Source organism: Crotalus tigris, unplaced genomic scaffold (assembly GCF_016545835.1).
Source record: "Crotalus tigris isolate CLP2741 ecotype Arizona unplaced genomic scaffold, ASM1654583v1 scf7180000019707.1183690, whole genome shotgun sequence".
NCBI classification, from domain to species: Eukaryota; Metazoa; Chordata; class Lepidosauria; order Squamata; family Viperidae; genus Crotalus; species Crotalus tigris.
Window position 1 is genome coordinate 66506 of NW_024097673.1, and position 288358 is coordinate 354863.

The 288358-nt window shown below is 41.3% G+C and overlaps 1 protein-coding gene across 1 annotated transcript; it reads left to right on the forward strand.

The window, feature by feature from the left end:
• Positions 1-24055: 24055 nt before the first annotated feature.
• Positions 24056-215160, forward strand: RAMP3 (receptor activity modifying protein 3). The gene is made up of 5 exons (XM_039364267.1): positions 24056-24758; positions 38873-38984; positions 77890-77919; positions 79693-79822; positions 213185-215160. The coding sequence occupies exons 1-5, from the start codon at positions 24645-24647 to the stop codon at positions 213438-213440; spliced, it is 642 nt and encodes a 213-aa protein (XP_039220201.1). The 5' UTR covers positions 24056-24644; the 3' UTR covers positions 213441-215160.
• The last annotated feature ends 73198 nt before the right edge of the window (positions 215161-288358 follow it).

Here is a 288358-nt window from a genome sequence, read left to right on the forward strand (position 1 = left end):
TTTAAAAAAAATTTATTTTCCATTTATTCAACATATAAAACAAAATTCACTTTACAAAATAACCATGACCATAACCATAGGTGCCACTTGCTCCTTCCCCCCAAGCTTCATCCACCCTCTCTAATACCATCCCTACTTCCCTCCTCTTTCTCTCCTCCCCTCCTACTCTCTTCCCCTCCCCTTCTCCTCTTACCATTCTACTTCCTCCCTTCACCTTCCTCCCCTCTCATTCCTCTCAAATACAGGAATACAGCATAGGGGAAGTGCCCAAGCAGCACCTCTCTTGTAAATTACCATATCTATATTATCCTATTCTACCTATTTACCCACCCACTCACCCACCCACCCACCCTCAACCCCCCCCTCACTTCCCAGAGCAGAGTACAGGGTTATTAATAACAAAATTAACAATATACAATAAAAAAAGAAAAAAAGAAAAAAGAAAAGGAAAGAAAAAAAATCATGCTTAGTCCTTAACTCCCCTTAAATTATATCATCATAAACAAGTCTCTTATACAACATTTACTATAAAATTTACTCATAAAATAAATGAAACTTTGTAGTCCCATACTTCTTCTGAATATAATCTATCCATTTTCTCCATACAATAATATATCTTTCTTGTGTATGATCCTTTAAATAAGCAGAAATTTTTGCCATTTCTGCAAAATTAGAAACTTTAGATATCCATTCTTCTAAAGTAGGCAAAGAATCTTTCTTCCAATATGAACCTACTAGTAACCTTGCTGCAGTTAATAAATTCAACATTAAAATAGTTTCTTTGTCATCTAAATCCACAAAAATACCCAATAGGAATAATTGAGGAGTAAACTTTATCTTCCTTTTAAAAATCTTTTGAATGTTCCACCAAATCATAATCCAAAAAGCCTTTATCTTTTTACAATTCCACCAAACATGAAAATATGTTGCATCCGTATTACCACATTTCCAACATTTGGGTTGTAAATCAGAGTACATACAAGATAATTTTTTAGGATCTAAATGCCACCTATAAAACATTTTATAAAAATTTTCCCTCAAATTTTGAGCTTCCCAGCCCAAATGAATTTATTGATACCCTTCTGCCATTCCTCCAAATTTACATCTTTTTTTTAAAATAGGTATCATCTGAAACAAGAAAAGAAATCTTGGTAGAACATTCATTTTTACAGCTGAAATTCTCCCCAACAATGACAATTGCAACTTTTTCTAGTCATTTAAGTCCTTTTGTACTTTTGCCCATAATAATTCATAATTATTCTTATACAATTTTCCATTTGAAGCCGTTAAATATACTCCCAAATATTTAACCTTTTTCACCATCTGAAAACCTGTAGATTTAACTAAACTTTCCTTATCGTTAACTGACATATTCTTAGATAATATCTTATGTTGGAATATTCATAAATAGGAAGAGTCAAGTGCTCAGTCAGCCAATGTGAAGAAAGTGCTACTGAGTCTGTGCAAAAAGAGTATTGAGTTAGGAGCTGGATTTCCAATCTCAAGGTTTTGTCTCTGGTCTGTCTCTGTAAGAAGACTTCATTGCTGTAAAGAAGAATGGTATTGTAAATATTTTTATATAAATATAAAGTTATTTGAATCAGCTAAATGCAGTGAACTGTGAGAGCTTCTGATTTATTTTTTCACCAATAGAGAAATTTAAAATTCTCTAACATCTTAGTCTTGTGATTATTAACTTTAAACCCAGAAACTTTCCCATACTGTGTTATAAGTTCTAATAGACAATCAACCACTTGAGTCGGTTGTTCCAAAATTAAAACCAAATCATCCGCAAAAGCCCGCAATTTATACTCATTCTTTTTTATCTTTATACCCTTGAGTACCGTTGATTCTCGAATCTGAATCAACAAAATCTCCATTGTTAAAACAAATAACAATGGAGATAATGGACATCCTTGTCTTGTTCCCTTTTCAATATTGAAAGTCTCAGTCAGTCCCCCATTAACAACAATTTGAGCAGATTGTTGCTGATATATAGCTTTAAGTGCATGTAAAAACATATACCCAAAATTCATTTTCTCTACCAATGAGAATAAAAATTGCCAATCTAATTGATCAAAAGCTTTCTCAGCATCCAAAAATATAAAAGCCACAGGAATCTGATTGTTCTTATCCAGATACTCAATTAAATTAATAATTTGTCTTACATTGTATTTCATATATCACCCTGTTATAAATCCTGACTGATCACTGTGGATCAAATCCTTCATAACCTGCATTAGTCTGTTTGCCAAAATTTTACAGAAAATCTTATAATCTACATTTAACAAAGATATTGGCCTGTAATTCTTAGGCTCTGTAAGATCTTGATCCTCCTTCGGGATCAATGTATAAACGCTCTTCTCCAGGAAAGGGGGACTTGTGCTCCCAACAAAATACTATTAAACAGCTCCTTTAATTTCTTCAGATAAGATTTTATAATACATTGACGTCAATCCATCTGTTCCTGGAGACTTTCCCACCTTTAACTGCTTAATGGCTAAACCAATTTCCTCCACAGTAATTAAACAATTCATCCCATTTTGTTGTTCCTCAGAAAGTTTAGGAAAGTGTACTGATTGTAAATATTTATCTATATCCATTCCTTTTATATTATCACTTGAATATAATTTTGTATAGAAATTTAAAAAATTCTTTTTAATCAAATTATGCTGAAAAACATCAGTACCTTTATATTTTACTTTCTCTATAATCCTAGCCTTCTGTTTCTTTCGTAATTGATAAGCCAACCACCTCCCAGGCTTAGTCGCATTACAAAAAGTATCATGTCTCATATAAAGCAGATTGGTAGCCACCTGATCTGCCATCAACATATTAAATTGTTCCCTAAGCATTTTTATAGAAACCTTTAACTTATTATCGGTTGATTAAGAACAAGAGCTTCTTCTTTTAATTTAATCTCTTCTTCTATTTCTCTATGTCTTTGTAACCTTTTATCCCTAAAAACTTTATTTAAATGAATCAAAATTCCCCTCATGTACACCTTACTGGCGTCCCAGACCATGGGCATCGATGTACCCGTACTCATATTTAAAGCAAAAAACTCCTTCAGAAACTCTTTACATTTTGGTACAAACTCTTCCCGAGTAAACAAATTCTCATTCAGTCTCCAGGATCTTCTATTTCCATCTTCCAAATGTAACTCCATCCACACCGGACTATGGTCAGACAAGGTCCTAGGAAAATTTTTTACCTTCTTAACCTTAGAAAGAAAATCATTAGTAATAAAAAAAATCAATCCTTGAAAATGACTGGTGTCTGTCCGAATAAAAAGTAAAATCTCTATCACATGTATTCCTTTCTCACCAAATGTCAATAAGTTCCAACTCTTCTTTCAAATCAAAAAAAGTTTTGGGTAATTTAGTTTGAGTAAAAGTTTTAGAAGAACTCTTTTTATCTATCATTGAATCCAAAACTCCATTCCAGTCTCCCATCAAGATTACAGATTTATAATCCAACTGAGATATCTTCCCATGCAAAAGCTTTTAAAATTGCTTCTGTTGTTGATTAGGGGCATATAGTCCAACAATGAGAACTTTCTTGCCTTGTAATAGTAACTCCACAAAAACATATCTTCCTTCCAAATTAGCCTCTATTAATTTAGCCGATAAGTTTTTCTTCACATAAATTACAACACCCCCTTTTTTCCCTGGAGCTGGAGCCATAAAATGTGATCCCAAACGAAAACTTATCAAATATTTTGAATCCTTTGAAGTTATATGAGTCTCTTGCAAGCATATTAAGTCATTGTTATGTTCTTTCAAATAGTGGAAAACTTTTCTCCATTTCTGTGGTGAGTTTAATCCATTAACATTCCATATCAGGAACTTTGCCATCTCCACCAGCCTGAAGCCTCTGAAGCATGGCCTGAAGATCAATTGTCGAAGATCTTTTAGGTCTTACCCCTCCCACAGGTTCTGTAGTAACCATTCCTTCTACTTTATCACCACTCTTCTGCTGCTGCTCTTTTTCTTTACGTTTGTGGGCAGCTCGTGTCATCCTTTGTTCTTTTATCTCAACATTCTGTGCAGGCAACATCGCTTGTGCCATAACCATCCATGAAGAGGCTCCTGCCATAATAGGCTCTTCAATTTTCCTTGTTTGTGAGGGTGAGGATGGTCCTGCCTTTAAAATAGAGTAATAAAAATCTCTTGCCTTTGAAACTGTAGGTAATCTGTAATGTGTTCCATCATAATTCACTACTATTCCTCTTGGAATCTCCCATCTGAACTGGATTTGGCAACGTTTTAACTCATCAGACAAAAAGGTAAAATCTTTTCTGCCTCTTAGAATTTTGGGAGGTATTTCTTTTAAAATTATCACATCTTGGGCTGCAATTTGAAACCTCTGTTTATAAAAAAACTGTATAATTTCATTGCGAATAGATCTTCTAGAAAAATAGATGACCAATCTCTTGGTAGGTTTCTCTGTCTAGCAACCCATGAGTTGACTCTAAAAAAATTTTCTATCAAGTTCCCAACTTCTTCTGGTCTCCATCCAAGATTTAAGGCAATATCTTTAACAATAAGCATCTTTAAATCTTCCTGTAAGTTTTCTTTCAATCCCCTGATGCGCAATGCAAACTCCATTTCTCTGTATTGTGAGATAGTTTGTTCATCCTGTGTAGATTCTATCTTGTTCTCCACTTCCTCCATTCTAGATTCCAGTCTTGCTGCATTTTCAGTGATCTCTTCCATTTTATCATCAATCCTTTCAATATGCAAAGCAAGACCTTGAAACGCAAATAATATATCCTCTCTATCTTCCTTATTTTTTTCCTCCAATAATTCTTCTGTAATAGCCCTCTCTGTGATTATGATCTTTTACCTCCTTTTTAATATCCAAAGCATTCATTTTTAAAGCTTCTTGTAAGTCTTTAAGAGAAATTGCAGGAGGAGGGGAGGGTGGGGGTGACTTTGGTTTAGACTGAGAAACAGATTGAGTCATTGGGGAGGAGATAGAAGCTTTAGGAACTGAGACCAAGTGTTTTGAAGCCATTCTCTTAAATTCAAAGGAGCAAAATTCTTGCCTCTATAATATCACAGTTCTTTAAATAATAATAATAATAATAATAATAATAATAATAATAATAATAATAATAATAATAAAAGAAAAAAGAAAAAGAGAGAAAAGGAACAAGATTCTTGCCTCTATATTTGAAACCTAAACTGTATCCAACTTTTAACTTTGTTGCAAAATCAAACAAGAAAGACAGTCACCATTTTGCCTTTCACTTTCCCTTTCTTCTTCAAAAGGGAAAGTAAACAATAAAAAGGGAGAAGATACTTGCAAGAGTTAAAGTCACAGTCAATCCTAAATTCACTTTCTCCTGGTCTGCTCCGTCTGCATATAAATACTCACAAAGCCACCGAAAAAAGCAGATGTGGGAGCGGCGTCTTGCTTCGTCCCAGAACTTCGGGACAAAGATGTCCTGGAGCGCGGAGTTAGCTTATGCTCCGAGGGAGCTCTACCCTCCGATCCCCAAAATTATAGGGATCCAGGGGACTTCCGGTGGATCAAGCCGCAACGATGGCGGCTTTCTTAGAAGCCGCCCGTTCCCGGATCGCATAAAAGCCAGAGGGACTTTGACAATCAGCTGTCCCGCGGCTTGAATCTCTTTTCTGGGAGAAAGGGAAGAGAAGAGCCACTCATGTAGAGGATTTCCTCAAAGGATCTTGAAGTGGCAGAAAAGCATGCCCAGTTTTCCTTGATCTCCCTCCTCCAAGCAGAAGCCAGCTCTGTATAAATGCAGAAAGATTGAAGCTAGGAGATTAAGAAGACAAAGAAACCTAAAATCTGCATACCTTACTCAAACTCTAAGTCATTAGCCCCAGCACCAGGGAAACAGAATATGACTTTTGAGTCATAATAGGATTAACCCATCACCCTCAGAATACCAGAAAAGCACACTCAGACTCAGGTCAAAGTTCATGTCACAGGAACAGGAAACAACTCAAAACAAACGGCTCCAGAGGTCCACTCCCTACATGTGCTCAGCCATTTTTTTCTTTTTTCTTCCAGAGCCATCTTTCTGTCTGGCTCTCCTCTTCAATAAACTGCAACCTTTTTTCTAAAGCAGTTGCCATGTTGTTTATCCATGGCTTGGACTGAAACATGATGAAGACTTTTCTTCCAACAATTTGGCACCCCAGAATGGGATTCCAAGCTAATCTCTCCAATGTACTGAGACTGGTAAGCCCCATCTTGCCGGCAGCAGACCCCTTGTGTCTGTGGATGGGTTTTCTAGGCCCTGCCCATGTGGAGCCGAGGTGGCGCAGCAGTTAGAGTGCAGTACTGCAGGCCACTTTAGCTGACTGTGTTCAGCAGGTCAGCGGTTCAAATCTCACCGGCTCAAGGTTGACTCAGCCTTCCATCCGTCCGGGGTAGGTAAACTGAGGACCCAGATTGTTGGGGGCAATGTAAATATATATATACATTGCTTACTGGTGTACACCGCTTAGAGAGTGCTTGCACTTAAAGCGGTATATAAGTCTCATAAATAAATAAATAAATAGTAAAGGGAGTTTTGACTTTGAGCTCAAGGGCTGCTTTGGAAAGAAGGTGAAGGTGAGTACCTCTAAATTTTAACTTTAACATCCAGGAGAACAAAGGAAATGTGTGTATGTCTCTATGTATGAGTGAGAAGATCCTTTTTTCCCAATCACACTTGGATTTTGCTCCCTCTGGCCTTTTCTAACTGCAGAAAGGATCTGTTCAAGTGGCAGACCCTGAAAAGATGGGGGTTTGGCCAGAGCGCAGGACCTTTTGTTAGGGAAAAGGGAGAAGCTGTGTGAAAATGGAATGGAATGAGTGAATGAAAGAATTGGATTTGGGCAACAAGCTGGTAAGGCTCTGTAAGCAAAGACTAATTCAGAAGGTGCCAGTATTCACTGCATAGGGGGCAGAAAAAGAGGGGTCAGTACTCATCGCTTTCCAAAAGGCGCAGGTCCTCCTAGACCCACGAGGGGTCTGAAAACCGTGACAGAAAAGGAGAGGTCAGTACTCATCACTTTCCAAAAGGCACAGGTTCTCCCAGACCCATGAAGGGTCTGAAAACCATGACAGAAAAGGAGGGGTCATCACTTTTCAAAAAGGCACAAGTCATCCCGGACTAACAAGGAGTCTGAAAACCGTGACAAATAGTTCCCAGGGAAGGAGGTAAGGGTACTTCGTCATGGAACCGAAGTCCTCTCCGGATGCTTTTTCATCCGAAAAACCAGTTTTTTTTCTTTTTGTACCTGACTGAGCCAAAGTGAGCCCCACATCTGAGAGGAAACATGGGAAGCGGCAGTTCAAAGGTGACAATTAGGACTCCCCTAGGAGATTTGCTCGAAACAAAGAGCAAGAGAAATATGTAAGAAATGGGCTTTGCTCAGGGTTTTCCTGGGAAACCAATTTGGCTAAATAAAGGTACTTAAAGGGAAAATAAGAAATAGTGATTCTCTCTCTCTCTCTCTCTCTCTCTCTCTCTCTCTCTCTCCAACCACATGATATGTTTAAGATTTGTGCCTTCCCTAATTTGAGTTAACTGAGATTTATCGTGGGAATGACTAGGATATATAAAACTAAGACTTCTGTTTCCTTTTCTGTTCTCTTTTCCTTGTCTTTGTGTATATATGTGTGTCAAAGTCTTTGTGTGTGAGGTAAATGTGACTGTTAACTATCTCAAATCCAAAGAGAAAAGAATTTTAAAATTCTGCTAAAAATTCTGCTTAAAACAAGCCACAAAAAGGAAATATCTCATTCTGTTTGTCTGGCCAACAAACAGAGTGAAGAAAAATGTGCTTGTTTGTTTGTTTTTCCTCTTCCTTTCTCTCTGTGTACTCTTAAGAACAGCCCAAAGTTAGCAGGAGGGAATGTTTTAAGTTCATCTGCTGGAAAAGTTTCACTCTTGTATTTATTGTATGAGTTGTAAATGGGTTCTATCTGTATCCTTTTTCTGAAGCATGAGGTGTGTCTAGCTACAAGCGCCTCCTGAAGCTCAAGTTTGCTTATGTGGGGAATAATCTTCTTAAGTTACTTTTCTTATCCTATCACTAATTGGTGAGACTACTATGAAGCTAATCCTGGAACATATAAGCATTTTTTCAATCTCTAAAATAATGTGATCTATTTTAGAATAAATGTTAAGGGTAGATCCTCCTGCCCCTGGCAAGTTGCACACCTTAAAATGTTAAGCTTTTAAAATTATTTGGAGCTTTCAGCATTCTCAAGCTACCCAGCATTTTTTTCTCAAGTTGCAATTCCTTAAGTCTTTAACATGTTCCAATTGTTCAAGTTCAGAAATGAAACTTTTCATGTATATTCTCTTACCAGAATTCAGCCTTTCTTTTGTCCTCATCTGTGGTTTCCTCATTTTGTCTGCCTCTCTGTTTCTTTAACAACTGCAGTATTAATGCCTTTTCAAACTCTGTTTGCAAGCTACCCCCTCCCAATTCTACTTCTCCTTTTCTTATCCTCTGTTCTCCATGCCTTTGTCTGTCTCTCCTGGGAGAGTCCACCCAGAAAGGGGGGAGGATATCTTGCTCTCATGTCTTTCAGCCCTTCACAAATGACCCCTCCAACCTTTGGAAGCAGAGGTTGCTTCCATCCATTTGAGCTATGGAATTGAGTTTTGAATCCAGCCATCCACTAAAAAGCCACCATGCAACCTGAGTGAAACAGATCTTCCTAAGTCCTACCATTCCCCCAGATCTCTGTGAAAATTGCAGAGGAAGGAAGGGGTCCTGGAGTGATTGGTCCCCATGTGAAGCCTCAGAAGAAAATTAGGAAGATTATGGGGGGAGGGTGGAAACTCATTGTAAGTTTTCTTTCTTGCCCCATTTGTATTGTAACTAGCCAGTTGAATGTATTTATGGAGAGATGGCATTTTGGAATAGTTGGCACAGCATGTACTGAAAACTTTGGACTTCTGTCTGGTGGGAGAGAAAATTTATCCAGAATGTTTGTATTGCCTGTTTGTATTAGTAGCTGCACACACACACACACACACACACACACACACACACACACACACACCATTCATAATCTCTTTCATCTACCTTCAGTGAAGCTCCAGCCTAATTCTTGCCCTGTGTCATTAAAACTTTGTAGGAACAATTTCCTGCAAATTCCAAGGGGGACGGAACCAGGCCCCCTCAGGCAATTTGCAATTCATATGCCCTGACTGAGGAAGTAGCAGAAAGATATCTCCAAACCTAAGCCCTGAATATCTTGCACTGGTGGACTCAGATTGGGAGTCCTAGGGCTCACTGTGTGCAATTTAAGAAAAATTTAATAGCCTGGCTTGCATACTGGCTAACCTCAATTGGACATTACAAACCTGGATGCACTGAACTAAGGCAGGAAACAACCCTTGAAAATGGGCAGCCAATGGTTATGTACTGAGGCAAACCATGGCTGTGAAGAATTTTGAGAGGAATGTGCAAACCTGACTGGAAGCTCAAAGTGACATCCAACATTTGAAAATAATTGGCACAGAATATTGGAAACCATAATTTTTTTTCCATCTAACAAATTTTTTTGCCCTGACTTTTAGAATTTTATGGGTTGGAAGCTCTCCTTTTGGGAGCCACTGTTTAAAAGCTTGTCTACCAAGTACCCCAGATCAGATCAATTTTAATCTTATGCCAGTAAAAGTGTGGCACAAAGGGGGGATTGTGGGAAGTCAGCCCCCCAGAAAAGGAAATATTAAAAGGGCAGGAAAATATATTTCCTCAAAGATCTTGAAGAGGCAGAAAAGCATGCCCAGTTTTCCTTGATATCCCCAGGTCTCTCTCCCCCAAGCAGAAGCCAGCTCTATACAAATGCAGATGTAAACCATCAGGAAGGTTGAAGCTAGGAGATTAAGAAGACAAAGACACCTAAAATCTGCATACCTCACCCAAACTCTAAGAGTCATTAGCCCCAGCACCAGGGAAACAGGATATGACCTTTGGGTCATAATAGGATTAACCCATCACCATCAGAATACCAAAAAAGCACTCAGGTCAAAATTCATGCCACAGGAACAGGAAACAACTCAAAAGAAAAGGCTCCGGAGGGTATAAAAACACACTCCCTACATGTGCTCAGCCCTTTTTTTCTTTTCTCTTTTTTCTGTCCATGATGAAGACTTTTCTTCCAACAGTAACTAGTGTAGTTCTGAGTCCTATTTACAAAGCATAAGACCTTCATTTGAAGAGCTCTTCAATTCAAGTGTAATTTAAAAATAAAGGAATAATTAAAGAAAAGGAGAGCATGGCTATCATTGGTCATCAAAGTTCTGTGGCAGTTAATTGTGCAGAAGTAAAGTACTTGGATTACTAATTTCTGTTCTACTGAGATGTATTCTGTCTTTATATAAATTATAGTGTTTAATTCTAAAATATTATCAACATATTAATATATGTTTATATAATTAGCATATTCAAGTTGAAATGAAATTATATCTGTTTTTTGAGGTGATTTGCAGTGATGCAGTTCTCCTTTTCTCAGAAAAAATAGAATAGAAAAAAGCCACTTTAAGACTTGGCACAATAGAAAAGATATATTAATTTATGAATCCCACAAGGTATCTGTCATAACTTCAGTTCTTTAGGCATTGAATGAGGCAGAGTGTTGAAACAGCAACGTTTATTAACTCAGAACAGAAAGGCTGCTGCACAGCTATTTATACAGTTAGCCTCTAGGTGGCAACCAATAGGTTTAAAGTAACAGTTTCCCGCTCCAAAGCTCATTATCAGCTTGGAAACAGCCAGTCTGGCTTTCAGTAACAGCAACTGTTAAACAATACAGCAATGTAGGTCAGACATTAAGCAAGTGATTTAAAACAGTTATGGCCAATATATTACACCCCTTCCCACTATATGGCTCAAACTCTCAATTTCTGGACATAGTCCTCCAGATATTTAGGCAGCCTTCTTGACTGTTCTTTTTTTAAAAAAATATTTTATTGGTTTTTTAATTTTTAAGAAAAAGTACTCAGGACACACTGTGGTGTTTGGGTAATCAGACATTCAAAAGTAAAAACATAAATGAACAACTCAACTTAATACATTCACTGTCTCCTCTCTATTTCCTCAAATAACATAATACGTCTAAAATATTCCATTTCTAAATTAAGTTTCTATTACTACTAAATCTGTTTTAAAACTTTATCAGTTTACGGAGACTTTCCAACCTTTAACTGCTTAATAGCTAAACCAATTTCCTCCACAGTAATTAAACTATTCATCCCATTTTGTTGTTCCTCTGAAAGTTTAGGAAAATGTACTGATTGTAGATATTTATCTATGTCAAAACCCTTTATGTTATCACTTGAATATAATTTTGTGTAGAAGTCTAAAAAACTCTTTTTAATCAGATCTTGCTGAAAAACCTCAATACCTTTATATTTTATATTTTTCTCCTGGAAGAGATGGACTGACCTCGAGGTATTATAAGATTTTATCTGAAGAAATGATAGGGCCATTAAAGGAACTCTTTAACAGTATTTTGTTGGGTATGCAAGTTCCTCCTTCTTGGAAAAGAGCTTTTATATCTTTGATTCCGAAGGAGGATCAGGATCTTACAGAGGCCAAGAATTATAGGCCAATTTCATTATTAAATGTTGATTATAAGATTTTTGCAAAAATTCTGGCAAATAGATTAATGCAGGTTATGAAAGATTTGATTCATAGTGATCAAGCAGGATTTATAACAGAGAGATACATGAAACATAATGTTAGACAAATTATTAACTTAATTGAGTACTTGGATAAGAACAACCAGATTCCTGTGGCTTTTATCTTTTTCGATGCTGAAAAAGCTTTTGATCAATTAGACTGGCAATTTCTATTTTCATTGGTAGAGAAAATGAATTTTGGGGATAATTTTTTACATGCACTTAAAGCTATATACCAGCAACAATCTGCACAAATTGTCGTAAATGGGGGACTGACTGAGAATTTTAATATTCAAAAAGGGACAAGACAAGGATGTCCATTATCCCCATTATTATTTGTTTTAACGCTGGAAATCTTATTGATTCAGATTCGAGAATCAAAGTTAATCAAGGGTGTTAAGATAAGGAAGAATGAGTATAAATTGCGGGCTTTCGCGGATGATTTGGTTTTAATTTTGGAACAACCGAATCAAGCGATTGACTGTTTATTAGAACTTATAACACAGTATGGGAATGTCTCTGGTTTTAAAGTTAACAATTACAAGACCAAGATATTATCTAAGAATATGTCAGTTAAGGATAGGGAAAGTTTGATTAAAGCCACAGGTTTTCAGATGGTAAAAAAGGTTAAATATTTGGGAGTATATTTAACTGCTTCAAATGGAAAATTGTATAAGAATAATTATGAACCATTATGGGTAAAAGTACAAAAGGACTTAAAAGATTGGAAAAAATTGCAATTGTCATTGTTGGGGAGAATTTCAGCTGTAAAAATGAATGTTCTACCAAAGTTTCTTTTTTTGTTTCAGATGATACCTATTCTAAAAAAAGAGGCAAATTTGGATGAATGGCAAAAGGGTATCAACAATTTTATATGGGCCGGGAAGAAACCAAGGGTTAAGTTTAAGATACTACAGGATGCTCAAGAAAGAGGGGGACTTAAGGCACCTAATTTGAAATTATATTATGATGCAGCCGCCTTAACTTGGTTAAGTGACTGGCTTAATTTAACAAATATGGATATTCTCTTTTTGGAAGGTTGGGATTTAATATATGGTTGGCATGCATACTTAATTTTTAATAAGAAAGTCGATCGGACTTTTAGATCACATATTTTGAGGAATGCCCTACTTCGTGTTTGGAAAAAGTATTATTATAGATTAAATTATAAAATACCTATCTGGGGGATTCCCAGGCATGCAATTGAAGGAACTTCTAAGGGGATAAATTTTGATAAAATTTCGTATAAAGAATTGTTAATCTGGTCTGGTTTGAATTGGCATTTGAAATCCCTAGATGTATTAAGGCAGGAAAATATTCTACAGTCATGGTTTCAATACTTACAAATAGTGGATAGATGGACTGTAGATAAGAAAGAGGGAATAACATTAGAAGATAAACAATTGGTTATTCAGATTAAAAACCAGATTCCGGCTCATATAAAAAGAATTACGATGTGTTATTAGAGTTAGACTCAGAAACAGAACTGGTTAAAGATTGTATGATTAAATGGGCTCAGAATATACAGGAATCGATCTCATTGGACTTAACGGGAGACAATTTGGACTAGAAATGTTAAATTTACACAAGCTCAAAATTTGAGAGAAAATTTTTATAAAATGTTTTATAGATGGCATTTAGATCCTAAAAAATGATCTTGTATATATCCTAATATACAGCCCAAATGTTGGAGATGTGGTAATAATGATGCGACATATTTTCATATTTGGTGGAATTGTAAAAAAGTTAAGGCTTTTTGGATTATGATTTGGTGGAACATTCAAAAGATTTTTAGAAGGAAGATAAAGTTTACTCCTCAACTATTTTTACTGGGTATTTTCGTTGATTTAAATGAAAAAGAAATTATCTTGATGTTGAATTTAGTAACTGCAGCAAGGTTATTAGTAGGTTTATACTGGAAGAAAGATTCTTTGCCTACTTTAGAAGAATGGATATTTAAAGTATCTAGTTTTGCAGAAATGGCAAAAATTTCTGCTTATTTACAGGATCATACACAAGAAAGATATATCATTGTATGGAGAAGATGGATAGATTATATTCAGAAAAAGTATGGAATTAAAAAGTTTCATTTATTTTATGAATGAATATTATAACAAATATTATAGAGAATTGTCTTATAGGTTATGGAGTTAAAGGTTAATTATAATATTTTCTTTTTTATTTTCTTTTTTCTTTTTTTATTATAAATTTTGTTATTATTAACCCTGTATTCTGCTCTGGGAAGTGAAGGGAGGGGGGTTGGGGGTGGGAGGGAGGGCAAGGGGGGGGGGTAAGTGTAGTATAGATAATGGTTGTTTATAGGAGTGCGGCCCGGGCACTCCCCTTATGCTGCGTTCATGGTTTTGATAGGGATGAGAGGAGAGAAGGTGTAAAGAGGAAGTAGGATATTGAGAGGAGAGGGGGAGGGGAAAAGAGTAGGAGGGGACGAGAGAAAGAGGAGGGAAGTAGGGAATGTTTTAAGAAAGGGTGGACGCAGCCTGGGGGGAATGGGCGGGTCACACCAATGGTTATGAATTTATTTTATTTTAAAATTGTATTGTATTTTTTATAATGTTTAAATGGAAAAAATAAAAATTTTTAATACAAGAAAACTTTATCAGTTTACAATTACCAAAATCAAATTTAACTTTAAATCAACAAATTATCAATTCAGGTATCCCTTCCAGATGTATTCTAATTCTTAATTTCTCTCATCCCTCCTTTTATCACTAATCTCATTTATTTCCTTTTCCATTACACGATAGCTATCTTAGTTAAAAAATAATGTTAAACCTTAATTCACTTCAATTCATTACACAGACTTCAAATTTCATCCAATTGATTGTCATACCTTATCACATCTATGTTATTGTACAAAAAATCATCTGTTAAAACACTCCATTAATTATTAAAACCATCCCAATCTAAAAAATGAACATTTTTTCAATTCCAATACATAATTTTTGTCAAAATATAACTATTATTCCAAAAAGTATTCTTAATCTATTTAAAATATCCATTGTAAAAATCACCCTCATGTATATATGTTTATATTTTTTCTTGCTTCTAATTCTAAAATTATAATCCTTAAAACAAACCATAGATCCAACATTGCCTTTTAATCCATTACACAATTTTAAATTTCTCTTTTCAGTCTAATTCTGGCTTTTTTCTTGTGCCAGACAGGTTCCATAGGGACGCTTCCCTTTCAACCAGTGGGTCTATCTTTGTTGCTTGCAGTAGCTTTTGAAATAATAGAAATCCCATCCTCTCCATTAGACATCTATTTCTCTCCTCCTTGAAGCGTTGTTGCTTTGTAGTTTGAAATCTCAGTCTTTGCTTCTTCTGTTCCTCAAAGTTGCAAATGGAAGGTTTGTAAGATAAAATAAGTTCCTCTTTTATCTCAGTTGATTCCTAATATATTTTGACTTATACCATAGTCAGATGTAGCCTGGATATCCATTTGAACATTTGAAGTGAAATTTCTGGGTCTTAGTTCTGTAGTAAACTTTTTCATTGTAGCACATATTTCTGCAGTAGCCTCATAAATCTTTTCCAATATAAGTGTACAGTTTAATTGTGACTGAGGTTTCTCCATTTTGATAGTGATTAAAAAGAGTCTCTCTTTTCTTTTTTGTGGAGGCTATATTTGATATAGTTTAGGCAATATCCATTTCCACAGTTCCCACAGTTACCCAGCTTATCTTTCCTCTTCAAAGTGTTTTGAAGGTCAGCTCTCTTCAAACCAAGTAACCAGAAGCTGCACTATTAAATTTTCACCACTAGATGTCCTCAGTAAGTTAAAAAAGGTCTTTTCCAAACACATTTCCCCTTTTCTATCTTTTAAAGTATAATGTGAAAAAGAAATAGTCTTCCAGCATAGGATGATAGTACAGTTCTTAGGAAAAGAGGAAAGGAAAAGAAAAAAAATGTTGTACCCCCAAAAATATAAAAGTAAATGTAGTCTTTAAAATTTTGTTCTATTTTTATAGAACGCCTTTCTTCCCAAAAAAATGTAGAAGCTGCCTTTTCAAGCCAGGGAAGTAATTCCAACAAGGCTCTTTCAGGTACCAAATACAAAGTAGAATAGAGAGAATAACAAAGAAAGGTCTCACCCGGTTTCACCATGGGGATTCTTACAGCTTAGATGTTCTTTGACTTGCGGTTTGAAGCAGCAGGGTGATCCGCCATTTTACTGGCCGATCTTCTTTTCCGTCGGCCCTCAGAGATAGCTCAGACCGCTAAAGGAGCTGCCACTCCTTATCACCCGAGCAGAGCCTCCTCGACAGAAGTTGCACCCTGCAGGGTGACTTTGGACCTACATAAGGGTCTGCCAGTGGAGGGAAGGCTAGCTGACAAGGAGACTAGTCTCCCCGTGTAACTAGAGATGCCGTGAACCAGAACCGGAAGTCTCTTCTTGACTGTTCTGAATGTCGAGGGGTTGCAGGGGTTTCCCGGTCTGCCCACTTGCCTGCCCAGCTGGGTAGACCAGGACTCTGAGGTCCAGTGAAGTCAAGTTGACTCAGGTCCCTGGCCAGTCCTGGTCAGCCCAAAACAAAGTCCAATCGTGCAGCAAAGTCTGCAGGGCTGTCCCTCAGTGGATACTGTCTGTCTGTCCAGGGGAAGTTCTCCTACAGCCTTTCCCCCATCTCCTTGAGTAAGAGTTCTGTTGGAGCGTGCAAGCTCCTCTGTTGGGCCGCTGTCACATGGCCCTTGCATGCGGCCCTCTTGAGAGGCCTGAGCCAGCAACTGATTTGCCAGCCTCCGACGCAGCTGGTCAATGTGCTGATGAATGACTTGCCCATCTTCCAGGACCACCTCATAAGAGAGTGATCCCGACACCTTAATGACCACGGCTGCCACCAACAAAGCCCCTTGCCTGTAATTCCAGGTCCAAACCTGGTCATCCACTTGCAATTTCTGAGGTGCGTTTGGCTGAGCAGAGTCTGAGGCAACCCTGTCGGGGTGCAGCCTGTCCAGCTTGATTGGCCCCATCTGAGTTCAGCAGGGCTTCTGCCCATGGCAGTACAGGGAATTATGCATTGGTAGAGTAGAAAATCTGCCAGTCTATGGTGCCAATCCCCTGTGACAATCCATTTTAGTGATTCTTGGTTGTACAGACCATGCGTTCCGCTTGGCCATTCGAGGCTGGGTGAAAGGGAGCCGACGTGGTGTGCTGTATTAGATTTGCCCTAAGGAAAGACTGGAATTCAGAAGCAGTAAACTGAGCCCCATTGTCAGAGACTAACATGTCTGGAAGTCCGTGTGTTGCAAAGATTCTGCACAGTTCCTGGATGGTCCTGGCAATAGTCATAGTAGGGACTGGTGCAACCTCTAACCATTTAGAATGGCTATTTACCACTATTAGAAACAGCTGTCCCTGAAAGGGGCTGGCAAAATCGATGTGGATTCTTGACCATGGTGTGTGTGTGTCCTCCCATCAGTGGACAGGGGCTTGCAGCATCTCCAGTCTGGATTGCTGGCACTTGTAGCAACCATGTACTTGGGCCTCGATGGCTTTATCTAGCCCTGGCCACCAAAGGTAGCTCCTCGCAAGTGCCTTCATCCGGACTATTCCCGGATGACCCTCGTGCAGAGGCTCTAGGACCCTGGGCCTTAAATAGCTTGGGACTATGACCCTACTTCCCTAAAGGATGCACCCCTTATGAGCTGAAAGCTCATCTTTTCTCATGAAGAAACTCTGAAATTCTGGCCCTAAACTGTGTACCCAATTTAGCACACGACTCAGCATTTTGTCAGCTGCTGTCTCAGCAGCTATGTCCCCAGCATGAAAGGGAGATTCTGACAAATCCTGGATAGCCAGGATGCATGCAGCTGGAGCTGGATCTGGCTCCACATGTGGCAGGGGCAACCTGCTCAGGCCGTCTGCATGGCCCATTTCCTTGCCCGGTTTGTGAATCATCCTGTAACTGTAGGCTGACAGGAAGATAGATCATCTCAGCATTCAAGGAGACAGAATCTGAGGTGTCTGTTTGTTTGTGGTGAACAACCCTAGGAATGGCTTGTGGTCTGTGAAGACCGTGAACTGGCGGCCATACAAGTAGTCATGGAACTTTTTAAATCTGGCCACAATGGCCAGAGCCTCCTTGTCAATTTGTGCATAGTTGCGCTCTGCAGATGATAGGGTACTGGAGTAATATGCGATGGGCTTCTGCCTCCCGTCAGCCATTAAGTGGCTTAACACAGCCCCAACCCCATATGGGGATGCATCATATGCAATGCAGACAGGCAGCTGCTCATAAAAATGAGTGAGAACTGAGTTTGATGACAGCACTGATTTGACTGCTTGGAAGCTACTCTTGTAGACACTGGTCCATTGCCACTGAGCTTGTCTATCCAAGAGCCAGTGTAATGGCTCTGCCACTGCAACCTTGTTTGGGAGGAAGGCATGGTAAAAATTCCAAAGGCCTAGGAAAGCCTGAAGCTCTCCCTTTGGCTTCAGCCTTGGGGCCTGCTGGATTGCTTTTAATTTGGATCCCACTGGATGAATGCCTTCAGCATCGATGCAGAAACCAAGGAACTCGGTTGACTCTACCCCAATCTTACACTTTTCTTTTTTTAGTTTAAGTCCCGCGTCGCAGAACTACTGAAGGATGGCCTTAAGCCGTTCAGCCACAATCTCAACTAATTCCCCAGCAATGAGGACATCATTGAAGTAAGGGAAAACCCCTGGAATTCCCTTGAGCGTGTGCTCCATCACTCCCTGGAACAGCCCTGGGGCTACACTCACCCTGAACTGTAGGACATTAACCTAAAAGCCCCATGGGTGATAATGGTCTGGGCTACCACTGTGGCCTCCTCCACGGGCTGTTGTTGATAGGCTTGTGTCAAATCTAATTTGGCGAACACGCGACCTCCTTGCAATGACGCCAAAATATGGCTGACAACTGGCACAGGGCATGCATGCTGTTGAAGTGCCCTGTTGACGGTGCATTTATAGTCAGCGCATATTCACACTTCCCCATTGGCCTTAATGGTGTTATTATGGGGGTCTCCCACACCCCACTGTCTATGGGCTGCACTGTCTTTGTTCCACTAGCTTATCCAGCTCTGCATCAATTTTGGATTTTAATGCGAAAGGCACTCTACGAGGCTTGATCTGTATTGGAGTTACCATAGGATCAAGCTTGAGGGCAATCGGAGGACCCTTGTACTCCCCTAGACTAGAACCTAAAACATCCGCGAACCTTGGCAGACTGCAGACAGATCTGCTGCTGTGTTCGGTGAATGCCGGTTACTTGAATGCCCAATGCATCAAACCAATCAAGCCCTATGAGGCTTGTGCATTGGCCTTCTACCACTATGACATCTAGTGGCCCATTGAACCCCTTGAATTCCACCAGAACTGTGGCTTCCCCTTTGACTGCCACTTGGGAGTTTTGGAAGTCTGTGAGTAGTAGATTGGATGGCCGGAGCATGGCCCATCTGTTGCTACGATGGCATAGGTGCCCGAATGTTCCTTGTGAAATGATGGACATGACTGAGCCCGTGTCCAGTTCCATCTTGCATGGAACTCCCTGAAACCTGATCTGTAGTCTAAGCTTCTGCTTTAGGGGGTGATGGGCACCAGTGCAGAATACACTCCTTCGTCTGGAGCAGAACTCTACTTGGTGTTGACCCAGGGTTCTGGTACCTCTCCTGAATGCATCTTCTTTTGGGTGGTCCCTCTGATGACCTCAGCAGACAGCAGCGATGTGGCCACAGGCCCAGCACGTTGCAGTTCGGAATCAACAATTCGCACATTGATGGTGGCCTCCGCAGCCCATGCATCTAAGGAACGGAACTGTCTTTCCAGCTGGCTGCGGTCCCTTCTCCAGGTCCTTTCATAGCTGGTCGACTTCATAGTCTGAGTTGGTGTCTTCCATCCACTCGGTGTTCTCGTGGTGGACGGCTTCGGTGCTTGGCACACTTTTGGAGGGCCGCAGTGCTTTAATGGCCCCTCTGGCAGCTTCATCTGCCATGACCTCCTTCAAGGCCTCTTATAATGAGAGAGTCTCCTTAGCGAACAGTTTTTGTTGGAGCTCTCGATTCCAGAGTCCGCAGACTAAGCAATCTCGTAGTCTCTCCTCCAAATCTGTGAAGTTGCAGAGTCGGGATGCTTGATGAAGAGCAGCAATGAATTCTGTTGCAGACTCGCCGGGTTGTTGCTCCTGCTGCTCAAAAGTGTGCCTCCATGCTATAACAGATAACTTGGGCTCGAAGTGGTCTCGGAGCTTTTTTTTCAAGTCTGCATACATGACCGACTTGAGCGGCACTGGAGTAACCAGGTTCTCTGCATTGTCGAAGATGGCGGGGCCGCACATGCAGAGGAGTATCATGGCCTTCAATCCATCTTTGGCGACCTGGTGGGCACAGAGATAATTTTTGATGCGGGAGATGTAGGACGCCCATCTCTCAAGGTGAGTTATGTCGAATTCTTCAAAATTCCCGACTTTCACCATGGTGGTTTGTTTTTTTATAATAATAACAATAATAATAAAGTTGGAAGGGACCTTGGAGGTCATCTAGTCCTTGTTCAATGCCTTGCGCTGCTGGCTTCTGTGTAGGCCCTAGGACGGAACCTTAAGGCATGCTGGTCTCCAGCGTGGCTTGCTGGCAGACTGAGGGAGGGGGAATGTAGTTCCTATCAGGCTCTGTGCTGACCTCACTCTCTAGTGACTTCAAGCTCTCTAAATGAAACAGCACATCCCACCTCGTCACCACTGTTATAACTTCGGTTCTTTAGGCATTGAATGAGGCAGAGTGTTGAAACAACAACGTTTATTAACTCAAAACAGAAGCAGCCCTAAAGGCTGCGGCACAGCTATTTATACAGTTAGCCTCTAGGTGGCAACCAATAGGTTTAAAGTAACAGTTTTCTGCCCCAAACCTCATTATCAGCTTGGAGACAGCCAGTTTGGCTTTCAATAACAGCAACTGTTAAACAATACAGCAATGTAGGTCAAAATTAAGTAAGTGATTTAAAACAGTTATGGCCAATACATTACAGTATATTACAAGATATTCTTGGGAAAGTGTCTCAAGGGAAGGATTGAAAGAAATAAGAAAATAAAGATGACAAATCAAACAAATATAATATTTATTCCTCAGCCAGCAACAATTGGGCTACTTGAATTTTAGGGCACATGCAGAATTCCTTTTAAAAAAGTCATAAAACAATATGTTATAATTTACATAACATAAAGAAAATACTTCATCTTTTAATGAGATTCTGAAGTCAATAAAATCTTACCTCTTTACACAGATATTTTCACCTGATGATGAGAAAAGCTGATGTAAGTAAGCTATATAGCTAAACCCAAATTATTCAGAGGTTACTTCAATCTCTGTAATGATTCTGAGCTGTTTACAACAAAATGTTCCAACCACAAGGAGTAGAGATATGCTTTGTTTTTTTAAAAAAACTGCCTAAAATGAAGTTCTCCAGAATTTGTGAAAATTCTAATAAGTTACTTATAAACTAAAACAAAAGTTATATAAGCTCTTGTGATAACCAATTCAAGTTACTTAAAAAGCAAGCAAGGTGCAGTGATAAAGATACTGAACTGATACTGACTATGAGAACCATGTTCAGTGAGTCTCAGCTCTGGAGACTCACTGCCAACCCAATTAACAAGCTCATAGCCACTAACTCCAGCACTTCTGCCTTTTTGTTAGCTACCAATCAGCTGATTAGTATGCCAGGTATTTCATTGCAGCCTATTATTTTTAATAATTTTTAGTTTATTATCAGTGTTGCTCTTTTCTCTTTTTCCATACATAATCATTAACTACATAATGTATTTGACTGAGTAGTCTTTTTTCTCTTCTAGCAAATAGCCTACTTCCTCTATTGAAAGCATCCTTTTTGTTGTTAATTGCGACGTCGTGTCCGACCCATCGCCACCCTATGGACAACATTCCTCCAGGTCTTCCTGTCCTCTATTATCTTCTGGAGTCCATATAAGTTCACGCCCACTGCTTCAGTGACTCTATCCAGCCACCTCATTCTCTGTCGTCCCCTTCTTCTATTGCCCTCAATCTTTCCCAGCATTAGGCCCTTCTCCAGTGAGTCCTTCCTTCTCATTAGGTGGCCAAACTACTTGAGTTTCAACTTCAGGATCTGGCCTTCTAAAGAGCAGTCAGGGTTGATTTCTTCTAGGACTGACTGGTTTGAACACCTTGCAGTCCAAGGGATTCACAGGAGTCTTCTCCAGCGTCATAGTTCAAAGGCCTCAATTCTTTTTCGCTCAGCCTTTCTTATGGTCCAACTTTCACAGCCGTACATTGCAACTGGGAAAACCATGGCCTTGACAATACGCACTTTTGTTGGCAGGATGATGTCTCTGCTTTTTAGTATGCTGTCTAGATTTGCCATAGCTTTCCTCCCCAGAAGGAAGCATCTTTTAATTTCTTGACTGTAGTCCCCATCTGAGGTGATCTTGGAGCCCAGGAAAATAAAATCTGTCACTACCTCCATTTCTTCCCCATCTATTTGCCAGGAATTGAGAGGGCCGGATGCCATGATTTTGGTTTTTTTAATGCTGAGTTTCAAACCAACTTTTGCACTCTCCTTCTTCACCCCCATCAAGAAGCTCTTTAGTTCCTCTTCACTTTCTGCTATTAGAGTGGCATCATCTGCATATCTTAAGTTGTTGATATTTCTTCCGGCAATCTTAATTCCAACTTTTGATTCCTCTAGCCCTGCCTTTCTCATGATGTGCTCTTCATATAAGTTAAATAGGCAGGGCAACAGTATACAGCCTTGCCAGACTCCTTTCCCAATTTTGAACCAATCAGTGGTTCCGTGTCCAGTTCTCACTGTTGCTTCTTGACCCACATATAGGTTTCTCAAGAGACAAATAAGATGATCTGGTACTCCCATCTCTTTAAGAACTTGCCACAATTTGTTGTGATCCACACAATCAAAGGCTTTAGCATAGAATGAAGAAGTAGATGTTTTTCTGGAACTCCCTAGCTTTCTCCATGATCCAGCATATGTTGGCAATTTGATCTCTAGTTCCCCTGCCTCTTCGAAATCCTGCCTGTACTTCTGGTAGTTCTCTGTCCATGTATTGCTGGAGTCTAGCTTGTAGGATTTTAAGCATAAGTTTACTAGCATGTGAGATGAGTGCAATGGTGTGATAGTTTGAACTTTCTTTGGCATTGTCTTTCTTTGGAATTGGAATGTAAACTGACCTTTTCCAATCCTGTGGCCACTGTTGAGTTTTCCAAATTTGGTGGCAAATTGAGTGTAGCACTTTTCCTGCATCATCTTTTAAGATTTTGAATAGCTCAGCTGGAATACTGTCACCTCCATTAGCTTCCAAATTAAACTCATCCAGAATAAAGCTTATATCCAACATGCAATACATGATCATGAAAATGGACCATCCTGTTGATAAATGCTTATTTTCAGTGAAGCAGGCTCTGCAGCAATCTTGCCTCATCCCAGGATTCAAAAGAAAGTTCAGATGTAAGCAATCAGCTTAGCCAATCCTTCCTTTTGCATTAAATACAAAAAACAAACCTTCAATTTTATTAGAATTAAATTTCTTAAGATTCATCTTGCTCCATACTTTTCCTTTTCCCTTGGTTTTGAGGTCAATCCTGAGAAGAAACAATAAATACTAGGGACCAGCACAGTAGTGGGGAGGCTTGCCCAGTTCTTAAATGTATTTTAGCAGTGTGAAACTATAAAGTAATATTGATTTGTGTAACTGGCTTTGAAGTATTCTGGGCTGCTCTTACTTACTCTGAGTTACTGCTGGTACAGAATAAAGATATAGTCCTGCAAACATAGTTTAGAATTTTTACTTTATTTCTTGGTTCTTTAATAAATAATTTTTCCTAAGAATCAGAAATCAATATATTATTCCCATTGTGTCTCTTAGAAAAAAAAGTAAAGCTGGAAACCTACTATTGAATATGCTTTCACATGTAAAAAATCAAGATTGATCTGTCTCTGTCTGTCTGTCTGTCTGTCTGTTTCTCTCTCTCTCTCTCTCACACACACACACACACAAGAAACACAAGCAGACACTGAGGTTGAGCCAAGAATAGTTGGGCTTTTATTTTCAAGTCTGATTAGTCATGAAGGAAAATGATGAAAAGTTAACAAGAAGAATAAAATCCCCCTCCTATTTCCTTTTATATGCTGCAGCATTGTTATGATTAATTGGTGCTGTCAACTTGTACTCAGCCAGCTGTTATAAAATTGTCTGTGTGAGTGCTGTGCCAACTCATTTACCCCGTGCATTGAAAGGCACCCATTATGATAAATTGTGATGCTATCAGGAGTGTCTTGGCCACCTGCTTCACCTAAGCCACTTGGCAAAAGTTTATCTTACCTGAGCTCCTCGAATTATCTAAAGTAACGCTAGGTAAGAGGAGATACACAGCAGTTTGTTCAAGATAGATAATGTTAAAGTGAATAAAACAGAGTTCCATTGATCAAAAGGTTTTCTAAGAACATAGAGCAATGAAAGAAGCGAACAGAATGTAAAAAGGAAGAGAAGAGTGGCGGGTTTGGCCAGAGGGTGAGGAAAAGAAAGACAAGAAGAGGACATTCCTCCGGCTGCCCACTTCGAAGGCCCGAGGGCTGGGAGGACACCCTGGCTCCGTCCTAGCAGTGCTTGCCGGTAACATCAGGCTGTACTGTCTTTCCTGGAGCGTCCGGGGATATCTCCTCCGCCTCCGCCCTCCGCCTCCGCCTCCGCCGCCTCGAACCAGGCTGGGGAGGAGGGACACAGAAGCAAGAAAACCAAACGACACTCCGAGCTGAATTGTTGGTGGCTGCTGCTGCTTATATGTCAGCGGAGGAAGGGGGAGGAGCAGAAGCGTTGAATTGTCTGCGAGCGAGATGCTTAGTAGCCTAAGTTCCCGCTCAGGATTTCATACAGTGTAGGGTGAAGATCGTTTCACCACGGGAGGGGGCGCCGAATAAAAGATCTGACCGAGGTTGCTCGTAAAGGGCCTCATGCACGCTGTCTTTGGCTCAGACTGTCGGCTGCGTTGCCTCGTGCTAACGAAAGATTCGGGATGGAGCGTCGTGCCTTGCTGTTGGTCCAACTTTTCCTCTTTGTGCTATGGGGTAAGTACCTAACGCTACGGTTTCTGAGTTATATGTATCACATTGTCAAGGAGACACTTGAAAGGGGCAGTTGGCCACGCTCGTGAATAGCTCAAGGTACGCTTTAACGGCATGGTTTGCTTTGCAGTAAATCCTTTAGAAGGAAAAAAGAAAAACAACCAAGCCGGAGTTTGTTAGATAACTCATTTTCCTTCTCTATAGACTCATTATGTCTGAAATAATAAATCAATAATATAGCTAAAAGTTTTATATTATTCAGGAGCAGAAAAAAAATAGATTGTGAGGGAGAGACAACCACTCTCCTAGCATCTTGCTTGAAGCTCCTATTGGCAGTGTTTATGCAGGGCTACAAGTCCATTTCTCAAAATACTAGATGATTTGTAGGTTGATAAGCTCAGTGTGGTTTTCCTCAGTCTGAGGAGGACCATCTACTTTTTTTATACCTTTCATAACAGATTGATCTTGGCCTCCGGTGAAGAACAATCAGTAAATCTCATGAGTCTTACCAAACCAGAGGTGTGAATTACCTTTGATAAGTAAGGACCCCATTTTAAATTCTTCCAGGACCTGAGAGCTGCAAAATAAATTTTGTCTCATTATACGTGTTTCTTTGCTCAGATTATTTTGGTTTTCTTGGTTCCTTTTAAACATAATTTGTTTATTTTAGGGTCTGCAGTCTTTTGAATATGCCTACTTAAAATGGCACTAAATGCTGTATTCAGTGTTTAACATTTGTGGTTGTAGCTGCTCCAAAGGCTGCAAAAGAGGAATTTGGGCCCATATGCAGCTCTAGGACCACAGATTTCTTATCGTTGCCCAAAGAGATCCAGCAGAATCACTTCAAGTATTGTGGAAAGAAAAGATAAAGTTTGTTTTGCCCCACTGTGTGCACTCCACAGCAATTTTCTTAGCAAATAAGATTTCAATCCACTTCGTCACATGAAGTGATGGTATAAGTAGCATATTATTTTTAAATATAAGTGATTTAAATACATGTTATAGTGAAGCCGTATCTGTTATACATTGTTATATACTGTATTGTTTGGCTCAATGAGATGAGTGTAAATCCAGCTGTTACCTGACCCAGTAGTATATGTGCATTGGAATAGTGTGTGTGTGTGTGTGTGTGTGTGTGTGTGTGTGTGTGTGAGAGAGAGAGAGAGAGAGAGATGATAACATTTCATTTCATAATAACTGATGAAAACTAGTAAAATATTTTGTTCAACAAGAAATATTTTAAGTGTGAAAGAAGGATTTTTAAAAAAACTTCCATTCCCCCTTTTCCTTGTGAGAACAAACATCTGTTGCAAAAGCAACAATAGTTTCCTGGCAAAGGAGACTTTGCTCAGTCCATGTTTTCCCCTCTCCTTATCTTTACCCTTCCCCATTATTAGTTCCAGTGAGAGATCACCTAAAGACTCGGTAATGATGTAACTGTCATGGAATGGGCTTCTTTGCCAAATAGCAGATGTTGAACAAGGCAAGTCTGGAATATAATGAAATGAAAGATGAATTTAAATAAACTTACAGATACTAGAATACATCTATAATAGGTTTTAGTAGGTACTGAAGAACATAATCATCAATTTTCTTTTGAAAAAATATATGTGATATGGAAATGACAGCTAAAATATTTAAAGCCATAGGAAACTGCCTACAATATGGTAATTAAGACAAAAAGGTCACAAAGCAATAGAGTTTGGGTAATTATTGGCTGGAATGTGAGCCATTTGAATGAATGAATGAAATCTTGAGTACACTGGCTGTAAGCATCGTGGTGCTTACAGCCATTGGTATATGGGTTGTTAATCTTTATTTTTAAATTTCATTTTATTTATTTAGAATAGATAGCTTTAGTGGAAATATTCAAAATGAAGAGCTGGCCTTCAGCCACTTGACATCTTTACACTCTAGAAAAATTCTTAGATGATAAAAATAGCAAGTAGGCAAAAGACAATGTTTTGCTCTGAAACACACTCAGCTACCAAAAAAGAAAACCCAAAGAAGGAATAAATGCTGTTGCCAGTCAGTATGACATAGGAGGATTTTCATACAGTAATCAGGCAAGCAAGGAGGATCTTGGATGACACGAAACAGTAAATGTGAGATGGTGCCAAGGAAACAGGAATTTTGATGGGGAAGGCTGGGAGGCGATCTAGGATAAAGGAGGAGGATGCAGGTTTTAGAAGAACAATAAAATAGTTCAGTGGAAGCATTAGAAAACATGGAGAGAGGTAATAGTGCATAAATGAGACAGAGTTTTAAGATTGGTTCCTGAATGTAATGATAGATAAAATGAGCTGACTGAGAGAGACTGAATGTGGGGGGGAGGGGAAAGGGAGCGAAGGTTATAACTATAATTTTAAAGAAATTGTAATGTTCATATACTATCTTTACTATATATTGAGTCATTTTGAGATTAGGTGACATAACAAAGCCAATAAACAAATAGACATGCAGACAACACATGTATACCTGTCTTTTGTGTCCTGATCAGTACATACTTGAGGAACTTATGGAAGCACGACAGAATGGAATTAATATTGTTAATTGGATGAGATCTGTCTTATGCATATTTTAATCTTGTATTTTATATTTTAAATTTTATGTCATATAGCATGCCTTATTTTAATTGTGATTTTTCTGACACAAATAAACAAAATAAAACCTGTGTCAAAAATCACAATTAAAATAAAGCATACTATATGACATTAAATTTAAATTATAAAAGTACAGATGGATTAAATATCATTATGAAAAAAATGAGACTTGACTAAAAAAAAGTTACCTTCTCAGGAAAGTTATTGGCTATGTTGGAATGGGGTTTAAGATATTTAGGCACCGACCATTGGCCGCCCCTTCTTTGCCCCTTGCTACCCACCTCAGCCAATGCATAGCCAGCTTTCCTCCTCTGCTGGACCTCAATGATTCTCAATAGCCAATGACCCCCTAGCCCTCCAACCCCAGCCTTCATCCTGACCCATTCCCCTAGGCACCTTGCCTTTCACTGCATGGGACAAGAAGCTGCCTGTAAGGACCCACCTCAGCTAACCACCCAAGAAAGTAGAACTCTTGAAACAGGCATTGTCTCAAAAGGAACTTTTATTAGGGGTTAGTGACAGTAGGAAAGTCAAGGTAAGATCTGGGGAAAATCCCGCTCAAACAGTATAATTAAACAAGCAATCTTCCTTCTCCTACTAAAGTCATAGTGTCCATTTGAAATCCAGCCAATCCACAGGTGGCACGATGTTTGGGTAACTGGCACAGTTGGCATGCATCTCAAGATCTTCTCAAGTTTCATTTCTCCATAACTGTCTCCCTGATAAGGGAGATATATTCTTTTCTCAAGTAGATAGAGGCGGGAGAGGAAAAGTAGAAAGCAAAAGTTATCCCAAGCGAAAGCAAATCTGCCTCTCCCAGCAGAATGGCAGGTCCCAAACAAGAGCACATATGCAGGGTAAACAATAATGGTTTGGTGATCTGACATAGAAGAATGACTCTCATACACATCATAGGGTAACACAATACCTAGTATCTTGGAAGACTCTTCCTTCAGCCCAGAATGAGTAGGTGTACAAGAAACATGTTAGGCCTCCTAGAAGAATGGGAAATCCACCTAGAAAACAGAAAAGAAAAGGGAAAAAGAAACAATACAGACATACCAATGAGGTTTATCAGGATGCTCAGCATGGAAACATTTCAGAGGTCTAGGGGCCCTAACATGTTTCTTGTACATCCACTCATTCTGGGCTGAAGGGAGATTCTTCCAAGATATTAGGTATTGTGTTACCCTATGATGTGTATGAGAGTCTAAAATGTCTTTAATTTCAAAGTGTTGTTCACCCTCAATCATGATAGGCATGGGCACCTGAGTGCAGGAAGCCTAATATTAGAAGTAGCCTCCAGTTTGAGTAAGCTGCAGTGGAAAACAGGGTGGATTTTCCCCAGGGTTCTTTGGCAGGTCCAATTCAACTGTCACAGGATTGATGATCCATTTGACAGAAAAAAGTCCTACAAATGTAGGTAGGGCCTAATTTCTTAGAAGATTGTAAAGATTGCAAATACTTAATGCAGAAGTATACTTTGTCTCCAACTTTATATGATTTTTGTTCCACCCTCCGTTTTTTGGCTTGAGTCTTATAGACCTCCCTGACTTCCTTCTAGAGCTTTCCTGACTATTGGCCAGGTATTCTGTAACTGTTTAATCCATTCCTGCAAAGAGGGGATTTCACTTTCTTTGGTAGGGAGTTCATACATGGCCATGAATGTTTGACCATTAGCTACTTGAAATGGAGTGAAACCTGTACTGGAGTGTACAGGATTACAGCAAATGGCAAAAAGTCTGACCAATTGTCCTGCTGATAATTAATAAAACATCTCAGGTATTGTTCTAGAACTGAGTCCAGTCTCTGTCCCCCCCCTTCATTTGAGGATGATGGGAAGATGACGATCCTTGGCCGGAACCCATCAAGTCCAGAAAGGCTTTCCAGAACTTAGAGGTGAATAGAACTTCTCTGTCTGAGATTATGTGTTGTGGGGCTCCATGAAATCGATATATGTTTTGCAGAAAGAGTTTAGCTAAAGTCTTTGCAGTTGGTATCTTGGGGCACAGAATGAAATGAACTTGTCTAAAGAACCAACCCATTTCGACCCAAATTACAGTATTTCCAGGACTTTCAGGCAGTTCCACAATAAAATACATAGAGATCTCTCTCCAGGGTGCTGATGGACTTGCTACTGGTTGAAACAGCCCTGGAGATTTCCCTTGTCACCGTTTAGCTGCTGCGCATGTAGGGCAGCTGGCTATGTAGCTTTTTATGTCCTTTTTCAATGCAGGCCACCAAAACTGTCTCTTAATGTAAGGATTTTACAAATCCAAAATGTCCAGCAGTTTTTGAGTCATGCCCTGCTTTCATTCCTTTAAGTCTTAAGGCTTCTGGGACATAATTTTTTTCTTTAATCCAGGCTAAGCCATTTTTTAATTTTTTAATTTTCCTACATTTTTTAATGTAGGAAGCACATCACAATAGTAATGGGGGACTTTAACTACCCTGACATCAACTGGGAGACAAACTCCGCACCAAGTGGAAGATCAAACAGGTTCCTGGCAAACCTAGCAGACAACTTTGTCTCCCAAAAAGTAGAGAATGGAACTAGGGGATTAGCCATTTTGGATCTAATTCTCACTAACAGAGATGAAATGATAGACGGTGTTGGAGCCATAGGAACCCTGGGAGGAAGTGATCATGCAATATTAGAATTCAACATTATAGAAGCACAACCAATAGAACACAGTCAAACTAGAGTCTTGGACTTCAAGAGAGCTAATTTCAATAAACTTAGAGAGGGCTTGGGAAGGATTCCATGGATGAGAATCCTCAAGGGGAAAACAACTCAAGAAGCTTGGGAAATTTTGAAAAATGAGATAATAAAAGCACAGTCTAGCACAATACCAACAAAGAGGAAAAATAACAGCTCTCAAAAGAAACCAGCATGGCTGCATAAAGAACTCTCTGACAAATTGAAAGATAAAAAGGACAAGTATAGAAAGTGGAAAGAGGGGAACATAACTAAGTCAGAATATCAGCAAATAGCCCGAGCCTGCAAAGATGAAGTGAAGAAAGCCAAGGCTCAAAATGAACTAAGGCTTGCGACCAAAGTCAAAAATAACAAAAAAAGCTTCTTTCAACATGTAAAAAACAAGAAAAAAGTGAAGGAAATGATTGGTCCATTAGTGGGTGGAAGTGGCAAGAAGGTGACAAGCAACAGGGAGAAAGCAGAACTATTTAACTCATTTTTTGCATCTGTCTTTACACAAAGGGAAAAAACAGACCAACCTATCAAAAATAGTGCCATAAAAAACAAAACAGAAACACAAGTTAAGATAGGCAAGAAAATCGTTAGTGAGCACCTGTCCAGCCTAGATGAGTTCAAATCGCCAGGACCAGACGGATTACACCCCAGAGTTCTCAAGGAACTGGCAGATGTGATATCGGAGCCACTGAACTATATTTTTCAAAGATCCTGGAACACAGGGGAACTACCAGAGGACTGGAAAAGAGCTGATGTAGTTCCCATCCTCAAAAAAGGAAACCACCACCAGATGGATCCGTAGCTGGCTGACCGGCCGTACTCAGCGAGTGGTCCTCAATGGAACTGCATCTATATGGAGGGAAGTGTGTAGTGGGGTGCCCCAGGGCTCTGTTCTGGGCCCAGTACTCTTCAACATCTTCATCAACGATTTGGATGAAGGGATAGATGGGGAACTCATCAAATTTGCAGATGACACCAAGCTGGCAGGAATAGCCAACACTCCAGAAGACAGGCTTCAGATACAGAAGGATCTGGACAGACTTGAACACTGGGCACTAACTAACAAAATGAAATTCAATGGTGAAAAAAGCAAGGTTCTACATTTAGGCAAGAAAAACCAAATGCACAAGTACAGCATAGGTGGCACCATGCTCAATAGTAGTAACTGTGAGAGGGACCTCGGAGTCCTAGTAGACAATCACTTAAATATGAGCCAGCAGTGTGCGGCAGCTGCCAAAAAGGCCAACACAGTGCTAGGCTGCATTAACAGAGGGATAGAATCAAGATCACGTGAAGTATTAATGCCACTCTTCAATGCCTTGGTAAGGCCACACTTGGAATACTGCATCCAGTTTTGGTCACCACAATGTAAAAAAGATGTTGAGACTCTAGAAATACAGATGATTAGGGGACTGGAGGCTAAAACATATAAGGAACGGTTGCGAGAATTGGGTATGTCTAGTTTAACGAAGAGAAGGACAAGGGGGGACATGATAGCAGTATTCCAATATCTCAGGGGCTGCCATAAAGAAGAGGGAATTAAGCTATTTTCCAAAGCACCTGAAGGCAGGACAAGAAGCAACGGGTGGAAACTAATCAAGGAGAGAAGCAACCTAGAACTAAGGAGAAACTTCCTGACAGTGAGAACAATTAATCAGTGGAACAGCTTGCCTCCAGAAGCAGTAAATGCTCCAACACTGGAAGTTTTTAAGAAGAGACTGGACAGCCATTTGTCCGAAATGGTGTAGGGTTTCCTGCCCGAGCAGGGGGTTGGACTAGATGACCTCCAAGGTCCCTTCCAACTTTACTACTATTACTATTACTATGATTTCAAAACCACTCATTGGTTCCTAATGCAGTTTTAAAATCCTGCAACAAATTTTTTTCCACAGGGCCACAGGTCTCAACTGGGCCCTGGTGGTTAATTGATGATGTAAAAATGGTTTAGTCACTTCTGCTTTCTTGCTGTTATATTGTGGTAGTCTGGACAATGGTCAGTCAAAAAATGCTTTCCCCCAGGGAGGTAATGGATAGTGAAATCAAAACAATGAAAATGTTGGGACCACCTTGCCTGTTTGGGCAAGAGTTTCCTGGAAGTTTTCATCACTTCAAGATTCTTATGATCAGTCCATATTTGAAATGGTATTTTACTCCCTTCCAGGAAATGCCTCCAAGTGAGGAGAGCCCATCGTACAGCGTAGACTCCTTCTCCCAAGCTGCCCACTTACACTAGAGGTGTAAGCACAAGGTTGCAATTGTCCTTTATTTCTCTATAGTAAAACCCCTCCTACAGCCACATTGCTGGCATCAGCCTGGATTATAAATGATTGTTCTGGGTCCAGATGTTTCAAAACCAGCTCCACATAAAAAAGTCTCTTTAGTTTTTTCAAAAGCTGCTTGACACTCTCCTGTCCATTTTAATGGTTGACTGGGCTTATGCCCCCCCTCGGGTTTTTAACAAGATTGTGATTGGGAGGGCAATCTGTGCAAAAGATGGATGAATTGTCTGTAAAAGTTTGCAAATCCTAAGAAACTTTGGAGTCATTTCCAGGTTTTTGGAGGAGTCCAGTCCAAGACTGCTCTCACTTTCTCTGGGTCATGTCTATTCCCTCATTGGATGTACGATAGCCCAAGTAATCAATAGGATCTTTGTGGAATTCACACTTTGACAGTTTGGCATACAGTTTGGCAGAGTGCAGCTTTTTTAGTACTGCTCTGACTAGCTTAATGTGTTCATCTTTGGTTTCAGTGTAAATAAGGATATCATTCAGGTAAACCAAAACCCCTTTATACTGGACTTCATTGTAGAACTTCATTGATCAATTGCATGAATACTGCAGGGGCCCCTTGTAGTTCAAAAGGAAGAACTTTAAATTGGAAGCAAGCCAATGGGCAGTTGAAGGCAGTTTTCCATTCATCTCCTTTCTTTATTTGTATGTAGTAATAAGCTTCTCTTAAGTCTAACTTGGAAAAAAAATTCCTTTAGACAAGTATGCTAATATGTCTTTCATTAAAGGTAGAGGGTACATATTTTTCATGCACACAGCATTCAGACTCCTATAATCTACGCACAGATGAAGAGAACCATTTTTCTTTTTCTGAATAATACAGGGTCTGCTACCCAGAGTCTAGCCGGCTTTATAAAACCCTGCTCTAAATTCTTTTTGATAAACTTTTCTAGTTCATCTAACTCCCTGGGAGTCATAGATACATTTTTGGCTTGGGCAGTTTTGCGCCTGGAATAATTTCAGTAGCACAGTCTGTGGGCTGGTGAGGAGGGGAGTTCATCTGCTCTCTGTTCGCTGAACATCTCAGCCAAATCTCAGTATTCCACTGAGAGGCTTTGCAGGTCTGACTCACAGAGGATGGAGGCAAAATCTCAGTGTAATCCACATTTCCCACTATTTCCTTTAGAGATGGATGGGGCTTTTCCCTGTGGGAATTTCACCTTTGTTCCCTCCAGTTGATCATGGGGTTCCACTTCTTTAGCCAAGCCAGTCCCAAAACTAATAGCCACTCCATTCCTGGTGCCACAATAAACACAAGAGTCTCTGTGAGGTCCCCCAGGTCAGTCTGTAAGGGTCTGGTGGCAAAACTGGCAGGCAACCCCCTGCAATCAAGCTGTCCAATTCGCAAAAGGTTCTTAGCATTCTAAGGGGTATCCCCATTTTTCCCACTAGTTCTGGGCTAATCATGCATCGGGTGCACCCTGAGTCCAGCAAGGCTGCTAGTTTTACTGTCCTCCCACTGCCGGGTATGGAAAGTTCTAGGGGCACTGTTATACTCTAGGGTCAATTGGCCCAGTCATCAATGGGTCATTTTCGTAGTCACTCTCCATCCCTTCTGGGTCATTTTAGTGTAGAGTTGGAGCTCAGTCCTCTCGGTCATGGCCATGGGGGAGCTCTACGACTTCTTCAGACCTCGTCGCAGTCTTCCTGGGGTGCGGTGAGTCTCTTGGAGGTCTTCCAGCCAGTAAACAATCCTCTTTCTTCGCAGGTATCTTGCTGTGGCTCAGTGTTCCTCTTTAGCACATTTGAAGCAGGCACTGGTGCAAGATGAGGCAGGCAATCCTTGTGCAGTCTCCCCTTGCTTCTCTGATTGCGATTTGAAAGTTGGTCTCACTGGGCAATTTCCACTTTCTCATCTAGCAGGCACCAGTCATACAGCCGTCCTGGGGCTCCATAAGCTATGCCTGTATTATACAGCTCTTCGTTGAGTCCGTCCTAGAAAGAGCTTACCAGAATGTCTTCCGGCCAGCAAAGATGGCTGGCCAGTTCTCTGAACTCTTCAGTATACTCAGCAACTGGTCTCCTTTCTTGCTTCACTTTGCTCCCGGGCTTTCTTGTCTGCCAGCTGGTCTTTGAAACGTCTGCGAAGAATGGCCATAAAATGGTTGAAATTCCTCAATTTGGGTATGTTGCAATTGTACAGGGTCATCATTCAGTCAGCTGCTCCACCTTCCAAATCAAGGGTAACTACTCGGACCTTCTCAACATTGGTAGGCAGTGTTCTCCCATATATTTGCATGTAGGTGAACACTTATGCCAGGAAATATCCCAATCGCTTTGGGTGTCCATCGAACTTCATTCCAATTGGAATTGGTTTCACATCAGCTGGTTGAGGTGGTCTGCCTCTGGTTCCTTGAGATGAACAGCTTCACCATGGTACTGCCTCTTGGGCTCCAGCCACTACCATCTCTCAGACCTCCTCTTCCTTTTCCTCCAATTCGCTCTCTCCTTCTTCTTCTGACTCAGGGTGTTCTTTCAGCTGCATCTCAAACTCGTCAAGGGACTTTTTCACGTACTCCATCACTGCTTCCATTGTCCCTGATTTTGATTCTTCCTTCTCTCCTTTATCAGGAGGGGCAAGTTCTAGATCTTTTTCTTTGCCTTTGCCTTTGCCTTCTCTCCACCTTGAGTAAGGGTGACTTTCAGGGCTTTCTCTTCCTATCCTTCCTTTTTCCCAACCCCAAGTGACCATTTGGCTCGATCTTCTTCACCATTGGGTCCAGCCTCTTCCAGGTCCCTGGAGAGGCTTTCATCTGGTCTGAAGCAGAAGAGATCTTTGGCCCATTTCTCTGCCTGGAATTCCTCCATGTGGAATTCAGTTGCAACTCCCCCAGCAGAGCAGCAGCTTCTCTGGGTTGAGTACTATGCAGATCTCGCCTTATGTAAGGACCCACATCAGCTAACCACCCAAGAAAGTAGAACTCTTGAAACAGGCATTATCTCAAAAAGAACTTTTATTAGGGGTTAGTGGCAGTAGGGAAGTCAAGGCGAGATCTGTGGAAAATTCCTTTTAAACGGTATAGGTAAACTAGCAACCTTCCTCCTCCCACCGAAGTCATAGTGTCCCTTTGAAATCCAGCCATTTCACAGGTGGCACAATGTTTGAGTAACTGGCAAAGTTGGTACACATCTCAACGTCTTCTCCACTTTTGTTTCTCTGTAACTGTCTCCCTGATAAGGGAGGCATATTCTTCTCTCAAATGGATAGAGGCGGGAGAGGAAAAGTAGAAAGCAAAAATTATCCCAAGTGAAAGCAAATCCCCCCTCCTCCCAGCAGAATTGCAGGCCCCAAACAAGAGCACATATGCAGGGAAAAACAATAACGGTTTGGACAATCTGACACCGCCAGCCAATCTGTGGGTGGCAGTGAGCGATCAGCGACAGACTATGAGAGCGCAGCACACCATTCTGGAGGGCCGTGGGAAGTGCGCCAAGCAACTGGTGTGGCAATGGCAATGTGCAAGAGTGATCAAGGGCTGTAGGGGGCTGCATTGGGCAACTGGCTGTGGTGGTGGCATGCAGAAGTGATTGTGGGGTCTGTGGGGGATGTAAGGCAGGTGATGGTGGCAGGCATTGCACCACTTTCAATGCTGCTGCTGCTTCCCCAGCCTTTCAGGCAAACACTCTGGGGCTCAGCCAGGGAGGGTCCCTCTATTGCCTTGCATGCTTCTACTTCTTCCTTCTCCTGGCCCATCCTGTCTTGTCTGCGACATGCTGAGACCTGCCACTTCCATACCTGAGCCAGGTGCAGTGGAGGAAGCAGCGCAGGTTGGGCATTTGAGTTCAAACTGGCCCCTGTTGATTGCCACCCATCCTCAAGCGCTCAAAGATGCATCTGCCTGTCCCTCTCAGAACCTTTGCCAAAGTTCTTGCTCATTCACTTGGGCATTCTCCAGCATGATAGATGTAGCATCCACCGATTGGGTAATCAAAGCCCTCCTGCTCAGATTTAGACTAAGACTAAACTTTAGCCACGCCTCCCTTGGGTGCTCCTTTCCCAGTTTTGTCTTAATCTATGCTCAGAGAGGACACAGTTTTGTTAGCTCCTCAGCAATTGTTAGTTTAAATAGTGTAGCATTAGGATTGTTAATATAGCTTCTTGTAGTGTACTCTTTACATAATTTTTGTTTTTTTGGTAAAAGATAGTGAATTAGCAACCTTGAAGATTTGCTTTCCAGAGGGCCTAATTGGCCTCGTGGATCATCGGAGCTTTGCTGCTGGGGCGGCTTTCAGCTCAGAGTATCTGTTCAGCACACCGAGGGAGGCTTCCCTTGTGTCTGATAACAGTTTTTATTGCCAGCATTTCTGGAGAATTCAGCCGCTTACCAGAGCTTCTCTCTTGCCTCGTGGCCACGAGGCTCTATCCAGGATCGCACAGAGACTCCCAGGCTGCAGAATCACAAGTAGTTTGTGGTGCCTTATAGCTGTAAGGGGGGAAGTGTGTGTAAGGTTCCCTCCGTCTTTTTGCCTGCCTGAATGGGGACTTCAAAGACGAGGCCGAGAAGCTGTCTTACAGCTCTGACTAAGAAGAGAGGCCATTGATTGGGCAATATTGGAGAAAAGACTCCTTGCCTACCTTAGAGGAATGGTTTCTTAAAGTTTCTTATTTATCAGAAATGGCAAAAATATTGGCTTATCTGAAAGACCATTCACAAGAGAGATACAACTCTGTATGGAAAAGATGGGTAAATTTTGTTCAGAACAAATATGGGATTAGAAAGTATTAGCTTTTGAATAACTTATTGTATAAAGTTGTTATGTTTAGATTTGTTGATTTTATTGTAATGGAGTTAAAGGGGTTTAAAAACTTTTTAAGATTTATGTACAATTGTTTGATGTTTATTTAATTTTTTATGTTTTTTTTTTAGCTCTGTATTCAGCTCTGGGAAGAGGGGTCAGTGGGAGGGGGGAGGGAGAGAGGTGGGGAGGGATTTTATTGTAAAATGTTTATAAAAATTTCAATAAAAAAAAGAAGAGGCCATTTTTAGGCGCAAAGAAGACTTGTGGCCGCCATTTTGAATTTGGTGCTGGGCGTGGTCGCCATTTTAAGGTTGCTGTTTGCCTCCAATTCAGGCCTAGCATTAGTGACTCACTGCGTTGGGTCCTCTTGGGGGTTTAGCTGTTGTTTTTTCAACGCATTGCTTCTCAGAGATTTATTACAAAAATAAAATAAAATAAATTAAAATAAAATAAAAATAATAATAACAATAATTACACCTGTTATCTTAAATTGTGGGGTTCCTGACCTGTTCTATTTAGCTCCCGGCATTGTGCCGGCAGGGCCCAGCAGACAGTTTTAGACAGCTGTTCTGGCTGTTTGCCATTGTGGTTGTCTTAGGGCGCGGGAAGCTTCCCTCCCGGACAACTTGATCTGCGTAGTTACCCCCACCCCAGGGCTTCTCCTACCTGGAAAGCCTGGGCACAATGGCAGATGGCGAGTCTCCTCAGGCTTTGCAGGGTTCTGATATTCCCCCCATTCAAGCAAAACACAGATCCTCAGATTCAAATATAGGGGAGAAGAAAATAGCTAAAACCAAGCATTTATCAACCAAAGAACCCTCCAAGACTGCTGAGCGAGCGGCCTCGAGGAGACATCAGGCACTAGAGAAAGAGTTCTCCAATGCACAAAGGCTCAGGTCCAGAGAAGCCGAATTGGTTCCCCCTGCTTCTCTGGCCAGCTCACCTTATGAGCCCTCACTGGTGCCATCTTATCAAGCCCCCAGGGCAGGGTCTCCTCAAGGGGGAACTGAACAGGTCAGTCTATCTGCCCCTAGACAACATATCCCTTCATCCCCTCTGCCAGGGCCTTCCATTTCTCCTGCTAACATTAGTACGCATACTCCTGAGACCACCGCTGCTGGTGTGCCTTCAGCTGAGCAATCCTTATGGGCTCAACAGTTTCAGAGCTTTATGTACCAGGCCTTCAATCAATTCATGTCTTCTTCTTTAGCAGCTGGTACCTCACAGGTTTCACCTTCTCCACCTTTGCCCGCAGACCGCACTAGATGTCCCCAGTCAGCGGGTTCAGGTATTTCTGAGACTTCATCTCAGTTTGGGGAGACTGAATCTGTTGACCTGGTGACAACTGAAGGACCTATGTCTGAAGATGAGGAGGTAACTCAGGATCCAACCCCAACATCGGGGCTTTTTGATCCAAACCTATTCAAATCTCTTTTGTTAAAAGCCTGCACAACGGCCAACCTGGTCTCGGAGCAGGAACCCAAGCCATCTACCTCGGCTGCACAAGAGTCAAACCCTTTGTTTGTTAGAAAGTGGTAGAGAAAAAACAAGTTCCTTGTCTAGCTGTTTTCCACGAGACGGTGGAAAAAGAGTGGACCTCACTGGCCACCCTACCAAGAGATTGTATAATGTATCTTCTGCATTCTCTTCCCTTCTAGAGGTTCCCACAGTGGATGCTCCATTAACATTTTTGTTCTCCACATCCACTGTTCCTGGAGACATGGCCGAACATCTCAAGGTGGAAGATAAACGTTTTGAGTTTTCTCTCCACAGGGCTCACCAGGCCTCTGCCTGGGCCATCAAGGTGTCTTCGTCCTCGTCCTTTTTCGCGAGAACTTCTATCATGTGGCTCCGGGAACTACAGGCATTAATTCCTCCAGACCAGGTACGCGCACAACAAACTCTAGGTAAACTAGTAATGGCAGCGGAATACATGTCAGATGCTTCCCTCAACTCCATCAAATTTTCGGCCAGATCTATTGCGGCCACAGTTGCGTCCCGCAGATTCATGTGGCTCAAACAGTGGAGGGCTGACCTAAAGTCAAGATGGCATCTTGCTACAGACACCTACAGTGGCAAGAATTTATTTGGCCAAATCCCAGAGCCGTACCTGGTTGAAGGGAAGGATAAGAGAAAAACCTTAGCTCATCCGTCCAAGAAGACGGATAGGAGACCTCAACAAGAATTTTGCAGGCAGTCCTTCAGGGCCGGAAGTTCTTGGGAATGGAGGCAGCCCTTTCAATCAGGGCAGTCCTGGGATTGGCCCAGAGGTTCCCGATCCTTCTCCCCCAGACAAGATCGCCAACAGGACCGCCAGAATTCAGGAGCCAGGGGTCAGTTCCAGACCAAGTGACCCTTCAGGGGGGTGGGAGGCCGTCCATTCCGAAGGTCTAAGTGACGCCAGATTGGACCCTCCCATAGGCGGACGCTTAACCCTGTTCAGCGACACTTGGGACGTCACCACAAACGATACCTGGGTAAGAGAGACCATAAGATTCGGTCTAGCCCTAGAACTAAAGTCCATACCACCAGACTGTTTCCTTCAGTGCCCCGCCTCAAGACATGCACACAAGGCTGAACTAGTAGACACAGCAATATCACACTTATTAGAAATAAGAGCCATAGAATCAGTTCCTCTGGAACAAAAAGGAAAAGGGTTCTACTCCATTCTCTTCATGGTTCCCAAGGCCTCGGGGGGGGGGGGGGATGGAGAGCGATATTAGATCTAAAGGGACTCAACCGCTTCCTAATCTACAGGAAGTTCAAAATGCAGTCCCTCAAGTCCATTCTAGCCAGTGTCAGGAAGGGAGATTACCTCCATAGACCTGACAGAAGCCTACCTTCATGTTCCTATCAGACCACATCACCGCAGATTCCTCTGCTTCTGCCATGCAAACAGACATTATCAGTACAGGGCACTTCCCTTCGGTCTATCCTCGGCACCACGGGTATTCACAAAGATACTGGCAGTATTAGTGGCACATCTCAGACTAATACCGGTAAGAGTACAATGTTACCTGGACGATATAATCATCCAGTCCAGTTCATTCCGCACTGCTCAACTAGATCTACAGACCACAATAGAGACACTTCAGAGACACGGCTTCTCAGTGAATTTCAAGAAGAGCCACACCACCCCTACCACTGGGATCTTGCATCTAGGGGTGGTGATAGATTCAGACCTATGCAAATTCTACCTCTCCCAGGAACGCAGGGACAATATCAGATCCCTAGTTCGCAGGATCCAGAGAGAGAAGGTAGTTCCCCTTGTCCAGTTGTCACAGCTGTTGGGGAAGATGATTTCTTGCCTAGGAATAGTGCCATGGGCCAGTCTTCATTCCAGACATCTACAATGGTTCCTGCTTCCCTTCCAGAAGTGGAACATGAGTGCCTCCACACGGAAGGTGAGAGTTCCGTACCACACTCTACAGTCACTCAGATGGTGGGGGTCACCAGCCATACACAAGGGGACGTTCTTCAAGGAGCCTCACAGATTTATCCTGACCACGGACACCAGTCTGTTCGGTTGGGGAGCGCACATGCAGACACATATGGCTCAGGGTCAATGGTCCAAGCACGACCTCACGCACAATATAAATTGGCTAGAAGTCAGGGCAATATACCTGGCTCTTTGCCAGTTCTCCAACATAGTGAAGGGGAATCATGTCCTGGTAATGACGGACAATGTCACAGCCAAGGCTCATATCAACAGACAGGGAGGGACCAAATCTTGGTCCCTCATGCAGGAGGCCCTAGCATTGGGTCTGTGGGCAGAATCCCATCTGAAATCCATCAGAGCAGAACACATTTCCAGGGAGGAGAATCGCCAGGCAGATTCTCTAAGCTGGGCGACGATAGACCACTCGGAGTGGCGATTGGAACCGAACCTCTTCAGGGAAATATCAGAGAGGTTCGGGCAGCCTCATGTAGACCTGTTTGCTTCGCCAGCAAATGCTCAGCTTCCCAGATATTTCACGCGGTTTCCGTCACAGGGGGCGGAGGGAATGGACGCGCTACGCAGCAGATGGCCCAAGGGACTTCTGCATGCCTTCCCTCCACTTCCCCTGATTCCAGCTGTCATCAGGAAACTCCTATTAGAGGGGGCAGAATTAATCTTACTGGTCCCACATTGGCCAAGGCGTCCTTGGTTTGCAGATCTCGTGGACCTATCGATCTCCCCACCTTGGAAGATTTCAGCAGATCGCATCTCCCTCAGTCAGGGTCATTTCCAACATTGGGACCTGCAGTGGCTTCAACTAGCCGCTTGGCACTTGAAAGGGAGAGCTTAACTAGACAGTCCTATTCGACTGGAGTGATTGCTATAATTCAAGCCTCCAGACGTCCCTCTACTAACCGGATCTACGATGCCACGTGGAAAAGTTTCTGTGCATGGTGTAACACCAGGAGGGTCAACCCACTGGCTACCACCATTCCGATATTATTGGACTACCTTTTAGACGGACTAAACAGGGGACTGTCTCACAATACCATCCGTAGGCAGATCGCAGCATTATCCACGGTCCTCATTTGCGAGGATCAGGTACAGCTATCTCATCATCCAACTGTTACGGCCTTCCTTAAGGGAGCCGTTAATTCAGGTCCCCCTGTAGTACACAGATATCCCACATGGGACCTGCCAAGGGTTCTGCAGGTTCTTACCGGTTCACCATTTGAACCCATCAGATCTTGTTCACTACACTTCCTTTCATTGAAAGTAGCCTTTTTGATAGCCATCACCTCGGCAAGACGCATCTCGGAACTTGCTGCACTCTCGATCAGGGAGGATCTTTGTGTTTTTCTGGATGACAGAGTGATCCTAAAATTGGACCCTTCTTTCATTCTGAAAGCCAATACTGGCTTCCACAGGTATCAAGATCTGATTCTTCCGGACTTTTGTCCGCAACCTTCTCACCGTCTTGAAATATTGTGGCATACATTAGACGTACACAGGGCTTTGCATCACTATGTGAAGCGAACTGCTGCATTTCGTAGATCGGAGGCCTTGTTTGTGTCTTTCCAACCTTCTTCCATGGGTCTGAAAGTATCATCCTCGACCATTGGTAGATGGATTAGGGCCTGCATCTCTCACGCTTACAGGACTCAGTCTCTTCCTGTTCCTCCTCGCATCACTGCTCATTCTACACATAGCGCTGCTACATCTGCGGCCTGGTCCACTCAGGCCTCGATTGAGGAAATTTGCTGGGCAGCCACCTGGGCTTCCCCCTCTTCATTTATAAGGCATTACAAGCTTGATAAATTCGCTGCCTCAGACGCATCCTTCGGCAGAGCCACAAGCCTAGATTTCCCTCCCGACAGGGACACGGGTGGCTTTGGTTTGTCCCAATCGGTGGATGCTACATCTATCATGCTGGAGAAGAGGCGTTGTCTTACCTGAACACCTTTTCTCAGCATGAAGATGTAGCATCCACACCCACCCTTAACACTTAGTCTAGGCAGATTTTTTTCAGGAGGAGCTACTGTGTCGGACCTAATGAACGCTTTGCCTCGACAAAACTGGGAAAGGAGTGCCCAAGGGAGGCGTGGCTAAAGTTTGGTCTTAGTCTAAATCTGAGCAGGAGGGCTTTGATTACCCAATCGGTAGATGCTACATCTTCATGCTGAGAAAAGGCGTTCAGGTAAGACAACGCCCCTTTTTCCCATTCTAGCATGAAAACTCAAAGCCATACTTTGCACCTGACGGCGACTGTGATACCCTGCTTGCCTTGTTCCATTCCAGGTGGGCTACGATGCCTAGCAATTTTTCAGGGGAACCTAAACTCTCCTGCTTCTGCTTCGCAGCTGGCTGCATCTCTGCCAGAGTTATCAGCCAACCCAGAGGCAGATTTCCCTGGAGGGAAGAGCTTCCCTGAAGTCTTGCCAGATGTCTTGCTGAAGAGAGCAGGTTTAAAAGCAAAACCAAAGTGGCTACCACTGTAGCACTGCTGGCAGGTTCAGAAAATACGTGGGAAAGTCTAGGATAGGTTGAGTTCACAGGCAAAATTGGGAAAAAGGGAGGGCGTGCACAGCAGAATCAGGCAGCAAGGTCACTGCAGTGGGAATGAAGGTCTGGAGCTGAAGTCCGATGACTTAAGAGCACACAGAGGACAGGAGCAAAGAGGTCCCTTACCCCACAGTAGCTCTCTGTTCTGAGATCAACTCCCTGGGTTTATTTCCAGTCAACTCTTCTGCACCCAGGAAAGTTTCTCTGGGATGTTCTTCTAGTCCAGTGGGATAAGTGGCAATGAGCCCCCCCCACCATCCAGATTTTATATTTCTGAGAAAGGACCCATGGCACAGGGTTTTCCACAGGACAGGCTTGCAGCTCCATGCTTCTCTGGAACAGTAAGTACACCCTGCCTCCCCTGAGATGTGCTGGGACATCTTAACTGTTGGAGTATTCATGAGCAGGAAGAGTCATGTGATAACTCAGTCAGCCAATGTGAATGTGTTTGTTTCTGTATCTCTCTGTAAGAAGTCTTCATTTGTGCTATGTTGCTGTAAAGAAGAATGTATAGTATTGTAAATATTTTGGTATAAATATAAAGAAGTTATTTTGAATCAGCTAAATGCAGTCAACTGTGAGAGCTTCTGATTTATTTTTTCACCAGTAGAGAAATTAAAATTCTCTAACATTAACCCTTCGTGGCATGGCTCTTCCTAGAGCCAGATGGGAAGCCTGGCTGCAGATGGGGGGGAGCCCTTTCCTTCTTGCTCCCCCCAAGAGGGAGACTGGACTCTGGGCAAAAAGGAGACCAGGAGGCGAATAGGGACATCGCCAAGGAGATGGAGCCAAGATTGCTCTATCAGATCGCAGCAGATCCTGACTTCAATCTATAGGATGCTTCCATGCTGTCCTTCTCTTGCTTTTGCTTCTATAGCTGTTATAGTCCACTTACAGAGTTGGGCTGGATGCCTTTCACTTAAAGTGTAGTGGTGGGAAATGGCGAGGGAGGGAACTGGTTGTCACCACCACTTTTCAATCCAGGAAGGCCTGGAGGCACATTCCTCTCTAGAGCTGTATGCAACTGGTTAGCCACATTGTTGACTCTCCTCAGCAAGGAGAGGCTCAGAAATGGGGGCAAGTCTGGCATGGAGCTTGAGAAGGGGAAGGGGAGGTCAGGTGCTGCTGGTGCCCCAAGTTGATCACAAAGAAGGATGCTTTGTCAGATGATGGGAAACAGTAGTGAGATGATTTTTAAATCTAAGTGCCTCTTTCTTTTCCTTCTCTATATTGGGTTTATAACTAGATCTTTTCCTCAATGACCTCCAAAGTCTTTCTTGACAATTTGCTTTGGAGAAAAACAAAACAAAACAGGGAGCAATCAGTATTCTGGACGTATCCAGGATTGGAAGGAAGCCTTTCTTTAGGACTAGATGAGGGATGCAAAACCCTGGAGCAAAGCTAAAGGGCATACAGCAGAGACTTCCGTCCTTAGCGGTTTGCTGAGATATAGAGAGCCTCTGAATTGTTTCTGGATAGAACATTAGACCAAAGCCGGCCCTGCCTGCCTCAGACTTTGCTGTCCCTCAGTTGTACAGGTGCCATATGGATCCCCAAAATGAGGTAGGAATGACTTGCCCCATTGTAAAAATAGGAAAGCTTTCCTAACAGCGATGCTTCCACTGTCACTTATGCATGCTGCCATTGCTAGTTGCCCAATGCACCCTCAACAGCCCCTGTGATTGCTTCTGCAAGCCGTCTCCACTGCCGCCAGTTGTCCAACACACCCCCACAGCCGCTGTGATTGCTTCTGCATGCCACTACTGCCAGCAATTGCCTGGCGCATTTCCTCACAGCCTCCCACTATGGTGTGGTGTCCCCCCACAGCCTGCTGCCGATCCCTCACTGTCATCTGCAGCAATTGGCTGGCGGCTTCTTGTTCCGTGCAGCAAAAGGCCCAGGTCAAACAATGCCTGGGGGAATAGGCCGGGATAAAGGGCTAAAGGAGGAGGGCCGGGGGGAGCAAAGAATAGAGGCTCAAATATTAAATTTTTATGGGCATGAGAAATATTTTTCTTTTGATTTCAGATTTTCTTAATCTTTTCTAAATATTTAACATTTCAATATTTTCATTATCATTATGGCTTAAATATTATTGTGCATTATGTATAGTTCTACTTTTATCCAACACATGCTTTGAAAATGAGAATATCTTCATAAGACATCTGTATATACTTAGTCAAAACTAGATGTGTGTATGAAATAGAACATGTGTTTTATTTCAAATTTACAACCAAAAGTTACATTCCAAAGGTTTGTCTACTTATTTATAATATTTTATCAAAGTTCTATGGTATAAAAAAAATTAAAAGCTTAAATTTAATAAAACTAAACCCATTTGGTAACAAATGGAAAAAGAAATATCTCAAAAGTTAATATACAAAAAACTATTGAAAAAGGATGGTTTTTACTTCCTAATCAAACTGTGAAATGTTCAGTCAGTTTCAGGTTGCCTTTGCTTTGTTAAAAACAAAATAGAATGTTTTGGCTGTTTAGAATAACCAGAAATGATTTTGACTGTTTTGATAAAGATAAAAAAGAGAATTTAGAAAGCGAGAAGAAGGTACAGAAAACTAAGTCTTGTAATTTAATGATTAGCTGGATTTTGTAGCTCAAGAGTGATAATCATAATTTAACCTTCCCTGGACTAGCAGTCATTTATCCTAAATTTGAGAATTTAATTGCAAAAAGAATGACAAGTTTATATTCTAGGGATGGGGTAGGACAGTGGTGGAGAACCTTTTAGAGACCGAGTGCCCAAACTGCAACCCAAAACCCGCTTATTTTTCGCAAAGTGCCAGGGCTGCATCAGCATTGTGGTGCCCTCAAGTGGGGTGGGGGGCGTGGCCAACTGGGTGGGCGTGGCTGCAGTGGTCACAGCAGACTGGGTGAGCGTGGCCGGGGCCAGTCCCTCACCATCTCCGAGGCATCCCCAGGGGCCAACGCCTCTTGCTTGCTCACTTCCTACACTGTCACTTCCAAATTCCACGTGCTCGCAACTCTGTTGAACTCTGCTGGGGCAACGGTGCGTGTGCCCACAGAGAGGGCTCTGTGCCGCCTCTGGCACTTGTGCCATAGGTTCGTCACCACTGGGGTAAGAGGTAGTTCTAGTGGAGGAGGAGTATGGCTAAGTGGCTTCACATGTTATGCTCAATATGTGTTATTCCAGAAGTCATTTAAACAAGATATAATTCTACAGTTGGGGACATCCTGAGAGATCAGGTGCTTCATTTGGTGTTGATTCATTCATTTCATTTGGTATTTCATATGGTGTTGATCTAGTCTTTCACAATCTGGTAAAAATTAGCAGACATCTTGTGACACTTCTCTGTGAATGCTCTGATAAGAATTTGCTGTTTGTTCAGCTGATAGGTCTTGGCCAAGATTATTTTACTTAGTCACATGTGGGTTTTTTTAATAGCTGATGCCAATAAACTATACCGGAGTGGGTGCCATTCAGTTATTAAGTCTACTTGGTTGCCCAGACATCTAGTCCTCAGTTACATAATTAATGACAGCACTCCTGGCATCAGTTGCATGAGCCATGTCAAGCTGGTATATTCAGGCCACCATACCACCATATGCTGTGAACTCAGGTTTAAAAGCAGTTAGTTCCTTCTTCTCTTCCTGAACACTATCTTACCCCTGGGTTGCTGGAAGGAAAAGACTGATTGCCTATAGCATCCTCAGCTCTATGTCCTCTATATTTAGCAGAAGGGAAGATTTCCCCTCTAAATGCTGCACCCTACCTCAGTCCTCAGCCACCATGATGCCAGCTGATAGCCTTATTGATGCTTTGGGGAGCAGGCATGACCTCACTCCCTTACACAGTAAACCTTGATACTGTCCTCGTCTGTTAAACTGGTCTTCTTCTCACAGTCATGACTTGCTCAGATGTTTGGAGATATGGTTTAAGGACCATGCCTAGCTAGCCTAAATTGGATGGGGAAGGAGATTGGCCTGAAAGGTGAGAGAAAAAGACTAATTGCATATGTATGTACCAAATGGGAGAATCATTATTCCCAATATTTACACCCAAAATGAACTGGTGGAATTAATTTCCCCAGATAAGTTAGCTGGCCTTATTTGATTAGGGATAGATAATTGCTTTTTTAAGGTTAAATGTTCTTTTAAATTAGAAGGAGAACTGATTTGAAAGGGAATGGAACATGATTATGTGTTGAATTGAGGGATTTATCCTCTTTTTTTTCTCACTAAATCTATAGCCCAATCTAATAAACTAATTTAATATAAAGTAGTTTCTTAGAACAATGCTTTAATTTTAGAGGCCTGTGCATTTTCAGAATAACTACATTTTAAATCATCTTACTGCATTTAGGAAGCAAATATAGAGTTTCTGACCTTATAAAAAGCTCAGTGCTGCATAGAGTATCCATTCACGGTATCCATTTGTTATCATTGAGAGTTAGTGGGAAAAGGGATAAACCTAAAAAGCAGTCAAAGTAATAATAGTAGTTTATTGATTGATTAGTCTTGCAACCTTATCAATAAAATAAAATACAGTACATGTATACTATGTACACAGTACATAGTCTAATTTTGGAATAATATAGATAGGAGGAAATAAAATACAAATATGTTAATATAAAGAGACAGTAATCAGAAAAATCGTCTTTACAAGGTACCTCAATTTGTTCAATGTATAGGGTTTGTAAGACTATTGCCTTAGCTATAAACTTAGCAGTTCTAGATACAATTTGCATATTTGAGTCTAAGAGGAAATATGATTGTCAGAATCCAATTATATTTCATCTCTAATTATCAACTATAAAAAAACCCATTTCTGCCTTCTTGGGATTCTGTCATATGATAAAGGGAAGGGGGTGAACAAAGGGGCTTATAGCCCTCACTTCCTTCAGTACACTTCAAAGGAAGTGAATGTGGATAGCACCAAAAGGCTTAATCATAACAAAGGGGACCATTACCTTTCATGTAGTTTTCTCTGAAGTCTCCATCCATTCCATGAGAGACGGGTTGCCTTGGGTAGGGGAAAAGTTATATATACCAACAACCCAAAGAGTCACTTTCATGCAGCTTTGCCATGACACAAAATCAGCAGGGCATTTTGGATTTGTAAAAACTTTACACTTAATTAAACGGTAATTTTGGTGGCCATCAATAAAAAAAGGACATAGAAAGTTATGTAGCCAGTTGCCCAAAATGTGCGACTGCAAAGAGGTTGCAAGGGAAATTGCCAGGACTATTGCAAACAATGGCAAATCCGTCAGCCCCCTGGAGAGAAATAGCCATGGATTTTATAGTGGAATTCCCAGAAAGCAATGGGAATACTGTGGTCTAGACGGTCACGGACTTGTTTTCCAAACAGGTGCACTTTATCCCTTGCCAAAAGATTCCCACTGCAAAAGCCTTAGCAAAACTTTTCATCCAGTACATTTACAGATTGCATGGGGCACCCCAGTGCATCATCTCTGACAGGGGGGTGCAATTTACATCTGCATTTTGGAAGGAATTTTTATCCCTCTTAGGAACCACTCAGGGACTGACATCTAGTCATCATCCACAATCGAATAGGGAGGGGGGCTGAAAAAATGAACTCCGTACTTAAGCAATATTTAAGATGTTTTCTTAGTTTCCAGCAGACCGAGTGGGCAGACTTACTCCCTTTTGCAGAAGTTGCCTACAATAATGCAGTCCACTCCAGCACAAGTTACACTCCTTTTCAAATAGCCACTGGTCAAAGTTTCAACCCCATGCCAGAATAACCCCAAACGAACCAACGATCCCATCACTGAAAGAATGGATGGAAAAACTACAAAACACCTGGCCAATAGTTAGAAAAGCACTAGATGAAGCTAGGCAGGCATACAAAGCACAAGCCGATAAAAAAAGGATTGAGCCTACACCATTCATTATAGGTGAAATGGTGTACCTATCTACAAAATACCTAAAGTCCCTACAACCCTGTAAAAAACTTGGACCAAAATATATAGGGCCTTTTCCAATCAAAAGAATCATAAACCCAGTAACAATAGAATTAGAATTACCAAAAAATCTCAGGCAAATACACCCAATTTTTCATTGCAGCTTGCTGAAAAGAGAGCATCAGTCAGCTTTACGGCCAAAAATCCCCCCCACCACCTCCACTCATGGTGGAGGGCGAACAACACTTTGAAATAAAGGAAATCCTAGGCTCTAGGAGATATCATGGAGCGACTCAGTACCTAGTTGCCTGGAAATATCTCCCTGCCTCACAAAACGATTGGGTCCATAAATGTCATGTCAGAGCCCCGAAACTTTTAAAGAAGTTTCACACAGAATATCCTAACAAGCCTGACTTAACTTTTATACCTGTTTTGTTTTCTTTCAGGTGGATCTGTCTTATATTTGAGGGGGCAGGATGTCAGAATTCAATTATATTTCATCTCTAATTATCAACTATAAAAAAACCCATTTCTGCCTTCTCGGGATTCTGTCATACGATGAAGGGAAGGGGGTGAACAAAGGGGCTTATGGCCCTCACTTCCTTCAGTACACTTCAAAGGAAGTGAATGTGGATAGCACCAAAAGGCTTAATCATAACAAAGGGGACCATTACCTTTCATGTAGTTTTCTCTGAAGTCTCCATCCAGCCGGCAGTAAGGAAAAGGGGGTGGGAGTGTAATGCCTGAGACTGTCACTGGAAGTAGGGGATGATTGGGTGGGGCTACTGGGAAACCCCTTAAAACCTTGAATGGGAGAGCTTGGACCCCAAGTCCTGTCTAGAACGCCTGCAACCATTTTCTCTTAATAAAGGATGCCTGTTGGAAGAATTATTCCAAGAGTTCTGTCTTCTTAAGATGCAAAGTGGGGTGGGTCCTTACAATGACAATCTGTGGAAGGAAAGACAGTCTGGCTTCTGCTGCTGAACAGGAATCCAAGGAGCGCTGCATGTTTTGCCTCCCAAGAAGAATGTGGGCAAGTGAAAGTAGAGTTGCTGCTCTAATGCAACTTTACCTTTGCCTATGTATTCCTTTCCCCCTTTTCATTTTATCTACTATATCCATAGCTTTTTTTTTGTCATAGAATGCACGGAACAGCATTCTGGCATCTTTTTTCAACAGATTTTCAACTTCTACAGAAACACTAGTTCCCTCAGTTCACTCTGCTTTGGGAAAAAGACCTCTGGCTTCTGCTGCCCCCAACAGGGAATGGTGTGTGGTTAGTCCTGGGATATGACTCACGTGCTTGCTCCTGCCAGGCTCGGCTGCTGTCTCCTGAGGGGAGGGGCATCCTTCGGAGGCAGCACGTGCTGCCCCCCCGGGAAACACTTGAAGAAAAAAAGATTAAGACAAATATTTCCTCCAATGGCCAAAAGATGGAGGGCATTTCATCTGCGGTAGTGTGAAAGCTTTCTCCACGTGGTCTGCCCAGAGATTCGGTGGAGGGAAGCGGCAGTGCTGAGGGTGAAGTAGTGCCTCCTGTTTCTGGCCCACTGCAGAGGAGGAGGAGGAGGAGAAGGAGGAGGCATGAAGGTGGACAGTGACTCCTTTCACTGCCAGATTGCTGCTGTGCACACTGATTATGCCATGAATGGCGCCGCTGTTGCCTCTTATGCAGGAGAACTGAGGTGCTGCCTCCTTACAATGCATGGGCTGTGCTACTCTCTCTGTTGGCTTTCAAAAGCCAACAGAAATTGCCCGGACCTGGTCATTGATAGCTGCACTGCTGAGTGCTGCAAGGGACCTGGCTGGCAAACACTGGGCATCAAAATTGTCTGCAGCGGAGGCAAGTTGGCGGAAACTTTGCACCCCTCCCTGCTGCCCAACCGCACCATCTTCTTGTGAGTAAGAGAGGACCGGAGGCGAGAGGAGCATCACTTAATTCTACATAGAGGCTCGGATCGGGTCCCTGAAAATATTATAGGGTGGGGTGGCACTTTGTGCATGGTCAGAAGCCTCTTTTCTTTTTTTTTCTGGGGTCTCCGATATAGCCCTAGCATTTTCTGTAGATTCTGGGTCTAGAAAGAGCTGTGAGGGGAGCCCTCAGATGGAATCTACTGCATTTTCGGGCGAAATGTGGATTAAGTATTATTGGTTTCAGACATACCCAAGACAGAGGGCTTAAGGGTTGTGTAGCCCTTAATGTTTACGCTGCCTTTTGTGGTATTTGTTGTGAGGAGGGCACTGCTGGGCTTGTGATTGGTCATGGGGTTACATGCTGAGTGCTTATTGCGGGCAGCAACTGTTATGTTTTGCTACACAACTGATGTGTATGGATGTGTGTACAGTGATTGACTACGTGCAAAAGGTAAATAATTTCTTTATTTTAAAAAATCGTTGATGAATTGAAATTGTTTTTTAATTTTTAGTATAAAAGTATGATCCCAAATTTCAAAATGAAAAAAATTACTAATTACTTCTCAACCACTGATCCTGCTAATAAAAAGGCCAGAATATTAACAGACACAATGACAGAACACGCGAAAATAACGATGCCTGTTGATATTTCTGAATCTGAACTTGAGAAGCAAAGCCAAACTACAAATGACTGGCCGGATTGCTGGATCTTTATAAAAAAAAAAGATTTTTGCTTGAAAAATGAATGGCTCTGTATTTGCAAAATGAAACTTGGCTGTACGCCTTATAGAAAAGTTGGAACTCTTGAAATGAAAATGGGAATGAAACTTGCCAAAGAATAGACCAACAATGAGATAACCTATTCTGGCAAAGATAGGAAGCAACAGTTGAGCTCACTTCAAAAAATTTGTTTTGATCACAGAGAATCGGCTGCACATAAAGCAGCATTAAAAATAGTTGCTGAAAGTGAAAAAAATGACTTGAGGATATTTTTTAACATCATTATTTAATGAAAAAATAATAACTGCAAAATTATTTTGAACTGTATATAAAGTAGCAAAGAAAAATCAATCATTCCATCATTTTGAAACTGAATGGAGTTGAAGTGGGTTGTATTCTTCATTCTACAAATGTGTGTATTAACATTGTTAACCATATAAGTGAAGAAATAAGGAAAACTGTGGTTAAAGAAATTGTTCAATCCATTAATAAAATTTCATTGATATTTGATGAATCAACCACAATCAGCAAAAAAACTACCCTCGTAGTATATGTTCAATGCTGTATAGAAGGTGTTGGAATGAATTCACTGAGAAATTTGTTTTTGGATTTGGTAGAACTTGAAAAAATAATGACAGAAGGAGTATTTAATTCCTTACTCCAATGTCTTCTCTCTTATGGGATGACAGAAGATTATTTTAAAAAAATTGGTTTCTCTGGCATGCGACGGCACTGCTGTAATGATAGGGTATAAAAGTGGAGTGAAAAAATTGCTGCCAGAACATTTTCCTTCCATTATAGTTTGGCATTGTACTAATCACAGACTAGAATTATCAGTAGGTGATGCTGTCAAGGAAACTTCAGAAATAAATAGATTCAAATCATTTATTGATAAACTTTACATCATATACCATGCTTTGGCAAAGAATAGTAGACAGTTGCATTTATGTGCAGAATTACTGGGGGCTGAGCTGCTGAAAATTGGAAGAATTTTAAGTACCCGATGGCTGTCATCTAGTTCAGTGGTTCTTAACCTTTTTGAAGGAATTGCCCCCTTTAGCCAATGAGGAAGTTGTCATCACCTCCCTCCCTGCTACCCTCGGTGGATCCTTGACTGGATTGCTTCACTGGTGGATGAATTCCCCTCCCTTCCCATCGAGATCTCCCTGTAGACAAAGGCCATGGAGCCGGCTTGGAGGAGTCATCGTTAGGAGAGGGGCTCCCCACCAGGGCAGTCTGTCTGGAATGTCAACAGCCTCTTCCTAAAAGTCCTGGCAGAGTCGCCATAAATCTTGTGGAAAACGAAAGAGACTTTTACGAATTCTAGAGGGTTTAGCAGAGAGATTTATTGTGCAGGTTCAGAAGCAGTAGAGACACGCAATTGTGAGCCCCGAGGGTGGGTTCAGGCTTCAGTTTTTATACTTCCCTTGTTAGAGAATTTTAATTTCTCTATTGGTGAAAAATAAATCAGAAGCTCTCATAGTTGACTGCATTTAGCTGATTCAAATAACTTTATATTTATATAAAAATATTTACAATACCATTCTTCTTTACATCAACATAGCTTAATGAAGACTTCTTACAGAGACAGACCAGAGACAAACCTTGAGACTGGAAATCCAGCTCCTAACTCAATACTCTTTTTACACAGACTCAGTAGCACTTTCTTCACATTGGCTGACTGAGTTACCATATGACTCTTCCTGTTCATGAATATTCCAACACTCCTCCCTTCATGACAGGAAGAGACATCAGACCTATTAACTTAATACATTCTTTAATCATGAAAAACCTTGTGCCACTAACCTGGCCTTATACTGTACATCATTATTTGGCAATACCTTTTTCTTATATACCCACTTACAACCCACAGCTTTGGTTCCCTGTGGCAAAGTCACTGATTTAAATACTTCATGGTCTTGGATTTCATCTCTTTATCCATGGCCTCCTTCCATTTTTCTTGTTCAGCTTTTGGTAATGCCAACACCTCTTTATAACTTCTTGGCTCATACCACACATTGCAAACCTTTACCTTGCTGGCAGAATACCTGTCAGGCGGAATTCCTTTATTACATCGCTCTGACCTACGTGATATTAACTGCTCCTGTGTCCCAAGTCTTTCTGGCTTCATGTCTTGTTCAGCCTCTCTTCCCTGAACATTGACATCTTCTATAATCATTTTTTCATCATTAGATGAGTTATTATCACTAAATAGATCACCATCATTAAGTGAGACATATCCAGAATTTGCATTAATTCTGTCCCAATTTTGTTCTGCAAAATTAGCAAACCTTGAAATTATAATTCTTTTACTTCCATCGCTAAAACGATATCCTTTTGACCCTGGCTCATAGCCCACAAACCTGAGCTTTGTTGCCTTTTGCTGTCCCTTTCTTCTAATTGCCTTTGGAATATGTACCCATGCAGTACTTCCAAAAATTCTCAAATGTGCCAGTGATGGCTTTCTCCCATATAGAATGGCATATGGAGTGTTATTAATGGAGAAACTCCACAGCCTGTTAACTATATAATTAGCAGTCAATATGGCTTCTCCCCAATATGACCTGCTCAAACCAGAATCCTCCAATAATGAATCTTTCATTGTTTGCAAAACACCATTCCTTCTTTCAGCTACACCATTCTCTGCTGCTGTGTAAGGATTTGTACGTCTGTGTCTTATCCCCAACTGCCCCAACCATTGTTGGAATTTAGTTGACATAAATTCAGTACCTCTGTCAGTTTGCAACTGACACACTTGTTGTCTGTACCTTCTCTCTACAAAACTTACTCACTGTTTGAATTGTTGTAGCACCTCTGTCTTTACTCTAAGCAAATAGCAAAACGAATACCTGCTATAATCATCAATAATTACCAGTGCATATTTTGCTCCTCCCAAACTGACTTGCATAGGTCCCACCAGATCTGCATGGACCAGCTCTAGAACTCTTTTTGTTTGTCTTGTGCTACATTTACTAACTGGGAATGCCTTTGACTTTGATGCTTTGCATACTGCACAGTCCAAATATGTTTTGCATCCCTTCAAATTTAGCCCTTCTGCAAAATCTTGCATTTGCTGCAAAACTTTAAAGCTTGCATGGTTAAGTTTTCTATGTAGAAGATGAACACATGAATCATGCTCTGCAACATTCTTAAATATATGGGAACATTGAAACTTTTGTCCCTGCAATACATATAGATTATCTTCCTTTAGGCTTTCTGCACAAATATTCCCATTCCTTTTGATGAGACATTTCCTATTTACAAAAATGACCTCAAAACCTTGTTTGTCTAAATTAGACACACTTAACAAATTATGTTCCATCTCAGGTACACAAAGCACATTGGTAAACTTTGATTCCAAATATGGAATTTTTACATCGCCTCTTTCAATGACTTTTGCTTTCTGGCCATTTGCCAAAGCCACAGCTTCTTGTGCTACTGGAACAAACCTGCAAAATAATTCAGAGTCATTAACAATTGTTTGACTTGCCCCACTATCTATTAGCCACTTGTCTCTGTTGTTGCTATTGCAAACTTTTGCAACACCAAAATGTTCCTTTTGCAAAGCAGTCCTTTTTGGTTGCACAAATGTCCTTTGCTGCAAACAGTTCCTCTGTAAACAGTTCCTTTGCAAATGTGTGCTTGCTCCACAAATATAGCAAGTCTTTTCCCACTGAGCAGCTCTCTGCTTGCAAAATCTCTCCTTTGTTGCAATTTGGTCCGGGTCTGATCTGCTTGTTTCTTCTCCTCTGGAGACTTGCAGTCTGGACCCCCTCCTCAGGAATTTCTCCTCCTCCTGGCTGCTTCTAAAATGGCATTTTTCTTCTTCATTAAGCAAACATGCCTTTAAAGCCTCAAAATTTAAGTCTTGTTCTTCTTTGCACTCAAATATTGCAGAAACTGTGTCCCAGGTTTTATCTAAACTGTTCAACACCAATAACACCTTGTGGGACTCAGGGAATTTATTCCCACGTTGTTCTAAGTCCAAAAATAAACTTTGCACTTTATTTAAATGCTGTTCCACAGATTCACCTGGTTGCAAACAGGCCCTGTAAAGTTTTCTTGACAATTGCACTATGTTGCAAGCAGAAACATTCACGTGCACAGTTCTCAATTTCAACCATATCTCCTTTGCAGTCTTTAAATTTGCAACATTTAGAAATTGTTCATCATCTAAATTCAAGATAAGAGAAGCCATTGCTCTATCATGACTTTTCTGATCAACTGCTGCAAACACTTGTGGTGGATTTTCTACAATATACCACAGCTCTTTTGCTTTGAGCAAACATTCCATTTTAGCAGCCCACACAATGTAATTCTTCTGGCCTAAACGAGGCACACAGCTTTCCTTAAATTCCATTGCAGCCATTCTGCCTTGTTCTTATACTTTCTAAACACAGGCAATTTCTTCCAGCTTTAAATTACAATGCAGTCCTTAGTAAGCTCTGGGCCCATAACCTGTTAGAGAATTTTAATTTCTCTATTGGTGAAAAATAAATCAGAAATTCTCACAGTTGACTGTATTTAGCTTATTCAAATAACTTTATATTTATATAAAAATATTTACAATACCATTCTTCTTTACATCAACATAGCTTAATGAAGACTTCTTACAGAGACAGACCAGAGACAAACTTTGAGACTGGAAATCAAGCTCCTAACAAAATACTCTTTTTATACAGACTCAGTAGCACTTTCTTCACATTGGCTGACTGAGTTACCACATGACTCTTCCTGTTCATGAATATTCCAACATCCCTTTTCTCAGGAACAAAGGAACAGACATAGATATCTACATTGTATTACATTAGGTTAGTTTCTCACAGGCATACAATGGACAGTTTTGCTACATACATTGTTTCCAAGTGCAATGCGCATTTGGTTAGTCACATATTGCTAACATAGCATTACTTCAGTAATTATGCAGACACATCATTATTTTAGTGATTTTTCATTATTATTATTATTATTCTCCATTATTCTATATTATTCTACCTTAGAATAATTTTGAATCTCTTGTGTATCATTTTGAAGAAGTAATGCATGATCCTACAAGTGATAAATATGATAAATGCACTTATAATAGCTTGAAAAGAAAAATCACATGTACAGAATTTTTATTGGACCTAGGATTGATGTGTGGCGCTCTCCAAGAATTATCAGAATTAAATTTGGACCTACAGGACCACAACATAGACCTGTATAAGGCAAATAAGAAAATAAAAATACTGATACAAGTTTTTGAAGAAAGAAGACAAAACGTTGGGCCCAATTATAAATGCGTTGTTGCTTCTGTACGTGATCTTCACCTTCGTGAAGTTTTACTTCACGAAAAAGATTTAAGAAAGGATCTTCCCATTGACCCAAGTACATTTTATACAAAATTGAAAGAGTCAATTGAAAAAAGATTGTTTGATAGCAAAGACGACGAGTTGGCATATTGGTCTTGCTTACTTGATCAAAAACATTGGCCGGAAGATGTTAATACTCAACTGACATTTGGAGAAGTGGAAATTAGAAACTTGTCAATCAGATTGCAACTAAATGAAAGAGAAATGATTGGTGGATTCTGTGAATACATTCTCGAAAAGACATATCCAGAAAAACTGTTGCATTTGACACAAACTCTGAATATCATTCCCATTTCTTCAAGTGAATGTGAATGTTGGTTTTCACAGATGAATCTAATTGCCACCCCAACAATAGCTTTGTTGAAGACTTAAGACAATTTCAGCACTTTTGTTCATCAAACTTGTCGGACCATCTCTGAGACTTTTCAGTCTTTCAAAGTATGTTGATCTGTGGTTGCTCAGAGGACGACATTTGGCCATAGATACTAACAGCAAGAAAAGGAGTTGAGAAGATTTGCCAGATGAGATTTAGACAAAACTTTGGAATTTACTATGAACGTTTGCCTTAAATACAATAAATTAAATTTATGTTAAGAACTAAATATATAATTTTTTAAATAAAAGATTAACAATATGTGAGTTCTGGCACCTTTTTAATAAAAAAATCACTGACTATATTATACCTATGAACTTTTGGGCACAGCCTCTTATTATTTTTTAGTTGCTCACTTTTAACATAAATTGCCAATTTACCTGATCAAAGGCTTTCTCAGCATCTAGAAAAATCAATCCTGCAGAGATCTGATTGTTCTTATCCAAATATTCTATTAAATTGATAATTTGTCTAACATTATATTTCATATATCTTCCAGTTATGAAACTTGTTTGATCCATGTGTATTACTTGATTCAATACAATCATAAGTCTATTAGCTAAAATTTTTGAAAAATTTTTATAGTCTACATTCAAAAGAGATATAGGTCTATAATTTTTTTGGTAAAGTAAGATCTTGATCCTCTTTTGGAATCAAAGATATAAAAGCCCTACCCCAAGACGGGGGGGGGGGGTCTCTGTTCCCTGTAATATCTTATTAAAAAGTTCCTTTAAAGGTTCTATCAACTCATCTATCAAAGTTTTATAATAAATTGATGTCAATCCATCAGTACCCGGTGCTTTACCTAGTTTTAATTGTTTAATTGCCATAATGATTTCATCTGTAGTAATAAGTCCATTAATCTCTTGTTTCTGATCTCCTGTTAACTTAGGAAAATGAGCATCTTGTAAATATTTATCTATATCTAAACCCTGTACTTTCTTGCCCATATATAATTTTGTATAATAATCTAAAAAAGATTTTTTAATCAATTCCTTCTGAAAAACCAATTTACCATTATAATTTATTTTATCTATAATTCTCAACCTCTGTTTCTTCCGCAATTGGTAAGCCAGCCATCTCCCTGGCTTATTAGCATTGCAAAATGTGTTATGTTTCATATAAAGCAAATTGGTTGCAGTCTGGTCCGCCGTTAACATATTAAACTGTGATTTAAGCAAATTTATAGATACCTTTGCCTTCTCATCTGAAGGATTCAAAATTAAAACTTTTTCTTTTAATTTAATCTCATCTTCCAACTCCTTACGTTTTTGCATCTGTTTTTGCCTATAAGCCGATCCATCTTGTGGTGATGTTGTCTATTTCACCTTTTTCTAGATTACCAAGGAGTAGGTTGTGGTCTATTTGTCAAATGCTTTACTGAAATCTAAGCATACTTTGTCCACTGCATTTTGCTGGTCTATTAGTTTAGTCACTTTATCAAAGAATGAGATGAGATTGGTTTGGCATGATCTGTTTTTAACAAACGTGTGCTGGCTACTAGTTATAACTTTGTTTGCTTCTAGTTGTTCGCAGACCTGTTTTTGGATAATCTTTTCTAGGATTTTCCCAGGTATTGATGTTAAACTGATTGGTCTGTAACCCCCCCCTTTCTTGGAGATGGGGACCACATCAGCCCTTTTCCAATCCTCCGGTACTTCCCTGGACCACCAGGATTTATGAAAGATGTTGTGCAATGGTTCTGAGATAACATCTGCCAGCTCTTTCAGAACTCTGGGATTTAGTCTGTCGGTTCCCGGTGATTTATATTTGTCAAGGTTGGATAGGTGTTCCCTTACCATTTTCTTGGTTATTTTAATTTTTGTTTCTAGTATGTCTTTTGCAGTGTTTTTTTTTTTTTTTGGTGTGTTGGGCTATAGTTTCTTTTTGTGTGAAGACTGATGCCAAGTATGTGTTAAGCAGCTCTGCTTTCTCCCTGTTGCCTGCAATTTCCTTGCCATCTTCTCTCTTTAGTGGACCTACAGTTTCTTTGATTTTTTTCTTGTTATTAATATGCTGGAAGAAACTTTTTTTATTGCCCTTGATTTCTGTTGCAAGTCTTTGTTCGTTCTGAGCCTTTACTTTCCTGACTTCATTTTTGCATGTTCTGGCTGTCTGCTAATAATCAGCTTTAGTTATGTCCCCCTCTTTCCATTTTTTGTATTTGTCCTTTATGTCTTTTATTAGTAAGAATTAAGTCTAGTATAACTTTATGTCTAGTTCCCTCCTCCATCTTTTGGGTGACAAAGTTGTCAGCTAGGTTAGTTAGGAATCTGTTTGATCTCCCGCTTGCTGCAGAGTTTGTCTCCCAATTGATATCTAGATAGTTGAAGTTTCCCATTTCTACTGTGGTATGCTTCCTACATACATTTGTTAACTGGTTAACTATTTCTTCTGGTTGGTTGGGTTCGTGTAGGAAATGTAGTCCATAATCCATGAAACCAAAGTTTTCTTGGTGACATCAACCCTATCTAATAATTTATTTCTAAAATTCTTTTTTCCTCAATAGGGGTTGGCCTTTTGTTGGGAGTACTGATGAGAATATTACTTGTGCTCCTAGCTCCTTAACTTTATTGCCTAGTTGCTTATAATCTCTCACTATTTTACTCAGGTTTTTTGTTGTGTCATTTGTTGTGTCCCAATGCGGAGGAGGAGGAAGAGGTAGTAATCTGTAGGCCTAATTATTTTGGTTAGGTTCTCAGCCACATCTTTGACTTTTGCTCCAGGGAGACAACATACCTCCCTAGTTTGTATGTCCAGTCTGCAGATGGATGATTTTGTTCCTTTGAGGATAGAATCTTCTATTACCAACTCTAGCCTTCCTTTTTGGGGGGCTGCAGTCTGGGGTGCTTTTCTGTTTGTCTCAGGTGTGTTTGTTGATGTGACTTTTTAAGGGATATTTGAAGTGACTTTTTTAGGAATATTTGAAATTGTTTCTTTGCTAGGTGTCTGCATGTTTTCTTTGAGGGGGAGGTTGTGGGTCTGCGTGTTTCCATCTAATGGGAGAAATCGATTGCTCAGTTTTAATGGGGCTGCTTCTTGTTGGGTTGGATTGGATTGGGTAGAAGAGGTTTGTTAGTTGTATGCTGCTTCTTACTTTGAATATTGTGTTTCCTTCTATGTGTGACATACCTCCATTTGTCTTCCTCCAAGGAGTTATGTGTAGGGTCAAATCCTCAGGGAGTTATTAGTTCATTATTTGGTTCGGTCTGGATATAGTTTTCTTTTGTACATTGGGGTTTGGCTAGGGTTGCCTCTAAGTTCCTTACTTTTTCCTGTAGTAGTTCACATAGTTTACATCTAATGTATGTATAGGTTGGGTGTTCTTTGGGTATAAGCACATTCATGGAACATGTATTGCATCCCACAATAGCATCTGTCACCTGTTCCATGAGTTTGTTGTTTGAAAATCCCTCTTTTTGGTTGGTAGATGTGCTTTGTTTCTAGCTTTTCTGTTCAGCCAGGTTCTCTAGAGATACTGGTCGAGTCCTCCACTGCTCTGCCGCCTCTGTCATACTGCCTTGCTGCCACCTGCAGGCCTCCTGGTCTGCCGCTGCCACCATCCACCACCTCTTTGTCACCCCCAGCCACCTTCCATCCATTGCTCTGCACTGCCACCACCCGCTGCCTCTATGTTGCCCCCAGTCACCTCACCAGTCTGCTGCTCTGCACTGTTGCCACCGCCTCTATGCTTCCCCTGGCCACCTCACTGGTCCACTGCTCTATGCTGTCTCCTCCTGTGTGCTGCCCCCAGCTGCCTCACCAGTTTGCTGCTCTGCGCTGCCACCAGCCACCTCCTGTCCACTGCTTGATTTGTCTAACTCAATCTAACTCAGAAAAAGAAAATTGTTGTGAGAAGTTGTGATATTTGTGTCCCTCCCCATTTCTAGCACAATAATTATCTGGATTGCTTGATGATTCAGCAGATTCTGATATCAAAGCTCAATTGAATAGTTAATTAAGTTTTTATAATAGTATAGCATATGTGAGAAATTTCTAATTATTTTCACATTTGTAAAAAATTAGAATAGAGCAGTCTGTATGCTTATTCATTATGCGAATTAAATGAAAAATAAGTCAGCTGCTTTCTTGAGCATAACAAATCTAACTTAATTTCTTTTAGGCAAGTTAGCCAACTTGTACGAATATTTTAATACTGCTCTATGTGGGACAAACAGGAAGGCAATTGAAAACAAGGGTTCATGACTAGTGATTCAACAGCAACACCAAAAATCCCTGATCTTGGGCCCCATTGACAATGAACAACACCAGTTTGATTGGGAGGGAACAAAAATCCTTGGCCGTGCTAACACCCACCACATACGTGAATTTATTGAAGCCTGGTATTCTACCAAAGGAGCAATCAACAAGCATATTAATTTAGATTCACCATATGAATACCTAAGAAACCAGACCATTTGGACAACCAATCAACAAGAGAACCAATCAGTTGCTCAGAATTTAAATGAAGCTCCAAATGGACAACCAATCACATGACCAACTGACCACACTGGCACACAATACATATATAAGCTAAAGAGGAATAGAACAAGAAAACCCTGCTGATGTTTTTATCGAGTCTGGTAAAAAAATGTTTAGAAACTAAACTGAAACAAGCTTGGAAAAGCAAACTACTGCCAACATCTAAAACCTGAGCTACAAGAAGAGATTTGACAGCCATTTGTCTGAAATGGTATAGGGTTTCCTGCCTGAGCAGGGGGTTGGACTAGATGACCTCCAAGGTCCCTTCCTACTACTACTACTACTACTACTACTACTACTACTACTACTACTACTACTACTTCTTCTTCTTCTTCTTCTTCTTCTTCTTCTTCTTCTTCTTCTTCTTCTTCTTCTTCTTCTTCTTCTTCTTCTTCTTCTTCTTCTTCTTCTCTTCTTCTTCTTCTTCTTCTTCTTCTTCTTCTTCTTCTTATTATTATTCTTATTATTATTATTATTATCGATCATCGCACAGTCAGCCAGATGTTCAGACTGGATTTGGCATTTTGTCTACCTATCGAGTCCTTACCCAGGACCTGGGATAGGCAGATGTGGATGTTTGATGGTATTACAGATATCGTCGCAGGATGGAAGCAGTTCCTAATAAGGCTGCCTTTTGCAATTGACTAATAGCGAATTTGTCAATGCCAATGGTGTTCAAGTGGTGCTCCAGTTGTTTTGGGATTGCAACCCAAGGAGCCTATTACTATTGGTACTACCCTTGCTTGCTTTTGCCACAGTCTTTCTATTTCTCTTTGTAGGTCTTTGTATTTTGTTATCTTCTCCAGTTCTTTCTCTTCTATTCTGCTATCTCCAGGCACTGCCACATCCACTATCCAGACTTTTTTGTCTTTCTTATCGACAATTGTTAAGTCTGGGGTGTTATGTTGCAGGTGCTTGTCTGTTTGAATTCTGAAGTCCCAGAGCAGTTTAATTTTATCATTTTCTATGACTTTCTCTATTTTATGATCCCACCAGTTTTTGCTTACAGGCAAATGATATTTTTTGCAGATCTTCCAATGCACCATTGTTGCTACTTTGTCATGTAATCAGTCTTGTGCAATCTTCTTGCAACAGCTTACCAGGTGGTCCACTGTTTCTTCAGCTTCTTTGCATAGGCAGCACTTACTGTCTGTTGCTGTCTTCTCAATTTTGACGTTATATGCATTTGTCCTTAAGGCTTGGTCTTGTGCAGCCAGAATTAGTCCCTCAGTTTCTTTCTTCAAATTTCCTGCTCTTAGCCATTGCCAGGTCTTGTTATTATCTGCTTTCTCAGCTATTTTTTTTAATGTATTGGCCATGTAGTGCTTTCTCTTCCCATGCCTCTATTCTGTTCTTCATTTGGTCTTTCTTGTAGGCCAGTTTGGTCTCTCCAGTAGTCAGTAAGCCTTCCTGATATACTAATTTCAGTGCATCTTCATCATTGTTCTTCAGATATTCTTCCAAAGCCATTTTTTCTTCTTCAACCATCTGATGTACTTGTAGCATTCCACGCCCACCTATTTGCCTTGGTAGATAAAGTCTGTCAATATCACTGCGTGGATGAAGGGTGTAAGGACTCACCCCACTTTGCATCTTAAGAAGACAGAACTCTTGGAATAATTCTTCCAACAGGAATCCTTTATTAAGAGAAAATGGTTGCAGACTTTCTAGACTTGGGGTCCAAACTCTCCCATTCAAGGTTTTAAGGGGTTTCCCAGTAGCCCCACCCAATCCCCCCCTACTTCCAGCAACAGTCTCAGGCATTACATTCCCACCCCTTTTCCTTACTGCCGGCTGGATGGAGACTTCAGAGAAAACTACATGAAAGGTAATGCCCCCTTTGTTATGATTAGGCCTTTTTGATGCTATCCACATTCAATCCCTTTGAAGTTGTACTGAAGGAAGTGAGGGCCATAAAGCCCCTTTGTTCACCCCCTTTCCTTCCTTGTATGACAGAATCCAGAGAAAGCAGAAATGGGGTTTTCTATAATTGATAACTAGAGATGAAATATAATTGGATTCTGACATCTGGCCCCCTCAAAAATAAGAGAGATCCACCTGAACGAAAACAAAACAGATATAAAAGTTAGTCAAGCTTGATAGGATACTCTGTGTGAAACTTCTTTAATAGCTTCGGGGCTCTGACATGATGTTTATGGACCCACTCGTTTTGTGAGGCAGGGAGGTGTTTCCAGGCAACTAGGTACTGAGTCTCTCCATGATATCTCCTAGAGTCTAGGATTTCCTTTATTTCGAAGTGTTATTCGCCCTCTACCATGATTGGAGGTGGTGGTGGGGGGATTTTTGGCCGTAAAGCTGACTGATGCTCTCTTTTCAGCAAACTGCAATGAAAAATTGGGTGTATTTGCCTGAGATTTTTGGGTAATTCTAATTCTACTGTTACTGGGTTTATGATTCTTTTAATTGGAAAAGGCCCTATATATTTTGGTCCAAGTTTTTTACAGGGTTGTAGGGACTTTAGGTATTTTGTAGATAAGTACACCATTTCTCCTATAATGAATGGTGTAGGCTCAACCCTTTTTTTTATCGGCTTGTGCTTTGTATGCCTGCCTAGCTTCATCTAGTGCTTTTCTAACTACTGGCCAGGTGTTTTGTAGTTTTTCCATCCATTCTTTCAGTGATGGGATCGTTGGTTCGTTTGGGGTTAATTCTGGCATGGGGTTGAAACTTTGACCAGTGGCTATTTGAAAAGGAGTGTAACCTGTGCTGGAGTGGACTGCATTATTGTAGGCAACTTCTGCAAAAGGGAGTAAGTCCGCCCACTCGGTCTGCTGGAAACTAAGAAAACATCTTAAATATTGCTTAAGTATGGAGTTCATTTTTTCAGCGGCCCCATTTCCTTGTGGGTGGTGGCTAGATGTCAGTCCCTGAGTGGTTCCTAAGAGGGATAAAAATTCCTTCCAAAATGCAGATGTAAATTGCAGCCCCCTGTCAGAGATGATGCACTGGGGTGTCCCATGCAATCTGTAAATGTGCTGGATGAAAACTTTTGCTAAGGCTTTTGCAGTGGGAATCTTTTGGCAAGGGATAAAGTGCACCTGTTTGTCAAACAAGTCCGTGACTGTCCAGACAACAGTATTCCCATTGCTTTCTGGCAATTCCACTGTACAATCCATGGCTATTTCTCTCCAGGGGGCTGAGGGACTTGCCACTGTTTGTAATAGTCCTGGCGATTTCCCTTGCAACCTCTTTGCAGTGGCACATTTTGGACAACTGGCTACATAACTTTCTATGTCCTTTTTCATGGATGGCCACCAAAATTGCCGTTTAATTAAGTGTAAAGTTTTTACAAATCCAAAATGCCCTGCTGATTTTGTGTCATGGCAAAGCTGCATGAAAGTGACTCTATGTGTTGTTGATATATATAACTTTTCCCCTACCCAAGGCAACCCGTCTCTCATTGTGCACACATTTTTGTTTTTCTGGAACCATTCATCTGTTTCCAAACTTTTTCTGAATTCAATTCCAGTTTGGCTGTCTAGTTGTGGTTTTAATTTGGCTTGGGTTCTTGTGGTTACTGGTGCTGCCAGTTGTGACTCTGCCATTATTGGTCTAGTGTCTGTGGTTCATGCGCTGTTATATTGGGGCATGTGAGTTCTTTCTCCCTGGTAAATGTTTGAGCTTAAATTGGAACTGGTGAAAATGCTGGGACCAGCGGGCTTGTTTGGGATTGAGTTCCCTGGGCGTTTTCAGGGCTTCCAAATTTTTGTGATCAGTCCACATCTGGAAGGGGATTTTGTTGCCTTCCAGGAACTGTCGCCACGTGAGTAATGCCCAACGTATCCCCTATGCCTCCTTCTCCCATATGGGCCAGCGCTGTTCTGTTTCCGTGAGTTTCTTGGATGTATATGCACAGGGTTGCAATACTCCATCATCATTTTCTTGTAATAGAACATCCCCCACTGCCACATCACTTGCATCTGCCTGTATTACGAAGGGCTTGTCCATGTCTGGGTGTCTTAGTACTGGTTCGGCAGAAAAAAGTCTCTTTAGTTTCTCAAACACTGCTTGGCACTCCATTGTCCATGTTAGTGGCTGGCTAGGTTTTACTGAGGATGCTCCCTTCATTTTTAGTAAGTTAGTGAGGGGCAAGGCTATCTGGACAAATGAGAGGATGAATTGGCGGTAAAAGTTTGCAAAGCCCAGGAAACTTTGTAGTTGCTTTCTTGTGCAGGGTGGTGCCCAATCTAATACTGCTCTGACCTTCTCTGGGTCCATTTCAATGCCCTGGGGGGATATGCGATAACCTAGGTAGTCTATCCTTTCCTGGTGGAATTCGCATTTTGAGAGTTTGGCATATAGGTGGGCGGCTCGCAGCTTCTTTAAAACCGCTCTGACAAGGTTGACATGTTCCTCTTTTTTTTCGGTGAAGATAAGAATGTTGTCCAAGTAAACAAGGACCCCCTTAAACAGGTGCTCCCTTAGAACGTCATTGATTAATTGCATAAAGACTGCAGGGCCCCCTTGTAATCCAAATGGCAAGACTTTGAATTGATAACATCCCACGGGGCAGTTAAATGCTGTCTTCCATTCATCCCCTTCCTTAATTCTCACGCGATAGTAAGCTTCCCTTACGTCTAGTTTAGAAAAAAATTTCCCTTTCGAGAGGTGTGAAAGCATGTCTTTCATGAAGGGCAGAGGGTATAGTTGCTTTCACTGATTGTATTCAGGGCCCTATAATCCACGGATAAACGTAAAGAGCCATCCTTCTTTTCTCTAAAAAGGACCGGGGCAGCCACTTTAGGCTTGGCTGGTTCAATGAAACCTCTCTCTAGGTTTTTTTTATGAATCTTTCCATTTCCTCCTTCTCCTTTGGGCTCATGGAGTATAATCTGGGCTTCGGGAGTTTTGCCCCAATTCAATGGTACAGTCTGTGGGTCGGTGGGGGTGGGGAGCTCATTCGCCCTCTCCTCACTGAAAACTTCAGCAAGGTCTCTGTATTCCTCTGGTATTTCTGTTAGTCTCTTTTCCTCTCCTATGGATGCTTTTTCTATTCTTGATTCTGGTAGCCTCCCTTGGGGTTTTAAGTCCATAGGGTCCCCCTTCGGGAATTTGATTTCTGTCGTCCTCCAATTTACCCAGGGGTTCCATTTTTTTAACCATTCCATCCCTAGGATCATTGGGCATTCCATGCCTGGGGTCACCACAAACGTTATGTCCTCCTCATGTTTGCCCAGGGAGAGGTGTATTGGTAGAGTGGCTAGGGTAGCTGGCACCCCCCCTGCTATGGATCCATCTAACTGGCCAAATGAGATTGGTTGTTCCAGTCTCCTCGATGGGATGCCCAGATTCCCCACTAGTGTTGGGCTAATGAGGCAGCGGGTGCAGCCAGAGTCTATTAAGGCTTTCACCTTCACAACTTCGGGCATGGGGGGAATTAATATAGTCACTGTCTTGAGGATGGGTGTGATGTGTCCACTTACTAGGGGTTCGCCCTCCGAGCTGTCATCTGAGGCATCCACCGGCCCTGCGGTGTAGGCTGGAGTTCTTTCCCCTTGGTGAGCAGAAGTGGAGGGTTCCGCAGTTTCCATCATTCTCATGGCAGTTTCTTTTGGCTTAGCTGAAGACTTTCCGGATTTGCTGATTGGGGATCTGTCTGGATTGTGCTGGGGGGCTTTGGAGCGACATTCTACAGCTCGATGCCCTTCTCTTCCGCACTTGAAACACCCCATTTGCTTCTTGGCTGTAGCCGGTGGTTTCACTGGTTCGTGTGTCAACTCAGGCGGGGAACAGCTCCATTGTTTTCCTCGGCGGTGTCTTTTCAATATGTCGATCTCTGCTTCCTCTGCCAAGATGTACCATTCTTCAAGTTGGTGTGGGTCCCCTCGGGGCAGACATGCATCATATAGATCATAATTTAGTCCGTCTTTGAAATTGCTAAGGAGGATGTCTTCTGGCCAGTTCAGTTTGCTGGCAATGGCCCGGAATTCTTGTGTATATTCAGCCACCGGGCGTTTGCCTTGCCTCATCATTTTTATCCTTTCACAGGCTTTGCGATCAGCCAGGGGGTCTTCAAATCGTCTTCTTAGAGAGGACATGAAACGGTGAAGTTCCTGAATTCTGGGGCATTGGAGCATGCAAGTTCACCACCCAATCTGCAGCCGGTCCATCCAGGGCAGATTGCATGATCCGGATTTGGGCTTTGTCACTGGGGATGTCCTGCCCATATTCCTCCATGTAGATGAGGACTTGGGTTAGGAAACATCCCAAGCATGTTGGCTCCCCTTTGAATTTCACCTCCAACGGCGGATGTCTTGGAATGGATCGGTGCCTCCGTTGTTGGTGGTAGTGTCTTCCGTCCAGATTGCCATCTGTGGTCCGGTAGGGGGTGGGGCCTACTGGATCAGCAGATGTCCCCAGGGTTGCAGGTTCCACTTCCCCCTCGGTGTCTCTCCCTTTGCGGCTCCAGGAGCTGGGGCAGCCATAGGCCTCAGGATTCTCCTCTCGTAGGGAGCTGAGAGTTCTCTTCATCAAGTCAATAGCTTTCTCTAGGATCCAGTCTGAGTACGATGCCCAGCTTTCTCCCTCTTCACTTGCGTGCAGGGATTTCTCCATCTCCTGCTTCCATTCTGGTTGCTTGGTCCCCCGTCTCAGGGTCACCTTTCTTGATTCCTTTCTCCACTCGCTTTTCTTTCCAACGCCCATTGACCAGCGTGGCTTGTGGTCCCGTGTCTCCATCACTTCTTCTCCTGAGGAATCTGACCTCTCGGATCCCAACATCTGGCAAGGTTCTAATTGGGTCAGCGGCTCTCTTTCCAGGGAGGTTTCCCCCTTTCTTGCTCCATTGTCTGACATGGTAATTTTTTGCAAAATCCCCCGGCAAGGGTCTCCCTTCCAGGTGGATTAATTTTGCAAGTCCTGTCTAATGTAAGGACCCACCCCACTTTGCATCTTAAGAAGACAGAACTCTTGGAATAATTCTTCCAACAGGAATCTTTTATTAAGAGAAAATGGTTGCAGGCATTCTAGACAGGACTTGGGGTCCAAGCTCTCCCACTCAACGTTTTAAGGGGTTTCCCAGTAGCCCCACCCAGTCCCCCCTACTTCCAGCAACAGTCTCAGGCATTACATTCCCACTCCTTTTCCTTACTGCCGGCTGGATGGAGACTTCAGAGAAAACTACATGAAAGATAATAGCCCCCTTTGTTATGATTAGGCCTTTTTGGTGCTATCCACATTCAATCCCTTTGAAGTTGTACCGAAGGAAGTGAGGGCCATAAAGCCCCTTTGTTCACCCCCTTCCCTTCCTTGTATGACAGAATCCAGAGAAGGCAGAAATGGGGTTTTCTATAATTGATAACTAGAGATGAAATATAATTGGATTCTGACAAAGGGTATGATTCATTGTCATTATTTTTCTGGTCTTCCTATCCATTGCTTTTAGTTCCGCTTGAGTCCAGTCCACTATTCCAGCTGGGTACCTAATGACTGGAATTGCCCAGGTGTTGATTGCCTTTATGGTATTTCCTCCATTGAGTTTGGACTTTAAGATCTTCTTCACTCTTTTGATGTATTCATCTCTAATCTTTTTCTTGACTTCAGTGTGCTTGATGTTGTCAGTTTGAAGGATACCCAAGTATTTGTAGTAATCTTCCTCATCCAGACTCTTAATGTTATTTTCGTGGGGCATCTTGATTCCTTCAGTTTTCACTACTTTTCCTTGTTTGATAGTAAGTGTGGCACATTTGTCCAAGCCAAACTTCATAACAATATCTTGGCTATATATATGGACAGTGTTGAGCAGTGATTCTATTTCAGATGATGTTTTTCCATACAGCTTCAGATCATCCATGTAAAGGAGATGGGATTGTCTGGCAGATGTTTTTGATGTTTGATAGCCATGTCCTAAGTTATTCAGTATTGTTGACAGAGGAAACAGTGCAATAACAAATAGTAATGGTGACAATGAATCTCCTTGAAATATTCCTCTCTTGATATTAACCTCTCCCAGTCTCTCACCATTGATCTGTAACTGTGTCTTCCATTGTGCCATCGATCTTTGCACAAATTTTCTAATGTTTCTACTGACTCCTGTTATTTCTAGGCACTTGATTATCCAGTCATGTGGCAGAGAGTCAAATGCCTTTTTGTAGTCAATCCATGCCACATTCAGGTTGGTCTTCCTTTTCTTGCAGTTTTCCAAGATCATTTTGTCTATTAGGAGTTGATCTTTTGTTCCTCTGCTATTGGGGCGGTTTCCTTTCTGCTCAGGTGGAAAGAGATTGTTTTCAACTAGATGCATTGTATTGCATCAGCTACCACACCAGTTAGTAATTTGAAAGTTGTTAGTAAGCAGGTAATTGGCCTGTAGTTGCCTGGTGTTGCCCCTTTTGCTGGATTTTTCATTATTAGGTAGGTTTTCCCAGTTGTTAGCCACTTTTCAATTTCTCTTCCTTGTAGTATATTGTTGAACTGCTTGGCAGTTAGTGGGTGTATAACAGTTAGAATTATTATTATTATTATTATTATTATTATTATTATTATTATTATTATTTCATTTTAATGCTGTATAATATTCAGTGTATTGTTCTTATTTTTACTCACTGATCACTTATATTTATTTTAGAAACTCTTTAGTACGAGGAAATGTTTTTGAAGATCCTACAGTATAATAAAGAGAATTCAAACATCAGGTTCATTTAGTTAATGGCAAAATCATAGATAACATTTATCTTCCCCTATAAAAATGAAAATAAAAATCTCTTCAAAATCTTTCCCTCCTTCCTCAAATTTGAAAATCTTGCTAGAGTGCCAAGTCCTTTTGCCTCTGCAGTCAATGTTATGTTCTATGCTTGAAGCCAAAGAAAATGACAGTCTATTATGGCAAAACATTTAAATCTCCATTTGCAGTATTTCTGGAAAAACAGTTATTATCTGTAGTTTTTCTCTCAAACAGACAATACGTCACATCTAGTTATAGTTGTAATACAATAGAAATAATAGCTGTTTTGTATTATTCCAGATATAGTAAGCTGTGGATATTTGATGCTTTGTATATTCTCATTCTAAATGTTCAGTGGCAATTGTATATTAAACAACTTTAGAGTAAATCAGACTATCAGGTTTGAAACAATTACTATCCAGTTAAACACTGCCAACTGTTTTCAGTAGAAATATTTCTTTATTGTTAGTTTCAATCAAAGCAGTTAAAAACATGCAGTGTTTTATACATATGTTAATATGCCCTGTCCATATATTTGGACTTAAAAATATTTTTAAATAAATAATAAGAAATGTATGATATTAATATATGATATTTATATAATTATAGCATGCAAATGTCAGTTTGGTATTAAATCCTGATGGTTTCAATACTTAATATGCTTTAATTGGCTGAATAGGTCTGTATGTATATTAAGTATTGAAACCATCAGAATTTAATATCAAACTGACATTTGCTCACATACACGCCAGGGGATAACAATGACTGGGGGCAGGGGAGCAACCTTGGAAGTTACGGATGCATTGACAAGCACGGTCCCTTTAAGAACAGCATGGCCGCTACTAATGAGTGGACCAATGACCCGTTCAAGGGTTAGAACGCAGAGGTGGCCATTTATATAAACTATCTCCCAGATCCGGCGTTTTTACACTCTATACACATAGTGGCTTTTTTTTGAAAAAAAAAAAAAAGGTGCCGAAACTCACACACTTCATACAACCCGCCTTGCCTACCCTACAAGGTTCCATCCAAAAAAAGGTGTGTGTGTGTGTGTGTGTGCGTGTGTGTGTATGTGTATAGATAGATGGATGGATAGATAGATATAGCGATAGATAGATAGATAGATAGATAGATAGATAGATAGATAGATAGATAGATAGAACATTTATGTTTATGATTTTATCCTGGTGATCACCTTATTTTATTTCACATTATATATATAATGTGAAATAAAATAAGGTGATCACCAGGATAAAATCATAAACACAAATGTTTAATCTACAAAACCAAGCTTTCATTGGCCACACTACCGACATCGTCAGGGTATAAAATGCTGTATCTGGGAGTCCGTTTTTTATGTGGCTGGTTAGTATATATATTAACCAAGTTAGAAAGAAAAGTGAACACCAGGATATAACAAACCAGACTGTTAATGTAAACAAGCCTGTGGTTAAAAATAGTCACTAAGCTTTCGTCGGCCAAACTGCCTGTCATGCCTCTGTCTGAGCTTGACTCTGAGGAAGACATGGAGTTCCCTGTTGAGGCCCAGGACAGGATGGCTGTGGCTTTGGAGGACTGTGGGGAGGAGCAGCTGAGGCAGGTCAGTGCCCTTCAGGTTTGGAACACGGAAGGCAGAGTTCAGGTGAGGAGCAAGGCCCCTACCCACCTGATCCTAGAGGAAGGAGAGCAGAGAGGAGGAGGGAACAATGGAGGCAGGCTCACTTGCTTGGGAGGGGAGCGTCCCGCCCCACTCCACAAGGCACACCTGGGGTGTAGGATTTAAGGAGACGTTGTGGGGTGAGGTGTTTGCCGAGAACAAATGTGAAATCTTGAACTAGTGTGCTCTTGTAACCTGGACATGTTGTATTCTGGACCAGTCTGCAGTTTGCAGTTCGCATTCACAGGCAAGTTGGGAGTTAAAAGGATTATATATTTGCTTGTTATCTGTCTTGCTTTAAGAAAAGTGTAAACTTCCTTGGCTGTTTTGTTTGAACTCGTGCCAGCATATGTGGGGGCTGTTGGGTGAACATTGGCAGTGATTAAAAAGACTATTGCTCTGGCCAGCTGATTGCTTTGCCTCGGTTCGGGGCCCTGGGTCATCACACTGCCGACGTCGTCAGAGTTGGAGTAAAAGGAAATCTGGGAGCCATCTCATATAACCACCTGCTTCTGTGCCCGGCTCCTTGAGTGCATCATCGGCCCCGTTGATTGTACTCATCCATATGGTGCTGAGTTGTTCCGCATCTGGCAACCTGTCCTTGGCCCCGCTGGTTGTTTTACGATCCTCAAGTGCTCTTCTGATGCATGTGCAAGTGCCTGGAGGGCGGCTGTCAATACATCCCTGCACCTAATCTCCCTCCCCTCCCATTCTGGAGGGATCTTGAGTGTTGTATCTCATGCTGCGATTCAGGCCCACTGTTGGGCTATTATCCGCCCCCACCCCCAAGGCTGTTGTCATCCCACCCCAGTCCTGCAAAGAGCAGCTGTTCTGGCATTTCTGCTCTCCATCTTCCCCCTCCCTCCCCCTCCTTCCAGATCACCTTTGCACGTCCATTCCTGGCTTATAGCTGCGGTGCTCCGTTGGTCCATCATCTCCTCCCATGAGAGTCGTGGCTACCTCACCTGTAGAGCTATCCCACCAATCGTGCAAAGAGCTGTCCCATTGTTTCGATCTCTGGTTTCTCTCCCCTTTAACCGGGTCGTCGTCCTCTCTAGAGATCGTACCTGTCTCATCAATCATTCTGCCACTCCAATCCTGCGAAGGACAGGCTGAGTGTCTTCTCAGTAGACCATAGCACTGTCTTTCCCACCCTCTGAGGGTCTGATAGGCTGCCAAAAGATCTATATGCTGGTTGATGGAATTTTCATCAGAGAGCCAGGCTTCTTTGAGTAAACGGCCACCCTTGACGGTCTCATGAGCTATAACCTCTGCATTGGCCAGATCGAACATGTGGCCAAAGCTGGACATGTAGGCCCACACTTGTGAGCATTGCTCTTGTCTTCTAATTGCCAGCTCATGTTCATGGACCCTAGTCCTCAGCCTTTTAGTTGTTTCCCCAATGTAATTGCTTGCACAGTCCTTGTAATTGATTCTGTAAACTACAGACGATCTTTGACTGTTGGGGATCAGCTCTTTGGGGTGCATGATCTTGGCTCTTAGGGTCTGCTTAGACCTATGGGCAATGCTCACATTGTAGGGGGCCAGCAGCCAGGCCGTGGCCTCAGAGACGCCATGGATGTAAGGGAGGGTTGTCCGTGTAGCCGGCGTTGCTGTCACATTGGAGTGTGAGTCTCTGTGAGTCTGGTGTAGTCTACTATACCATCTCACAAATCCCATGGGATAGCCATTGTGCATAAATATGTGGTGGAGGTGTTTTTTCTCCTCGACTTTGGCTCTGCCTGTGCTGCAATGGGAGTTGACCCGTTTGAATAATGTCTGGATACAGCTGATTTTATGTGCTACAGGGTGATTGCTTCTGTAGTGTAGCATTCTGTCCATATGGGTGGGTTTACAGTATATGGACGTGATTGAGATAGGTAGCGGCGCCAACTCTGGTCTGGGAAACGAGAACGGAGCGGGGCGGTGCTTCCTATCTCAGTCACACGGACAAACGGCCATGTAAACAGCACTAGATGGTGCCACCTCCGCCGGAGATGAGCAGGCTTGGGGAAACATATGGCTGGCTCGGCTGCCCAGGGACGGCCCAGAGAGCGATGCCCCTGCCGGCTGCCACCCTCGCTGGGACTGCCACCTGGACCGGCTCGGGGAGACGCGTGGCCGCTCGGCTGCCCAGGGAGCGATGCTGGTGCTGGCCACTGCCCACCTGGGACTGCTGCTCAAGGGCAGCAGAAGAAAGAAAGGGAGGAGAAGGGTGAGGAAGCCACCGCTGCTGCCCTAGCTGGGACTCTGCACTGCCTGGCCTTGCCCTCTGCCCATCCAATGTAGCTGCGGTGGGCTGCAGTGGAGGCTGGTATCACGCGGGCCGCTGGGCCTGGCCATGATGCTGCGGCTGACCAGCCCCTGCCAGCCCCTCTGCCGCCCCGGCTGCTCCTCCCAGACACCCCTATTGCCCCGGCACCCACCCGAGCCTCTCATTGGCAGCAGGAGGAAGAAGGGGAGGAGGACGGTGAGGAAGCCAATGCTGCCCCAGCCGGGACTCCACGCTGCCCGGCTTCGCCTTCCACCCATCTGATGTAGCCATAGTGGGGGCTGGTGCCATGTGGGCCGCTGGCACTGGCTGCAATGCTGTGGCTGTTCTTCTTGACCAGCCCCTGCCAGCCCCTCTGCTGGCCCGGCTGGCTTCCCTGGGTGCCCCTCTTGCCCTGGCGCCCACCTGAACTGCCTGGGGGACAGGAAAAAAGGGAAGAGGAGGGTGAGGGAGCCGCCCCAACCAGTACTCTGCACTGCCCGGCCTCACCCTCCGCCCATCTGATATAGCCGCGGTGGGCCACGGCAGGGGCTGGTGCTGTGTGGGCCGCTGGCTCTGGCCACAATGCTGCAGCTGCTCTGCCTTACTGGCCCCTGCCAGCCCCTCCACCGGCCCGGCTGCCCCCCCAGGTGCCCCTTTTGCCCTGGTGCCCGCCCGAGCCACCCATGGGGCAGCAGGAGGAAGAAGGGGAGGAGGAGGAGGGCAAGGAAGCCACTGGCGGCTTCGGGCCCTAGGAGGAGGCTCTCCTCTCCTACCATTGGTGCATCTCCCTCTTCCTTCCTGGCAGCTGGGACTCTGGCACACCTTCCCGGCCAGCGGAGCCAACCATCACGCTGGCTGGGGATCACAGGGGCTGCTCTCCCTTGGGCCGCTGGCTCACTCAGAGGAGCCTCCGGCTGGCTGTTCCCAGTGGGGATCCTGGGGCTTCCCTGTGTGGCTCCATGGCCACATGCGCCTCCGACGGGACCAGCTTCTCCCAGGGGGTGGGGCACCCGGGCCATGCTTCTCCCAGGAAGTGGGACATCTGGGCACAGGGCAATCAGGAGCTCTGCAATGGGGCAAGTTCACATGAGAGAGAGAAGGGAAACACAAGTGCCTCTCTGTCTCTCTCTCTCTGCAAATGGCGGAGGAGGCTCCAGAGCCGCAGGTGATGGCGCAAAGAGCCGCATGTGGCTCCGGAGCCACGGGTTGCCAACCCGCGGACCAGACCAACTTGGCTTCTTCTTCCACTCCCTGCAATACACTTATTTACATTTGCTTTCTAATTTTCATTTGACTTCATGTGAGCTAGACAAGGACAGCCAAAGGGCCAGATGTGGCCCAGGGGCTGTAAAATGCCCAGGTCTGCTACAGGTTTTTATATAGATCTAAAGATATTGGCTACTATTACTACTTAAAACAATAATATAGAAAAACTGAAATGATTTCAGTATTCTTTCCCAGAAGTCTGAATTTATCCCAACTCTAGGATTCTTCATTAAAAACTACAAAATATGGCAGATGTAAGAACACATACAAAGTAAGAACACATAAATTCTATTTTCTCAAGGGAAGAATTTTGCCTTATTTTTAAATGTGATAACGTTATCTACCTTTGGACAATGACTTTGTTTGTACCTTTCCTAAACACAAAATCCAAACAAGTACTACAGAAAAGCTAAACAAAATGGAACAAAATGGATTTTCTTTGAAAAATCCTGTAAGATGTAATTAATACCATCAGTGAAATTTTAGAACAATTAATCCAGTAGATTACTCCTGTCTATTTGCTATAAATATAAAATTTATCCCCAAAATGACATGTCATAAAAATTATTTATGTGTAGCAGAGGAAAATCATATCTAGGAAGGATTACATTGTAATGTGAAAAAACGAAATATGCATATATATGCTCTAGTTCAGGGGTATGGAAACCTGGCTCTTTTATGACTTGTGGACTTCAATACCCAGAATTCCTGAACCAACCATGCTAATTCAGGAATTCTGGAAGTTCACAAGTCATAAAAGAGACCAGGTTCCCTACTCCTGCTCTACTGATTTTTTTTTTATATTTTTCTTTGCTCTGTGTATATGTATCAGAAGAAACCAATGAGTCCTCCTTGTATTGGACAAACTTGATTTGAATGATGAAAATTCAGACAAGGAGAGGACTAGTCTGGAAAAGTCTGTTCTGAATGAAGACTCCAGAGATAATACTAGATGTAATTTTCAGAGACTGAAAGTGTTGTCATTGTTTCAGAGCAGAAGAAGTTAGGATTAGGCTTTGGGGTAATCTTAAAATAGAATTCAGAGTGCTATTGGTAGAAGAATTGGAATCCATATCCATAAAAATAGAGGGAAATTTCAACATTATCTTGTTTCTAATAATATATACTAGAGAAATATTAATATATCAATTAAATGATATTAAAGAGCAGTTCATCTAAGTTGGTATGAATTAATATCTTTATATATTAATATATAAATTAACTTCTTTCCATGCATTTCCTTATTTTTTAGATATTTGCCTAGTTATGAAGTTGCTTAATACAGCATTATTGGCCTTGTGTGACAATAGTGCTCTTTTGATTAGCAAAGGCTTTTGTTTGTTTTTTCCTCAAACTTGCTGTCATTTTCCATTTCAAGCTTATCTGCTTGAAATGGAAAATGACAGTTTCAGTTTACAAGTTGTCTAGAATTTGAGCACTAAATCCGTACTTAGAAAAATTGTTACCTTATAATTTCAAAATCCTAATGAATACAGTTACATTTTGGCCGATTATCTACTTAATGTGGTTTTGCTGTCTTAACTATTTTGTCGTCTTCCATTATGTTTTGAAGAATGTCATTTAATGCAGTAAGAAAATGGCATAAAATATTGTTTAACCTGATATGTGTTTCCTTTGTATTTAATAAATATGAAGATTTTTCCTATGAATGATAAATGTAAACCATGTGATAGTAAAGGTTTGAAGGAAGCTTGATAAATTGTGCTGGTTTCCAAAAGTGTCAAGGGACTTTTGACAGCTCTGACTCAAAAGGCTGTCATGGATCTCAATCACAGTTCCATCCACCCTCTAATGCAGACATGTCAAACTCGCAACATCGCATGACGTATCAGAGATTTTTCCCCATTGCTGGCATACCCATTAAGTTCATGGAACAAGAATCTCTTATCTCTATAGAGGGCATTCTTTATTATTTCTGGTTGATATTAATTTCATTTTTATTAGGTTATTTGGCATTGGGCTAGATATCATATTCTTCCAAGCCACTTCACCGGTTTGATATTGTAGATATTTTGTGGATTGGAACCAGTTGGTTGCACATAATTCTCCTTAAAATCTATGTGGTTTAGATTTAAGATGATATTCATTATTATTAGTTTAATGTATTTTACAGTAATATTTTAGAATAATAGCACTCTAATAGATACTTCCTTTATTTTTTCCAGCTAATAGCCTAATAACAATTGAATTAGCAGGTAAGAACTTCATATTTTCTATCTGTATTACTCCTTTTCATTATATCTCTTTTAAAAAGGCAGTTCTTAAAAGATTGATTTCTGATACCTTTATTCAAAATATATATCTTACACACAATTATAATGAAATATAGAAAACATGATGCTTCTGGGAATGAAATTTCAATATCTACAAGGACTGCCTCATATGTGACTGTTTGGAGAAAGCACGATTCTGAGAAAAATCAATACAATTTTACAAGTTGGCGTATGTTTTATTTTTCTTTGAATATTTAACTTAAGAAATTGATACTGTATTTCTGTAAGGAAAATATATCCAGCAGCAATATTTTAAATGAATGGTCCATTTTCTTCACGCAGATCTTATATTTCTTTGACTGAGGTGTGTGTAAATAAATAAATAAATACATACATACATACATACATACATACATACATACATACATACATACATACATACAATAAGAGTCTGAAGTGATAGAAGTAGCCTTGTGGAAGATCTATCTCAAACTGGCCAAGCGGCTGCTTTTGTTATAGACATGAAGCGAATATCTCTCAGCAAATCCCATCTCAGGTCCTGGCATCTGCTATTAATTCTTATTAGAAAATAGAAAGCTGCTATAGCAAAAAAAAAAAAGGGGGGGGGGAAGGAGCATTGGATACTATCTATCAAAATCCAGCCCCCTTTCTTGATTAATCATTCATACCTTAGGTCCCATCAGTACACAGATGAAGTTATAATTTTCTACAGTTTCCATTTACTTTTTTATTTCTTGTTACAAAAGTAGATAGAGTCTAGTTGATACAGCTTGAGTGAGAAAAAATAAGCAGGGTCAAACCTGGTTAGTACATTCCTTGGCTGTACACTATGGCCTGTAGAATAGACTGGGTAGTTGAAAAAAAAATCTCAAAGGAAAATAAACTATTTCTCCATGTAGTCACTCAAAACGGTGTTCAGCCTGACAGAAACTTTGTTTTATTTGTTATTTAATACCCATTGATCCTATATGGAAAATCTAAATTTATTTGGATCAATCAAGCTTTGGTATAATATTGAGTATAATAAAAACTGATGGTTTTGTGAAGAAACCAAATGATACATAAGTATACTCCTAGGGTAATGAACTGACTTTAGTGATGCTATTAAGTAGTAAAATAATATTAACATTAAAACAATATTGAAATAATTAAAAGTAAATATAATATGTTTTTAGGTCAACATATGACCTCAATGGGGAATGGAATGGAAAATTTATTATTAAACAGTGTGGTTGTTGATGAGATCTTTGGTGATTGCACCCTGTTTTACAATCTTTTTTTTTTTTTTTTGCTGTGGTCATTAACAAATCACCCATGGTTGTTAAGCAAGGCATAACATGACTACAATTTGTGACTTCCTTCTAGCTTCCCCATTGTCTTTAATTTTTGGAAGCCTGCCTGAAGGTCACAAATAGTAATCACTTGCCTGCGGAATGCTATAATGGTTGGAAATCCAGGCTGGCTGCCAACACTCAGATTGCTACTTTGAACAATAGTTAAACAAATGATCAATAAGCAATGATTACCTGTAAAAATTTTAGGGCTTCACAATATCTAGTTAATGACACGTATAAAATCTAACATAATTAAGTAGTCTATTTTGATTGATAAGCTAACCTTTATTGTCATTTTTTTGTCATTTTTGGAACACTTTCTCTTGATGAATATTTTTAAAAATCTTCATGCTTTTCCAAAGTGGAAACCTGACTTGATCAGAACTTTACTGTTTCCTAGGTGCACAACAGCAAATCATCTGCAATGAATCTCTCATGCTACAGAACTTGCCAGTGTGTGGAAAATCCTTTGAAGAGATGATGCACAAAGTGGACTCTACAAAATGGTGCAATCTGACAGAATTTATACTGTAAGCTTCTGACTGAATTTATATAGTAAGCTTTATAATTTGAAGTGGAAAAATTACTCACTATTAAAAATGAGTATTATACAGCATTAATTGCACAATTAGCATAAGCTATTAGAATGTGTGGAATTTCTGGATGCAATAGCAATAGCATTTAGACTTATATAAGTGCAGTTTACAGAGTCAGCATATTTCCACCAACAATTTGGGTCCTCATTTTACTGACCTTGGAAGGATGGAAGGCTGAGTCAATCTTGAGCTGGTTAGGATCAAACTCTAGGCTATGGGCAGAGTTAGCCTGCAATATTGCATTCTAATCTCTGTACTACCATGGTTCTATCTACCACATATCTGCTCAGAGATAAGCTCCTTTGATTGTAGCTGTAGGAACTATTGTAGGAACTATAGCACTAATTCTGGCATATCTGCTCAACAGTTTTCTACTCAGCTATTCACCTTTTCCTGGCTTACAGCAAAACCATTCGATATTATAATTTGGGTTTTGGTTAAACTAAACAAGAAATGGTATCTGTTAATACCTTAAGAAACAGTAGCAAATATCAAAATTTTCAGAATAAAGAATACCATTGCATATAGGATCTGATTTACCAAAGTTTATCCTGACTTCAGCTATAATCAGAACATCTTATCTCTGAATAGACATGCAGGAAATCAGAGTTCTCCAATCTTTCCAGCTTTGCAGACTGGCGGGGAAGGGGTATGATTCCATGCAAACAGTGGACAAGAGTGTATGTGTGCAGCTCCATTGAGGTGAGAGGGGTGATGCCCAACTGCCGCTCACACAAATGGAGCACACGTGCGTGCACACGTGTGCTGCTAGTGCAAGTGGGGATGCGCATGTGCACATCCGCACCTACTGCTTCCATGACCTGGTTCTGAATGGCTCACGGCCTGGTAGTGGGCTATGGCCCAAGGGTTGGGGACTCCTATGGTAGATAGAAGCATTTGAGGCCTGAAACTTTTTCTCCCTCATATGCTTATGCACCAAGGAGTAGGACATAGGTTTTTTGTGCTACTTATAAGAAACAGATCCAAAACCTTTAATGGCAATAGTGATCAAGAAGAGCTTCATTAGGTTTCTAGAGATCCTTGATGGATTGATTATAAGTAGGAAGCAAAAAGATTCCAACTGAGCAATTTTTGGTACTGATAAGAATTGGAAAAATGAGCTTGAACACTAAGCACAATAAAAGGGGCTGTAAAGCAAAATATGTGCTACTGTCTCAGCAGCAGTCTATTAAAAGAATATTATTAAATCAATGTCAGGGTAGGGAATAAGTCTTACATTATGTATGCCAGAAGATGGTTTATAAAGGTTCTTGAAATAGTAATGGGAAATTTAATTTATTATCCTATATATTCAAATCAAGGATTCTGTTTAATTTCTTGCAGAGTTCTATGAAAGTTGAGTAGTATTTGAAAACAGATTGAGGTCACAGAAAAAGATTTTTTTTCCCAAGAGGAAATGAATTTATAGATTAAAGTGAGCTGAGTCAGTGACTTTCCTCCAAGTTTTCTCTCAACAATAATTTAGATAGCAAATTATGAATTGAGTACAAAGAGGTTCTAGCCAAAGTTGCAATCAAGAAAGTCCATTCAGGATAGAGTAGGGAACTCTAAATAAAATTCTACTGATATTGTTTGAATTGCTTCTATGTATGATAAATACAGAGCAAGAATAAGCATAAAGTTGACACCAAAGAATAGTAGGCACATTTGCATTAAATGTTCAAAGGTAGTAAAGATCAAACTGCAGCTGATAAATCTGATGTACTGGCAGACTTTGGAAGCCAAGCTGCATGATATACCCAGGGAGCAGAAGACTGAAAGAAATTCATTATGCATTTAAACCCCTTTACTTATTTGATTGGGAAGTTGTTAATTTTCCTCTTGTACTGGTAGTATCTTTTCATGAAAACTAAGGAAAAGAAGAAGTATGAATAAATCTTAATGAAGATCTATCTATCTATCTATCTATCTATCTATCTATCTATCTATCTATCTATCTATCTATCTGTCTATCCATCCATCCATCCATCCATCCATCTACCCACTCACCTACCTACCTACCTACCTATTTATACATTTTATTACCATTGGATAACTCTGAGGGACTTACAGTTACATAGAAGGTAAAACATAAAAAGTTAAGAACAAACTTTAAAACCAAAGACACATGGGGAGGGAGGGGTAGAGTGGATTGGAGGTGGAATCTGGTATTACTCAATCAACTACCTCCATTGCACTGTTCCCCCACTTGGCCCCCAAGCTGACTGGCAAAGCCACATCTTGAGGCCATTACAAAAAGATGGGAGGATTGGAGTCAACCTCACATCAGGGGGCAAGATGTTCCAGAGGACAGGAGCAACAGCAGACAAGGCCCTCCTTCTGGACCCCAACAGCCAGAATAATGGGGCTAATGAAACCCACAGCATGCCTCCTCTGATGGCTAGAGTGGTATGGGCCAATCCCAGTGGGATGAGACAGTCCCTCAAGTAACCTGGACCCATGCCATGAAGGGCTTTAAAGGTGACCCCCAACATCTTGAATTGCACTCGGAAGCAGACTGCTAACCAATGCAGCTCATGGAGCAGAGGTGTTACAGGGGCCATTCTTGGGGGTCCAAAACTACTCATGTTGCTGCACTCTGCACCAGCTGTAGCTTCTGAATGCTCTAAAAGGGTAGCCTCATATAGAGCACATTACAGTAGTCCAGCCATGAGATGATTAGGGACTGAACAACTGAGTGCAGAGAATCCTGGTCCAGTAAAGGCTGCAACTGGAGCACAACACAAAGTTATGCAAAGGCTCTCCTAACTTCTGCCTGTTCTGGGGCAGTGCCACCCATCCAGAGACAAAGATGACAAAGTCCCAGATCCCAGAGCCCCACATATTCAAAGCCATTTGGTCTTACCAGAGTACAGTCAAAGCCTCTTGTCCCCCATCCAGGCCTTCACAACCTCCAAATGCTGTGAAAGGATGGCCACAGTATCACTTGGGTTACCAAGACTGGAACTATAGAGTTGGGTGTCATCAGCATACAATATATACCTCAATCCATGGTGATGGATGATCTCACCCAGTGGTTTCATATAGATGTTGAAAAGGAGTAGAGAAAGCACTGAGCTCTGTGGTACATCACAAAATAGAGACTTCTTACTCCCTATCAATACCATTTGGGACCTGCCACAGAGAAGGGAGCCAAATCAGTGCAGAACTGTGCCACCCATCCTCCTCCCCTACAGCCAGCCCAAAAGGATACCATGGTTAATGGTATCGAAAGCATCCGAGAGATCAAGGAGAGTGAGGATGGTTGCACTATCCTCAACTTGCTCTTGCCAGAGATCATCAATAAGTGTAACCAATGCCATTTCCATCCTATAACCAGGCCTGAATCCTGACTGAAAGGGGTCCTGATAATCTGTTTTATCCAGGACCCTCTGCAGCTGCCAGGCCACAAGCTTTTCCACAACCTTCTGTAATAATGGAAGGTTGGAAACTGGACTAAAATTGTCCAGGCAGGTGGGATCCAGGATAAGGAGGGGGCAACCAGAGCTTGCTTAAAAGCATCTGGAAATGTCCCTTCTTCTAGTGAGTATTAATCACTGTCTGGACCCACCTTAGTCATTATCCTGGAGGCTTTCACCATCCAGGAGGGACAAGGATCTAACAGACAGGTAGTGGCACTGACAGCATCAAGGGCTCTGTCCACTTCATCAGGGCCAACCAAATAAGATAAGATAAGATAAGATAACCTTTATTGTCATTTCTATACATTTTTATACTAAAAATGAAATTTAGTTGCCCACTCTCAAAGTGAAACACATACATGATGCACACCTAAACATACTATGAATAACATATGTATAGACCTACATCCCTACATATACGTAGCAAATAAATATTAAATATTGTCCATCTTGAATATATAATGGAAGGAGGAAGCTTGAGAGAAATAACAGGGCAAGACCTCTCCCTGTTTCACACAGATTATCTCCATGCATAGGGTCCAACTGGAAACAAATCCAAACAACTTTATCCATCAGCTACTGAACAAACTCCTCTGCCCAGCCCTGCAAAAAATTGCTCAAGTCCTCCTGACCTAGGAGGGAATGGGCAACCCAAAGCAGGGCCTCTGGGCAGCACCCTAAGGACACAATAAGAGCAGAAAAGGGACGTTGTCTTACCTGAATGCCTTTTCTCAGCATGATGATATAGAATCCACCGGTGGGTAATCTCAGCCTTCCTGCTCAGATGAGACTAAATTAGAACTTTAGCCATGCCTTTCTCTGGGTGTGTCTTCCAATTATTGACAAGGCGAAGCATCCGTGATGAAGTCCAACGCAATGGCTCCAATTACTATGACACCTGCCTAGATGGCCATGAAGGGAGGGTGTGGATTCTACATCATCATGCTGAGAAAAGGCGTTCAGGTAAGACAACGCCCCTTCTCCAGCATGATGAATGTAGAATCCACCGGTGGGACATACCAAAGTCGCTCATGTCCCTACGGGTGGAAAAGAGTCTAGGCTTGTGTCCCCTGAGAAGAAACTACTTGTTGTAGAACCCTCCTACCAAATGATGCATCTGCTGCTGCAAACCTATCAATCTTGTAATGTCTTACAAATGAGGAAGGGAAAGACCAAGTAGCTGCCCTACAGATCTCCTCAACAGATGCCTGGATAGACCAGGCTGCTGACGCAGCCACACTGCGCGTAGAATGAGCAGTGATGTGTGTAGGAACTGAGAGAGACTGTGAGAGATAGGCTCGAGCAATGCATGCTCTGATCCATCTACCAATGGTCGAACAGAAGACCTTCTGACCCATGGAAGAGGGCTGGAAAGACACGAACAAGGCCTCCAACTTATAAAAGGCCGAGGTCCGCTTAACATAATGGTACAGAGCCCTGCGCACATCTAATTTATGCCACTGTCTCTCCAAACGATGTGACGGGTTAGGACAAAAGTCTGGAAGAACCAGCTCCTTGGACCTATGGAACCAGGTATTGACTTTTGGGATAAAAGAAGGGTTCAATCAAAGGACTACCCTATCCTCGAAAAAGGTACACAAGTCGCTCCTGACTGAGAGCACGGCCAATTCTGAAATCCGTTTAGCCGATGTGATAGCTACTAAGAAGGTAACTTTTAGAGAAAGAAAATGAAGTGAACAAGACCTAATGGGCTCAAACAGTGGAGAAGTCAGAGCTTGCAGCACTCTAGGTAAGTCCCACGAGGCATAACGATGCACCGCAGGTGGTCTAGCGTTAACCGCCCCTTTTAAAAAGGCACTAACTGCCGGGTGCTGTGATAATGGAACCAGGTTGTCACAGGTAAGGACCGTTGATAAGGCCGCAACCTCTCTGTGGATGGTGCTAGGTGATAATCCCTTATTCATATCATAATCCCTTATTCATACCATATCTTCCGAAAGATACTCCAAGATGTTAGGAATGGTGACCGACAACAGTCTGAGATGCTGCTTAGTGCACCACGTGCAAAAGTGCTTCCACGTGGCGTCATAAATTCTATTAGTTAAGGGGCGCCTTGAGGCTTGGATCATTGAGATCACCCTGGACGAATAGGATTGCCTAGCTAAACTCTCCCGCTCAAGTGCCAGACGGCCAACTGGAGCCACTGTGGATCTGGATGTCGAAGATTCCCTTGACTGAGAGCAACTCGGTCCAGGGGAATCCTCCACAGTGGTGAGAGTGACAAATCCACAAGGTTGGCAAACCACGGATGCCTTGGCCAATGTGGAGCAACTAAGATTATCTCTGCTTGTTCCTGAATCAGTTTGCGGATGGTTGCCTGTATCAACGGAAGGGGAGGGAAAGCATAAAGTAGTCCCCTTGGCCACCCGCAGCGGAGAGCGTCTGTTCCCTCTGCCCCCCATGATGGAAACCTGGTAAAGAACCTGGGGAGTTGGGAGTTTATCAGGGAGGCAAAGAGATCTAATTGTGGATGATCAAATCTGACCAAGATTTCCCTGAACAGTGCTGGGTCCAGATCCTACTCCGAGTGGTCGACCGTGACCCTGCTCAGGGAATCTGCTTGTCGATTTGCCTCCCCCGATATGTGTTCCACTCTGATGGATCCCAGATTGGATTCTGCCCACAGACCCAGATCCAGGGCCTCCAGCATGAGAGACCATGACCGGGTCCCTCCCTGCTATTTGACGTGAGCCTTGGCTGCCACGTCTGTCAGAATCAGGATGTGTTGTCCCGCCACTAGGGAGTATCGCCCTCCATCCCCCCGAGGCTTTGGGTACCACGAACAGAATGGAGTAAAATCCCTCTCCTCTCTGTTCTAGAGGCACCGGTTCTATGGCCCTTATTTCTATCAAATGGGAGATGGCCGTGGCTACCAATTTTGACTTGTTTGTGTTTCTTGAGACGGGGCACCGTATAAAATGGTCTGGAGGATTGGAGAAGAACTCTAGGGCGAGACCGTGTCTTATGGTCTCTCTCACCCAAGAGTCGGTGGTGGTAACCTCCCAAATGTCGCTGACCAGTGACAAGCGACCGCCTATGGGAGAGCTCTCTTTGGCGTCACTTGGTCCGTCTGTAAGGACGGCCCCCAGAGCCTCGGAAGGGGCATTTGGACTGGTATTGGCCCTTGGCTCCAGTGTTCTGGCAGTCCTGCTGGTGATCCTGTCTGGAGGGAAAGGATCGAGAGCCTCTGGGCCATTCCCAGGACTGCCCAGCCCGAAAGGGCTGCCTCCACTCCCAGGTACCACTCGTACAAAAAGGCTGTCTACGAAGTCCTGTTGAGGCCGTCTATCCGACTTCTTGGAGGGGTGTGCCAGAATCTTGTGCTTTTCTTTGCCCTCTATGAGGTATGGTTCAAGGACCGGACCGAATAAATGCATACCACTGTACGTGTTTGTCGACAAACGCCACTTAGATTTCAAGTTGGTCCACCACTGTTTTAGCCACAGCAGCCTGCGAGACGCAACTGTGGCTGCAATAGATCTGGCGGAGTACCTGGCATAGTGAAGAGATGCATCTGCCATATATTCAGACGCTGCCACTAACTTTCCCAGTGTCTGGTGTGTGCGCACCTGGTCAGGAGGGATGAGCGCCTGGAGTTCGCAGAGCTCCATGATGGATGCCCTTGCGAAAAAAGACAATGAAGTCGCCACCTTAATTGCCCATGCCGAAGCCTGGTGAGCTCGACGGAGGGAGAACTCGAACCTCTTGTCCTCCGCCTTCAGGGCCTCAGCCATATCCCCTGGAATTGTGGATGTGGAAAATAATGAAGTTAGTGGAGTGTCCACAGTAGGCATTTCCAAAAGGGAAGAAAATGAAGAGGAAACATTGAAAAGTTTCTTTTCTGTGTTATTGGGAGAAGGTAAGGTGGCCAGAGAAGACCACTGTTTCTCCACTGTAGTGCGAAAGACATTTGGACAAGGAATTTGTTTCTCCTACACTACTTGCTCTGAAAACAAGGGATTAGATTCTTGAGTAGTGGAGGTGGAAGGTTTAGCTTCCTGTTCTGAAGTGAGGTTGGCCATAATACAGGCCTTCATGAGTAGTGACCTGAAAAGGGAAGGATCAAATAGACCAGAAGTTGGTGCTTGTTCCGGTGCCGGCTCCTCATCCTCTGACATGGGCATGTTGGCTACCTCAAGGTCCACAGACCCCTCCTCGCCTAATTGAGAGGATGTCTCGGAGATGCCAGAGCGAGGAACCGGAGCATGTCCCGTTTGAGAAAGAGGCATGGATGGAGGAGGTGGTATTTGCGAGGGTCCTTGACCCATAGAGGAGGCCATAAGTTGTGTAAATGCATGGTGCATAAATGCCTGGAACTGATCTGACCATATATCCTGTTGGTCTATAAAACGAACACCAGCTGCAGTGGGAGTATATGTGGCTTCAGGACCCTGTTGTGTTGTGTAAGAGGAGGAGCGAGGGGGACCAACCTGTTCAGTTTCCCCCTGAGGAGACCATGCCCTAGGGGCATCATGGGAAGGCACATATGGAGGCTCAAATGGGGAATGGTCCAGTGGAACAGGGGGAACAACTTCTGCTTCACTGGACATGAGCCTTTGAACTTTGGAGAATTCCCTCTCCAGCGCCTGATGTCTCCTCGAGGCCTCTCGCTCAGCTGCTTTGAAGGGCTCTTTAGATGATGAGGTCTTTGTCTTGGCCTTTTTCTCCCCCCCTGCTTCCAAATCAGATGATCTGCGCTTTCCTTGTGCGGGGGGAATATCAGAGCCTTGCGATGCCTGGGGCGACAGCCCCTTTTGATTGGCCTTGATAATGTACAGAATTGCCCTGAAAAGCATTGAAATATGTCTCCCTGCTAGGAGCCTGTCACAGCAGGCTAAGGTGAAAAATAAGGCAGGCCCAGTTGTACTCTTGAGGAACATGAGGTCCCTACAAAATGGCGTCCGCACCTGAAAAGGCATTCAAAATGGCCGTGCCTGTTCAAGCTATCCTAAAATGGCATCCGCGTCAAACAAGGGCAAAAAGAAAGGCTATTTGGGCCCCCTGGAAAAGAAGGGCTCTAAGGGATCCCAAAATTTAGTCTAAGGCCTCTCCTTCCCCGTTCGTCAGAACACTTGCAGTTGAGTTGCGCAGCCTCCGCTGCAATCCCAAAAGCCGCTTGCTTCAAATGGAACCTTGTGGCGCTGAAACGATCCGGGAGAGGCCGTCCAGCCTGCCTGAGCTCCGAGGGATTCCCAGGAACCACAAGCCAGCTATTCTGCTGATCCAGCGCTCCCACTAATTAGCTGGACTGGAGCTAAAAACCGCTTCAGAGCGGCCTAGTTTCGGCTCCTCAGGAGCTTGCCAGGCTCGTTGAAGTCTAAAAGGCCTGGGCAGCAATCCAATGAATTTTGCCAATTTGAATCCAAAATTTAAGAAAGGAATAATTTACAATAAATTTAGAAGACTTCTGAATTTAATTATTGAACTCAATTATTCAAATCAATTCAAATAATTAATCTAGTTTAAATGAGGAGCCAAGAAAATTGCGTCCTACTGAGCTGAGATTAAGTCAATAACTGGGAAGACACACCCAGAGGGAGGCATGGCTAAAGTTCTGACTTAGTCTCATCTGATCAGGAAGGCTGAGATTACCCACTGGTGGATTCTACATTCATCATGCTGGAGAAATACTGCTGTTTTGCTGTTCTTATCACTACGAGGTAGGTCCTAATAGCAACTCTAAGTCATGTCTCGTCGGAGTCATCCCTTGTCTTCCTCCAGTGGCACTCTAGGCATCTCTTGGCCCTTTTCAGAACTCGTAATTCTTTTAGAAACTATGGGGAGGGTCAGGAGTGATGAGTCAAGTGAGGCTGCATGGGTGTAATCTTTTCCAAAGCCGTGGCCGCTCTTAAATTCCAGGCCACTACCACAGCTTCAGCAGGACCATGCAGCAACACCTCTGGGATATCCCCCAGTTCCCTCTGGAAATCATCAGTTGCTGGGGGCAGACCATCCGAATGGGTCTAGTCTTCCTATGGAAAGTAGCAGCACATGAGAGCCTCATGGACACCAGGGTGTGATCTGATCATGAAAAGAAGGATAATCTTACATCCCGTACCAGATCACGTTGCCATTGCTTTGATAAAAAAAAATCAAGTCTGGAATGTGACCACTCTCCTGAGTCAGGCCAGTTATAATCTGAGATAGGCCCATAGTGGCCATGAACTCCTGGGCTGCTTCCAAGGCTGCACTCAGTGATGACAGATTGAAGTCCTCCAGAACCATAAGTCTGGGAAACTTCATTGCCAGCCTCGAGACAACTTTCAGTAGCTCAGGCAGGGAGGTTGGAGATAGCAGAGAGGCTGGTATACTAGCAACAACCCCATGTGATCCAGTGAACCCAACTTCAGGAATAGGATCTCACAATCAGCGATTTGCAGAGTAAAGCCCCTGAAAGCCAATAAAGACTCTCTGATAATTACTCTCACCTCACCTCTCCTGCCTTGGAGTCTTGCTGGTGCCAAATCTGAAACTAAACTGGACATATCTCTGAAAGGAGAACTCCCATTCCAGGGTCAGCCAAGTCTCAATAAGACCTTGAACAAGAGAAGCATTATTATTGACTGACCTGGAATTCAGCAGCTGGACCCTGGGTCCTCTGGGAGTATGCTGTCCAGAAACTGGGGGTGAGATCAGGGGGCAAGAACACACTATTAAGTATAGGGGACATCGTCCCCTCTAATGGCCTGCCCTCTGGCTCCCATAGCATCCTCTGCCTGTGATATCTCATCCTGCTCTATGTCCCTCGAGATAAAGATTTTCTCTTCCCCTGCAAATCACTTCCTCAAACAGCCAAGGGCTCTGCTATCTCCTTCCAGCACTCATATTCATACTCTCAAACATCCCAGGGGGTCAATGAAGAAGGGAGCCCCTGTGGCACTATAGCAAAAGCTCTCAGAACCAATGATGCCCACCTCTCCAATCCCTCAGAGCAAGTACACTGTCCTCTGTTCCAACTGCTCCCTCTCACTGGCCACTCGGGAGAGGATCACTCACCCAAAACCCAACTCCCACTCAAGGTGAGAGTATGCAAACACTACTCAAGCATAAATTAAAAACAAGTATCACCACAATCAGGCAAGTGCTCCTGCCCCAGCAGGGGGTATTAAACACTGAGAATTGGGGAGGACAGTGTCAGTATTAGAAAAAATAACCCCAGATATGGCATAAGAATTGAAGCCAGGCTTTTGGCTCTGGGAGATTATCAAGTAGTGGAGCAAAGGTTCATCACCTTTACCAATCCAAACTTCAACATCCCCATCTAGCCACCATAGGGATTTGCAGACATTTTCTGGGGGATACAGTTAGGGATACCATGCTGTAGCAAACATTGGAAGCCCATCTAAGTTCAGAAAAGACAGAGAGGGAACTTTTCCTTTGGAGTCTTTACAGTTGGGAGTGTCTAGTTATGGCAGCAGTTTGTTGGGCTGCAAGTTAGCAGAAACTGGATTAAACCCTAGAGATTCGCCAGTAGTGAACATTGTTTGTTAGTTGGAGCTCTTCTTTCTCAAGGGCATTGCAATAAAAACATCACCAGAGTTTACTGGGTTCGAACTGCTACACTCAGGTTTTAAAGTGACAGTGTCCTCATAAGAAAAGAAATCCAGAAGTGGGATAGCTTTCTTTAAGCGGAATACCTGTATAGGAATAATTGAGAAGGATCTCCGAAAAACCTTCATTTTAAGATGCATGCTAGGGACTGTGGACTGCTTAAAGGTCAGCAAAATTCATCTACAGTCCTTTCTGGCTGGCAGCTATTAATTGTATGAATATATACATAGAAGTAAAGTGTAGGATTATGTAGAAATGAAAAAACTAAAACATACCAAAAATTATGTGCCACTGTCCTCTGTTTTTATGAAAATATGAATTGCAATGCATAGTAGTAATGACCATACTGATAAAAAATTGTGGAAAATTATGAAAATTTTCATGTCTGTGATTTAGAGGAAATATAGAAGAAAATATATTGATCCTTTGGTGACTCCAGAATGAATTAAAATGCTAATTGGTCTGCTTGGAAAAAGGTTTTTTTAAGATTAAGTCTGCTCATGGGTTCATATGACCAATGTATACATATAAAATGTAGTTAATGTTTAAGATAATTAGTGAATTATCTCCTTGTTATTAATTATCAAGATGTTGAATGTGGAAGAGAAACCACCATTTAGCATTGTCATGTTTGGATCTTGAGAACAAATACATATAAAAAAAAGTCTGAAGCAAAAAAAAAAAAATATGAGTCCTGTATGAAAAGGTATTATTCCTAAGTTTCTTCTAAAACTATGTTGTCCAACTGCTAATAAGGTTAGAGATGTATAGGCTCATATAAAACCTAGTATTTGTGAATATTTGTGAATTGTATATCAGGCATGTCAAACTTGTGACATCGTGCAACGTATCAGGTTGGTTTTGCCATTGCTGGCAATGGGGTGGGCGCGGCTTCCACATGATGTCTCTGGCCCGTGGGCTGGCAGTTTGACACCCCTGATATATAAGATGCTTAAAACTAGTTTAAATATTTGACTATTGTTATATATTGCTATTATTATTATTTGATTATTACTTGCCATCAAATTATTGTTGATTCTTAACAATCATGTTGATAGATTGGTTCCATGAAATTTAAATATTGAACTCTTACTACCATTTTCTTCAGGTATTTGCTCTGATAGGATTTTTTACATTGGAAAAAATGCTCTTTATCTCCAAAATTAAAGATTAATTTTTATTTCATCCTTTATCCTTTAATACAGGTGTCTGTATTATTATAGGATAATGTCAACATGATACATATTATAACAATGTTGTGCAGATGATTCCCACAATATCCCAGATTCCTTTGAACCATCTCTATTGGTTCATAAGGCACCTTATTAAAAGCCATTTATCTTTCCTGAAAAGCCTCAAGACTTATTTAGCAGCTTTTGATCTAGACACCATAGAACTAATACTGAGTCTTGTGAGCCTTTCAGTGGTTAATAATCAATAAAAACTAATGTCATAATAAATATATTGATCCTTAAGCAGCCATGAGATTGTTCCAGGGTGTTTTTTTTTCAGAGGCAACTTAACTTTCTTGTTTTTCTTTGAAGAATTTTGTTTCTCATCCAAGAAGCTTCTCCATAGACATTCTGCCATGAGATTCTTCATTGCTTTTATTTATTTGTTGTTCAAGATTTTATTGGTTTTCTTTTGTATACATATGTTAATTTTTCCAATCAACGGGTTGTCTGGGATTAGCTATGCTAATACATATTCAATTCCTAATCCTTCATTCTTTCCTCTAACCAACTGTAAAATAAATCCCAAATTTGGTAATAGTCTATGTCTTCTTTGTTTTTCAATCTCATAGTTAATCTGTCCATCTCTGCACATTCCAATATTTTCCTGATTATTTCTTCTTCTGATGGCAATTCTTCATTCTTCCAATGTTGTGCAAAGATTATTCTTGCTGCTGTAGTGATGTAAAATTAAATATAAATTCTGCTTATTAATCTTTTGGCATTATGCCTAGTAGAAAAAGTTCAGGTTTAAAATCAACATGTTCACCTAATATTTTTTCTAATCACATATGTATCTTTCTCCAGTAAACCTTAGCTTTACCACATGTCCACCAATTGTGATAATATGTGCCTATATTATGTTTACATTTCCAGCATCTATCTGATATATTTTTAAACATTTTTGCTAATCTTGCTGGTAGTAAGTGGCATCTCTAAAACATTTTATACAGGTTTTCTTTATATGAGGTTGACATTGTTAGTTTGTAGTTTCTCTCCCATAACATTTGCCACTTTTCTAATTCTACAGTATATTATAACCAAAGTTTTTTGCCTATCTTATCATTGTTTCTTTAACTTATTCGCTTTCCATTTCCAAAATTAACAATTCCAAGTATACATTTTTTTAATTAATTTCTTGTCTGAAGTTAACAAAATCTTATCAAACACAGTTTGGTCTTTATAAAATCCATACATTTTCACATGTTTTTTATATCTATTTTGAATCTGTAAATATGCCCACCATGACAGGTTGATCCCCTGATTTTCCAGTTCTTGCTTAGATTTTAAGTTCCCATCAATATTTAAAATATCTCTATATGCCCATATTTTTTCAAAGTCTACCAAGTTTGGGTGTACATATGCCTCCATCGTTGATAACCACCCTGGAAGCGTGCTACCCCAATTGTAGATCATGTCCCTTTAAATACAACAACCTTTTGTTTCTAAGCATTATCCATTCTTTCACCCATGTTAAAACAGATCTTTGATAATACAACGCTCTTCATTGCTTTTAATCCATCTGTAAGGACCCACTTCAATCCCACATCTTAAGAAAGCAGAACTCTTGGAAACAATTTCTTCCAACAGGAACTTTTATTAAGAATAGTTGATAGCAGGCATAATAGACAGGATCTGAGGGATTTATTTACAGATCAATTACTTTAAAGTGTCTCTAAGAAAACCCTACCTGACAGTTCATCCAGACGATTCAGACCGGCCAATCCCCAGGTGTTAGGTCCATTGTGGGAAAGGGGAGATAATATCGATCCAGCTCCATTTGTAGTGTGATGTCCCACAGCTCTTCACACCTCCTTTTGAGAACGGAGTGATAAGCCAAGTCCCGGAGGCTTATACTTCTCCCCCCCATTTTCCAGCTGCCCGGTTAGGGAGAAGAAGGTTCAGAGAGATGCATAGTGCAGGAGGTAATTTGTTACATTGTAATGGATAGCAGACATGGAGTCAGTAACCAAAAGGATACATTGTAGCGAATAGAGGAAGTGAAAGCAATAAACCCGCATGCATATCCCCCCTCCCCATTGGAAGTATGGTAGAATCCAGGGAAAGGTGAGATTTGATTTTAGATCAGAAGAGATAGATAGAAATGAAACATAACTGGATTCTGACATCCTGCCCCCACCTTAAAAATAAGAGAGATCCACCTGTAGAGAAAACAAAACAGGTATAAAAGTTAGTCTGGTTTGTTGGGATATTCTGTATGAAACTTCTTTAGCAATTTCGGGGCTCTGACATAATGTTTATGGACCCACTCATTTTGTGAGGAGGGAAGGTGTTTCCATGCTACTAGGTATTGAGTTGCCCCATGATACTTCCTAGAGTCTAGGATTTCCTTTATCTCAAAGTGTTGTTTTCCTTCAACCATGATTGGAGGTGGTGTGTGTGGGGGGAATTTTTGGCCATAAGGGTGGCTGTTGTTCTCTTTTCAGCAAGCTGCAGTGAAAAATTGGGTGTATTTGCCTGAGATTTTTGGGTAGTTCTAATTCTACTGTTACTGGGTTTACGATTCTTTTAATTGGAAAAGGTCCTATATATTTTGGTCCAAGTTATTTGCAGGGTTGTAGGGATTTTAACTATTTTGTAGACAAATATACCATTTCTCCTACAGTGAATGGTTTGGGTTCGACTCTCTTTTTATCTGCTTGTGCTTTGTATGCTTGCCTAGCTTCATCTAAAGGTTTTCTCACTATTGGCCAGGTGTTTTGTAATTGTGCTATCCATTCTTTCAGTGATGGGATTGCTGGTTCATTTGGGATTAGTTCTGGCATAGGGTTGAAACTTTGACTGGTGGCTATTTGAAAAGAAGTGTCGCCTGTGCTGGTGTGGACTGCGTTATTGTAGGTGACTTCTGTGAAAGGGAGTAGGTCCGTCCAATTCGTTTGCTGGAAATTAATAAAGCATCAAGTATTGTTCAAGTACTGAGTTAGAATGTTCGGATTGTCCTTTACATTGAGGATGATGACTAGATGACAATCCCTGTGTGGTGCCTAGGAGGGATAAAAATTCCTTTCAAAATTCTGACATAAATTGCACTCCTCTATCAGATATGATGCATTGGGGTGCCTCATGCAATCCGTAGATGTGCTGCACGAATAGTTTCACTAAGGTTTTTGCGGTGGGAATCCTTTGGCAAGGGATAAAGTGCACCTGTTTGGAAAAAAAGTCTGTAACCATCCAGATGACAGCGTTTTCATTGCTTTCTGGTAATTCCACTATAAAATCCATGGCTATTTCTTGTCAGGGGGCTGAGGGATTCGCCACTGATTGTAACAGTCTGGGTGATTTCCCTTGCAACTTCTTATCAGTTGCGCACGTTGGGCAGCTGGCCACATAACTTTCCATGTCCTTTTTCATGGACAGCCACCAAAATTGCCTTTTAATTAAATGTAATGTTTTTACATTTTGTGTCATGGCATAGCTGCATAAAAGTGACCCTCTGGGTGGTTGGTATATATAACTTTTCCCCCACCCATGGCAGTCCGTCCTTGATTGTGCACACATGTCTATTTTTCTGGAAACATTCATCTGTTTCCAAAGTTTTCCGGAGTTCAATTCCGGTTTGGCTACCCAGCTGCGGCTTTAATTTAGCTTAGGCTCTGGTGGTTATTGGTGCTGCCAGTTGTGGTTCAGACATAAGTGGTTTAAAGTCGGTGGCTCGCATGCTGTTATATTGGGGCACGTGAGACAGTGCATCTGCCAGGAAGTTCTTTCCCCCCCAGCAGGTGCTTGAGCATGAAACGGAATTGATGAAAATGCAGGGACCAGAGGGCTTGCCTGAGAGTGAGCTTCCTGGGTAATGTAAGGACCCACTTCAATCCGACATCTTAAGAAAGCAGAACTCTTGGAAACAATTTCTTCCAACAGGAACTTTTATTAAGAGTAGTTGATAGGATCTGAGGTTTTTTTTTTTTGCAGATTGATTACTTTAAAGAGTCCCTAAGCAAACCACACCCCACAGTTCATCCGGATGATTCAGACCGGCTAATCCCCAGGTGTTAGATCCATTGTGGGAAAGGAGAGATAACATCAATCCGGCTCCGTTTGTAGTGTGATGTTCCACAGCTCTTCACATCTCCTTTCGAGAATGGAGAGAAGAAGGTTCAGAGAGATGCATAGTGCAGGAGGCAATTTGTTACATTGTAATGGATAGCAGACATGGAGTCAGTAACCAAAAGGTTACATTGTAGCGAATAGAGGAAGTAAAAGCAATAAACCCGTGTGCATATCCCCCCTCCCCCTTGGAAGTATGGCAGAATCCAGGGAAAGGTGAGATTTGATTTTAGATCAGAGGAGATAGATAGAAATGGAATATAACTGGATTCTGACACCATGTATCATCACCCAGCAATTTTTTTTTCTTGCTGAAAGAGGGAAAAAAAGTTACAACCTTGACATGTGACTTTTGATCCCACCGCCAGAATTTAGGAACTGCTACAAAATTATAAAAGAGTCTTGCAGTAAAATACTAGCTGTCAAAATACTGTAGGTCATCTGGAGGTTTCAGGAAAAGAGAAATCTTGTCCACAGGTTACTATGGGAGTTTTTCTGTATATTATCTATTTTTTATATTATCCCTATGAATGACATGCTAAAAAACTGAAAACTCAAATTTTATAATTTTATCTGATGTCGTAGTATTTTTATTTAGTTAGCCACAGATATCACTTGTTTCAGCTGAATTAAGTGTGCTGATTGAAACCAAACTAGAGGCCACAGCTAGTTAACTGCTTAAATATTAAACTATTGTCCCACTGCTGAGCCCTGTTTTGCTTAGAAACAAGGTCTTCTTTTTATTCTTACCATTACAGGTAGTCCTCAAGTTACAAGTGTAGTGGAGCCTACCCATTCCACTCATAACTCGAAAACTCATGGGAGCGAATGTCGTACCTCTAACGAGATCACTCCCTTGCTTGTTAAAATGCATGCAGCTTGTTAAGTGAACATGAGGTATTTCAGGGTGGGGAAGATCATGGAGGGCCTAGTGATGGAACAGGCCTGCCTCTGGAGGCTGGGTTGGGGCATCAGAGGCCTCTTCCAGGCTGCTGTCATCCAGATCTGAGGCTGGAGAATGCTTCTGTGGTCTTCTGATGGTATGATCTGGGTGCCGGAAGCCTTTTCCAGGCTGCTGCTGCCCCAATCTGAAGCCAGGGGACGCTTCTGCAGCCTTCCGGTGGCCTGATCTGGGTGCTGGAGGGCCGCAGAAGAGTCTCCTGGCCTCAGATCTGGGTGGCAGTGGCCTGGAAAAGGCCTCTGATGCCCGAATTGGGCTGCTGGAAGGCTGCAGAAGTGTCCTCTGGCCTTAGATCCGGGTGGCAGCAGCCTTGAAAAGGCCTCTGATGCCCCAATCCAGCCTCCAGAGGCACATGGAAGTGTCCCCCAGCTTTTGTTCCATTCTCTGTGGCAGAGAACAGAGGCCTAAAGTACCATGAGATCATGCAAGATCAGTAGCATGAGATCTCGCCTCACTGATCTTGTGTGATCTCCAATTACTTTAGGCCTCCATTCTGTGTGAACTCACCAAAGGCCTGGAGCAGCCAAGAAAGTGAAGGATTTCGATCTTCACAGGGTGAGTATTGAAGGCCTAGTCCCAAGGGAGACCCAGGGTAGGGGTGGGGAGGGAGGGAATAACCAAGGTGAATGTTGTAGAACCTCTGAGGTCGTTTGTAAGGGTGAATGATTGCCGTGATGCTGCAATATTCATAATTTCGGGACTTGATCATAAGCACTAGGGGGTGCTTATCGCGTAATTTCCAATGAACGTTAAGTGAACGCTCATAACTTGGGGATTACCTGTATTTGTTTGTTTGTATTCTACTTTTATTATTTTTACAAGTAACTCAAGGCAACAAACAAATCCAACACACCTTCCTCCTATTTTCTGCACAACAACCCTGTGAGTGAATTGGACTGAGAGAGATGACTGACCCAAGGTCACCCAGCTGGCTTTCATGGTTAAGGTGGGACTAGAACTCACAGTCCCTATCTTTGTAGCCTGGTGTCTTAACAGGCTCTTTAATTTGGAAAATGTTAAGAAAAGTGATTGGTGGATTCCCCCAATTTTGTTGCCCTCCCAGAAAGTGTTGCCTACTGATGAGAAAACAGTCACCAATTTTACTCATGTGTAGTAGGTTTGGAGGAGGGTATGCAGGTGTCTAGAAGACTGCATGTCTTGGAAGACTGCTGCAAGTTATCTATCAGGATGCCCAGAGTCCTTTCTTGTTCTTCCCAGAGTCCTTCCTTGAGGGAGATGGGTAATCTGGAAACACAAAATATAAAGAAACAAACAAGTAGATTATGCAAGTATCAAGGTTTTGACTAATGAACCTAACCAACTAAGCATCGATGAGACTTTCCAACCTCTTTATGTAAAACTTTATTGAGTACATCATTTTGGCACGATTGAAAGCAAAACCAGTTTGTTATGAGAAAACGTCTCTGTGAGTTGGTAAACACTTGCGGAATGCCCTGGATCACATAGTCGGATTTCTTGTTGTCTGGAGTCTGCATTTCATTTCCCCCCTCCCCCCTAGTGCATTATCAAGCTAAGAAGCAGTAAGGATGGCAACATAGTGTACATGCTTCAATCTTGACAGGCAGACCCCTCCCCCCAGAATGTGAAGTTACCTGAAGCATAGTAAACACATATTAATGACACTTTATTCTCTTTTTTCTCTCTTAAAAAGTTCTCTTCATTTCTTTATTCCCTCCCTGCCTTCAAGTGTTTTTTCAATACTTGCCGCACTAATTTCACATGTTTCTTCATTGTCTCAGAATAGATGAGAATGTTATCAAGATAATCTAGGACCCCCTTGGTATAGGTGCTCATGTAGTACTTTGTTGATTAATTGCATGAACATGGCAGGGGCCCCCTGCAATCCAAAAGGCATTACTTTGAATTGGTAGCATCCCAGCAAGCAGTTAAAGGCAATCTTCCATTCATTGCCTTCTTTAATTCTTACCCAATAATATGCCTCTCTCAGATCTAACTTCATGAATATCTTTTCCTTTGCCAGGTGACCCAACGTGTCTTTCATAAGGGGGAGGGGGTAAATATTTTCCATTCACATACCATTTATCCTGCAAAAATCCATGCATAATCTTAGAGATCCATCTTTCTTTTCTTTAAACAGCATGGGGCCCGCTATCCAACATTTAGTAGCTTGGATGAAACCCCTGGCTAGGTTCTTGTCAGTGTTCTTACCTTACCTCCCCCATCTGTCTAGGCATCACAGAGTACCTCTTAGGGTTGGAGAATTTTGGTTCTGGTAGGATCTTGATTATGCAGTCTGTGAGGCGAAGTGGGGAGGCAGGGTATTGTATTCCTTTTTGCTGAATACCTCTGCTAGATCCTTTTTGCTGAATATCTCTACTAAATTCTTATGGATGGGCTGCGTCTTCAGCAAGTGCTCAGATGCCACTCTCATGTGTTTAACTCCCTTTCCCCTTGCCTCTATGTTGCTTAGGCTCATCACTTTTCTTTAGGGAGGGGGAAAGGGCTCGTCCCTTCCATCACCACACACCTCATTTCTTCCCCCCCAGTACACAGCAGGGTTCCACTTGGAGAGCCAGGATAACCCCAGTATCATAGCCTCTGCCATCTTTGTGGCTATCATGAACCGAATGGTTTCTTCGTGGTTCCCCAGCCTTAGATGCATCGGCTCAGTTAGGTAGGAATCGGACAGACTGCCAAACAGGGAGTCTTGATTTGCTTGAACTTCATGGGGCTGTGCAGCTTCCTCATTTACAACCCTAGATTTCATACTGTCTGTAAGCTGACTAAGCATCGGGTGCATCCGGAGTCTATTAGCACCTTTATCACCTCTTTCATGCCCAAATGGGATACTACAATCTCTACTTAGGCCAGGAAGGGGTTGATGGTTTCACTTACCATCTTCTCCCTAGTGCCACTCTTGTAGGTGGTTAATTGCTGGGTCTTTCTGGTTGGAGTTTCCTCCTCTCCACTGCTGGGGGGAGACCTTGATGACCTGTTGCACCACTTGCGATTTCTGCTTCCTTTTCTTTTGCGTTTATTCTGGCTTTGGGGGAGTTGGAGTCTTCAGAGCTGTTCTGGATGCCAGTGCTGGGCAGACTGCAGCTTGGTGGCCTTCTTGGCTGCATTGGAAACATGGGCCAGGTGTGTGCTTAGAAGTCCTGGTCAGGGCAGGAGCTGCCATGGCAGGAGATCTCCTGCCCAGCAGGCCTCTCTCTTGCTCCTCTTTGGGCAGCCTTCGGTTCCCCCATGTTTTTTGTATTCCAGTAAGTCCAGTTCCATATTTGTCATCAACTGGTATCGATCATGGATTTGCTCTAGTATTCCTTGGGGCAGGCACGAGTGGTATAATTCTCTGTTTAGCTGATCTTGGAAGTAGTAGACTAAGAGCCGTTCCAGCCAGTGTCTCAGCTTCTCTCCCAGTCTCTGAAATTCATAAATATACTCAGTCTCCAGCCTGCTTCCTTGTTTGATGGTGCAGATCTTGGATTCTGCTCGTCTAACCTGCATGTCATCTCCAAACCTGGTTCTGAGCTCCCTTAAGAAGGCAGCAGGGTCTCCCAACTAGGGAGCTCCTTCATTGTGGAGGGCTGTCATCCACTCTGCTGCTTCTCCCTCAAGATTTGCCACTATGGCATTCAGCCAGGTCATATCATCCATGAATGCCAGTCTTTATTGATCCAGGTGTGCCCACACCTGGTTCAGGAAGAATGCTAGTTTCTCCAGACTCCCATTGAATGTGGCCTTGATTGATGGGAGCTCCAGGACCCCTGGGACAGCCCAATATGCCTGCAGCCACCCCACTCTGTGAAAGAAAAACATGGCTGGCACCAACAGCTGCTGACTGCGGTGGTGGTTGACCAGCGGTTCCATGGGGCTGGGCTGCCACCCACTGGGGTCTGATGGTTCCCTGCCCTGAAGCTAAGCCAGGCTGGGGTGGTGGTGGTCCACAGGGGATGGCCGCTCCTCCAGTTGCAGCAGCCACTGTCAGGATTTCGGTAATGGAGCTGGGATGGTTGCTAAAGGTTGTCCAGACACTGTCCCGGATGGCTGCATTCCTCCATGTCGGTTCTATTCCCCGCACCTCCAATCTGCTGAACCTCTCCCACAGCTGTTTGACTGATAGGCTACAACAAGCTGCCAGATACCACTACTCCACCAGTTCTTCCCACTATGCTGCTCTCTTTCCTGTCCATCTAAATTCCTCGGTAAATATCACTCCCCAGGGAGATCAGAGGGAATTCAACCTCAGCCACCTTTGGCACAACGGCCTGCCACAGCTCTACTCCCATCTAGCAGAGGGCCTCTGCTGCTCTGGTCTCCTCCTACACCGCTAGTTTTCCAGTCTTCTGCACTTGCTTCTTCAGGCAGGTTACCAGCATCTGGGTACCAGAGTCCACTTGGCCTTTGATCAGTGTCTCTTTCACCAGCCCTGTCCCAGACTTAGCTGCCTCTCTTCCTTACATTCCACCTTGGCCATCTTCCCCTGAATCTTCACAGCTCTTCCAGAAGCAATTGGACAGGCTGTAGGAGCTCAAGACTCCTGGGCTAAAATTGTTTTAGTGGACAATTTTTAATGTCAAGGTTCCAACTAATGAACCCAACCAAGTAAGCACCAATGAGACTTTCCAATCTCTTTATGCAAAATGAGTACATCATTTTGGCATGATAGAAAGCAAAACCAGCTCTGGTTATTTCCTGCGTGAACCACTATAATTAAAATATACAATTCTCCCTCCCCCTGCTAGTGCATGTCACATTGTCTAAACAAGTGTCAAAAGTTTGTTATGAGAAAGTGTTCCTCTGAGTTGATAAACATCTGTGAAATGTCCTTGTTTCACATGGTCGGATTTCTTGTTGTCTGGAGTCTGCATTCCATTTCCCCCCTCCCCCCCTAGTGCATTGGCAAGCTAAGAAGCAGTAAGGGTGGCAACATCATGTGCATGCTTCAAGCTTGGCGGCAGGCATAGAGAAGGGGAATATGGTGAAGAACAATTGATAACCAGTGAGTCCTATTTTGAAGTTGTGCTGAAACTAGTGAGTCCAGTTGTATCTCAGTCGACAGAAACACTAGAATGATAGCCACAGGGCAAGAATACAGTAGGCAAAATAAAGTATTCCCCTCCTGGTATTAAAACTAATAAAAATACAAATATATGCAAAAAGCTTGTTAGGAGAAGCAGTAAAAACATATAATGTATTCAGTGGTGACAGAAACTAATGTGCACATGGCTGGAAATACCTGGCTTTCTTCTCCAATTTAAATCAAACATTTTATGGTCCAGAATAATGGTTCTCAAGATAACATTAGTCCTGCTGTGAAAATAAAAATTTAATGATTTTTCAAAACAGTGCTAAACCTATTTTCATGACAAACCACGGAGGCCAGTTCCAGCAACCAGAAGGAAAGGGGCATCCTTCCAGTGGCACAAAATGGCTAATTGTTGTTGGGTGGAGTTGTAACCATATTGTTAATAAAGCCTGCTGGATTATATCTACTGCCAAATTTATCAAACATACTTTAGGTTGATGTAGGCTAGTGGTGAGCCAGAGGCAATATCATGAGGACATAGTGTAAAGAGAATGTTACCAGATTGTGTTTGTTGAAATGTGAGATGAGTCCTGTATTACAAAACAGTGCTTAGAAAATTCAGTAGCTAAACATTTCTTAAATGAATAAAATACTAATGCCCCCCTCCCTTTAGTAGTTAAATATTTCTGCAAAAATATAGCTTTTTGCCATATTCATATTATTGCCTCTCCATAGTCTGGGTTAAATTTGGAATCTATTAATGTTATTTTATACTTTTATTACTTTATAACAATGAAAAATATATATGTCTGACGAAAAGGTAAGTCTTTTAGTTACTAAAGAATGATACAGTTGAATGGCTGTGCTGCTTTTTTCTGATCACTTGGTATTATCTAAAAAAAGAAGGAAAAGGTAAGTAATAATAATAACAACAACAACAACGATGAGCACTACCTTGATGTGGTTGTGGGGCTTGTGTACTCTGAGGAAGATGACAGCTATGCTAGAGGTACAACCATACTGGACAGGTCTCATTAGAGGAGTCAGACAAAGAGTATCTCTCCCATAAAAAATATGGTGAGATGTAAATTTCAGAATGCCGTACCAGCTCGGATGTTGCCCGGGTTAACAAGGTCCACGCTAGATGTTGGAGTTCCTGGATATCTGGTGAAAAATGGGCTACAGGACCCAGGGCCAGCAACTGCAGCACTACTGGAAGAAAAGATGTTTATCCGTTGCAAATACATAGTGATTCAAAACAAAGAAATAATGATCTGTTATTACAGATCAAGTCCAACAAGGATATCCAAAACGAATGCACCAGTTCTGGAAAGAACAACACCCAGAATCAGAAATAACAGAACAGAGACTAGCAGATCACTGATTTATAATATGAAATAAATTGTTCACAGAAACAGAATTGGATGAACTACAAAGATTTATCAAAAGCAAAGAAATCAAAGTCTTGCCAGAAGTAATTCAGAATGTAGAGGCAAATCAGGGGGAGTTGGCAGTGAAGGAATCCAGCAGAGATATACAACTGTTCTCATTTGGAAACCAGGCATCTCTTCCTCAGGAAGAACAAAACCCTCTAACTAAAGAAATAAAAGAATTGAAACAAAGAATAACTGAGCATCTAGAACAGCACAAAAACAATAGAAGACGGCTGCCTGCATTGAAGCTTGTTCCAAAGAAACAGCTAGCACAAGCATTAAAAGATGCAAATACTGCAATATCAAGTATAAGTACCAATTCACTACAAGAAACAAACCAACTAATGTACAGCACAGCTGCATTTATTACTGAATACCTGGGATGCAAAATCAACAAAGAAGAAAAACAAACAGTGTACCACAAAAATGGAAGGTTAGACTAGAAAATAAGATCAGTAAGTTAAGATCACATGCAAGCAAGCTAGAACAGATGAAAGAAAAGAAGCTGAAGAACAAGAAGACCAAAGAATACCTAATCAAAAAATACCACTTAGAAACAAGAAAAATCAAGGAAGCACTGGAAATAATAAAGCAGCAAATAACAGCTATAGCCAGGAAAATCAGTAGATACGAAGCTCGAATTACAAATTATAGGCAGAACCTCCCATTTCAATCCAATCAGAAACGTTTCTACCAATCCCTCAATGGAGAAACTGCAATGAATCAGTCAGTACCTAACAAGGAAGAAACACACATTTCTCTAACTTATCAAGTAGTAGGTTGTGATCTATTTTATCAAATGCTTTACTGAAGTCCAAGTAAATTATATCCACAGCATTCCTCTGATCCACTAATTTTGTCACTTGATCAAAGAATGCAATAAGATTTGTCTGGCATGATCTGTTTTTGACAAACCCATGTTGGCTTTTAGTAATGACTTTGTTTGCCTCTAGGTGTTCGCTGATTCGTTGTTTGATTATCTTTTCCAGAATCTTCCCAGGTATTGAGGTCAGGCTTATAGGTCTGTAATTTCCTGGATCCATTTTTTTTATCCCTTTTTTGAAGATGGGAACTACATCAGCTCTTTTCCAGTCCTCTGGTAGTTCCCCAGTGCTCCAGGATCTTTGAAAGATATAGTTCAGTGATTATGAGATCACATCTACCAGTTCCTTGAGAACCTTGGGGTGTAATCCATCTGGTCCTGGTGATTTGAACTTGTCTAGGGTGGACAGATGCTCACTTACCATTTTCTTGTCTATCTTAACTTGTGTTTGTATTCTGTTTTTTATGGCACTATTTTTCATAGGTTGGTCTGTTTTTTCTCTTTGTGTAAAGACAGATGCAAAAAATGAGTTAAATAGTTCTGCTTTCTCCCTGTTGCTTGTCATCTTCTTGCCACTTTCCTCCATTATTGGACCAATCATTTCCTTCACTTTTTTCTTGTTTTTTACATGTTGAAAGAAGCTTAGTTCATTTTGAACCCTAGCTTTCCTCACTTCATCTTTGCAGGCTTGGGCTATTTGCTGATATTCTGCCTTAGTTATGTGCCCCTCTTTTCACTTTCTATACTTGTCCTTTTTATCTTCAGCCATGCTGGTTTCTTTTGAGAGCTATTATTTTTCAGGTGGCTACTCTCAATCTTCAGAAGTATTGAAATGACATTAATCCAGGAAAATAATAAATTTGCTGAGGTGAAACAGAATGGCTTTATACAGGAACTCTGAGGGGGTCATATTTTTAGACATTTCAGTTCAATTCTCTTTGCACTAAAGAAGAAAAATAGCCAAAGTTTCAAATCATTTCCCTAGCAAAATTAGAATAAGCTGCTATTTTTGTTATTTGCCAGACACTTTATTTTGTACAGGGGTTACATGATACATTAACTTTTGTTTTATTATGTTTTAGAAGAATATGTTTGAATTCAGTAAGAAAGTATAGCATGAAATAAGGAGAAATCAGAGTTTGGAGTGTTCCAATAGAAAAAAAACCTTTCCTTGGACAGTTTTAATTAGGGTTTGCTTTAAGTTTTAACTTCCACTTTAAGTATACCTAAAGATCTTTAAATTGAAAGAAATTTATTGAAAGAATGTAATGACAAATCAAATTATGTGGTATCTTTTAGAAAATACCATGTTTTCCTGAAAATAGAACCCACCCAGAAAACAAACCCTGGCATGATTTTTTAGCATGCGCCTAATATAAGCCTTAACCCCCAAATAAGCCCTAGTTAAGAGCCCACTCATGCCATCCTACCGTCTGGTTACGTGCAGTTGTAACAGAGCAGGAGAACATACATTGGATCAGTGAGGCGAGGCAGGTGCAGGAGTTGGAGCTTCCCCATGCGCCCCACACCTGCTTACCTCAGGGCCCATATAGCCAGGCCACTCCCCACTTGGCAACCTCTCTCCACCCATTCAATGACCTGGCTGCCTCCCTGTCTCCCTTTCACTCCCCTACCAAGCCATGCTACGGAGGATGGGTGGGGGAGGTCTGGATGCCTTACTCGGTCCTCCTCTGCTGTTTCAGAGGCGGCGGGGGGGAGTGATGGTTAAAGGCGTCTGCCATTGCTGCACCACAGCTGCAGCTGCCATGTCCGCCACTGGAGGGCTTTTCTTCGGTTCCTGCCAGTCCCACTTTGCGCCACAGATAATCTGCCTGGCAGCAGTGGCCATCTCCTCCTCCTCTGCCTGCCACTTGGATCCTGCAGCCCTACATCACTTTACCTGCTGCCCATTTGCCGCCTATATTTTATGCTTTCAATGGCAGCAACTCTGGAGGCTGGTGGTAGGCTCTCTGCATCATCCTTGGGCTGATGGTTTTGGCCAGTTGGCACCTTTGCAGCACTGTCCACACAACCACAGGAGAGTTATAGTAGGACTGGTGGCAGGGGCTCTCTAAAGACCATGCTGCCATGACTCCAGCCACCAACTCTACCATGGCTGCGTGGGCAGAGCTACGAAGGGGGTCGGTGGCTGAAACAGCCAGCCCAGGGATCATGGAGAGAGCCTACCACCAGCCTCCAGAGCTGCCGCCATTGAAACCATAAAATCACAGGCGGCAAACGGAGAGCTTCCGCTGGGGAGCGATGTTGATGGCGGCTACCTTGTAGCCGTCCTCCTGGGACAGCGTTAGATCCGCGGTGTGTAGCGAAAATCAGCTGGCCCGCGGCTCGGAATCCCCTTCCCGGGAGAAGGGAAGGGGCAGAGATTGCAAGAATAGAGGTAGAACCTCTTAGCCCCCTCTGGATTTTTCTTTTGAGGGGACAGAAAGAGCGTTCCCTCGGAGTTCCTGCTTTCTCTGCCTCCCAGCTGTTTTTGCCTCTTCGGAGACAAAAGGAAACGCCGCTACCAGCTCCGCGCTTAAAGTGTTCTGGTGAGTAATTTTTAAAGCGGACAGAGCAGTTTAAAGGATTTTTTTTTTTAGTTTAGTATTTTATTTTAAATTTTTCTTTTTAGCTGACTCTGATTCTTTTGTTTCTTTTTTGCTGGCACGGAAAGTGAAAGTAAGATGGCGTTTTGAAAGTACTTTGTTCTTTGTTCTTTTGTTCTTTATTTTTTTTTCTTTCCCTGGAAAGACAATATGGACTTAAATGAATATATTTACTGTTTCTAATTTTCACCTTTATCTTTTGATTGTGTTTTGGATACTTTTCTTGGCTTTTTTTAAACTTTAAGAATTTTAGTATTTTTTTTCCTTTTTTTTGTCTCCTCTTTCCTTTTAAGAGGAAAGAGAGAGAGAAGAACACTTTGAAAAATGGCTTCAAAGAGGCAACCAGCCTCTATACTTTCTAAGGTGGTTTCCTCTCCTACAACTTTAACTGTTCAACAACAACTTAAATCTACACCATCAGTATTGCTTCCACCCTCTCCTCCTTTGCCAGGTTCATCTGCACAAGAGATTAAAGATATAATGGGAAATGCTGTATCCCAAATTAGAGATGAAATGAAGCAACTTCTTGAACAGAGTAAATCTGAAAGCAGAGAGGAAATGAAGGACCTTCTTAAACAGATTAAACAGATTAAATCTGAAACTAAGGAGGAGATGAGAGACCTCCTTAAGCAGAATAAAACTGAAAGTAAAGAGGAGATGAAGCAGCTGTTAGAAGATAATAACACCATTTTGAGACAAGACATAGTAACAGCTTTGTCAGGCCTGGCTTCAGTGGTCGTGAAATTGGATTCCAGAGTGGAGGTCGCTGATAAAGTTGATTTTATTGAAGATAAATTTCAGGATATGGAAAGAAAGGTGGAAACTTCACAAGAGGATATTCTCATGTCCCAGTACAGGGAAATGGAGTATGCCTTGAGAATCAGGGGCTTGAAAGAAGATTTGAATCAAGATCTGACACAGATGGTGCTTAATGATCTAGCTCTTGTTTTGAATATGGATAAAGATGAATTACGCAGAGAAGTGGAAAAAGTCTACAGAGTCAATTCTTGGATTGCGAAACAAAAGAATTTGCCAAGAGATGTGGTGATCTATTTTTCTAAGAGGTCTCTGCGTAATGAAATCTTACAAGCTTATTACAATAAAAGATTTCAGATTGCCGCCCAAGATGTCATTATCTTAAAGGAAATTCCATCCAAAATTTTAAGAAACAGGAAAGACTTTGCTTTTTTAGCTAATGAACTCAAAGCAAGATCGATGTCATTCAGATGGGAGATTCCTATGGGTATTGTTTTGAGCCATGCGGGGATGCGTTATAGGCTTAACACGGTTGCCAAAGCTAAGGAGTTTTATAATACGGTCCTGGGAGCAGGCTCATCTTTACCTATGATTCAGAAATCTTTGGGTGGCAAAGAGGTGGAACAGCAATCTGGAGGGCTAGGTCTGATTCCTGCTGGGAAGGCACAAGTGGAATGGCAACGTCAAACAGAGGTTAAAGAGCAAAGGATGACCCGTGCAGCACATAGACGTAAAGAGAAGGAACAACAGAAGAAAGAAGTTAAAGAATCTACTTATGAAAGTGCTTCATTGCCGGTGGGAGGAGCAAGACCCAAGAGTTCTGCAACACATTCATCAATGGCAGACCTTCAGGCAGTCTTCTCCAGGCTCCTGGTCAAGGGAGATGGCAAAGTTCCTGACCTGGAATGTTAACGGCCTTAACTCCCCTCAGAAAAGAAAGAAAATCTTTCACTACTTAAAACAACATATCAATGATATCATCTGCCTGCAAGAAACTCATATTTTACTTAAAGATCAAAAATATTTAGTTAATGGTCGTTTGGGCTCACACTTTGTATCTCCTGCCCCTGGGAAAAAAGGGGGAGTGGTTATTTATGTTAAGCAAAATTTACCAGTTTGTCTGGTAGAATCAGATCCCCAAGGAAGATATGTAATGGTTGAACTTGGTTTATATGGTAAGAAAATACTTCTTGTGGGACTGTATGCACCAAACCAGCAACAAGAACAATTTTATAAACTGTTACATCAGAAAATAATTTCGCTGGACTATAGATCCGTTATATTAATGGGGGACTGGAATGGTGTTTTAGATACACAAAGGGACAAAAAAGGTTCTTCTACCCTTTTTAAACAGGCTAAATTACCTAAAGCTTTTTTTGATCTGAAAGAGGACTTGGAATTGAGAGACTACTGGCGTGAACATAATCAAGAGGAGAGAGACTTTACCTTTTTTTCAGATAGACATCAATCTCTTTCAAGAATTGATTTTTTTTTTATTACAACTGACTTATATAATAGGGTAAAGAACGTAAAAATTTTTCCTAGGACATTGACGGATCATAGTCTGGTTTGGATGGAGTTGATTTATGAAAAAGAGGAGAGGAGATCCTGGAGGGTGAATGAGAACTTATTTAGACAAGAAACGAATGTTCAAAAGTTAAAGGAGTGTTTAAAGGATTATTTTGTTTTGAATATGCATAAGGGGACATCAACATCAATGGTATGGGATGCAGGTAAAGCTTTTATGGTGGAATTCTGATAAAAATGAACAACGTTCATAGACAAAAGCAGATTCAGAAGCGTAAGGAATTGGAAGAGGAGATTAAATTAAAAGAAAAGTCTTTGATTTTAAATCCTTCAGATGAAAAGATTAAGGAATCTATAAAGTTTTTAAGAGCACAATTTAATATGCTGATGGCTGACCAATCTGCAACTAATCTTTTGTTTATGAAACAAAATACATTTTGTAATGCCAATAAACCAGGGAGATGGTTGGCTTATCAATTAAGAAAGAAACAGAGACAGAGAATAATAGATAAAATAAATTATAATGGTAAATTAGTGTATCAGAAGGAACTGATTAAGAAATCTTTTTTAGACTATTATCAAAAATTATATAAGACTACTAATGTACAAATTTCAGACATAAATAAATATTTAAGTGAGGCTAATTTTCCTAAATTGACAGAAGATCAGAAGCAAGAAATTAATGGTCCAATTACCAATGAGGAGATTGTGACGGTTATTAAGCAATTAAAGTTAGGTAAAGCGCCAGGTACGGATGGCTTGACATCTATTTATTATAAAACTTTAGTTGAAGAGGTGACTCAACCTTTAGTTGAGCTTTTTAATAATATATTGCAGGGTGCAGAGATCCCTCCATCATGGCACAGTGCTTTTATATCCCTTGATTCCAAAAGAGGATCAAGATCTTACTTTACCAAGGAATTATAGACCTATATCTCTTTTAAATGTAGATTATAAGATTTTTGCAAAAATTTTAGCTAATAGGCTTATGAAGGTTGTGCATCAGCTTATACATAAGGATCAATCGGGTTTTATAATTGGCAGGTACATGAAAAATAATGCTAGACAAATTATTAACATATTAAAATATTTAGATAAGAACAACCAAGTCCCTGCAGGGCTGATATTTTTAGATGCTGAAAAAGCTTTTGATCAATTGAATTGGCATTTTATGTTAAGAGCAATTGAGGAGATGAATTTTGGAGGGAAAATATTACAAGCTTTTACTGCTATATATCAAAAGCAAACGGCACAACTTATTGTTAATGGGGGTTTGTCAGAGGTTTTTACAATAGAAAAAGGTACTAGACAGGGATGTCCTCTGTCACCTTTGCTGTTTGTTTTAACATTGGAAATTTTGTTGATTAAAATCCGAGAATCGCAGGTAATAAGAGGAATAGAAGTTAATAAAAAAGAGTACAAGTTAAGAGCTTTTGCAGATGACTTGGTGGTTACTTTATCTCAACCTACCTATTCTGTAGTTAACTTATTACAACTGATTCGTCAATATGGACTTGTTTCGGGCTTTAAAATTAATAATAATAAGACTAAAATATTAGCTAAAAATATGACTATTCAGGACAAACAGACTTTGGCTGAGTTGACTGGTTTTGAAATTGTTGATAAGACAAAATATTTGGGGGTCACTTTATCTGTTTCTAATGCAAAATTGTTTAAGAATAATTATGAAAGGCTGTGGGCCAGTGTACAGAAGGACTTGAGGAATTGGGAGAAGTTACAGTTATCTCTCATGGGACGAATTGCAGTGATTAAAATGAATGTCCTGCCCAAATTTCTCTTTTTGTTTCAAATGTTACCTATTTTAAAGAACGAGGTTAATTTGAATGAATGGCAGAAAGGTATTAACAAATTTATTTGGGCAGGGAAAAAACCAAGGGTAAAGTTTAAAATTATGCAGGACTTCCGTGAGAGAGGTGGACTCAAGGTACCGAATTTGAAATTATATTATGATGCAGTGGTTTTTACGTTAATTAGTGATTGGGTAAACTTAACAAATTCAGAGATACTCCATCTGGAGGGATGGAATTTACTCTTTGGTTGGCATGCCTATTTAATATTTAATAAAAAAGTGGATCGGGTTTTTAAATCTCATATTTTAAGGATTTCTCTACTTAGAGTCTGGAGGAAATATTATAAAAGTGATTTTAAAATACCATTATGGGCCATACCTTGGCATGCGATAGAGGGGATAAAGAGAGGTGTTAAAATGGATACGGTGTCTTATACACAATTACTTAGATGGGATGGTCTAAATTGGCAGTTAAAATCTTTGGAAGATTTGTTACATGAAAATATTACCTATTCTTGGTTTCAATATAGACAACTATTAGATAGATGGAAGATGGATCGTAATTTAGGTTTGCTTAGAGAAGATCAAAATCTTTTCAAGCAAGTAAAGGATCAAAGACAAACTCATATTAAAAGAATTTATGGGGTGCTAGTGGAACTGGATTCAGAATCAGAATTAATTAAAGAATGTATGATCAAATGGGCGCAGAATTTTGGTGAACCAGTTCTACTGGATACCTGGGAAACTATCTGGGTGAGAAATGTTAAGTTTACACAAGCCCAGAATTTAAGGGAGAATTTTTATAAAATGTTTTATAGATGGCACCTTGATCCACAAAAGATGTCTCTCATGTATCCTGACTTACAGCCTAAATGTTGGAGATGTGGCTGTTTGGATGCCACTTATTATCATATTTGGTGGTCGTGTAAAAATATAAAAGCTTTTTGGATTAAGATATGGTGGAACATTCAGAGAATTTTTAGAAAGAGGGTAAAATTTACTCCACAATTGTTTTTGCTTGGTATTGTTACTGATTGTGATGCTAAGGAGGTTATATTGATGTTGAATTTGATTACAGCCGCAAGGCTGCTAGTAGGTCAATATTGGAAGAAGGAATCTTTGCCTACTTTGCAAGAGTGGTTTTTTAAAGTATCTTATTTGGCGGAAATGGCAAAGATTTCGGCTTTCTTAAAAGAGCAAACGCAAGAGAAATTTTTTGCTGTATGGGAAAAATGGATAAATTTTATACAATTTAAATTGGATATGAAAAAATACCATTTAGCTTTTTTATAACTTGTATAAAAACTCTACTTTTTTTTCTTTTCTTTGTTTTTTTTTTAAATATTTTTTCTTTTTAAGGTTTATAATTCTTTATTCATATATATTTTCTTCTTAATTATCTTATAATTTTGTTAACTTCTTTTAATTAAGCCTATATTCTGCTCTGGGAAGCTTGGGGGGGGGAGGGAGGGGGTGATTTGGGAGGGGTTGGGGGAGGGTTGTATTGTTTTTTTTTTGTCTTATTGTAGTTGTCATTGTTTTTTTTTCTGTCTTTGTAAAAATTTTTAAAAAATTTTCAATAAAAAAAAATCATAGGCGGCAAACAAGCAGCAGACAGTGTGATGCAGCATTGCAGGATCCAAGTGGCAGGTGATGGAGGAGGCTGGCAGGTGATCTGCGGGGTGGGTCAAGGGCAGCCACTGAAGTCGAAAGAAAGTCCCTCCAGCGGTGGATGTGGCTGATGTGCAGCAGCAGTAGAGGCCATTCACTGTCACACACCCCTGACTCTGAAACAGCGGAGAGGGACCAGGTAAATTGACCGAGCCTCCCCTGCCCATCCTCCATAGCATGACACTCATCTCAGAAGGGGAGTGAAAGGGTAGTGGTATGTGGGCAGCTAGGTCATTAAATGGGTGGGGGGAGGTCACTGAGCAGGGAGTGGCCTGGCTGTGGGGGCCCTGAGGTAAGCAGGTACAGGGCGCATGAGGCAGTTCCACCCCCTCACCTGCCTTGCTCACCTCAAGGCAGCAGCACCGGTGTGACACACGCTCACCTGCCCTATTGTGACCACAAGGAACCAGACGGTGGGATGGAATGGGCGGGCGGCCGCAAAGTCAGACATTCCCCCAAAATATGCCCTAATGAGTCTTTTGGTTTCCCCCCCCCCCCAAATAAGATCCAGTCTTATTTCTGGGGAAACATGGTAGACAATGACATTTTACTGATCTAAGAATAAATTCCAGAGGAACTTATTGCCAAATAAATATAATTAAATATGAAGTTGGTTGATATTGATTAATATTTCAAAACATTGTCCTTGGGTCAAAATGAATGATGAGGAATCTTTATTGTAGCCAATAACGAGTCCAAAAATTATCTATTATGATCTGTACCAAATATTACTTTTTCCAATTCATTAGGAATTTTTAACTATGTTGGTTGTTCCCAGCCTCACTATAAGTAGTGTAACTTTATGATCAGCACACAATTACTCTGATGCTTAAAGTTGAATCTCTATGCTGATAGCCTTAAAAACAGAAAGACCAGAATCTATTATTTCATTTTAGAATATTGTGCAAAACAAAGATTATTATAAGTAATCTGTTAAATAATGCCTTTTCTTACCATGCTGCATGGTTAACATTAAAAATGGTTTGTAGTATGTGTGCATTAAGAGATATATGGCAATTAAAGTGAGAACTAGGTTATTGAATTAATATTCTATGTATCTAATAGTTACTGAATTTTAGTTACTTCTGGTATTAAATTACATAGAAAAAGCTTTTCAGAAATAATTTGGCTTTTATTAATGGAGAAGTATTATTCTCCATTAATTATTAATGGAGAAGTTGCTCATGCCTCTTGTCTTATATGAAACCTAAATACACTAGATTAATTTAATCCACATCACAAAAGGAAGAAAGAAATATAATTTGAATTGCTTAAGAATGGTTGAGAATGAATTTCTTTTTAATAAAAATATAAAACTTGTGAACTAATTTCATGGTCTCAAACTTCTGGGTAGCTTAAAAATGATTGGGTTTCATTTTCAAAATGTAGGACTCTTCTTATCTTTGGAACAATGAAAGTAAAAATGTTTAGTTACATTATGTTGATCTGCAGGATATTGTGACTTCATTCCATGAGAAAAAAAAATCAGCCAAACATTGTACATTAAATTCCATTTTGTCCCAGCTGGTAAAATTCTTCAGTACTATGGAAAAGTATTTAGGATTTACTGTTATGATAAGTATTGCAAGCTGGAAACTAAAATAAATATTTGAGTCTAATTAGACAATTGTGAATTGTAAAGTATAATTATAAATAGATTAGAAACAAACTTTTTCCTTCCTATATCTACCATTGCAGCTGTTTTCCTCAGAGCTGTTTTCCTCAAATGCCCAAGCATTTCTCTAAGCACAAAAAACTGTATTTTCCCCACCCATTGCCCCTTACTTCATTAAGTGCATTTTAATATTCTTTACATTTTCTTGGTTAAAACTTATATTTCTTTCTACCTAATTTATATAACTAATATATGGCAGTATAGCATATACAGTATATATGTTAATACCTAACAATGTTCCCTTTTTTAAAAAAATACTGTTTTCCGATTTAGACTTGGAAGCCAAGTTCATTTATTCCCATTTTTTAGGAGCTTGTACATTTTTTCAGTACCAGTAGTTTCTACTGCTCCTGGGAATTTAGTGCCCTTTATCATTAGGGACCTTTCTCTATTCTCTGGCTAACAGCCAGCTGCCACATCCTGTTAATATTTTTCTGCTTGTCTTTAGGAAGTGCCCAGTCTTGAGAAAACACATCACGTAGGGAAGCACATTGCTCTTTTTCCGCATCATGGTTAGGAATTGTGACACTCAAAAATGTAGTCAGATTGTCTGGGTCCAATTCCAAAGGGGATAATCATAGCCATAAATAGGAAGAAACTAAAATAGCTGGTATACTTGATAATGTTCCTTTTGGATTTTGAGTTGTAATGGATTTTTTATCAATTCATCTTTAAACTGAAGTGGGTAATGAGACATGCTCATGCTTGAATAAAGCTAGCAAGTTTGCCCTACTTTTGGAATAATTTTTAGGTGCTACAATAATACTGATACTTCTTTCTTAAAAGATGTAACTGTTTGAATTAAACAATGATTTTTTATAGCACAAACAAGCCAATTACTGTTTTACTTAGGACTGTTGTGGTGCTGGATATATAAATAAAACCTCCATGTCATTTGGATTTGTTGTTGTTGTTAATTGAGAAGTCGTGTCCGACCCATCGCGACCCCATGGACAACGTTCCTCCAGGTCTTCCTGTCCTCTAACATCTTCTGGAGTCCATTTAAGTTCACACCTACTGCTTCAGTGACTCCATCCAGCCATCTCATTCTCTGTCATCCCCTTCTTCTATTGCCCTCAATCTTTCCCAGCATTAGGCCCTTCTCCAGTGAGTCCTTCCTTCTCATTAGGTGGCCCAAGTATTTGAGTTTTAATTTCAGGATCTGGCCTTCTAAAGAGCAGTCGGGGTTGATCTCTTCTAGGACTGACCGGTTTGAATGCCTTGCAGTCCAAGGGACTCGCAGGAGTCTTCTCCAGCACCATAGTTCAAAGGTCATCTGGATAAGAGGTGGCTTTTTGTGATGGAGAGTGAATATTTAGGTACAGGACAGAATTATTTCACTCCTTATTGGAGTGATTTGCCTATTTTTCTATCTTCAAGATATCACGTTACAAGTAGTTTTTAAACTTTTCTTATATGCTGCTGGTTTTAATATTAGAACATGTTAAACAGTCAAATATTAGCCTCAATATCTGTGTATTCAGCTTATTTTAAAATATATCCAGCAGACTTCCCTTTATGAGTCTTGTAAGAAAAAAAACTTATTTTGCTCTCAATTTATGTATTTCCATTTTATGTAAACTTTTACATGGCTCTATTTTACTATTCCATACTGATTGCTTACCAATAGAGTTTTCAACTGCAACATACCTAACAGCTGAGAATATAGTTTAAAAGTGAAAGGAATCTTACAGAAATCATCTGGGGATATGGAATCGGATGAAGTTCTGATTTAGAGCCATAAAATTCATAGGAATTAACTGAGTTATGGTTTTAGCCTATATAGGCAGTGCTTATACAGTAGGGTGATTTATGAAAAGCTGTAGCCACAGAAGTAAATTTCTAATTATGTAGTTTAGTGCATTCAAAGATACTATTTTATAAATTCTATAAAAATCTGAAGAATTTCAGGGTCATTATTTCCATATTGCTTATTGCCTGAAAGGCTCTGTTATGAAACAGAAATAAAAAAATTATAACATATGATTTTTAAGTGAACTTGAATGTCCACAAATAATCCAAATTAGCAAATGTATAACAATTTAACATATACCTACTACTGCTTTCTTTCTTATTTTCCATGTATTTTACTTTGTCTATCTTTGTTTTTGTCTATCTGCCTGCCTGTCTGTCTGTCTAATATCCATTATTTGGTTACCCCCTTGCCCCCCACAGAGAATTACAATAAATTGAGTTTTTAATATTAAATAATTAGCTTATAATTGAAATCAATATGATACAACCAATACTTTGGTGTGAGTTATGGCAGTTTTTTAAAAATGTTCAGTTTAACATATTAAGCCAAATAATGTTATGCTTATAATTTTTACATTCCAAATTGAAATGAACAGTTATGGATTTTTTTCAATTCTTTATTTTTAATACTTTAAGCTGTATGAGTAATAGAATGTTGATATGTGCTCTCGAAAAAAGACTCAGATTTTTAATTGGAAAAAAACTAATTCTTCATATTTCTCTGGCTGACTGTGGAGCAGAATATTAAGATAAGTATCTTAGGGACTTCCGGTTTTGTTGTCGCAGCAAGACAACAAAATCTCTTCCAATTTCTTCCTGCCGGGGGTCTGAAAAGGACCAAAAGTTTCCCTGTAGAGGTGATGGACCAAGAGGGTACCCTTGTAGATCACGGGAAGGCAGTAGCCAACCTGCTTGATCCAAGGAAGCCCTCGAGACCAGCAGGAGAAAGACTAGCTGAACTTATGCAGCCAGTTGGAAGCTTCTGACCACCGGAGGAAAAGCGATTCCAAACAAGCATGAGCAACATATTGGACCTGGGTGAGACTATTTTCCTTCTTCTACGATCATAAAACCTGTTCTGAAAAAAAGCACCTGAAAGCAACAAAATCCCCAGAATCAAAGGGAGGTGTTTTTTTTTTATATACTCTTCTCTCCAGAATAAAAGCAGCAGTTTAAATTTTTATGGGGAAAACAGAGAAGTTTAAAATATTATTGTGAATATAACAGAGACAAAAAAGAAAAGTTTGGGGAGTTTTAATATTCTTAAACTCTTTTTTTATATTTCTGTTGGAGAGCATCAGAGCAAAACTTTTAAAAATTACTGGAAAATTACAAAATGGGCGTCTAATGGCATCTAGTGGCAAGAGAAAAGAACTACATCAAATCTTGCTCAAAGACCTTATCTATATATTTTGTCTGGAATGTCAGAACTTGGCCAGACGCCCAGACATAGTTTACAGTCTAAACCTTTTGATGTCCCTGACCTTCACAGTCCTGTAGATTACAGCTGGAAAAAGAGAAGAATTTTCTTTGGGCTGCTTTTCTCTGCAGGATGTATTATAACTAACAAATATAAACTATTTCAAAGCCATCTGGCTTTTTTGGATTATAAGTACTGCTTGATTTTACAAGCTATTTAAAGACAGAGTGAGTGGTAAAGAATTAGTGCTAGCAAGATATTTTGGATTATAACCTTGGCAGATGGGCAATGGCGCACCTTGGGATAAATGTTATGCTTTCCTTTTTTCCTTTTTTCTCTTTTTTCCTTTTAACTCTCCTGTTTATTTGGGGAGTCTGGTGGATTACAAATTGTTAATGTTTGACTGGAAAACTATTTATGGACAGTGGAAATTGAAATATTGGAGATACTCCTCGGAGAAGGCCTATGGACTATCAACTTCGAATAGTAGACCTTGGTGGATTATAAATTTTGACTGAGGGACAATTTTGGACTCTGAACAATTGTCCTTGGAAGTGAGCCCTATCTACAGAAATGGATTATAAACTTTTTCTTATTTTTTTTTCTCCTTGTTTTTGCTCTTACCTATTTGCTGAAAGAGCCTATTGGCCTAGAGACTACAGATAAGAACCACAAGAGTTACTTAAGATAATTTTAAAAGATATATTGTGTTGAACATAATACTAATGGTTTGGTTTAAGGCAGATATTGGGAAAAAGTATTAGAGTTTGATAAAAGATTTGGGGAATAGAAATAAAATGACTGAATCTAACCAAAACTGGAAGAAAGCACCTCAGCCCAATCCACCATCTCTGCAAGCTCAGTATATCAGAGATCAATTGAAGCAATACTTCAATAAGAAAAAGCTAACAACTTCCAGAAGGAGATGCAAGCGACACTACAAGCGATTCAAGAGGCAATTTCCTTCCACAAGGAAGACACAAGGAAAAATCATGAGGAGATGAAAGATAACCTTGATAAAATGAACCAAAAAATTAACAACATAGATTCTCAACTAGAAAACTTTAAACAGATGGTCACAAAAAATGAAGGAGAGTTGGCTTACCTGAACGCCTTTTCTCAGCATGATGATGAATCCACCAATGGGTTATTTCAGTCCTTCTGCCCAATCAGACCAAGTTGTCAAGTTGTCACGCCTCCTCATTATCTGGGAACCTCCCAGTTTTCATTGACGGGTGAAGACATTGACAACAGTTCGACGTGATGACTGTCAGCAGGTAATAAAAGAAACTAACAGAACAAATATCCCACCCGGACCTGACTGACTTCTAATATGGGAGGGCGTGGATTCTTCATCAACATGCTGAGAAAAGGCGTTCAGGTAAGCCAACACTCCTTCTCCAGCATGATGACTGAAGAATCCACCAATGGGATATACCAAAGCTTCCCAAGTCCCTAAGGGTGGGAGTCAGTAGGGGCCGGATCCCCAGATGGTGTGACTACTTGTTGTAAGATATGTCTACCAAAAGCGGCCTCAGCCAAAGCAAATTTGTCTAAACAATAATGCCTAATGAACAGTGATGGCGATGACCATGTCACCACCCTGCAAATGTCCTCAATGGACCCCTGAGTTGCCCATGCTGCGGTTGTAGCAGCACTGCGTGTAGAGTGTGCCATCACATGAGGAGGAACTGGCAAGGCAAGTGAGACATAAGTGCTTGAAATACAGGCCCTGATCCACCTACCTATGGTGGAAGCTGATACCTTTTGTCCCATTGACGAAGGTTGGAAGGACACAAATAGGGCTTCCGACTTACGGAAGGGCTTCGTTTGCTTGATATAGCAACGTAAAGCTCTTCTTACATCCACGGTGTGCCAGTGTTGTTCCAATTCATGTGACGGGTGAGGGCAAAAGTTTGGAAGGATAACCTCTTGCGCCCTATGGAAAACCGTGTTAACCTTTGGGATGAATGAAGGGTCTAGCCTGAGAACTACCCTGTCCTCATGAAACGTGCACAGGTCCTTCCTAGCCAACAAGGCAGCTAACTCCGAAATGCGCCTGGCCAAGGTAATGGCAATCAGAAAGGAGACCTTGAGCGACAAGTGTCTCAGTGAGCATGTTTTGAGTGGTTCAGAGGGAGATAATGTTAGTGCCTGAAGGACACGAGGTAAATCCCAAGAGGGATACCTATGAATCACAGGCGGTCTGGTATTTGTGATCCCCTTAAGGAAGGCCTGGATGGCTGGATGCCATGATAAAGAGCCTGAGGAGTCCCATTACAGAATCAAGGACAGAGCTGCTAACAGTCTGTGTAAGGTGTTGGGCGCCAACCCCTTGTTAATGCCCTCCATTAAATATTCCAGTACATGCTTACCCTTGACTGCTGTGTGGAATTTTTGGAGAGCTAGATGTATTGCTCTGAGCTCTAACCACTTTATGTTGTGTTTGAGGTCTGTTTGCGACTACCAGTTGTGAGCTATCTGGGATTGGAGATGTGCCCCCCAACTGAAGAGGCTTGCGTCCGTGGTCACCTGAAGTCGGCTGGGCTCCTTGAACAGGGTCCTATTGTGAACGGCCGATGAAGTCCACTGGCCAAGTGATAAACATACCTGATGAGGAATCCGATCCAGTCTGTTGGATGTACTGGTATGCTGTCTCTGGTACGGAAGTAGGAACCATTGAAGATCCTGGGTATGTAGCCCGGCCCACGGCACGATCGCTATACATATTAGTTTGCCTAGGAGTTGAGAAAGTGTGACCAATGTCACAGCCCTGTCTCTGCACACCTTGCGAGCCGGGTCCCTGATGCTCCTGCGCCTCTCCTCTGACAGGTACACATGACACAATTTGGTGCCTATCACGGCTCCCAGATGAAGCAGGCGGGTAGAGGGATTCATCTGGATTTTCTTGAAATTGATCAGGAACCCATGGTTCTGAAGGGTCTTTATGGTGAGGGCCAAGTCCAAATGGGTGGCTGAGATTGACTGGGACTGGATCAGGATGTCATCCAGATAACACTGGACCTGTACAAGGATCAATGTCAAGTGAGCCACCAACACTGCCAGGATTTTGGTAAAGACCCTGGGGGCTGAGGAAAGACTGAAAGGAAGAGCCCTGTATTGGAAGTGGCAGTTGAGATAATAAAATCTCAGGTATCTGCGATGATCTGGGAGGATAGGAATGTGTAGATACGCCTCCTTCAGATCTATTGAGGTCAACAGATCTCCCCACCTGATGCTGGCTAAGATGGAGTGAAGTGTTTGCATTTTGAACCTCTTGTAGTGAAGGTGGAGGTTCAATCCCTTGAGATCGAGGATCGCTCTCCATCCCCCTGAAGACTTTGTGTTAGAGAATTTTAATTTCTCTATTGGTAAAAAAATAAATCAGAAGCTCTCACAGTTGACTGCATTTAGCTGATTCAAATAACTTTATATTTATATAAAATATTTACAATATCATTCTTCTTTACAGCAACATAGCTTAATGAAGACTTCTTACAGAGACAGACCAGAGACAAAACCAGAGACTGGAAATCCAGCTCCTAACTCAATAATCTTTTTTGCAAAGACTCAGTAGCTCTTTCTTCACATTGGCTGACTGAGTTACCACATGACTCTTCCTGTTCATGAATATTCCAACACTCCTCCCTTCATGACAGGAAGAGACATCAGACCTATTGACTTAATACATTTTCCATAGTGAATACCACCCAATGGTTTAGTCATCATGTCTACCAAATTATCCTCAGAAGAACAATGATGTAAACTAATCAATTTTCCTTTTACAGCTTCCCTGACATTACAATGCTTAATGTCTACATGTTACTTCTGTTCTTCACCCTGTCACCAGTTGCCATTTTTATACAGGCAGCATTGTCTTCAAATACCTTTACAGATTCTTTTACATTAATATTTAAATCTTGCAACAACTGTACATACCATGTTACTTAAGAACACAATTCAGATAAAGCAATAAAATCTGCTTCCGCTGTTGAAATAGCAATGTTTGTTTTCTGGACTTCCATCCAATCAGAATCCCTCCAAACAATATTACAAATCCCAGAATTTGATTTCCTTGTGTTTATGTCATTTGCATAGTCACTATCGAAATAACACTTTAATTTCAATTCCTCAGTAGTCTGTATTTGAAGACCCAAATTTATAGTTCCCTTTACATATCTGAGAACCCTTTTTACACCCATCCAATGTAACTTTGTAGGTGCAGCAGTAAAATGACTCAAAATGCTTACTGCGCAAGCTATGTCTGCTCTGGACCACTGTGATAGATATAACAAACTCCCTATTGCCGAGTGATATATCTCTTGATCACAGGTTTCACCTTTGTCCACACTTAAACTATTATAAAAATCCGGACTCATGGGTGTGGGAGCAGTATTGCAGTCTTTCATATTATATTTCTCCAATAACTGCTCAATTTTTCTCCTTTGACTGAGAATATAACCACCTTTTTCATTTTTCTGTATCTCTAGACCAAGATAATTTTTTATTTCTCCCAAATTCTTTAATACAAATTTCTTTCCTAATTTATCAGCAAATTCTTTGACTTGTGATGCATCTTTTGCGATGACGCAAAGATCATCCACAAGTGATAACAGTAGACAATTCCCTCCTTGTAACTGTCCAGTATATATACAGTTATCAGCTTTGCAACTTTTAAATCCAAGATCCTTTAAAGCAGTATGTAAACAGATATTCCAGTTTCTGGTTGACTGCTTCAGCCCATAAATAGCCTTGTTTAATTTATATACCATGTTAGGTTTTGCAATTTCATATCCTGGTGCTTGGATCATATAAATTTCTTCCTCTAACTCAGCATTGAGGAATGCAGTTGTGATATCAAAGTGCCAGATTTTATGCTTATATGCCGCTGCCAACGCCAGTACTAATCTTATACTCTCACTTTTCACAGTTGGCACAAATACTTCATCGGGGTGCACATTCTTTAATTGTGAAAAACCTTGTGCCACTAACCTGGCCTTATACTGTATATCATTATTTGGCAATACCTTTTTCTTATATACCCACTTACAACCCACAGCTTTGGTTCCCTGTGGCAAAGTCACTGATTTAAATACTTCATGGTCTCCGATGGATTTCATCTCTTTATCCATGGCCTCCTTCCATCTTTCTTGTTCAGCTTTTGGTAATGCCAACACCTCTTTATAACTTCTTGGCTCGTACCACACATTGCAAACCTTTACCTTGCTGGCAGAATACCTGTCAGGCGGAATTCCTTTATTACATCGCTCTGACCTACGTGGTATAAACTGCTCCTGTGTCTGGTTTCATGTCTTGTTCAGCCTCTCCTCCCTGAACATTGACATCTTCAATCATTTTTCATCATTAGATGAGTTATTGTCATTAAATAGATCACCATCATTAAGTGAGACATACCTAGAATTTGCATTAATTCTGTCCCAATTTTGTTCTGCAAAATTAGCAGACCTTGAAATTATAATTCTTTTACTTCCATCGCTAAAGCGATATCCTTTTGACCCTGGCTCATAGCCCACAAACCTGAGCTTTTTTGTCTTTTGCTGTCCCTTTCTTCTGATTGCTTTTGGAATATGTACCCATGCAGTACTTCCAAAAATTCTCAAATGTGCCAGTGATGGTTTTCTCCCATATAGAATGGCATATGGAGTATTATTAATGGAGGAACTCCACAGCCTGTTTACTATACAATTGGCAATCAATATGGCTTCTCCCCAATATGACCTGCTTATACCAGAATCCTCTAACAATGAATCTTTCATTGTTGGCAAAACACGATTCCTTCTTTCAGCTACACCATTCTCTGCTGTTGTGTAAGGATTTGTACATCTGTGTCTTATCCCCAACTGCTCCAACCATTGTACTAACATAAATTCAGTACCTCTGTCAGTTTGCAACTGACACATTTGTTGTCTGTACCTTCTCTCTACAAAACTTATCCACTGTTTGAATTCTTGTAGCACCTCTGTCTTTGCTGCAAGCCAGTGTTTCCCAAACTTGACAATTTTAAGGCATGAGGACTTCAACTCCCAGAATTCTATAGCCAGCAACGCTGGCTGTGGAATTCTGGGAGTTGAAGTCCACATGCCTTAAAATTGTCAAGTTTGGGAAACACTGCTCTAAGCAAATAGCAAAATGAATACCTGCTATAATCATCAACAATTACCAGTGCATATTTTGCCACACCCAAACTGGCTTGCATAGGTCCCACCAGATCTGCATGGACCAGGTCTAGAACTCTTTTTGTTTGTCTTGTGCTACTAACTGGGAATGCCTTTGACTTTGATGCTTAGCATACTGCATAGTCCAAATATGTTTTGCATCCCTTCAAATTTAGTCCTTCTGCAAAATCTTGCATTTGCTGCAAAACTTTAATGCTTGCATGACCAAGTCTTCTATGTAGAATATGAACACATGAATCATGCTGTGCAACATTCTTAAATATATGGGAACATTGAACCTTTTGTCCCTGCAATACATATAGATTATCTTCCTTTATGCTTTCTGCACAAATATTCCCATTCCTTTTGATGAGACACTTCCCATTTACAAAAATAATCTCAAAACCTTGTTTGTCTAAGTTAGACACACTTAACACATTATGTTCCATCTCAGGTACATAAAGCACAATGGTAAACTTTGATTCCAAATATGGAATTTTTACATCGGCTCTTCCAATGACTTTTGCTTTCTGGCCATTTGCCAAAGCCACAGCTTCTTGTGCTACTGGAACAAACCTGCAAAATAATTCAGAGTCATTAATAATTGTTTGACTTGCCCCACTATCTATTAGCCACTTGTCTCTGTTGTTGCTATTGCAAACTTTTGTAACACCAAAACGTTCCTTTTGCAAAACAGTCCTTTTTCCTTGCACAAATGTCTTTTTCTGCAAATTGTTCCTCTGCAAATAGTTCCTTTGCAAATGTGTGCTCGCTCCACAAATGTAGCAAGTCTTTTCCCACTGAGCAGCTCTCTGCTTGCAAAATCTCTCCTTTATTGCAATTTGGTCTGGGTCCGATCTGCTTGTTTCTTCTTCTCTGGAGACTTGCAGTCTGGACCCCCTCCTCAGGAATTTCTCCTCCTCCTGGCTGCTTCTAAAATGGCATTTTTCCTCTTCATTAAGCAAACATGTCTTTAAAGCCTCAAAATTTAAGTCTTTCTCTTCTTTACACTCAAATATTGCAGAAACTGTGTCCCAGGTTTTATCTAAACTGTTCAACACCAATAACACCTTCTGGGACTCAGGGAATTTAATCCCACGTTGTTGTAAGTCCCAAAATAAACTTTGCATTTTATTTAAATGCTATTCCACAGATTCACCTAGTTGCAAACAGGCCCTGTAAAGTTTTCTGGACAATTGCACTATATTGTATGCAGAAACATTCACGTGCATAGCTCTCAACTTCAACCAAATCTCCTTTGCAGTCTTTAAATTTGCAACATTTAGAAATTGTTCATCATCTAAATTCAAGATGAGATAAGCAATTGCTTGATCATGACTTTTCTGATCAACAGCTTCAAATACTTGTGGTGGATTTTCTACAATATACCACAGCTCTTTTGCTTTGAGCAAACATTCCATTTTAGCAGCCCACACAATGTAATTCTTCTGGCCCAAACGAGGCACACAGCTTTCCTTAAATTCCATTGCAGCCATTCTGCTAATTCTGCCTTGTTCTTATACTTTCTAAACACAGGCAATTTCTTCCAGCTTTAAATTACAGTGCAGTCCTTAGTAAGCTCTGGGCCCATAACCTATTAGAGAATTTTAATTTCTCTATTGGTGAAAAATAAATCAGAAGCTCTCACAGTTGACTTCATTTAGCTGATTCAAATAACTTTATATTTATATAAAAATATTTATAATACCATTCTTCTTTACAGCAACATAGCTTAATTACAGACTTCTTACAGAGACAGACCAGAGACAAAACTAGAGACTGGAAATACAGCTCCTAACTCAATAATCTTTTTTGCACAGATTCAGTAGCTCTTTCTTCACATTGGCTGACTGAGTTACCACATGACTCTTCCTGTTCATGAATATTCCAACACTTTGGGACCAGAAACAGGATGGAGTAATATCCCTGCCTCACCTGGCTTGGGAGAACCTCCTCTATTGCCCTGAGGGTGAGCAGATGTTGGATGGCGTCTTCCATGAGACCCCTTTTTACCAGGTTTCTCGTGGCTGGGCAAGACACGAAGTGATTTAATGGGATGGATTTGAACTCCAGGGACAGACCTTCTCTGATTGTATGTAGAGGCCAGCAGCCTGAGGTCGTGCTTTCCCACTGGCGTATGAAGTATGTTAGTCTGCCACCAATGGGAGGAACTCCTTCTGAGTCATTTGCCTCGGCGGAAGGACCGATCCCCTCTGCCACAAAAAGAATGCTTGGTTTGTGACTGGTACCTAGTTTTGTCCCTATAGCTTGCCCTATCAAAGGAGCGCTCCGATTTAGGAGCAGGCGACCGGTATGGTTGTGCAGACTCTGTTGCCGCCCCTGCCCGAAAGAGCTGTCAGCGACTATAAGGAATGTACTGTCTGGTAGACTTCCTTGCCACGTGAGAGATACCCCTTCTGTTTTTGTTTGTTCTTGACAAAATAAGGCATTAGGGCCTCCCCAAATAGCTTGCCGCCCTTGAAGGGGGCTGTGGCCGCGCACCACTTGTGCTTAGTTTCGGCGACCATGCTGGAGGCCATTGCTCGGGCCGAATGTTTGGCCGAATACAGGGAGACATCAGCCATATATTCAGATGTAGCCAATAATTTCGTTAAATCCTGATGAACCCTAGTTTCCTCCAGCAGAATTCTATGTTGTAACTGACGCAGCCAGGTAATAGATATCCTTGCGAAGAAGGAAGTTGCTGTCACTGCCTTGACCACCCAGGCGGATGCCAAATGTGCTTTGCGCAAGGCCATGTCGGATTTTTTATCCTCTGCTTTAAGGGCATCAGATACATCAGTGGGGAGGCTGGCAGTTGAATATAGAGGTGCTAGAGATTCATCCACCTTCAGAACCTCTAAAAGGTCTACTAATGCCTTAGATAGGTCTACTATTTTGCACTCAGTCGCCCCTTGCGACGGCTGAGCAGCTGGTGACTCCCACTGTTCCTGAATATTTTGGAGAAATAATTGAGGATAGGGAATATGGAGGTGTGTGTCTACTGGCACAGCAAATAAAGGATTAGTTTCCTGATCAGAGGAAGGTAGAGCAGTTTGGACCGGATGGGAGGAAAGTTTACTTGCCTTGCAGGCTCTGCACAACAAGGCAGGAAAGAGTGAAGCATTGAACAGTTCTGACATAGGTTGGGATTCAAAAGTAGGCTCCTCGCAATCCGACCAACCGTCCTTGCCTCCTACATAATCTGAAACATTGGAGTCAGAATCAGGAGAATGGGATGGGGAAACCATACCTGACTGCTCCAATGAAGGCCATGTAGTGGTTGTTGGTGCCGATGAAGAGGAAGGTCCCAGAGTGGGAGATGCCTGCTGGTGGCCAGTTGACGCCATGGCTTTGCCCACAGCCTGAGCTATCCATAGTTGGAGCTGGTCGGAGACGGACTGCTCTAGCAGAAGCCTTAACCCCACAGCAGGCGGTGTGATGACAACGGTGGGAGCTGTTGAAGGACCTGGCAAATTAATGTCCTGCCGAAATAAAGGTGGACCTACCTGACCAAGGGCCCGAGTCGGGACCTGCTGATACACCATCTCCTGCGACCACGCTCTGGATGTAGATGGTTGAGTCGCTCCCGTATCCGGTGGTGTGGAGGTCGAGTGTGAGACCTTTCTCAGCAGATAGACATTGGTCCTGGGAGAATTGCTTCTCCAGGACTCTGTGTGTGCAGTCAGCCAGTCTGTTGCTTGCCACGCCAGGCCTCCTGCTGTGCTTAGATTTTGATTTGGCCTTACCTGATGGTGGCTCGGGTGCCGTCTCAGCTGGGGCAGGAGTGACGTCCATGTTCAAAGGACGTGGCTCAGTTGGTTCTGCCATTTCAATCAAAATACAACCCAAAGTTGCTTTTGGCTTGACTCGATCTGCAAGGGACCTCACGTGGATTGGCGTGAGTCTGCTCACTGTCTACTAGAACTCATGCTCGGTGCCGAAGTGCTCGTCCATCCTCAATGGTAGGCGATGAAATCACATGTGTCCCACAATAGTGGTGATGGTCAGGATGCTGGAGCAGCCACTAGATGCAGAGGGGCAGAACAAGCACTATGGTGACCAGGCCTGAAGGACCGGAGCTGCTGCTGATTCCACACTTTGTGATAACAGAGTGTCTTGAATAGGAGATGTGATTTCTGAAACAAAAAGACTCAAGACAAAATGAATACCAACAATCTCAGTAAACTATGTTTCCCCAATGTAGTTGACTGCAATCAGTCTCTCTCTCTCTTATTATTATTATTCTAATTTTTTAAAACACAAAATGGCGTCCTAGCCTGGATGTAGTATGGGCGTAGCCCTGGAAAGGACATCCCTGAAGGTGTAGACCTGGGATGTCTCGTGAGAGAGAAACAAGGGAAGAGGTGGGGGAGAAAGGGGGAGAAGGAGGCTAATCAAGCCCCCTGAGCCAGTGCAAGACATCTAAAGAACAAACGGCTAATTTGAGGTTTGCAGCTTACTCAGGAAACGAAGCTGTGAATCGTGCCTAACAGCTGTTAGGCGCGAAAATTTTTGCCGCCACACAACGAGGCTCCCACCTCTTCAGTGGCAACCACAAGCAACAAAGATAAACAATCTGCTTATATCCCCCGTCTCTGTCAGAAAGGAGTCCTTTAGAATCTTCCAGAGAAGGAATAACATCATAAAAAAGACTGTTTTGTAAATTCAAAATGGCGGCCACTACAGAGCCTCCCTACCGAGCTCGGTCAGGATGAAGCCATGAGGCTTCAAAATGGTGGCCGCCAAGCAGAACAACAGTACGCGTGCTACTGGGAAGGCACAAGCAATCCTCTTGTAATCCCCCCCTGAAGAAAGAAGCTTTCCCACTTCTTTTGGGAATTATTGTGATGATTTAGCAGACTGCTGAATTCAGAGATGGGAGAGGCCACCCCCCCCTCCGTTCTAGCAAAGGGCTCTATTCTAACCCTAAAGGGAGAGAAAGACAGAAATAGATCCTCCAGAGAGGGAAAAACAAACTTTACTAAACCTAATAACTTTAAGAATCCACCAATGAATAAAAAAAATCTAGTCAGACTTGCTCCAAACTACAGAGAGTTAAGAGATCACGTCGTCATGGGTGAAGACCAAGATGAAAGCTGGGAGGTTCCCAGATAATGAGGCGTGACAACTTGACAACTTGGTCTGATTGGGCAGGAGGACTGAAATAACCCATTGATGGATTCTTCAGTCATCATGCTGGAGAACAAAGAATTCAAAAAGTAGAAGACAAGTCAGTAGAGACTGACCAAAAATTGGAAGAACTAAAAGATGAAAACCAAAAGCTGATTCAGATTAACAGAGAACTGGAGGATTCAATGGCAGTTATGGAAATGGAAAAGGTGTCTTCCTTCCTAAGATTCCAAAGTATAATAGGGGATAAGGAAGAGAATCTTGCAGATCTGATAACGGAGCTATTGGCTGAAGCACTGGAAATCGGAAAACAGGAAATGGAAGGAGAGTTAGACCAGATATTTTGAATCAACTTAAGCTATGCAAGAAGAAATAAAGTCCCTAGAGAAGTACATGTTAAACTCGTTAAAAGATCTATAAGGGATGAGATTCTAAGAGTGAGAGATGGCCCTCTGATATAAAGAAAAAGAAATTGTAGTTCTGAAGCAGATTCCTAGAAGAGTAAGAGATGCATGAAGAGAATATCAATTTTTAACTAGAAAAGTAATTGAAAAAGGTGTGAATTTTAGATGGCCGATTCCAGAAGGGATCCTAATTAATTGGGGCGTGAAAAGATGCAGACTGGATATGTCACTTAAGGCATTGGAGTTTATGACAACCTATGAAGTGTTTATGGAAGGGGAAAGTCTGGAATTTCGTACAGAGAGAGAAACAAAGAGACAGAAAGAAACAGTAATAGCCAAGGGAGGAAGAAGAAACTGAAAATACAAATACAGAAGAAGGGATAAGAGCAAGAGAACAGACAGATAAGAACAACTAGAAGATTAAGACCTAAATATAACTGAAGGAGATGGAGAAGGAAAATGGGATTCTTTCAATGAATATAAAAGGATTGAACTCCCCTACAAAAAAATTGTGTGATTTTTTTTCACACAATTACAAAGATTAAAAATGGACATAATCTGTCTCCAAGAAACACATGTTAAGAGATAACACTACGGATTGTTGGAAAAACCAAAAACTGGGAAACTTCACTTCACATTTGCACAACAAAAGAAAAATGGAATAGCTTTATATATTAAAGAAATAATGAATCCCAAACAAATCTATGCAGATGAACAGGGCAGAATACTAATGGTGGAAATAATGATAAATCAAAAACAGATACTGATAATAGCAATATATGCACCTAATAACAAACAAGAAGAATTCTATCAAAAATAACATAAAAAATAGTGGAACTGGAATATTAAAACATTTGTTTAGTAGGAGACTTTAATGCAATAGTAGATGGAATACTGGACTACAAAAGAAGTAAAATAGGAAAAAAAGGAAAAAATATACTACCTAAAACTTTCTTTAAAATGGCAGAAGAAATCTATATTCAGGACATATGGAGAGAAAGAACCCCCAAAAACCCACAATATACATTTTATTCAAACACACAAATCATGGTCCAGAATTGATATAATATGGATATCTCCTGAACTAAGCACGATTATACAAGAGATCAAGATAGAACCCAATATATGGGCAGATTACAACCCAATAACGATGACTTGGAGAGGAACCAAAAAAAAATTAAGATGGTCTCTGAACAAATCCTTATTGAAAGAATTTATACAAATAGCAACAAAGGAAGTGGAATTCTTTTTCAAAATAAATAAAAAAGAAGAGACATCATTTCAAAATGTGTGGGATACAGCTAAAACATACTTCAGAGGGTTGGCTATAACCTACATGGCGAAAAAGAATTTTAAAAAAAGCAACAACAGTTAAAGTTAAAGGAAGAATTTATGAAATTAGAATTAGAACTACAAATAGATCCATAAAAGAAAACACTTAAAAACAAATGGAAATAATAAAACATAAAATAAAAATGGCACAACAAAGGGCCAAATAGAATTTTTTTGAAAATGCTAATAAACTGAGAAGGTGGCTAGCATACAAATTGAAAAAAGAAAGAGAGAAAAAATTGATAAACAAACTGCAAGACTCAAAAGGCAATTTACAGTTTCAAAATGATATAATTAAAAAAATAATCAAAGACTTTTATGAATCACTTTATGATACAGAGGAAACCTCTCAAGAAAAAATAAAGCAATACATAAAAAAATCAGATCTACCCAAAATCCCAGAGAATATACAAAATATTTTAAATGAAAAAATATCAACGATGGAGGTGACAGAGGCTATAAAAAGCAAAAAAATGACAAGGCTCCAGGTCTAGAAGGGTTACCTGCAGAGCTTTATAATTGTCTATAAGACATTAAGTCCAATAATGAAAGAACTGTGTAATAAAGTACTTTTAGAGGCCAAAATGCCAAATACATGTACAGAAGCTAACATCACTTTAATACCTAAAGAAGATTCAGACCTGTTGCAAATAAAGAATTATAGACCAATATCTCTATTAAACGTGGATTACAAAATTTTTGCCTCAATGATAGCAGAAAGATTAAAGAAATTTTTGACTGAATTCATACATACAGACCAAAATGGATTCCTACCTAAAAGACAAATAAAAAATAAGAATGATCATAGACATTTTGGAATACTATGAAATCCACCCAGGGAAGCAGATGGTGTTAATATTTCTAGATGCACAGAAGGCTTTTGACAATGTAAATTGGCAATTTATGACTTAACAATTAGATGAAATGGATTTTAGAGAAAACTTCATAAATAAAATTAAAACAATTTATTTTAGAGAACTAACGTAATTTTAAATGGAGATTTTACAGAAAACTTCAATATTAAAAAAGGCACAAGACAAGGATGTCCATTATCCCCATTATTATTTATATTAACACTGGAGGTACTAAACAGAAACATTAGGCAAGACACAAAAATTAAAGGATTGGAGATAAAAGATGAAAAATACAAACCGCTTGAGACAAGCCTTTAGCTTATGAAAAAGATAGAAGAATTTGGAGAAGTGGCAGGTCTAAAAATAAATAGAGAAAAGACCAAAGTGATAACTAAAAATCTCACAGAAAAACTAAAAAAAAAACAACAATTCTCAGAAAAAACAGGTCTCCAAATAGTCAAAAAAATCAAATATTTGGAGATTTATTTAATAGCAAGATGTGTGAATTGGCTAACTGAACGCTGAAATTCAGTGTAGGGCCTTCTGGCTTCGAGCCACAGGCTCCTCTGCGGAAGGCTGCAGCAGTTTCTTTCTGGCTGAGGACTCAGCTCTCAAGCAACATAATAGCGGGGCTGCAGATCGGCAGATCAGCTGGATTTCGGCGATCAGAGTCCCTAGGGACTCAAACGTTCAGCAGCTTCCCTTTCAGCTTCAGTGACACGAGGCTTCTCTTGGACTCTGAGATCGCATCGCAGGGGAGGCGGTGCGCTTAAACAATTTAGGGGAAATAGCTTATTCATTCTATCTGGTTCTGGGAGCAGGGGATTTGTTTTCCCTCATTTCCCTTTCTGTGTTGAGTACTTATCCTCCTTGGGAGGCTCTAAAAGGGGCGCAGTTGCCATCTTGACCGTGTGTTGGACAGACGGTCGCCATTTTGAAGCCAGCAGAAAAAATGGCCACCATTTTGGGTGTGGCCTGGACGGTCGCCATTTTGAGTGGGGCTTTTTGAACAGGGAAGCCATCTTGGACAACCTCAGTGTGCCTTATATGGCACAGAGGCCTGATCCTTCTCTTTGCGGGCCTGACTTGTCAATCCTCTTTCGGGGGAAGTTATACAGGGCTGATTTCAGACCTGTATTGTGGGTTATTGGGATTCTACCTACCTATTGTGCTTCAGGACACTTCCGGTTGGTTCTTGGGGTGAGTTGAGCGAAGGAGCATTATTTAATCCACCTGTTGCAATTAGTGCATGGCATTTGTCACAGGCCTAGACAGGCAGTTCTAGGAAATTGTCTGGCTGTCCTTTGCCATTGCTGTTGTGCAGAGCGAGGATCGGTTTTCCATATCTGTCAACCAGATCTGTGTCGTTGGTCTCCCTCCACCATCTGGATATTTCCTACTCAGATTATCTGGATTGCAATGGCGGACATTTCTTCGCCTCAGGCATCACAGGGTTCCGGGATTCCCCCCCCAATCAAAGCACAGATCTACTGACTTGGACACGGGGGGGAGGGGAAGAAGAAAGCCAAAACAAAATACATTTCTCCCAAGGAACCCTCAAAATCAGCCCAGCGAGAGGCTTTGAAGAGACATTTGGCACTGGAAAGGGAATTCTCTAAAGCCCAAAGGCTCAGGTCCAGTGAAGTGAAAATGGTTTTCCCCGCTCCATTGGACATTCCTATATCTGAATCTCCTGTTGTTCCTTATCATGATGACCCAAGGGCTTGGTCTCCTCAGGGGGAAACTGAGCAGGTTGGCCCCCCTCGCTCCTCATCATCATTTGCTCACCAAGGCCCTGAGGCCACGTGCATTCCAGCTGAGGCTGGTGATAGTTACACGGAACAAGGTGAGATGTGGTCAACTCAGTTTCAGTGTTTCATGCAAAATGCATTCATGCAATTCATGTCTTCCAGGGGACAATGACCTTTTCAACCACCTCCATCTATCCCTCATTCTCAAGCAGGGCGTACCACAGTCCCCGCTTTGGGTGTTTCCGAGACCTCTTCCCAACTGGGGGAGGAAGAGTCTGTTGACCTGGAGATAGCTGACACGCCCATGTCAGAGGATGAGGAGGCAGCACCCGAACAGGTGCCAACTTCGAGACTTTTTGACCCTTTGTTCTTCAGGTCTTTACTGTTAAAGGCCATTACCACCATCAACCTCACTTCGGTGCAGGAGGAGAAGTCTTCTACCTCCACCAGTCAGGAGTCTAACCCTCTGTTCGCAGAACAGGTGGTGGAAGACAAGCAGATTCCTTGTCCACAGGTTTTCCATATCACAGTGGAGAAACAGTGGTCTTCCCTGGCCACTCCTCCTTCTCCTAACAGTTCAGAGAAAAAACTGTTCAATGTTTCTTCTTCGTTTGCTTCCCTCTTGGAAGTCCCTTCTGTTGACACCCTTCTGACTTCTCTGTTTTCCACAGTTGCTATTCCAGGGGATATGGCTGAGGCATTGAAAGCGAAGGACAAGAAGTTCAAACTCTCTCTCTCTGTCACGCGCATCTGGCTTCGACATGGGCAATCAAGGCCGCAACTTCGTCCTCTTTCTTCGCCAGGGCATCGATCATGTGGCTTCGCAAGCTACAGGCAATCGTTCCTCCAGACCAGGTTCGAACACACCAAACACTAGGCAAGCTCATGACCACTTCAGAGTACGTGGCAGATGCCTCTCTTCATTTGACCAGGTACTCTGACAGATCCATTGCAGCCACAGTGGCCTCTCGTAGACTGCTATGGCTGAAACAGTGGAGAGCGGATTTGAAGCCAAAGTGGCATTTGTTCACGTCTAAATATAGTGGTACACAGTTGTTTGGCCCAATCCTGGAACCTCACATTATTGAGGGCAAGGATAAATGCAAGATCCTGGCTCATCCCTCCAAACGGTCTGATAGGCAGCCCCAACAGGAGTTTCGTAGGCAGCCCTTCCATCCCAGCAACTCCTGGGAGTGGAGACAGCCCTTTCAGGCAGGGCAGTCCTGGGATTGGTCAAGTGGCTCACGATCCTTTCCCCCCAGGCAGGATCATCCGCAGGACCACCAGAACATGGGAGCCAGGGGACAGTTCCAGGTCAAACGTCCCTTTCGGGAATCAGGGGGCCGCCCGTACAGGCGGTCCAAGTGACGCCAGGGAGGACTCTCCCATCAGGGGTTGTCTGGCACTGTTCAGTGACATTTGGGAAGCGACCACCACCGACTCTTGGGTAAGGGAGACCATCAAATATAGTCTTACCCTAGAGTTCTACTCCCCCCCCTCCAGACTGATTCATACAGTGTCCGGTGTCAAGAAACGCAAACAAATCAAAATTGGTAGCCACGGCCATCTCCCATCTGTTAGAAATCCAGGCCATTAAACAAGTACCATGGGATCAAGAAGGAAAGGGATTTTACTCCATTCTGTTTGTGGTCCCAAAAGCCTCGGGAGGATGGAGGGCGATACTGGACTTAAAGGATCTAAATTACTTCTTGACCTACAGGAGGCTCAAGATGCAGATCCTAAAGTCCATTCTCGCCAGCATCAGAAAAGGGGATTTCCTCTCCTCCATAGACCTCACAGAGGCGTACCTACACATTCCCATGCTCCAAGAGCACCGCAAGTTCCTCTGGTTTTGTCACGCGCAACGACATTACCAATACAGAGCCCCTCCCTTCAGTCTATCTTCTGCCTCAAGGGTTTTCACAAAGATCTTGGCAGTCTTGGTGGCTCATCTCAAGCTGATGCCGGTGTGTGCAATGCTACCTAGACGACATTCTAGTTCAGTCCAGTTCCCTTCAGTCAGCACAGTCAGACCTGCAGATCATGATACGGATTCTTCAAGCTCATGGGTTCTCCGTGAACTTCAACAAGAGCCACACGATCCCCACAAAGTGCCTCCTTCAACTTGGGGTGATCATAGATTCAGAGCTTTGCAAGGTTTATCTCTCCCAGGAACGTCGGATCAGCATCCAGAAGCTGGTATATCAGGTTCGGAAGGACAAAACAGTGCCCCTGGTACAGCTGTCCCAGCTCCTGGGAAAGATGGTTTGTTGCATGGGGATTGTCCCATGGGCCAGGCTTCACTCAAGACGCCTCCAATGCTTCTCCAGGCTCTTGGTTAAGGGAGATGGTAAAGCTCCTGACCTGGAATGCTAATGGCCTTAATTCCCCCAAAAGAGAAAGAAAATCTTTCATTACTTAAAGCAACATAATAATGATATTATTTGTTTGCAGGAAACACATATTTTATCTAAAGACTAAAAACATTTAGTCAATGCTCGTTTGGGATCTCATTTTGTATCTTCTGCTCCTGGGAAAAAAGGGGGAGTAGTCATTTATGTTAAGCAAAATTCATCAGCCTGTTTGGTAGAATCTGATCTTCAAGGGAGATATGTTATGCTTGAGGTTGGTTTATATGGGAAGAAAATACTTATAGTGGGGTTGTATGCACCAAACCAACAACAGGAACAATTTTACAGATTGTTACATCAGAAATTAACTTTGTTGGATTATAGATCTGTGATATTAATGGGTGATTGGAATGGTGTGTTAGATATACAAAGAAACAAAAAAGGATCTTCTACTTTTTTTAAACAGGCTAAACTACCTAAAGCCTTTTTTGATTTGAAAGAGGACTGGGAGCTGAGAGACTACTGGCGGGAATGCAATCAGGAGGAGAGAGACTTTACTTTCTTTTCAGACAGACACCAATCCTTTTCAAGAATTGATTTTTTCTTGATTACAACTGATTTATATTTTAGGGTAAAGAATGTTAAGATTTTTCCTAGGACTTTGACGGACCACAGTCCAGTTTGGATGGAGTTGACGGATGAAAAAGAGGAGAGGAGATTGTGGAGGATTAATGAGAACTTATTTAGACAAGAAAAGAATGTTCAAAAATTAAAAGAGCATTTAAAGGATTATTTTGTTTTAAATATGCATAAGGGAACATCAATGTCAATGGTATGGGATGCAGGTAAAGCCTTCATGCGTGGGATCTTGATACAAATGAATAATACTCACAGACAAAAGCAGATTCAGAAACGTAAGGATTTGGAAGATGAGATTAAATTAAAAGAAAAAATTTTGATTTCAAATCCTACAGATGAAAAGGTTAAAGAATCTATAAAATTGCTTAAATCACAATTTAATATGTTGATGGCTGATCAAACTGCAACTAACTTACTGTATATGAGACAAAATACATTTTGTAATGCTAATAAACCAGGGAGATGGTTGGCCTACCAACTTAGAAAGCAACAGAGACAGAGAATTATAGATAAAATAAATCATAATGGTAAATTGGTATATCAGAAGGAGTTGATTAAGAAATCTTTTTTAGATTATTATCAAAAATTATATAAGAGTACTAAAATACAGGTCTCAGATATAGATAATTATTTAAATGAAGCCAACTTCCCTAAATTAACAGAAGATCAGAAACAAGAAATTAATAGTCCAATTACTAGTGAGGAAATTGAGATAGTGATTAAAGAACTAAAATTAGGTAAAACACCGGGTACGGATGGTTTGACATCTATTTATTATAAAACTTTGGTACAAGAGATGATACAACCTTTAAGACAGCTTTTTAATAATATATTACAGGGTTTAGAGGTTCCCCCGTCATGGGGCAGAGCTTTTATATCTTTAATTCCAAAAGAAGATCAAGATCTTACTCTACCAAAGAATTATAGACCTATATCTCTTTTAAATGTAGATTATAAGATTTCTGCAAAAATATTAGCTAATAGGCTTATGAGGGTTTTGTGTCAGATTATACATAAGGATCAAACGGGTTTTATAACTGGAAGGTATATGAAGAATAATGTCAGACAAATTATTAACTTATTAGAATATCTAGATAAAAATAATCAAGTCTCTGCAGGATTGATATTTCTAGATGCTGAGAAAGCTTTTGACCAATTGAATTGGCAATTTATGTTAAGACTAATCGATAAAATGAACTTTGGAGAAAAAATTTCACAAGCTCTTGGTGCTATTTATCAAAAACAAACGGCACAACTTATAGTTAATGGGGGCTTGTCAGAGGTTTTTATAATAGAAAAGGGGACTAGACAGGGATGTCCATTGTCACCTTTGCTGTTTGTTTTAACTTTGGAAATATTGTTGATTAAAATTCGAGAATCACAGCAAATAAAAGGAATAGAAGTTAACAAAAAAGAATACAAACTAAGAGCTTTTGCAGATGACTTGGTGGTTACCCTGTCCCAACCTACTCACTCCGTAATAGAGTTATTACAATTGATATATCAATACGGACGGGTTTCGGGTTTTAAAATTAATAACAATAAGACTAAAATATTACCCAAAAATATGACTAATAAGGATAAGCAGATTTTGGTTAATCTGACAGATTTTGAGGTTGTTGATAAGGCAAAATATCTGGGGGTTACTTTATCTGTCTCTAATGTAAAATTGTATAAAAATAATTATGAAAGGTTGTGGGTCAGGATACAAAGAGACTTGAAAAATTGGGAGAAGTTGCAATTATCTCTTTTGGGAAGAATTGCGGCGATTAAAATGAATGTCCTGCCTAAATTCCTTTTCTTATTTCAAATGATACCTATCTTAAAGAATGAGGTCAATTTAAATGAATGGCAGAAAGGTATCAATAAATTTATCTGGGCGGGGAAAAAACCAAGAGTAAAGCTTAAAATTATACAAGATATTCGTGAGAGAGGTGGACTCAAGGTACCGAATTTGAAATTGTATTATGATGCTGTGGCCTTAACATTAATTAGTGATTGGGTTAATTTAACAAATGTAGAAATACTCCTCTTGGAGGGTTGGGATTTACTTTTTGGATGGCATGCCTATTTAATTTTTAATAAAAAAGTTGACCGGGTTTTTAAATCCCATATTATAAGGATTTCTTTACTTCGGGTTTGGAGGAAATATTACAGAAGTGATTCTAAAATACCATTATGGGCTATACCTTGGCATGCGATAGAGGGGATAAGGAGAGGAGTTAAGATGGATAGTGTTTATTATGCACAATTGCTTAGATGGGATGGTAAAATTTGGCAGTTAAAATCTTTGGAAGATTTAGCACAAGAAGATATTATATATTCATGGTTTCAGTATAGACAAATAGCAGACAGATGGAAGATAGATCGTAATGTGGGCTTGCTTAGAGAAGATGAAAATTTTGTTAAACAAGTAAAAGATCAAAGACGAACTCATATTAAGAGAATTTATGGGTTGCTAGTAGAATTGGACTCAGAACCAGAATTAATTAAAGAATGTATGATTAAATGGGCACAAAATTTTGGTGAACCAGTTCTACTAGATACCTGGGAAATCATTTGGGTGAGAAATGTTAAATTTACACAAGGCCAGAACTTAAGGGAGAATTTTTATAAAATGTTTTATAGATGGCACCTTGATCCACAAAAAATGTCTCCTATGTATCCTGACTTACAGCCCAAATGTTGGAGATGTGGTTGTTTGGATGCTACTTATTACCATATTTGGTGGTCATGTAAAAATATAAAAGCCTTTTGGATTAAGATATGGTGGAATATTCAAAGAATTTTTAGAAGGAGGGTAAAATTTACCCCACAATTGTTTTTGCTAGGTATTGTTACCGATTGTGATACTAAGGAGGTTATATTGATGTTAAATTTAATTACAGCCACAAGGTTGTTAGTAGGGCAATACTGGAAGAAGGAATCTTTGCCTACTTTGCAAGAGTGGTTTTTTAAAGTATCCTATCTGGCGGAAATGGCAAAGATTTCGGCTTTTTTAAAGGATCAATCACAAGAGAAGTTTTTTGTGGTATGGGAAAAATGGATAGATTTTATACAACATAAGTTGGATATAAAAAATATTACTTAGTTTATCAATAATTTATATACAAAATTTAATATTTTATAGATTGTATTATTTCTTTTTCTTTTTATATGTTTTATTATTATTTTACTTTCTTATATTTCTTTTCTTCTTTCTTTCTCTTTATTCTTCTTTTTTTAAGTATTTTCTTTTTTTCTTTAATATTTATGTCTTTTATATATATATATATTATTGTTAATTATTCTATTAGTAGTTTAAGTAACGTATTTAGACTTATCTATGGTTTATATTTTTTTTTAAGAATTCAAAAAAAATTAATTAAGCCTATATTCAGCTCTGGGAAAGTTGAGGGAGGGAGTGGGAGGGTTGGGGTGGGTGGGGAGGGTTGTTTTTTCTTATTTTGTAAAATTTTAAAAATTTTCAATAAAAAAAAAGACGCCTCCAATGGTTCTTTCTTCCCTTCCAGAAACAGAACCTCAGTTCCTCCAACAGAAGGGTCAGAATTCCCCACCACACCTTGTTATCCCTCCTATGGTGGACTTCGTCCGCGATGTCCAAGGGGACCATCTTCAAGGAACCCCTCACCTTGACCACAGACCCCAGTCTGTTCGGTTGGGGTGCTCATCTTCAGACTCATCTTGCACAGGGACAATGGTCCCGGTTGGATCTAGTTCACAATATAAATTGGCTCGAACTCAGGGCCATACATCTAGCACTCCAACAGTTCTCATCCCTAGTGGCAGGGCAACATGTCCTGATCCTGATGGACAACGTGGCAGCCAAGGCTCATGTCAACAAGCAGGGAGGGACCCGGTCTTGGTCGCTCATGCAGGAGGCCTTGGATCTAGGTCTGTGGGCGGAGTCCCACTTGGCATCCATCAGAGCAGAACACATTTTGGGGGAGGCGAATTGACAAGCAGACTCCCTGAGCAGGGCCACGATGGACCACTCGGAGTGGCGACTGGACCCGGGACATCTCATTAAAGTTTGGTTGTCCTCACTTGGATCTCTTTGCCTCCCCGTCAAACATTGAACTTCCCAGGTTCTTCTCCAAGTTCCCGACACGGGGAGCAGAGGGAACAGATGCCCTCTGGTGCCAGTGGCTGGGGGGGGGTCTACTTTATGCCTTTCCTCCCCTTCCGTTTTTACAGGCAACCATCTGCAAGATGATTCAGGAAAGGGCGGAGGTAATCTAGATTGCTCCACATTGGCCAATACATTCGTGGTTTGCCGACCTTGTGGATCTCTCACTTTCACCACCATGGAGGATTTCCCCCGGAGCGAGTGGCTTTCAGCCAAGGGAATCTTCAGCACCCAGATCCACAGTGGCTCCAGCTAGCCGCCTGGCACTTGAGCAGGAAGGTTTAGCGGGATTGGCCCTGCTGCCCAAGCCTTGGCCCACTCCACTCCAGCTGGGCATCCTCCCAGTGCACCCACAGGAAACGGCAAGTGCTTGGGGGCTGGTGGTGCACAGGAGCAGCTGCAGCTCATTTGCCTTACCTCATCTTGCCCCTCTTGGCCTTGCCCCACCTCTCCTGCCCCATCATGCTTGGCCATGCCCCGCTTTACTGGGTCTCTCCTCATCCGGCTCTGCTTTACTGGGCCTCACCTCACCATGCCCAGCTCCCCTTTGCTGGGCCAGGCACCATAGCACTGCTGAAAACAGCGGAGTCTGTGTTCATGCCTGCCTTGCCCACGTCCGCCATGCTCTCTGCGATGTGCTACAACTGATCTGAAGCGGCAGGCCAGATACTGAAGTGCTTGTCCAAACCAGCAGAGTGTCCGTGCCTGCTATGCACTCACTCGTCATGCTACGAGGCTCATCATGCCAATTGTGCTGGTTCCGATGCTCATGGCTGCAGACCTTGAGGCTCGTTGCACTGGATTGGCCTCAAGGTCTGCAGCCATGAACGGCAGAATCAGCGCAATTGGCACGACGAGCCTCGCAGTGTGTAGCAGGCATGGAAAGAGACTACTGCTGGTTTTGGCAGTGCTTCGGTGTCTGGCCTGCCACCTTGGATCAGCGTTAGTGTGCCATGAAGAGCTTGGCTGATGTGGGCAAGGCAGATGCACACACAGACTCTGCTGTTTTTGGTGGTATGCCCCCACACACCTTCACTAAATTGATCACCTGGCTAGAAATGAGGTTTAGCAGGCCAACCATGCAGGCAGAGGCAGAGGCATGGGGGGAGGCAGGCTGTGCAGATTCCCCGTACGTGAAACGGGAATTTCCCCCCCCCCCTGCTGGATTTCCGCTGCCATACTGTTTAACTTTCTTTAAGGTTTACTTGATACAGAATGGGAAGGATCTGCTTTCTGCATCGTAATCTTTAAAGAAAGTTAAGCAGTATGGCAGCAAAAATCTAGCAGCTGGAGAAAACCCCCCGATTTTTTAAGACACCAGACTGGCATGCATTCACATGCCTCCAATCCCCTTGCTTACCGCAGCTCCCCTTCCCCCACTTGCCTCGTTGCAGTGCCTCCCCCCTGCAGAGAACTAGTTGTTAAATTATTTGAATCCCACCACTGGATTTAGATGTATTTAAACATTTGTTTCTTCTGTCTAATTTATTAAATCAACCTCTAATTCAAAATTAAATGTTTCAGAGAAATCCTGGGTGGTTTACAAAAAAACTCTTAAAGACAGCTATTGTAAAACATCAGCAGCACTGCTTAAAACAATATTAAAAGTGTGTATTTTAAGAAAGAAAAGTATTAGTAGCAATTTACTTAGTGCTGTTTGACCATAAAATGTGTTGCTGTTCTACATATGCCTGACTGAACAGTGTGTTTGGAGTTGCCTCTAAACGGGCGAGGGATGCACTGTTCATATTTTCCTTGGGAGAAAGTTTTATAATTGGGGTGCTGTTTCTGAGAAGGCTCTGCTTGTGGCCATTGTTCTATAAACCAAACCAGGGGGACCATCTGGTCTTAATGGATAGTAAACAAAGATGATTAGGGGCTGGACACTAAAACATATGATAAATGTTTGTCAGAATTGGGTATGTTTAGCCTAGTGAAAAGGACTATCATGGTGACATGATAGCAGTGTTCCAATATTTGACAGGCTGCCACAGAGGAAAATAGGTCAACCTATTTTCCAAAGCATCAGAAGGCAATAATAGATGGAAACTAATCAAGAAGAAAACCAGCCTAGAACTAAGGACTTGTGAAAACAACTAACCAGTGAAAAGGCTTGCATTCAGAAGTTGTAGATGCTCCATCATGGAGGCTTTTAAGAAGAGATTGGATATTCCATTGTCTGGAATGGTATAGGTCTCCTGTTTGAGCAGCGGGTTGGACTAGAAGACTTCAAAGGTCTCTTTCAACTCTGTTATTCTTTGATAGAAGCACTGCCAACCTCCCCTTGTCCCTTCCTGGGCACAGAGAGAAGGAAAGAGGGGAAGGAAAAAGGAAGGAAGGAAGGAAGGAAGGAAGGAAGGAAGGAAGGAAGGAAGGAAGGAAGGAAGGAAGGAAGGAGATTGGAATGAGAGGGAGGGAGGGTCTGAGGGAAGTTCTGCCTTAGCACTTGGCCACCAGAAGCCCTGCTGCCATTTTGCCATCCCTTGGTGGTTTCCCATCCTATTGTTGAGGATGCTTTGGTTACAAAGCTGTGTCTCCTCTCATGGAAAGGGAGTGGGCCTCCCTCTGACCCATGCACTTTGCCCTCCTGCACCCACCATGAGCAACCTGGCTAAGGAAAGTGAGCACAGAAACAGTAACCTTGAGGAGGAGATAAACGGAGCTGGGCACCCCCTCAGGGAAGTATGGCTAGGGTAGGCAGGGTTGTGGGGTCCTGGTGCCTTGGGAGCTCAAGGGCTGGGCTGGGCGCTTGACCTCCACTGCCCAGGGCTCCAGGCAGTCAGTGCCACCATCCAGGGCCCTCCTGCATGGTGTGAGGTTCAGTGAGGGTCCTCCATTGGACCATGCCCTGGCACTCACCCTGGTCCCACCCCCCGCCAGAGACTCTCAGATCTGTCCCAGTCCTGCCCAGGCCTGCACAAGTGCCCCTGATGTGAGTGACATTGAGCTGGTCACGCCCATGCCAGCCACACCCACCCAGTAGGCCATGGCCAGCCAGTGGGCCATGCCCATCCTGCACTCACAATGAACAACCTGGCCAAGGAGAGTGAGCATAGCAGCAACAGCCTCGAGGAGAAAGTAAGCACAGCTGGGCGCTCCCTTGGGGAAGTGTGGCTAGGCTAGGCTGGGCTGTGGGCTCCCTGAATGTTATGGCTGGGCACTTGACCTCGGCTGCCTAGGGCTCTTGGTGACCTGTGTCATTGTCTAGGACCCCCTTGCATGGTCTGAGAGGGATAGTGAGGCTCCTCCAGTGGACCATGCCCCGGTGCTTGTCCCAGTCCCACCCTCCTCTGCCGGAGATCCTTAGATCTGCCCCAGTCCTTCCCAGACCCACACAGGTGCCCCTGGCATGAGCGATGTTGAGCTAGCCATGCCCACCCAATAGGCCACACCCACCCCAGTCACACCCACCCAGCCCCCCAAGGGCAACCACAATGCTGATGTCCTCAATGAAATTGAGTTTGACACCCTGTTCTAGTCATTCTCTTCTCTTTCTTTCTTCAGTAGAGGCATATCCAGATCTTTGTTCTGCCCTGACCTATCCATTTTGTGGCTTTCTTATATGCAGAATTCCATTTTGCATGTTTTGTTTCCCAGTCCCAGAATGGACTTCCGGAAGCAGCATCCACACAGAGAACTGGTTGTTCAGATATCTGAATCCCACCACTGGATATTTTCTATAGTTTGTACCATCAGTTTAATCAATCACATCCTTGCCTAGTTCATAGCCAAACATACTATTAGATCTGCAAGGCATATTACTTAAGCCTCTAGCAATAGCAAAAATCTCCCTTTACTTTTTAAAAATCTTCTTACAAATTGGTGTCAGGTTACAGTTGAAAAACTCAACGAAGTAAAACACTAGAGACATGGTGATCTCTAATATAGACTTTATTATGCATAGCATAGAAGTAAAGCTAGCTCTGGCAATATCGCGGAAAACAGATAATTAAAAGAGTGAAACTCGCTCTGTGTCAGTTCAGGTCATGTTGTCCAATTAATCTTCCAGAAATTGTTATGAGAAGAAAAATTTGGTTTGCCAAAATATCTCTTAAGCAGCCTCAGATCTCACACTGATAGGGAACACCTATGGATCTCAAGCGCCCCCTTCACAACTGTAGGCAAACTATAAGCAATAATGACAGTCTTAATAGCAACAAATCTTCATAGCTTGATAGGCGGGCCACCTACAGAGGTAGGGGAACCTGGAAAACAAAAAGAAATATACATTATTGTTTGGAATATATTTGAACTCAAAATCAAATATTTTGAAGTACTGTGTCCATTGGACTTGCTTAGGAGAAAGTTTGCAGGGGGTCTTTGGGGCTTCTAAGTTTTTATGGCCAGTCCACACTTCAAAGGGGAAGTGTGCTTCCCTCTAGGAATTGCTTCCATGTTAGTAGCAACCACTGTACTGCAAAAGCCTTTCTCCCACACAGCCCACTGCAGTTCCATCTCATTTAGCTTGTGAGACATGTACATGCACAGCTGTAAGCTTCCTTCCTTATTTTGCTTGGAGGAGGATTCTTCCCACAGCTACATTGGCATCTGCCTGGATCACAAATGGTTCCTTTGGGCTTGGGTGTTTTAATACTGGTTCGGCCATTTAATACTTGGCATTCCATAGTCCAGTTCAAGGGCTGATTCAACCAGGGCTTTTCTCCCCCTTTTCCAGTTTTCAACAGCTCAGTAATTGGTAAGGCAATTGCGGTGAAGGAGGGGATGAATTACCTATAAAAATTTGCAAACCATTGGAAGCTCTGCAGTTGTTTGTGGGTATGAGGGTTTGCCACTCCAAAATGGATTTCACTTTTCCTGGATCCATCTCCACCGCTCGCAAGATAAAGGGTAGCTCAAATAGTCCAGGCTAGACTAATGAAACTTGCATTTTGACAGTTTAGCATACAGCTTAGCGTTCAATAGTTTTTTCAGCACTTGTTGCATGAGTTTCACGTGTTTGCCATGGTCTTAGTGTAAATGAGGATATCATCAAGGTACACCAAAACGACTTCCAGTTCCAGTTCACGATGACTCCGGTTGCGTTTGGAGACTTGTCTCCAGACCGGTTGGGTTTTTCTTCGCCGGTGGACCCCTTGTGGGTCGAAAGTCACCCTGGAGGCGACCAATGAGGAGGAGCTTGCTGGAGACTGTGGGAGGGTGGCAGGGTGGTAAACTGATTAGTCTGTAGTTTCCTGCATCTTTTTTTCCCCTCTTTCTTGAAGATGGGAACCACATCAGCCCTTTTTCAATCCTCAAGTACTACCCTGGTGCTCCAGGATTTTTGAAAGATATGGTGCAATGGTTCTGAGATAACATCTGCCAGCTCGTTAAGAACTCTGGGATGTAATCTGTTGGGTCCCAGTGATTTATATTTGTCGAGGTCTGATAGGTGTTTTCTTACCATTTTTTGCTTATTATAATTTTGTTTCTAGTTTGTCTTTTGCAGTGGTTTTTTTTTGGTATGTTGAGCTGTAATTTCTTTTTGTGTGAACACTGATGCAATGAATGAGTTAAACAGGTCTATTTTCTCCATATTGCTTGTTATTTCCTTACTATCTTCTTCTTTTAGTGGACCTACAATTTCCTTGACTTTTTTCTTGTTATTAATATGTTGGAAGAAACTTTTTTATTAACCTTGATTTCTGTTGCAAGTCTTTGTTCATTTGGAGCATTTGCTTTCCTGACTTCATCTTTGCATGTTCTGGCTGTCTGCTAATAATCGGCCTTAGTTATGTGCCCCTCTTTCCATTTTTTGTATTTGCCTTTTTTGTCTTTCAGTTTGTCAGAGAGATCTTTATGTAGCCATGCTGGCTTCTTCTTGAATTTCTTATTTTTCTTTTTCAATGGTATTGTGCTGGACTGGGCTTTTATGATTGCTCAATTTTCAGAGTTTGCCACACTTCTTGTTTTTTTCCCCCTTAGGTTTTTCATCCATGGAATTTTTCCTAGGCTCTTCTCTGAGCTTATTAAAATCAGCTCTTTTGAAGTTTAAGACACTGGTTGGATTGTTTACTATTGCTAGTGTTTGCATTATATTAAATTCCAATATGATGTGGTCACTTTCACCCAAGGTTCTGGCAACAACTCCTTCTATCACTTCTTCTCTATTAATAAGAATTAGGTACATCATAGTTTTGTGTCTAATTCCCTCCTCCACCTTTTGGATGACAAAGTTGTCAGCTAGGTTAATTAGGAATCTGTTTGATCTCCCGTTTGCTGCAGTCTCCCAGTTGATATCTGGATAGTTGAAGTCTCCTATTCCTACATACATTTGTTAACTGGTTGGCAAAGAGTTCATCTATTTTTTCTGATTGGTTGGGTGGCCTATAATATACACCTATTGCAATGTCACTTTTTTCCCTCTTTTATATTGACCCATCTACATTTTGGAGAGATTTTATCTTTGATCCTGTGCATTTCTGTAGATGTGTCGTGTTCTCTTACATCTAGTGCAACTCCCCCCCCTTCTATAATCTTCTAGACTTTGTAACCTTGATATAGTATCTGTTAGTAGGGGGAGAGAGAAGAAAGTTATGACGAAAAAGAGCAATGACTTTAACGGATGACAGGTAAAAGAAGATCAGTTTCACCAATTAAAGAGATGTTAGATATTGTCAAAAAAGGAATGTAAAGGAATTTTAAAAAGAGAATTTATATACTAACTTTTACACTGCTACTCCTGCCCTTTTATATCATACAGCATTGTTCCTGGGATACACTAGGATAGAAAATGTTTTGTTCTTGAGTTAAGAAACAGATATTGAAGCAGAGAAGCTAAACAAAGTTGCAAAAGAACAAGCATGACCAAGACAACTGCATGATGAGAGAGTATAAATGAAGGAGAAAAAAAAGATCAGGTTAGGCTAGGCATTAAGATATGAAATTGAGGTTGCAAGGAACCCCTCAAAATTCACTGACCTTCTGAATTAAAGCTCATTAGAGGAAAGATTGTAAGGGAATGAAACAGGGCTGCTATGCAAAGAGAAAAATCAAAATTAAGGATAGTGGAATAAAAAGTCAATAGATGGAGGAAGTAATTTGATGGAAGCCTACTGTGAAAGAAGACTGGATGATAAATGGATCAATATCTGAAAAACACCTTTACACGTTTATATCACTTTCTCTGTACTGCATCGTTCCTGTTGATCAAGAGCAGACTACTTCTTCTGCTTCAATTATCACCCTCTGGGGATTTTTTAAATAAGCTTAATATATATACATATTTTTCAAATGATTTTTTTGTATTACAAATCAGTATGCATCATGATTTGATTTAATAATACATTAAATTCTTTACATATTGAAAGTAAATATATGGAGATGCATGTAGTAATAACTTAAAACAGGTACGGAGAGTTAAATAAGCATTATAGATGATCTAAGAGCTATCTTATACATTATACATTGAATAGTGTGCTTTATTTCAGATTTAACATTTCTGTGAAGTTTGCAAAATACAAAAAATGCTTATTGGTTTTAAAAAAACCTTGCTCTTTTCTTTTCTTTTCTTTTTCTTTTTAGTTGGAATCTAATAATTTTCCAATAGCGTTAACTGAAGACAAACAAATTCTACTAAAGAATTTTTTATTGTTAGTTAGGGTTATATACAGTGCTTGAAAACCACATATAAGTTTTGAAACACATCCAGTGTTTTTGTTTTGTACCTATAACTTAATGTACTATTGATAATAAAAGTGTGTTGTAAGACATACAATTAATGAAGAAAAAAACTAAATGACTGCATCAATCAAAATCTAAACATTTAAATGAAAGTATCATTGGTATAAGAATACTCTTCTTTTCTTTACTAAAAAGTTTACTTCTGTCATCATATGCATATAATAAAAATGTTGCTTTTAAAAATATTTATACGGTTAACAGAATAACAGGCCTGGAAGGGACCTTGAAGATCTTCTAGTCAAGCAGGACACTCTATTCTGAGATCCACAATACCCTGTTCATGGATGGCACTGGTTCGTGGCCTGCCGGGAACCAGGCGGTGCAAATAAGTGAATCCCCATCTGTGCAAGTATAGGATTCAGGCAGCATTGAAACCAAGCCCTTGTGGCAAAATCAGCTGGAACTGGGTCCTACTGAGAATCCAGGATCAAAGCGCGCAGCTCCAGCTGATTGGCAGTGGCCTTGGGGGTAGCAGCCAGCCTCAAGCAGTCTTCAGTGGAGATTCTGCTGGAGCTGCACGACACATTGCCTGGGTCCCCCCGCCCCCACCCAGATGCCCTCACCTCCCCCAAGCATTTTTTTTGCTCATCTGCTTTCAGCAGCATTCCCTTTCTCCTGTCCTTCTCAGCCTTCATGTGTTTGTGAGACAAAAAAAAAAGTTCCATGAGACTTTCTAACTTCTCATGAGAAGTTAGAAAGTCTCATGGAACTTTTTTTTTTTACCCACAAACATGGGAAAAGCAGAGAAGCAAATGAAGGAAAAGAAGCAAAAGGGGAAAAGGAGTGCAGATGAAAGCAGGTGAGTAAAAAAATGCTTGGGGGAGGCAAGGGCATCTGGGCAGAGGTGGGAGTGCCAACCTTACCCTGCATGGTGGTGGGAAGGTTAACGGCAGGCGCAGAGGGGCCAGGAGGAGCTGTGCAGAGCAGGCAGAGGGGAGCTGGGCAGATTGTGAGCACCAGCAAGTGAACGAGATGGGCAGGGGCACAAATTGGTGTCTGCTCAGAAATGCCAATCTCGTGCTCCTGCTCATCTCGCTTGCAGAAAACAAGCGGAAAGCAAGTGAACGAGATGGACAGGGGCGTGAATCAACGTGTGCTCAGAAATGCCAGTCTCGTGCTCCTGTCCCTCTCACTTGCTTGCTTTCCTCTTACTTTCTATTTATCAACAGCTTTTGACGCCCTTCCATGTCTTCTGAATTTTGTTTCTGAAAGCGAGATGAGCAGGAGCACGAGATCGGCATTTCTGAGCACATGCCGATTTGTGCCCCTTCCCATCTTGCTCACTTGCTTTCTGCTTGCTTTCTGCAAGTGAGATGGGCAGGGGCACGAATCGGCATGTGCTCAGAAATGCCGATCTCATGCTCCTGCCCATTTCACTTGCTTGCAGAAAGCAAGTGGAATGGAAGCAAGCAAGATGGGCAGTGGCACGAATCAGCGTGTGCTCAGAAATGCCGATCTCATGCCCCTGCTCATCTTATTTGCTTGCAGAAACAAAATTCAGAAGACACAGAAAGTTGTTGATAGATAGATAGAAAGCAAGTGGAAAGCAAGCAAGTGAGATGGGCAGGAGCATGAACACAGGTCGATTCATGCTCCTGCCCATCTCGCTTGCTTGCTTTCTGCAAGCGTCTTCCAAGAGCCACACTGGTAGCTAGTCTCTCACAGCTTGATAGAAATCAAAAGAGGATTTCTTGTAGTGTTTCTGTGATTGGGAGCTGTGGCTGTTGTAGTTATTCAACCACTTGACATTCCAGGGCATCCTTGAAGTCAAATTCACAGGGAAGGGCTCCCTTCTTGGCTATCAGATCTTTTTCTCATGAAGATTCAAGAAGATGGAGGAAGACTCACATGTCTCCACCCCAAAACTCCCAGCCAGTCTGCTGGCCTTTCGAACTGCCTTGCGGTTAAATCTGGCAGGAGCAAAGGGGAAGCAGGATCAAAGCCCTTTTTTCAGCCGCAAAGAATGCAGGCAGGCGGGATTCGCCTGCGGTTGTGTGGGCTCTTCCTTGAGGCTGGCTGCAGCAATGAATGAGCTGCTTCCCCGCTTGCTGCTTTTCTCCGGCTGCAGCTGCATGCAACGCACCAGAGGGAGTCTTTTCCTGCCCCCGTGTGCTCCTCCATGAACACCAAATCGAAAATACAATGAAGATTATTTGAAGTTTGGATTTTATTTCCTGGAAGAAAATGATCAGCAGCTTCCTGTTTGTGTTATCTGTGAAGAAGTATTATCCAACCATTCCATGAAGCCTTCTTTGCTCCAGAGACATTTTACAACAAAACATAAAGAGCACACTGAAAAGCAAGTAGCATTTTTTGTGAAGAAGAGATGAATTTATAAAACGCTGTGCTGCTTTCGTGAAGTCCACTACCATCTCTAAAAAAATGTCTGGAAGCATCTTATGAATTGTCCTTGATAGCAGCTAAATGAAATAAGCCTCACACAATCATTGAAGAAGTCGTGGTTCCCTCTGCCATTACAATTTCCTCTTTGATGGAAAAAGGACTGATGCTATTCATAATATTCCATGTTCTGATAACACCGTCCAAAGATAAATACAAGATATGGCCATGGATGTTATTCAACAAGTGGTGGAAAAGATCACAGCAGCAGAAAAAAAATGCATTTCAATTGGATGAACGCACTGACATCGCTGATGAAGCACAATTTATTGTCTTTGTGTGTATTCCTGATTCAGATGGTATACTGGAACACATATTATTTTGCTGCCCACTACCTGGCAGAATGACTGGGGAAGAAATATTCACAATAATCAACAATTTTTTCAGCGAATATGGAATAGTATGGACATGGTATATAGGAATTTGTTCTGATGGTGCAGCAGCTATTACAGGAAGAGCTTTTGGGATGGTACCACAAGGTAAGGCAAGAAACAGCTCCTTTGTTTCAAATTATTGAATCTTGCATGGACATGCACTTGCTTCTAAATGGATGAGTCCAGTGTTACATGGGACTTTGGTGGATGCTGCAAAAATAATAAATTTCATCAAAAGCCGGCTATTGAATAGGCGTTTATTCCGGCAATTATGGAAGGATTTGGATTCTGAGCACAGCACTCTTCTCTTTCATACAGAACTACATTGGTTGTCAAGAGGTGAAACATTATCGAGATTATTCGGGCTACAAGATGAAATGCACCTGTTCCCAACAAATGTTTCATCACCTCTTGCAGAAAAGTTTGAAAATGTCTTCTGGGTATCCTGCCTTGCCTATTTGGCTGATATATTTAAAAAGCTAAATGAACTTAATCAGTCACTGCAGGGCCATGGTCATAACATGTTTGTTATGGAAGACAAAATTTGTGCCTTTCACAAAAAAATATCCCTGTGGATAGGACAAGTAAAAAAAAGAAATTTTGCCTCATTGTGTCAGACTTCATTGAACTAAATTCTGTTGTTGACACTAAGGGCATTGAAACTGCCATCAAAAATCATTTGGAAAAATTGCACACAGAGTTTGCGTTGTATTTTCCATTTGTGTCAAGGGGATGCGATACTGGAATTTGCTGGGTTGCATCACCCTTCATCATGGACAATGTTGTGAACTCTGACCTTTCCTCTCCAGAGCAAGAGGCACTGCTGGAATTAACATCAAAGCGCCATTTGAAAGAACTGTTTAATGAAAAAACACTGACTGAGTTCTGGAGCCAAGCTGTAAAACTATGCCCGGAGGTGAGGGGAAAGGCTATCACAGCTTTACTGCCATTTGGTTCCACATATTTGTTTGAGAAGGCATTTTCTTCCTCAACATATATAAAAACTAAGGAAAGGAATTGCCTTCAGTTGGAATCTGACTTAATTTTGTCAGTAAGCACTCTCCAGCCATGACTGCAAAGATTAATGACAGAGAAGCAGGCACAAGTTTCCCATTAAAAGTGTGGTTTTTCCTGGGGTTTTTTTTTGTCATCAAAAGTTTTTGACACCTTGCTAAGCCACTGGTGCTACTTGAATATTGGTGGCACTTTCCTCGGGCCTCTGTGCATGCACAAGCAGGGCCGTGATTTTCGCCAGTTCACTTCGCCCGACCACTCCGTGTGGTGAGAATGTGCCGCTGCCTGCCAAAACCAGGTTGGGATCTGGGCAGTGTAGCGCTGGACAGTGGGAGGGAGGGAGAGAAGGAAGGGACAAAGAGAACAGGAAGGAAAGGTAAGAAGAGAGGAAGGGAGGGACAATGGAAGGGAGGGAGGGAAGGAGGAAGGGACAAAGAGGGAGGGAAGGAAGAAAGGAAGGAAGGAAGGAAGGAAGGAAGGAAGGAAGGAAGGAAGGAAGGGACAATGGGAGGGAGAAGAAGGAAAGGAAGGTGCCCATGCCTGTCCCACCTTCCTTCACCAGATACTCACAGATCCCCCCCCACATCCCCACCTGCACCCCCCACAGGCACCCCGCAACCTGAGGGATGAGCTGGCCATGGCCCCCTGGCCATTGACTACGCTTGTCAAAAAGATGCAAAAGTTGATCACATGACCCTGGGACACTGTGACCGTCATAAATATGAATCAGTTTCCAAACATCCAAATGTAAATCACATGACCCTGAGGATGCTGCAACAGTCTTTAAGTGTGATAAATGCCATTGTAACTTGGAATAGTTACTAAGCAAAATGTAGTAAGTCAAGGACTACCTGTACTTTATCATTTTTTCCCCTTTTTTGGTCATCAAGTTTTTGACACCTTGCTGGGTGACTGGTGGTACTCGGATATTGCCTTATCCTAAAAGTGGTACAATGGGTGAAAAGGTTGAAAAGCCCTGCTACAGTCCACCTGTGGGTTCCACTTGGCCAACCACGCCATCCCTAGGATTATGAACATTCCCTGCCAGGGGTTACCACAAATGTTATAGTCTCTATGTGGTCCCCCAGGGTGAGTTGAACTGGTAGCATTGCTAGGATGGCGGGCATTCTCCCTGCTATGGACTCATGTAATTGACCAAATGAGATCGGTTCCTTCAGCCTCCTAACCAGAATCCCTAAATTCCCCACTAACATTGGGCTTATAAGGCAGCGGGTGCAACCAAAGTCAATTAATGCCCTGACTTCTATGGCTTACAGCAGGTCAGGGGCTAACAGGGCCATGGTGGTGAACCTATGGCATGCGTGCCACAGGCGGCATGCAGAGCCGTCCCTGTGGGCACGCGCACCATCACCCTGGAGGGAGGCAGGGCCAGACTGCTCCCCTCCACCTCTCCACATGCACCTGCACTCTCAGCTCTCATTCTCTCTGCACTGAGAGGCAGGGAGCAACTGCAAGATCCGGGATCCGGGCTGGATGGTGGAGGCAGCTGCCAGCATGAGCTCAGGTAAGCCTCCAAAGTGATTTTTGCTGCACCCCAGCAGCCTGATTCAGGCTCTGGAGTCCTGGAAAAGGCCTGGGTCAGCCATGGGGGGGGGCATGAAATCCCCCACCTGCAACGTGGAATGCTCTTCCACCACCGCCTTTACCCCTCAACAGCCATGTGGATCGCGCTGCTCCACCGTTCCCCCACCCGCCTCCGGCAACTGGATCAAGCCACTAGCGTATTCATGGCCCACGGCCATGAATGCGAGCTCCAGAGGCTTTGAAAATGCTTCTGCTGCCTGAATTGGCTGTGAGGGGGGGGGAGCGAAATAGCTCTGCAACCCTACATCGGGGTGGCAAAAGCATCTTCCAGGCCTCCAGCACCCGGATCGGGCTGCTGGCATGCCGTAAAATTGCCCCACGGCCATGGATGTGAGCTCCAGAGGCTTCAAAAATGCTTCTGCCACCGGGATCAGCAGAAAGAAGGAGAGATTAAGTCAGCAGGAAAGCAAAAGTGTGGGTAAAGGAAAGCATTGCAGAGTAAGCAAACTTACAAAAAGGGGATCTCTCTCTCTCTGTCTCTCACACACACATACTTCCCCCACCCTCTTCAATATCATCTCTTCTCCCACCCTGTTCAATATCTCTTTCCCTACCCCCTTCAATATCTCTTTCCCCACGCCCTGCAATACCATCTCTTCCCCCCCTGCAATACCATCTTTTCCCCCACTCCCCTTAAATATCATCTCTTCTCTCCCCTTCAGCAGGACCCAGGCAATGCCTCTCGCAGCTCCAGCTGAATCTCTGCTGAAGACTGTGCGAGGCTGCCTGCCACCCCCAATAGCTGGAGCTGCATGCACTGATCCTGGGCTCTCAGCAGGACCCAGGCAACATGCAGTTCCAGCTGACTTTCCCACAAGTCACCTCATCCAGTTTTACACTTTTAGTTACAGTTTTTTACAGTGCTGTTCAACCCGTCATATGCATACCACCTGTCAGGTGCTAATGTACCACCAGTTGAAAAGCACTGTCATGGACCACAGTTTCCATACTCCTGTGGCTATGCTGGCTAGAAATGCAATGCCTTATTTTTCTCTGCAGTGTATGCCTAGGAGGCAGTAGGTCTGTGGGATTTAGATGTATTTAAACATTTGTTTCTTCTGCCTAATTTATTAAATCAACATCTAATTTGAAATTAAATGTTTCTGAGAAATCCAGGGTGGTTTATAAAAAAAACCCTCAAAGACAGCTATTGTAAAGCATCACTAGCACTGCTTAAAACAATATTAAAAGTACGTATTGTAAGAAAGAAAAATATTAGTAGTAATTTTCTTAGTGCTGTTTGACCATAAAATTTGTTGTTGTTCTACCTGGCTGAACAGTGTGTTTGGAATTTCCTCTAAACGGGTGAGGGATGCACTGTTCATATTTTCCTTGGAAGAAAGTTCTATAATTGGGGTGCTGTCTCTGAAAAGGCTCTGCTCATGGCCACTGTTCTATAAACCAAACCAGGGGGACCATCTGGTTTAAATGGATGGTAAACATAGATGATTAGGGGGTTAGAGGCTAAAACATATGACAAATGTTTGTGGGAATTGGGTGTGTCTAGCTTAGTGGAAAGGAAAGGGTGGTGACATGATAGCAATGTTCTAATATTTGATGGCAGCCACAGAGAAGAAGGGGCCAACCTATTTTCCAAAGCATTAGAAGGCAATAATAGATGGAAACTAATCAAGAAGAAAACCAGCCTAGAACTAAGGACTTGTGAAAACAACTAACCAGTGAAAAGGCTTGCCTTCAGAAGTTGTGGACGCTCCATCACTGGAGGCTTTTAAGTAGAGATTGGATATTCCATTGTCTGGAATGGTATACATCCCCTGTTTGAGCAGGGGCTTGGACAAAAGACCTCAAAGGTCTCTTCCAACTCACTTACTCTTTTAGAGAAGCACTGCCAACCTCTCGCCCTCCCCTCCTTCCTTCCTGGGCACAGAGGGAGGGGAGGGAGGAAGGAGGGGAGGGAAACAGGAAGAAAGAAAGGGAAGGACAGAAGGAAGAAGATGGGAATGAAAAGGAGGGAGGCAGGGAAGGAGGGAATGGAGGGAGGGAGGAGGGAAGGAAGGAAGGAAGGAAGGAAGGAAGGAAGGAAGGAAGGAAGGAAGGAAGGAAGGAAGGAAGGAAGGAAGGAAGATTGGAATAAGAGCGAGGGAGAGTCTGAGGGAAGTCCTGCCTTAGCACTTGGCCACCAGCAGCCCTGTTATCCCTTCGCCATCCTCTGGTGGTCTCCCATCCTATTGCTGAGGATGCTTTGATTACAAAGCCAGGTCTCCTCACATGGAGAGGGAGTGGGCCTCCCTCTGACTGACACACTTTGCCCTCCTGTACCCACCATGAGCAACCTGGCCAAGGAGAATGAACAGAGAAGCAGTAGTCTTGAGGAGGAGGTAAACACAGCTGGGCACCCACTCAGGGAAATGCGGCTAGGGTAGGCAGGGCTGTGGGTCTGGTGCCGTGGGAGCTCAAGGGCCGGGCTGGGTGCTTAACCTGCCCAGAGCTCCAGGCAGTCAGCGCCACCCTCCAGGAGCCCCCTGCATGGTGTGAGGATCAGTGAGGCACAAGTGCCCCTGACATGAGTGACATGAGTGACGTTGAGCTGGCCATGCCCATGCCAGCCACACCCACCCAGTGGGCCACGCACATCTGGCATCCAACGATAAATAAGTGGGGTTTGGGTTGCAGTTTGGGCACTCAGTCTCTAAAAACTCCCTCCAGAACCTAGCAGCAAATTGGACCCCACATTCTGAAATGATGTGCTTATGTGCCCTAGGCAGCTGGTAGATATGCTGCAAAAACATCTTCACTAGCTTCTGGGCTGAAGGGCGTCCAACACATGCAATGAACTGGGTTTGCTTGGAAAATAAGTCTATCACAGTTCATATTACAGTGGTTTCCTCATTTTCCTGTAGCTCCACTATAAAGTCCATGGCTATCTCCTCCCACGGTCTGGTCGGGTCAGTCACCTGCTGCAACAGTCCCAGACTCTTCCCTGGTAGTTTTTGCTGGCCATACAGACAGCACAGCTCCCCACATAGCTCTCAATGTCTTTCTTCATCTTTAGCCACCAGAACTGATGATTAGCGAGATGCAGCATTTTTCAGGAATTCAAAGTGGCTTGCTTGCTTGACATCGTGGTTGTGTAGTAGGACTTGCAGTCGCAGTTGGTCTGGGACATATAATTCGTCCCCTTTCCATGCCATCCCCTCCCTCATGGTCAACTCTTTTTGATGAGCCACAAACCATGCATCAGTTTGCAGCTCTTGTTTCGGCTGTCATGCAGACACATCGGTGGGGAGTGAGCTTCTCTTTTTCTCCTGCCATCTGGTTGTTTCTTGTGCTGCTTGCTGTCTATCAGGAATGATCGAATTCACTGCCTCCTGCTGCGTACTTTTGTATTGGGGCATGCAGGACAGGAAGCTAGGAAGTTCTTCCCTCCTGGGTTGTATTTTAGGTTAAAGTCAAATCTTTTAAAATACTACACCCACCTTACTTGCTTAGGAGAAAGTTTGTGGAGGTTTTCAGAGCTTCTAAGTTTTTATGGTCATTCCACACTTCAAAGGGGACCTTGCTTCCCTCCAGGAACAGCCTCCAGTAGCACCCACCACACCACATTGCCCATCACTGTTCCATTTCATTTAGTTTGCAAAATGTGTACAAGCATGGCTGTAAGTGTCCTTCCCCATCGTGCTGGAGGAGGATGACTCCCGTAGCTACATTGCTGACATCTGCTTGGATTACAAAAGGTTCTTCTGGGTTTGGGTGTTTTAACACTGATTCAGCGCCAAATAGCTCCTTCAACTTTTCGAATGCCATTTGGCCATTCATTGTCCAGTTCAAGGGCTGATTCGGCTTGGGCTTCTCCCCCCCCCTTTACTAGTTTTCAACAACTCAGTGATCAACAAGGCAATCATGGCAAAAGAGGGGATAAGTTGCCGGTAGAAATTTGCAAAGCCTAGGAAACTTTGCACCTGTTTGCAGGTGCGAGAGGCTTGCCATTCTAAGATGGACTTCACTTTCCCTGGATCCATTCTATCTCCTCACACAACATACGGTAGACCAAATAGTCCAGTCTAGATTTGTGAAACTCATATTTTGACAGTTTGGCATACAGCTTAGCATCTAAGAGCTTTCTCAGCACATGTTGCACAAGCTTCATGTGCTCACCCATAGTCTCAGTATAAATGAAGATGTCATCAAGGTACACTAGAATTCCCTTATACTCATGCAGCATCTCATTTATGAGTTGTATGAACACATCAGGGGCCCCTTGTAGTCCAAATGGCATCACCTGAATTGGTAGCTATAAAGAAGGCTGTAAGGACCTACCCCACTTTGCATCTTAAGAAGACAGAACTCTTGGAATATTTCTTCTTATTAAGAGAAAATGGTTGCAGGCGTTTTAGACAGGACCTGGGGCCCAAGTCCTCCCGTTCAAGGTTTTAAGTGGTCCCATGCAGCTCCCCCCACCCCACCATCCTTCCAGCGACCATCCCAGGCATTACATTTCCACTCCCTTTTTCCTCATGGCCGGTGGAAGGGAGACTTCAGAGAGGAGTACATGAAAGGTGATGGGCCTTTTTGTTATGGTTAGTCCTTTTGGTGTATCCACATTCAGTCCCTTTGAAGTTGTAACGAAGGAAGTGAGAGCCATAAAACCCCTTTGCTTATCTCCCTTCCCCTTCGTAGTATGACAGAATCCAGAGAGGGCAGAAATGGGGTTTTCCATAGTCGATAACTAGAGATGAAATATAATTGGATTCTGACATCTTGCCCCCTTAAAAATAAGATAGATCCACCTGAAAGAAAACAAAACAGGTATAAAAATTAGTCAGGCTTGTTAGGATACTCTGTGTGAAACTTCTTTATTAGCTTCGGGGCTCTGACATGACGTTTATGGACCCACTTGTTCTCCAGCATGATGAGTGTAGAATCCACCGGTGGGTAATTTCAGCCTTCCTGCTCAGAAGAGACTAGGTCAAAACTTTGGCCACTCCTCCCTCTGGGTGTGTCTTCCCAGTTTTGACTTAGCCTTAGCTCAGTAGGGCGCAAAAATTTTGGCTTCTTAGCTAGGCTAGATCATCTATTTGAATCTGATTGAGTTAGTCCTTTTTTAGTTATCTAAATTGTAGTGTTTCTTTTTGTTTTTGCAATTGGAACTAGAATTGGCAAAAATCTAAATTGAAATTTGAAAAGGCCTTCTGGCTTCGAGCCTAACAGGCTCCTGTAAAGAAGGCTACAGGCCATTTTTTTTTGAGCGGGGGTTTTCACCTCCGATCAAGCGGATCAGCGGAACGCGGACCAGCCGACCAGCTGGCTTTTGAAGATCAGAGTCTTTTTGAGACTCAGGCTGTTTGGAGGCTTCCCTTTTAGCTTTGTCACAATGAAGCTCCTCTCGGCTGCAGGATTTGGATCACAGTGGAGGCTGCGCGACTAATAGCAAGTGCCTTTTCATGAAAGGGGGAGAGTGCTTATTTAAATTGGTTGTTCCTTAGAATTCTCGATCTAGCAGGGGTGGTTGATTCCCTTCTATTCCTCTCTTTTGGCATTTTCGCCTTTCTTTGGAGGCACTGAACGGGCGGCTGCCATTTTGACCATGGCGCAGGACATGGTCGCCATTTTGGAAGTGTTATTGGGAGCGGCTGCCATTTTGAGTCTGATTTAGGCATGGCTGCCATTTTGAGAGTGTCCTTAGGCACGGAAGCCAATTTGTGAGGACCTCGTGTTCCTCTCCAAGGCATTGAGGCCTGCCTTATTTACCACTGGCCTACATTGTCAGGCCCTTAACCAGGGGGAAGTTTATCAGTTTGTTCTCAGGAGAATCACAGATTTGATTCCTAGTCTGTATGGGCGTTGTTGTTCTAACTACTCATTGGTGGTTCTGTCACATATACTTATTTCTGGTGTGAGTTGAGCGAAGGGGAAATTACTTTTAGACCACCTGCTCCACTTAGAGTGTGGCATTTATCACTGGCCTAGACAGGCAGTTCTAGGGAGCTGTCTGGCTGTCCTTGCCATTGCTGTTGTGCAGAGCAAGGATCGTTTTCCATCTCTGTCAACTAGATCTGCATATTTGGGTTCCCCCCACTTCTGGATATCTCCTACCCAGATTATCTAGACTGCAATGGCAGACAGTTCCTTGCCCCAGGCATCACAGGGTTCTGGTATCCCCCCCCCCGCACAAACAAAGCGCAGATCTATTGATTTGGATGCGGGGGGGAGAAAAAGGCTAAGACAAAACACATCTCCACCAAGGAGCCCTCCAAGGCAGCCAAGCGAGAGGCCTCGAGGAGACATCTGGCACTGGAGAGGGAATTCTCCAAAGCCCAAAGGCTCATGTCCAGTGAAGCTGAAGTGGTTCCCCCGTTCCATTGGACACTTCCCCATTTGAGCCTCCATTTGCACCTTCTCATGATGCCTCCAGGGCTTGGTCTCCTCAGGGGGAAATTGAACAGGTTGGTCCCCCTCGCTCCTCATCATCATCTACTCATCAAGGACCTGAGGCCACGTTTATTCCAGCTGAGGCTGAGGTTAGTTCTGAATAAAGGGATATGTGTTCAGATCAGTTTCAGGCTTTCATGCACAATGCGTTTATGCAATTCATGTCTTCTAGGGGACAACAACCCTTGCAACCACCACTGCCTCCTTCTATTCCTCCTTCTCAAGTGGGACGTACCACAGTCCCTGGTTCAGGCATCTCTGAGACTTCTTCCCAGGTAGGGGAGGAGGGGTCTGTGGACCTGGAGATAGCTGACACGCCCATGTCAGAGGATGAGGCAGCGCCTGAACAGGCACCAACTTCGGGGCTTTTTGACCCTTTTCAGGTCTCTCCTGATGAAGGCCTCTACCACCGCCAACCTCACTTCAGTACAGGAGGAGAAACGTTCTACCTCCACCAGCCAGGAATCTAACCCGTTGTTTGCAGAACAGGTTGTGGAGGACAAGCAGATTCCTTGTCCACAGGTTTTCCGTACTACGGTGGAGAAACAGTGGTCATCCCTGGCTACTCTGCCTTCTCCCAATAGTACAGAGAAGAAACTGTTCAATGTTTCTTCTTCATTTGCTTCCCTTTTGGAGGTGCCTTCTGTTGACACTCCTCTAACTTCTTTGTTTTCCACATCTGCTATTCCAGGGGATATGGCTGAGGCCCTGAAAGTGGAAGATAAGAAGTTTGAGCTTTCCCTTTGCCAAGCGCACCAGGCCTCGGCATGGGCGATCAAGGCTGTGACCTCATCTTCTTTCTTCACAAGGGTTTCAATCATGTGGCTCCGTGAACTGCAGGCAATCGTTCCCCTGGATCAGGTTCAAACACATCAGACACTAGGGAAGCTGGTGGCTGCTTCAGAGTACATGGCAGATGCTTCCCTTCATTCAACCAGGTACTCTGCTAGATCTATTGCAGCCACGGTTGCCTCTCGTAGGTTACTGTGGCTGAAGCAGTGGAGAACTGACTTGAAGTCAAAGTGGCATCTGTCCACATCCAAATATAGCAGTACGCAGCTATTTGGCTCAATCCTCGAACCACACATTATTGAGGGCAAGGACAAACGCAAGGTTCTGGCACACCCTTCCAAACAGTCGGATAGGCAGCCCCAGCAGGAGTTTCATACACAGACTTTCCATCCCAGTGGTTCCTGGGAGTGGAGACAGCCCTTTCAGGCAGGGCAGTCCTGGGATTGGTCAAGAGGCTCGCGATCCTTTCCCCCCAGGCAGGATCGTCCACAGGACTGTCAGAGCATGGGAGCCAAGGGTCAATTTCAATCCAAACGTCCCTTCCGGGGCTCGGGTGGCCATCCTTACAGGTGGTCCAAGTGATGCCAAGGAGGACTCTCCCATTGGGGGTCACCTGGTGCTGTTCAGCGACACATGGGAGGCTACCACCACCGACTCTTGGGTCAGGGACACCATCAAATACGGTCTCACCCTAGAGTTCTACTCTCTTCTCCCAGACTGCTTCGTACAGTGCTCGGTGTCACAAAGTGCAACCAAGGCACAACTGGTAGCCACGGCCATCTCCCACCTGACAGAAATCAAGGCCATACAACCCGTTCCACAGGAACAGGAAGGAGAGGGGTTTTACTCCATTCTGTTCATGGTCCCCAAAGCCTTAGGGGGATGGAGGGCGATACTGGTCTCAAAGGGTCTGAACTATTTCTTGACCTACAAAAGGTTCAGGATGCAGACCCTAAAGTTCATTCTCACCAGTGTCAGAAAAGGGGACCCTCTCCTCCATAGATCTGACAGAGGCATACCTTCACATCCCGATACTGCCAGAACACCGCAGGTTCCTTCGGTTTTCTTATGTGCACCGGTATTACCAATACAGAGCCCTTCCCTTTGGGCTATCTTCGGTTCCAAGGGTTTTCACAAAGATTTTGGCAGTCTTGGCGGCTCACCTAAGGATGATGCCAGTATGCATGCAATACTATCTAGACGATATTCTAGTTCAGTCCAGTTCTTTCTGATCAGCTCAGTCAAACCTGGAAATAACGATACATACCCTTCAAGTTCACGGGTTCTCAGTGAACTTCAAAAAGAGCCACATGATCCCCACGAAGCGCCTCCTACATCTTGGGACGATTATAGATTCAGACCTTTGCAAGGTCTATCTTTTACAGGAATGTTGAGTCAGCATCCGAAAGCTGGTACATCAGGTTCGGAGAGCAAAAACTGTGCCCCCTGGTATAGCTGTCTCAACTCTTGGGAAAGATGGTTTCTTGCATGGGGATCGTTCCGTGGGCCAAGCTTCACTCAAGAAGCCTTCAGTGGTTCCTCCTTCCCTTTCAGAAATAGCAACTCAGTTCATCCAACCGAAGGGTCAGGGTCCCCCACCACACCCTCTTATCCCCCCAATGGTGGGCTTCAACCACAATGACCAAGGGGACTATCTTCAAGGAGCCCCTCAGACTCACCTTGACAACAGGCGCCAGTCTGTTCGGCTGGAGTGCCCACTTTCAGATTCATCTGGCCCAGGGACAGTGGTCTCAACATAAATTGGCTCGAATTCAGGGCCATACACTTAGCACTCCGGCAGTTTTCCTCATTAGTGACGGGACAGCACGTCCTGATTCTGACAGAAAACGTGGCAGCCAAGGCCCACGCCAACAAACAGGAAGGGACCTGATCCTGGTCACTCATGCAGGAGGCCTTGGATCTAGGTCTTTGGGCAGAGTGCACCTTGGGGTCCATCAGGGCAGAACACATATCGGGGCAGGCAAATCGACAAGCAGATTCCCTCAGCAGAGTCACGTTGGACCATTCAGAGGGGCGACTGGACCCAACACTCTTCAGGGACATCTCGATAAGGTTTGGTCATCCACATCTGGATCTCTTTGCCCCCTGTTGAACACTCAACTTCCCAGGTTCTTCTCCAGGTTCCTGACACGGGGAATGGAGGAAAAGATGCCCTCCGATGCCAGTGGCCAGGGGGCTTGCTTTATGCCTTTCCTCCCCTTCCGTTGTTACAGGCAACCATCCGCAAGCTGATTCAGGAAAGGGCGGAAATAATCTTGATTACTCCACATTGGCCAATACATCCATGGTTTGCCGACCTTGTGGATCTATCACTCTCACCACCATGGAGGATTCCCCCGGAACTAGTGGCTCTCAGCCAAGGGAATCTTCAGCACCCAGATCCACAGTGGCTCCAGCTAGCCGCTGGCACTTGAGCAGGAAGGTTTAGCTAGGCCAGCGGTTCTCAACCTATGCGATTGACCATTTCACGGGGGTCACCAAGCAAGGCTGTCCACCATTTTTTCCCCTTTTCTGGCGGGTGCCTTACCTCCCTTGGGCTGGGCCAGCTGGCGGCCCAGCCGGTGGTCAGCCTGCTCCGTCTCTGCGTCATTACGTTAAGCGAACCTCAGCCTTTCACAAGTCGGAAGCCTTGTTCGTGTCTTTTCAGCCCTCGCCATGAGTCAGAAGGTTTCATCTTCGACCATTGGTAGGTGGATAAGGGCATGCATTGCTCGGGCCTATCTTTCTCAATCACTTCCAGTTCCTGCACACATCACGGCTCACTCGACGCGCAGTGAAGCTGCATCAGCGGCTTAGTCCACACAAGCTTCATTCGAGGAGATTTGTAGGGCAGCGACATGGTCCTCCCCTTCCTCATTTGTCACGCATTATAGGATAGATAGGTTTACAGCGGCAGACGCCACATTTGGCAGACAGGTCCTACAACAGGTTGTTTCTTCTCAGGGGTCACAAGCCTAGACTTCCCCCCCCCCCGTAGGAACATGAGCAGCTTTGGTATGTCCCATCGGTGGATTCTACACTCATCATGCTGGAGAAGGGGCATTGTCTTACCTGAATGCCTTTTCTCAGGGTGATGATGTAGAATCCACACCCTCCCATTAGGGTAGTCTAGGCAAGTGTCACGATGATTGGAGCCATTGCGCCGGACTTCATCAGGGATGCTTCGCCTCATCAAAACTGGGAAGACACACCCAGAGGGAGGCATGGCCAAAGTTCTGACCTAGTCTCTTCTGAGCAGGAAGGCTGAAATTACCCACCGGTGGATTCTACATCATCATGCTGAGAAAAGGTGTTCAGGTAAGACAACGCCCCTTTTGTAAGGCAGGGAGGTGTTCCATGCAACTAGATACTGAGTCACTCTATGATATCTCCTAGAATCTAGGATTTCCTTTATTTTGAAGTGTTGTTTGCCCTCCACCATGATTGGAGGTGGGGGGGGGATTTTTGGCTGTAACGATGACTGATGCTCTCTTTTCAGCAAACTGCAATGAAAAATTGGGTGTATTTGCCTGAGATTTTGGGGTAATTCTAATACTACTGTTACTGGGTTTATGATTCTTTTAATTGGAAAGGCCCTATATATTTTGATCCAAGTTTTTTAAAGAGTTATAGGGACTTTAGGTATTTTGTAGATAAGTACACCATTTCTCCTATAATAAATGGTGTAGACTCATCCCTTTTTTATCAGCTTGTGCTTTGTATGCTTGCCTAGCTTCATCTAGTGCTTTTCTAACTATTGGCCAGATATTTTGTAATTGTTCCATCCATTCTTTCAGTGATGGGATCGCCGGTTCATTTGGGGTTAATTCTGGCATGAGGTTGAAACTTTGACCGGTGGCTATTTGAAAAGGAGTGTAACCTGTGCTGGAGTGGACTGCATTATTGTAGGCAACTTCTGCGAAAGGGAGTAGGTCCATCCAATCGGTTGAAAATTAATAAAGCATCTTAAATATTGCTCAAGTACTGAGTGACAGCGTTCTGTTTGTCCATTCCCTTGTGGATGATGGCTAGATGTCAGTCCCTGAGTGGTCCCTAAGAGGGATAAAAATTCCTTCCAAAGTGCAGATGTAAATTGCACTCTCCTATCAGAGATGATGTGTTAGGGTGCCCATGCAATCTGTAAATATGCTGGACAAAAAGTTTTGCTAAGGCTTTTGCGATGGGAATCTTTTGGCAAGGGATAAAGTGCACCTGTTTGGAAAACAAGTCCGTGACCGTCCAGATAACAGTATTCCCATTGCTTTCTGGTAATTCCACTATAAAATCCATGGCTATTTCCCTCTAGGGGGCTGAGGGATTTGCCACTGTTTGTAACAGTCTGAGTGATTTCCCTTGCAACCTCTTTGCAGTTGCACGCTTTGGGCAGCTGGCCATAAATCTTTCTATGTCCTTTTTCATGTTTTTCTGGAACTATTCATCTGTTTCCAAACTTTTCCAGAATTCAATTCCAGTTTGGCTGCCCAGCTGTGGTTTTAATTTAGCTTGGGCTCTGGTGGTTACTGGCGCTGCCAGATGTGATTCTACCATCATCGGTTTAGAGTCGATGGCTCGCGTACTGTTATATTGGGGCACGCGAGATAGTGCATCTGCCAGGAAGTTCTTTTCCCCTGGCAAATGCTTGAGCGTAAGTTGGAACTGGTGAAAATGCTGGGACCAGCGGGCTTGCTTGGGGTTGAGCTTCTTGGGTGTTTTCAGGGCTTCCAAATTTTTGTGGTCAGTCCACACCTGGAAGGGGATTTTGTTCCCTTCAAGGAACTGGCACCACATGAGTAATGACCAACATATCTTGTAAGCCTCTTTCTCCCATAGGGGCCAGCACTGTTCCGTTTCCATGAGTTTCTTGGATGTATATGCATAGGGTTGCAATACCCCTTCATTGTTTTCTTGTAATAGTACAGCCCTCACTGCCACATCACCTGCATCTGCCTGTATTACGAAGGGCTTATCCATGTCTGGGTGCCTCAGTACTGGTTCGGCAGAAAAATGTCTCTTTAATCTCTCAAATGCTGCTTGGCACTCCATTGTCTATGTTAGTGGCTGGCTAGGTTTTACTGAGGATGCTCCCTTCGTTTTTAGTAAGTTCGTCAGCGGCAGGGCTATCTGGGCAAATGAGGGGATGAATTGGTGGTAAAGGTTTGTGAAGCTCAGGAAACTTTGCAGTTCTTTCTTGTGCGGGGTGGTGCCCATTCTAATACTGCTCTGACCTTCTCTGGGTCCATTTCAATGCCCTGGGGGGATATGTGATAACCTAGGTAGTCTATCCTTTCCTGGTGGAATTCGCATTTGAGAGTTTGGCATATAGGTGAGTGGCTCGCAGTTTCTTTAAAACCGCTCTGACAAGGTTGACATGTTCCTCTTTTGTTTCAGTGAAGATAAGAATGTCGTCCAAGTAAACAAGGACCCCCTTAAATAGGTGCTTCCTTAGAACGTCATTGATTAATTGCATAAATACTGTGGGGCCCCTTTGTAATCTAAATGGCAAGACTTTCAATTGGTAGTACCCCATGGGGCAGTTAAATGCGGTCTTCCATTCATCCCCTTCCTTAATTCTCATGCGATAGTAAGCTTCCTTTAGGTCTAGTTTAGAAGAAAATTTCCTTTTCAAGAGGTATGACAACATGTCTTTCATGAGGGGCAGAGGGTATAGGTTGCTTTCACTGATTGTATTCAGGGCCCTATAATCCACACATAAGCGTAAAGAGCCATCCTTCTTCTCTCTAAAGAGGACTGTGGCAGCCACTTTAGGCTTGGCTGGTTCAGTGAACCCCCTTTCTAGGTTTTTCTTTATGAACCTTTTCATTTCTTCCTTCTCCTTTGGGCTCATGGAGTATAATCTGGGCTTCGGGAGTTTTGCCCCAGTCTTGAATTCAATGGCACAGTCCGTGGGTCAGTGGGGGGGGGGAGCTTATCCGCCCTCTCCTTACTGAAAACTTCAGCAAGGTCTCTGTATTCCTCTGTTAGTCCCTTTTCCTCTCCCATGGATGCTTTTTCTGTTCTTAATTCTGGTAGCCCCCTTTGGGATTTTAAGTCCATAGGGTCCCCCTTTGGGAATTTGATTTCTGCTGTCCTCCAATTCACCCAGGGTTTCCATTTTAACCATTCCATCCCTAGGATCATAGGTATTCCATGCCTGGGGTCACTATAAACGTTATGTCTTCCTCATGTTTGCCCAGGGAGAGGTGTATTGGTAGAGTGGCTAGGGTAGCTGCACCCCCCCTGCTATGGATCCATCTAACAGGCCAAATGAAATTGGTTGTTCCAGTCTCCTTGACGGAATGCCCAGATTCCCCACTAGCATCGGGCTAATGAGGCAGCGGGTGCAGCCAGAGTATATTAAGGCTTTCACCTTCATGGCTACAGGCGTGGGGGGAATTAATATAGTCACTGTCTTGAGGATGGGTGCGATTTGTCCACTTACCAGGGGTTCGCCCTCTGAGCTGTTGTCTGAGGCATCCACTGACCCTGCAGTGTAGGCTGGAATTCTTTTCCCCTGATGAGCAGAGGTGGGGAATTCCACAGCCTCCATCATTCTCATGGCAGGTTCTTTTGGCTTAGCTGGAGACTTTCCGGATTTGCTGGCCAGTGATCTGTCTGGGTTGTGCTGGGGGGCTTTTAAGCGGCATTTTACAGCCCAATGCCCTTCTCTCCTGCACTTGAAACACCCCATTTGCTTCTTGGCTGTAACCGATGGTTTCACTGGTTCACATGTCAACTCAGGCGGTGAGCGGCTCCCTTGTTTTCCTTGGCAATGCCTCTTCAGTATGTCGATTTCTGCTTCCTCAGCCAAGACGTACCATTCATCAAGTTGGTGTGGGTCCCCTCGGGGCAGGCAAGTGTCATATAGGTCATAATTTAGTCCGTCTTTGAAATGGCTAAGGAGGATGTCTTCCGGCCAGTTCAGTTTGCTGGCAATGGCCTGGAATTCTTGCGTATATTCGGCTACCGGGCATTTGCCTTGCCTCATCGTTATTATTCTTTCCCAGGCTTTGCAATCAGCCATGGAGTCCTCAAATCTCCTTCTCAGAGAGGATATGAAACGGTTTAGGTCATTGAGCTCTGGGGCATTGTAGTCATGCAAGTTCACCACCCAATCTGTGGCCGGCCCATCCAGGTCAGATTGCACGATCCGGATACGGGCTTTGTTGCTGGGGATGTCCCGCCCGTATTCCTCCATGTAGCTGAGGACTTGGGTTAGGAAAAACCCCAAGCGTGTTGGCTCCCCCTTGAATCTCATGTCCAGCGGCGGGAGTCTTTGAATGGATCGGTCCTTCATTGTCGGTGGTAGTGTCTTCCATCTTAATCGCCCTTTGCGGGTTAGTGGGGAGTGGGGACTACTGGGTCAGCAGATGTCCCCGGGGCTGCAGGTTCCACTTCCCCTTCGGTGTCTCTCACTTTGCGGCTCCAGGAGCTGGTTTGTATGGGGTCTCTGAACTGGTCTCTGGGGCTGCAGAGAAACATCTCTGGGTCTGCAAACTCAGGGGCATCTTCGTCATGGAGAATTGTCTCCTATTCCACAATTTCCCCTTCGAGGTTGGCCACTACAACAGCCACCCAGACTTTGTCCTCATGGTAGTCTTCTCCAAGTCAGTTGCGGTGGGTCCAGACTTGATTGAGGAAGAATGCCAGTGTCAGATCCTCAATGTATTTCTTTCTTATGCCTCCATTTTCAGGTTCTGCCATTCGACTGCCATTCGCTTATGCTTAGAATGTATTTCCTTTGCTTTGTATTTCCTTTGCTTTGTTCTATCCTCTTTGAAGTATGTTACTTGGGGTGTAAAAGGAATGTGTCTTCAGCCATCTGCCTTATCTCTAGTTGGATGGAAAGAAGCCGCAAAGAAACCTGACAGCCTTGAGAACAGCGCCTTATCGGTTGTTTTCCACAACAACTTAACATTATGGATTGGTTCAATTCAAACCAGCTGGTTGGACATTTGGGGTGGGGTTTGAAAGGATTCCTTTAATGTAACATTTCATACAGGAAATCCTCAGATCCTGCCTTACTCTCCTGCCATCAATATTTTCCAATAAAAGTTCCTGTTGAGACAATGCAAGTTTCAAGAGTTCTTCTTTCTTGGGAGAATTAACTGAGGCTGGTCCTTATATTAGGCAGGATCTGCAAATGGCCAACCTGAAGGAAAGAAAACTGTGCACACGGTGTCTCACCATGGCAACGAGAGGGAAGAGAGCAAGCACTGGATAGAGTTCCTCCCGAAGGCTTGCCCTAGCAACAGCTCCTCTGATTCCGCTGACTCAGGAGATGAGGCTGCAACTGGGGAGACTCTCTCGAAGCCAAGGTGATTGATTGGTGTTGGAAAAAAGGAGGACTTGGAAGGGAGGTCCCAGAAAGTAACAATCGACCACGGCAGTTGAAAACTGGGTTTTCTTGGATGTATATGCACAGGGTTGCAATACTGCATCATCATTTTCTTGTAATAGCACAGCCCCCACTGCCACATCACTTGCATCTACCTATATTACGAAGGGCTTGTCCATGTCTGGGTGCCTTAGTACTGGTTCGGCAGAAAAAAGTCTCTTCAGTCTCTCAAACGCTGCTTGGCACTCCATTGTCCATGTTAATGGCTGGCTAGGTTTTACTGAGGATGCTCCCTTCATTTTTAGTAAGTTAGTGAGGGGCAAGGCTATCTGGGCAAATGAGGGGATGAATTGGCGGTAAAAATTTGCAAAGCCCAGGAAACTTTGTAGTTGCTTTCTTGTGCGGGGTGGCGCCCAATCTAATACTGCTTTGACCTTCTCTGGGTCCATTTCAATGCCCTGTGGGGATATGCGATAGCCTAAGTAGTCTATCCTTTCCTGGTGGAATTCGCATTTTGAGAGTTTGGCATATAGGTGGGCTGCTCGCAGCTTCTTTAAAACCGCCCTGACAAGGTTGACTTGTTCCTCTTTTGTTTCGGTGAAGATAAGAATGTTGTCCAAGTAAACAAGGACCCCCTTAAACAGGTGCTCCCTTAGAACGTCATTGATTAATTGCATAAAGACTGCAGGGCCCCCTTGTAATCCAAATGGCAAGACTTTGAATTGATAGCACCCCATGGGGCAGTTAAATGCAGTCTTCCATTCGTCCCCTTCCTTGATTCTCACGCGATAGTAAGCTTCCCTTAGGTCTAGTTTAGAAAAAATTTTCCCTTTCGATAGGTGTGACAGCATGTCTTTCATGAGGGGCAGAGGGTATAGGTTGCTTTCACTGATTGTATTCAGGGCCCTATAATCCACGCATAAACGTAAGGAGCCATCCTTCTTCTCTCTAAAAAGGACCGGGGTAGCCACTTTAGGCTTGGCTGGCTCAATGAAACCTCTCTCTAGGGTTTTTTTTATAAATCTTTCCATTTCCTCCTTCTCCTTTGGGCTCATGGAGTATAATCTGGGCTTCGGGAGTTTTGCCCCAGTCTTGAATTCAATGGTACAGTCTGTGGGTCGGTGGGGGGGAAGCTCATTCGCCCTCTCCTCACTGAAGACTTCAGCAAGGTCTCTATAGTCCTCTGGTATTTCTGTTAATCTTTTTTCCTCTCCTATGGATGCTTTTTCTATTCTTGATTCTGGTAGCCTCCCTTGGGGTTTTAAGTCCATAGGGTCCCCTTCAGGAATTTGATTTCTGTCGTCCTCCAATTTACCCAGGGTTTCCATTTTTTCAACCATTCCATTCCTAGAATCATTGGACATTCCATACCTGGGGTCACCACAAACGTTATGTCCTCTTCATGTTTGCCCAGGGAGAGGTGTATTGGTAGAGTGGCTAGGGTAGCTGGCACCCCCCCCTGCTATGGATCCATCTAACTGGCCAAATGAGATTGGTTGTTCCAGTCTCCTGGATGGGATGCCCAGATTCCCCACTAGTGTTGGGCTATTGAGGCAGCGGGTGCAGCCAGAATCTATTAAGGCTTTCACCTTCACAGCTTCGGGCATGGGGGGGATTAATATAGTCACTGTTTTGAAGATGGGTGTGATGCATCCACTTACCAGGGGTTCGCCCTCCGAGCTGTCATCTGAGGTATCCACCGGCCCTGTGGTGTAGGCTGGAGTTCTTTCCCCTTGGTGAGCAGGAGTGGGGGGTTCTGCAATTTCCATCATTCTCATGGCCGTTTCTTTTGGCTTAGCTGAAGACTTTCCGGATTTGTTGATTGGGGATCTGTCTGGGTTGTGCTGGGGGGCCTTTGAGCGGCATTCTACAGCTCGATGCCCTTCTCTTCCGCACTTGAAACACCCCATTTGCTTCTTGGCTGTAGCCGATGATTTCACCGGTCCGTGTGTCAGCTCAGGCGGGGGGCGGCTCCATTGTTTTCCTCGGCGGTGCCTCCTCAATATGTCGATCTCTGCTTCCTCTGCCAAGATGTACCATTCCTCAAGTTGGTGTGGGTCCCCTCGGGGCAGGCAAGCGTCATATAGATCATAGTTTATTCCATCTTTGAAATGGGTAAGGAGGATGTCTTCTGGCCAATTCAGTTTGCTGGCAATGGCCCGGAATTCTTGTGTATATTCAGCTACCGGGCGTTTGCCTTGCCTCATCGTTTTTATCCTTTCACGGGCTTTGCGATCAGCCAGGGGGTCTTCAAATCGTCTTCTCAAAGAGGACATGAAACGGTTGAAGTTACTGACTTCTGGGGCATTGGAGTCATGCAAGTTCACCACCCAATCTGCAGCCGGTCCATCCATGGCAGATTGCATGATCCGGATGCGGGCTTTGTCACTGGGAATGTCCTGCCCGTATTCCTCCATGTAGCTGAGGACTTGGGTTAGGAAAAACCCCAAGCGTGTTGGCTCCCCTTTGAATTTCACCTCCAACGGTGGACGTCTTGGAATGGATCGGTACCTCCATTGTTGGTGGTAGTGTCTTCCGTCCAGATTGCCATCTGTGGTCCGGTAGGGGGTGGGGGCTACTGGATCAGTAGATGTCCCCGGGGTTGCAGGTTCCACGTCCCCCTTGGTGTCTCTCCCTTTGCGGCTCCACGAGCTGGGGCGGCCGTAGGGCTCAGGATTCTCCTCTCCTAGGGACCTGAGAGTTCTCTTCATCAGGTCAATAGCTTTCTCTAGGATCCAGTCTGAGTACGGTGCCCAGCTTCCTGTCTCTTCACTTGCGTGCAGGGATTTCTCCATCTCCTGCTTCCATTCTGGTTGCTTGTTCCCCCGTCTCAGGGTCACCTTTCTTGATTCCTTTCCCCACTCACTTTTCTTTCCAACGCCCATTGACCAGCGAGTCTTGTGGTCCTGTGTCTCCACCACTTCTTCTCCTGAGGACTCTGACCTCTCGGATCCCAACATCTGGCAAGGTTCCAACTGGGTCAGCGGCTCTCTTTCCAGGGAGTTTTCCCCTCTCTTGCTCCATTGTCTGACATGGTACATTTTTGCAAAATCCCCCGGCAAGGGTCTCCCTTCCAGGTGGATTAATTTTGCAAGTCCTGTCTAATGTAAGGACCCACCCCACTTTGCATCTTAAGAAGACAGAACTCTTGGAATGATTCTTCCAACAGGAATCCTTTATTAAGAAGAAGTGGTTGCAGGCGGCTAGACAGGACTTGGGGTCCAAGCTCTCCCATTCAAGGTTTTAAGGGGTTCCCCAGCAGTCCCACCTAATCACCCCCCTTCCAGTGATAGTTTCAGGCATCACAATTCTACCCCTTTGATGCTTTCTTCCGTCCTTCTGGATGGAGACTTCAAATAAACTACATGAAAGGTAAATAGCCCCTTTGTCATGGTAAGGTTCTTTGGTGCTATTTACATTCAAACTCTTTGAGGTTGCAATAAACACATTCCTTCATACTGAAGGAAGTGAGGGCCATAAAGCCCCTTTGTTCTCCCCCTTCTCTCCCTCTTATGGCAGAATCCAGAGAAGGCAGAATTGGGGTTTTCTGTATTTGATGATTAAAGATGAAATATAATTGGATTCTGACAAAGACAAATCGACCAGGATTCAAAGAAGTATTTTGCAAACTATTGCCTTCAGCAACCAGCACCGTCCACACCTCTTTTTATACAGCAGTCCCAAGGCGTTGCCTCTTAGTGCCTTCTCCTTTTACCCTGGAGTTGCCGTATTGACTGCTGCTGATTTACTCTCGCTAATTAATGACGTGTGCGTGCAATTAGCATGTCCATTAGGTGTGAGTCGTCCAAGTCTGACTCATTCTCCTCACACAACTGAGCTCTGCATCAAACCGCGAGTCCTGTAATTCATCAGAGCCTCCCTCTGCCTCTGATGGCCCTTCAAATGCCTCCTCCACCTCCTCCTCAGATTTCTCAGACTCAGCTGTTGGGAGCACAGGCTGGCATGGAATCACAACAGAGACCTGGCTTGCCATCTCAACTGGCTGAAGGACATCCTAGTGAGCTGTTTCAAGGATGGGCTAAATGATGATCTCTACCATGCTTGTTTTAACTGAAGAGCACCTGCACGTCTCCACAACTGGTACATCCTAGCCAAGGAAGCAGAGCTTGACCAAGCCTGGAATCAACACCATTTCAGTCGAGCATAGAGACATTCTCCACCAGAGAAAAAATGAAAGGCGACAAAAACCCCTGCAACGACTCTGCACTCAACTGCTCTTTTAAAATATGGTAAAGGCCATTGAGCCACAGAATATCATTTGAAAACTCCAGTGAGAAAAGGAGATCAACCTTAGGGAGAGGAAACCATCAAAACCTTCCAGTGCCCCAGGGAGATGGTGATGAAAAGCGCTGAGGTTGTGGAGTTCCAACCCACCAAGAAATCAGAAGAGGAACTCCGATCCCACCAGAGAAGGGTCCAGAGACATCCGACAGCGACTATGATGATGAACCCTTGGTAAGTGGACCCATTGTGCCAATTACCATTCCCACAGAACTGCTAATCCCAGGCATGGAGAAGAAATGGCCCTGAAGGCTTTACTGGACTCGGGCTGCACCAGATGTTTAATAAGCCCCACCCTAATGGGGAATTTGGGGATTCGTGTAAGAAGACTAAAGAAGCCAGTTTCATTCTGTCAGTTAGATGGTCTATTGCAGGGGCTGTCCCAGCCACCCTTGCCGAAGTGCCTGTGAAATTAACCATGGAGGACCATATTGAGACTTTGACATTTATAGCAATCCTCAGCATGGAATGGCCCCTAGTCCTAGGACTGGCCTGATTAAAAAAATGGAACTTGCAGGTCAACTGGAGAACAGGAGGCTTGAGATTTCCTAAGGGGAACCCCTCTTGCCTGATAGCTGCCACAGCCCCAAGGTGAAGCCTAAGTGTGAAGTGGTGGTGGCAGTCAATGATCAGGAACTAGAAGGCATACCCAAGAGTACCAGGACATGGCTGAGTTTTTAGCAAGAGGGGCTTTGATGAACTATCCCCTACCATATCACAGACTGTGCCACTGAAATCATCTCTGGAGCTAAGTTGCCAAAAACCAAGCTCTATTTGATGATCCCCCAAAAGTTAGAGGAACTGCACAAATTCATAGATAAGAATTTGTCATGCAGTTTCATTCAACTGGGCAGACTGAAAATGGCTGCTCCAGTGTTATTTCGAGAAAAGAAAGATGGGTCTCTTCACCTCTGCATGGATTATAGATATTTGAATGCCAGGTGCATGGACAAAGCAGACTCTGAGGTGTTGCTTGATAAAAAAGTACAGGAAAACAGAAGTTGCATTAAAGCTTTATGTTTTTATTCAGCTGAACAAAGACAGGCCCCTCTAAAAGAGAGAAAGCTCCAAATGATAGAAAATTCCTATTTTTATACTTTTTGATTACATAAGCAATCCACCCAGCAAAGCTGACACTCATAAGATAAAGACTTCACCCAGAAAGGCTGACACACTATAAATAAGAAGGGAGAAAGCAGAAGTAGCTAAAAATGCTCCCTTTTGGTTGTTTCCCTAAAGACACTGTATGTTCCCGAATGGGTTGGGACGTTGGGTGTTTTCCTTGCTGTCCTTTCACGACCCTGCATTCATGACTGTAAGTGCCCAAGGACAGTGGGGCCATCTGCACATATTTAATCAATTCATACTTCCTATGTTGTCCCATAATTCCGGGTCAACAAATGTATATCTCTAGCCCCTCATGAAAGAAATGCTAGCCCACCTCTCAAAGGGGAAGATTTTCTCCAAGTTAGAGCTGCGGGAAGCATATTACTGGGTTGGAATCAAGGAGGGGGATGAGTGGAAAACTGCTTTCAATAGCTCCCTGGGGTGCTTCCAATTCAAAGTACTTCCATTTGGGCTATAGGGAGCCCCTGCAGTATTTATTCAACTAATTAATGAGTCCTCCATGAGCATTTGTACAAGGGGCTTTTGGTGTACCTGGAAGACATATTAATCTACACTGAAATGAAAGCCAAGCATATAAAATTAGTCAGAGCAATTTTAAATAAGCTCTGCACAGCCAAACAGTATGCCAAACTTTTAAAATGTGAATTCCACAAAGAAAAAAATGACTATTTGGGCTACTGAATTTCTCACACAAGGGTTGGAAATGGATTCAGAAAAGATGGAAGTGGGAGTGGGCCCCGCCATGCACTCAGAAACAGCTGCAAAGTTTTCTGCGCTTTGCAAACTTCTATCACCCTCTCCTTCGCTCAGATCGCATTCCCCATTACTAACTTATTAAAAACCAAGGGGGAAAACAAGCTGAAACTTAGCCAGTTGCTAAAATGGACTGTGAATGCCAAGCAGCATTTGAGAAATTAAAAGGACTGTTTTCCATGGAGCTGGTTCTAAAACACCCAGATTTGGAAAAGCCATTTGTCATCCAGGCAGATGCCAATGACATAGCAGGCATGGTACTATTCCAGGAAAACCAGGAAGGCCAGTAGCAACTCTGGGTCTACTCCTCAAACTCACAGAAACTGAGCAGCAATGGACCATCTGGGAGAAGGAAGCTTACACTGTACGTTGGGCCCTCCTCACTTGGAGGCACTTTCTGGAAGGGAACAAGATCCTTTTCCAAGTATGGACTGATCATAAAAACCTCGAAGCACTAAAGACCCCCAGGAAGCTGTCCTCTAAACAGGCTCAATGGGTCTAGCACTTCCATCAGTTCAATTTTACTCTCCGATATTTACCTGGGGGAAAATACTTTTTGGCAGATGTCCTATCACTAATGCCGCAATACAACAGCACAAAAGCTGAAATAGTCAAACCGTTGTTACTTGCAAAGCAATTGCCAGCCCCAGTTACCATGGGGATGCAAACTAAAAGTGTTCCACCACTGGACAGCATGGAGCCACTGAATTCAAGCAAGCCCTGGCAAAGGATGACTGGTTTCTCAGCCACAAAATCCTCTTTTCGATGAGAGAAGAATTACCTTGGGTAGGGGGGAAATTATACATCCCTACAACCCAGAAATTAAAGTTCATGCAGCTCTGCCACAGTTTAAAACTAGTGGGACACTAGTTTCATAAAGAGGCAATTTGGGTGGCCATCTTTAAAAAAGGACATTGAGAGCTATGTGGCTATTTGCCCCAATTGCGCAGCAACTAAACAGAGAAAGGGAAAAATTCCTGGCCTCCTGCAGGAAGTTGCAAAACCTTCATCCTTGAGAGTGATCACTATGGATTTTATCGTAGAGGTACCAGAAAGTGCTGGTAACTATGTCATTTGGGTAGTAACAGATTTATTCTTCAAACAAGTCCATTTCATCCCTTGCCAGAAAATTGCAACTGCTAAAGCTTGGCTGTTTGTAGAACACATCTATTGGCTACATGGGGCCCCAGAACACATAATCTCAGATAGGGTGGTCCAATTCACCTTCAAGGTCTGGAGAGCCTTTTTGGACCTACTGGGCACCAACCAGTCATCATCCTTAAATGAATGAGGGGGACAGAACGAATGAACTCAATACTAGAACAATATCTGAAATGCTTCATAAACTATCAACAAGACAATTGGACTGACCTGCTACCATTCACTGAAGTAGCCTATAACAATGCAGTGCATTCCAGTACTGGTTACACACCTTTCTAAGTGGCTACAGGACAGAGTTTCAATCTGATGCCTGAATTACCTGCCAATGAACCTACCATCCCTTCCCTTAAGGAATAAATTACACAATTGCAAAATAAGTGGCCAGTTGTCAGAAAAGCCTTAGGCCAGTGGTTCTCAACCTTTTTAATGCCGCGACCCCAACCGGTCGTAAGTCGAGGACTACCCAACCGGTCGTAAATCGAGGACTTTGCCTGGAAGTGCCACGCATGCGTGGTGCCACCCCCTGCGCCGGCCGAGGTGTAGCTGGCAAGGGGCAGCGATGGCGCAGGGCGAACACAGGCTGGGCCACCAGCTGGCCCAGCGCAAGGGAAGTAAGGCACCCGCCGGGCCCCACACACGCCAGCAACCTTCCCTGCACCCGCTGGCCTCCCAGCTCCCACCCCGGCCCTCTTTTACTTACATTTTTAGTAGTTGCTCAGCAGGGAGGGGTGGAAGCTTCCAGACAGCTCGCCTTTGCTGCAGACAACTTGCAGCATCGTTTGCAGACTGGGGCTTTTGGCGGGCTCAGCAAGTCAGAGACAGCCTGGACAATTCCTATTGGCTTTTGAAAGCCAATAGAATTAGACTCTATTCAAGAGAGTCTATTCTATTGGCTTTCAAAAGCCAATAGAATAAAAGGGGGTAGCACAGCTAAAGAAAAGGGAAAAATGGTGGACTGTGTTGTTTGGTGACCCCCGCGAAATGGCCGTTCAACCCCAAATGGGGTCGCGACCCACAGGTTGAGAACCACTGCCTTAGGCAAAGCTAGAGAAGCCTATAAAGCCCAGGCAGATTTTTAAAAGGGTGGAACCTACCCTACCTTTTCACTAGGTTCCTGCAGTTCTTGCAGCCCTCCAAGATGTTAGGGCCAAAATTTGTGAGATCCTTCCCTACATCATCAACCCAGACACAGTAGAACTTGAACTTCCCTAAACATTAAGACAGATCTATCCGGTATTTCACTATAGCCCAAGATAAGTTCACCCTTAAGGCCAGCAGTAGCCCTTCCACCACAACCTATTATGGTGGAAAGTGAACATTTTAAAAACAGGAAAATCTTAGATTCCAGAAAGCACCATAGGGCCTCCCAATACTTAAGGATCTCCCAGCATCCCAGAATGAGTGGGTACACAAGAAGCATGCAAGGGCCCTTAGGTTGCTCAAATATTTTTATGCTCGTTACCCCGATAAAGCTGTTTCATTTTATCTCCCTGTTATTATTTTCTCTTCTCCGGGTGGATATCTCTTATTTTAAGGTGGGCGGCATGTCAGACCTTCAGTGTATTTCATGCATTTTCAGGTTCTGCCATTCTATTGGAGGGAAAGCTTGTGTTGAGAAAGGGGGAACCACTTATGGGTTCTTCTGCAATGTATTTCCTCCTCTTTGAAGTATCCTATTTAGGATATGAAAGGAATGTGCCTCCCAGCCATCTGCCTTATCTCCAGTTGGATGGGAAGAATCCATGGAGAAACCTGACAGCCTTGAGAATGGCACCTTATCAGTTGTTTCCCACAACAACTTAACACCTATGGATTGGTTCAATTGAAACCAGCCAGTTTGACATTTGGGGTGGGTTTTGAAAGGATTCTTTTAATGTAACATTTTGTGCGGGAAATCCTCAGATCCTGCTTTACTCTCCTGCCATCAATATCTTCCAATAAATGTTCCTGTTGAGACAATGCATGTTCCAAGAGTTCTTCTTTCTTGAAGAATTAATTGAGGCAGGTCCTTACAGCCAGCTTCTCGGGTTTCCATCAAATATAGCTCTTAGTAGTGGGGGTGGAGATGGCCTTGGTGCTGGCCCCCGTATAGGTACATCCACGGGTGAGCTCCCTACCTGAGACTGGGGATGGTCACCAGTCTGCCCTCTCAGGCTGAGAAGCAGGCACCGATGGTAGACTGTGGGCTCTCTGTCCTGGACTGAGGCTGGATTGTCACCCTGGCAATGGGATAGCAACTCTCCTGATCACCACAGCTAATGCTTCTGCTGCATGCTGGGACAAAAAGGCAGGTGCTGATACTAGGAGTGGAGCCAAGCCCATTTGGGGTTTTGGATCTAGCTGTTGGACTGGCTCTCCTCCATAAACCTCTAGGCTGCCAAACATCAGTTGCTCCAACAACTGGCTGCTGCAACTTGGCAGGTGGTGCTCCTTGTGGGCCATCCAGTCCAAAGCTCTTTGCTCCCACCACTCCAGTTCTCTGCCACAATGGGGTTAAGAACAGTACATCAAGAACTCGGCTTCAGCAGCTTCCTTAACTCCACTCTAACTCCAGTTGAATGGGTAGGGCCAGTTGAACATCAGGTCAGGTTCAGGTCAGCTCCTTGTGCTCAACTTGTTCTTTAGGACAGGTTGAGGCTGGTGAGATTACGAGGGTGCCTTCAGTGCCAGCTGGAGTTCCGCTGGTCGATCCCATCTCGGCTACAGCTGGCTTCTCTGTTTCAGGCATCTTTTCCTTTCACCATTCTTCTGGAGGCCTCCAGAAGAGTGTAAGGGCTCAGGACCCTTTAGTTAATTGGGGAATTTTTTGAGTTAGCTTAATGTCATATTCTGGCCAACCAAACAAAACACGAGAGACATAATGAACTCCAGTATTAAGTTTATTAGGCATAAAATAATTCAGCAAGTTTGAAGAAAAGCTAACTCTGAAACTATGGCAGGAAACAGATAATTAAAAGAGTAAAATTTTCCCTCTCCTCTCTAACAGTTGAAGTCACATTGTCCAATATATCTTCCAGTAATTGTTATGAGAAGAAACTTTAGTTTGCCAAAACAACTCTTCAGCTCTCACATTGATAAAGAGCACCTATAGATTCAAAACTTTCCCCTCTTCCCCTCCTCCACTGTTGGCAAGCATGTAGTGGTCCTAAAGACAGTAAGCTTTGCAGCTTGACATATAGACTGTTGTTGAATGCATAAGCACATAGCAATTCCAAGTTCTTCTTATAAATGGCGTTATCATTCTTTAATCTTTTCTTTACTCTTGGTTCAGAGCTATTAGACCCACTGGCCTGTTGCTTTTTTAAAATAGTATCTATTAAGAATGCAGATAAGTTCAACATTTGAGAGAGTATACATTTATCTCCATTTTCTGTATGATAATTTTGGATTATCTCAGAACAACCTAGTTGCCATTTTCAGTATATTGAAGTTATTTACCTATCTGTTTACCTTAATCAAATCTGTATAGCTTCACATCTCATTAAAGGTGTCTCTAGGTGGTAAACAACAATCAGATAAAAGCAAAAATAAATCAAAATTATGCAGTATAAAAAAACCTTCTTAATAAATATCCTAAAAGTGAAAAATACAAACCACAGGAAAGGAGGATAAAAATGGCCACCTCAATAATGGAGTTATCTGAGCAAGAGTCTGGGTTCCTGGGAGCCCCAAGCCTGAGGGCTTTTCGATATATCACAAGGGATGAAGTTAATCTTATTCAGGGGGAAGAATGTTCCATGAGGTAAGTGCCATGGCAGAGAAGGCATGTTTCCTGAGATCCACTAAATGAAGATTCCTAGCATGGTACCTGCAACATATGCCAGATCTAGTGGGTGGATTGGTGTAAATGCAGAAAAGCATCTCTCAAATAATCTGCTCCCATGCCATCCAGGGCTTTAAATATTAAAAGCAACCTATTGTAAGGCCCCAGTCCCTTACCTGAACTTGAGATATCATATCAATCTAATCAGATAACCCAAGCGGAGACTTCTTGATCAAGCAGCACTTTATTTGATCAAATTAAGCAGCTGGGTGGCCAACAATCTGGAATGCTGGCAGAGTTACATCCAGAAGTGCCACACCTTAGAAAGTTGGTAGCATTGCTTTATAAACTTTGTTAGCCAATGAAAATCAGACAACCGAGCCATTACATCATAAGAAAGACATCAGTCATTCCTATACACTCCCTTATTCCCTCCTTCACTATATCCCATCATGTACTACATGTTTCCCACACTTGCATGAAATTTCTCTGGTGCAAAAGCTGATTACAAACAGCAAGAAAGCAACAGTTAGACTAAACAATTTCCCTTTGTTCCAGAACCCTTCACTATTGAACTGCATCAGTAAGGAAACCGGCAGCTTAGGTAGCTTGCAGAATAGAGGCATAAGTTGTGCTGCTCTAAAAGCACACATAACTGCCTATACCACTTGAACTGAAGCTTCCAGATATCCTTATGTAGAACACGTTGCAGTAGTTCAGTCTTGGAGGGCCAGGTAATGAGTGATTGTAAGTAAGTAAGATGGAGTTCCGATCAGGAACAGGTGCAACTGGATGAATTGTGTATAAAATAGTCCACAAGTGGTATTGATATTCCTCAAGTTACAACAGTTCAATTAGTGACCATTCAATATACCCCTCCCAAAGTATTTGCAACCTGCTCCTATAGTTACATACGTTGCAGCACCACAGTGGTCTTTTGCCCTTACAACTGACCGCAGAGACACTGCAACATGTCCCTTGTTCTGCCATGTCTCCACAGGCAGTGTTTCTGCTTGGCTAGCCTCCCTGATTCCATTGGCTCTCCCCACCCCATTTCCCATCACTTACTTATTTTTCAAAGATCTCCAGAACTCCAACAGAAACTGACCCATGTGGCAGAAAAGCTGAAGTCTTTTATTCAGATGCTGGTGAAGTTGTAAGAATGTGAGCTCTAAGGAAAACAGCTTTGCCAGCATTTGAATAAAAGACTTCAGCTTTTCTACCATAAGATCCTGCAAGCTTCTTTTGGGCCCAGACTGGGCAGTGCTAGCAACCTCCTGCTTGCTGCTGGCTGGCTGGTTTGAATGAGCAGCTTCAAGGATTGGGGCATGAAGGCAGTGGCAACAGCCAGTCAACATGAAGTTTGCAGTTCAGCCCAATGAGACAAAGGTAACAAGCTCCATGTTAATTGGCTGCTGTGCCTCAAGTAAGCGATTGGAGAGCAAATGGAATCTGGGAGGCTAGCAAAGGAGGCCCAGTGCCTATGGAGACCCAGCAGGGCAGGATGGGGAGGAAGCAACTATGAGGATCCCAAGGGGAGTGTAAGCGAACATGAGGTATCTCAGTGAGTTGCGGGAGGCCTTAGATGGCCTCTTCCAGCACTAGGCCCTGCATGGTCTTCCCCACCCTGAGATACCTCATGTGCATTTAACGACCTGCACATTTGATTAGCGAATGCATTGGGTAAACCATGGAGGGATCACATTAATTCAACATGATCCAATCAAACAAATCCTTGGGTTACGAACCTATAATAATGTAATGAAGCCTACAGATTGTTACAGCCTGAACTGGTCACATTTAGGCCACTTTCTTCTAGAAGTAGATACAAAATTAATATATTAGTCAATACTCTCAACCTTTATCTCGAAATGCAAAACCCAGATATGAATTCACAAGCATTCCCAAACTATTTATTTGGATAAAAGTAACTACTGTGTATCCAGATGTGGAGAATTTTCACATCCCCAAAATTATAATACTTCATAGCAAAGTATTTTTATTTTGTTCAGATTCAACTCATTCTTACAATAGATATCATGCTATTTCCTGAGGAGGTAGTAAAAGAAATGTATCACTAGCATATTAACACAATTCATCATTAAATCTCTTTATGCTAAGTAATAAAGGTAAATTTTTAAAGCATTTGAGATTTTAGGAGATTTATTGCAAAGATTTCTGGAACAAGCATTTGGGTAAGGCGTAATAAACACAAATTCTTACAACTCTAGATTTATCATTGAAATGCAAATTTTGATTCCTCATTGTGCTTGAAAGAAATTGGAGAAGGATAGCATGTTGGTTGGCCAAAACCTGGAGAAGTCTGGATAGGGTTTCTAATAACTGAGAATGGACCTATAACCATATTTGCCATTTCTTTAATGGCAGTCATTGATTATCTACCAACAGTATTCTTTGTCTTTTTGATTACTTTTTTCTCTTTTTCTATGTAAGTTATATGAAAATTTGAGCAGAGACATGAAATACGAGTGAACTTGAAGGAAACTCTAAATTGCATTTTCTCACTTCGTATTTCAGTTGTAGTGGCAGTGGAGGTACCATCTTCTTCTACAATTGTCAATGTGGATTATTAAAACATTGAGTTAGGCAACTATCTGGCACTGCAAAAATTGCCCATGATTTCTATCCCCACAAAAAAAGAAAAGGGCAAAGATTTTAAAAGCACCATGATGTAAAAGGTATCATCACTACCTCAGTCTGCTTCTCCCTTCATAAAAGAACTGTAGAAAGAGTACTATGAGCAAGGAATGGGAAACATCTTTCCCATTTTTTAAAAAATTAGGCTTTTAAGATACTGCATACCTTTTAAAAAACATATTTATACCCTTATTGCCAGAAGAGAAAATTTAGATGGTCTTAGTACGTTGTGCTATAATTTCTTTTTGTGTGAAAACTAATTCAAAGAATGAGTTAAGCAGCTTGTCATCAGATTAATATACTGAGCCAAAAGCTGGAAATAATGATATGAAAAATAGTTCCAGGTATTTATTCTCCAAAGATAATTAGTTGCTATCATATATTTTTCAGAATAGTTTAACTCAGTGCTTCTCAACTTTTGTGTGACGGCGACCCCCGTCACACAAACGTGCCGCGCATGCGTGGCGCCGCCCCCATGCGTGGTGCGCATGCGCGGCGCCGCCCCCCGAGGGGGAAAAATGGCAGATCGCCTTGTTTGGCGACCCCCGAGAAATGGTCGATCGACCCCAAATGGGGTCGTGACCCATAGGTTGAGAATCGCTGGTTTAACTTAATGTTAAGATTAAATATTCCTCTATTTCAGGGGTCCCCAATAGGCCATGGCCTGTTTGGAATTGGGACATGTGAGTGGTTGGCCAGAGTGCACCCATGCATGCCCACAGCTCAACTTGCATGAGTGGTGGGCACTCATGTGTCTGTGTTGGCATGTCACTTGTGCAAGTTGAGCTGTGTGCATGCATGCTGGCCCATTACTTGCACAAGGGCTGCGCACACATATGCATTGGCCCACTGTTCACATGGCCCAGTTCCCCTCTCCTCCCCCAGCAAGACTGTCAAGCTGCAAAGGTTGGGGACTGTTACTCTGTTGTATTTCTTTTCTGATCTTTATTACAGAAAACATGAAACAACTTATTTTTAAAGAGGCAACTTAACATGGGAAAGAAGATTTGTAAGGAGGGACTCTTGCTTGTCTCCTATGCATTTTCAGACTAAAATAGAGCTGCTTTCATGATAGTATTAGAAAGACATAATGGCTGTCTCTATAGGAGCAGCTCAGAGGACAGAATAAGATGTTGTGATGCTGAAATGTATTGAAGTATCTCAGCAAAAGAAGCAAAAAGAAGGATGATTTGTGCCTTTCTTTCGTTGTCCTTTTTTTCTCTATTCTTATAACACAAATTATCACTGGACCACAGCCTTCCTGGAAATATTTTGGGTATTCCCAATCCAATTTTCTTATTCCTCAGAGCTAATCTGGTATAGTAATTAAGGCACCAGACTAGAAATCAAGAGACTAAGTTCTTATCCCCCCCTCCCCAAGATACGAAGCTTAATGGATAATTTTGAGCCAGTCATTCTCTGTTAGTTCTGGGAAGCAGGCAATAGCATAATGGAATCTTGTTAAAAAAAAAAACAGAAGACAGACAATTGCCAGGAGTCAACAGTAACTTGATATGCACACGTGCATATGTGTATGCACACATATGCACCCATTTTATAATGATAATGATCAACCCAAAGATACCCTGTGGCTAAGTGAAATCCTAAAACTAAGTTTCCCTCATGAATTATCATATTTGAGAATAAATTATAGTACACATATGATTTGGGAACATAACTAATAAAAAGCACAGAAGTGATTGGGACTGGGGGGGCAGGCTAAATGCAATGAACTGGCTTCCATGCGACCAGCCATGTACATCATGTGTGCCTAGGACTAAGGAAAGCCTATTAATTTAAAGCATTTAATCTGTATAAAATCTGAGAGATGACAGCTAACTGAACACATTTTCAAGTTGCAATTAATAGTCTTGACCCCTAGAACAGGGCTTTTCAACCTTTTCATGCATTGTACCACTTTTAGGATACGGCAATATCTGAGTACCACCAGTCGCTTAGCAAGGTGTCAAAAATTTGATGACCCCCCCCCCAAAAAAGTGATAAAGTACAGGTAGTCCTCGACTTACAACAATTCGCTTAGTGACTGTTCTAAGTTACAATGGCACTGAAAAAAGTGCCCCCCAAGGCACAGCCGAGCAAGACACCTGCCTATCCACCCAGTGGCATTCTTCCTCCTTTCTGAGGTTTTCATTGTTGTGAGCATTTCTGTTGAGGATTGGCAGTGGGGGTGGGGTGGGGGGTGTTTGGTTTTTATTCCCCCCATCTGCTGGGTGGTTGCAGCAGGTTTTGATCATTTCACATGACCCTGGGACACTGTGACCATCATAAATATGAATCAGTTGCCAAGTATCTGAATATAAATCACAAGACCCTGGAGATGCTGCAACATTCCAGCTGATCAGCACTTCTTCTGGGCTCAGCAGAAGCGCCAGGATCAGCTCCAAGCTCCAGCTGGAGCCTGGCGCTGATCCTGGCGCTTCCACTGAGCCAGACAGCCCTGAAGAAGTGCTGATCCTGGTGCTTCCGCTGAGCTCTGACAGCCCTGCAGCTCCAGCCATCTCTCACTGAGGCTTGTACGGTGCTGCCGCCGGTTCAGCTCATTCCCCTCCCCCGCTACCACTTTTCTAGGATGGTCGCATACCACCTGCCAGGTGCCAATGTACCACAGGTTGTACCCGTACCTCTGGTTGAAAAGCCCTGGTGTAGTGGTTCTGACACAACATCTGCCCGCTCCTTCAGAACTCTGGGATGTAGTCTGGTGGGTCCTGCTTACCATTTGTTTGCTTACCATTTTCACTGCTTATTTTAATTTTTGTTTCTAGTTTGTGGCAGTGTTTTGTTTTTTTTTTTTGGATGTTGGGCTTTAGCTTTTTTGTGTGAAGACTGATGCAAAGAATGAATTAAGCAGCTCTGCTTTTTCCCTGTTGCCTGTTATTTCCTTGCCATCCTCTCTCTTTAGTGGACCTATAGTTTCCTTAACTTTTTTCTTGTTATTAATATGTTGGAAGAAACTTTTTTTTAATTATCCTTGATTTCTGTTGCAAGTCTTTCTTCATTCTGAGCCTTTGCTTTCTTGACTTCATATTCACATGTTCTGCTGTCTCCTGATAATGTGTCCCTCTTTCCATTTTTTGTATTTGTCCTTTTTGTCTTTCAGTTTGTCAGAGAGATCTTTGTGTAGTTAAACGTTGATTGATAAAACAGTGTTATCTTAATAGTTTTGCAATATTTTCACAGATATGCCTTTAATCTCTACCTATCCTCCACAAAGTTGACCTAAAACTCAACATGTACTTAATACTTTGTGGGATTTTTTGGACAAAATGTTTACACTCCTTGTATCCTTGCAGATGTAAGTCAGGAAGGATATACTAGGACAATAAAACGTGAACATTGGATTGTTCAAAAATCTTAAAACCTTACTTATTGTAATTTTGCTGACAGAATTATCATCAGTAGATTGTCAAATACTTTTTTTGTTATAAATATCTGTACTGTTAACACCTGTGTTTGTACAGAGCAATGAATAAAGCAGATGTATTTCTAACAAAGAAATCTAATAATAATTATTTTGCAAATCAATTTTTCAAAAACAGTGATACTGCTCTATATGAATTTGAAATGATGTAAGAACACCTATGTCTGTATTCCCAACTTGGCTGCATAAGCACCCCTGACATGAGTGACGTTGAGCTGGCTATGCCCACCCTGTAGGCCATGCCTATGCCAGCCATGCCCATCCAGTAGGCCACACCCACCCCTGCCACATACCTCCAAGGGCAAGCACAATGCTAATGCGGCACTCAATGAAATTGAGTTTGACACCCCTGCTTTTGTGTGTTCACTGACTCCACTTTCATTTTACTAATTGCAGGCTTGTGGCTGGCATGCATTGCCTTCACTGACCCCTGCTGGCTAGCTATTTTTTTTCTCATTCACCACTCGTTGCTGCCCAATCTATTGATGGACTCTATTTCTTCAACCAGGCTAGTCCCAGACCATGGTCTTGGCCATTCCAGGAACCACCATAAAATGGATAGTCTCTATGTAGGTCCCAGCCCTAAGACTCACAGCCTCTGTTACTGGTGCCCCTGCTGTAAAGGACCCATCAAGCTGGGAGAACCCCATGGGCTGCCTTAATGTCCTCAGCCTCAGCCTTAATTTCTCTACAGTCTGGAAGCTGAATAGGTACTGGGTGCACCCTGAGTCCAACAATGCCGTGAAGACCCCCGTTACTCTCTAGGAGAGCACCTGAATATCCACTTGGGCTATCATGGGGATGATGGTGCTACTTACCATCAGGCCATCTTCCCCTTCACTGTCACTCTCGTAGAAGATCAAGCAGAGTTTGTCATGGGTCAGAGTTCTCTTCCTTTAGCTGGATTGTGGAGAGATTTCTATGACCTATTGGGCCACCCATCTCTTCTCCCTTGTCCTCACTGGGGTTTTTTCTGGCTTTGATTGGGCTGGGGCTTGCAGTGCATGGTGCAAAGCTATTGGCTGCCCAGTCACCTTTTTTCCCACATTGGAAACATGCTCTCGAGCTTCGGTGGGGCTTTTTCCCCAGGGAAGGGGTTGCCTCTTCTCTCCCTCTACAGGGTGCTAGGCATCTCTTGGACATTCAGTGAGGTTGTCTCTCATGCACTGCATGCTCCTGGTACTCCATCAGGTCAGGCTCCAAGTTTGTGTCCAACTTGAAGGTTGCCTGGTACTCCCTGTGGAAGGCAGTTGCGATATATTTCCTTGCTCTGCCCCTCCCATAATTAGTAGACCAGCATATATTCTGGCCAATTTCTCAGGCCAAGGAAATCTAAATGTACTCTGCCATTGGCCATTTGCCCTGCTGTAGGGAGTGGATTCAGATCTCCGCATGCCGGGCCACTGTGAGGTCCTCGAATCTGTCTTGTAATGCCTGCGTGAAAGCATCCAAGTCTTACAATTCTGGAACCTCTTTGTCATGGAGAGACACCAGCCATTCTGCCACATCCCGCTCTAGGTTAGATGTGATGGCTTTGACCCAGGCATGCCCATCTGGGTACCTTGCTCCATGCCATTCCATATAGTTCCAGGAAGTAAGCCACATGATTGGGCTGTCCATGAAACTGAGCTGCGAAGGGAGGCATTGCTTGCTCCTCTTGCACCAAGATGTACCTGGGCAGCAGCCCCACTGCCTGGGGTGCCTGAATGGAGAGGCTGGCCACCACTAGGGTTGTGGGTGTTGGCCCCTGCATCCTGGCTTTGATTTGGGTTGCCACAGTAGTTTTCTGGAGGGGAGGCTCCCCCTGATCTCACCCCTCCATCCACTCCTCTGTCAACTGCTGACATTTTCAAGCTGCCAACCTCCTGGTGGGGTCCAGATAGGCTGCTACAATGCATAGCTGGTTTCATGTTACATCCAGTTGGCATTTACAGAAAAAGAAACTCTTGGGACATGATTTTACCAAGAGTATAATACATTACTGAAAAATTACATTGGCACTGAAGAAAATGAAACCAACTCCGATTTAGCTGTTCAAAGGCTTGCTTAGTTAAACAATACTTGCTTAGTTAAACAATACACTCCCTCACTCTGACCTACCAGGTTTTCACATTTTCACGTTGATAACTTATTATAGAAACAGTTCACCTTCTTTGAGTACCTGGCCTTGACTTCAATTGGCTAAACCATAGGTCAGCAAACTGCGGCTCTGGAGCCACATGTGGCTCTTTCAGCCTTCTACTGTGGCTCCCAGTCCTCCTCTGCCATTTGCAGAGAGAGAGAGAGAGAGAGAGAGAGAGGCACTTGCGCTTCCCTTCTCTCTCTCTCTTTCCGATCCTCTGTTCACCTGTCCAGCTGGGTTCATGCTGTTCTCCGACAAGCTGACAAGCTTATTGGGCAGGCTCCCTTGCTGCATCTCTGCAGGAAGCAGCAGAAAGCAGCAGTGCTCTCTCTCTCTCTCTCACACACACTCACACACACACACACACACACACACTTTTACTTACTTAGTGGGGGAAGAGAACTGGCAGACCAAGGGCAGGAGACAGCCAGCCCAATAAGGATGTGTGTCAGCTTGTCGGAGAACAGTGTGAGGCCAGCTGGCCAGGTGAGCAGAAGATCGGAGAGAGGGGGAGAGGGGGGAGAGAGGAAAGAGAGAGGGGGAGAGGGAGAGGAAAGAGAGAGAGAGAAAAAATATGAATATATGTTGTCATTACTGGACTTTTAGTAAAGAACGTTTAATGAAATGTTTTGATTTTTTAATAAATATTTTTATTGAGTTTTATAAAGGTCATAAAGGGATAGGGTCAAAAAGGATAAGACAAAGGGAAACATACAAAAGGGTTAGACCAGGGGAAAGGGGTAACACAAAAGTGGGATTAGTCCCACAAAATAACATCGCTTTAGCAAGTCTACCAGTCCGGGTTTACATATTAAATCTTAATAATTACTCTATTATTAAACAACTTTCCATAAAATCATGTAAATAACAAATCAGTCAATAAATCTCATTCATTTCACTACTTAACAATGCTTAGTATTAATTAATTATAATCACTTTAAAATAATAATATATTAAATATTAATTGTAGTTTACCATATTGTTTAAGATCACAAATATACAAAGAGGAAGAAGAAGAAATAAGAACGTTCATACAAATAATCATGGAATATAAATACAAATTATCAATTATCTCTTTAAATTTCATAACCTTTTCTCATTCTAGCATGTTTCTAACCAATAATAAAATTTTCCCCATATTTTAAAATAAGAAGAACTTGGGGAGGGATTATCCACTCCCCGGGTCTTGAATTCCTTTGCTGGCGAGCCCGTTTGGGTTTAAAATCACCCTGGAGGGGTGGTTACTGAAGGGTGAATATTTGGGGAATGGGAGCCGGCAGTAGCTGGCTCTCTAAACCCAAAACAGCCCCTGGAACCAGCAGAAGAAAGGAGCCTCCATTAACAGCCGATCTTCAGGAACAGAAAATAGCTGATTTTGACAGCAAGCAGCTGGTCCGATGAGACTCTTTTCTGCTCTTTGTTGAAACGGGACTTTTGGTGGAAATACCTATCTTTAATGAAAAGCTGGAAGCTTGAGGGGGGAAGGAGGAGGATTTTTTTTCCCCATCCACCTCCTGCATAGGCGGCGTTTTAAGCAACTCCATTGCTAAGGAAGAAACTTAATTGGGACTATTTTAAATTTGGCCTCTGGGTGGAGAAACCTAAAAAGGTAACCTAATTATTTTTTCTTTGTTATAACTCTTAAAACTCCGTTTTTAGTCAAAAAAAAAAACCCTCGGGAAGAAGATTCAGTGCTTCCCTGGTGATTACAAGGTAACAGGATTTTTTCTCTTCCCTTGGCTGAGTGCCCAGACATTCTTATCTTTGTTTAGAGGTTACTGTGAGAGACTGTTCAGCTCTCTATCTGACGGCCTGGCTAGCTGTATATTTCCCATAACAAAGAAAAATACAAGGGAAGAAGGAAAATCTTGTCTTTGCTTTTTCTGGAATTAAAGTTTAAGTGGATTATAATTTGGACTTGATTCATTTTTTCTGACAACTTTTAGTTTTATTTTTTACTTTTTGGCTGTTTATTTGAAGTCTCCTACCTTTTTTCTGAGAGTTGGTTTTTTTTGTTTTTTTTAATTTCCCCCTTTTACAGATTGACTTATTTTTGGTGTGTTTTTGTTTTTCTTTTTTCTTCCTTGTCTCAAAAAAAATCTACTCTATTTTTTTCCTATTTTTGTTCCCTTTGTGGATGGTTTTTGAGAGTTCTTTTTTATTACTTCTATTCTCCCAAAGGATTTGTTTTTTTTTTTCTTTTTTCCTTTTTATATCATGCTTGGCCTTGTCTCCTGGTAATAGGAGGGCCCTGGATTATAAGTGGCCATTGGGCTATTTGGTGGATTATAATTAGCCAGCGGGCTTTTTGGTGGATTACAAATAAATACAATAATTAGAAGATGAGTTCTTCAAATTTAGCCAAAGGGGTGAGGAAGGGTTCATCAGCCCCCGCTTCTACTTCAGTGAGTCCAGCTATTCAGAAATCAATTACCACTTTTCTACAACAAGACCCTCAATTGACTGACATTCAAGCAATCCTCCAGGCAATTTCTGCTCAATCTAAAAATAACGCTGATTTGAAAAAAGATTTGGAAAAAACTCATGAAGACTTGAATATCAATCTTCTTAAAATGGATCAAAAATGGAAAATTTTCAAAGGCGATGCTAGACACTCAAAATAGAATGCAAAAAATAGAAGATAAGGTGGTGGTGGTTGATCAGAAAATTGAAGAGGAAAATTGAAGAGGAAAATCAGAAATTGGTGCAAACGAATGCGGGATTAGAGGACAGGTTGGCCATGATGGAGATGGATAATGCTTCACACTTTCTAAGATTTCAAAATATTGTAGAAGAGAAAGATGAGAACTTGTTGGAGTCGATGAGTGAATTATTAGCGGAATTGCTTGGAATGGAAAAGGATTTAATGAAAAGAGAAATAGATCATGTTTTTAGAATGAATTCGAACTATGCGAGAAGAAATAGAGTTCCCAGGGAGGTTCATGTAAGATTTTTTAAAAGATTTATACGGGATGAGATCTTGAGAGGAACAAGAGATCAACCACTGAAATATAAAGATAAAGAACTTGTAGTTTTTAAACAGATTCCAAGAAGGATAAGAGAACCCGAAGAGAATACCAATTTTTAACAAGGAAACTTTTAAATAGGGGAGTGAACTTTAGATGGCTGGTCCCAGAGAGATTATTAATCTTCTGGGACTTGAAAAGATAAAGAATAGATACTCCATCTCAAGCTGAGGAATTTTTTAATAACCACAGAGCCTTTTAGAAAAAGGTGATGCCAAATCCAAGAAAACAGAAAAGACAATGGGTGCAGGAGCACCAAAACAATCGGAGGAGGGAGAATCAAAAAAGACGCAAACAGAGGAAGATGTAAGACCGAAAGATCAGAGACAGATCACTTCTCCTAGAAGATTGAGATCTAGATATAACTGAAACTATGGAAGAGATTGGAATTTTTTCAATAAACATAAATGGTCTTAACTCCCCATCAAAAAGGAGTAAAATATTGAATAGAATACAAAAATTGAAAATGGACATAATCTGTCTTCAGGAGACATATATCAAAAGACAGCATTTAAAAATTTTAGAACAACCAAAGATAGATAAACTTTATTTTTCTTTAGCACAGCAAAAGAAAAGAGGAATAGCACTTTATATAAAAGAAAAGATGAATCCAAAACAAATTTATCTTGACAAAGAAAGGAGAATACTAATGGTGGAAATTACATGGGATCAAAAACAAATTTTGATGGTCGCAATATATGCTCCCAATGAGAAACAAGATCAGTTCTTCCAGCAATTATATGATAAATTAGTGGAGTTAAATTATCAAAATCTTTGCATACTTGGTGACTTTAATGTAATAGTTGACACAATACGGGATTATAAAAGCTATAAACAAGGGGAAAAGGGGAAATACCCTATCTAAGTCTTTTTTAAAGATGAAAGATGAATTGTGTATACAAGACATATGGAGAGAAATGAATCCAGAGAAAAGACAATATACATTTTATTCAAATAGGCATAAATCCTGATCAAGAATTGACATGATATGTCAAATGATACCCATTTTAAAAAAAGATGCTAATTTGGATGAGTGGCAGAAGGGTATCAATAAATTTATATGGGCTGGGAAGAAACCAAGGGTAAAGTTTAAGATTTTGGAAGATGCTCAAGAAAGAGGAGGGCTTAAGGCACCTAATTTGAAATTATATTATGATGCAGCCACACTAACTTTGATAAGTGATGTTTCATCATCAATTGCTAGTGATGGACTTCGGTGAAAATTTTATAAATGCAATTCAAGCAATCTACAATAAACAATCAGCAAAGATACTTATAAATGGAGACTATACAGATAATTTTGAGATTAGGAAGGGTATAAGACAGGGATGTCCACTTTCTCCCTTGTTATTTATTCTTACACTGGAAGTGTTGGCCAGGAATATTAGACAAGATGGAGAGATCAAAGGACTGGAGATAAAAGATCAGAAATATAAATTACAAGCTTTTGCAGATGATTTGGCTTTATCTTGGAGGAGCCTTTGGGAACAGCCACTAAATTATTGCAGAAAATAGAGGAATTTGGAGAAGTGGCTGGGTTGAAAATAAATAGGGAAAAGACTAAAGTACTTACAAGAAATTTAACAGAAAATCAGAAAGCTCAATTTGTGGAAAAAACAAATCTCCAGATAGTTAAAAAAGTTAAATACTTAAGTATTTATTTAACATCAAAATGTGTAACAATAAAAGAAAATAACTATGGAAGATTATTGAATCAAATAAAAATGGATTTGGAGAAGTGGAAAAATTTTCAATTATCATTATTAGGAAAGATAGCGACTATTAAGATGAATATCCTACCTAAATTGTTATTTTTATTTCAGACGGTTCCTGTTAAACTAAGCCAGAAATTTTTTGATGACTTAAATACAACAATAATGAGATTTAAATGGCAAGGGAAAAAAGCAAGAATCAAAATTAAACTTCTACAAGAATCAAAAGACAGAGGGGGCTTTGGGCTCCCGGACTGGAGACTTTATTACCAAGCCACTATTTTGTTGTGGCTTAAAGAATGGATCACACTGAGAAATACTTAGAGGGATATGATTTGCAACTGGATTGGCATGTTTTCCTTTGGTACGAGAAAACAAAGTACATAAATACTTCCAAACCCATGCCATAAGGAATGTGTTACTTTCAGAGTGGGAGATAGTTAAAAAGAAAATTTATATGAAAATACCTTAGTGGCTTTCCACAATGGAAGCATTTGCGTATCTGAATTTAATTAATTATGATAAACTTGTGGCCTATAAAGACATTTTAGATAAAGAAGGAAAACTTAAAGATAGGCAAGAACTTCAGCAAACTGGCATTGAATAAACATGGTGGTCATACTTGCAAATTCAAACAAGATAAGAAAAAGATGTAAAAGTAATGGGATTCTACAAAGAACAGACACCACTAGATGAAATACTTTTAAAAACAGATGAAAATCTGATTAAGAAACTTTATAAATTCCTGCTAAACTGGAAGATGGAAGAACAAGTGAAAGAAACAGTGATAGTGTGGGCAAAGAATTTTGGTTATTCTATAGATTTAGAAGATTGGCAAAAACTATGGAACTGAAATATTAAATTTACTAAAGCAGCTGCATATAAGGAAAACTTATATAGAATGTTTTATAGATTGCACATGACACCAGTTAGATTAGAGAAAATGTTTAAAAATGTATCAAATATGTGCTGGAAATGTAAACAACAACCAGGCACTTATTACCATCTCTGGTGGATATGCCCTAATGCTAAAAAAGTTTTGGTTTAAGATCCATATGTGGCTAGAAGAGATGATTAAAATACAGATAGAATTTAAACCAGAACTCTGTTAGGAATATTAGATTTGAATTATGGAAAAGAGAATGAGTATTTAATATTGCATGTGTTGATAGCCGCAAGAATAATATTTGCCCAATTTTGGAAAAATGAAAATTTACCATCTGACCAGACTATAATAACAAAAATACTCGAATGTGCAGAAAAAGATAGATTGACTTTAGAAATGAAAAAGAAAGAAGACACAATTTATTTTAAAACATGGGGAAAATGTTTTGATTTTTTTTAAATTAAGAGATGTGGTATGGGGATAATTATGCTGTATTCAAAGATGGTAGATAAGCTACTAAAATTGTTTTCATCTGTTGGGATGAAGGAGAAAGGTGTGTTTTTCCCCCTTTCTCCGACATAAACATTTGTTTTCTTTGTAGCAGTTCATTGATTTCATAAATGCAACACACTATAGTTTTTTTATACATAGCATAAAGGTAAAAAAGGATATATGCAGTGTTATCTTCATTTTAGATGTCAAAAGGATTTCGTGTCTCCCAATGTTTTCTTTTCTGTGAGAAACGGGTCCAAGTGGCTCTTTGAGTATTTAAAGTTGCTGACCCCTGGCCTAGACATCACCCTCCCACCTTTGCATTTCATTGTCAATATATGAGCAAAAGAGGCAAATCAGTCTTGACAGAGGAGGAGGAGCTATTGGTGCATTATACATTTGCCAGTCTGGAGTATTTGTGGGCATTTAGGCCCACTTAAAAGCTAGACTATAATGGAACAGAAGGAGAAAGAAAGAAGGGATTTTCAGTAAAGAAATACCCTTAAAAGGAAAATAATAGGAATGAGTTTTGAAACAGGAAAGTGACACAAAAGAAGAAGAAATCACTAAATTAGAAATTCAAGAAATCATATATTGCTAGAGAAAATCAAGTTGCTTCAAAATTGGCTTGGAAAAATATAAAAATAGATATTTTTATATATTTCCCTGGAAGATTTTTCGTATATAGATTTAAGTTGTAAAAATCTTCCTCACCACTTGTGATTGCATTCAAGCTAGCAATAAATGTATTATTTATTTAAACTGTGAAGGGATTAAACAAAAACTGTTGAAGCATAATGTTCTTAAGTATGCGATATCCCCTACTTAGAACATAAATTTTGTGGGAATTGAAAAGCTAAAACAAGGATGAAAAGTCCTAATTTCAAAGTTAGTGAAGTGGAAAAATTAGATTTAATGACTCTGAATTTAGATGTATTAACTATATACTTTGAAATTTCCAAAGTCAATGAGCTTTTATAAAAAAATATCATAGCTGTTGCCAACTATGGAGAAATTCTTTATGCTTAAGTTTCAGATTTAAAAATGCTGGGGAGCTCCTAGCACAGCACACTTGTGCAACTCCAGTATAATATTTTCACACTCTATATCAGGCCCAGTCCATTTGCACTGTCCACTCCTCCAGTGTAGCAAATCAGGCCACCCTGCTCAACTTAACAAAATTTCTCTTTATGTATTATATGCATACATTGTTATTTCCCATACTGCAGCAATAAAAAAAACCCGTCAGTACATATTTTTTTTTAAAAAATAACCAAACTAAATGCTTAATTGCTTGTAAGGATAGACTGAGGATTTATAACAAACTGAAACAATATTTTCATAAATACCTTAAGATAGGAAAATGCCTGTGACAGGAAGCAAAACTAAATTAGAATAGAATAGAATAGAATAGAATAGAATAGAATAGAATAGAATAGAATAGAATAGAATAGAATAGAATAGAATAGAATAGAATAGAGCTGGAGGGGACCTTGGAGATTTTCTAATCCAGCCTCCTGTTCAAACAGGAGAACCTATACCATCTCAGACAAGTGACTGTCTAGCCTCTTCTTAAAAACCTCAAGTGATGGAGCACCCATGATTTCTGAAGGCAAGCTGTTCCACTGGTCAATTGTCCTTACTGTTAGGAAGTTTCTCCTTAATTCTAAGTTGCTTCTCTTTGATCAGTTTCCAACGTTGTTTTTTGTCCTGCCCTCTGGTGCTTTGGACAATAGTTTGATGCCCTTTTCTTTGTGAAACACACAGGCTTCACTGTACAGCAATGAGCCAACATTTCTGGAATGCCTTTGTCTCAGGTAAATGATATACAAATCAAAAAAAGGAAGCCGAGTATTAGTAATAGGAGATTCTGTCCTCAAAGGAACAGAATCATCCATCTGCAGATCGGGTATACAATCCAGGGAGGCATGTTGTCTCCCTGGAGCAAAAATCAAAGATGTGGCTGAGAACCTAACCAAAATAATTAGGCCTAAAGATTACTATCCTTTCCTCCTCCTCCATGTTGGAACAAATGACACAACTAAGAACCTGAGTACATTGAGAAAGATTACAAACTATAGGCAATAAATTTAAGAAGCTAGGAGCACAAGTAATGTTCTCATAGTACTCCCAACGAAAGGCCAATACCCATTGAGGGAAAAAAGAATTTTAGAAATAAACCATTGGCTAAAGGATTGGTGTTGCCAAGAAAACTTTGGTTTCCTGGATCATAGATTGCGTTTCCAATGCGAAGGACTCTTGGCAAGAGATGGGCTGCACCTTACAAAAACAGGGGAAAATGTACTCAGAAAAAGACTGGCCCAACTCATTAGGAGGGCTTTAAACTAAAATTGAGGAAGAAGGGTGACCAATTTTTAGAATCTCTAGAACCCAAAATCAATCATCTCTTACATATAGTGCAACTCCCCGTCCTCTTTTTGTAGACCTGTTTCTTTTGAACAATTTGTATCCATCCATCAATCCATTCCAGTCATGGGTTTCATCCCACCAGGTTTCTGTAATGCCAACTATGTCATACCTCTCTTGTGTACTATTGCTTCTAATTCGCCCTGTTTGTTCCCCAAGCTTTGAGCATTTGTATATAAGCATTCAAGACTTTTATGTCTGTCTATGGGTATGTTTCCTGCATCTCCTGATTGTTGTTTGAGTTTTTCTTTTCTTTTTTTCATCACTGCCTACTTCATTGTTTGATTTGTTTTCTTGGGATTTATGATTGGTTTTGGGTTCTAAAGATTTTAAAGATTGCTTCTATGCTTCTATGTCCTTTTTCATTTTTGGCCACCACTAGGTGAAGGCATCACTTGTTGGACAAGAGCTGGTGCTATGCACTGCTCAGATGGGATGATGAATATCACCACTGCCTCTCAGGCGCTATTGTATTGTAGCATATAGGAGAGGGCATCTGTAAGAAAGTTTTTCCCTCCTGGCAGATACCGGAGAGTGAAGTTGAACTGGTTAAATTATTGGGCTTATAGGACCTGTTGAGGGGATAGTCTCCTGGGGGCTTTTAGTGCTTCTAGGTTCTTAAGATCCATCCGCATCTCGAAGGGGATCTTGCTAGCCCACAAGAACTGCCTCCAAGTTAAGAGAGCCCATCATACTGTGTAAGCTTCCTTTTCCCAGATTGCCTAGTGTCTTTCAGTGTCAGACAACTTGCAAGACATGTAGGCACAGGGTTGTAACTCTCCTTTGGTATTCCTTTGGAGTAGGACTACCCCTACTGCAACATCTCTGGCATCAGCCTGTATCATGACTGGCTTCTCTGGGATGAGATGCTTCAAGACTGGCTCCACAGCGAACAGGCACTTCAACTTTTAAAACATGGCTTGGCAATCAAAGGACCAATCCAGAGGCTGACTGAGTTTCAGTTTCATCCCCTTATTTTTAGCAGATTGGTGATCAGTAGGGCTATCTGGGAGAAGGTGGGAATGAACTGGTGGTAAAAGTTTGTGAAACCCAGGAAATTCTGCAGTTGCTTCCTAGTTTGAGGGGTCTTCCACTCCAGTATTACCTTTACATTGTTAGGATTCATCTCCACTCCCTCTTTGGAGATCTGGTATACCAGATAGTCTAAGCAAGTCTTGTGAAATTCAGACAGCTTCACATAAAATTGAGCCTCCTGTAATTTTTTGAATGTGATTCTGGAGTTAAGTCAAGTTTGACACTAACTCTTTAGGTAGAATTTCAGAACACTTAGTAGAAAGCTATGGTTCAAAAGGAAATCAGATCTCCATCCTTAAATACTGTGATATATTCCATATCAGTATGGAAATGTGTCCTCTACAAATAGCCTGCCAGTTTACAACCAAACAGTTGAACTTGGTTTAAATCCAGATTAAAACCGAATCACTGGAAATGAATAACACTGAAAACACCTGGAATGAATTGTCCATTCAAAGGCTTGAAAAGCTGAGAGTCAATGATTACTGAAGATAGGCTCTCTGAACTTGACATTTGCTCTGTCAATGGCAAATGTACTTTCAATGCTCATTTTTCAGGAGAAACATGTTTGAACTATCAGTTATTGTTCAGAATTTTCAATAGAAATTGCTGCAACTCTTGTGCAATCACATGCACCCTTTCAGATCCATACCACTTCTTGTGTGCATTCCTAGACCTGAACAGCACCTCTTATGCATCCCCATGGATCCTTCTTGATCTGTGCTACTCCCTGCATGCCTTCTCTGACCCATGCAGCACTCTTGCATCCCCCCACAACACTTTCTACCCATGCTGCCCCACCATGCACTGTTCCTGACCTACACATTTTCACATTCCTAAGCACCCTCCCCGGCACCCTTATAAAACCATGCCATTCTCTCATTGCCTTTCCTGGCCCGTATGGCCCTTGTCACACACTCCAGTGATCTCTATTCATTCTTCTTGACCCATAAAGCCCCCCTTGCATGCTTTATCTGACCCATCTGTCACCTCTTACACAACCCCATGACTTCCACACACATTTCTTGATTCACACTGTACTCCTCAATATCCACCTACTCTGTATGGCATCATGGCACACATCCACATACTGTATCCTTCCCAATCTATGCAACACCTCTCATGCATCCCAATGTACAATTCCTGATCTGCATCCCCTTGCCCTCTTTCACTTTCTCTACACCCAGCAGCAGACACTTATTGGCCTGCTGGCCTTGAATTTGCAAATTTCTGCTGGCTTTCCCATTGGATTTCTCCCTGCAACCTTCCTCAAAATGGAGTAGGAATACATGGCAGAGAGGAAGGGAGGGAAGAATATTTCTGATGTTCCCTGACAGGTTCCCACAAGGAAATTCAGTGGTGAAGCTTGCAAGTAATCAGAAGCTGCTCCCATTCCAATTGCTTTTTTGCCCATCTGTGATCATTTTGTTTCTCTGCTTAGGTAAGAAATGCCTCTGAAATGATGACTCAACAGGAGTCAAGTAGTAGACAATAAAATCAATCTAAGAGATTAAAATAATAAAATGAGAGCTCTATAACCTTAGAACATGAGGTTGTTGCAGATAATTTGCCCTGCCGAGTGGCTCATATTTGTGCACTGAAGATATAACATAAATTTCAAAATGATGTTAAGAAGTAAAACTTTGTTTCTCTATTCACAATTTAAAATTACATGCTGTAAGCTGTATCATGCAGATTTCCAATGGCACAAAAAGATTTTTTTTCATTAAAATATATATGCCTACAGCACTATAATGAATATTTTTTTGTTATGCAGTTCTGGTTCATAATTATTACATTTGCTACAATATTTAATAAATTGCTTTAAAATGACAAAATTTAAATTAGAAAATATTTAGCATGATTGGTGCCATACATTTAAGTATTCACTCCTTTTTGTTATAAGCAATAAGTCTTTAAATTGAGTGTGGAAAGGAAAGAGTGGGAGAAAGAAAACAGTGTTAGAAATGAGATATGAGCCAAGGTGGCGCAGCAGTTAGAGTGCAGTACTGCAGGCCACTTTAGCTGACTGTGTTCAGCAGGTCAGTGGTTCAAATCTCACCGGCTCAAGGTTGATTCAGCCTTCCATCCTTCCGAGGTAGGTAAAATGAGGACCCAGATTGTTGGGAGCAATGTAAATATATATATACATTGCTTACTGGTGTACACCGCTTAGAGAGTGCTTGCACTGAAAGCGGTATATAAGTCTCATAAATAAATAAATAAATATGTGACAAAAAAATCTTGGGAATTGTGACAGGCATCATATTCTAGCACTGATATTTGTGCTTTTAGTCCTTGAAAGAGTTATAATAAGAGTAACTCGATGAGCAAAGATGGTTCCATAATCACAGTCAGTAATAATGATATTCTATTATTAGAAAGCAAATGGGGATTTTTCTGAGAATGTTGATTTTAGCAACTCCTCCTAAGTGAATTCCTAAGTAGTTTATTTCACATTTAGGTTTTAAAAACAAATCCACACATATGATTTACAGTTAAACCTTGTGAACAGTTCTACAATTATGCATGTCATAGGCCAATATAAATAATAAGTTATAGAAATCCAAGCATCTAGTGAATTATTCATATTATTATAGCTCACTATGAGCATTTATGTTGACTTTTCATACAAGAAGCATATAAACAAGTTTAAGTTGCTATATAAATTATTATTTTAAGCAATCTGATACAGTGTTGAAGTTAGTTGAAATTAAAGGACAATCTTATATGTCCTACTTTAGAGTAACCATATAGATTTGCCCTTTAATCTCAGTCAAACTCAACTAATGTCAGTACTGTAATTCCCCTGTCTTCAACAAGTATATAAACACAATAAAATCTGAATGAAAATCATATTAATATCTCCAGGACTAATCTGAGCCAATCTAGATTAGATCAGGGATCCACATAAACAGCTTTTCTACTTTATTTCTACTTTATATCAAAAGCAGCCAGATTGGTGTGTGTGTGTGTGTGTGTGTGTGCATTTGACAGGTGTGTAGGAGGGGTAGCATATCACTTTCTTTGGAAGCCATATTCAATCCCTTTCTGCTCTCCATCCATGTACTTTTCTCACATAGAAAAATATGGTAAAATCACATTTTGTGTCAATGAAATAAGACTGATTATTCATATGCATGAGGATATAATCACACATATACCATGATGTTAGATGCATATATAATGAATCATGTATCATAACTTGCTCCTATCTCAACAGAGTGTATAGTTGCTGTTTCAGTTAAACAAATAATAATACAGGTAGTTCTCATTTAGTGATTACCTTGGAGAGTGGCCATTTGCAGTATGATGGTGATAAAAAAGTAACTGAAATCAGTGCCTGCATTTGCAGCATTTTTCTCTCTCAGTCATATATTTACCATTATAATCAGCCTGTCAAGGTTCCTACTGATAAGACCAAATAAATCAGAACTCCGAGGTAGGAGATTTCCTCAAAGAACATGTTTATTGGATACATAATGTTGTTATGATCAACCCAAATCTAAAATCCCCCCAAAGGTTCAGAGTAATTCAATGTAATAGGTCCCACCCTTCTAGTTAGCCATAAATCATATTTTCCAATAAAACTACTTAGTGGGCTTTCTTGCAGGATGTTTTTCCTTCTCCACTATGGTGTGGGAATGACCTTGGTTCCCATGGGATCTATTCATGTTTAGACTAGCAAAAATACTTCATCCCCCTCCCTCTCTTGTGGCAACTTAGAACAACAAAGATGGTTGCAGCCAGGTTTGTTGTAGATTTGACAGTTAAACCCCCCTAAGGAGAAAGCAGTTCCTGTGAAAGAAACAGAGACACAGGTTAATATTCCTCCCTAGGCTTTTGGGGGTGTTTATCATAAAATCTCTATATTAATCTTTCTGCCTTCACATCCCCCTCTTCATCCATGTGGCTTTTGATAAGGGATAACCTTTCCACTGCACTAGAAATTGTAATTTCCCTTTATATAGAATCGAGGATGCACTTTATTTCATAATGAGTTTCACCCTCTATTAGAACAGGACCAGATGCTTTTTGGGGAATTGGTCTCAATGTGGACTCTTTGACAGGCTTTAAAAAAACTGCAATGGAAAATGGGGTGTACCTTCCCCAAAAGTCATGGGAATTATAATTCTATGGTGACAGGATTGATGATCTTGACTATAGGGAAAGGACTGAGAAACTTAGGTCCTGATTTCTTACTGGGTAATTTTAACTTTAAGTACTTAATAGAAAGATAAACTCTCTCCCCTACATAAAATGGTTTCTGAGGAGACCACCTCTTGTTGGCTTGCTCTTTATAGCACTTTGCACCTTGGGTTAACACCCATCTAACATTCACCCAAGCATTCTGCAGGGATGTAACCCACCGATTCAAACTTGGCAAGGAGGGGGGCTTCTGAGGACATTGAGGCATAGGAACAAACTCTCTGCCAGTTGCTACTTTAAACGGGGTAAGTCCGGTGCTGCTATGCATGGTATTATTGTATGCCACTTCAGTGAAAGACAGGTGGTCTGTCCAGTTAGTTTGCTGATAGTTGACATAGTATCTTAAGTATTGTTCCACCATTGTGTTCATATGTTCAGCCGATCCATTAGTGCTCAGATGAAAAGCTAAGGAGAGCCCCTGGGTTGATCCAATTAGTTTTACAAACTGCTTCCAGAACATTGTGGTAAATTGACCCCCCCATTCAATATAATTCTTTTGGGGGCTCCATGAAAATGGTAGATATGCTTTAAAAATAGCTTGGCAAGTCCAGAATAGGCAATGAAGTGAGCCTGCTTTGAAAAGAGGTTTATAATAGTCCAAATTGCTGTATTTCCACTGCTCTCTGTGAGCTCTACAATAAAATCCATTGCTATCTGTCTGCTATTTGTTATAATAGTCCAGGTGGTTTTCCAGGTCATTTTTTCATGGCAGCACAAGTTGCACAGCTCCTCACATAACTCTCAATATCCTTTTTCATTCCTGGCCACCAAAACTGCCGTCACACCAAATGAAAAGTTTTCAGAACCCCAAAGTGGCCAGCTTGCTTTGCATCATGTCTCTGCTGGAGGGCTTGAATCCTAAGGGCATTGGGAAGGTATAGCTTAAATCCCTTCCATGCCAGCTCATCTTGACGTTAACAGCTGTTTGTGGTCATTGAACCACAGGTAAGTTCGTCCTTGAGTTTCTGGGTTAAGTGGCTGTTGGGCTCGATGGATCGCCTCTGAGTCTAACCTCTGGTAGTTACTTGAGCATCTTTCTGCAGTAGGGGAATAATTGCATTAATTACTTCCTTAATTACAATGGCTCTTCTATTGAGGCATTCTGGACAATGTGTCAACAAAGAAATTCTTTCCTCCCGAAATGTATTTTAAAGCAAAGTTAAAATGGTTGAAGTATTGTACCCATCAGAGCTGCTTATGGGATAGTTTTCACAAGGTGTTGAGCACCTCCACGTTTTGTGAACAGTCAATACCTCAAAAGGTGTGTCAGCCAATAGCCTGAACCTGTAAAAATGAAGTGAGGAAAACTAAGGCTCAAAATGAACTAAGGCTTGTGACAAAAGTCAAAAATAACAAAAAAAGCTTTCAACATGTAAAAAAACAAGAAAAAAAGTTAAGGAAATGACTGGTCCATTAGTGGGAGAAAATGGCAAGAAGGTGACAAGCAACAGGGAGAAAGCAGAACTATTTAATTCATTTTTTGCATCCATCTTTATACAAAGGGAAAAAACAGTCCAACCTTCAAAAACAGTACCGTAAGAAACAGATTAGAAACACGTTAAGATAGGCAAGAAAACGGTAAGTGAGCATCTGTCCACCCTAGACAAGTTCAAATCATCAGAACCAGATGGATTACACCCCAAGGTTCTCAAGGAACTGGCAGATGTGATCTCAGAACCACTGAACTATATTTTTCAAAGATTTTTCTGTATCTGTGAGTTTCTTTGAGGTGAGACACATGGTTGTAAGTCTCTTTTGTTATTTCTCTGTAGAAATACTGTAGCTACTGTCATGGTTCCAATAGACAGAAACAAATAAAACAGAACTCTGAGGCTTGAAAATTCCTCAAAGAATTGAAGGAATGAACTGCTGGCAAAAGTTTGCAAAACCTGAAAGCTCTACAATTGATTGTGTGTTTGCAGAGACTGCCACTCCAATACAATCCTAACTTTTGTGGGGTCCACCTCCACCTCTTCATTGGAGATTTGGTACCCCAAATAGTCCAGGTGGGATTGATGGAATTCGCATTTAGACAGCTTAGCATAGAAGTTCACTTTCAATAGTTTCTTGAGCACCTCACGAACTAACTTTACATGTTCCTCCATGGTCTCTGTGTAAATGAGGATGTCATCAAGGTAGACCCCCTTGGAGAGATGATCATGCAGCATCAGATTGATTAGCTGGATAAATATGGTGGGGGGGGGCTGAAGGTCAAAAGGCATCACTTTGAATTGGAAACTTCCCAGAAGGCAATTGAAAGCTGTCTTCCACTCATCCCCTTCTCTAATTCTCACTCGGTAATAAGCCTTCCTTAGGTCCAGTTTAGTGAAGATTTTCCCACGTGTAGGGTGGGCTAACATGTCCTTCATCAGAGGGAGGAACTACATATTTTCCATGCTAACAACATTTAATCTTTTAAAATCCACACATAATCTCAAAGATCCATCTTTCTTTTCCTTGAACATGGGTATGGGCATCTACCCATGATTTGGCTGGCTCGATAAACCCCCGTTTAGATTTTTGTCTATATACTCCCTCAGTTCACTTATCTCACTGGGGTCATGGAATACATTTTGGGTTTTGGGAGTTTAGCCCCTGACAGTATTTCAATTGCATAGTCAGTAGATTGGTGAGAGGGAGTATGTCGCATTCCTCCTCGCTGAAAACCTCTGCTAAGTTCTGGTATTCTGTGGGGATGAGTTGGACCCTTGGCACTCAGTCCATGGTGGCTTTTAATGGCTCAATTAGCATTCCATCTCCTTTGTGGTTGTAATCCTCTTTATTTGACTGACCTCGTGGGGCGGGAGGGGCCCTGTTGCTAATCTCAATGTCCTCACTTCATTCTCCCTCCAAATGGAAGGTTGCCACTTATCAAGCCATGCTAATCCTAGAATTATAGTCTCAGTCATTTTTTGAATCACCACAAAATGGATGATCTCCCTAGGCTGTCCCATCTCCAAGCACACTGGTTAAGTTAAGTGAGTTGCAGAGGAGCCTCCCATCAAAGACCCATCGGCCTGCTTGAATTTCATATCTAGGTGCAATAGTTTGGTCTGGATTCCCAATTTCAGCACAGTTGGGAGACTGATCAGATACCTTGTGCAGCCTGAGTCTATTAGGCCATTTAAGTCTGTCTGGACCCCAGTCATTGGCAGTATATGTTTGGCGGCAATAGCAAAGACTGGGATGGCTTGACTTACTATCAGACCATCCTCACTGTCATCATCACTGTCATCATCACTGTCATAAGGTGCTGGCAACTGCAGGCACTCAGCCGGAGCTCCCTTTCTCCCCTTCAGGGAGAAGGGATCTCAACGGTTTGATCTTAATGTGCCCAGTTTGATTTCTCTCGTCCCATGTATGGGGACCTTTTTGGCTTGGTGGTAGTGACAGGTGTGCTCCTGGTTGAGGGGCAGAAGCCAGGCATTTGGCAGCCCATCGACCCTTCTGACCACACCTGAAGCACTTGATAGGAGCTTTGGTAGGTGCTCAGGGGGTGCTGATTGCAGGAAACAAGTGTCTCTCCTGGCTTCACTTTGGCTTCTGTTCAAAGGTGCTGGGTTTCTTGCTATGAGCCAGTTCAGTATCAAGAATCAAGGCCATAAAGTACAAAAATGGAATCCTCTGGTAGGTACACACCTGGAATAAGTCACAGTGCAGTCCTTCTTTGAAACAGTGGATCAGTGATCATTCTTGCCACTGCCAGATTCTGCCAGCAATTTTTCGGAATTCCCAGGTATATTATTTAGCTGGACGACCCCTCTGCCTCAGGCTGTAGATTTTTATGTCAGCCTGCAGGGCCTGGGGTTCATATTCAGATCTGGCTCTCAGACTATCCATGAACAGATTTATGTCCCACAGTTCTGGCACTTGTTCATCATGGAGGCTGGTCAACCACTCAACTGTTTCTCCCCCTAGATTGGCCACCATCACGTTCACAATTACTAAGTCTTTAGAATACACGGGAGCATAGTGATGCAGGTGAACCCATACCTGGTTCAAGAAAAAGGGCAATTTCTCTGGTCTCCATCAAATGTGGGTTTGATGGGAGGTGGGTCTACAAGCTATGGCACCCAGTATGCAGAGCACTTGGCAGGTCACTGGTACTGGGGCTGCAGCTGAGCTACCCTCCAGAATACTCGCTATTGAGCCCCTGTACTTGCAGCCTACTGGTCCCGTACTGGACTTCACCTGGATGCCGGGCTCAGTGCGAGACTGGTCTGGGTAGCGGGGAAGCCATGCAAGCCATAGCCATCAGACTTGGGCTTTGATGATGGGGTGGAAGTGATGGCGATACCCTCACATTCCATTTGGCTGAAATCACTTACCGTGAAACCAGGGTTGTCATCTTGACATCAAGCCAGTTGAATTTCTCTCTCAATATTTCGACCAAGTGGCCATGAAGTGCTGTCAAGTACCTCCATTCCCAGACTCATCCGATCCTGCTGGCCTCTTCACCTTCCACTTTGGCACAAGTGACAGAGAACTGTGGGATGAAATCAGTGGGAACTCAGCCTTGGCCGCTTTAGGAGTACTCCTGCACTGGGGAGCTGCCCCTGCCTGACTGAGGTCTCCAAGTGTCAGAGTTCCTTCCTGCAGCACTGACTTTTCAGGTTGGGTCGAACGGGTCTTCAGCTGAGCTCCTACTACTGATGTTCTGCTTCCTGCCTGACTAGCAGCCTATGCTCTGGCAGCTGGAGTCGTGCTAAGGCTTGCGGTCAGTTCTTCCTTCTTCTCCATCCCAAAATCTTTCCTCGTTCTTTGCTGTCCTCCCAAAGGCAGTGGGTAGGTGACCAGGTCTCAGGACCCCGATATAAAAGGATTTTTTTTTTATGAGAGTTGGTTTAATGTCAAGGATCTGACTGATGGAACCAAATAAATCAGAACTCCAAGGCATGAGATTTCTTCAAAGAACATGTTTATTGGATACATGATGTCAGTACGGTCAAAGGTGAAACCAAATTTAAAATCCCCCTCCCCAAAGGTTCAGAGTAACTCAGTGTAATAGGTCCCACACTTTTAGTTAGCTATAAATCACATTCTCCAATAAAACTACTTAGCAGGTTTTCTTGCAGGATATCCCTTCTTCTCCACTAACGTGGGAATAACCTTGATTCCCATGGGATTTATTCATGTTTAGACTAGCAAAAATACTTCATCCCCCTTCCCTCTCCTGTGACATCCTAGAATGACAAAGATAGTTGTAGTTAGGTTTTTGTAAAGTTGACATATTCAGTACATGCCCTGTGCCTTACCAACTTTTTCTTTCCTCCTCTCCAGAAGCAAAGAGATACCCTAAACAAGCTCTCTGTTTATATGCTACTTTTCTGAGCAGCACAGCAAATCCCTAAAAAGTTCCAACTACAAATTAACAAGCTCAGTTCTGTGACCTTGATTGGAATTCTCAGGTTGTTTAAAGCTGTTGCCTGAAATTGAAAGACCCTAATCAGTTTTATATTGAAAACTTTTGTTTGCGTCCTAACTAGCTTGTTGTTGAAACAGCTGGCACTTGAACATTCCTTTCTGTGTATATTCTGTCCTTGTTATCCTTTCTTTGCCAATGAATGTAAATATAAATATAAATTGCTAATTACCCCAATACTGGAGTGAGCATTCCATAGGGTGGGGGACTGGAGAAAAAGGTTTATAAGATTTGTTTTTCATCCAGCTTCCTCATAAGTTGAATTTTGCCACCATTTGTGCTCACCTACTTGTTTGGGATCATATCCTTCTGACACTGTAAAGCAAAGGAAAGTTGAAGTAAAATCATAAGTGCAGTTGCTATCATATGATTTTTCACACAGTGACCCAAGTGCTGATCTGTGGTTTTCACTTAGTGAATGAATTGGTGATCCCAATTGTAATCACTAAATGAGGACTAACTGTATAGCCATAGTATAGTGTATGTACCTCCTAGTTGGTGGAATGAATGCAATGTCTATTGACTTTTGAATTAGACATCCATTTTGCATAGAAACATGTGAATGTGCCTAAGATAAAACTAAATTTTATTTCTTTGAAAATGGATATTTATTACAGGTATTTTTCAAGTTACGACAGTTCACTGTCGTAAATGATGGGAAACTATTCAAAATTACACACACACCCTCAAAAAAGTATTTTTGACCCAGTCCTGAAGTTACATATATTGCGGCACCACAGCAGTCATTTGCCTTTATGACCAACCACAGAGATGCTGTAGTATGCCCATGCTACCCCTCTGGATTTCCACAGGGACTGGGCCTGCTTTGCTGGCCTCCTGGATTCCACTTGCTCCTCCTCACTCAATTTCCCATCATTTACTTACTTTTCAAAGATCGCCAGAGTTCCAGAACAGATTGACCCATGTGGCAGAAAAGCAGAGGTCTTTTACTCAAATGTTGGTGAAGCTGTAAGAACTTCAGATCTAAGGAAAACTGCTTTGCCAGCATCTGAATAAAAGACTTACCAGTATCCCTGTAGGCCTCATTTGGTCATGGCCTGGACAGTGCCACAGCAGCCTCTTGCTTGCTGCTGAATGCCTGGTTTGATAAAGCAGTTTCACGGATTGGAGTGTGAAGGCAGCGGAGGCAGCCAATGAACATGTAGCTTGAAGTTCAGCCCAATGAGACAAAGGAAACAAGCTTTACATTCATTGTCTGCCATGCTGCCCAGTCCCTGTGGAGACCTAGCAGGGCAGAATGGGTGGGAGAAAAAAGTCCGGGGTCATGTTGCAGCATCTCTGCGGTCGGTCGTAAGGGCAAACAACTGCTGTGGTGCTGCAATATACATTAATTTCAGGACCAGGTTGTAAATATTTTGAAGGGGGGTCATAATTTTAAATGGTTGCTAAGTGAACTGTCATAATGTGAGGAACTCGAGCAGCCAATCAACTCAGAGTTTGTTTCCTTTGTCTCATTGGGCTGAATTGCAAGCTCCATGTTGATTGACTGCTGCTGTTGCCTTCACATCCCAATCACTAAAGCAGTTCATTCAAACCAGCCATCCAGCAGCAAGTAGAAGGCTGCTGCAGTGCCGCCAAGACCAGGACCAAAGGAGGCTTGCAGGGACACTGGCCTCATGGCAGAAAAGCAGACATCTTTTATTCAGATGCTGATAAAGCTGTTTTCCTTAGATCTCACGTTCTTAAAACTTCACATCTGAGTAAAAGACGTCTGCTTTTCTGTCACTTGGGACAGCATGTTCTGGAATTCTGGAGATCTTCGAAAACTAAGTAAGCAATCAGAAATGGGCGGGGAGGAGCAAGTGAAATTGGGGAGGCTAGCAAAGCAGGCCCAGTGCCTGTGGAGCCCCAGTGGGGCAAGATGGGGGGGAAGCAACTAAGGGGACTCCAAGGGATTGTAAGTGAGCATGAGGCATCTCAGTGGATGGGAGGAGGCATTGCGTGGTCAGAAGCAGTTGGCTTGTTCCCGCACTAGGCCCCACATGGTCTTCCCCATCCTGAGATACCTCATGTGCACTTAATGATATGTGCATTCAATTAACAAATGCATTGGGAAAAGCAGGGAGGGATCACTTTCATTTAATGTGATCAATTAATGAATCCTCAGGTTATGAATGTAGGCTTTACTACATTTATAACTCGAGGATTATCTGTAAATGTTGGCAAGAAATATTATATGTGCCATGGTTGGGAACCTATTCTATTATTTTTCCATTTTTAATTAACTTTTATTGCTTTTTAATTAACAACAAAAAAGAAAAAAAGGTGCAAAAAGATAATGTTGGTTGTTACCTATAAAGCCCTACATGACATGAGTTCAGGCTACTTGAGCAACCTTCTCACCCTTATGGAACGGGCCTGTCCTACCTGTGCCATCAGAAGATCCCATCAGTCAAAGAACTTTGGCTCATGGGATCCAAGTGAAGAGCCTTCTCTGCCTTGACCCTGGTCATTTACAATATCTTGCCTCCTGAAGTGAGATTGGCTCCTACCTACCTGACCTTCCATAACAGGGTGAAAACTTGGCTCTGCCAAATAGCCTGGGCCCTGATAAAGGAGTACCACACTGGTTGACCAATTAATAGCAGTTCTCGTCTCTTCCCCCTGTACATTCTGCTCCTTTCCTCTCCATCTTGAAGGAGATGAAGCAAATTGAAGGGGAACTCATCACATTTGCAGATGACATCAAACTGTCAGGAGTAGCCAACACCCAGAAGACAAACTCAGGATCCAAAAAAATCTTGACAAACTTGAACAATGGGTCCTATCGAACAAAATGAGTTTCGATGTGGAAAAAAACAAAGTCCTACACTTAGGCAGGAAAACCAAAGGAACAAATACAGATTGGGTGAGACCTGGCTTGGAGGCAGTAACTATGAGAGGGACCTTGGAGTCCTGGTGGACAATCACTTAACTATGAGCCAGAAGTGTGCAGCAGCACCCAAAAAAGCTGATACAATCTTGGGTTGTATAAACAGAAGCATATAATCAAGATCACGCAAAGTATTAGTACCACTTTATAAAGCCCTAGTAAGATCACACCTCGAATACTGCAGCCAATTTTGGTCACCATACCACAAAAAAGATGTTGAGAGACTGGAATAAATTCAGAGAAGAGCAACTAATATGATCAAAGGCCTGGAGACCAAAATGTACAAAGAACGGCTGGGGAAATTGGGTTTGGCTAATCTAAAGAAAAGAAGAAATAGGGGAGACATGATAGCAGTGTTCCAGTATCTGAGGGGCTGCCACAAGACAGAGGGGGACAAGTTGTTCACCAGAGCACCAAAAGGAAAGACAAGAAACAATGGTTGGTAGCTGATCAAGGAGAGAAGCAACCTGGAATTAAGGAGAAGCTTCCTGATTGGGAGGACAATCAACCAATGGAACAGCTTACCCCCAGAAATCATGGGCACTCCATCGCTGGAAGTTTTTAAAAACAGACTGGACAATCACCTGACTGAGATGGTATAGGTTCTCCTGCTTGAGCAGGGGGTTGGACTAGATCAGTGGTTCTCAACCTGTGGGTCGGGACCCCATTTGGGGTCAAACGACCATTTCACGGGGGTCGCCAAACAAGGCTGTCCGCCATTTTTTTCTCCTTTGGCCACACCCCTGGCACCCAGTGATGTATAAGTGGTTGGGGTCACCACAACATGGAGAACTGTATTATGGGGTCGCGGCATTAGAAAGGTTGAGAACCACTGGACTAGATGAAGATCTCCAATGTCCCTTCTGGCTTCTATTCTATTCCTATTCTATTCTATTCTATTCTATTCTATCTTTTAGTGTTAGTTATATTTTATATTTTTATTACAATTTCAATGTGTTTTATATATTTATAAATATATTTATGTTGTATGTTGGTGTAAGCCACCCAGAGTTGTTTTGCAGCAAGATGGACAGCAAACAAATTTAATAGATAAAATAATAAATAAATAATAAAATTAATGGAAAAAGATACTTATCAAAAAGAAGGGGGGAAAGGAACATGTAAAAATGCTAAAAATGAAAATAAAAAGTTACAACTCTCTATATATACTTGTCTGATGCAAATATTATTCAAATATGTCTGATACATTTATACAAGTATATTTTTAAACCTGTTGTATTCTATATAAAAATGTTCTATATTTTATTATACAGCTATGCAAACTCTACATCTGTAGTCTTTCCGTTTAGAGATGGCAAGTGCAATTGGCTTTTCAGTTCCTGAATAACTGCAGCTATACATGTGACTTTGCACTGCTGCAATATCAGTCTTTTAACCATAGTAACAGTGTAGAAAAGTGTATAGTTTAAAAGAATATTATTTTCTGAAAATTTTACCTTCTGTTACATAAACAGAATCCACTATTTTCTTCCAAAATCTGGTAAGCATAGGACATTGTAAAAACTTACATTTTAAGCATGTCCTGCTTTTGATAATCTTTTTCTATATACATGAAGTTTAATAAATCCTAAATATTATTTTTATTGTCTAGGTTCTAATTTGAGATTACAAGTTAAGATTCTAACTTAACTATTGCAAGTTAAGATTCTCCCATTGTCTAGACAATATTGGAATCTCTCATTCTTTATTCCACCAATATTTTAGCATCTGCATATCAGGTTGATTTATTGATAAAAATATGTATGAAGTCTATTGGTATTTTTTTATTTCAAGAATTTACCCAATTATTCTGATAGTTCAGGTATCTCTCAAAACTGAAAATGCTACTGGTCCAAACTATGTTGCTAATAAATGTTGTACTTCTAAATATTATCATTGGATTATATCTGATAAATGATATTTATCTCTTAAAACAGAGTGTGTTAAAAATCATCTTCATCATCTGTTTGTTGATCCAAAGTCAGTGTCTCTGCTTTCATCCAGTTTTTCCATATCATCATCTTTGTCTCAAGTTTTAAAGTTGGGTTTCCTCAGTCAGTCAGTTTGTCATGAGAAAAAAAGGTCAATTCTCTAACATTCTAACTGATATAATTGTTTTCAGAGATACTAAAGTTTTAATATTTAGATTCTAATATAGTCCATCAAACCAAAGGTGCTTTAATGTATAATCCATAGTTGCTCAAATTGGAAAATTAAAGTCAAATGTTGGCCTTCATTATTTAATATTTACAGTAGGTAAACTTTATGATACAGGTAGTCCTTGAGTTTTGACTGTGATACTGCCCTAAGTAATAATGGTGATAAAATGACCAACTTTATTTTATTTTGTTTTTTTTACAGCAGTCATTAAGTGAACTAGTGTTGCAAAATGAACACCTCAGTCATTAAGTTAATGCCATGTTCCTTAAGTGAACCAATAGTTTGTTATGGGCAATTTTTTTGTTGAAAACTGATGGTATCTGACAATTTTCAACAAAGCTGTCACAAAAATATGGTCACATGATTGTGTTGCCAACAGCTGTAAATGTGGCCATATTATCAAGCACCCAAAATGTAGTCATGTGAACATTGGGGGTGGTATTAGGGTTGATCATCACAACTTCCAATCCAGGTCATAAATTTCACTTTTCAGATCCATTTTAATTTTGAATCGTTGTTAATTGAATATAAAAAATAGTAAAAATAATTCTCAGCAGTGTTTTGAGAATGTATTTCTTCACTTATTTTCATATTATTTCCTTTTCAGGTATTACAACAACTTTATTCTATGTACAGAACACAAGGTTTCAACAGCAAAGTGCTTTTGGCCTAACCCACTGGCTGAAGGCTTCATCACTGGAATCCATAGACAATTCTTTACAAACTGTACCTCAGATAAAGTGCATTGGGAAGATCCTCCAGATAAAATTCTGGTTCCTCTGATTTTCGTACCAATTCTTCTGACAGTTGCCATGGTTGGTTTAGTAGTATGGTATAGCAAAAGAAGTGATATTTTGGTATAACTCAGCATTCATCATCATGCTGTTCTTTCTTTTATTGATAATGGAACAGAAATATGTATGTGTATTGTATATCTACATATACATTTGTTTGTATATGAATTTGTGTGTGTGTGTGTGTGTACACACACACACACACACACACATACATACATACACACACACACACACATACATACATACACACACACACATACAGATTCATACATATGAAGACAATTTTGGCAAGCAATAAAGGGCAACATTTTTCTGTAGCTATACATATCTATTACAAACATTACTTCTCCAGCAATGCAAACATTATTTGATATAAATAATGGTTCATGACCATAACTCTATAATGAATAGAAATTGAAAACAATACCTGAATGTGCTATATATAATGGAAGTTTATGGCCTTTAAACTCAAGAGTGAATCTCAGCTGTTCAATTATTTTTTTAAACATGATAACTATATGTGGACTGCAAATTTGAAATGTATACACATTTACACTGAATAATCATATTTAATGCCAGGGCTGTTTTGGAATTAAATGTGAAAATCAAGGATATTTAAGTATGAACTTTGGGACTTAAACAGACCGTACTTGCCAAAGATATATAACATGCATATACATGTGCAGCGAAAGAAAGTGAAACACTGTGAATAATGAATGATTAGAAAATTGTCATGATTACATTGGTTCTTTTACAAATTAGTGAACAAGAAACACGTCTCTGAATGTTTGCATCCTGGACTACGGAATGATCTCTTGAAAGGATATATTTTTCTTTTGCAAAGCTGCAAAAAGAATGAGTGGAAATTGGTCAACCAGAAATGTATTCAAGTGTCAAAGGAACTGTTATAATTGTCTCTTTCTGTGTTTTTAAACTGGTAATTTTAAGACAATTTTTCTTCCTTCTTCCATAGCCTTTTTTTTTTTGTTTCTGATGTGAGATTTCATAGGAAAAAAATAGTAATTATATTAATACTGATGCATTTCAGATTTTGCATATTGAAATATAATTTGTATGTTAGATGTTTTGAATTTAGCATTCCATACAGACTTGCACATATAAGAAAAAATGACTTTAGTTTAACAAATATCTTAGACTCTTTGAAAAGCTGTACCTCCTGTCAAATGCCCAGGATAAACAATTTATATTCCTATAGAAAACCTCAGATTTGCTAATCAGAAATCTTCTGTAACATATAAACATTATATAAGTGTTAACATCTTCAATTAGAAATATTTTATTTTCATACCCTGCATAATTAAATAATACTAGAACAACTTACCAATGATCTGATATTCATTAAAAAAAATATTATTTTGGGGACCAGGAATTTCAATTGGATGTTATTAATATACCACCTGATCCTTATCTTGGTCATTTATGAGCTGTTTTATTAAACATGACATGGGGTACAGATCACCTTGCAATCTGTCTTCAGTGAAGCTTATGTATTCTTTAAAAAAAACTGTCTTAAGAAATTTCCTGTCAATTAGGAGACTTCTTGAATTAAAAAAAAAGAAATTGAGGCAGGGAACCTATTCAAACTACAATATTCATCTTATCTAAAAGATCCAAGAAATCTAGAACCATACTGTAATTTATTTCTTATAAATGCAGTATAGAACCAAACAATACGGTTTTATGGATGGCATAAAAATAGGTATGTAAAGGATGTAAATTTACCAGTTTTGATATTATTACATATATAATTTATATCTTATTAAAATCACATCATTTTGATTATTTTGTTAAAATGTTGAAAACCTGAACAAATTTATACTTGTATTGTTATAATGTAATGTTAAATTTAAAAAATCAAAAGTGAATATATTGTTAAAACTAATCTTTCTTCATAAAGCATTTCATTTAAATCTTAGCTGTTACTAAAGGAAGCAACAGACAAGAACTATGAAGTTTTTAAAAGTGTATCTGATGGATCAATGCATCTAAGACTAACAGTGGCCATCGAATATGATATATCTGGCAATAAGGTATTGTGATTTTGATCAACAAATGTAGGAGTTCTCTTCGCCATAGACATTTGCTTAATTATTATGAAACACAGAACCAACATATGCTAGGCTTTTGATCTGATTCTGTGCAGTTTTTAAATTCTTAATATAGGTATTAATTGCATCATCCTTTTATTTTGCATTGTTTTGTTCTGTAACTTTTGTAATTAGCAAAAAATTACTCATTGAGTGACAATATTTTAAGAAAGGAAATAGAAAGCTTATATTTGCTCTTCCCATGTTTATTATTCTTAGAAGAAGTGAACATTCAGATTTGGGAAATCCAATCAGTTGCATGGGGAAGAAACCGTGCTAATTTACATTTTCTCCAGCAGAATGGATGTAGAATCCATTGATTAAGCCTTCCTGCTCAGACTAAGACAAAAAAACTTTGCCACGCCTCCTTCTGGGTGTGACTTCCCCAGTTTTGTCTTAGTCTCGAGCTCAACAAGATGCTTTATTTAAGGCTCCTTAGATAGGCTAGATTTGACTTAGGATTTAATAGATCAAAATTGGCTAGATTTGAATTAGATTTGCTACAATCAATTGGACTAATTTGTCTTTAACTTCCAAATTCATTAAAATCAATTGAGATTGTTTGAGGAGAAAAGGACTCTGTCCTTGCACCTCAGCAGCCCCTTGGGGCTCCAAATTAGCAGGCTGCAGGCTTTAATCAGATGGGGGTTCCCATCCCGACGAACTGAGGTCCTCCGCAATCCCGCTGATCAGCTGGGCAGTGGAAATCGGCTTTTCTGCGGAGAGATCTCCGGAGCGCTTTTCCATCGCGTCAAGGCTTCAAGGGAGCGTTTTCTGCCTGCAGCCACAACCGGATCGCAGCGGAGGCTGCGCTACGAACCGCAAGTGCTCCAGGAATGGGGGGAATCAGGAATTAAGTTGTTTCCATTTATCTGCTGCAGAGCAATTGATTCTCCCTCAAAGTTTCAAGACTTTCTATTGTAGCTTCTCCGGAGGCTCTAAAGTACTTGCGGCCGCCATTTTGATCGCATGGTCATAGTGCGGCTGCTATTTTGAAAGGCCCATGTGGCGGATGCCATTTTGAAGGCCTACTTGGATTTATTGCAGCATCATCATTATTTCCTGAGTGCTTTGGTCTGTGAGCAGACCCATTCAGGGGGGAAGATATTTCTCTTATATCCACAGCAAGTGTGGTGAAAATCAGGGGGGGGGGCTATCCCAGGATTGGGGCTTGTCTGCATTCAAGCAGGTTAAGGTTTTGATATCTGGCCTTTAGGGCCTAGGAAAGAAGAGCGAAGAGATAATCTCATTGACCACCTGCTTTTCAGTTAGTCAGCGACCTTTAGTCATAGGGCCTGTGCAGGCAGTATTAGAATACTGCCTGGCTGTTCTTGCCATTGCCATTTGTTCAGAGTGAGGATCAGTTTTCCATCTCTGACTGTTGGATCTGCGTGTTGGGTTCCCCCCATTTCTAGGTACAACTGTCCAGGAGTACCTAGACTGCAATGGCAGACAGCTCCTCGCCCCAGGCAACTCAGACCAGTGTCCCCCCTGCACAAACAAAATGCAGATCAGAGGAATTGGAAGCGGGGGGGGGGGAGAAAAAAGCTAAAACCAAACATTTGTCTACAAAAGAAACTTCCAAAACAGCCAAGCGAGAGGCCTCGAGGAGACACTTACCACTGGAGAGAGAATTCTCCAAGGCACAAAGGCTCAGGTCCAGTGGGACTGAATTGGTTTTCCCTGCCCCACTGGACATTCCTTAATTAGAGGCTCAATTTGAATCCTCACAGGATGCCTCACGGCTTTGGTCTCCTCAGGGGGAAACTGAGCAGGTTGGTCCTCCTCGCTCCTCTTCCTCATCGTCACATCAAACACCTGAGAGCAGGCATGCCTCAACGGAGGTTGGGGCCAGCTCCAGGGGCTGAGGGGAAATGTGGTCCCAGAGTCAATTCCAGGCCTTCATGCATCACACATTCAAACAGATTATGTCATCCACTAGGAGTAGCCAGGTGCAGTCACACCCTTCCCATCCCACATCTATTCCCCCACCTCAGGTGGAACAGGACACGAGACCCGGTTCTGGTGTCTCAGAGACCTCCTCACAATTAGGAGAGGAGGGATCAATAGAACTGGAAGTAGCAGACACTCCTTTGTCTGAGGATGAGACCCAACACCTGAGCAGGTGACCTCTTCAGGCCTCTTCGATCCGTCTGTTTTTCGATCTCTCCTCCTAAAGGCCATCGCCACAGTAAAACTTACCTCGGCCCAGAAGGAGAGACCATCTACTTCCACTAAACAGGAGTCCAACCCCCTGTTTGTGGAAAAGGTCAAGGAGGACCCACAGATTCCATGTCCAATTAGTCTTCAGGACTACAGTGGAAAAGCAGTGGTCATCCCTAGCTACCACTCCTTCCCCGAGTAGTTTGGGCAAGAAACTTCACAATGTCACTTCTTCCTTTGCTTCTCTTCTAGAGTTCCGACTGTGGACGCTCCCCTGACATCTCTGTTCTCCAATACTGCCATCCCTGGGGACATGGCTGAATTCTTGAAGGCGGAGGACAAAAAGTTCGAGTTCTCACTCGCAGAGCTCACCAATCTTCGGCTTGGGCCATAAGGACGGCAACTTCATCCTCCTTCTTTGCACGTTCAGTGATAATGTGGCTGCAGGATCTCCAGGCGCTCATTCCACCGGACCAGGTCAGGGCGCACCAAACATTAGGCAAGATTGTGGCAGCATCCAAGTACATTGCGGATGCATCCCTTCATTTGGCCAGGTGTTTGGCCAGATCTATCGCCGCCACAGTGGCGTCCCATAGGCTGCTCTGGTTGAAGCAATGATGAACTGACTTAAAGTCAAAGTGGTGCCTATCAACATCCAAATACAGTGGAACACACCTTTTCGGCCCGATCCTAGAGGCTCACATCATTGAAGGCAAGGACAAGTGCAAAGTGATGGCCCATCCCTCCAAAAAATCAGATAGACGCCCTCAGCAGGATTACCGTAGGCCACCTTTATGTCCCAGTGGTACCTGGGAATGGAGGCAGCCCTTTCAGGCTGGGTAGTCCTGGGATTGGCCCAAAGGTTCACAATCCTATTCTTCCAGGCAGGATCGGCAACAGGACCGCCAGATTAGTGGAGCCAGGGGTCAGTCCCAGACCAAACGTCCCTTCAGGGGCTCGGGCAATTGCCCATAAAGGTAGCCCAAGTGATGCCAGGGAGGACAACCCCATTGGGGGTCCATTGGCACTGTTTTACGACATCTGGGAGGGCACAACCACGGACGCTTGGGTCAGGGAGACCGTAAGACAGCGTCTCTCCCTAGAGTTTCGGTCTTCTCCCCCAGATCATTTCATACAGTGCCCGGTTTCAAACAAGACATCAAAAGCACAACTAGTCACGACAGCCATCGCACACTTACTAGACATCAGGGCCATAGAAAGGGTTCCTCAGGACCAGATAGGAGAGGGGTTCTACTCCATCCTGTTCATAGTTCCCAAGGCCTCAGGAGAATGGAGGGTGATACTGGACCTCATGGGTCTAAATTACTTCCTAACTTACAGGAGGTTCAAGATGCAGACCCTAAAGTCCATCTTGGCAAGCATCAGGAAAGGGGACTTCCTTTCCTCCATCGACCTGACAGAGGCTTACCTCCACATTCCGATCCTCCCAGAACATCGCAGGTTCCTGCGGTTCTATTACGCGCACCAGCATTATCAGTATCGAGCCCTCGCCTTCAGTCTCTCTTCGGCCCCGAGGGTCTTCACAAAGATCTTGGCCGTGCTGGCGGCTCACCTGAGGATGAGGCCTGTGTGCGTACAGTGTTATCTGGGCGATATACTAGTACAATCCAGATCCTTCCAGTCAGCACAGTCGGACCTGGCAATCACAATCCAAACACTTCAGGATCATGGGTTCTCCGTGAACTTCAAAAAGAGTCACACAACACCCACAAGACGTCTGCTCCATTTGAGAGCACTGATAGATTCGAATCTATGCAACGTGTATCTTTCTCAGGAGCGTCAGGTCAGCATTCGAAAGCTGGCCCAGCAGATCCGAAGGGAAAAGAGGATACCTCTGGTACAACTATCCCAACTCCTTGGGAAGATGGTCTCTTGCATGGGCATTGTTCCGTGGGCCAGGCTCCACTCCAGGAGCCTCTAATGGTTCCTCTTTCCCTTTCAGAGACGCAACATCAGTGCCTCCAACAGGAAAGTCAGAGTTCCCCATCACACTCTGTCTTCACTTCTATGGTGGACCTTGTCTGCCTTGAACAAAGGCACCCTTTTCAAGGAACCACCCAGGGTCACCCTGACCACAGACGCCAGTCTGTTTGGTTGGGGGACACATCTTCAGAGCCACTTAGCCCAGGGTCAATGGTCCAGGTCAGACCTGACTCACAACATAAATTGACTGGAACTCAGGGCCGTCCACCTGGCTCTCCAAAGGTTCTCCCCCCTTGTGTCAGGGAAACACGTGTTGATCCTGACAGACAACATTGTGTCCAAGGCTCATGTAAACAAACAAGGGGGGACCCACTCTTGGCCACTCATGCAGGAAGTCCTGACCATAGGGCTTTGGGCAGAGTCCACTCTGAGCTCCATCAGAGCGGAACACATCTCGGGAGAGGCAAATCAACAGGCAGACTCCCTGAACAGGGCCACTGTGGATCACTCAGAGTGGAAACTGGACTCCAACCTGTTCAGGGAGTTATCGCACAGGTTTGGCTATCCTATCCTAGATCTCTTCACCTCCCCGAACAATACACAGCTCCCCAGGTTCTTTTCTACATTCCTGACAAGGGGGGTGGAAGGAATGGACGCCCTCTGGAGCAGATGGCCGGAGGGCGTACTTTATGCCTTCTCTCCTCTTCTGTTACTACAAGCGACTATTCGCAAGCTTCTCCAAGAACAGGTGGAGCTAATCTTAATTGCTCCATATTGGCCAAGACGCCCGTGGTTTGCCGATCTGATGGACCTGTTGCTCTCACCACCATGGAGGATCCCCCCAGACCGGGTAGCTTTCAGCCAGGGGAACCTCCAACATCCGGATCCACAGTGGCTTCAATTAGCCGCTTGACACATGAGTGGGAGAGTCTGAGTAGACAATCCTTCTCCTCCGGCATTATCTCAGTGATCCAAGCCTCACAGTGTCCCTCGACCAATAGGATCTACGATGCCACTTGGAGAAACTTCTGTTCTGGGTGTAACAGGGAGCAGCTCTCGCCGCTTACTGTCACTATCCCAGATACATTGGATTATTTACTTGAAAGGTTAAATAGAGGCCTGTCAACCAGCACTATATGCAGGCAGATAGCAGCCTTGTTGACAGTTCTCACCTGTGACAACCAAGTTTCCCTGTCTCAATACCCAGCAGTTAGTGCCTTTCTGAAGGGCGCGGCCAACGCCGGGCCACCTATGGTTCATCGTTATCCATCCTGGGACCTGTCCAAGGTGTTGCAGGCATTAACTTCTCCTCCATTTGAACCACTGAGCACTTGCTCCCTTCAGTTTTTCACCTTGAAGGTGGCCTTCCTAGTGGCCATTATGTCGGCCAGGAAGATTTCAGAATTGGCTGCTCTATCGGTCAGGGAGGACCTATGCACATTCCATGAGGACAGAGTGGTCCTCAAGTTGGATCCCGCATTTATTCCAAAGGTCAATACAGGTTTCCATAGATCCCAGGACCTAGTCCTTCCTAACTTCTGTCCTAACTCTTCCTATCGTCTGGAAAGATGGTGGCATACATTGGACATGCGCAGTGCCCTGCACCATTACATTAAAAGAACCTCGGCCTTCAGGAAGTCAAAGGCCTTGTTCGTGTCTTTTCAGCCCTCTGCAATGGGTAGGAAGGTCTCTTCTTCCACCATTGGTTGGTGGATTAGGGCTTGTATTTCCAGGGCTTACATTTCTCAGTCCCTTCCAGTCCCTTCACACATCACGGCTCACTCTACACGCAGTGCAGCAGCCTCAGCAGCCTGGTCTACCCAGGCCTCACTCGAGATTTGTAGGGCAGCGACGTTAAACGTTATAGGATAGATCAATTTGCAGCGGCAGAGGCTGCCTTTGGTAGGCGAATTCTGCAGCAAGTAATTACTTCTCAGGGGACACAAGCCTAGACTTCCCTCCCTACAGGGACATGAGCGGCTTTGGTATGTCCCAATCAGTGGATTCTACATCCATTCTGCTGGAGAAAGGGGCGTTGTCTTACCTGAATGCCTTTTCTTAGCAGGATGGTGTGGAATCCACACTCATCCTGTTGTCAGGCATGTGTCTTTTATTTTTTGTTTGGAGCCTTGCGTCTGGATACTTCGCCTCGACAAAACTGGGGAAGGAGGCATGGCAAAGTTTTTTTGTCTTAGTCTGAGCAGGAAGGCTTAAATTAGTTTAATCAATGGATTCTACACCATCCTGCTGAGAAAAGGCGTTCAGGTAAGACAACGCCCCTTTTTCTCCTTTTTCTGAAGATTTCAATCCATGCAGGATTAAATATGTAAAAAGCAGTTTTGATATAATTTCATAGTTTTCTAAGTTTGTCTTGTAGCAATTCCATCTAAAGTGAGGTAAGAAAAGGGATGAAATAATACATGTTAATAGTGTTAGGCTAGTAATGATTATATAGTCTTATTTTCTTAGTTCAGATCATACAGAACATAAGAAAGGAATAAAAACTAAGATATAAAATTCTGGCACATAATTTTTAACTTGCCAAATTAGAATAGTTGAACCTGTTATCAACTAGCTGGTGAATCCTCTGAAGTGCAGATTTACTACTATCTCCTTTTCCAGCTCAAATGATTCTTCTGATATGTTAACCTTAGACTGCACTTCATTAATTTAAAGCAATTTTGGAAGATAATTTTTTCTATATACCAAGAAGTTCCACAACCTACATATCCAAACCCCATCTGGTTTGTTGAGTATGTTTTGTGAACTAGGAGCTCTGGCTCAGTCTAAGGGACAAATCAGACTCCCTGGTTATTACAAATGATAAACTATGGATGGAGCTCTCCATAGCCTGTTAGTCATATTTTCATTCATTTGTTGGAGTAGCTAGATGATATGCGGCCTGCTAAGCCTTCAGTAATATTAAAACTATATTAAAATTATGATACAACAACATAGTAAATCTGCTTCCCCCCACAAATGTTTTCATTTGTATGATGATTCTTGCTGTTTTTGGTGGAAATGATGATGTGGGCTTCATAATAAATATTTCCACCTAGTTGTGAAAATAATTTTTATTCTTGAGTTAACAAGCTATTTAAGAAATGTTCTACTGAATCATCCAAGAGTTATAATAAAACAGAGATTAGACCAAGTGAATTTTAAAGGAATATAATCACTTTGGATTTTTGTTATATTAAACCATACTGATAAACCATATCTAACATCAAATTTACTTCTTGCACAAATATGACTGTCAGACTAGGGATTCTGATTTGCTCCTCTGAATAAAGCAGAGCCTCAAGTTCATATGACTTACTCAATGAGCAAGGAGGGGCTTTTGGACTCTGAAATACTTGGCATATACTGTAATAAAATTAAGTGTTTCACAAGACCAGTAAGCAATGAGATGTTACGGATATTTGGCCTGGAATAAACAGCAGATGATTGATTTGTATATAATTAAAGAAGAAAGGCCAGAAGATGCAGCAAACTGATACAAAATAATATACAGTAGATCCTTTCAGAAACAATTACTCAATCCTTTTGATTAAGGTGACCAACTTTTTTACAATGAAAAGGAGCACACAAATAAATTGAAGAAAAAACATCATAAATAAAAGAAACATTTTATTCATTGCAACAATAATACAGAATACACTATAATATGATAAATGCATAATAAATAACATTTGTAACAATAACATTTTATATTGTAATTATGCTTACATGCCATGCCCCTGCCCGCAGCCGCCCCACCAGCACTGCTCCCCTGCCGTGTAGAGTGGGCCCCGTGGCTCCCAAAGCACCAGCTGCACCGGCTCTGGCCCTGGGGGACAACCCGCCATCGACACACCCCGCCTGCAGCTGCCCCACCAGCACTACCACCCACCCTGCGCAGCCCCGTGTAAAGCAGGCCCCGCGGCTCCCACAGCATGGGGGGCAGCCAGCCACACCGCCCCTCACATCCCTGCCCACAGTAGCCCCACCGCCCCTGCCTCTTGCGCCCACAGCCATTATTGCCCTAGCAGGGCCGAAGATCAAGAGAAAGTTACCGTGGCGTCACCACTCCAGTCTCCTCCAGATATCTTTGGGACTAACTAGGAGATGGTGTAGTTGGGTAGCAGGGTGGGGTGCAAAGTTCCTGCCAATTCACCTTCGCTGCAGACAACTTACATGTGCAAAGTTTGCCGGCCGGCTTTCGAAAGCCAATAGGGGGAGTAGCACAGCTCATGCAAAAGTTGAAAAAAAAAAACCATCAAAAAAAGGTGCCAGAACACCAGTATCTGAGCGTTCTATGAGAAAAAAAAGCCCTGCAGATTAGTCTTCAAATATTGAAAAGGAGGACATGTAGGAGGACACTTTTTGAGGGAGGACAGAACTCACAAAAGGAGGACAGTCCTCTCTAAAGGAGGACGGTTGGTCACCTTATATTGATGCATAATGCCTTTCCTTTTTCTGGCTATTCTGTAACAGCATATTTTAATAGTTAATATTATTTAGAGATCTTATGTAGAGCCTCAACTCCATATAATATTTTTTTTTTTTTATTAAAAGTTTTATAAATTTTACAAGAAAAACAAGAACAATACAGAACAAAAAACAACATATACAAAAGAAAAAAAGTTAAACAATACATATATATAAAAAAAAAAAACCCCCACCCCACACCCCTCCCAAAAACCCTCCCTTCCCCCCCCCTGAGCTTCCCAGAGCAGAATATAGGCTTGAGAAATAAAAAAAAATAAAAATTAAATTAAAAACTTTATGTTTATATATATAAAAAAGATATCTATAATATATATAAAAATAAAACTTATGAAAAAGCTATATGATATTTTTGTATACCCAATCTAAATTGTATAAATTTTATCCATTTGTCCCAGATAGCAAAAAACTTCTCTTGCGTTTGTTGCTTTAAGAAAGCCGAAATCTTTGCCATTTCCGCCAGATAAGCTACTTTAAAAAACCATTCCTGCAATGTAGGCAAAGATTCCTTCTTCCAATATTGTCCAACTAACAGCCTCGCGGCTGTGATCAAATTTAACATCAATACAACCTCCTTTGTATCACAATCTGTAACAATACCTAACAAAAATAATTGCGGAGTAAATTTTACCCTCCTTCTAAAAATTCTCTGGATATTCCACCATATTTTGATCCAAAATGCTTTTATCTCTCTGCATGACCACCAAATATGATAATAGGAAGCCTCCTTATAACCACATCTCCAGCATTTAGGTTGCACGTCAGGGTACATGTAAGACATTTTTTGTGGATCAAGGTGCCATCTATAAAACATTTTATAAAAATTCTCCCTTAAATTCTGTGCTTGAGTAAATTTGACATTTCTCACCCAAATAGTTTCCCAGGTGTCCAATGAAACTGGCTCACCAAAGTTCTGCGCCCATCTAATCATACAATCTTTAATTAGTTCCGTTTCTGAGTCCAATTCAACTAAAACCCCATAAATTCTCTTAATGTGGGTTTGTCTTTGATCCTTCAGTTGCTTAATAAGATTTTCATCTTCTCTAAGAAAACCCACCTTACAATCCATCTTCCATCTATCTAGTAGTTGCCTATATTGGAACCAAGAATAAGTAAAATTTTCTTGTGCTAATTCTTCCCGTGATTTTAATTGCCAGTTTTGTCCATCCCATTTAAGTAACTGTCTATAAGTCACCATATCCATTTTAACCCCTCTTTTTATTCCTTCTATCGCATGCCAAGGTATAGCCCATAATGGTACTTTAAAATCACTTTTATAATATTTTCTCCAGATCCTAAGTAAAGAAATTCTTAAAATATGAGATTTAAAAGCCCAATCTATTTTTTTATTAAATATTAAATAGGCATGCCACCCATAAAGTAAATCCCATCCCTCTAGATAAAGTATCTCAGAGTTTGTCAAATTTACCCAGTCACTAATTAATGTTAAAACCACCGCATCATAATATAATTTCAAATTTGGTACCTTGAGTCCACCCCTCTCACGGAAGTCTTGCATAATTTTGAACTTAACCCTTGGTTTTTTACCTGCCCAAATAAATTTATTGAGACCCTTCTGCCACTCATTTAAATTAATCTCATTTTTCAAAATTGGTAACATTTGAAACAAGAAAAGGAACTTGGGTAGAATATTCATTTTTATCACTGCAATTCTTCCCATGAGGGATAATTGCAACTTTTCCCAATTTTTCAAGTCTTTCTGTACCCTGACCCACAACCTTTCATAATTATTTTTAAATAATTTTGCATTAGAAACAGACAGCATCACCCCCAAATATTTTACCTTATTAACAATCTCAAAACCCGTCGAGTTAACCAAAATCTGCTTCTCCTGACTCGACATATTTTTAGGTAAAATTTTAGTCTTATTTACATTAATCTTAAAACCCGAGACCAAACCATAATGGTGAATCAACTGTAATAAGTTTACTACAGAATAATCAGGTTGCGACAAAGTAACAACCAAGTCATCCGCAAAAGCTCTCAACTTATATTCTTTTTTATTAACATATATTCCTTTAATTTCCTGAGAGTCTCGAATTTTAATCAATAATATTTCCAATGTTAAAACAAACAACAATGGCGATAAAGGACACCCCTGTCTAGTACCTTTCTCTATTGTAAAAACCTCCGACAAACCTCCATTAACAATAAGTTGTGCTGTTTGTTTTTGATATATTACCTTAAGAGCTTGTAATATGTTTTCACCAAAATTCATTTCTTCCATTACTCTTAGCATAAAATGCCAATTCAGTTGGTCAAATGCTTTTTCAGCATCTAAAAATATGAGCCCTGCAGGAACTTGGTTGTTCTTATCTAAGTATTCTAATAAATTAATAATTTGTCTAACATTGTTTTTCATATACCTTCCTGTTATAAACCCTGATTGATCTTTATGCACAAGATGATGCACCACCCTCATAAGCCTATTTACCAAAATTTTTACAAATATCTTATAATCCACGTTTAAAAGAGATATAGGCCTATAATTTTTTGGTAAAGTAAGATCTTGATCCTCCTTTGGAATCAATGATATAAAAGCACTACGCCATGAAGGAGGAATCTCTAAACCCTGTAAGATACCATTAAAAAGATCATTTAATGGTTGGATCATCTCCTCCATTAAAGCTTTATAATAAACAGCTGTTAACCCATCCGTACCCGGTGCTTTCCCTAATTTCAATTGTTGAATTGCTGAGGCAATTTCCTCCTTAGTAATTAAACCATTAATTTCATATTTCTGATCCTCAGTGAGTTTAGGAAAACTTGCCTCAGCTAAATATTTATTTATATCTAACAGTTGTACATTAGTAGATTTGTATAGGTTTTGATAATAATCCAAAAAAGATTTTTTAATTAATTCCTTCTGAGAAACTAGTTTACCCTTATAATTTATTTTCTCTATTATTCTCTGTCTCTGTTTCTTTCTTAATTGATAAGCCAACCATCTCCCCGGCTTATTAGCATTACAAAATGTATTTTGTTTCATAAATAATAAATTGGTTGCAGCTTGATCTGCTATCAACATATTAAATTGTGACCTTAATAACTTTACAGATTCTTTAGTACTTTCATCAGAAGGATTTAGAATCAAAGCCCTTTCTTTTAGTTTAATTTCATCTTCAAGTTCTCTACGTTTCTGAATCTGATTTCGCTTATAAAAATTATTCATTTTTATCAAAACACCGCGCATAAATGCTTTACCTGCATCCCATACCATTGACATTGAAGTCCCCTTGTACATATTCAAAGCAAAATAGTCCTTTAAACACTCCTTTAGTTTTTGAACATTCTTCTCTTGTCTAAACAAATTTTCATTAACTCTCCAGGATCTTCTTTCCTCTTTCTCTTGAATCAACTCCATCCAAACTGGACTATGATCCGTCAGTGATCTAGGAAAAATCTTTACATTCTTTACTTTATTATACAAATCCGTGGTAATCAAGAAAAAGTCAATTCTTGAAAAAGATTGGTGTCTGTCAGAAAAAAAAGTAAAGTCTCTCTCCTCTTGATTACGTTCCCGCCAATAGTCCCTTAATTCCCAGTCTTCTTTCATATCAAAAAAGGCTTTAGGTAGCCTTGCTTGTTTAAGAAAAGGAGAGGAACCTTTCTTATCCCTTTGTGTGTCTAAGACACCATTCCAATCACCCATTAATACCACTGATCTATAATCAAGCAAAGTTATTTTTTGGTGTAACTGTTTATAAAATTGTTCCTGTTGTTGATTTGGAGCATAAAGTCCAACTATAAGTACTTTCTTTCCATAAATACCAAGTTCAATCATCACATATCTCCCCTGGGGATCTGATTCTACCAGACAAGCTGGCAGGTTTTGTTTAACATATATAACAACTCCCCCTTTCTTCCCAGGTGCAGGAGATATAAAATGAGATCCCAAACGAGCATTAACTAAATATTTCTGATCTTTAAGTAGAATATGAGTTTCCTGTAAACAAATAACATCATTGGTATGTTGCTTCAAATAATAAAAGATTTTTTTCCGTTTCTGAGGAGAATTCAATCCATTAACATTCCAGGTCAAAAACTTTGCCATCTCCCTTGGCACGCAGCCTGGAGAAGACACCATCAAACTCTGACAGAGCTGCGTGTGTTGCATAACTCTTGGGTCTTGCTCCTCCCACCGGCGGTGATGCACTTCCAGGAGAATTCTCTTTGGGCTCTTTTTTACGTTGCTCTTTCTCTTTACGCTTATAGGCTGCACGAGTCATCCTCTGCTCTTTAGCCTCTATTTGGCGTTGCTTTGCCACTTCTATCATCCCTGCGGAAACCAAATCTAGTGCCTCAGATTGCTGCTCAGGTTCCTTACCACTCAAAGATTTCCGACCAGATGAAGTTGAGCCTGCACTCAGGACCGAAGTATAGAAATCTCTAGCTTTATCAACTGTGTTCAATCTGTAACGTGTCCCAGCATGGCTCAAAACGATACCCATCGGAATTTCCCATCTGAATGGCATCGATCTAGCTTTAAGCTCATTGGTTAAAAAAGCAAAGTCTTTCCTACTTCTTAAAATTTTAGATGGGATTTCCTTTAGAATGATGACATCTTGGGCGGCAATCTGAAATCTTTTGTTGTAAAAAGCTTGTATAATCTCATTCCGCAGGGACTTCTTTGTAAAGTAAATCACCACATCTCTGGGCAAATTCTTCTGCTTAGCAATCCAGGAGTTGAGTCTATAAATTTTTTCCACTTCTCTCTGTAATTCTCCTTTATCCATATCCAAAGCCAGCGCCAAATCACTAAGAACCACCTCCATCAAATCTTGATTCATATCTTCCTTAAGGCCTCTAATCCTCAGAGCATACTCCATCTGTCTGTACTGAAACATCAAAATATCTTCTTGTGAGGAGTCCACCTTCCTTTCCACGTCTTGAATTTTGTCATCTAAAGAGTCAACTTTGTCTTCCACTTCCTCAAGCCTTGCATCGAGCTTAACCACCACAGTAGCCAAACCTGAAACAGCTGCCAGTATATCTTGTCGTAATTCATTATTATTTTCTTGCAATTTAGACTTTATCCCCGTTATCTCTTCTTTGAGATCAGATTTAATTTCTGATTTAATCTGTGAAACAAATTGAGTCATTTCCTCTCTCATTTGAACTACAATCTCTCCCATTATGCCTCTAACCTCTTGTACTGAAAGTCCAGGTAGAGGAGGGGAGGGTGGTGGCTGAGCCGGTGGTGCATGTTTAGATTGTTGTTGTAACTGTGCAGTGGAAGTTATAGGAGAAGAAATAACCTTAGGTATTGAGGAAGGCTGCTGCCTCTTTGAAGCCATTTTAAAAAGCACAATTGTCACTTCCCTTTCCCCTCCAGCCAAAAAGGGAGGAGGAAAAAAAGAAAAAAAGAATTTTTAAAAAGAGACAAACTATAATCATTAAAAGTCCAAAATAAATCCCAAGAATAAGTAGTAAAAGAGCAAACAATTCAAAAAAAAAAAATTCTAAGCCAAAAGCAAAAGCAAAAGCAAAAAACAGTCCTTAAAAAGGGAAAGTAAAACAAAAGAGAAAGGAAAAAAAAACTCCGACAGTTTCAAAACGCCATCTTAAGTCCTTTCACTAGTATAACAAAGAAAAGGAGGAAAAATAGTAAAAATCAAAAGATAAAAAAAATAAACACCTAAAATATAACAAAAAATCCTTTAAACTGCTCCGTCCGTTTAAAAATTACTCACCAAAATGCTGTAAACACGGAGATAGAAGCGGCGGTTTCTTTTGCTTCCTAGGAAGCAAAAACAGCTGGGAGGCGGAGATCAGCAAGAGCTCCGAGGGAACACTCCTTTCACCCCCTCTAGAAATAAATCCAGAGGGGGTTCAGGGGTTCTACCTCTACTCTTGCGTTCTCTATCCCTTCCCTTTGCCCGGGAAGGGATTTCCGAGCCGCGGGCCAGCTGATGCGCGCTGCGCTCCGCGGCTCTGACACTTCCCCAGCTGGACGGCTAAAAGCTAGCCGCCATCGCCGTCGCCTCCCACCGGAAGCTCCCCAACTCCATATAATATTATCATACCTGTAGCTTTGCAGATGTATGAAATCAATGTGTCACAACAATATATGATGAAGAAATTGTTTTTACCCTTTAAATGCATCCAGAATAAAATCTAGCTTCACTGAATTCCATTGAACTTAAATAAATTACATCTAACAACTCTTCCTGATTCAAGTGTGTTAACTCTCAATATTAATACTAAAATTACATATAAAAAACTATCCAGAAGTGACCTCAATCTTTTTTCACATGATGTCAGAATCCAATTATATTTCATCTTTAATTATCAAATATAGAAACTCCCAATTCTGCCTTCTCTGGATTCTGCCATAAGAGAGAGAGAAGGGGGAGAACAAAGGGGCTTTATGGCCCTCACTTCCTTCAGTATACTTCTAAGGAGCTGAATGTGTGTTTATTGCAACCTCAAAGAGTTAGCACCAAAGAACCTTACCATAACAAAGAAGGTTAATTGCCTTTCATGTAGTTTATCTGAAGTCTCCATCCAGACGGAAGAAAGAAAAAAGGGGGTGGAATTGTGATACCTGAAACTATCACTGGAAGGGGGGGTGATTGGGTGGGACTACTGGGGAACCCCTTAAAACCTTGAATGGGAGAGCTTGGACCCCAAGTCCTGTCTAGCACGCCTGCAACCACTTCTTCTTAATAAAGGATTCCTGTTGGAAGAATGATTCCAAGAGTTCTGTCTTCTTAAGATGCAAAGTGGGGTGGGTCCTTACATTAGACAGGACTTGCAAAATTAATCCACCTGGAAGGGAGACCCTTGCCGGGGGATTTTGCAAAAATTTACCATGTCAGACAATGGAGCAAGAGAGGGGGAAAGCTCCCTGGAAAAGAGCCGCTGACCCAGTTGGAACCTTGCCAGATGTTGGAATCCGAGAGGTCAGATTCCTCAGGGGAAGAAGTGGTGGAGACACGGGACCACAAGCCTCGCTGGTCAATGGGCGTTGGAAAGAAAAGTGAGTGGGGAAAGGAATCAAGAAAGGTGACCCTGAGACGGGGACCAAGCAACCAGAATGGAAGCAGGAGATGGAGAAATCCCTGCACGCAAGTGAAGAGGGAGGAAGCTGGGCACCGTACTCAGACTGGATCCTAGAGAAAGCTATTGACCTGATGAAGAGAACTCTCAGCTCCCTAGGAGAGAAGAATCCTGAGCCCTACAGCCGCCCCAGCTCCTGGAGCCGCAAAGGGAGAGACACCGAGGGGGACGTGGAACCTGCAAACCCAGGGACATCTACTGATCCAGTAGCCCCCACCCCCTACCGGACCACAGGTGGCAATCTGGATGGAAGACACTACCACGAACAACGGAGGCACCGATCCATTCCAAGACGTCCACCGTTGAAGGTGAAATTCAAAGGGGAGCCAACACGCTTGGGGTTTTTCCTAACCCAAGTCCTCAGCTACATGGAGGAATACGGGCAGGACATTCCCAGCGACAAAGCCCGCATCCGGATCGTGCAATCTGCCCTGGATGGACCGGCTGCAGATTGGGTGGTGAACTTGCATGACTCCAATGCCCCAGAACTCAGTAACTTCAACCGTTTCATGTCCTCTTTGAGAAGACGATTTGAAGACCCCCTGGCTGATCGCAAAGCCCGTGAAAGGATAAAAACGATGAGGCAAGGCAAACGCCCGGTGGCTGAATATACACAAGAATTCCGGGCCATTGCCAGCAAACTGAATTGGCCAGAAGACATCCTCCTTAGCCATTTCAAAGACAGACTAAATTATGATCTATATGACGCTTGCCTGCCCCGAGGGGACCCACACCAACTTGAGGAATGGTACATCTTGGCAGAGGAAGCAGAGATCGACATATTGAAGAGACACCGCCGAGGAAAACAATGGAGCCGCCCCCCGCCTGAGCTGACACACGAACCGGTGAAATCATCGGCTACAGCCAAGAAGCAAATGGGGTGTTTCAAGTGCGGAAGAGAAGGGCATCGAGCTGTAGAATGCCGCTCAAAGCCCCCCAGCACAACCCAGACAGATCCCCAATCAACAAATCTGGAAAGTCTTCAGCTAAGCCAAAAGAAACGGCCATGAGAATGATGGAAATTGCAGAACCCCCCACCTCTGCTCACCAAGGGGAAAGAACTCCAGCCTACACCACAGGGCCGGTGGATGCCTCAGATGACAGCTCGGAGGACGAACCCCTGGTAAGTGGATGCATCACACCCATCTTCAAAACAGTGACTATATTAATCCCCCCCATGCCCGAAGCTGTGAAGGTGAAAGCCTTAATAGACTCTGGCTGCACCCGCTGCCTCATTAGCCCAACACTAGTGGGGAATCTGGGCATCCCATCCAGGAGACTGGAACAACGAATCTCATTTGGCCAGTTAGACGGATCCATAGCAGGGGGGGTGCCAGCTACCCTAGCCACTCTACCAATAGACCTCTCTCTGGGCGAACATGAAGAGGACATAACGTTTGTGGTGACCCCAGGTATGGAATGCCCAATGATTCTAGGGATGGAATGGTTGAAAAAATGGAACCCCTGGGTAAATTGGAGGATGACAGAAATCAAATTCCCAAAGGGGGACCCTATGGACTTAAAACCCCAAGGGAGGCTACCAGAATCAAGAATAGAAAAAGCATCCATAGGAGAGGAAAAAGGAATAACAGAAATACCAGAGGAATATAGAGACCTTGCTGAAGTCTTCAGTGAGGAAAGGGCGAATGAGCTCCTCCCCCCCCCCACCGATCCACAGACTGTACCATTGAATTCAAGCCTGGGGCAAAACTCCCGAAGCCCAGATTATACTCCATGAGCCCAAAGGAGAAGAAGGAAATGGAAAGATTTATAAAAAAAAACCTAGAGAGAGGTTTCATTGAGCCAGCCAAGCCTAAAGTGGCTGCCCCGGTCCTTCTTAGAGAGAAGAAGGATGGCTCCTTACGTTTATGCGTGGATTATAGGGCCCTGAATACAATCAGTGAAAGCAACCTATACCCTCTGCCCCTCATGAAAGACATGCTGTCACACCTATCGAAAGGGAAAATTTTTTCTAAACTAGACCTAAGGGAAGCTTACTATCGCGTGAATTAAGGAAGGGGACGAATGGAAGACTGCATTTAACTGCCCCATGGGGTGCTATCAATTCAAAGTCTTGCCATTTGGACTACAAGGGGGCCCTGCAGTCTTTATGCAATTAATCAATGACGTTCTAAGGGAGCACCTGTTTAAGGGGGTCCTTGTTTACTTGGACGACATTCTTATCTTTACTGAAACAAAAGAGGAACACGTCAACCTTGTCAGAGTGGTTTTAAAGAAGCTGCGAGCCGCCCACCTTTATGCCAAACTCTCAAAATGTGAATTCCACCAGGAAAGGATAGACTACCTAGGTTATCGCATATCCCCCCAGGGCATTGAAATGGACCCAGAGAAAGTCAAAGAAGTATTAGATTGGGCACCACCCCGCACAAGAAAGCAACTCAAAGCTTCCTGGGCTTTGCAAACTTTTACCGCCAATTCATCCCCTCATTTGCCCAGATAGCCTTGCCCCTCACTAACTTGCTAAAAACGAAGGGAGCATCCTCAGTAAAACCTAGCCAGCCACTAACATGGACAATGGAGTGCCAAGCAGCATTTGAGAGACTAAAGAGACTTTTTTCTGCCGAACCAGTACTAAGGCACCCAGACATGGACAAGCCCTTCGTAATACAGGCAGATGCAAGTGATGTGGCAGTGGGGGCTGTTCTATTACAAGAAAACAATGAAGGAGTATTGCAACCCTGTGCATATACATCCAAGAAACTCACGGAAACAGAACAGCGCTGGCCCGTATGGGAGAAGGAGGCTTATGGGATACGTTGGGCATTACTCACGTGGCGACAGTTCCTGGAAGGCAACAAAATCCCCTTCCAGGTGTGGACTGATCACAAAAATTTGAAGCCCTGAAAACGTCCAGGAAACTCAATCCCAAACAAGCCCGCTGGTCCCAGCATTTTCACCAGTTCCAATTTAAGATCAAACATTTACCAGGAAGAAAGAACTTCCTGGCAGATGCCCCAATATAACAGCGCACGAACCACAGACTCTAGACCAATAATGGCAGAGTCACAACTGGCAGCACCAGTAACCACAAGAACCCAAGCCAAATTAAAACCACAACTGGACAGCCAAACTGGAATTGAATTCAGAAAAAGTTTGGAAACAGATGAATGGTTCCAGAAAAACAAAAATGTGTGCACAATGAAAGACGGGTTGCCTTGGGTAGGGGAAAAATTATATATACCAACAACTCAAAGAGTCACTTTCATGCAGCTTTGCCATGACACAAAATCAGCAGGGCATTTTGGATTTGTAAAAACTTTACATTTAATTAAACGACAATTTTGGTGGCCATCCATGAAAAAGGACATAGAAAGTTATATAGCCAGTTGTCCAAAATGTACCATGGCAAAGAGGTTGCAAGGGAAATTGCCAGGACTATTGCAAACAGTGGCAAGTCCCTCAGCCCCCTGGAGAGAAATAGCCATGGATTTTATAGTGGAATTGCCAGAAACCAATGGGAATACTGTGGTCTGGATGGTCACGGACTTGTTTTCCAAACAGGTGCACTTTATCCCTTGCCAAAAGGTTCCCACTGCAAAAGCCTTAGCAAAACTTTTCATCCAGCACATTTACAGATTGCATGGGGCACCCCAACGCATCATCTCTGACGGGGGTGCAATTTACGTCTGCATTTTGGAAGGAATTTTTGTCCCTCTTAGGAACCACTCAGGGACTGACATCTAGCCACCACCCACAAGGAAATGGAGCGGCTGAAAAAATGAACTCTGTACTTAAGCAATATTTAAGATGTTTTCTTAGTTTCCAGCAAACCGAGTGGGCAGACTTACTCCCTTTTGCAGAAGTTGCCTACAATAATGCAGTCCACTCCAGCACAGGTTACACTCCTTTTCAAATAGCCACCGGTCAAAGTTTCAACCCCATGCCAGAGTTAACCCCAAACGAACCAACGATCCCTTCACTGAAAGAATGGATGGAAAAATTACAAAACACCTGGCCAATAGTTAGAAGAGCACTAGATGAAGCTAGGCAGGCATACAAAGCACAAGCCGATAAAAAAAGGGTTGAGCCTACACCATTCATTATAGGAGAAATGGTGTACTTATCTACAAAATACCTAAAGTCCCTACAGCCCTGTAAAAAACTTGGACCAAAATATATAGGACCTTTTCCAATTAAAAGAATCATAAATCCAGTAACAGTAGAATTAGAATTACCCAAAAATCTCAGGCAAATACACCCAATTTTTCATTGCAGCTTGCTGAAAAGAGAGCATCAGTCACCTCTACGGCCAAAAATCCCCCCCCCACCACCTCCAATCATGGTGGAGGGTGAACAACACTTCGAAATAAAGGAAATCCTTGACTCTAGGAGATATCATGGAGCAACTCAGTACCTAGTTGCCTGGAAACACCTCCCTCCCTCACAAAACGAGTGGGTCCATAAACGTCATGTCAGAGCCCCGAAGCTATTGAAGAAGTTTCACACAGAGTATCCTAACAAGCCTGACTAAATTTTATACTTGTTTTGTTTTCTTTCAGGTGGATCTCTCTTATTTTTAAGAGGGGCCGGATGTCAGAATCCAATTATATTTCATCTTTAATTATCAAATATAGAAACTCCCAATTCTGCCTTCTCTGGATTCTGCCATAAGAGGGAGAGAAGGGGGAGAACAAAGGGGCTTTATGGCCCTCACTTCCTTCAGTATACTTCTAAGGAGCTGAATGTGTGTTTATTGCAACCTCAAAGAGTTAGCACCAAAGAACCTTACCATAACAAAGAAGGTTAATTGCCTTTCATGTAGTTTATCTGAAGTCTCCATCCAGACGGAAGAAAGAAAAAAGGGGGTGGAATTGTGATACCTGAAACTATCACTGGAAGGGGGGGTGATTGGGTGGGACTACTGGGGAACCCCTTAAAACCTTGAATGGGAGAGCTTGGACCCCAAGTCCTGTCTAGCACGCCTGCAACCACTTCTTCTTAATAAAGGATTCCTTTTGGAAGAATGATTCCAAGAGTTCTGTCTTCTTAAGATGCAAAGTGGGGTGGGTCCTTACACATAATTTATTTTGCTTTTGTTTATCATTGTGAGAGGTAAGCATCTGTATAGGCTCTGAACATCTTTCCTTGATCACTCATATTTAATTCATTAATTTGCTTTGAAATATACTTAACCTGGCTTAGCCATCAGTGGTTCCCACTGTCTGGACTTTGGGTTTAACACTGAAAAGATAATTCTGTCCTAAAAGTTGTGATGATTTCATTGGGTTCAAAAGAATGGGACTAGAAGCAAAACATTGCAATGGGGAATATACAGTACTTGTTCTTTGTTCAAGCCAACAATATCTTCTTACTGAATGATCAGTTCCAGGGCTTTTTTTTTTGTCATAGAATGCCCAGAACGGAGTTCTGACACCTTTTTTGGATGGAACTTTGTAGGGTAGGCAAGGCGGGTTATATGACGTGTGAGTTCCGGCACCCTTTTTTTTTTTTTTTTTTTACAAAAAAGCACTGATCAGTTCTATTATTTTCACACCATCATCAAGTAACTTATAGCTACTGAGCATGCTCAACCCTTATGGCACTCATTTCAAAGTGTTCCTATATACCCTCTGATAATCTCTTGTTACTTTGTGGGTTTCCTTTGTCAATATTTCTGTCAATGCTATTAGTTAATTCTGTTTGGAAGTGTTGATTTCCATCATAAAAGAATGTTTTGGATGCCCAAAGAAGAGACATTCTGAAAACACAAGTGTGTCCCCGTCCTGCCAGGGAAACGGAGCCACGGTATCTGCAGCAGAAGAGTGCAGGCAGGCAGCGGAAGGCACGAGGAAAACTGATCCCAGCACAGTCCCTCCTCATACTCCTCCTCCCCTCCTCGGAAGAGATGAAGGGCTCGGGAGCCTCCCCCCCATGCTCCCCCACCCCCCCAGGGAAGAAAACCATCACAAGACACTCTTCTATTTTAACTTTTTTTCTTGTTGCTTTTGGGAGTTTTCATCCTGCTTTTGTGAGACAGCAATGTTTGGGAGGGGGTGTAGCTGCCCCCTTCCCCCCAAGCTATCAGCTGAACAAGCCACCCTCCTGCCCACTGCCCTACCCACCAGAGACCCCTGGGATCTCCCACAACCCTGCCTGGCACCCACAGGCATCCCTCCCCAGAAGCAACATTGAGGTGGCCACGCCCACCTTGCCCACACCCACCCAGTCTGTCATGACCACCAAAACCACGCCCACCTAGAGGGCTCACTCTCACCCAGTACCCAGCAATACATAAATGGGTTTTGGGTTGCAATTTGGGCATTCGGTCTCTAAAATGTTCACCACCACTGGTTTACTTGATTGTTCGTCTGATGTTAACCTTGGAGTTAATATATGCTGATCTGGCTGCTTATTGCGGATGGAGAGATGCTTGGATCTTTTTGTTCCTTTTTGGGTTGGGTGATAGACTCTTTTGCATAGTCTATAGTTGTTAATGTCTATGTGTCTATTGCTGGCTGATTCATCAGAGTGCCAGATTTCTAGAAAGTCCCTGGTATTTTTGGACTTGTCTTGGTCTAGGATGATCACATTTTCCCAATTGAAACTATGATTAAATCTGTCTATATATTGTAAAATTAAAGAATTTCACAAGCAAGTTCAGAGAGCACTCCACTGAGCATAGGATCAGACTAGAATCCTATGACTCAATGATTCATTGTTTTCTTGTTTCACCAGGTCATAATATGCATATTGTAAGAATTTTCCAAATAATTATTTGCTTTGCTATATGTTGGTGAATTTTTTTTTGATGAAAGAAATACTTTATTATTAGGCTAGAGGAAAATCATTAAATTAATAACATGTGAAAATATTTTGGCACAATATACAACTTCTAACAATGAATGGTCAGGAATCATTATCAACCAATAAACTTATTCTAAATGAAATTTAGAGTCAAGCTATTCTCCAAAGCACCTGAAGGTAGGACAAGAAGCAACGGATGGAAACTAACCAAAGAGAGAAGCAACCTTGAACTAAGGAGAAATTTCCTGACAGTCAGAACAATTAACCAGTGGTACATCCTGCCTCCAGAAGCAGTTAATGCTCCAACACTGGAAGTTTTTAAGAAGAGTTTGGACAGCCATTTGTCTGACACATCTGGCCTAAGTTTCTAGATTGTGTGGGGCTCCTTGCTGTTCCAAAGTTTGAATGATTTCTGTAACATAGTTTCTCCTCATCAGCTAAACCTCCCCTAATTTATTTCTAGACCACTTGAGATTCATATTCCAATGTGCAATGTTTATAATCATTCAATTTTAATTAACAAATCCCTTGCTTTTTAAAGTTTTATAATATCTTTTCTCATTTATTTTAAACTATTTATATTAAGCTGATTTTAATTATATCCATGACGAATGATAATTTTGCCTACTATTGTTTTTGAAGATGAAGAGTTGTAAACTTTGAGTCAGGAGCACTAATTTGCAGAATGCATTCTAAATACTTGCCTTTTGAGGCATATTTCAACACCCCATGTGGGGTGCAATAGTCCAAACAGGGAATAACAGATCATGAGTGACCAAGCAAGGAGTCTCACTATTCAGGAATGGGCATAATTGGCACACAACACAAGACTGAACAGAAGTCTCCATTCCTCTCCTGCCAGAGATCATCCATGAGCACAACCAATGTTATTTCTGTCCCATATCTAGGCCTGAAACCTGATTGAAAAGGGTCCAGATAAAAAGGGGAGGAGATGACAACATGAGCCTTTATAAAAAAGAACTAAAACCACCTTCATGACAATAATGAATTCACTATCACATACTGCTGTTGGATAGATATAATTTGTTAAGTACAATAAATAATCCCACAAATGATTTTTAGAATACAATAGAGCTGGAAGGGACCTTGGAGTCTTCTAGTCCAGCCCCCTGCTCAAGCAGGAGAACCTATACTATCTCAGACAAGTGACCGTCCAGTGTTAGACTGATTGGTCTGTAGTTTTCTGGGTCTGTTTTTTTTCCTTTCTTGAAGATGGGAACCACATGAGCCTTTTTCCAATCCTCTGGTACTTTCCTAGTGCTCCAGGATTTTTGAAAGATATGGTTCAATGGTTCTGAGATAACATCTGCCAGCTCCTTCAGAACTCTGGGATGTAATCTGTTGGGTCTTGGTGATTTATATTCATTAAGGTCGGATAGGTATTCTGTGGATATAGAGGTCATGTAGAGGCTGTGTGCAGCACACTGCCATGGCTCAAATACCTACATGATCTCACTTACATGATCTCACCAAGTTCACATCACCAGGATGTTGCAGAACATTGCCCCTGGCTGGTGCTCCCTGGCTGATATATGCTTAAGGATTTGCGAGGAGAATCGACCAATAAAAATGCTGTTGCTATTTTATCTTATGCTGCTTAGAAAAACTGTATAAAAGCAATAAACATTGCGAAGGTATTCAGACATCTTTGCACCTGCAATGACTGGTCTCTGATTCCATCATCTGGCACCCAAACCGGGACCCCCCGTGGGTAGCAACAGCCAACATACTTACCAGCATCTGGAACAGACCTCTAGGTGCACCTTCGTTCTCCAGGACCCCTCAGTGGTAAGTATGGGTTGCAATCTATCTCAACACCAGCAGAAACATGTACAGGAACTCTGATTCCTGTTACACAAGTCAGGCGTGACGGTGCCTGAGGCAGACATAAAGAAGCTGGTTGAGGAGGTAGGGAAACACTGCCCCTGGTATCCAGAGCATGGGACGCTCCATTTATGGGATTGGATAAAGGTAGGGCATACTTTACATCTTGAACCCTGGGCTTCAGTACAGATATTACATTGATGGTATCAATGCCGTCAAGTAGTGGAAAAATTTGGCTCCGATGCTTTGGCAGGACAACAATTGACTACAAGCCCCCCTCCCCCCGCCTGATTACGACCAGGTAAAACTTGTCACCCTGAAAGCATCTCCAGTTGGATCTTCAGCTCCTTCTGAAGAGGCTAATTCTTTTACTTCTTTACGGTCATTGTACACCCCCATAAGGCAAATATTAGAGGAACAATTAGAAAAAAAAAGGGGGGGGAATATAGAAGAAGTTACTGATATGCTTTCTGTTTGTTCAGTACACGCCACGGGACAAGTACATCAGAATGGAGCACAAATAGTGGAATATCGCTCTTTGTCATATGCAATTTTAACAGAACGTAGAAAAGGAATTAGAGATATGGGGTTGGGAAGTACTTATGTGTAGGAAATGCTGGAAGCCACTATGAGAAATCATATCTTAGTACCTGAAGATTGGAAAATGACCTTTCGCATGTTGCTTACTCCAGTGCAATATGTAGTTTGGGACAGCGAATTTAAACACCAATGTGCTGTTCATGCTCTTCAATTGGGGGGGGGTGTCTTTATTTCTGATCAATTGTATGGTTCTGGCCCCTTTGCCCCAGTTGATGCCCAAATTGTTCTACCAGCTGCCATTTTACAGGTTTCTTCTGAATGCGCTTATCGAGCCTTCAGAAAAGTGCCTGTTTCTGGCAAGCCTCATCAAGCCTTCTCTAATATCAGGCAGAAGGCTACTGAGCCACATCCTGATTTTATTAATAGACTACAGGATGCCTTATGGAGGCAGATAGAAAATCCTGAAGCTCAGCAGGAATTGTTGATGAGGCTGGCAAAGGACAACGCCACTTCTGAATGTCGAGGGCAATTATCGGTCTGGGGAAAAATCTGGAATTGGCAGATATGATTAGAGCGTGTCAGGATATAGGAACAGCCTCTTACCAAACCAATTTATTGGTTGCTGCTTTATCACAAGATAGCAAGCCTCAAGGAAAGTGTTAAAACTGTGGCAAACCCGGTCATTTTAAAAGGGAATGTAGAAATATGGGGGAGGTATGTCTGCAGCATCTCGCTACTCTTTCCATCTGGGATTGAAACCAAAAACAAAATGCCCAAAGTGTCAGAAGGGTTATCATTGGGCAAGTGAATGTCAATCGGGAAACGGGTGACCGGGCCAGTCTCTGGCTCCAGTCCAAACAGAGACAACAGACCAACAATAGAAAATACTCCTGCAGCTACAAGAGGTAGTGCCGGTATTGATTTGATACTGCGGGCGGATGTGAATTTTAAATTTCCTGGGGAGTTTCAAGTAGTTCCATCTCAATTATCAGGCCCCTTATCACAAAATTATGTAGGGCTTGCCCTTCCACAATCAAGCATGGGTAAAAAAGGCATTTTTGTTATCCCCAGAGTGATAGATTCGGACTATACCGGAATTATTTATGTTCAATTGTGGACCAACTTGCCTCAAATTTTGCCCATTTACACTAGTCCTGCTCAGCTCTTGCATTTGCCTTATTTTGTCCTAGCAGGGGGAGAGCTAAAGGAGAGAGGGGAAGGAGGCTTCGGTTCTACTAACCCGGCCACTTCCATTATAGCTGCCATCACTACCCCGATCACATTTCAATGGCCCCATCAGATCATTATGCTGCAAGGTAAGCCATTTGAGGGAATTTTGGACACTGGAGTGGATGTTTCAGTAATCTCTGCCAAGCAGTGGCCTGCCACCTGGCCAACCGAGCCCTGTCCAAGTGTGTGGGGTGTGGGGGGTCGTCAAAGTGCATGTCAAAGTGCGCAATTTCTTTCAGCCCATTTGCCTTATTCAGATTTGGTCATTCAAGTCCGCCCCTTTATATTAGATATTCATGTCAGCCTTTGGGGACGTGACCTACTCAGTAAATTGGATGCCACCCTCACCTTGGAAGACTGAGACTACTGCCCTCCCATTGACTTGACTGGTTAAAGAGCTGATGTGGATTGATCAATGGCCCATGTCACACAAAAAATTGATGGCTCTCCACCAGCTGGTTAACGATCAGCTGCTTGCTAGTCATGTTGTGCCTTCCACTAGTCCATGGAATACCCCTGTTTTTGTCATAAAAAAGAAAAGTGGCAGGTGGCGCTTCTTGCATGACCTTAGGGCCGTTAATGCCTCTATTCAACCTATGGGCCCTTTGCAGTGTCGAATGCCTAGCCCTAATTTGATTCCTCAAGATCATGAAGTAATGGTAATTGACTTAAAGGATTGTTTTTTCTCTATTCCTCTATGCCCCCCGATCAGGAAAAGTTTGCATTTACTGTGCCTGCAGTGAACCATTCAGAACCTAATAAACATTATCACTGGACAGTTTTGCCACAGGAAATGCTGAACAGTCCCACATTATGTCAGTTTTACATCGCTGCAGCATTAGCCCCTTTTCGCAAACGTCATCCATTGGCTTTTGTATATCATTATATGGATGACATTTTAATTGGAGCCCCAAAGATACAACCTAATAGGCTTTTCAAAATACAAAATGATTTAGGTATCTATGGATTGCAGGTTGCCCTGGAAAAAAATACAGCTGCACTCTCCCTATTTTTATTTAGGGCATAAAATGTTACAATCTTATTCTGCTCCAGCTTTTCCTCATTTGAGCTTATCCAAAGTTATTTCATTAGTCAATTTGTAGCAATTGCTGGGCAATTTTTCTTTATTTTTCTTTTCCTACACATTTACTTAGTCCATTATTTGACTTATTGACCAAAGGAAAACAACCTGGAGATCTCATTATAGTTCCACCTGCAGCACTTGCCATGGTTGAGCAAAATAATGGCATTTTGAGTACTCAATTTGTGGACCGTATTCCACATAAAGATTGTCACTTAACTCTTTTGATATTCCCTACTAGCAAGCTACCTACAGGAGTATTAGCTGTATTAGAAGTGCAAAAAGTATATTGTATTGAATGGCTTTATTTACCCCATACCCCATCCCAAAATGTTTTGCCATTTATCCAGGCTGTTGCTGAAATAATAACCTTAGGATGCACTCGAGCTTGCCGTCGAAATGGGACCGATTTAATTAATATTTTTCCTATCCCAAAATCTGATTTTCAATTTTATTTTCAGAATAACTTATCTCTTCAGTGTTCTTTAACTGACTATATAGGCTGTATTTCATATCATTTGCCTAAAGATCCTCGGCTTGCTAGTTTAATGACTTCTTCCTTTCCTGTCCGCCCACTGCTTTCTCCTTTTCCATTGCCACAAGCTCCTACTGTTTTTTCCAATGGAGGGCGAACGAGAGGAGCAATTGCTTACAAGGATCCTCATGATGATACCTGGAAGGTGTCCTACACTGCAATGCAATCCTCACCACAACGCTTAGAATTATCTGCTGCTATTCTAGCTTTCCACACCTTTTCTCAATAGCCTTTTAATTTAATCTCTGACTCTCATTATGTGTGTTAACTTATTTTTAATCTTCCAGGTGCTTATATCATGCTAATCTCATGGCTTTGTTTTTAACTTTGCAGCAGCTGCTACAAGATTGGAAGCATTTATACTTTGTTTCTCATATACGCAGTCACTCATCCCTTCTTGGCCCTCTTTCTGAAGGCAATAGTCATGCTGATGCTGCTGTTCATGTCTTACCCACTTTGTTTTCAGATCCTTTTTTTAGTCACTCTTTTTTCCATCAAAATGCTAGGGGGCTGGCACAAGCTTGTCATATTCCACTCGACCAAGCCAAACAGATTGTTTCATCCTGTCCCCAATGTTCTGGGGTATCTCCTTTGGGGGACATGGGAGTTAATCCCCATGGTTTCACCTCTAATCAACTAAGGCAAATTGATGTTACCCATGTTCCCTCTTTGGCTCCCTGAAAATATATTCATTTATCTATTGATACCTATTCAGGAGCACTTTGGGCCACATCTCAAAGAGGGTAAACAGCTAAACATGTTATTTCTCATCTTTTTTTGGCCATTACAGCCTTGGGTAAGCCCTCTTCTTTAAAAACTGATAACGGGTCAGCCTTTTTGCAATTTTGTACAACCTGGAATATTGTTCTTACTCATGGTCTCCCCTATAATTCCACAGGTCAAGCCATTGTGGAACATGCTAATTGGTCCTTTAAGGACTGCCTCCACAAACAAATAAAAAAGGAGGGCTCTCGGGTACCCAATTTGTCGTAGGTAACACAACAAGTTAAAAAAGAATTATTTACATTAAATCAATTGAATGTTTCCATTCAAAATTCGATTGCTTATTAGAGGCACTTTCAACAGAAAACAAGCTTGCCTCTCCCTCTGGTATATTATCGGGCTTTACCAGACAAAGCATGGCTGGGACCGGTCCCGTTGATCACTTGGGGATGAGGCTATGCTGTTGTGCTTGCTCCTACAGGACCTTTGTGGATTCCAGTGCGTTGTGTCTGCCCAGCTAAGGATGTCGTGGCACCAGTCCATGGATCCAGTCCCAGAAATGGCAAGGGTGAATCTACAGATGGCACAGCAACCAAACCAATCCCATTGTGTCAGGCAGCCAGTGACGTGGGGAGATGTGAAGAACTTGATTGCCAAAGTGCAGGCAATGCTGCAGCAGCAGCAAGTAGAGCAAATGTCCGAGAACTTGTGCGCTGCCATTTTTGCGGTTTTAACTGCAAATTCCTTAGACATCATTTGTTTATGTTTGATTGTTAACGGCTGCCCTTTGGCAACAGCAGCTGTCATCCCACCCAAACAATTGCTTGAGCAACAAATGAAGCAAAATCTATGGGTGCAGCTGGCTAACATCACACATAATGATGTATTACATGAAGTGTATGACATGGAAAATTTGCTTTCTACATGTTTAGTCCATGTTTGTACCCCTTCTTCAGTAATTCAAAACTTCACTGGCTTGAGCGGATTTTTATTAAATGAGAACTTTAACTATGGGACTATATCTAATTGGGGGTTCACTGTTTATTATCCACCCCCTGACGCTATTGCTTTGCACACCCCGGTGGTAGCAATCCCTGTAAATATAACATGTGCAAAAATAGTTAATTGTACTTCAAGTAAAAAAACCTCATTGTCGTATTAGTTCACTTGTTTTAAACTGCACAGCTTTTGAAGAGACTTCCTTTAATTTTGACCATGTCTGGCTGCCGTAAGGATGGTTTTTTACATGTGGTCAAGAAACTTTTAATTATATTCCTGCTAATATTAGTAAAACGCAGTGTTGCCTCAGCCGGCTGATTCCTGTTTTGCTTTCTCAACAACAATTTCACTCGAACCGTTCTCGGTTTGGGGTCATGCTAGATAGCACTTGTGATTCTGAGACAGCCTTACTTAATAAAGCAGAATATGTAGCGCTCGCTGTGTCTATAATGGTTGTGCCAGCACTTGCTGCTTATGCTCACCTTAACATTAACACTGTTGCATGTAATTTAGCAAAAACAATTAATGGTACTTCTTCAGCTATCTCCACAATCAACCATGAGTTGCAAGATTTGAGAAAGGCTATTTTGCAAAATTGTGCTGCTATTGATTATTTGCTTCTGCACCAGCATTTGGGTTGTGAAAGTTTTGAAGGAATGTGTTGTTTCAATATTTTGGATAGGTCACGAACCATCCAGCACCAACTCAATATTTTACACAATTTGGCCTCTGATTTGAAAATTGATACTTTAGGATCTTGGTGGGAAAGCCTTTGGACTTGGTTGCCCACAGGATTATTGGGAAATGTCCTACATTATTTCATCATTATTTGTGCTATTTTCATTGGTGGGTGCTGCTTTGTTCAGTGTATTCCTTCCTTTTGCAACATATGTATCACAGCTTTTCACCCCAAACCCCCTCCCACCTTGCCTCAGGGTCAGGTTTATGCCCTATATAAACAACTGCCAGGATGTGCCTCCTGATTATGATCCTTTCACTAACCCTTCTTACAACGATGCCTTGCCTAACAAAACAAAAAAAGAGTGAGATGTAGAGATAGAGGTCATGTAGAGGCCATGTGCAGCACACTGCCGTGGCTCAAATACCTACATGATCTCACCAAGTTCACACCACCAGGATGTTGCAGAACACTGCCCCTGGCTGGTGCCCCCTGGCTGGTATATTCTTAAGCATTGGCGAGGAGAATCCACCAATAAAAATGCTGTTGCTATTTTACCTTATGCTGCTTAGAAAAACTGTATAAAAGCAATAAACACTGCAAAGCAGTCAGACATCTTTGCACCTGCAATGACTGGTCTCTGATTCCATCAGTATTCTCTTACCATTTTCTTGCTTATTTTAATTTTTGTTTCTAGTTTGTCTTTTGCAGTGTTTTTTTATATATGTTGTGCTATAATTTCTTTTTCTGTGAAGACTGATGCAAAGAATGAGTTAAGCAACTCTGCTTTCTCTCTATTGCTTGTTACTTCCTTCCTTCTCTTTTAGTGGACCTACAGTTTCCTTGAGTTTTTTCTTGTTATTAATATGTTGAAACTTTGTTTTATTATCCTTGATTTCTGTTGCAAATCTTTGTTCATTCTGAGCCTTTGCTTTCCTGATTTCGTCTTTGCATGTTCTGGCTGTCTGCTGAGAATCAGTCTTAGTTATGTGTCCCTCTTTCCATTTTTTGTACTTGTCCTTTTTGTCTTTCAGTTTGTTTGAGAGATCTTTGTGCAGCCATGCTGGTTTCTTTTTGACTTTCTTGTTTTTATGTTTGCTCATGAGTCATGAAAATAGGTAATTCATTTTCCCCAAATAATGTTGAAAAATATCTCATAGTCAGCAACATTTTGTAGCTTGATGGCAAAGATATAGTTACTAAATAAACCTTGCAGTATACTACAGGCTTGAGAATATCAACAGAGAAGTATGGGAAGCTGAAAATAGAGGTTTTTTTTCCTGCAGTACAACACTGCACAATTTAACCATCTCATGAAGCTTTTGTTTTGTTTTCTACTGAAACATCATTCACAGAATATATATATATATTTCAGAGCAGGAGCTCTAGGAAATCATACAGTTCTATTATTTTTATCAAATATATTTTTGTGCACAGTTTTCTACAGATGAATGCATTAACATACATTCAAAGCTTTGAAGTTTATAAAATAAAGAAGAGAATCATATCATTACTCATCCCAAAAACCTTGAGGACAAAAATAACTGAAATAGAAATACTCTCCTTTTATAAAAAATATTGCAAGTAACTGGATTGTTGCAAAAGTGGCATGGGCAATCTAATCTACCATTCTAATTTCCCAGGAAAATGATGAGCAAGTAATCATAGTGTCAGAACCCTTAATTATTAATTTCCCCATTTCAGATATTCATTGTATTTTAGCTGTCGGGTTCTGTCATTCTCCCTGGGAGGGGAAAGAAGGGGGAAAACATTTTGTAGTGTTTATTCCTCTATCTGCTTTGATTCACATTTTTTCGGGGTGTGAATGGAATGCCTCATCTGCCTTATCTTGCTGCAGAGGGAGGAAACTGTGAAACTGGGAACCTTGAGAGAAGTGCCTTATCGCAGGGCTTTTCAACCTTTTCACAGATTGTACCACTTTTAGGACATGACAATATTTGAGTACCACCAGTGCTTAGCAAGGTGTCAAAAACTTGATGACTAAAAAAAGGGGGGAGATTTTGGGTTTTACTGATTAGATTCATTTGTTGTTATACAAATGGCTAGTTTATAATATTATGGAAAAGTAAAAAGTTGAGGTTCAATGATAATGCTTCCTTCTACTGCAACAGAGGAAGTCTGTTCTTTTTCCCTTCTCCCCCTCACTTTCCCCCCCCTTTTTCCTCCCCACTGTGTCCTACTATTTGCTTTTGTATTTTTGTATTTTATTCTATAAACTAATAAAATATTACAAACTGTAGAAAAAAAGGAAAAAAGTACCAGTTTAATTTCTTTGGTGGCTGTTCCTTTGCTGAATCACTTTCCCTTTGCACTGACAAATTTATGATGAATTTATCCATATTTATTAATATGCACCACTACCAGCTAGTTCAGGGATCTTCAAACTTGCCACTTTTAAGATTTGTGGACTTCAACTCCCAGAATCCCTCAGCCCTCACGGCTGGTTGAGGAATTCTGGGAGTTGAAGTCTACAGGTCTTAAAGTTGCTAAGTTTGTAGACTCCTGAGCTAGCTGGTTGGCCCTTCTGAGCTCTTCCACAGTGTAGTAAGAATGCACCCCCCATCCCTTTCCTGTACCCTTAAAGATACAGGAATCAAGTGCAAAGCAAGAAAATAAAGAAACACAAACTCTGGGGTTTTTTTCTCTTTAAGCTGCCTCAGGCATGTCAGAATGTTGCAATTCTAGACTGAAAGGCTCTGGCAATTACAAAAAGCTTTAGTTTTAAATTAAGCCAGTTTACCTTCAAAAAAAAAACTTTCTAAAAGCCACAGACAGACACAATTAAAGGGGGTAAAATTAATTACATTTCCTGTTGTCTTTTTCCCCTTCCCCAAACCATGTTCTTTTATAGCCTCTCCTCTCTTCTCCCTTTTACTTCAGTTCACCTCCACCTCCGAGCTGCTTCTGGAAGTGCCAATCAGCTGGAGCCCTGCCAGCTCCTGGGGCTTCTGTCCAGCCCAGACAATCCTGCAGCTGCAGCTGCCTCTCCCTTAGGATTGGCTCACTTAGACTCATTCCCTTCCCCTGCTACACTTGGCTAGCAATTGCATACCACCTGCCATGTGGCAAAGTACCACGAGTGGTATGTATACCACTGGTTGAAAAGCCCTGCCTTATCAGTCCATTTCCCATGGCTCATTGTCACCTATGGATTGGCTTGTTTGAACCGACCAGATGGACAGTTGGGGTGAGGTTATTATTATGCGGGTTTTATCTATCGATTCGGGTAGAAAACCCTCAGATCCTTCCTGTTGTCTGTACCTGCCAATAAAAGTTCCTTTTGAAATGATGCAAGTTTGAGGAATTCTGCTTTCTTGGTAGGGAAACAGAAGCAGGTCCTTACATTAGGCAGGATCTGCAAAGTGGTCAACTGGAGAACAATTCCTACCATGGGACCATGCAAGATAATGTCTAATCACAGTGGTGAGAAGAGGGAAAGCAAGAACTTGGAGGAGGCCCCTCTGAAGGTTTGCCCCAGTAACAGCAGCTCAGATTCTGCCAGCTTGTCCAATGAGGCAGACCCCCATGAAAAATCAAGATGGTTGATTGGGGTGGGGAAGAATGATGACTGGACATGAAAGCCAGAAAAATAACCCTCAAACATGGCAATTATCAACCTGACTAGAAACATGAGATGAAGAGATCGCTCAACATCAGTGAAGAGGAGGGAGAGAGGCCAGCATGCTCCGACCATTTTCTTAAGCAATTGGCATGTTGGTGGAGGCATTCAAAAACCTCCAGGAGGAAGAGGCTGATGCCTGCCGTAGCTTGATAATCATGGGATGGGATGAGGAAGAAGAGATCTGGGAAAGTGAGCTTGTGAACCCCAACCCTTCTATGAGTGCTTCAGAAACTGCTGAAGCAGCAGCTGAGGCTGCCACCCCAGCCCATATCACCCCAGCTGGAGGAGACGGACACCAGGCCAGAAGGAGGATTATCTGCCCACCCGCAAAGTCTGAGCCCTGGGGGTAAAGTATGATTATCACTCCAGCAGTTGGGATTCTTCCTAACCCACATCCTAAGCTACATGCACAAATGTGGACAGGACATCCCCGATAACTGTCGGTGCATCAGATCGTAACCCTGGCCCTGGAAGGTGCTGCAGCCAGGTGGATGGTGACCCTGCATAATGCTGATGCACCCATTTCCAGAACTTTAATCTGTTCATGGCAGCCCTGAGACAGAGGTTTGAGGGCCCCCTAATAGATCAGAAAACTAGGGAGCACATCAAGACAATAAAGCAGGTCATCAAGGAGTTCTGAGATCTGGTAAGCCATCTCAACTGGCCAGAAGAAATCCTGGTTGGTCTTTTCAGAGATGGGCTGAACAATGACCTCTACCAGGCCTGCATCATCCGGGAGGGATCCAGCGCACCTTCACGGTTGGTACATCATGGTGGAAGAGGCAGAAATTGACCTGGTATGAAGCCAACAGTGAATGGATCAAACTTGGAGGCGCTCTCCCCCAGAAGAAAAGAAGGAGACATCTAAGACCCCAATCGTGAACCCGTGCTCGACCGCCTGCTTCAGATGTGGTAAAGAGGGCCATTGATCATCTGAGTGCCATTTGAAGGTGCCAATCCTGAGGGCAGACCAAGTCATAGGGGGAAAACCCAGGAAAACATCACTGCACCCCCAGGAGACCATTATGAGAGGTGCCAAGGTCATAGAGGTCTCATCCTCCAAAACCCATGGAGGGGGAACTCCAATTCCACCAGAGAAACCACTGGAAACCTCTGACAGCGATTCAAACAATGAACCCCTGGTAACTTAGATTGAAGAATAAAATCAAAATCCAAGGAACATGACATTTAGGAGGATTAACCCACCACTATTAGAATATCAAAAGGCACATTCAAGCTCAGGTTAAAGTACATGCCACAGGAACAGGAAGAACCTCAAATACAAAGCCCAAAGAAGGTATAAAAGCCCACCTATCCCAATTCCATTTTATCAGATTTTCCAGAATCATATGTTGTTGGTTCTGTTCTTCAATAAACAGAGCCTTCTTTCCTAAGCAGTCTCCATTTTGTTTATTCTTAGCTTGGACTGGACCTGATGATTTTTCTTTCAACAAAACATTTGATGTAAACCTTGCTGAGGTCAAAATCAATTCTATTGGGTTGGAGAATGTATCATATTTTTATACCACACATTGCCCACCCCAATTTACAGCCTTATTTTTATATGCAACTGGTTTATTTGTAATATTTCTTTCTTCCTTTTTCCTTTTCCTTCTTCCTTTCCTTCCCTTTCCATTTTTTTATTGAAATTTTTTTAAAATTTTACAAAAACAAAACAACCCTTCCCCAAACCTCCCCAACCCTCCCATTCCCCCCCCCCCGACCTTCCCAGAGCTGAATATAGGCTTAATTAAAATTTCTTCAAAAAATCTTTAAAAAGATATAAACCATGAATAAATCTAAATACATTAATTGAACAAATTATAAAATAATTAACAATAATATATATATAGAAAAACATAAATACCAAAAGAAAAATGCTTTAAAGAAAAAAGAATTAAAAAAAGAAAAAAGAAAAAGATAAAAGAAAATATAATAAAAATAAAAAATAAAAATAAAAAAGAATAAAGTCTATAAAATATTTTAAATTTTAAATATAAGTTATTGAAAAACTAAATAATATTTTTTTATATCCAACTTATATTGTATAAAATCTATCCATTTTTTCCATACCACAAAATACTTCTCTTGTGATTGATCCTTCAAAAAAGCCGAAATCTTTGCCATTTCCGCCAAATAAGAAACTTTAAAAAACCACTCTTGCAAAGTAGGCAAAGATTCCTTCTTCCAACATTGCCCTACTAACAACCTTGTGGCTGTAATTAAATTTAACATCAATATGGTCTCTTTAGTATCACAATCAATAACAATACCTAACAAGCACAATTGTGGGGTAAACTTTACCCTCCTTCTAAAAATTCTTTGAATATTCCACCATATCTTGATCCAAAAAGCTTGTATATTTTTACACGACCACCAGATATGATAGTAAGTAGCATCCAAACATCCGCATCTCCAACATTTAGGCTGTAAGTCAGGATACATGCGAGACATTTTTTGTGGATCAAGGTGCCATCTATAAAACATTTTGTAAAAATTCTCCCTTAAGTTTTGGGCTTGTGTAAATTTGACATTCCTCACCCAAATAATTTCCCAGGTATCTAGTAGAACTGGTTCACCAAAATTTTGTGCCCATTTAATCATACATTCTTTGACTAATTCTGCTTCTGAATCCAATTCTACTAACACCCCATAAATTCTCTTAATGTGAGTTCGTCTTTGATCTTTTATTTGTTTTAACAAGTTTTCATCTTCTCTAAGCAAACCCACATTGCGATCTATCTTCCACCTATCCACTATTTGTCTATACTGAAACCATGAGTAAATAATATTTTCTTGTGTTAAATCTTCCAAAGATTTTAACTGCCAATTTTTACCATCCCATCTAAGTAATTGTGCGTAAGAAACACTATCCATCTTAACTCCTCTCCTTATCCCTTCTATCGCATGCCATGGTATAGCCCATAATGGAATTTTAAAATCACTTCTGTAATATTTCCTCCAAACCCGAAGTAAAGAAATCCTTATAATATGAGATTTAAAAACCCTATCGACCTTTTTATTAAAAATTAAATAGGCATGCCATAAAAAGTAAATCCCAACCCTCCAAGAGAAGTATTTCTACATTTGTTAAATTAACCCAATCACTTATTAATGTTAAAACCACAGCCTCATAATACAATTTCAAATTCGGTACCTTGAGTCCACCTCTCTCTCGAATATCTTGTATAATTTTAAGTTTTACTCTTGGTTTTTTCCCTGCCCAAATAAATTTATTAATACCTTTCTGCCATTCATCTAAACTAACCTCATTCTTTAAAATAGGTATCATTTGAAATAAAAAAAGAAACTTTGGCAAAACATTCATTTTAATCACCGCAATTCTTCCCAAAAGAGATAATTGCAACTTCTCCCAATTTTTCAAATCTCTTTGTATATTGACCCACAACCTTTCATAATTATTTTAATACAATTTTGCATTAGAAACAGATAAAATAACCCCCAAGTATTTCACCTTATTAACAACCTCAAAATCTGTCAGGTTAACCAAAATCTGCTTATCCAGATTAGTCATATTTTTGGGCAATATTTTAGTCTTATTATTATTAATTTTAAAACCCGAAACCCGTCCATATTGATGTATCAATTGTAGTAGTTCTATTACAGAATAAGTAGGTTGGGATAAGGTAACCACCAAGTCATCCGCGAAGGCCCTTAATTTATATTCTTTTTTATTAACTTCTATCCCTTTTATTTGCTGTGATTCTCGAATTTTAATCAGCAATATTTCCAAAGTTAAAACAAACAGCAATGGTGACAGTGGACAACCCTGTCTAGTCCCCTTCTCTATAGTGAACACCTCTGACAAACCCCCATTAACTATAAGTTGTGCCGTTTGTTTTTGGTAAATAACACCAAGAGCTTGTAAAATTTTTTCTCCAAAATTCATTTTCTCAATTAGTCTTAACATAAATTGCCAATTCAATTGGTCAAAAGCTTTTTCAGCATCTAAAAATATCAATCCTGCAGAAACTTGATTATTTTTATCTAAATATTCTAAAAAATTAATAATTTGTCTGACATTATTCTTCATATACCTTCCAGTTATAAAACCCGTTTGGTCTGTATGTATAACATGATGCAAAACCCTCATAAGCCTATTAGCTAAGATTTTTGCAAAAATCTTATAATCTACATTTAAGAGAGATATAGGTCTATAATTCTTTGGTAAAGTAAGGTCATGATCTTCTTTTGGAATTAGAGATATAAAAGCTCTACCCTATGACAGAGGGATCTCTAAACCCTGTAATATGTTATTAAAAAGCTCACTTAAAGGTTGAATCATCTCTTGTACCAAAGTTTTGTAATAAATAGATGTCAAGCCATCCGTACCCGGTGCTTTACCTAATTTTAATTCTTTAATCACCGTCTCAATTTCCTCACTAGTAATCAAACTATTAATTTCTTGTTTCTTAATCTTCTGTTAATTTAGGGAAGTTGGCTTCATTTAGATAATTATCTATATCTAAAACCTGTACTTTAGTACTCTTATATAATTTTTGATAATAATCTGAAAAAGATTTCTTAATCAACTCCTTCTGGTATACCAGTTTATCATTATAATTTATTTTATCTATAATTCTCTGTCTCTGTTTCTTTCTCAATTGGTAAGCCAACAATCTCCCTGGTTTATTAGCATTGCAAAATGTATTTTGTTTCATATACAATAAATTAGTTGCAGTTTGATCAGCCATCAACACATTAAATTGTGATTTAAGCAGTTTTATAGATTCTTTAACCTTCTCATCTGTAGGATTTAAAATCAAAGTTTTTTCTTTTAATTTAATCTCATCTTCCAATTCCTTGCGTTTCTGAATCTGCTTCTGTCTATGAACATTATTCATTTGTATCAAAATCCCTCGCATGAAGGCTTTGCCTGCATCCCAGACCATTGACATTGAAGTTCCTTATGCATATTTAAAACAAAATAATCCTTTAAATGCTCCTTTAATTTTTGAACATTCTTTTCTTGTCTGAATAAATTTTCATTCATCCTCCACGATCTCCTCTCCTCTTTTTCATCGACCAATTCCATCCAAACTGGACTATGATCCGTCAATGTCCTAGGAAAATTTTTAACATTCTTTACCCTAAAATATAAGTCAGTTGTAATCAAGAAAAAGTCAATTCTTGAAAAGGATTGATGTCTATCTGAAAAGAAAGTGAAATCTCTCTCCTCCTGATTGTGTTCATGCCAATAATCTCGCAGCTCCCAGTCCTCTTTCAGATCAAAAAAAGCTTTAGGTAATTTAGCCTGTTTAAAAGAAATAGAAGATCCTTTTTTGTCTCTTTGTGTATCTAAAACACCATTCCAGTCTCCCATTAGTATAACAGATCTGTAATCCAACAAGGTTAATTTTTGGTGTAACAATCTATAAAATTGTTCCTGTTGTTGATTTGGTGCATACAGTCCCACTATAAGTACTTTCTTACCATACAAACCAACTTCAATCATAACATATCTCCCTTGAAGATCAGATTCTACCAAACAGGCTGATAGATTTTGCTTAACATAAATAACTACTCCCCCTTTTTTCCCAGGAGCAGAAGATACAAAATGAGATCCCAAACGAGCATTAACTAGATATTTTTGATCTTTAGATATAATATGTGTTTCCTGCAAGCAAATAATATCATTATTGTGTTGCTTTAAATAATGAAAGATTTTCTTTCTCTTTTGGGGGGAATTAAGGCCATTAGTATTCCAAGTCAGGAGCTTTACCATCTCCCTTAACCAGAAGCCTGGAGAAGACTGCTTGAAGATCTGCCATTGAAGAATGTACTGCAGAACTCTTGGGTCTTGCTCCTCCCACCAGCAGCGAAACAATTTCTTTTTTTATTATTAAGAATTTTTAAAAGTTTTTACAAATAACAAAAAAGAACAATAACAAACAAAAAACAAAAACAAAACAACCCTCACCCAATCCCTCCCAAACCACCCCCTCCATCCCCCCCGAGCTTCCCAGAACTGAATATAGGCTTAATTAAAATTTTAAGAAACAACAAATTTTAACAACTTATAAAATAGTTAATAATAAAATATATATGACATAAACATTAAAAAGAAAAAATACTTAAAAAGGAAAAAAAAGAAGAAAGAAAGAAAGAAGAAAAAAATAGGAAAAAGAAAAAAGAAGAAAAAAAGAGAAAACAATCTATAAAATATCAAAAATTATATACAAGTTATAAAAAAGCTAAATGATATTTTTTTATATCCAATTTATGTTGTATAAAATTTATCCATTTTTCCCATACAGCAAAAAATTTCTCTTGCGATTGCTCCTTTAAAAAAGCCGAAATCTTTGCCATTTCCGCCAGATAGGAAACTTTAAAAAAACACCCTTGCAAGGTAGGCAAAGATTCCTTCTTCCAATATTGCCCTACTAACAGCCTTGTGGCTGTAATCAAATTTAACATCAATATAACCTCCTTAGCATCACAATCAGTAACAATACCTAACAAAAATAATTGCGGAGTAAATTTTACCCTTCTTCTAAAAATTTTTTGAATATTCCACCATATCTTAATCCAAAAAACTTTTATATTTTTACACGACCACCAAATATGATAATAGGTGGCATCCAAACAGCCACATCTCCAACATTTAGGCTGTAAATCAGGGTACATAAGAGACATTTTTTGTGGATCAAGGTGCCATCTATAAAACATTTTATAAAAATTCTCCCTTAAGTTCTGGGCTTGTGTAAATTTAACATTCCTCACCCAGATAATTTCCCAGGTATCCAGTGGGACTGGTTCACCAAAATTTTGTGTCCATTTAATCATACAATCTTTGATTAATTCAGATTCTGAATCCAATTCCACTAGAACCCTGTAAATCCTCTTAATGTGAGTTTGTCTTTGATCCTTTACTTGTTTGAAAAGATTTTCATCTTCTCTAAGCCAGCCCATATTACAATCCATCTTCCATCTGTCCACTATTTGTCTATATTGAAACCATGAATAGGTAATATTTTCATGTACTAAATCTCCCAAAGATTTTAACTGCCAATTTTGACCATCCATCTAAGTAATTGTGTATAAGAAACCCTATCCATTTTAACTCCTCTCCTTATCCCCTCTATCGCATGCCAAGGTATAGCCCATAAAGATATTTTAAAATCACTCTTATAATACTTCCTCCAAACCCGAAGTAAAGAGATCCTTATAATATGTGATTTAAAAACTCGATCCACATTTTTATTAAAAATTAAGTAGGCATGCCATCCAAAAAGTAAGTCTCAACCCTCCAGATGGAGTATTTCTACATTTGTTAAATTTACCCAATCACTAATCAATGTTAAGACCACAGCATCATAATATAATTTCAAATTCGGTACCTTGAGTCCACCCCTCTCACGAAAATCTTGCATACGCAGCGAAACAATTTCTTGAAGAGATTCTTTAAATTCCTTCTTCTGTTGTTCCTTTTCCTTGCGTCTATGTGCTGCATGAGTCATTCTTTGCTCTTTGATCTCTGTTTGTTGTGACCACTCCGCCTGTAATTTTCCAGCAACCATCACTCCTACTCCTTCAGACTGCTGTTCCACCTCTTTACCATCCAAAACTTTCTGCATCGTAGGTGATGGTGAGCCTGCTCCCAGGACCGAGTTGTAAAACTCCTTTGCTTTAGAAACTGTATTAAGTCTATAGCATGTCCCCGCATGGCTCACAACCATACCCATTGGAATCTCCCATCTGAATGGCATCAATCTTTTTTTAAGTTCGTTAGCTAAAAAAGCAAACTCTTTTCTCTTTCTTAGAATTTTAGATGGGATCTCCTTTAAAATGATGACATCTTGAGCAGCAATCTGAAACCTCTTATTGTAAAAAGCTTGTATGATTTCATTACGCAGAGATCTCTTTGCAAAATAAATCACCACATCTCTTGGTAAATTTTTTTGCTTTGCAATCCAGGAGTTAACTCTATAAATTTTTTCAACTTCTCTGAATATTTCCTCTTTCTCTCTATTCAAAATAGCAGCAAAGTCATTTACCACAATCTCTCTCAGATCTTGCTGCATATCTTCTTTCAGACCCCTGATTCTTAAAGCATGTTCCATCTCTCTGTACTGAGACATAACAATATCATCTTGTGAAATTTCCATCTTTTTTTCCATACCTTCAAATTTGTCTTCCAAAATTTCCACCTTGTCTTCCACCTCTTCCACTCTGGAATCTAACTTCTCAACCACAGAAGCAAGTCCTGTTAAAGCCATAACTATGTCTTGCCTCAGAATAGTGTTATTCTGCTCTAAAAGGTTCTTCATTTCCCCTCTAATTTGAGTTTTATTCTGCTCTAAAAGCTCCTTCATTTCCCCTCTGATTTGAGACACAGCACTTCCCATTATGTCTTTCATATCTTGTACCGTTATTGCTGGCAAAGGAGGAGAAGGTGGTGGTGTAGCTTTAGGTTGTTGTGCCGGTAGGATCGCAGGAGAAGAAGCCACCTTGGGTACTGTAGAAGCTGCTTGCCTCTTTGAAGCCATTTTTAAAAAAGAAAAAATCTTATTTCTTCTTTCTTCCTTCTTAAAAAAAAACAATAAAAAAAATCCTCAGAAAGAGAAAAAGAAATAAAAAACAAAGGAGAGTTTAAAAAATCATTCCAAAACACAAATCCACCTTCAAAAAAAGTTTAAAAGAAAACCATGTAGTCCATAACATTCCATTTCACTCACTTTTTTCCGGAAAGAAAAAAAAAACTTTCAAATCGCCATTTTACTTTCACTCTCCACACAAAAAAAAAACAAAGAAAAAAAGAAAGGTCAGCCTTTCAAACTAAAGTCCAAATAACATCCAATAAATCAAATCCTTTATCCAGCTCTGTCCGCTTTTAAAAATAACTCACCCAGTTCCTTTAAGCACGGAGGTGGAAGTAGCGTTTTGCTTTGTTCCCAGAGGAACAAAGACAGCTGGGAGGCGGAGACAACCCGAACTCCGAGGGAGCTCTCTTTTCACCCCCCAGGGAAAAAATTCCTGGGGGGTTTAAGAGGCTCTAACTCTATTCAGGTGATACTCCCCTCCCCCCCTTCGTCCGAGAGGGAGGTTTTGAGCCGCGGAACAGCTGGTGCCTGCTGTTCTCCACGGTTCTCACGCTTTCCCAGGAGGACGGCTACAAAGTAGCCGCCATCACCGACGCTTAAACCACCGGAAGGCCAACCCCTTTCCATTTTTTTGTAATCTGGGCCTAGATGCATATATATAAAAAGCCAAAATTAATCAAACAAAATTAGATCCAATTCAGGTAGTGGTAGCTGAGTCTTCAATCAATAGACCTAATGAGTCATTACCAATAGACTAATATCATAGATAAAAAGGAGAGAGAGAAGGAAAGTAGACAGTTTCCTAGGAAGAGATATAGTATGTAACTGAGAGCTATAAAAACCTCTAAAATTATCTCCTAGTTTCCATGCACTTCTGCTTATTTTCTTTTATTCCTTTTTCCAATAGTAGAGGAGTAAGATTTTTCAATTAGTATAATAAGCTTCTGAATTTCCTCAAATCCAGGCCTAAAAGGAAGACAATTTTTCAGTGACCATTTTGTGCCTGTAGTAATTGTTTCTGTTCTATTACCATTCATTTTGTAACAGATTATTCTTCTGAACCCAAAAAAAATGAGATACATCACAACTTCCATTTAGCCAAAGGCATTTCAGTCCCATATTTCCAATGTATTATTTGAGCCAATATGAATAGTGCTATTAGAAAAGCAATCTCAGAAATGAGACCCAGTGGGATTATTCTTTCGTGAGCGGAAATGATGCAACAAGGAACAAAATGAGTTCTTCAAAGAAAGTGCAAGAAAGCTAAGTGGTTTTATTACCATGATACTGAATACTTAAAGTATATGTGAATTTCATTTATAATAAATTCAAAGCTAAATAAGAAGCTTTTTACAGCTAAAGTGATATGCAATTTTTATTTTAAAATACAGGTGGTTCTGCTTTTGGCCTCAATTATAGTAATGTTACTGGATTTCATTTTGTGGTTGCCATTTAGGGTACATTTTCACAAATAGAAAAGAGCAAATTGCACCTGGTGGCTAAACTGGCATTATATATGAGGTTTTATTGCTCCATCTTTTTTCTTTAATATCTGTATTAAGACCCTCCCTTTCCCTTCAGATATCCCAAAATTTGATTAGCTTTTGAGTTTAGCTTTCAATATAAGTTTCAGCTAAAACTTATCAGTTTGCAAAGGATTTTGATTGAAATCATATTGCCATGTTATTTAATGTATTTCAGCTGTTACCATATTCTTGTATAGGTTTAACTTCTGTAACTTTGTGCTGTTTTATTGCATCAAAATAAGTGTACTTTCCAGCTGTCCTAGACTAACAATCATATAATAGTGAAGCTGTTTAGAAAAACTGTTTTCAATATTTATTGTTGTATGTGAAGGAAATAAAAGTTATTCTTTTATATAAAATGTAAAAATAAAGCCCCAATGTAACAATGTATGAGACTGTATGTTTAGCACAAATGTATTAATGTAGTGTAAATGTAACAATGCAATGCCAATGTATGAGAAGGAATGTTTACTGCTTCCTGCCTATGTAGAGTGACCACAAATAGTAAGCAGCAAAGATAATGAATTATGGCCTGAATAGACGGAAATTGGAAGGAAATTGTCAGGATGAATTATTTTTTTTTATTGAAAAGTTTTATACAAATTTATTATAACAATACAATAACCCTCCCTCCCTCCCCCCCATCCCAACCCTCCCCCCTACACTTCCCAGAGCTGATTACAGGGTTAAAAATAAGCAAACAAATTCTAACTAAGCTTATCCAACTATACCAATAACCAAATCCCTAAAATACTTTAACTCAAATACAGACAACTCCCAATTTAAACTATAAGTTAATCAAAAACTAAATGATACTTTCTAATCCCATATTTATTCTGTACAAAATTTATCCATCTTCTCCACACCGAGATGTATCCTTCTTGTGAATGATCCTTCAAATAGGCAGAAATTTTGGCCATTTCTGCTAAATTAGAAACTTTAAACGACTATTCTTCTATGGTAGGCAAAGAATCTTTCTTCCAATATTGCCCAACCAATAACCTTGCCACCGTAATAAGATTCAACATTAAAATAGTTTCTTTAACATCACAATCTTCAATAATGCCTAACAAAAACAATTGTGATGTAAACTTTATCTTTTTTTTGTGAAAAAATTTTTATTTTCAATTTTACATTACATTCATAAAAAATACTTCAAATAAAGAGTAAAATAAAATTGTATAATTAGTAAACTTAAATAGATTATGTTTAATATGTTTGTATAACCCTGTACTTGGATCTGGGAAGTCGGGGGGGTGGGGGCGGGGGAGGGGGGGTGGGGGGAGGATGGGTTGGAGGTTAAATAACTCAGATAAGTAGAAATAGTTTTATTGTATATAATATTGATGTTTTAATTTGGAGAAAGGAATTGCTCGGGCATTTCCCCTGGACTGCATCCCGAGTGAGAAGATAGGAGGAAGGGGAGAAGTAAGTAGGAAGGTTGAGGAGAAGGAGGAGAGGGGGAGAGTGAGGAAGAAGAGGGAAAGTGGGATGTGAGAGAAGAGGTTAGAGGGTGGATGCGGTTTGGGGGGAAATGGGTGAGCAATACTGAAAGTTGTGTGTATAAACTTTATCTTTCTATGAAAAATCTTCTGAATGTTCCACCAAACTTAATCCAAAAAGCTTTTATATTTCTACACGTCCACCAAATATGATAATAGGTTGCATCTAAGCAACCACATCTCCAACACTTAGGCTGTAAATTAGGATACATGCGAGACAATTTTTGTGGATCCAAATGCCACCTATAAAACATTTTATAAAAATTTTCTCGTAAATTTTGAGCCTGAGTAAATTTCACATTCCCAACCCAGATTGCCTCCCATGTATCTAGTAAAATCGGCTCTTTAAAATTTTGGGCCCATTTTATCATACAATCTTTGACTAATTCCGTCTCTGAATCCAATTCCACTAATATGTTATAAACTCTCTTTATATGAGCTCGACTTTGATCTCTAATTTGTTTTATCAAATTCTCATCTTCTAAAGTAATACCAACTTTTTGGTCTAAACTCCATCTATCTAACAATTGTCTATACTGAAACCAAGAGTAAACAATATTATCTTGCCTTAATTCATCTAACGATTTTAACTGCCAATCCTTCCCTTCCAATTTAAGCAAATGATTATAAGAAGTCCTATCCAACTTCACACCTCTCGATATCCCCTCTACTGCGTGTCCAGGAATCCCCCAAATTGGCGTTTTATAATTTAATCTATAATAATATTTCTTCCAGACATGCAATAAAGCAATTCTTAAAATATGCGATTTAAAAGACCTATCTAGTTTCTTATTATAAATTAAATATGCATGCCATCCATATAATAAATCCCATCCTTCCAAACAAAGTATATTTTGATTTGTTAAGTTAATCCAATCGCTAATCAATGTTAAAGCCGCAGCATCATAATACAGTTTCAAAATTTTTTATTTAAAAATTTTATAAATTTATTACAATATAATCCCCCACCCCTTCCCCCCTCCCCCACTTCCCAGAGCTGATTACAGGATAAAAAATAAAATAAACAAACATAATCTAACTAACATTAATCAACTATACTATCAATCAAAACCATAACACACTTTAACTCCTTCTCCCAACAAATATTAACAAATTAAGTCAAAAATAATAAAATAATTAAAACTAATAATAATTATCTAAAATCTACTCAAAAGCAAGATAATACTTTTCAATCTCATATTTCTTCTGAATGTAATCAATCCATCTTCTCCAAACCATAATATATTTTTCTTGTGAATGATCCTTCAAATTGGCGGAGATTTTCGCCATGTCTGCTAAATTAGACACTTTAAGTATCCATTCTTCCAAAGTAGGCAATAAGTTTTTCTTCCAATATTGCCCCACCAATAATCTTGCAGCTGTTATAAGGTTCAACATCAAATTAGTTTCTTTAACATCAAAATCTACAATAATACCCAACAAAAACAATTGTGGAGTAAACTTTATCTTTCTCTTAAAAATCTTTTGAATATTCCACCAAATCTTAATCCAAAAAGCTTTAATATCTCTACAAGTCCACCAAATATGAAAATAAGTTGAATCTAAATTTCCACATCTCCAACATTTGGGCTGTAAATTCAGATACATGTGGGACAACTTTGGGGGATCCAAATGCCATCTATAAAACATTTTATAAAAATTTTCTCTTAAATTTTGTGCCTGAGTGAATTTTACATTTCTAACCCAAATTGTCTCCCATGTATCCAATAAAGTTGGCTCTTGAATATTTTGCGCCCATTTAATCATACAGTCTTTAACTAATTCTGTTTCAGAATCCAATTCTATTAAAACATTATAAATTCTTTTTATATGAGTTTGACTTTGATCTTTAATCTGTTTTACCAAATTCATATCCTCTAAAGTGATACCAACCTTTTGATCTAAACTCCACCTCAATAACAATTGATTATAATGAAACCAAGAGTGTACAATATTTTCTTGCTTCAACTCAATCAATGACTTTAATTGCCAATCTTGCCCAACCAAACTAAGTAATTCCTTATAAGAAATATTATCCAAATTCACTTCCCTGGATACTCTCTCATCACATGTCCAGGAATCCCCCAAATTGGAATTTTATAATTTAACCTATAATAATATTTCTTCCAGACGCACAACAAGGCACTTCTCAAAATATGGGTTTTAAAAACCTGATCAACTTTTTTTATCATAAATTAAATAAGCGTGCCATCCATATAATAAATCCCATCCCTCAAGAGAAAGAATATTTTTATTTGTTAAGTTGAGCCAATCGCTAATCAAGGTTAAAGCCGCCGCATCATAATACAATTTTAAATTAGGCACTTTAAGTCCTCTTTTTTTCTCGTACATCTTGTATAATCTTAAGCTTAACTCTTGTTTTTTTCCCTGCCCAAATAAATTTATTAATACCCTTCTGCCATTCATCTAAATCAACATCTTTCTTCAAAATAGGTATCATCTGAAACAGAAAAAGAAATTTTGGTAGAACATTCATTTTAACAAAGACAATTATAATTTTTTCCAATCATTCAGATCCTTCTGCACTTTAGTCCATAATGTTCCATAATTATTTTTATACAATTTTACATTAGAAGCTGTTATATACACTCCCAAATATTTAACCTTTTTAACTATATCAAAACCTGTCAAGTTAACTAACATTTCCTTATCCTTAATAGACATATTTTAGATAATATTTTAGTCTTATTATTGTTAACCTTAAAACCAGAGACTTGCCCATACTGAGATATAATCTGTAACAATTCTAAAACTGAATGAATCGGTTGTGATAAAGTAATAACCAAGTCATCAGCAAAAGCTCTCAACCTGTAATCCTTCTTATTTATCATTATTCCCTTTATTGTAGTTGACTCACAAATTTTTATTAACAAAATTTCTAAAGTTAAAACAAACAATAAAGGAGATAACAGACATCCCTGTCTTGTACCTTTTCCAATTTGAAAAGCATCTGTTAGTCCTCCATTAATTATAATCTGAGCCGATTGTTGTTGATAAATGCCCTTTAGGGCTTGCAGAAATTTATAGCCATAATTCATTTCCTCTATCGTCTTAACAAAAATTGCCAATTTAACTGATCAAAAGCTTTTTCAGCATCTAAAAATACTAAAGCTGCAGGAATATTTTTATCCAAATATTCAATTAATTTAACAATTTGTCTAACATTATTTTTCATATATCTTCCAGTTATAAAACCAGATTGATCAGTATGAATCACTTGCTTCAATACAAACATTAATCTATTTGCCAATATTTTAGAAAAAAAATTATAATCTATATTCAAAAGAGATATAGGTCTATAATTTTTAGGTTGAGTAAGATCTTGATCTTCTTTTGGAATCAACGATATAAAAGCCCTTTTCCAAGATGGAGGTAACTGTGCACCCAATAATATACTATTAAAAAGTTCCTTTAATGGTTCTATCATCTCTTCAGATAATGTTTTATAATAGATTGCTGTCAATCCATCCATACCAGGTGCTTTACCAACCTTTAATTATTTAATTACCATAATAATTTCCTCAGAAGTAATTAAGCCATTAATCTCATCTTGTTGAGCATTTGTAAGCTTAGGAAAATGAGCTTCTTGTAGATATTTATCTATATCCAAAATCTGTACCTTTTCACCAGTATATAATTTTGTATAAAAATCTAAAAATGATTTTTAATCAACTCTTGCTGAAAAACCACTTTATCTTTATAATTTATTGTATCTATAATCCTTGACCTCTGTTTTTTTCTGTAATTGATAAGCCAACCACCTACCAGGCTTATTTGCTTTACAGAAAGTATTATATTTCATATATCGTAAGTTGGTTGCTACCTGATCAGCCATTAACATTAAATTGTTCTTTAAGCATTTTTATAGAAGCCTTCAACTTATTATCTGGATAATAAGGATGAACTATTAAGTGTAAAAACAACTTCAAAGAATGGCTATGGAGTTGAAAAAGCTTCTTAGATGTGACGTGCATTGTAAAAAGTATAAAATGCAAAGCTTGGAAACTGTTGCGCTCCTGGAACCCTATCCATTGGGAAGGATCCAGGAGGCCGCGTTTGCAAACACTTTTCTTTTCTTCTCTTTTCTTCTTATTCTTTTTATGATATTCTCCAATAAAACTTTGTTTTGTTAACCAGATTTGTCTTCATATTGTAAGTATCAAAATTGGGGTTTTTACATCTCACATATGTATTATTGCCCAGAACTGATATTAATTAAAGACAGCTTGATTTTAATGAAAGAAAAATTCATTATTTCCTAACTTCTCTGAATTTTCTAGTTACTTATGTAGTGGAGAGGGGAGTTGGGGTGGGATCAGCACTGGCTGGGATTGGTGCTGGCTGGGAGGTTTTGCTGGAGCTCTGCAGATTGGGTGGAAAGGTCGTGAGCTCCGGTGGTCTCTGCGGTGGCTGGCAGCAGGGAGGGGGCTCTTGAGGAGGGATTTTTAAAGGGGAAAGGGAGATTGACTGGGGAAGGAGATGCTTTTATTCTTTTTTTCCGGAAGGGCAAGCAAGATGGAGGGAGAGTGAGGCAGGAGGTTGGAGAAGAAGCTTTCATCCTTTTTTTCCAGAGGGGCAAGCCAGACGGAGGGAGAATGAGGAAAGAGGTTGGTTGGGTTTTGTTTTTATTCTTTTCAGAGATGCAAACCGGATGGAGGGGGGGGGAAGAGATAGAGAGGTTTCTGTAGAGCAAGCTTGAAAGAGAGAAGGGAAGAGAGAAGGAGAGGACTCAGTGGGTTTGCAGCCAGGTGAAGAGATCACTCTCTTCACCGGCTGATTTCTCTGCCGGTAGATCCTTAATTGGGTCGAAAAGCCGCCCTTAAGGGCTACTGTTGAGGAGGTCCTTGTCAACTGTGGAAGAGCAGCAGCTCCTTCCATAGTCCGAGATTGCTTCTTAGGGCTGATGGAGGAAAGAGCAGTCAGTAAAATGGCTGTTCATTTTGCTGCTGTAACCAGAAGTCAGAAGAACATCTAAGTGCAAAGAACCACCGTGGTTGATTCGGGTGAGATTTTTTTTACTCTCTTTGCCCTTTTTTCTTGTCTGTAAAAAGCATTTTTGGATTTATTTCTCTGTTTTAAGAGAGCAGTGTTGGTTGGTGTGAGAAAAGAAGCTTTGGATGAAAACTGACTTTAATTGACATTTTTTAAACTTTTACTTACTTTGTGGTCTTGAAAAAAATTTTATTAATGAATTTTACTACTGGAGTCAGCATATATGTAAAAAATATCTTTTTTCTTCTCTTTTTCTGACTTTGACAATGTTATTTTTGGTGTCTGGAAGAGACTTTTATAGTCTACTGAGGACATCTTGTGGAGAAATTTAAAATTGCAACTGTCTTTTGTTTTTTCTGTCTGATGATGAGATTGGCTTTGACCTTCAGACCATCATAAAGAAAAGGACAAAGAATTTAACAGCTGTTATCTGTGGGGGTAGACACTGACTAAATGTTTTGGAATACAGACTCCACCAAAAGATAACAGGTTTTGGTTCTAGTTACTATTGAAATGGAGAAATCTTATTTACAACTTGGCTGTAAACTCATACTGGAAAAAAATCTATGAAACTACTGAGGAAATATGTTTCCAAATAAGACAGAGTACTGCAGAAATAATAAACAGAAATTCTACTGTGAATCTACAAACCAACCTTCAAGACCAAAAAGAATTAGAAGAGGAATTAATTTATACTAAAGAAGATTCTATTTCATTTTACATACAATCTATCGAGACTTCGAATGACCAAAAAATGATTGCAACTAAACCAGCCACAACTTCAAAACTAACAGAAATGGATTTGAAACTACAATTGGTTGAGAATTATGACAACTTTGATAATCAATTACTAACTAAAAAATTGGACATGATTGAATGTCTTATTCAGCAGACAGGAACCAGATGTCAAAAACAGAGGATGGGAGGTTTTTTACTGACCCAAATGACATTGCAAGCAATAAAGGGAGATTTATTTGCTGAAACAGAGGCCTTGTTATGGAAACCTGCTTGGCACAAAAAGAAAGCTAGAATTAAAAGAGAAACTTAAAATCATATGTAATGGATTAAAAAGGCTTTGAGAAATATGGATTGATTTAAGGTTTAAGATTTAGAGTTGAAAATCAGTAATTATTAGAACATATATGTTAAATAGAGTAAGAATGTATTTTTTTGGAATAATATCTTTATTTGTATGAAAATTATTTTGTAATGGAATGAGAATAAGAAAATGGAAGAAGTTTTTTTAGAGATTCAAATTGATTTAACAATTGAGTGTGTTAAGTTAGTAAGATGATGCTTTGTGTAATAATATCTTTGTTTCTTTCCTTTCTTTTTTTTCTTTTAGACATGAACTCTTTGGATGAGATTTAAAGTCTATCTAATGGGTGGAAATGTTTTGTTATAGAGATAGATGGACTGATGGATTGTATATGTATAGAGTAGAGTAATATTTTATTTTTAACTAGGATAATTATTTTGTAGTGGAAGAAGAAATAAGAGAGATTTGTGATAAAATCAATGATCTATGAGATTAAGAACCAGAATAGATTTGGATTTGTATTTTAGAAGGGATACCCGAAGTGATAATATGTTTATCTAAGATGAAATTGGACTATGGTAATTGTAAATTAATAAAGTTTAAAACAGGTTTCGGATTTATAGAAATGACATGTAGAAATGGATTATTTTAAATACGTTATATTATTTGAGAGAAATAGAGAGGGAACATTTAATGTATTTACTCAAGGTATTATATGATTTTGTTTCTGGATGATTGATCACTCAATCACCATGGTGTGTCTTGAGCATTTTGTTGTAAAAATTAAAAAACCAATAAAATTTGTTATAAAAAAGAGAGAGAAAGAGAGAAAAGAGGAGATAGAATGAGGGGGGGGGGGCTGTGAGCTGCTGAGAGAGACTGACCATCATTATCTCATGTGAGTTGCTGCTGCTAAAAATGGGAGCTGCTTGTTGACAGAGACAGAGCACCACTGCACCATGTATCTCTGTCAAGCAGAGGCGTCCAAGTAAGGGACCCCTTGGACCAGCAGCCAGACCAAGAGGGCCAGGAGAACCTGGACTTCAGCGGTCCCTTTGGGGGTGGCACTACACTTATAAAAGGATAAAACAATATATGATGGAGTAAATGCGATATTATTAAAACTGTGGAAATATTTATTAAAAGCTACATAAATAACTTCACAGTTTTTATAACATCTCATTTACTTCATCTAAAATAGTTGACAAATATGTATTTGTTTATCAAATTTATATAGCTGCTCATCTCACAAAATATGACTCTGGGTGACCTACAAATATATAACAATTAAACTACATAATTCAAGAAACATTAAAATAAAAAATAAAGACTTAAAATTGCTTTAATAGCCATGACAAATCTTAAAAATATAATGCCCTGCCCAATCAATTTCCACTTGAGAAAACAAATCAGAATAGATAGATTAATAGGACTTCCTGTGGTGCTCTGCAGTGCCGATGGTGGCTTTTTTCTCAGCTGCCTGTCTTGGGATTGTGTAAGAGCCTGCAGATAGCGACGATCAGCTGTTTTGCGGCTCAGAACTTTCCTCCCGGGGAAAGGGATGAAAGTGAGGTTTTTTCCAGATAGAAGTTGAGCTCCTCTTGTCTCCCAGAGATTTTTTGGGGGAGACAAAGGGTGAGAGCTCCTTCAGAGTCTGGATCAACTCCACATTCCCAGGATGCCTTTGTTCTCTGAAGGAGAATAAAGCCAGACACTGCTTCCACATCTGCTGGATAAGAAGGACTGTAAGTAAATTTTAAAGCAGACGGAGCTGTTCAGGAGGATCAGAATTGAATTGAATTTTAACTTTAACTCATGAAGAAATATTGTCTTCTTCAGTTACTATTTTAATGATTGGAGTGAAAGAAAAAATAGTGGAGGAATTTTGCTTCTTTGTTTGAGGACTTTCACTTTTACTTGGCAACAAAGTTTCCAAAATAACTGACTTTGCTTCCTTTTTTTTTATGGGGGAGTTGTTTTTATTACTTCTTTATTTTATCTTGCTATAAGAACTGGCTTTCTTTTTCTTTTTTTCTCATCTCTTTTTTCCCCCTTTTTCTTAAAATGGCTTCAAAACGCCCTGGAATTTCTTCTTTGTCTAAAGTTTCAATTTCCTCTCCAGTAACACAGATTACACAGCAAACTGAGCCAAAGTCTCCACCACCCTCCCCACCTCCAGCATTCACACTTAAAGATATACAGAATGTGGTTTAGGATTCTATGGAGAAAGCTATACAAAAGATCAGATCTGAGACAGAAGAGCTTTTGGAGGAGAAAAATCATGAGATGAGGGAAAATATTCTGTTGGCTTTTAAGGGGCTTGCGGTCCATGTAGAAAGACTAGATCACTGGTTCTCAACCTGTGGGTCGGGACCCCTTTGGGGTCGAATGACCATTTCACGGGGGTCGCCAAACAACGCAGTACGCCATTTTTTCCCCCTTTTCCTTAGCTGTGCTACTCCCTTTTATTCTATTGGCTTTTAAAAGCCAATAGAATAGACTCTCTCAAATAGAGTCTAATTCTATTGGCTTTCAAAAGCCAATAGGAATTGTCCAGGCTGTCTCTGCCCTGCTGAGCCTGCCCAAAGTCCCATTCTGCAAACAGTGCTGCACCAGTTGAGTAGTCCTCAACTTACAACTGGTTGAGTAGTCCTCGACTTATGACTGGTTGGGGGTCGCGGCATAAAAAGGTTGAGAACCACTGGACTAGATGATAGGGTGGATGAGGTGGCTGGAAATGTTGAAAGATTGGAAGGAAGAGTTGAAAGAGTTGAAAATAATGTGGATGCAGCACAGAATGAAATTGTAATGTCACAATATAGAGACATGACGTTTGCTTTGAGAATAAGAGGGTTGAAGGAGAATGTGAAAGAGAATTTGAAAGAAGAGATTGCTGCAGAACTGGCATCCATTTTGGAATGTGGAATTGAAGAAATGTTGAGAGATATTGAAAAAATCTTTAGAGTTAATTCATGGATTGCGAAGCAGAGAAATTTACCAAGAGATGTGGTTATTTACTTTTCTAGAAGATCACTTCGCAATGAAATTATACAGGCTTTTTACAATGAAAGATTTCAAATTGCAGCGCAAGATATTATTTTAAAAGAAATACCTTCAAAAATTTTGAGAAGAAGAAAGGATTTTGCTTTTTTGGCCGAGGAGCTTAAGAAGCGTCAGATTCAATTTAGATGGAGCAATGTCACCAACAGGAGAAGAGTTGTTGGTTGCATCAATGCAACAGTGTTTGGAGATAAGAGAAGAACCAAGGGAACAGAGAATGACTCGTGCAGCTTATAAACGAAGAGAAATGAACAACAAAAGATAGATGCTGGAGTTACTACACAGGTTGCTACCTCTGAGCCAGTGGGAGGAACAAGACCAAAGAAATCTTCAACTGTGGATTTAGATGCAGTGTTCCAAAGGCTTCAAGCCATTAGATATGGCAAAGTTCCTGACATGGAATGTTAATGGTTTGAATTCACCACAAAAAAGAAAGTATTTTACTATTTGAAACAACATAAGAATGATGTTATATGTTTGCAAGAGACTCATATTGCTTCAAAGAATGAAAAATATTTGATTAACTCCTGGTTAGGAGTACATTTCACAGCCTCTGCTTTGCAGAAAAAAGTAGGAGTAGTTATTTATGTGAGCAAAGACTTATCATCAAAGTTAATTGATTCTGATCCAGAAGGAAGATATGTTTTTTTTAATAAATTTTTTTATTTTCCATTTATCTAGTATAATTATACAACAAAATTCACTTATCGAAATAAAATAGATTCATAATCATAACCATGACCATAACCATAGGTGCCGCTTGCTCATTCCCCCCAAGCTGCATCCACCCTCTCTAATACCTTCCCTACTTCCGTCCTCTTTCTCTCCTCCCCTCACTACTCTTTTCCCCTCCCTTTCTCCTCTTACCATCCTATTTCCTCCCTTCACCTTCCTCCCCTCTTATCCCTCTCAAATACAGGAATACAGCGTAGGGGAAATACCCAAGCAGCACCTTTCCATAAATTACCATATCTATATTATCCTATTCTACCTATTTACCCACCCACTCACCCACACACCCATCCTCAACCCTCCCCCCCTCACTTCCCAGAGCAGAGTACAGGGTTATTAATAACAAAATTATACAATACAAAAAGAAAAAAGAAAAGGAAAGAAAAAGAAAAAAAATCATACTTAGCCCTTAACTCCCCTTAAATTTCATCATCATAAACAAATCTCTTATACAACATTTACTATAAAATTTACTAATAAAATAAATGAAAATTTATAGTCCCATACTTCTTCTGATTATAATCTATCCATCTTCTCCATACAATAATATATCTTTCTTGTGTATGATCCTTTAAATAAGCAGAATTTTTTGCCATTTCTGCAAATTAGAAACTTTAAATATCCATTCTTCTAAAGTCATCTAAATCCACAAAAATACCCAATAAGAATAACTGAGTAAACTTTATCTTCCTTTTAAAAATCTTTTGAATGTTCCACCAAATCATAATCCAAGAAGCCTTTACCTTTTTACAATTCCACCAAACATGAAAATAAGTCGCATCTGTATTGCCACATCTCCAACATTTGGGTTGTAAATTAGAGTACATACAAGATAATTTTTTAGGATCTAGATGCCACCTATAAAACATTTTATAAAAATTTTCCCTCAAATTTTGAGCTTGTGTAAATTTAACATTTCTGATCCAAATTATCTCCGGTAAATCCAATGGGATCGGTTCCTGGATATTCTGAGCCCATTTGATCATACAGTCTTTAACCAATTCTGTTTCCGAATCTAATTCTATTAAAGCATTATAAATTCTTTTTATATGAGCCTGATTCTGATCTTTAATCTGAATTACCAAATTTTCTCTTCTAATGTTATTCCCTCTTTCTTATCTACAGTCCACCTATCCACTATTTGTAAGTATTGAAACCATGACTGTAAAATATTTTCCTGCCTTAATACATCTAAAGATTTTAAATGCCAGTCCAAACCTGATCAAATTAATAATTCTTTATACGAAATTTTGTCAAAATTCATCCCCTTAGAAATTCCCTCAATTGCATTCCAGGAATCCCCCAGATAGGTATTTTGTAATTTAACCTATAATAATACTTTTTCTAATCTCGAAGTAAAGCATTCCTCAAAATATGTGATTTAAAAGCCCGGTCAACTTTCTTGTTAAAAATTAAATATGCATGCCAACCATATCTTAAGTCCCACCCTTCAAGAGAAAGAATATCCTTATTTGTTAAATTAAGCTTATCTTATCCAAGTTAAGGTGGCTGCATCATAACATAATTTCAAATTAGGTGCTTTAAGTCCTCCTCTTTCTCGGGCATCTTGTAAAATCTTAAACTTAACCCTTGGTTTCCTCCCAGCCCAAATGAATTTATTGATACCCTTCTGCCATTTCTCCAAATTTACATCTTTTTTTAAAATAGGTATCATCTGAAACAAGAAAAGAAACTTTGGTAGAACATTCATTTTTACAGCTGAAATTCTCCCCAACAATGACAATTGCAATTTTTTCCAGTCATTTAAATCCTTTTGTACTTTTACCCATAATAATTCATAATTATTCTTATACGATTTTCCATTTGAAGCCGTTAAATATATTCCCAGATATTTAACCTTTTTCACAATCTGAAAACCTGTAGATTTAACTAAACTTTCCTTATTGTTAATTGACATATTCTTAAATAATATCTTAGTCTTGTGATTATTAACTTTAAAACCAGAAACTTTCCCATACTGTGTTATAAGTTCTAATAGAAAATCAACCGCTTGAGTCGGTTGTTCCAAAATTAAAACCAAATCATCCCCAAAGGCCCGCAATTTATACTCATTCTTTTTTATCTTTATACCCTTGAGTACCATTGATTCTCGAATCTGAATCAACAAAATCTCCATTGTTAAAACAAATAACAATGGAGATAATGGACATCCTTGCCTTGTTCCCTTTTCAATATTAAAAGTCTCAGTCAGTCCCCCATTAACAACAATTTGAGCAGATTGTTGCTGATATATAGCTTTAAGCGCATGTAAAAACTTATCCCCAAAATTCATTTTCTCTACCAATGAGAATAAAAATTGTCAATCTAATTGATCAAAAGCTTTCTCAGCATCCAAAAATATAAAAGCCACAGGAATCTGATTATTCTTATCCAAATACTCAATTAAATTAATAATTTGTCTTACATTGTATTTCATATATCGCCCACAAGGAAGATATGTTATTATTGATTTAATATTAAATGGCAAGAGAAGTCTTGTCATTGGATTATATGCTCCTAATCAGCAACAAAAATATTTTTATAAGATGATATTTCAGAAAATAATTCAATTGGATTACAAATCAGTAACTATAATGGGAGATTGGAACGGTGTTTTAGACTCAATTAAAGATAAGAAGGGTTCTTTTAAATCTCCTAATCATGCAAAATTACCTAAAGCTTTTTTTGATTTGAAGGAGGATTTGGAACTTAGAGACATTTGGCATGAATGGAATATGGAAGAAAGAGATTTCACTTTTTTTTCGGACAGGCACCAGTCGTACTCCAGAATTGACTTTTTTTTTAATTATTGATGATCTCTTTTCTAGGGTGAAGAATGTCAAGATATTCCCAAGAATATTATCAGACCATAGTCCTGTATGGATGGAGTTATCTATTGAAGATGGGAACAGAAGGACTTGGAGATTGAATGAAAATTTATTTATATATGAGGGGAATTTACAGAGATGTAAAGATTATTTAAAGGAATTTTTTCTTTTGAATATGCATAAGGGTACTTCGATGCCAATGGTATGGGATGCTAGTAAAGCTTATATGAGAGGGGTCTTGATTTATATGAACAATATGCATAGACGTAACAGATGCAGAAATGTAAAGAGTTGGAAGCAGAGATTAAATCTAAGGAAAAGGCTCTTATATTAAATTCATTGGACAATAATTTAAAGGCTTCTATTAGTTTGCTTAAGGAGCAATTTAACATGTTAATAGCTGATCAGATTGCAATTAATTTGAGGTATATGCAACATAATACATTTTGTAATGCAAATAAACCTGGTAGGTGGTTGGCTTACCAACTACAAAAGAAACAGAAATCTAGGATTATAGAAAAAATAAATTATAAAGGTAAAGAAGTTTATCAACAAAATTTGATTAAAAGGAGTTTTTTAGATTTTTATTCAAAGTTATATGCTAGTGAAAACAAACAAGTTTCAGATATAGAAAAGTATTTACAGGAATCACATTTTCCTAAACTTACTACTGATCAAAGAGATGAGATTAATTGTTTAATTACTTCTGATGAGATTATTTGGGCAATTAAACAACTGAAAGTTGGTAAGGCTCCAGGTACAGATGGATTAACAGCAATTTATTATAAAATGTTATCTGAAGAAATTATAGAACCATTGAAGGAACTTTTTAATAATATTCTGTCGGGAGCAGAGGTACCTCCATCACGGAGAAGGGCTTTTATATCATTGATTCCGAAGGAGGATCAAGATTTGACCCAGCCCAAAAATTATAGATCTATATCTCTTTTGAATACAGATTATAAATTTTTTTCAAAAATATTGGCAAATAGACTAATGCGAGTTTTGAAGCAATTGATTCATAGTGACCAATCTGGATTTATATCTGGAAGATATATGAAATACAATGTTAGACAAATTGTTAACTTAATTGAGTATTTGGATAAGAACAATCAAATCCCTGCTGCTTTGATTTTTTTAGATGCTGAAAAAGCTTTTGATCAATTAGACTGGCAATTTTTATTCAGAGTAGTAGAGGAAATGAATTTTGGGGATAAATTTTTACTTGCCCTAAGGCAATATATCAACAACAATCTGCACAAATTATAGTTAATGGAGGTTTAATAGAAGCGTTTAAAATTGAAAAGGGTACAAGATACGGATGCCCTTTATCCCCATTGTTATTTGTTTTAACAATGGAGATTTTACTTATTAAAATTCGGGAGTCACCCAAAATAAAGGGAATAAAAATAAATAAGAGAGATAGATTGAGAGCTTTTGCTGATGATTTGGTTATGACATTATCTCAACTGACAGATTCGGTTAGAGATCTGGTTGAAATTTTAACTCAGTATGGGAAGGTTTCAGGTTTTAAGGTAAATAATAATAAGACTAAAATATTATCGAAAAATATGTCTGTGAAGGAAAAGGACATCATGGTTAGATTAACAGGTTTTGAAATAGTGAAAAAGATTAAATATTTAGGAGTTTATTTAACAGCTTCTAATGCTAAATTGTATAAAAATAATTATGAGACATTATGGATAAAAGTGCAAAAAGATTTAAATAATTGGAAAAAATTACAATTATCTTTGTTGGGAAGAATTTTGGCAGTTAAAATGAATATACTGCCAAAGTTTCTTTTTTATTTCAAATGATACCTATTTTGAAAAAAGATGCTAACCTGGAGGAATGGCAGAAGGGGATTAATAATTTTATTTGGGCAGGAAAAAAGCCAAGAGTTAAATTCAAAATTATGCAGGATATATGGGAAAGAGGTGGATTGAAGGCACCTAATTTAAAATTGTATTATGATGCGGTGGCTTTAACGTTGATTAGTGATTGGCTCAACTTAACAAATAAAAATATTCTTTCTCTTGATGGATGGGATTTATTATATGGATGGCACGCGTATTTAATTTATGATAAAAAGGTTGATCAGGTTTTTAAAACCCATATTTTGAGAAGTGCCTTGTTGCGTGTCTGGAAGAAATATTATTATAGGTTAAATTATAAAATCCCAATTTGGGGGATTCCAGGACACATGATTGAGGGAATATCTAAGGGAGTAAATTTGGATAAGATTTCTTATAAGGAATTACTTAGTTTGGTTGGGCAGCATTGGCAATTAAAGCCTTTAACTGAGTTGAAGCAAGAAAATATTGTATATTCTTGTTTTATTATAACCAATTGTTATTGAGGTGGAGTATAGATCAAAAGGTTGGAATTACTTTAGAGGATGTGAATTTGGTAAAACAGATTAAAGATCAAAGTCGAGCTCATATAAAAAGAATTTATAATGTCTTAATAGAATTGGATTCTGAAACAGAGTTGGTTAAAGATTGTATGATCAAATGGGCACAAAATATTCAAGAGCCGATTTTATTGGATACATGGGAGACAATTTGGGTTAGAAATGTAAAATTTACACAAGCGCAAAATTTGAGAGAAAATTTTTATAAAATGTTTCATAGATGGCATTTCGTTCCCCAAAAGTTGTCCCGCATGTATCTGAATTTACAGCCTAAATGTTGGAGATGTGGAAACTTAGATGCAACCTATTTCCACATTTGGTGGACTTGTAAAGATATTAAAGCTTTTTGGATTAAGATTTGGTGGAATATTCAAAAGATTTTTAAGAAAAAGATTAAATTTACTCCGCAATTATTTTTGTTGGGTATTACTGCAGATTTTGATGTTGAAGAAACTAATTTGATGTTGAACCTTATAACAGCTGCAAGATTATTGGTGGGGCAATATTGGAAGAAAAATTTGTTGCCTACTTTGGAAGAATGGATACTTAAAGTGTCTAATTTAGCGGATATGGCGAAGATCTCTGCCTACTTGAAGGACCATTCACAAGAAAGATATATTATGGTTTGGAGAAGATGGATTGATTATATTCAGAAGAAATATGCAGTTGAAAAGTATTATCTTGCTTTTGAGTAGATTTTAGATAATTATTAATAGTTTTAATTATATTATTATTTTTGACTTAATTTGTTAATATTTGTATTGAGAAGGAGTTAAAGTGTCTTATGGTTTTGATTGATAGTATAGTTGGTTTATGTTAGTTGTATTACATTTGTTTATTAGTTTGTTTTACCCTGTAATCAGTTCTGGGAAGTGGGGGATGGGGAATGGGGTGGGGGGTTTATATTGTAATAAATTTATAAAAAAATCATTAAAATAAAAAATAAAGATTTAAAATTGTTTTTAATAGCCATGACAAATCTTAAAAATATAATGCCCTGCCCAATCAATTTCCACTTGAGAAAACAAAGGGTTTTGCAAATCAGAATAGACAATTGAGCTATAATTATATGTTACACAGCATATAAAGCTATTATTCAAAGCAATAACAAGAGGGAAATGATAGTGCTGAATTTCACATAACAATGCCATGGATCTGGGATTACAATTATGATAAAAGTTTTAGGCAGGTATCCTTAACACACTGCACTGACCCAAATTTATATTTTCAAGCATAATATCCCATCAATGATTTCAGTGTTAGTGTCAGAATCCAATTATATTTCATCTTTAAAATATCAAATATAGAAACTCCCAATTCTGCCTTCTCTGGATTCTGCCATAAGAGGGAGAGAAGGGGGAGAACAAAGGGGCTTTATGGCCCTCACTTCCTTCTTTACACTTCAAAGAGCTGAATGCTGAATGTGTGTTTATTGTAACCTCGAAGCATTAACATACCAAAGGAGGGAAGTTGCCTTTCATGTAGTTATCTGAAGTCTCCATCCAGACGGAAGAAAGAAGAAAGGGAGTGGAATTGTGATACTTGAAACTATCACTGGAAGGGGGGTTGATTGGGTGGGACTACTGGGGAACTCCTTAAAACCTTGAATGGGAGAGCTTGGACCCCAAGTCCTGTCTAGCATGCCTGCAACCATTTTCTCTTAATAAAGGATTCCTGTTGGAAGAATTATTCCAAGAGTTCTGTCTTATTAAGATGCAAAGTGGGGTGGGTCCTCACATTAGACAGGACTTGCAAAATTAATCCACCTGGAAGGAAGACCCTTGCCGGGGGATTTTGCAAAAATTTACCATGTCAGACAATGGAGCAAGAGAGGGGGAAAACTCCCTGGAAAGAGAGCCGCTGACCCAGCTGGAACCTTGCCATATGTTGGGATCCGAGAGGCCAGTTTCCTCAGGAGAAGAAGTGGTGGAGACACAGGACCACAAGCCTCGCTGGTCGATGGGCATTGGAAAGAAAAGTGAGTGGGGAAAGGAATCAAGAAAGGTGACCCTGAGACAGGGGACCAAGCAACCAGAATGGAAGCAGGAGATGGAGAAATCCCTGCACGCAAGTGAAGAGGGAGGAAGCTGGGCACCGTACTCAGACTGGATCCTAGAGAAAGCTATTGACCTGATGAAGAGAACTCTCAGCTTCCTAGGAGAGGAGAATCCTGAGCCCTACGGCCGCCCCAGCTCCTGAAGCCGCAAAGGGAGAGACACCGAGGGGGACGTGGAACCTGCAACCCCGGGGACATCTACTGATCCAGTAGCCCCCACCCCCTACCGGACCACAGATGGCAATCTGGACGGAAGGCACTACCACCCACAACAGAGACACCGATCCAGTCCAAGACGTCCACCGTTGGAAGTGAAATTCAAAGGGGAGCCAACACGCTTGGGGTTTTTCCTAACCCAAGTCCTCAGCTACATGGAGGAATATGGGCAGGATATTCCCAGCGACAAAGCCCGCATCCGGATCGTGCAATCTGCCCTGGATGGACCAGCTGCGGAGTGGGTAGTGAACTTGCATGACTCCAATGCCCCAGAACTCAGGAACTTCAACCGTTTCATGTCCTCTTTGAGAAGACGATTTGAAGACCCCCTGGCTGATCGCAAAGCCCGTGAAAGAATAACAATGATGAGGCAGGGCAAACGCCCAGTGGCTGAGTATACACAAGAATTCCGAGCCATTGCCAGCAAACTGAATTGGCCAGAAGACATCCTCCTTGGCCGTTTCAAAGACGGACTAAACTAGGATCTATATGATGCTTGCCGGCCCCGAGGAGACCCACATCGACTTGAGGAATGGTACGTCTTGGCAGAGGAAGCAGAGATCGACATATTGAAGAGGCACCGCCGAGGACAACAATGGAGCCGCCCCCCGCCTGAGCTGACACACCAACCGGTGAAATCATCGGATACAGCCAAGAAGCAAATGGGATGTTTCAAGTGCGGAAGAGAAGGGCATCGAGCTGTAGAATGCCGCTCAAAGGCCCCCCAGCATAACCCAGACAGATCCCCAATCAACAAAACCGGAAAGTATTCAGCTAAGCCAAAAGAAACAGCCATGAGAATGATGGAAATTGCAGAAACCCCCACCTCTGCTCACCAAGGGGAAAGAACTCCAGCCTACACCACAGGGACGGTGGATGCCTCAGAGGACAGCTCGGAAGGCGAACCCCTGGTAAGTGGACGCATCACACCCATATTCAAAACAGTGACTATATTAATCCCCCCCATGCCCGAAGCTGTGAAGGTGAAAGCCTTAATAGACTCTGGCTGCACCCGCTGCCTCATTAGCCCAACACTAGTGGGGAATCTGGGCATCCCATCCAGGAGACTGGAACAACCAATCTCATTTGGCCAGCTAGATGGATCCATAGCAGGGGGGGTGCCAGCTACCCTAGCCACTCTGCCAATACACCTCTCCCTGGGCAACCATGAAGAGGACTTAACGTTTGTGGTGACCCCAGGTATGGAATGCCCAATGATTCTAGGGATGGAATGGTTGAAAAAATGGAACCCCTGGGTAAATTGGAGGACGACAGAAATCAAATTCCCGAAGGGGGACCCTATGGACTTAAAACCCCAAGGGAGGCTACCAGAATCAAGAATAGAAAAAGCATCCATAGGAGAGGAAAAAAGATTAACAGAAATACCAGAGGAATATAGGGACCTTGCTGAAGTCTTCAGTGAGGAGAGGGCGAATGAGCTTCCCCCCCACCGACCCACAGACTGTACCATTGAATTCAAGCCTGGGGCAAAACTCCCGAAGCCCAGATTATACTCCATGAGCCCAAAGGAGAAGGAGGAAATGGAAAGATTTATAAAAAAAAACCTGGAGAGAGGTTTCATTGAACCAGCCAAGCCTAAAGTGGCTGCCCCGGTCCTTTTTAGAGAGAAGAAGGATGGCTCTTTACGTTTATGCGTGGATTATAGGGCCCTGAACACAATCAGTGAAAGCAACCTATACCCGCTGCCCCTCATGAAAGACATGCTGTCACACCTATCGAAAGGGAAAATTTTTTCTAAACTAGACTTAAGGGAAGCTTACTATCGCGTGAGAATCAAGGAAGGGGACGAATGGAAGACTGCATTTAACTGCCCCATGGGGTGCTATCAATTCAAAGTCTTGCCATTTGGATTACAAGGGGGCCCTGCAGTCTTTATGCAATTAATCAATGACGTTCTAAGGGAGCACCTGTTTAAGGGGGTCCTTGTTTACTTGGACGACATTCTTATCTTTACCGAAACAAAAGAAGAACACGTCAAACTTGTCAGAGCGGTTTTAAAGAAGCTGCGAGCCGCTCACCTATATGCCAAACTCTCAAAATGCGAATTCCACCAGGAAAGGATAGACTACCTAGGCTATCGCATATCCCCACAGGGCATTGAAATGGACCCAGAGAAGGTCAGAGCAGTATTAGAATGGGCACCACCCCGCACAAGAAAGCAACTACAAAGTTTCCTGGGCTTTGCAAATTTTTACCGCCAATTCATCCCCTCATTTGCCCAGATAGCCTTGCCCCTCACTAACTTACTAAAAACGAAGGGAACATCCTCAGTAAAACCTAGCCAGCCACTAACATGGACAATGGAGTGCCAAGCAGCGTTTGAGAGACTAAAGAGACTTTTTTCTGCCGAACCAGTACTAAGGCACCCAGACATGGACAAGCCCTTCATAATACAGGCAGATGCAAGTGATGTGGCAGTGGGGGCTGTGCTATTACAAGAAAATGATGATGCAGTATTGCAACCCTGTGCATATACATCCAAGAAACTCACGGAAACAGAACAGCGCTGGCCCGTATGGGAGAAGGAGGCTTATGGGATACGTTGGGCATTACTCACATGGCGACAGTTCCTGGAAGGCAACAAAATCCCCTTCCAGGTGTGGACTGATCACAAAAATTTGGAAGCCCTGAAAACTTCCAGGAAACTCAATCCCAAACAAGCCCGCTGGTCCCAGCATTTTCACCAATTCCAATTTAAGCTCAAACATTTACCAGGAAGAAAGAACTTCCTGGCAGATGCACTATCTCGCATGCCCCAATATAACAGCGCACGAACCACAGACTCTAGACCAATAATGGCAGAGTCACAACTGGCAGCACCAGTAACCACAAGAACCCAAGCCAAATTAAAACCACAACTGGACAGCCAAACTGGATTGAATTCAGAAAAAGTTTGGAAACAGATGATGGTTCCAGAAAAACAAAAATGTGTGCACAATGAGAGACGGGTTGCCTTGGATAGGGGAAAAGTTATATATACCAACAACTCAAAGAGTAACTTTCATGCAGCTTTGCCATGACACAAAATCAGCAGGGCATTTTGGATTTGTAAAAACTTTACATTTAATTAAACGGCAATTTTGGTGGCCATCCATGAAAAAGGACATTGAAAGTTATATAGCCAGTTGTCCAAAATGTGCCACGGCAAAGAGGTTGCAAGGGAAAGTGCCAGGACTATTGCAAACAGTGGCAAGTCCCCTCAGCCCCCTAGAAAGAAATAGCCATGGATTTTATAGTGGAATTGCCAGAAAGCAATGGGAATACTGTGGTCTGGACGGTCACGGACTTGTTTTCCAAACAGGTGCACTTTATCCCTTGCCAAAAGATTCCCACTGCAAAAGCCTTAGCAAAACTTTTCATCCAACACATTTACAGATTGCATGGGGCACCCCAACGCATCATCTCTGATAGGGGAGTGCAATTTACGTCTGCATTTTGGAAGGAATTTTTATCCCTCTTAGGGACCACTCAGGGATTGACATCTAGCCACCACCCTCAAGGAGATGGACAAGCGGAAAAAATGCCAGTCGGTACTTGAGCAATATTTGAGATGTTTTTTAAATTTCCAACAGAGTGATTGGACGGACTTACTTCCTTTTGCAGAAGTTGCCTACAATAATGCAGTCCACTCCAGCACAGGCTACACTCCTTTTCAAATAGCCAACGGTCAAAGTTTCAACCCTATGCCAGAGTTAACCCCAAAAGAACCAACGATCCCTTCACTGAAAGAATGGATGGAAAACCTACAAAACACCTGGCCAATAGTCAGAAAATCACTAGATGAAGCTAGGCGGGCATACAAAGCACAAGCCGATAAAAAAAGGGTTGAGCCTACACCATTAATTATAGGAGAAATGGTGTACTTATCCACAAAATACCTAAAGTCCCTACAGCCCTGTAAAAAACTTGGACCAAAATATATAGGACCTTTTCCAATTAAAAGAATCATAAATCCAGTAACAGTAGAATTAGAATTACCCAAAAATCTCAGGCAAATTTTTCATTGCAGCTTGCTGAAAAGAGAGCATCAGTCACCTCTACGGCCAAAAATCCCCCCACCACCACCTCCACTCATGGTGGAGGGTGAACAACACTTCGAAATAAAGGAAATCCTTGATTCTAGGAGATATCATGGGGCAACTCAGTACCTAGTTGCCTGGAAACACCTACCTCCCTCACAAAATGAGTGGGTCCATAAACGTCATGTCAGAGCCCCGAAGCTATTGAAGAAGTTTCACACAGAGGATCCTAACAAGCCTGACTAAATTTTATACTTGTGTTTTCTTTCAGGTGGATCTCTCTTATTGTTAAGAGGGGCCGGATGTCAGAATCCAATTATATTTCATCTTTAAATTATCAAATATAGAAACTCCCAATTCTGCCTTCTCTGGATTCTGCCATAAGAGGGAGAGAAGGGGGAGAACAAAGGGGCTTTATGGCCCTCACTTCCTTCTTTACACTTCAAAGAGCTGAATGCTGAATGTGTGTTTATTGTAACCTCGAAGCGTTAACATACCAAAGGAGGGTAGTTGCCTTTCATGTAGTTATCTGAAGTCCCCATGCAGACGGAAGAAAGAAGAAAGGGGGTGGAATTGTGATACTTGAAACTATCACTGGAAGGGGGGTTGATTGGGTGGGACTACTGGGGAACCCCTTAAAACCTTGAATGGAAGAGCTTGAACCCCAAGTCCTGTCTAGCATGCCTGCAACCACTTCTCTTAATAAAGGATTCCTGTTGGAAGAATTATTCCAAGAGTTCTGTCTTCTTAAGATGCAAAGTGGGGTGGGTCCTTACAGGTATATTGTTGAACTGCTTGGCAATGAGTGGGTGTATAACAGTTAGATGTTTCAACCGAAACCCATGCAGTTCATCTTCACGGTGATGACCAATTTTGATTGTTCCTTGCTCTTTTTTCTACCATTTTTTGTTGTTATTACTAGTTCTTTCATTTCAACTTCTGTTTTATGTGCATCCACCTCTTTTTAACCAAGCCACATCCTTGTTGTATTTCTTTGGTTATCCCATATCTGCTTCCAGAACTGCACTGTTTCTTCCTTGTCGGGTACTGACTGATTCCTTGCAGTTTCTCCATTGATGGATTGGTAGAAACGTTTCTGATTGGATTGAAATTGGAGGTTCTGCCTATAGTTTGCAATTCGAGCTTCATATCTACTGATTTTCCTGGCTATAGCTGTTATTTGTTGCTTTATTATTTCCAGTGCTTCCTTGATCTTCCTTGTTTCTAAGTGGTATTTCTTGATTAGGTATTCTTTGGTCTTCTTGTTCTTCAGCTTCTTTTCTTTCATCTGTTCTAGCTTGCTTCATGTGATCTTAACTTGCTGATCTTATTTTCTAGTCTAACTTCCATTTTTCACTGTTTGTTTGTTTTTTTTCTTTGTTGATTTTGCATCCCAGGTATTCTGTTATAACTGCAGCTGTGCTGTACATTAGTTGGTTTGTTTCTTGCAGTGAATTGGTGCTTATACTTGATATTGCAGTATTTGCATCTTTTAATGCTTGTGCTAGCTGTTTCTTTGGAACAAGCTTCAATGCAGGCAGCCTTACTCTGTTGTTTTTGTGCTGTTCTAGATGCTCAGTTATTCTTTGTTTCAATCCTTTTATTTCTTTAGTTAGAGGGTTTTGTTCTTCCTGAGAAAGTGGTGCCTGGTTTCCAAATGAGAACAGTTGTGTATCTCTGCTGGATTCTTTCACTGCCAACTCCCCCTGGTTTGCCTCTACATTCTGAATTACTTCTGGTAAGGCTTTGATTTCTTTGCCCTGGGTAAAACTTTGCAGTTCGTCCAATTCTGTTTCTCTGAATACTTTATTTCGTGTTATAAATCGGCGTTGATCTGCTAGTCTCTGTTCTGTTATTTCTGATTCTGGATGTTGTTCTTTCCAGAACTGGTGCATTCGTTTTAGATATCCTCTTCTTGTTGGACTTGATCTGTAGTAACAGATCATTATATCTTTGTTTTCAATCACTGTGTATCTGCGACGGGTAGACCCCTTTTCTTCAGTAGTTCTGCAGCTGCTGGCCCTGGTTGCTCCGCCAACAGTCCTGAGTCCTGTAACCCATTTTTCACCAGATATCCAGGAACTCCAATATCTAGCGCAGACCTTGTTAACCCAGGCGACATCCGAGCCAGTATGTCATTCTGAAATTTACGTCTCACCATATTTTTTATGGGAGAGACACTCTTTGTCTGACTCCTCTGATGAGACCTGTCCAGTATGGTTGAACCTCTGGCATAGCTCTCATCTTCCTCAGAGTACACAAGCCCCACAACCATGTCAAAGTAGTGCCTCACTGGGGGTGTAGTGCCTCACTGGGGGTATTATTATTATTATTATTATTATTATTATTATTATTATTAGCTGTCCTCTCAGTGCACACAGATTTGAAATGTTGGTAGTGCTAGATAGACTGGATTTTTCCTTGTTGCAAAGAATGGCTTCAAGCAGGAATGATGCAAGGAGCCCAATAATCTTCCCTCCTTTCTCTTTTTTTGAAAGCAGAACCAGCCTTTTATGTTAAGGCCCTGCTTGCCTTCTCAAACTCCAAAGTCGCACATCCTACTTTCTCGCTCGCCTTCCCAAACTCCAAAGTTGTTCGTCCTACTTTCCTCGCTCGCCCATCTGCACTGTTGCTTCCAAAGGCCATGTTCTCTCTCGCTCGCTCACTACACTTCTCCCGCCAAACCCTGCTTTTATAGGTTCCCATCTCTCCGTCCAGCTCTCGCAGCTGTTCCCAGACTCCCAGTGCAGAGAGAGAAAGAGAGCGAGAGCACTGCCAGATTTGGTTTCCCTGCTTTCTCCACATCCCATTGGTCAGACTCATGTGAAGAGGGCGAGGGGAGTGTTCTTCTGGGGCAATGGCTTGCGTGCCCATAGAAAGGGCTCTACATCCCGCCTGTGGCACATGTGCCATATGTTCGTCACCATGGGTATATACTTAGGTGGTTTTGGGGGTGGGGGAATATTATAATAATATTCTCAAGAACAAAAGTATATACCAGTGGTGGCAAACCTACGGCACACATGCCAGAGGCGGCACTCAGAGTCCTCTCTGTGGGCATGCACGCCATTGACCCAGCAGAATTCGCCAGAGTTGCAAGCATATGGCATTTGGAAGCGACAGGGCAGGAAGTGAGTGAGCAAGCGGCGTTGGCCCCCTGGGGATGCCACGCTCACCCAGTCTGCCATGACCACTGCAGCCACTCCCCCACCCCCTCTGAGGGCACCACAATGCTGATGCAGCCCTGGCACTTTGCGATAAACACATGGGTTTTGGGTTGCAGTTTGGGCATTCAATCTCTAAAAGGTTCGCCATCACACATCCAGAAGACTGGTGAGCCAGGCCAACCCAGCCATGCTTTCAGAGACTTGTCACTTTATATAAATTATGGATATGGGTATTTTATATCTAAAGCAGATTACCTAAGACAGGGCTTTTCAACCGGTGGTACATTAACGACTGGCAGGTGGTACGCAGCCCTCCTAGCCAAGTGTAGTAGGGGAGGGAAAGAGCCAGCGCAGGCAAGGACTTACTGTGAGAGAGTCCTCTGGAGCTGCAGAGTGGCTGAGGCTGAGCCTCACCCCAGGCTCACTTCTGGCTCACCCTCCCCCATGAGAAAGGAGGAGGAGGGGGTGGAGACAGGAGAAGCTATAAAAGGAGGCAGTTTGGGCGGGAGAGGGGAAAAAAAGAAGCAGCCTCCGGAGGATGTGGAGTCAACCCTAGCTGCACCGAAGGGGAAGGAGGAGGAGTGGAGAGGAGAGGAGATCAAGGAGTCCAAGCAGGCCGGCCATGAGCTGATCTACAACTTCTGTGACAGCCACCTGTGCTGGCAGCAACAAACAGGCAAGAAATGCAGCAGGGGAGGGGTTGCCCTCCAGGAGGAATGAAGAAAGGTAGCATCAGCTGGAGGTAAGACATGGAGGGAGGGAGGGAGGGAGGGAGGGAGGGAGGGAGGGAGGGAGATGGAGAATGGAAGGATTCTTATGTGCTTTTGTGACTTTGAAGTTCTGGGATTTGTGCAATGTGGGCTTTGTGTTCTTAAGGAGTGTTTGGCAATTTCTATTTGGCTGATGTCTCCTGTTAGCTTCTATTGTTCTGCTATTGTTAGCTGTAAGTTTTGCTGCAAGGATTTTGAAGTATTTTTCTCCTGAATGGATTTTGCCTGTAGCATTCCTTTACTTATGAATGGAGCCATTTGGGGAGGCTGCCTTAGCTGGCAGCCAATACTTACTACATTTTTTTTCTTCCTTAAGTGCTGGCTGCACTCATTAACTTTCCTTTCTAGCCAGTAGCTAATTCTTAAAGGGGAATGTGCCTTTTAAGCTAGTTCCCTCAGCAGCTTCACTTTTCTGTCTCTGGAGGCTTTTCCTTGTTTGATGAATATATGGAAGAAGGAAAATATGGGGGGGGGTTCAAATTCTTCCTTCAGAAGGAGGTGGGCATGAGAAAGAGGGAGGGAGGGAAGGAAGGAAGTCCCGCCTTAGCACTTGGCCACTAGCAGCCCTGCCATTGACTTTGTTTATCAAAAGATTGCAAAAAGGGATCATATGACCCTGGAATACTGTAATCATCATAAATGTGAATCAGTTGCCAAGCATCCAAATATAAATCACATGACCCTGGGTATGCTGTAATGGTCATAAGTCATTTCAGTGCATAAGTGTGAAAAATGGTCATAAATCATTTCAGTGCAATTGCAACTTTGAACAGTTTTTTTGTTTTGGTCATCAAATTTTTGACACCTTGCTAGGTGGTACTCGAATACTGCCATAGCCTAAAAGTGGTAGTCGGTGAAAAGGTTGAAAAGCCCTGATCTAAGAGATGGTACAGGTACAAGTAGTTCTTGATTTATGACTACAATTGAGCCCAATATTTCTGTTGTCAAGCTAGATAGTTGTTAAATGAGTTTGGCCCCATTTTACAACCTTTCTTGCCACAGTTGTTAAGTTAATCACTGTAGTCGTTAAGTTAGTAACATGGTTGTTAAATTAATCTAGCTTCCCCGTTTACTTTGTCAGTGACCCTGGGACACTGTAACTATCATACATATGAATCAGTTGCCAAGCATCCGAATTTTGATTACACAACCATGGGGAATATTGCAAAGGTTATAAATGTGAAAAATGGTCATAAGAAACTTTTTTTGATGCAATTGTAACTTTGAATACTCACTAAATGAAATTCTAAGTCAAAGACTACCTGTACTCCCAATAGTTCTGATCTACCTATTCTTCTCTACCATTCTACCTTGCCTTTACCTACTTAAATCTGTTACTGCCTTTTCAGCTTTAGCTACATATGTGTCTTTGAATTTCCATGATAGCTAATAGGAACTGTGATGTTCAAAGACATTCCTGCATACAGTTATAAAGACCAAAGAAATCTTTGTTTGGATTTAAACTCTGGAAAAAGATGAAATCCTATTGTCTTTAGGTATACACAGAAGCATTTGATTTGCACTGGATTAGGGACAAAGAATTTATTAAAAGGAGAAAACAAAGAAGTTTAAGATTGGATTTTTCTGCTAATCACTAGAGTTCTAAATATTATGCTGTTTGATTCATCATTTGCTTCAATGACATGAAGTCTCTTGGAACCGTTCCCTTTATCCCTACACTAACTTAATTTTGTAGAGAAAAGGGGGGGGGGGAAGTAGACATTAGGTCCCAATATAATATGATTATTTCCCACAAAGGATCAACAGCTTATGACATTATTGTTAGATAAGAGATAGCAATAGCGATTTTGGTTCCAACATGGCAGCAGCGTAGGGGAGAGAAATAACCAAATTAAATAGGAAGGTACTGGGGGAGGGGGGAAGGGAGGAAAAAGAAGCAGAAAGTTAGATAAGGAAGATAGAAATGATAAAGGAAAAGAAGAAATTGGGGCAAAGAGGAAAACACCAGCAAACAAGAGCGCAGCGAATGAATGGCTGCATGTGGAATTGGAGGCAGCTGGCAACAGAGAGCAAGAGAGCCAGCTCCGGAGCACAACTAAACAGGCCAACGCTGTAAAAAAAGGCAACTGAAAGCAGCAAACCGGCATCTGAACAGCAGACAAGGGAGACCTTTGGAAGCAGTAAACCGGTGGGTCACAGCATTTATGCAGCAATTGCCTAGGCCCACAGCCCAATCAAGGCAACCCGACCCAGGGCCCAGCAAAGCAGAGA

Coding starts and splice junctions, on each gene's coding strand:
- RAMP3 (XM_039364267.1), top strand. CDS start 24,645: ATGCACGCTGTCTTTGGCTCAGACTGTCGGCTGCGTTGCCTCGTGCTA. Junction 24,759..38,872: donor TTTCCTCTTTGTGCTATGGG/GTAAGTACCTAA, acceptor TTCTCTCCACAG/GGCTCACCAGGCCTCTGCCT. Junction 77,920..79,692: donor AATAACAATTGAATTAGCAG/GTAAGAACTTCA, acceptor ACTGTTTCCTAG/GTGCACAACAGCAAATCATC.